Source organism: Bos javanicus, chromosome X (genome assembly GCF_032452875.1).
Source record: "Bos javanicus breed banteng chromosome X, ARS-OSU_banteng_1.0, whole genome shotgun sequence".
In the NCBI taxonomy this organism is placed as follows: Eukaryota; Metazoa; Chordata; class Mammalia; order Artiodactyla; family Bovidae; genus Bos; species Bos javanicus.
Window position 1 is genome coordinate 13,965,840 of NC_083897.1, and position 233,014 is coordinate 14,198,853.

At 41.3% G+C, this 233,014-nt stretch overlaps 5 protein-coding genes across 21 annotated transcripts in view; 2 read left to right on the top strand and 3 right to left on the bottom strand.

The window, feature by feature from the left end:
- Window positions 1-9,632: 9,632 nt before the first annotated feature.
- Window positions 9,633-40,421, bottom strand: AIFM1 (apoptosis inducing factor mitochondria associated 1). 2 transcript variants are annotated; one of them, XM_061407912.1, is made up of 16 exons: window positions 40,130-40,421; window positions 32,032-32,162; window positions 27,327-27,426; window positions 25,970-26,094; window positions 25,712-25,842; window positions 24,129-24,219; window positions 19,323-19,407; window positions 18,663-18,739; window positions 17,664-17,772; window positions 16,813-16,920; window positions 16,392-16,480; window positions 15,799-15,939; window positions 14,032-14,174; window positions 12,445-12,569; window positions 10,228-10,424; window positions 9,633-9,901 (listed from the first exon to the last, which is right to left on the bottom strand). In XM_061407912.1, the coding sequence occupies exons 1-16, from the start codon at window positions 40,233-40,235 to the stop codon at window positions 9,830-9,832; spliced, it is 1,830 nt and encodes a 609-aa protein (XP_061263896.1). In that variant the 5' UTR covers window positions 40,236-40,421; the 3' UTR covers window positions 9,633-9,829. The 2 variants fall into 2 exon arrangements, with proteins under 2 accessions (XP_061263896.1, XP_061263894.1); XM_061407910.1 differs by lacking the exon at window positions 32,032-32,162 and adding an exon at window positions 33,351-33,493 and having other exon boundaries at window positions 40,130-40,419.
- Window positions 40,422-44,798: 4,377 nt separating this feature from the next.
- RAB33A (RAB33A, member RAS oncogene family) lies at window positions 44,799-55,763 on the top strand. Its single transcript, XM_061407913.1, has 2 exons — window positions 44,799-46,272; window positions 55,176-55,763. The coding sequence occupies exons 1-2, from the start codon at window positions 46,015-46,017 to the stop codon at window positions 55,629-55,631; spliced, it is 714 nt and encodes a 237-aa protein (XP_061263897.1). The 5' UTR covers window positions 44,799-46,014; the 3' UTR covers window positions 55,632-55,763.
- Window positions 55,764-78,815: 23,052 nt separating this feature from the next.
- Window positions 78,816-145,330, bottom strand: ZNF280C (zinc finger protein 280C). Of its 12 annotated transcripts, none has more exons than XM_061407928.1 (20): window positions 145,241-145,330; window positions 144,337-144,421; window positions 136,834-136,879; window positions 136,664-136,710; window positions 125,542-125,685; window positions 122,507-122,661; window positions 116,826-116,940; window positions 112,887-113,048; window positions 112,634-112,743; window positions 110,940-111,157; window positions 105,203-105,360; window positions 104,430-104,530; window positions 103,511-103,657; window positions 96,395-96,526; window positions 91,835-92,148; window positions 91,229-91,366; window positions 84,625-84,687; window positions 81,053-81,171; window positions 80,572-80,607; window positions 78,816-80,447 (listed from the first exon to the last, which is right to left on the bottom strand). In XM_061407928.1, exons 4-20 carry the CDS (start codon window positions 136,692-136,694, stop codon window positions 80,437-80,439), a joined length of 2,154 nt encoding a protein of 717 aa, XP_061263912.1. In that variant the 5' UTR covers window positions 136,695-136,710; window positions 136,834-136,879; window positions 144,337-144,421; window positions 145,241-145,330; the 3' UTR covers window positions 78,816-80,436. The 12 variants fall into 12 exon arrangements, with proteins under 12 accessions (XP_061263912.1, XP_061263909.1, XP_061263910.1 ...); XM_061407925.1 differs by having other exon boundaries at window positions 136,664-136,717; XM_061407926.1 differs by having other exon boundaries at window positions 136,664-136,717; window positions 144,337-144,474; window positions 145,241-145,316.
- A 64,271-nt stretch (window positions 145,331-209,601) lies between these two features.
- The window catches only part of SLC25A14 (solute carrier family 25 member 14), a 40,244-nt gene continuing 16,831 nt past the window's right edge, over window positions 209,602-233,014 (top strand). The window contains exons 1-7 of one of the 5 annotated variants that reach the window (XM_061407950.1): window positions 209,623-209,703; window positions 209,834-210,080; window positions 215,345-215,438; window positions 217,386-217,533; window positions 220,018-220,112; window positions 221,375-221,460; window positions 226,930-227,025. In XM_061407950.1, the coding sequence (XP_061263934.1) occupies window positions 210,006-210,080; window positions 215,345-215,438; window positions 217,386-217,533; window positions 220,018-220,112; window positions 221,375-221,460; window positions 226,930-227,025 (594 nt within the window). In that variant the 5' untranslated portion in view covers window positions 209,623-209,703; window positions 209,834-210,005. Of the gene's footprint in view, window positions 209,704-209,833; window positions 210,081-215,344; window positions 215,439-217,385; window positions 217,534-220,017; window positions 220,113-221,374; window positions 221,461-226,929; window positions 227,026-233,014 lie in introns of all 5 variants that reach the window. The other 4 variants (XM_061407951.1, XM_061407949.1, XM_061407953.1 and 1 more) reach the window with 4 other exon arrangements.
- On the bottom strand, window positions 223,200-224,668 carry LOC133242041 (dnaJ homolog subfamily A member 1-like). The gene has a single exon (XM_061407955.1). It carries the CDS (start codon window positions 224,076-224,078, stop codon window positions 223,365-223,367), a length of 714 nt encoding a protein of 237 aa, XP_061263939.1. The 5' UTR covers window positions 224,079-224,668; the 3' UTR covers window positions 223,200-223,364.

Here is a 233,014-nt window from a genome sequence, read left to right on the forward strand (position 1 = left end):
CCCCCATCTTGTGTGGCAGGCCACCTTGCTGTGCCCACAGCCCTTCGGGGATTCCAAGTTACACTCTGAAGTTGCCACCCCTCAGTGCTGCAGGAAACACCAGTGGGCCTAGGGAGGCCTTGGCCCAAGGAGCTGCTGCTAGGGACCAGGGAGTGAAACAGAGGTGCAGATGGACACCAGCCTGTGGAGGCCTTGCCAGAGAGAGCACCAAGTGATTTCTGTGGCCCTTGAGTGTGTGGGGTGTCGGGGGGAGACAGGGTCACAAGCAGCCACAGAACTGGGCATTCCCTCCTTAGATGGAAAGGAGGCTCAGGAGAGAGGAGGGAGCCCCAGTCACGTTACATGGGGTGCTGGTATTATATATGGCAAATGGCGCCCCCTGGAGTTGTGCAGGGAGAGGGCAGTAAGGACCGACACAGGCGAGCACAGGGCAGGGGTGCTTGAATGCGGGGGAGAGAAAAGGAAAGCCTTGTTTTGGAACACGAAGTGGGGACACTGGGCCTGACTCCAGGTCCTCAGAACTGGACATGCAGGAGAGTGATGGGGAGATGCTATGAGGGGGGTTTAGCTCCCAATGTCACCCACTGCACATCCTGCCAAGGGGCGGTTCTGGGCTGAGGCTTGTAACAGGATGTAGAGGATTCTGCCCTTTCAAGGTCGCCCCATCCCACAGGGAGGCAAGGACAAGCCTGAGCCACAGGCTGGACCCTAGACGGAGGCCCGTGAGGCCTGCAGGCACTCCTCAGTTCACCCACCCTGCCCCCAGGACAGGGGGCGAGGGTTGTTGTTGTTGTTGTTGTTGAATTCAGGAAAATACAACATTTAATGTCTATAAAGGTGCAGTATGAGTCATTTCACGGAATGTCTAGGCCCCTTCGCTGGCAGCAAACAAACTTTCCAGCCCTCTTTTGAGGAAGCCATCCAACTGGGCTGCTGCTGCTGGTTTCTGTGTGAGTGAGTGAGTGTGCGTGTGGGTCTGTATGTGGGATGGGTCTCTGGAGGGCCTTGCCTGCCTATGTGTGAGTCTGTGTGTCCCTCAGAGTGAGGGAGAAACTGGGGCTGGTGTGCGTGTGTGTGCGCACACACATGTACGTACACATGCACTCGACTCTTGGGTGTGTCAAGTCCCCTCGAGCACGCGTGTGTTTGTGGAGGGAGTGTGCATGTGTGTGTCTGCAAGGCAGTGTGGTGTGTGAGCCTGTGCATCTGAGGGTGTCCACGTGTACATTTTTTCCTCATTGCTGCCAAATTATCTTCCCATCTCTCCCCTCACGAAGCGAAGGGCTGGCTGAGGGAAGCTAGCAGTTGAAGGGAAGGGAGGGAGGCGCAGAGGGGAGAGGGGTTGGAGGGAAACCAAAGCAATTCCTCTCGTCGGAGGAAAGTGTCAGCCAAGGATGAAACTGAAACCGAGGCGGCAGCTCGAAGCGGCAGCACCCTGGGATGGTCCCGGGTCCCACGCTCCCCCTTCTCCAGCCAGCCGTGGAGATTAGTCAGCCTGGAATTCCCATTCCTGCAGCCCCGGCTTGGGGTTGAGGCCGTGGTTAGCACGTGACCCCATTAGCACCCATTATCACATTAACACAAATTAGTATATCAGATCCTCTCCCAGTCACCTAGTGGGGCGCACGGCCAGGCTGGAGGGAGAGGCCCCACTAGCTCAGGGAGGAGAAGCCAGTATGTGGGCATCAAGGGAGGGGGCAGGCTGAGGACTGCGGCAGGTCAGACAGAGGGACAGGGACATCAAGCTTGGACAATATGATCATTTTCCTAGGTCGTGCTCTGGGAGGAGACACCTTGGGGAGGGGGTTGGTAGAAAGGAGGGGGTTTCCAGGAATAGCTGGGCACCGCCCTGTAGGAAGGAGGCCCGGGCTCTGAGGTCTGGGCGGGAGACAGACGGTATTTCTCCTGGCACACAGTGAAACCTGGGAACGTTTAGGATCCTTTGGGGTTTTTTCTTTTTTTTCTCCCTTTCCTTTTCTTCATGGAAAATCCTTAGATAACTTTCTCAGATGGTTTTGGACATCCTGAAAGCAGGGGAGCTGTACTGATAGAGGACAAGATGCACCCAGAACCCTAGCTCAGGGCACAGGGTGTACATCTTTGTACACATAAGGGAGACATATTCTACCCAGGCATTTATATGTAAAGTTGTATCATGGGAAAAGTCAGCCACTGGAGCCTCTGGAAAGGGTGAGGCTTGCGCCCCCCAACAGCTTTTTTTTTTTTTTCAGCTTAAAGGTGTCTGGCCACAGGTTATTTTTGTGCCCTGATACTCTCAATACGTTAGCTAACCAGCCACCACATAACCATGAACCAACACGGGAAGGTCAGCGGCATCATGACTTCTAGAGCTCAGGGCCTGCACAGAGGTAGGGCACAAAGCTCGATCAACCGAGGCCGAGGCTGCAAGTCTGAGCTCCAGATGGGCCTCTTGGCCGTTTTTCTTACATAGCTGCTGAATTCCGGATTGACAAGCACGGAATCCCTAACCGTCGCTCTCCATCCAGCCCAAGGCCGAGCCCGTGTCCCTCCTCCAGCACGAGCCCTGGTCTCAGACTGCTCCCCAGCCCCGGCCACAGCCTGTCCTTCTGCAGAAGACGCATCCTTGGTCTCATGGGAGCCAGGCTGGAGGATGGCTGTTCAGGGAAACCCACTCCTAACGCCTGAGACGCGACTCAGAGTTTCCATTCTACTGCCCGCGGGTCAAGAGCGCCGTCCCTGGAGAGCAAACGCTGCCCCTAAACCGCGGTCTCTTGGCTGGAGGCGAGTCTCCCCAAGCTCTGCAGGGCCCAGGAGGTGGCCCGAGGGACCCTGAAGAAGCGCGCACCAGGCAGCCCCACGCCTGGACGCTAGCGCTGCTGGTCGGCTCTCCGGACTCTACTGCCGCTCGGGTGGGAGCGCCGGGCCCGAGGGACAGTGGGGTCGTGGCGGCCCCTGCAGCTTTCCCCTCGCCCCGCACCCCCGGGCTCCCGGCGGGGGCCCGAGCTCTCCACCCGGACCCCAGCAGTGCGCCCAGGGAGCCTCTGCAGCGCCACCTGCAGGCGGAACGCGCGCCACGTCTCGGGCCGAGGCGGGAACCGGAGGCCGAGCGGGCGGAGGAGGAGAGGGGAGAGGTCGGCTCCTTGGCCCCGAGCGCTCCTCGCTCGCCCGCTGCCTCCTGGCGCCGCCCAGCCTCGAGCGGCCCGGCCAGCGCCTAGCCCCGTCCCGCGCCCCGCCCGGCGCTCGGACCTTCCACTCCTGCGGTCTCCTGCCCCAGGCGCCTCTTCTCGCGAAGCAGTGAAGTCACACCGAGCTCGATCCGCTGACTCATGAGAATCCTCCCCCGTCCCCGGCACACCCCTTGAAACTTCCCCGCCATCCCTTCTTTCCCGCACCTCCCTCCCTTCCTTGCGCCCCGTCGGGCGAGCAGGGGCGGCTCCGGACTCCCAGGGAAGGGCCTGTTGGGGTAGCTGAGAGAGGAAGGGCGGGCGGGAGTCCGCGTGAAGACCTCCGCGCTCGGCCCCTGCCCGCCCCGCTCTTCTGGGGCGCATGGGGGCTGCCCCGGAGGGAAGTGAGCTTTTGCAACTGTGGGCAGAACTCCCATCCGGGTATCCTTTTGCAATTATTCACCTACGCAGGAGGCCTCGGGGCTTCAGGACAGGCTGGGGAGTTCGCTTGGAGGCTGAAATCTCTTTGGAACCTCCTGTTCCCGTGAACAGCCGCAGCACAAGGGCTGGCGCCACCAAGGGGACAAACGTGGAGCGCTCTGAGCCTTGAGCTGCCCTCGACCCGGGCATTAGTGAAGTTGCTCAATCGTGTCCCACTCTTTATGACCCCATGGACTGTATAGCCTGCCTGGTTCCTTCGTCCATTAAGCTGATCAAATGCCTGAGAGGTCGCTGTGGCCTTCCTCCTATGACTTGGTACTGGCACAGGCCAGGCTGAATTGGGGGTGACTTTGAGGCCAAGGATTCCCTGTTTTCACCACCAGTCTTTGCCCCTGTACTGTGCCGCTGGTTTGAGGACTCCCACTGGAGTGGGACACCAGAAATTAGTTTCAACAAAGGTGGCAGAGGACCTCAGGCCTGGGCCAGGGAAGGCTTCAAGTTGGCAGGACTCTGCAGCCTGCTCTGAAACACCTAAAGCTCCCCTTTCCCTCTGGAAAGACAGAGATCCTTAAGCATTATTTGCATGTGTACGTAGGTACTTGCTAAGTTGCCTCAGTTGTACCCGACTCTTTGCGACCCTAGTGGACTATAGGCCGCCAGGCTCCTCTATCCATGGGATTCTCCAGGCAAGAATACTGGAGTGGGTAGCTGTGCCCTCCTCCAGGGGATCTTCCCAACCCAGGAATTGAACGTCCATCTCTTAAGTCTACAGCATTGGCAGGCAGGTTCTTTACTACCAGCACCAACTGGGAAGCCCTAAGCATCCTTTCCCACCCAGCAAATCACAGTGCTGATTTTCTTTCTTACCCTGTATGCAGTTTCCTTTTGTCTCTACAGTAAGGGTTGGGTGGTGAAGCTTGCAAGCTTCCTGGCCCACTTGTCGCTGTATTTGGGGGCAGGGCTCTGCCAAGACCATGGCCGATGTGGAAATGGCAATGTACTAAGGAGCAAAGGGGGCCTGCAAACTAGTCTCAGACTTGAGGTTTAATGTTGCATGAAGGGGATTTTCTGTGCTCATTATCTCAGCCTCAAGTTGAAAGCTGCTTGGTTAAGGTGGCTCTTCACCAGCCAGCTCTGCAGGGTGTGTTTGTTGGGGACCGGGAGCCACTGAATGGTTGGGTAGGAACATAGTGCTAAGATCATGGCTGAGAACAATCTCACCATAAAGCCTTCCTGGGGCAATTTTGGGCTTGAAGCCAGCCTTTTTTAGGGGCTAAAGGATGCCACCTTTCATGAAGCAGTTTTAAGGCTGTCAGACTCTCCATGGAGAGCAAATCAGGCAAGGAGCAATGTCTAGGGGCCTAGGTCTAGGTGTAACTTGCTATGTCAATTACATGTAACTTGCTATGTCGATTACATGTAACTTGCTAAGTGATAAGCCTCAAACTAAAACAACCACAAAAACAATCTGTTGAGTCAAAGGGATAGCAGAAGCAATGTGCAGAAACATTTGCCAAGGGTTTGGGGTCCCATTAGCATCTGCTGTAGACCCTAGAGATGAAAGGCAAGTGAGTCTGTGGAGGGCTGAAGGAAGTCCTGGGTGAGCATCTGAGAGACTTTTCCATACACAGGAGGTTAGAGCTGAGGGTGGAGAGATGATCTGTTTCCCTTCATTTTACAGATGAGGCTGCCGAGAGTTTAAGTAAACAGACTCATGTTCTGTTCCTAGAGATGAGAGAAAATACAAGAAGAGAATGGAGGAAGAACCATGATTCGGTCAGTAGAGGAAAAGCTTGGAGTAGATGGAAGCAGAACAGTAATGCGAGGAGTGATGAAGATCTGATGTGAACTCACACATCACACTCCCAGCACCTCTGTTGCACTGATGGTTCCCGATGACCTGTCTGTCTGCCACTAGGTTATAAAGCCACTGAGGGCAGGGACTGTATATTAGTCATCGTCTTATCCCTGAGGCCTGTTGTCCCACAGCGTGCAGTAAGTTATGCTGTATGTTTGCTAGCTGACCAATAAATCCATTTACAAATGTATATATGTATTCATAAATTCAACACCCACATTGAGTGCTCCTTCAGAAGCATTTCTGTGTTGCACTGCAAATACCACAAGAGCACAGGTGGGAACCTGCCTGGGAGCCAGGCAGCTCTGTCCACACACCAGATGTGACTCCTGGGCTTCTCCAACTGACACAGACCTTGGAGACTCCACCGGGACCAGGAAAGATCTTCAAGAAAGTATGAGACTAGGCAAAACTCATGGTGGGCCTCCTGAAGGTATTTGGGCTACCACCAAATTGTCAACACCTACCAGCCAAAGGCTGCAGTGAGGGAGGGTGTGCGCCCTGGCGACCTGTGGGGTGTCTCAGGAAGAGGGTGCTGGGAAGGACTTGTAGAATTCAGGCCAGGCTGGGTGATTTGGGGGAGGGGTTAAGGAAGCCAGGCTTTACTCTGAATTAGATGCTGTCAGGAAGTGTCTTACTGAATAAATCATATCCAATAGGAGGGCAGACTGGAGTGTGGCTCAATCTGTAATTGGTAAGGAAGCAGTAGTCACTTAGATTAGCCAGGATGGAGGGTGGTGGTTGCTCATTTCTGTGGTTTGGGCAGTGTTTGGCTTTTTTTTTTTTTTTTTTTTTTGCCCCTGTTCACACATGATTCTGGAGTAGTCTTGTTTTTGGCTCCATCCACCATGGTCAGGGTGGCCTCATATGCTGCTAATGTCCCATGAACCTGTTTACATTCAACAGCACACCCAGGCCCAGTGGGGAGTTTTTAGCGACACCAAGGCCTTGCTGACAGTCCCAGGCCAGCTTCCAGGTGTCAGGGGCTGTGTTTCTCTTTCTCAAAATGTTCATTTTGAGATGGTCCGTTTTCCAACCAGGAATTGGCAGTCCAGTATTTAAATATTCAGACCCTCCCTGTACTCTGACCCAGTCACACCCATCTGTAGAACCAGCCAGGCAGGGGAACGTCATCACTGGCCTGGGCTCTGTCTCTGTGTGTGGTTTTGTTTACATGTGTCCGTGCCCGCCAGAAACTCCCTGATAAGATGGGAAAGAGGCCAGAGGCAGTCTTACTTCACCTCTGGGGCCGGCAGGACTTTCCCTCTGCCCAGAGCACAGGGCACTGGGATGGAGCCCCAGCAATCTCTTGGGCAGCAAGGGTACCAGGCTTCAGGTGGCGTCAGGGAAGGGCAGAGGGGATATTGTGGCAGCCAAACTTGCGAGGAGTGAGGAGCGGGAACGGGAAGGGGCAGTAGTGGAAGGGAGGGGAGAGTTCCTTTGTATAAACGGGTCTCTAGAGGAGCTGCTGGTTTTCCTTCAAGGAAGCAGCCTGTGCTAGATCACTGTGGGTTCCCCACCCCCATCCCTTTCTGCCCTAAGCCTCTTGTCTCCAAAACAGGCCCTGTTGATTAGAACAAGAAGAAAGTCCCACATGTTGACCTCATCCTCCACTAAGAGGCTTACTCTGACCCCTTTCCAATCAAACACACTCCCTCCCCTCAGGTCCATCTTGCCAGCTCAAGTACGAGGACATCTCTCACCATGTGTGTCCTACAGGTGGCCGGGCAAACGTCAGCACCATCCTGAAGTGGGGCCAAGGCACCACCAGGTATCATTTGTAAAATGGCAAAGAGAAGCGAGGCTGCGGTCAAGTGGGTGAGCCCCAAAAGCTTGATATTTTGGCAGAGCCCCAACTTCACAGGGTGTGACCAGCCCTGTTCTGCGGCCCAGCTAATCACAGGCCAGCTATCAAGGGCCAAACCTCAGCTGGCACTGCTTGTCTGAAGTCAGAAATTGGTCCTTGGATTTGTTCCTTGTGATCCTTGGAGACCCAGGATCCCACATCCTGGGTTTCATCCCAGGATGAAACACATCCTGGGCTAAGTAGCAGTGGGTGAAGTAACGGAGGTCTGATAACCTGGATTACAGAGAACTGAGGCCCCAAGGCAGAGGCTCACTTTTACAATAAGCCCCGTTATCTAGCATCATCCAGCAACCAAGGACTTGGTCAGCACTTTGCCAGGGTTTTCGAGGGGGATAGGGAACGTTGTCCCCATCCTGAGGAAAAAGTCTGCTCTGGGAGAGCTTACAGCCAATTTAGGGAGTGAACACTAATAATGAGGAGACTACTTAAAGGACAATCAAGTTCAAAGGCAGTAAGTGCAACTGAAGTTCAAAGATGAAATCATGTGTGGGCACTAGTCCAGCTGGTACTACGTCACCATGGTGGGATTTCATCCGGGACTTGAAAGATAAGTGGGATTTAGATATGTAGAAGGGAACAGGGGCGGTGTTTCAGATGTGAAGAGCACAAACAAAAGTTTAAAAGTGGAGATAAACCAGATGTTTATGTGTGTGCGCATATGCATGTTCAAAGGTGGCCCACAGGGCAGAGGGGGCCGAGGTTGGGACTTGATATGACTAATGACAGGAAGTCAGTGTATGTTGGTCCTATGCTGTAGGGTCGGGGGACGTGGACCAAGTGATGCTTTAGGAAGTGATCCAGCAGCAGTGATTGACAAAGGACGGGTGCTCTGGCTGATCTCCATTCTTCTCGTGCCTACAGGGCTTTTTGTATCTTCCTGTGGACACAACTGACTATATTATGCTTCTGGGTTCATGTGTCTGCTTTCCTCACTGCCACCAGCAGCTCCTTAGGAGAAGTAGCCATGTTTTCTCCATCTTCCTATTCTGCCATCTACATGGCTCCTAGTAGGTATTCAATGAACACTGAATAGAAGAACAGATCCTTTCATTTTAGTTAACTGAATCATTATGACATTCCATGCAAGGATGGCAACTGTCAAAGAATTACACGAAACTGCACCTAACAGTGAAACAAGGCAAATCACAATTTGACCTTTTTAAAAAATGATTTAAATGCTTCAGGGTCTTACAGTGTCTTGGTACCATCTCTGTAAGCAGCAATCACTATATAATAAGTCCCGTTTCACAGAATACTAGATGAGTTTTATACCTATGGATTTAGGTATGTCATGCCTCAGATCATACTTCACTAAACGTGTATATATATGGTAAGAAGCTGTTCTAGTGCAGCTAACTCTTAAAGTGGACATATGTCCCGTTCTAGTGTCTAGAAGGGATTTCATTATAGCTGCTACTCCCTTTAAACAAACCCAATACCGATAACAAAATCCAGCCTGGTAATTATTTTCTCTTTAGAAAAAGATTCCCAATAGGACTCTTGAAAGTAGTAAAACTTTCCTCTTAATAGAAATTAAGATTTGATTTTTAAAAGTTAAGTAATTTGAAATGTAAAATATGAGTTGATTTATGAAACTTTGACTTCTCTTCCCAGGAAATCATCTATAAGGTGAGGCATGCCTATAAGCCTATTTGAGATAAAAGGGGATAGGGGAGGGAAATTTCTAGTTTGGGGGACAGTGAGTGGAGGAGTTGAAGAGACCAAGATCCCTCCATGAGTCAGACTCCAAGCTTAGCCCTGAAGCACCGGTCTCCGAACCTCTGTTTCCGTTTGCAGTAAATGTCTTTTCTGCCCTCCCCTCCCACGACCAATTCAGTTCTGGGCTGGGGGGTACACAGGGGAGGTGCCCCAGGTAGAGCAGAGTGGAGTCAACATGTTTATGTGTGTGCTCATTCAATGTTTCACTGAGCACCTACTATGAGCCCTGTGCCCAGCTCTGGAGAGAGAACCGTGAGAAGACAGGAAACCCAGAGTTTTGGCTTCCAGGGAGCTGCAGAGCAGCAGGGGGACATGTAAGCAAGGAACAGGCTTGGGAGGATCAGGAAAGTCTTCAGAGATGGCGATTTTCCCCAGAGGAGGGGAGAGGGGTCAAGTTCTGCGGGAAGAGGCCATAGCAGGTCTGTACAAAGAGGTCTGGAAGGCGAGGGAGTTCAGGAAACTGAAAGAAGCTGAGAGTGTGAAGCAAGGAGAAGGAGGCCAAGAAAGATGGTCTATTTGGGAATGCTTCCAACTGGCCTGCTCTCTCATTCGCACAGCTTTCCTCCCTTCACCCACTCGCTCCCTTTCAAAGAGAAGAGAATTTAGAAGAATCAGGTTTTATTTAATGATGTGAACATTAAGAATTTGCCTACATGGTTGAAATATTCACAAAGGACTTGATCATTCATACCCATACATTCAGAGGAAGTCTGCTGAATAAAAAAAAAATGCTCCTTTACTCATCTAAGCTGTTCTCAGGGACAGCCAAGAGCCTGCCTGCTACTCAGGGCGAGGGCTTCAGTCTTCATGAATGTTGAAGAGCTTGGCTACTTCATTGAGATCTTCATGTTGCTCACCGTCCTTAATAATCTGAGGGACAGAGGAACAAGGAGTCTAACTCACTTCGTGTGTGTGCGGGCCAGGCCAGCCCCCACTCCACACCGGGAGGGAGTTGTGGGAAGGGCTTTCTGCAAAGCCCAAGTGAGGACGCCACCCAACCGTGTCCTGAGTGAAAAAGAAACATTCCTTTTATAAAGAAAGAAAGAAAGAAACATTCCTGAGCCAAGGCGACACCTTGTTCTGCTCAGGCCCAGTCTGACCTGGGAGGACAGTGCATGGCAGGACAGCTGATGAAGTCACAGGAGCAGCTTCCGCCCACACCCCTATCTTCCTCTCAGAGCTGTGCCGGCACCTACCTTCCGTGCTATTGGCATCCGGTTGAAGATGTTCCACAGCACGATCCCCACCACCACTTTGTCCCTGAGGTAGAAGATGACACCTTTGCCGTAGTCCTCCCCTTGGGTGGGGACCTGGGGGACTGCAGGGTTGCTGGGAGGAACAGGGATGTCCGAGGCCTCAGACTCTGTCTCGCTCTCTGATCGGATACCAGTGCCTGTGGTCAACCCCCCAAACAAACAAGCAAAGTCAAAACAAAACAAAGTCACTTATTATGCACTTGGAAATTCTAGAAGGCAAGTATCTTTCAACACCTGCTTCAGGCTGCTTCTAGATGATTTGTTTTTCTACGCTGCCTCAGTAAACACTGGTCTTCTCCAGCTCCTCTCCATTGACAGAGCCAACAAAAGCTCTTCCTTGCCAGTTGCTGGGCACTGGGTCAGTCTGACCCCAAACTTTCTATCTCATTTTAAATTGACTCTACGGATATTTCCTGGTATCTTTTTCAAATTACAGAAGACTTATTCTTGTCGTCTGAGAAACATCCTAGAGCTACGGTCAGTACAATAGCCACTAGTTAGGTATAGTTATCCTAATTAAAATTAATTCACAATTGAAGTTTAATTTTCATTAAAATTGAACAAAAAATGTAAAATCCAGTTCCTCATTTGCCAAACCAGTTCATGTGTGAAACCCAACGCTCCCTGGTGGTCTAGTGGTTAGGATTAGCTGCTCTCACCACTGAAGCTCCGGTTTGATTCCCGGTCACGGAAGCCTTTCTTCTTGAGCTTCCCAGGTGGCGCTAGTGGTAAAGAACCTGCCTACCAGTGCCAGAGTCATAAGATATGTGGGTTTGATACCTGGGTTGCGAAGATCCCCTGGAGGAGGGAAATGACAATCCACTCCAGTATTCTGGCCTGGGAAATTCCTAGGATGTGACTGAAGCAATGTAGCACGTTTGCACTAACCACATTTCAAGTGCTGAAGAGCCATATGTGCCGAGTGGCTAATGTTTCGGACAGAAGACAGAACACTGCCACTATGGCAGAAAGTTCTCTTAGCATCATTAGAGACACTCTGGCCAAAGCAGAAGGCACTTCTAAAGGGAAAAACCGTAGTGCAAGTGTTTCCTCCTGGGTGGGGTGGTGGCAGCAGCCTGGGGAGAGGGTACTTTGTCTTCTGAGAACCAGGCTTCAGGTAATACTGCCTGGTGGACAGAGCAGTGACCTGCAGTTTATAAGTCCCTGGGTCCTCCTCCGGGGATCCACTTCCCAGGAGAGGTCCAAATTAAGGAGTAATAATGTAATCCACTTAGATTATACATGAACAAGACCCTTATATCCATATGTCTTGCTTTCTCCTTAAAGAGCAATTTGTCCTTAAAATGCCTCTAATAGGAGGACACAGAGGTTAAATAACTTCAGCCAAGGTCACGAAGGGAGAGAGAAGAGGCCTGGGAGTTAATGAAAGAGATGTGTGTGGGAGAGACATTCATTTCAAGAGAGATATTCTTTGCTTCCTGTCTAAAGAAAACCTGGTGTTCAGATCTGACAACTGGAACTAGAGGCGGCTTAAGAACTACCTGGGCTTCCCAGGTGGCCCTGTAAAGACTCTGTCTGCCCATACAGGAGATATGGGTTCAATCCCTGGGTCAGAAGATCCCCTGGAGGAGGGCATGGCAACCCACTCCAATATTCTTGTCTGGGAAATCCCAGGAGCCTGGTGGGCTACAGTCCATGGGGTTGTGAAGAATCAGACATGACTGAGCGACTGAGTATGGAAGAACTACTCAGCCCAGTTCTTCACTGTCCAAGGCACAAGGAAGGGAGCAGGTCCCACACTAAGGTTCTTGGGCCTCGTTCTTGGGATCAGCAGGAAGCAAAAAAAAGAGGGGGTGGCACTGAAAAAGTACAAGTTTTCTTCATCACACCAGTCTTCCTAGTCCATCCAGAAAAACTAGACTTTCAGTCATTGAGTTACCTACCGTCCAGAGTCTAGGATAACACCCACTGTAACCATCTATGCTCTGACCAGGATACCTGATTTCACCAGCTCTCAGACCACTGAAGAGTAAGGACTTTGGGTCTGGTGTGTTTTAAAGCACACCATGAAGAGTGGCTTTCACAGGTTCCCCCTGGCCAATACAGAAAGCCCTTGTTTGGGAGGATTTGGACCACGGCTTAATACTCTTCAATACTCTTCAATACTCTTCACGAGAAGAGGCTGGGCTTCCTTACCTGACTGCTCTGTGGCAGATTTGGGGTTGTCCTGTGCAGTTGCTTTTGCAAAAACACCGACTGTGGGCAAGCTACTGTCCACCAGACCAATCGCTTCATAGCCAACATCGGGGCCCAAATCACTCCTGAGGAAGGACAGAGAAGGTATTCTGTCAGAGTACTGTCAAGAATGGTGTGGCAGAATGTTTTCTCTATGACAACAACCATGCTTTCGTGCCAACCAAAGAACCTGGTGGCAAGAGAAATCCCAAAGTGATCTCTCGCCTGCTAGGGCATCTGGGGACAACTGTGAGAAAGCACGATTATCCCAAACAGTTTTTATTTTTCCTTAACAAGCCACTATGCATATTGCAGATCCATACTGTAATCTATATGTTTTAAAATTTTATCATGTGTTTATACCATACACCACATCTGGGGCGGGATGACATCCCCACATTTACTATTCACTACTTCCCTTTACCTCTTTTCAAAGATGCCTTTTTGAAACTTTAAAGAGTGCTCCATATCTATGGAACTCAGAATGTGAGATATTTTGTGGTTTTATTAACTGATAAACTTCCTTACTTTACTTTGCATCATTTCCTCTTAGCTTTCATTTTTTCAAAGCTGAAATGCTTTCTATACAGAGGCACCTTGGCTCACTTGGTCATTTTATTTTCTTTGTTCTTCTTGGAAACTTTTCCTATCATCATCATGCTAGGAAGTTCATGGAATATTGGTGGCAGAGGCACGCCATGGTTTTGTAATCATCTCAGTGACTTGAGCTGTTTTGTTTCTGGGGCCCTATATTTTGTTATCTTCTTGGCCAAAGAAGCTCATTGGACTGGTGTCTTCAGGGAACAGTCTACAATGACTTCTTGGATTCTGTTCACGGAAACTGACAATTGTAGAGCTATTCTTTTCCTAAGTATATTATCTTACACATGTTGACCCCGAGATCCATCTATTATTTGTTTTGCTGCCCACTCATGAAACTGTGTGTGATCATCCTGAAATGTACTGCCATCAGCTGAGAATTTTCTCAACAGAAACGGCTTAGAGGTTTCTGAAACCTTGAAGTTTTTTTTTTTTTTTTTTTTAATGTATCCCATCTTTCACATCAACAAGATGAGAGTGGGCCAAACAGGGCCAGCTCCAGTACTCAGGAATATCCATCACTAACTTTTCATTATCCAGAAAGCTGCCTATATTTGTCTGACTCTGAATTGCTTATTTTAAGAGTTACATGAGTGGGCTGTCTTTGTCCGTAGGTTGGGCTCCTGAGCATCAGCAGCAAAGAACAAAGAAAATATACTTCTGTCTTTATCTAAGAGCACACTTCTGTCCTACCTACTGTAGCTCCAACTCTGAGTTATTTTAGCAGAAGTTCTAGTGCCATCTCCATTCATTCACCTGTTCAAACTTAGGTCGAATGGAGTCCTTTTACCAGAAGATGGCTCAGGGGTAGAAAGCACAGACATGAGATGCAATTTTTTTACCCTCTGTATGAAGCTAACTGGCCCACAAGGAAACCAAACCATATGATTCTGGCTCCATTAATTCTGTGTTCTAACCGACTGAGTCCTCAAAGCACAAAACTATTACCAGAACATTGACTGATGCCAGTACGGCTTAGCAGCTCCAGTCATATTCTCTCCAGCCAATCTTCCGCTCACAACAGCATGATCATGGTGCTCTACCCGCCTTCTACCCAACTTTATATCGTAGAAACATGCGGCATCTCCTGCCTTTGGAGACAAATATGTTACATGACACATGATTAAAGAAAAAAAGCAAGTTAAGGACAGAACATAAACTTTGGGGGTTCAAAAAAATGCTTGTGATGTTAACTAACATTTTCCATCCACAGGTTGGAATCATACCTACAGTATCAAAAACAGATACGCTTCCATTTTTAAAAAAATATCAGATGCTTCCTCAAAGCTAACCTCAGTTCTGCATGCTCCAGCTTGCACTTTCTTCTGGTTCTGCCCTTTAGCATAAACAGGGTATTTAATAACCAGGATTTGCAGAATATTTTTTCCTGTGTGGAAACCAGTTTTTAGATGTGACTGCCTCTTACCTAGAAATCTTTTCCAAGGTGAGATTTTTTTTTTGATCATTCAATATTCATTCATTCATTCAGCAAGTATTTCCAGAGTATTTACTCTGTACAGCGCATCATACTGTCTGGGCTGCAGAGACATGCCTGACACAGACCCTGCCCACATGGAGTGTACAAGCACTGAGGAAGGTGTGGCACTGTTGCACTGATGGTGTGCCATACAAGAAGAATGCAGTGAGTGAGCTCAGGGTTTCAAGCAGAGAGAGAACCCCCTGCTGGCTGGAGGTGAACAAGGCCAGCTTCACGGAGGATGTGGTGGCTTGTTAGCTCTCTCACTCTTTGTTCATCTTTGTGGCTATTCAGATACCCCCAAAGCAACCTAAAAATCCAACATATGAGCAGTGGGGAGATAAATTCTGAGATCCACCAAATGGAGTATTATACAGTCATTACACTGTTCACAGAATTGGAAGCAATGTGGAAAAAACTTACATTTGAACGTTAAGTGAAAGAGAAAAGAATACAAAGGTTTATACGTAGTATGCTTGCCATGACTGTCTACAACAAAGAAAAACACCTATGTGCTAGGAAATGAAGGGAAGGAAATACACCCAAATATCCGTGGCTGCTGCCGAGGACTCCCTTTCTCCTTTTTGGCTGCGTTTTCCACACAGAGCATGTATGGCTTTTATAACGATTGTAAAAAAATCCAGTACAATGTATCTTTAAAAAAAAAAAAAAGAGCTTTAAGGGAAAAACACCCTTCAAAGTTCCTACGTCCTTGGTTGCAGAGTCCATAATCAAACACAATACACTTGTTATGATCTAACAATAGGGAAATTACCTCATGTTCCTACATACTATAGTCCTGTTTGTGTTGTAACAGATTTTTAAAAACACCTAAAAATAGTACTCAAGGAAAATGAAAATGGAGTAATTTTCCTTTCCAGAGAATGTTACAAAACTGGACTCGTGTTCAGGCAAAAGGAACAGCAGATCAGTCTGAAAGCTGCACACACGCCTATCAAGGGGATGCTGATGGCTGCTGCCAACAGCGGAACCAGGAGAGGCCTACTTCTGTGGCCATGTGCACCATTCACTTCCTTTTCCAGAAGCCTGTGGCATGAGGCCAGACCTGATCCTGTAAACTGAACAGTTCACAAGCTTCTGCTGTCTACCCTCAGCTTCCAAACACAGAGACCCTTTTTGAGCAAGCTGCTGCTGAATCTCTGAGCAACACCAGGCAGACTTGCGCCCAGGCCCGAGCCAACGCACTGCATCTGGTCAGGCCATCACCGCACACTTACCACCCAGATGTTAGAGCGGGCCTGGAGCTCTGCATTTACCCGGAAGCCACCAAAATCAGAGTCTATCTCTAATCCACCAGTCTTGGCCAACTCAACATTGGGCTCCAGGCCCACGGCTGCCACTATGTGGTCAGTTTCTACCTGAGGACAGAAAGAATTCAGTCAATGATCACAGTTTCCTCGTATACCTATGGTTGGAGCAACTGTATATCACGTCACTAAAAATTGGGGCTTTATCAAAAAATCACTGATTAACTCTGATAAAGAGGTTCTAAGTTCCATTTCATAAAGTGTCACGCCTGCACACATACATACCCCCTTCCATCCGAACAGAAATCTGCCACCGTAGAAGGTCTCAAAAGTGTGTGACATACACAAGAAGGGGATATGGGAAATGGTTCCCAGGTGTCTATGCCGGCTCCCATCATTTTTATTTTAGTAGAGGACAGTTCATTCAGAAAATTATGACAGGTCAATGGCAACTGCCAAGACAACTAATCTATGGGTATCAAATGAAGGAGTAAGAATGAGGAAACAGGGCAGGGCAGGGCAGGGTTGGAAGGTCTTCTGGCAGCCTGTCTTCCCCTCCTTACCTTCCGGCCATCTTTCAGCTTGATGAGTAACCTGCCAGCGCTGACTCCAACTGATTGCACAATAGCACTAGGCAGCACCTTAACCCCCTCTGGAAGGCAAACGAGACATGAGGCTGAGCCTGTGAGCCCACCACCCTCACAACAGACGAGAGGCATCCCCCACAAAACCAGGACTCGTCAGCACACGGGCGGCCTTGGAGAGCCACAGGCACCCACACCCATAGTTCATTTCCGGCACTTCCAGGAATCTGCTGCATCAGATTCATAACACCTACATGAAGCCAGCTGACAGGAGAATGGTGGAAACTTTTCACCTGGCAGCCGGTAAGGCTTATGTACAGGGGGTTCCCAAAGAAGCAAACTCTGCCAGTTCTAACTAACTCCAGACAAGAGTGGGAGCATATGGAAAGAGTGTCTCTACCTCGTCGGACTTTTTCCATGGTCCAGTTGCTGAGGTATTCGGGGAGGACCTTCCCCATATTTCCTTTCTCAGGAAAAAGCTGAATCACTTCTGTGCCTGAGGCTCGAGCTGGGAAGAAGAAACAGAGTAGGTAAAGCAGGAGGCAAAGGCCAACCCCAGGAAGAGAAGTAAAGGGGCCAGCGATAGCCATCTACTGCACACAAGGCAAGGCCGTGACCTGGGCCAGAGCACCCATTTCTGGGCCACTAGGGCACAAGGGCATCCATCCACATGGCAAACACAACAGGTGCCAGAACTTGTCCCTGGATTCAGGGACATACAGTGAAGTCAGTGCACATACACCCAGGCTTACACAAGTGCCTTCCAAGCTCTGAATAGTATGCACCCTCCTGAGAAGATGCTCTGATTTCACACAGCTGAAAAACCACGGTAAGAAAACAAATGACTGCTGTGAAACATTCGAACTGGAACTCACAGATAAGTCAAGCTGCGAACCATCATGTGTCGGAAAGAAGTCTGACTTTTACGGGGAGCAGCAGTTCAAAGATACATGCAGTTCTTTAGTCTACACTGCCCCTACCATCTTAATAACTCACTTTCCTTAATATTTTATTTCTAAGGAGTTCTGGCCTAGAGGTGAGAGGAAAAGGAAAGAAAGCAGCACTGCTCAGCTGCTTGGATGAAAGCCTTTCAATCACTAAGGTGACCCACATCAGAGCTAAGCTCTGTGATTAGTTTTTCATCATGTAAACATTAATCGACCCTTTCTACTGATGCTGGCAAATGCATCTCTGAAAAGCATGTGCTATAAGGCCAGAGAAAGAAAATGGAGGTCACTCCCCAATACTCACCCTTTCTGCCAAGAGCACAGGCCAGTTCGCTACCAAGAAAGCCTCCACCAATAATCGTAATTGACTTGACTTCTCGGGAAATCTTCTCTAAGGTTCTAAAGTCTTCGATCTATAGAATCACACCAGTTTAATCCATTGATTTCCCAAAGGGGTATACAATGATAATACTAGGAAATATTTTCTGATAAATCTTTGACAACAGTAATTTGCACATAAAATCTTCTCCTTGTATGAAGTGGCTCAATTACAGCTTCTATTTTATTGATGCAAATTTCTTTCTCCAATGTAACACTCTATTAACAGTAGTTCTCAACTGGGGACAGGCATGCCCCCTCTCCCCCAGGGAATATCTGACATTGTCTGTGGCGTTTTTGGCTGTCACAGGTACTACCTGAAGCTAGTGGGTGGAGTCCATGGACACTGCTAAACACCCTACAGTCCATCCCCTCACCACAAACAGTTATCCGGTCCAAAATGCCAAGAGTGCCAAGGCTGACAAACCTTGTTGTATTAAGAATTTAAAGGATAGTAAAAATCTTTCCCAATACCTATAGAAGTGGCTGGAAATTTTCAGTTTTCATAAGTAGAACATTGTGTTAAGACGCAACTCCTTCCTCTTTTTCACTTAGGTACTCTTAACTTTTCTCCCCAAAGTCTCCACAATAGCATTTGCAGTGAAAAATGCCAAGGGGCTCTAAGGAGTTCCAATGACTCAAGTGCATCAGAAAAAAAGAAAAAAAACAACTGTGGAAGGGACATCGGAAGGAACTATAACAAGCAATAAAAAACGCTAAATGTATTTTTTACCTAGGAGCTCAAAACTCTTGAGTGAGGTATTTGAGGTGCAGAGAGAGGAAGTGATTTGCTCAAGGCCAGATAATAAGTCTGTGGAAGAGCCATAGATAGAACCCGGATCTCCCAATTCCCAGGTGGGTACTTGGGGCCACGAGATTATGCTACCTCTTCAAAACCGACAAAAGCACTAAAGCTGACAATTACCTTTCTGAAAAGTGTTGTTCTACTCTTCACCTCTGCTCCAGCCCTATCAATGGCAGAGAGACTTCTTGGAGTGCCTCCTGGAAATCAGAGGAGAAAAACCCTTTAGCCCAACAAGCAGAAGCTGGCCCAACAGAAGCATCAACTCGCAACAAGGCTTTGTTTTCCTTCCACTCGTCCCCGCAGTAGGCTTATATCAATTTCCTTTGAAAAGCAGATTTGAGAGTCTCTCCTCAAAGGGCCCACCCTCCCTGTAGATGGCCAGAAGGCCTCACTTTTTGCTCCCATTCTCTCCTACTTTTTCACGAGGATTCACCAGAAAGCACAGTCATGTTTGTTGAAGCAACTGCTTCAAACCCCTCTCTTGATTTCTGGTTGAAAGTGGCAATGAAGCCATGAGGTTATATCACTTTCAGGGCAGAGGACAAAGGCTAAGAAGGGAAAGGCAATCCTTTTCAATAGCCATCCCTGCCTTTAGCAGAGGGAACAGTAAGGACTGTCCAGAGCGGCTATTGCTCAGATGCTTGTAGTTAGATAGCCATGCTTTGCACCAAGGGAAGACATCCACTTCAGAGTCTGGGTTTCAGTTTTCTTAGTAATGTCTTTACAGTAAAACTCAAGGGAGCTCTATCAGGGAATGAAGCTATCTCCAGAAGTACTCACCTGTTGCAATCAAGCACTTTTCGTAGGTTATTTGAGAGCCATCATTAAGTTTTGCCACATTGCCTCTCACATCCAGCTGTACTACCTGGTCCCGCCAAACATACACACACAGAAAGGGATAAATTCACTTTAAAAATGTTTATTGAGATATCACTCATACAACATACAATTCACCATTTTTAAGTGTACAATTCAGTGGGTTTTAGTATATTCATAAGTTGTGTGGCCATCATCACTATATAATTCTGGAACACTTCCATCACCCTCCAAAAAAACCTGAACCTGGCAGTCATCAGCCCAATGAGAAGAGTTACTTCTTGACCTAAAGTGATGCTTAAGAAACCTAATCACTAGTACCAATTTCTTCAAGGAGTCATAATTTCCTAAGTGGCCAACATCACAGTAAGTTCCTAGTGTCCCAAAGCTCATGCCCAATTTGTGGGAATGGAGAATAGGGACAGACTTTTCTGCCTGGCTCTTTGGAACCCTTCTTTAAAAAAAAAAGTGGCAGCTCTGGGTCCTAGTTGTGGCCTCCAAACTCTTAGTTGTGGCATGGAGGATCTAGTTCCGTGACCAGGGATTGAACCCGGGCCCCTTGCATTGGGAGCACGGTGAACACCAGCGAAGTCCAGGGACCCTTACTTCTTTGTTAACAACTCTCTCCTATCCTTAACATTCTTGTAGGATGCTTTCTCCCAATTTCTAGCTTTCACTAAACCTGAGCTCCCCCCGCCTGCACAGGACAGCTCATATGTAGAGATTGCTCACTCGCTCACACTCCTCCCCATCACAAGGAAAGGATTATAGCTGCTGATGGTTCCAAGGTACTCTCGTGCCCTCATCCCCTCTGAAGGACACTGACCTATATCCCCTACAACTCAAGTGTTATCCGGCCTGCTCTTGGTCACCCCTCAGTCACTGAAGTCCTCGGCACCTGGCTCATATTTTTCCTCTAAGCCACATCCAAATCCTCTCTCTCAAACTTCTACATCAAATATCTCACTCTTTGGTCACAGTCTGCCATCGTTCCAGCTTTCTCTCAGTCCCACTGGCACCTTTCCTTGTTTCTGATTTTCTCCATTTACCCAGTGGGCTGTTCCATTCCATCTAATCTGGGCCAATGGTAGATTTCTCAAACTGTGCTCTTGCCAGCATCCCTCATTTCCATGCACCCTGCTCCTTATGATGAAGAGCTTGAGTTTTGCAGTCAGGGAGACTGGGGTTTCTGGCTCCACTCCACTCCTTACGAGTAGTGAGACCATTCATTCAAGACATATTTATTAAACACCTAGTATGTGTTGGGCTTCCCTGGTGGCTCAGATGGTAAGGAATCTGTCTGCAATGTGGGAGACATGGGTTCGATCCCTGGGCCGGGAAGTTCCCCTGGAAAAGAGAATGGCAACCCACTCCAGTATTCTTGCCTGGAGAATTCCATGGACAGAGGAGACTGGTGGGCTATATAGTCATGACGTCATGAAGAGTTGGACATGACTGAGTGACTAGCACTTTCATGTGTCAAGTGCTGTGCTAAGTGCTGGGGACACAATGTTGAGAAAAACTGATACCTTGCTGCCTTCAGAGTGCAGCAGCCAAGACAGATAATTTAATAAGCACTGTAATTAAGCATGAGAAACGCTCTAATAAGGACAGTGCAAGTAGTGCTAGAAACATATGACAGGTGCACTGGGTCAAGCTGTCCAGGGGGCCATGATATAAACAGATGGGATGGGTGAGTAGCTACTTTAGCCACCTTTGATTTGTCCTGGGTAAGCTCCCTCCTCAATCCAACCCATTGACTCAAACCTCTCAGGTAACCCACCTGGTATCCTGCTGCTGCTGCTGCTGCTAAGTCGCTTCAGTCGTGTTTGACTCTGTGCGACCCCATAGATGGCAGACCACCAGGCTCCCCTGTCCCTGGGATTCTCCAGGCAAGAACACTGGAGTGGGTTGCTATTTCCTTCTCCAATGCGTGAAAGTAAAAAGTCAAAGTAAAGTCGCTCAGTCGTGTCCGACTCTTACCGACCCCATGGACTGCAGCCTACCAGGCTCCTCCATCCATGGGATTTTCCAGGCAAGAGATCTAGAGTGGGGTGCCACTGCCCTCTCCAACCTGGTATCCTAGTTTACTGCAAACACAAGTGAAGCCATTAGATGTGAACTTCCTCAGCTTCCCATAATAGTTCCCACCTCCTAACCCCTGAATACAGACTTCACTTCCTCTCTGCCAGTTACTGGGATGAGGTGGCCTTTCTGTCTCGTTTCTATGCCTGACTCTTACCCTTCCTCTCTCTCCTGTTAGTCAGCCACTCACTCCCCCATCTCTCTCGTGACATCTTCTACCTTAGCCCACTGACATGTTTAAGTCTGCCCCATCCTAAATGTACCACTTTTGATTCTATGTATGTCCTCCTCCAGCTGTTGCCCAATGCCATCTCCGTTTTGTCATTTAAACTTTCTGAACGAGTAGTTTCTCCTCTTTTCTAACTTCACAATGATATCTGAACAGCTAAATGTAATGGGTCATTTTAGAATTCCTTTGTTAGCAGATTCTTTTGCTGTGGTAATACCCTGGCTCACATCCTCCTCCTTGAAACTCTCTCCAACCCTGGCCCCAGCCCTGGGCTCGTCTCATCCTGCCCTTTTAATACTTCTTTCCTAGTCTCCTTTTAGGACACTTTTTCTTAAGCCTGTTTCCTGAAATTTGGGTTCCACAGGGCTCCATCTTTGCTTCACTCCTCTTCTGACATGACTACCTCAGTTCTCCATGGGGGGGCCTCACCTACTCTCATGGTCTCAATTCTGACTCGTACGTGGACGATTCCCCATCCATATCTGAGCCCAGAACTCTACTCTGAACATTACAGTCATGTCTCCAACACTGCCCTTAGGGCATATCCACACAGATATTCTAGTTCATACTTAACAGTCCCAAATGAAATGTCATGTCCCCCTTAAACTAGGTCTTCCTCTTGCAATGTCTCTCTTATGTGGGGGTGTACTACCATCTACCACACAAGCTGAAAATCAGAAAGTCATCTTCGCCTCTCTCCTCTCTCATGTTCTTCCTCCAATCGGTCACCACCACACCCCACCAAGTTTGACTTTATGCTTTTAGTCTGTTCCCTACTCTTCATCACCTTTCTGTTAGGAAGCTATACAATGATGGTATTAAGAGCTTGGGCTCTGGAATCAGAATTCTCCAATCAGAGAGATCTGGGGCTCAAATTCTGCCTCTACTACTTATTAACTATGTAATCTCAAGCAAGATACTTCACCTCTTTTAAATCTCCATTTCTTTCTCTGTAAAATGGAAATATTAATAGTGCCCACCTCATAAGATTATCGTGAAGGGCACCATGATGTAATTGAACACACATAAAGCATTTTCATACTGTGCTTACTTCTTCTTAATCACCATCAGCACTACTGCCCTTATGTGGACTCCCACCATCTTTCACATGGATTATTAAAAAAGTCTTTGAAATGGTCTCTTTCTAGTCTTGTTTTCCTGAAATCCATTCTCTTCACAGCCAACCGAGTGATTACTTAAAATTCAACCCAACTGCTTTATATTCTTGTCTAAAACTCAACAACTCCTCAGGGTCAATGCCATAAAACTCAAGATCTTTCACACGACAGAGCTCAACCATCAGGCCCCTAACTTCCTGCTTTCTCATCTCCTGTCACTCCTTAACTTCCTGCTCTATCAGTCCCGAGCTGCTTGTATTTCCCTGCACCAAACACGCTTTTTCACCCCTTTGTGCCTTTGCTTATGTTATTCTTTTTCACTTGAATGTTCTTCACTTTTCTCTAAGCTGGTGAATGCTACTTCATTTCATCATATTCCCCATTCTATAGAAGGAGACTGCTTTCTCCAGGAAGCTTTTCCATCATTATACTGGGCACACTTCCCAGTAATTCCCACAATACACCAAATTTCTTTCTTATTCCAAATCTATGTTATGATTATCTGCTCACATTTTTGCCTAATACTGTTAGCCCCTAGAAGGCAGGGCCTGTGTGCTACACATAGGGGATACTTAATACAGTCTTCTTACCAGCTTATCCACCAACCCATATCCATCTTCTCCACCTAACATCCCCGTATAGGAGAAATGAACCTGTCCTTATCAAAGGTCAGTACTTCCACTCAAGCTCTGGATCCCATCTCTTCTGGGCCTTGCTACTTCTGATAGTCCTTCCCTCTCTACTGGAATGTTGCCAGTAGTTTACAGACACATTCTAGACTTCCCTCCTGTTAACAAACACAAAACAAAATGCAAGCAAACAAAACCCTCCCTGAACCCTAACAGTCACTGCCCACCCCCGTATTCCAGTCACTGCCCACCCCGGTATTCAGGCACTCACCTTTGTAAAATCCAACAATATTTTCCATGCTGATGTCATGCCTGAATTTTTTTTACTATCCTGAATAATATACATTTGTCAATCTCCTGTCATCAATAATCCCAAAGAAATGTTAGTGTGGAAAAACAGAAAGAAGGAGGAAAGGCAGAGGAGCCAATCAGGAGAAGGAACAGCCTCAGAGTCATGGTCTCCAATGACCTGACTTCCCTGGGAAGGTTTAGCTAGCCTGCTACTCTAGGCTAGAGACAGTGCTTTCCCCTGGGAGACACACTAATTAGTACCGACTGGCAATATTAAACCTCAAAATGACTTGCTCTTTCTTTGATGAACTACAGTGACAGACAGACGGAAGGGCCAGTGGGAATGCAAGTCACCATCCTTGCTGCCCCTGTGGGCACATAGGTGGAGCTTGACTAAGAAAGCAGCCTACTAGCTCACCTTCTTCCCAGTGAGGACGGCCACACCACCATTTTCAACACGAGGCAGGTCCTGAGCAGAGACGTAAAAAGAAGGTGGCTGGAAATATATGCTGTACAGAGAAAAGAGAGAAAAAGTTATAAGTATGTGGAATGGCTATCAACTTCCCCCAGAGGTTCAGAAAAATTGGTTCCACCACGGAAAGCTTTCAGGAATATTTTCTCAAGCAGGTGCCCAAGGGCACTAAATCTTGGTCATGGGAACAATCTGGATACATTCTTGGCTCCAACAGCTTTGCTGGAGGGATGGTTCTGGTATCTAGGGGGTAGAAGCCAGGGATGCTGTGAAACATCCAACAGTATGCAGACCAGGCCCCTAAAGCAAAAAATTATCCAACCTTCCATGTCAATAGTGCCGAGGTTGAGAAATCGTGCTCTGCATTTAGGTTCCTTTCAAAGTCAGGACTTGAGGAGTGGCCGAGGTGCTGGTACTCACATCCACCCACACAAGCTGTCCAGGATGGCACTGATCACTGGACAACTTGGTCTAGCTCCTGAGATGATCTCACACCAAATAGCAGATACCGTCTATGAGGGATTAATTAAGGGATGGGTAACCTGGAGAATCCCATGGACAGAGGAGCTGAGGAGGGTGCTACAGTTTGTGGGATTGCACAGAGTCAGATGCGACTGAGCACAACAACCTAATTGGAGGGCTTCCCAGGTGGCTCAGTGGTAAAGAATCCACCTGCCAATGCAGGAGATGCAGGAAACGTGGGTTCGATCCCTGGGTCAAGAAGATCCCCTAGAAGAGTAAATGGCAACCCACTCCAGTATTCTTGCCTAGAGAGTCCCATAGACAGAGGAGACTTTAGTCCAAGGGGTTGCAAAGAATTGGACACAACTAACCAATTAAGCATACACACATAATTGGAAATATGCATCCTGCTTGATAACAGGACATGATACAAGTGAGGGAGGCAGGTAGATTTATAAAATTTAGTCCAGTGTCAAAGGGATCCACTAACAAGGAAAAAAACTGATACCCAAGAACATGGTACTGGACTCAGGAGATCCAAGGAGCCTTTTAAAGGAAAGGGCTTCTTGACTTGTATTCCTAAGTCTCTCATGCAAAGATTTTAATAAAGAGTTTCTTCCTTAGTGTTCCCACTGTATCCCTGCAATTCTGAATGTCTCCTGGGGTGTCAAAGAAAGTGCCATAGAACAGTGTCTTTTGTTCTGCTTTTATGGGACATGCCTAGGCAAGTGTGAAGACGTGACAACACAGGCTGAGCTGCTCTTCAAAGTCTAATACAAGGTCCTGGGAACAGGGGCATGAGTACTTCAGAGGCCAACATTATAACTTCAGCTATTGGTAGCACTGGTTAACAGAATCCAGGACTCTTGCCACTACAGCCTGATGTTCGCTCTAAGCTATACACTCGCTCTAAGTGTGTACTACAGCGGACTCCGGAGTGCTGCCAAGTCACCTGTCTTATGTGCTGTGTGCAGTTCCTGCTAAATCCTGTCTTACTCTCTGTGCTGAAGAGACAGTACAACCAGCTGAAGTTGCTGGTTGGGCCCATTTTACATAAGTGAACACACCTTCGCTCTTTTCCATTCCATTGTTTGAATCGTAGTGTCTTTGTGACATTCGGGTCATCTGAAAACCACAGTTCTTTTGAAAGAGGAGGTCTCATGTAAGGCAGCTCAGGATCTTCAGATACAATCAGTACCTTTGGACACAAAATAATGATACTTATCACAGCCAAGTTGTTTAAGAGGCAAATGTCAAAGTGCTCATGTTGGCTAAGTGCTTGTGGACCACACCTTCCATGTCAAGCAAGACAGTGTGTGCCTTACCCTGGCTCCAGGATCCCGAGCCCGGATGGATCTGGCTGCAGCAAAAGCAGCAGTGCCTCCACCGATGAGCAGGAACGGAACATGACTTGGTATCCTCACTTGGGGTTCTGGCTCTCCTTCCAGAGCTATAAGCAGAAGATCAGACAAGGTGAGTATTTTTTAAGTCTCAGATGACTCCTTGCCACTATTAAAAAAAAATCACCTTGAACTTGACTCAATCCTTTATATAAAAAGCTAGTAAAACACTGCAAGTACATTAATCTTAACAAACGTCACATCTTCTGAAACGACAGGAACAGGAAGCATCCCTGTGATAAGTGAAGAATACTCAAAAAAAGAGGTGAATGATGTGGCCAAGGTCATTGACTCACTAAGCCTCTCAGAACTAGAACCTGCTGCTGCTAAGTTGCTTCAGTCGTGTCCGACTCTGTGCGACCCCACAGACGGCAGCCCACCAGGCTCCCCTGTCCCTGGGATTCTCCAGGCAAGAACACTGGAGTGGGTTGCCATTTCTTCCTCCAATGTATGAAAATGAAAAGTGAAAATGAAGTTGCTCAGTCGTGTCTGACTCTTAGCCACCCCATGGACTACAGTGCACCAGGCTCCTCCATCCATGGACTTTCCAGGCAAGAGCACTGGAGTGGGGTGCCACTGCCTGCTTCAATGTTTAGCTATTTCTCAAATATACTAGAAAGTATATATTCGAAGGCTTCTGTCCTGCCCATTTAATTTCTTAATGGCCAACAGGAAAATATCAAGTTCAGTTTCACCTTTTATTAGTAATAATGGGGGAAAACTGAGCAGATCAATTGGGGATTACTAAACAGTGTTCAAGAATAAGGAGGTGTTATGGAGGAAAGTGATGGAAATGGCCTACCTGGAGTTGTGGGGTTTATTAAAGGATTAAAACATTCCTGAGAATGTTTTCATTCATTTTCATTCATTTTCAAGCCAGAAGTGTGGGATGGAAATGATGGCTAGTGCTACATGCTTTAGGCAAACAAACACATCTTGAACAACTCTGAACTCCAAAGACTCACAAGGGGAACAAAACAGACCAAAAGAATATCCTCACTGGGGGAAAAAAAGGCTTTCATCTCTTTTCCAATAAGTATCTTTGCCAAGCTTGCATTTTTTAATTTAAAGCTTGCCTTTTAAGAGTTTAATATAAAGAAAAACAACCAATCACTAATCACTAAGTTTATTCTCAAACCTAAATTACAGTCAAACACTTGTAATACCATAGTTTCTGGAAGTTTACAATCTCACAGTATCATCATGTCCACAAGATACCTGCAAAACATAGCAAATTGTCTATAATTTTCCCTTTATATATTGAGTCTCAAATCATACTCACCAGATGATGTGGCTCTTTTCTGTTTCTCTTCTGGTGTCAGCCCTAACCCTGAAATTCTTTCATTGTATCTTTTTTTGTCATCTTTTATTGTCTTGTAGGCCTGTAGACCCAAACATGGAGAAAATTTATTTCATCATACAGCTAGCTAGCACACATCATAAGTAACATTCATTATCTTTCAATTAAATGAGAAGCTTTTGTCTATATGAAGTTAGTTCTTCTGTGTTAGAATTACTAAGGCAAAAATGTTTTCTTAAGAAATAAAAAAAATATTTAGTGTGTACACACTTGGTGTGGAAAGAATACAGGTAAACAGATGAAAATGTTCCAGTTTCAGATTTCCTTAGGCTCTATGTGAAGAATTTTCCTCATGTTTAATTCTGAAGGTACAGCTGAAGAAAAAAGAAAAATACTTTATACTGGAAGAATAAAGTGCTAGGAAGAGCTAAACTTTATAAAAGAGGTTTTGGACTCTGCTGGATACTAGCTGTGAAACCAACCTATAGGGTCCTGGGTAGGAAGCTGGGCCATAAGTTATCTTGGAAGATGTCCCAAGTTATCTAAGTATCACAGGACTTAGATAACGTCCTGAAGCATGACCACCAATAAGCCTAGTCTCATAGAGCAACCCATCTTTCCCTCAAAGGCCTGTTCTTTAATGACACTCAGATACTTAATGGGCAGACATCTCACTTAAACAACTACTGTATTTAAAATATACTATCTGGTGGCAAGAATACACAGAAGAACTGTACAAAAAAGATCTTCACGACCCAGATAATCACGATGGTGTGATCACTCATCTAGAGCCAGTCATCCTGGAATGTGAAGTCAAGTGGGCCTTAGAAAGCATCACTACGAACAAAGCTAGTGGAGGTGATGGAATTCCAGTTGAGCTATTTCAAATCCTGAAAGATGATGCTGTGAAAGTGCTGCACTCAATATGCCAGCAAATTTGGAAAACTCAGCAGTGGCCACAGGACTGGAAAAGGTCAGTTTTCATTCCAATCCCAAAGAAAGGCAATGCCAAAGAATGCTCAAACTACTGCACAATTGCACTCATCTCACACGCTAGTAAAGTAATGCTCAAAATTCTCCAAGCCAGGCTTTAGCAATATGTGAACCGTGAACTTCCTGATGTTTAAGCTAGTTTTAGAAAAGGCAGAGGAACCAGAGATCAAATTGCCAACATCCACTGGATCATGGAAAAAGCAAGAGAGTTCCAGAAAAACATCTATTTCTGCTTTATTGACTATACCAAAACCTTTGACTGTGTGGATCACAATAAACTGTGGGAAATTCTGAAAGATATGGGAATACCAGACCATCTGACCTGCCTCTTGAGAAATCTGTATGCAGGTCAGGAAGCAACAGTTAGAACTGGACATGGAACAACAGACTGGTTCCAAATAGGAAAAGGAGTTATGTCAAGGCTGTATATTATCACCCTGCTTATTTAACTTATATGCAGAGTACATCATGAGAAACTCTGGACTGGAAGAAACACAAGCTTGAATCAAGATTGCCAGGAGAAATATCAATAACCTCAGATATGCAGATGACACCACCCTAATGGCAGAAAGTAAAGACGAACTAAAAAGCCTCTTGATGAAAGTGAAAGAGGAGAGTGAAAAAGTTGGCTTAAAGCTCAACATTCAGAAAATGAAGATCATGGCATCCAGTCCCATCACTTCATGGGAAATAGATGGGGAAACAGTGGAAACAGTGACAGACTTTATTTTGGGGGGCTCCAAAATCACTGCAGATGGTGACTGCAGCCATGAAATTAAAAGATGCTTACTCCTTGGAAGGAAGGTTATGACCAACCTAGATAGCATATTAAAAAGCAGAGATATTACTTTGCCAACAAAGGTCCATCTAGTCAAGGCTATGGTTTTTCCTGTGGTCATGTATGGATGTGAGAGTTGGACTGTGAAGAAGGCTGAGCGCCGAAGAATTGATGCTTTTGAAGTGTGGTGTTGGAGAAGACTCTTGAGAGTCCCTTGGACTGCAAGGAGATCCAACCAGTCCATTCTGAAGGCGATCAGCCCTGGGATTTCTTTGGAAGGAATGATGCTAAAGCTGAAACTCCAATACTTTGGCCACCTCATGCCAAGAGTTGACTCATTGGAAAAGACTCTGATGCTGGGAGGGATTGGGGGCAGGAGGAGAAGGGGACGACAGAGGATGAGATGGCTGGATGGCATCACTGACTCGATGGACGTGAGTCTGAGTGAACTCCGGGAGCTCGTGATGGACAGGGAGGCCTGGCATGCTGCGATTCATGGGGTCGCAAAAAGTCGGACACGACTGAGCGACTGAACTGAACTGAACTGATCTTCTCTATCCTTTCAAATTGAAGGGCTAGGTTTTTTTTTAACACAGCATTAGAACTGACTAGTTTTCTTTTTTTAATTCAGCATCAGAATTTATTGAAGATATTTTAAAAAGCAGTAGGCAAGAATGACTTTTTTTCATTATAACACTTTTGCTCTTTTTGTAACCCACAGGGTCAACAAGACAGAAATTTAAGTGACCATATGTCAGCTGAAATCCCACATTATTAATTAATTGGAGGAAAAAGTAAGGATAATCAGAGGAAGTAGCATAAAAACATGTTTTAAGAATAATATGATTCTCTTACAGAGTAATCCACTAGGCAATGTACTGCATTAAGGAACCTGAATTCTCAGATTTGCACTTGACATTTATCAGCCTGGAAACATCTAATATACAACATGAATGGATTAGAAAATTAAGTGCTGTATGTTAAAAGATAATGGTTATTCCTTGAATTTACCACTAAATTCATGAAATTCATAAACTGAATTCAAGTAACACTAATTTCAGGAAGAGTTTTTATTTTAAATCTTGGCAATATATACAAGTCCAGCATTTACTCATTCCTTGAAAAAATATTTAAGAAAGGGATTTCTACCTAAAAAGATGGCTTTAAGCTGATCACTGTGAGTGAACAGAGAAGTAAACTGGGGTCATGTTCACACTGAGACAGATATCCAATAATAGCCTAGGCCCTCTCACACCTCGTATTGGCTTCACACATCAGGGAAGAGGAGACCAAGAAATACCTTGAGGTTTACTGGGGAAAGAACAAGAAAGAGGTTTGTCATATATTTATATATTTAGCTTTTAAGTAAATGTTCTGATATAAAAATAAGTTACAGACCTACTAAATAAAAATTAACTTTTCCCCCAAGGGTCTCTGTCTCCCCAGTTTGCAGATTTCCAGTCAGTGACATGAATACATGTCAGGTTAAAAAAAAAAAAAAACTACAAAATCCTGAAATACGTTAGCAGACAACTGTTCTAAACAGATGAATATAATGGCATCTATTCCACTTAAACGAATATGAAAGGTAACAGTTCATTTTCTGAGTGAGGCAATGTGGTCCTATCAGTTGAACAATGGCTCAAATACTAAATCTCATTAAATATTCTAAAGGCCACTTTGGCTCTGTGTGTGTGTGTGTGCGTGCACACTCAGCAGTGTCTGCCTCTTTGCAACCCCATGGACTGTATGTAGCTCACCAGGCTCCTCTGCTCACTGACAAATCTAAGTCACCTCAGATCATGTTTTAAATGATTTAAAATGTAATCTAAAACAAAACACAATAGTTTGATAAGTTGTAGGTAGACAAAAGCTTATCATTTAACCTAAAACCACCATAATACAGCAGCTTTATTATTACCAGTGTTGGATAAACACAGAGGGCAATGAGGCATTTAACTGAATGGCTTGAGAGGAACTTGTGCTTCACAGACATTTCTAAGACAAGAGGAAGCAACAGTATGAGTGGCCCTGTTCTGTGGCCTGGCATTAAGAGATTCGCCTGGCCAGCTCTGTGGAGGCCATCCAACTCTGGTACAGCAACATGAACCAGAGGTTTAATGGGTTTCAAATGTTACAAACATATCAGATATGAACACCTAAAATCTATTTCTGAATGAATGGGGTGGAACTGATGGGAAAAGTTGAGAGAGCTATGAAATGGAAAAGTTAAAGGCTTAGAGGGTAGTATCTAAATAATGAGAGAGGCATTTAAGAAAGCAGTTGACACAAATGCATTAGCTTATACCACTTCAGCCACTAGTTTGACCAAATTACATACAGATTACAAAAGGGACACTGCCAAATGAACTTAGTTGAAATAGAGGCTGGGGGTGAGTGTGGAGAACACTGCAATTTTTATGGCTTTTTGGACCTCCTCAGAAGCATTCAATAAAATGCCCTTTCACAATAAAAGTAGGGTTAATTTGCTGTTTCCCACAAAACACAGAAATTATATTTTACCTAAAATGATTCAAAATGGATGATGTTCAAGTCATCTTTACTTGCTTACTCAGTGTTTACTCTTTGAGACTATCTTGTTAGGTATGCAGCACTAAAGCACAATATAATTTAGCATCATAAAAAAAGAATTATGAAATTGGCAAAAGTTTCAAAGACAGGGTTGATGACAAGGATTTATAGCAATCATTAAATATATGGCTTTAGATATTTCCAGTAAGACTTTAACAGTTTGAAGAATAAAGGACTCCCTAGTGACTGACAATGTCCCTTTAATAAATACCTAGAAAGCACATGCCATGAATGTTTCATCATGTTCTAATGGATCAAGTTTTCATTAGTGCCATGGTCTCACCCACCCTACCCCCAAAATATATTTGAGTGTAAGTATCTTACATAATAAACTCCTGCCCCAGTGACTGTTGCTCCTACAATTAAGAAGTATACTAGGCTGCTGCCATCTTTCCCAGAAGCACCTGTAGACGCTAGTGATCTAGAAGGGGGTCCTAGATGATGACACTGCACAACTGTAGGTAAAGATAAGGCCAAGAAAGAAACAAAGGGAAACAGAAAAAGCACTAAGTATTAATGAAGAAACATTCAATATAAAGGCAGGGAAGTGTTTTTGGTTACCCTGTGCTAAAAAGAAAAACAAATGCTGTTCCAGGATTGGAGGAGAATGTATATATCCTCAAAGTCTGTCACCAGACAGAGCTCACCTAGTTCTTACTCTGATTCACCTCACAGCTGGCAAGAACTATCTACTTTGTTTGTGCATTTGGAGTTAGGTCAGAGAATGATCATCTAAGTGACGTCAAATAATTTTCATGTCCCCCCCTTTTTTTAATGCAGTGATCCAGTAACAAAGATAAGTTCACCCTCTTACCAATGTAGAAAGAACTAAAATTGTAATGTTGTTCAACCATTTGCTCTCAATAAGTAAAATAAACAGCTTCCTTCAATCAAGGGCATTACTAAGTGTTATCTAAGTTGGTTCACTCAACCTTACATGATCCAGCTTTAGACTGATCTGCTTAGTCACAGTAAACTCTGCCAAGTTAAAAAAAATGCCCACAGAATAATTCCTCTGTCACCAGCTAAGCTGATCACAGTTCATTTAAGGGGATATTATTGTGGTAATACTATATAACAGTTTAAAGCACATTTCTCACCTCACACAAACTCCATCTTAAACCTGGAGATATACTAGACCTACTTCTAGAATTTAGTCTTTGGATGAGGTTCCTGGATAAGTTTTTCTTTCAGGGAATGCTGAACTGAAGATTATTGTTTTTAAATGTTTATTATCCCAAGCCAAGGAAAAATACAATATTTGGCAAATGGGTCAAAATCAAATATTGTGCTAAGGAGCTGCAATGAATTTTGACCTTATTCATAGGTTAGTGCATTATATCCAAGAGAAAATATACAATTCCATAGATTAGTCAAATCTAAGGAAACGCAGAAGCTTTCAAGTAAAGAGTAAAAAGACAAGTGCAAAGAGCAAAGATCATCAATGAGAGATGAAATTTCAGTCATTCTCAAATTGGTTCTCACAGACTATTAGATAGTAGGCACTCTAAAGAAGGCTCTTTGGAAATTCTTCCAAAAAGAGAAAGGAGAATTAGTTGTAAAAGTCTTAAAGCAGAGTAGTACTGAGTCTATTAATGGGAGCTGTTTGGCAGCTTCTTTACACAAGGTGCTTTTCTACTTACATATGCACCAGCTCCTATTGTTGATAAGCCCACAATAAGGACTAATACAGAATTATCGATTTTGCCCCCTGATGGACCAGAGCTAGCCATTTGTCTTGTCATCTGGAGTTCTAGAGGAACATGCCATCGCTGGAACAAGTTGCCTAAGGAACACAATTTATTAAGACACACACACATACAAAAATAAAATAGTTAATACATGTTTATGACTAAATGTCAATGCATTGCACAAGTAAAGACTTAAATGCACATTGGGCTGTGTCATATTCACTGTTAAATGACCAAGGGGAAAAAAAAACTTAAAACTGTACACACAAATACAACAGATATCAGAATGTACACTCTAAAGTTGTTGGAGTTTTACAAGTATAATTTAATGCTGTCCAGGGAGGAATTTATCACTTCCAGAAAAGGTAATGAAAAACCCAGGCAGTTCATCAAATACGTCTCTCTTCACATCTTCACCGTAAATGAAGCAAACATGGAGAGATGACTGAATAGACAGATATAACAAGTTAACTACAGGCTACCTGGGACACTCTAACAATCACTTAAGGAGTAATTTAAATGGCTGGCTCAAACCTTGCACACATAGACTCCAGCAACACAATCTAACCAGAAAAGACTTTAGCCTTGTGTGAAAGGCAATGTGTCCTGGAAGACAGAAATGCTAAATCTCAGAAGAAAACCACCAAAAAAAAAATTAGGTAAATTTATCTCCCCCAAAGAACTGAAGAATTTTGGATTTTATTTTTTAGAATGACAAAATTTAAAATATCCACTGGCTACTTGGCTCTTAGTCCTCCAAAATAATACAAAGATTATGTTGATGTAGAAACTCAGAATGCCTATTAAGAATCTGAGGATCGTAACAGCGTTCACACATGGAAATGTCAGAGTTTCATAGACTTCTTTCTCCAGGAGGATGCTGGCATTTTCAAATGAAGGAAGACGGTCCCAGCACCTTCCCTGCTTGTGACAGTCTTCATGTTGACTACTGACCTAGAACAGGGGTTTGCAAATTTTTTCTGTAAAGAGGGATGGTATGGGGAGGGAGGAGGGAGGAGGGTTCAGGATGGGGAACACATGTATACCTGTGGCGGATTCATTTTGATATTTGGCAAAACTAATACAATTATGTAAAGTTTAAAAAATAAAAAAATAAATAAAATAAAAAGAAAACAACTTACAGCACATTAAACAATTAGCTCCTGAGTAAAAAGTTTGATATGATTTTATTTTGCATTTTGTGATGACACAGGAGTAATCAAGGTGCTCTGGATAGATGGGATCCTCCTCCAAAGTTAACAAGACATGGGGAAAAAAAAAAAAAAGAACCAGATAGAAAATATTTTCAGCTTTGCAGGCCACACAGTCTCTGCTGTAACGACTTAATTCTGCTGATGTTGTGCCAAAGCAACCACAACATAAAAATGAATGGGTGTGATTGTGTCCCAACAAAACTTTGTTAGTGGACACTGAAATGTGAATTTTAAATAATTTTCAAAAAATTGTCTATTAAAAATTTTTTGAGCCATCTCAAAAATGTAAAAACCAATTTTAGCTCAAGGGGCATAGGAAAGCATGTGGGTTTGGCCTGTGGACTGTAGTTTGCCAATCCTGATCTACAGCAGTGGTTCTAAAACTTGAGTGGGCATCAAAGTCCCCCAGAGGGTTTATTAAAGCATGGAAGGCCAGACCTACACCACCCCCACCCCAGAGTCTCTGAGCTGGAGGATCTGGGATAGGGCTCAAGAAATAGCATTTCTAATGTGTTCCCAGGTGATACTGATGCTGCCAGTCTACACTTCGAGAATCACTGGTCTAGAGGCAAGTAGCTATGTTCTGATGTGACCAAGCTTTAAAAGACAAACAGAACAGCGCTGGTAGCTGGTCCATATGTACTTGCAGAAATTCGAAATAGGGAGCTTTTCCCCAGCTTTCAAAATTACAGGGCTCAGAGGGGTATAAACATGTCCAAAACGCAGCTGCATTCTCTTACCTGAAATCCTTGGGAACACGGGCATCCCAGAACTTAGAATTATTAGGTGCTAAGTATATATTACATATACCATATAGTAAGTAACACCCAGCACAATAAGGGGCAGCAACCCAGTCACACGCATTAATGTTTCTATGACCGATCACAATGAAGAGAATAAACAAAAGATTCTAAGTTAACTTCTCTCCAGTTCAGGTTCCAAAAACTTGATTTTTTTAGTCCTATTTTCTCTGCTAAATTATAGATAAGAAACTATGGATCTATATTCTTAGAACTGGAAATGTATTTTTCTCTACTGTTTTTATTTCTTACCTGTTTTAGAATCTTTCATCACTGAATGAAATAAAATGGCTTATATTTGGGAACAACAACAAATCATGAAAATAAAAACACGGGCAAGAGTTGAGAAGCTTATCTCAATCTGGGCAAGCTTTTGATTTTCAGAAGTCCATAAAAATGATGAAGCATCAGAAATAGAAACTGACAAATCTCAGAGCTTAGAAAATGAAACTGGGTAGAAAAAGTTCCACATGGTTAGATATAGTACAATGAATTTAGTTGTCTCTTACCTCCATCCCAAGTTTTTTTTTAACCAAAAATAAATGTTTTTAAAATTCCACTTATTCCTCTAGAAGATCCTAAATCTAAAAACCATAACAACTTTGTTTTAATATAATAATTTAAGTTCAGCAGTTTTTGCCTCAATTTGAAAAAAAAAAGACATTTAAAAGCAAATTGACTTTTAAAAAAGGAAATGGGTTTACATTTACACTATTCCTTGAAAAGAAATATAACACAATACAGTCATTAACAAACCAACTTTTTATATATCTAGTGACTTTAATTTTGTAAAAGGTGATAATATGGTATGGATATTCATATTTCCCTCCAGTTTTCTTTTACCTATAAAATTATTCCCACACCTTTCCTACCACAGCCTCAGAATTTTAGGAAATCTTATATAAAGACTGAAACATGCCTTTTCACCTGTCTTACTAATGTGGGAAAGCCCCCTTACTCCTTGACTTCTCATTGCACCAATCTACTTATTTTAGATTTTCTGCAGTCAGACCACATGTACCAAAGTAGAGCTTTCTTCCTCACACTTACGATTTTTTTAAACTGATCATTTATACATAATACTATGATTGCCATTTTTGTGGTAATTAGAACCTCTACCATGTCATATAATTATCATTTCTTTGTAGTTGTTGGAATAATTAAGATCTAGTTTCTTAGCAAGTCTGATACTATAATACAATATTATTGTCTATATTCATTATATCATGGAAAGATTCAATTCCTGTAGGAGTTTGCTCAATAAATATTTCATGAATTAATGAATAAGATAAATAGAAACTCACCCCAGTTCTACTGATAAGGACTGAACATTTTGAAGAAATTTTTGCAAAGAAGTTTTGAATACCACAGGCTAGCATTAGAATAGTACCTAAATCAACAAATTCACTGCTGTAGATTTCATAATCTCCTATTTTTCCATACACCCAGAAGCCCTTTTCCACAAATACATCCATACAATTGAGGCACCCAGAAATTTCAAGTGGTTAGGAGGTCTAATATTGTCTTGAATCTTGTTTTCTGAACATCAAACTTACTCTTCTGACATGTCTAAAACACAGGATCGGACAAGCCTAGGTGATCTGTCCATTGCAGCTAAATGCCTCTTGTGTGAAACACTCCGAAGAACGGCACCAGAAGAAAAATGATTTTGATGACACACAAAAAATCTAACTCTATTCTCCAAAGTTAAGTCCTTCACAGTACTAGGGTTCAGTCACTGAGGATTTACCATGTACCAGACTGTACAAAATGCTGAGGACACAAAACTAAATGTGACACAATTCCTGTCCTCGGGTAGTGTATAGTTTAGGAGGGGAGAATGGCTATAACTATTCTGAATATCAGAAAAATGGGCTTGACACAAATCACAAGAGATTCAAGGTTGCTCAGTTTGGCTTTTTAATCCTTAGGTCAGTGGAACAGAAGGGAGTCATTATTCATTCAGAATAGCAGCTTCCAAACTTGTCTGATCATTCGAATTACATCAGCAGCCTTGTTAAATATAAATTCCCACGGCTCTCTTCCAAAGATTATCATTTGGTACAGTTGGGGTTGGCCTTCCACTTTAACTTATTCAACCAGGCAAGTTTTGGAAACATGAAAGTTACAATATACAGCAACTCCCTTAAAATAATAGCAAATGTCTATAAGAAAATGTTGACTTGCTAAAATTTTCTTCTGGAAAGTTCTGTCCCAGCAATAGGAGTGGATAAAGGCTTGTCTTCTAGGCTTCAAAAAAGTGTCATTTGGCAGTGTCCAGGAAGTCTGGATCATTGCCCACAAGGAATCCAGTTTCTTTTTTAAGAGAGTGAAAAGGGTTCTGAACAGAGCAAAATGTTCAAACATCTGACCCTCAGGTCGGGGGTCAGTGATGAGTTTGATCACATCGATAGCACAATGTTTGATAACCAAATAAAAAACTACAGAACAGAAAACATCTATTACCTACCTAACCCATATGCTCCTCAATTCTGAATGCCGACACAAAGTGGTTACTATAAATTACCTTCAATCATTTCTGGAAAGAGGCAGAGCATCCAAATATAGGAAATAACCAGATAGTAGCAATTATCGTTTTAAGGCAAAAGGCAATATATAATGCAAATGAACTTGACAATAGTGACAGATGTGGATGACATGTTCCAAAGTAGGTTTAAAGTTTGCTATAATCCTGGCAAAAACTAGTGGGGAGGGAGGGGAAAACAGGAAGGGGAAATGGCCTGTCTACAAACATGCCTCTCCCTGATCTATGTAAAAACCTATGGTAAACTATGGCTACTATGGGCAAAAGAATTCAGATTAAGAGCAATTAGTCATCAAGCCACAAGACAAAGTTGATTCCTACAATGACAGAATCATTTCTTTTTGAAATTGTAACCCCACCCCCACCCACTGCTAAAGATAATAAGGTTATCCTCTGGTGCTTGGCCAAAGGACAAATAACTGTATACAAAGAGATGGATGGAATCTGTCGAGAAGTCAGAATATACTCTACAGCAGACTGCCTTAAAACAAGTCATGCAATGGAAAAGAACACTTTTAGTGAGTATTTTTCGATAGTTCTAATATCACCAACCATCTCAAACCAAAGGTGGATATCATCTTTGCAAATCCACACTTAATTGATGAGAACGTTTGTTCAGACTTCAGAATGCTGGCACAAGTTGTGCGTTTTAGGCAAAATAAGTACACAGAGTTTGAAAGCCCAGTCTGCATGAAAATCTTCAGCTTACCTAAATTTCTGTGTAAATTTCTGTCCAACTTAAATACAGCATCCTCAATTTAACGCACAAAACCCATGCAGATGACATCATAGACAGGATGTTAGTTTTTCAAACCTAATCTAGTTTTTCAAACTTCTGCAAAGGCAGAAGTGCTAAGTTTCAAGAGCAACACGCCTTAGGACATACCTCAGGTACACCCATCAGGAAACATTTTCTTGAGGGATAGCAACTGGAAAAACTATTCAAATGTACATTTATAAGACTCTCACAATCTAAGGGAAATATTTTCTACTTTTTAAAAAGCACCCAGCAAGCAGTTCCACGTTGAAAAGGCCTCAAGGCAGTTCTATATTGACACTGCTAATATGAATATCCTTGGGTGACCGTTCAAAGATTATTGATGAAAAAATAAATAAACCAACAAAACCAAGCACCTTGTACTGGTGGATAATTCTTTACCCCCTTGAAGTTGTGCAGGTTGAAAACTGGCAGGTTCAAGACATGTTTAGATAAATTCAAGGATATCTGATGCCCAATGGGCTTAAAGGGGAACCAGATTTATCCTTAAGAGAGAAAACTTTAGCAAAGAGATAAAACCAGATTTATCCTTTTGAGATAAAACTTTAGCAAACAGTGTGGAGTTGGGGCAAGAGGATTAGGGACCTAGAGACCGGCAAACTATCCTCTGCTCTACCTATTAATTAGGTATATGACCTTGAGCAAGTAATTTCACCTCTCTGTGCTTCGGTTTATTATCTATAAAACGAGTGGGTTGAATTTTACCATGAAATCCCTTCCAGCTCTAAAATTTGCTGAAACAAGTTCACGGGCGGGCGGGGTAAATACAACGTGTTCTGCAAACTGTTTCTTCAAAAGATTAGAGACCATCAAGAATTTCACTGACCAGGCAACTCAACTCAAATTAATTCTGGGCCAACTCTTTCTGGTGGCTGGCGCACAGCGGACAGACTTCTTACTTGCATTGCACTATTTCTGTTTCCCAAGGGACTCAAATCTGTGAATCTCATCTGGGGTTTTTAAGGTTACATGCTCATTTACAGAAGAACTGAGGCGTAGGGCTTGTGTCCTGCTTCAAGTCTCACAATCGACAAATGACAAAGTCTACTTGACCTCATTGCTCTAAAAAGGCGAACTGGGGGTGGCCAGGAGGTGGCACTGGACAATACAAGGCAGCCAGCTCTTCTGTTACCCCTGAACAGTAAACTCTCACAGGAAGAGGCCTCAAGCCGACTACCGGACTCAGATCCTTTGAAGGTCAGGTCGGCACGGCTTGCGAAACTCACGGTTTGGATCCCGCCAATTCGGAATTCACAGGATCGATCGTGAGTGTGTTTAGTTTTTTTCCCCAGGGATGGGGGTAGGGTGGGGGGGAGCCCTGAGCGGCATAGGGAGCCTGTGAAACCCAGGCCCTTGGTCTTCAAGGTGGGGGTTGCCCGGGATGGGTCAGTCACCTGGGAGCCGGTTCCTCTGCCTCGGGCCTCGGACGCACACTGTCCGCACCAAGGGCGCCAGCTTCTGCTTCAAAGCACCCGCTGCCAGGCCTCCACACCGGAACATTTCGGCAACCGCTACCCTGGACCTCCTCCTCCTCTCCTTTCTTCTTACGCACGTACCAACGGGTCAAACACCCTGGGCCCTGACCCGTTCCCCCAGCTCCCTTCACACGCACTCTACGCAGGCTCCTCCTCCCAGCTCCGGGTGTGCATTGGACAGCTAAGCCGGCCTGCCAGAGCTGGAGAAGGGGACTCGCGACTGGAGGCCTACTGCGCAGGCGTGGCGCTCCAGGCCGCATCGCGATTGGCCCGCACGGGGAGAAGCTGGGCGCAGGCGCCTAGCTGTCCGAACACTTGGCAAGACCCCAGGCGCAGTTGCTTGCAAGTTTCCAAGGGCTGGGAGTACCGTGTTCCACTCAGCGAGCTCAGAAAGCTGTCTGAGGAGGGACCGGTGAAGCCGCTTTGCTGGGAGGTGGTGGCCGGTGCTGTGTCGATGGCGGGAACCTGTAACGGAACCTCACAAAGCGTGGCCCCAGCACAGTTTGTTCTTCTGTTTAAGCCACTGATTACTAGGTCCTAAGCCTTCCGGATTCTCTGACGGTAGTCCACTTCCAGTTTTTCCGGAGGTCCAGCCGGGGCACCTGGCTATGCAGATTCGGAGTGGACTTCCCTCTTTTACAAGTTGCTGGCGCTTTCCCACCCAGCCCTTGTTTCCTGGAGGAGGAATCATTACGGCTCTTCTTTTCCAAATCTGTCGTCGTGCAGTTCTGTGTCTTAGACTCTGTCCCAGGTGCTGCGGATAGTCTCCTGCTATTATGGCTTCCGTGCTTGAGAGCAGGATGCTGGCAAAGAGTTCGTGTTTCACCAACTTTCTGTGAGAGAAATCCTAAGCAGGATTTTAAGAATTATGGGAGGAGTAGGATGAGGGACTGAGTGTAAATAGGTGTTTTTGACTCCACCAAATGTAAAAATACAAATGCAAGAATATATTTTTAGCAGTATGCAAAACATATGCCTTTTTCAAAGTTTTGAGTTACATATTTTTAATTGGCATATATAATTGGAAATATAATTGCTTTATGATATAAATAAATATGAATTTAATAATGAAATGTAAATAATGAAATATAAATACAATACATTTATTATATAAATATAACATTGGAATATAATTGCTTTACAGTGTTGTTAGTTTCTGCTGTACAACTTAAATCAGATATATATATATATATATATATATATATATATATATATATATCTTCCCGACCTCTTGAGCCTCCCTCCCCACCCCCTTGAGTTACATGTTCATTTAACAAGTATTTATTGAGCACTTGCCACTTGGACTGTGCCATGAAAGGAGCTCTGGGGGATATGAAAAGTATAAGAAGTGGTCACTGTCTAGTTGGGAGATGAGATATATTGGTCATTTAAATAATAATATCTGATGTAGTTCCAGAGCAAGAGAAAATCTTACGGGATGGAATAGCTAAGGAAGGACTTCATGTAAAAAGTGTTACTTGAGCTCTGTCTTGAAGAATGAATAGTAAAATTAACATAGACAGTGGAGGAGAAGAAATGATGTTTCAGATGGTGAATACTTTGGACCAAAAGTAATATTTTCAGTGGTTAAGCATCATTGAATTTGGATCCAGTCTGCTCCAGGTTGAATCCTGGGTCTGCCACTTGGGGCAAGTCACTTATGCCTCAGTTTCCTCATCTACCAATCCCATAGGGTTGTTGTGAAGATTAAATGAGCTAATATTTGTAAAGTATCTTAGAGGAAGCACCATGCTGTTTAAAATGCTTGGAAGAATAAAACAAACAAAACCCACCACATTTTCATGGGACAATGGCAGCGAGTACATACTAGAAAGTAAATAAGGACAGGTGAATGTGGTGGGGCCAGATTCAAACAGGCAAAAAAGTTTGGCCCTAATATTGTAGGTGATGAAGTTATTATTTTTAGTGGAATTAGGGATCGAGAATGAAATTACAACGTCGTTTTAGGAAGTTTAACCCAGGAAACAATATTTATTGGGAGAAAATTATTCAGGATCCCCATACTCATTAAGAATAGATTAATGTCCAGAAGTGCAGGTAATAGTTTTCTTTTAAAGTAGGGCTGTTTGAGGGGGATAAATATTGAAAATATCAATTCCACAATAAGGTAAAAAATTTCTATTTATTTCATATTTAAAGGCCTTGCAGACATTGACATTTATTACTATTTCTAAAAGTCAGTAATGAACAAGGATTGATTAAATACAAAGTTAATCCTATCTGGTGGTGAAAGAAACTTCGGAAAACACTCAAAATCTTGACAATCAGGTACTTATGAAAACAACTGAGTGTATTTGAAAGACGATCATTTAATGATGCAACATTAACACAAAAAAGACATTGTGCAGGGCTTCCCTGGTGGCTCAGTGGTAGAGTCTGCCTGCCAATGCAGGAGACAGGGTTTGATCCCTGATCCAGGAAGAGCCCACATGCCAGGAGCAAAATAAGCCGTGTGCCACAAATATTGAGCCTGTGCTCCAGAGCCCACGAGCCACAACTCCTGAGCCCATGAGCCACGACTACTGAGCCCATGTGCTGCAACTGCTGAAGCCCACATGCCCTAGAGCCGTGCTCTGCAACAAGAGAAACCACAGCCCTAAGAAGCCCGTGCACCACAACTAGAGAGTAGCCCCCACTCGCAACAACTAGAGAAAAGCCCAGGAAGCAAGGAAGACCCAGCACAGCCAAAAATAAATAAAATTATCTTTAAAAAGGCATTGTACAGCAAAGTTATTAATACTTTTGCAGGAGGTGCAATGAGGTACTTTTCTTGGCCTCTTAATAAAAAATGATATTTTATCATTTTGGCGGGGGGCAAAAACAATGTACACATATGAGTAACTCCAAAAATACGAGTGAAAGTTCCTCAAAATCTCACTCCACAGACTTTTTATTAGGGCATGGGCACATTTTGATATACCACATTCCCAGAAATCAATGTTTCTACCTTACAAATATAATGAGAGCTCTCAGACTCAGTGACAAGTTTTTGCTGGAAGCATGCATCTAAATAATCTTATGTGGATGTAATATTTTTTATATCTCTCAGAAAGATAGCATTAATTATGGCTATAATTAGCAAAACTTACTTTCACTCTTGAAAGTGAAAGTGAAGTCGCTCAGTCGTGTCCGACTCTTTGTGATCCCATGGACTGTAGCCCACCAGGCTCCTCCTTCCATGGGATTCTCCAGGCAAGAATACTGGAGTGGGTTGCTGTTTCCTTCTCCAGCAGATCTTAGTGGGTTGCTGTTTCCTTCTCCAGGGGATCTTCCTGACCAAGGGATCAAACCCAGGTCTCCCGCATTGCGGACAGATGCTTTAACCTCTGAGCCACCAGGGAATACTTTCACTCTTACCTCCTGGATATATTTGTGTGTGTGTGCGCACGTGCGTGCATGCTCAGTTGTGTCTGACTCTTTGCGACCCCATGGAGTGCACCCCGCCAGGCTTTTCTGTCCATGGGATTTTCCAGGCAAGAATACTGGAATGGGTTGCCATTTCTTTCTCCAGGGGATCTTCCTGACCCAGGGATGGATGCCAGGTTGCCTGCATTGGCAGGTGGATTCTTTTACCACTGTACCACCTGGGAAGCCTAGTTAATAGTTATCTCTCTCTCTCTCTCTTTTTTTTTAAATAGCTACTCTTCTGTAGATAATGATCACCAGGAGCATTAGCTTCAAATACAGAGGAGAATTATCTGGCAAGCTATTTAGACATCAACCAATCAAAAACAAAATACAATGAGGATTGCTATTCACACTATACAATGATCATAGGTATTCATAATGATGACCTTGGATTAGTCAATGAAGATTAAGTCCTTCTCGAAATGGTTTTAACATTGAATAGTATAATCTAGGGTTTTAGAAATGGGTGACCTACATATGTGCTAAAAGAGTTAGCTATAAATATATCTGCTAACTCAGCTTAAAAAGTTTACTAACTAGAAGACTCCATTTTCCCAGCCATTTTGAGTAACGAGGAAATGGCTGAGCAGTCACATTCCAATTTGCTTACAGATCTGTCACTGATCCTCTGAATTGTTTTCCTTATGGTGGGAATGGATTTAGTCCTGTTCATCTCTTCTGCAGCTCAACCTCACACCCAAATAAGATGGCAACTTACGTGTGCTGCTGGAATCCCTGACCTTGATGGCATTAGCAAATAACTCGAAAGTCGGTGCTCTTGGTATGTGTCATTAATATCTCAGCATATGAAATATGCAGGAGGAGGGATAAAGTCTTAAAAGGAAATGTAAACGGGCACATTTTATTGTATGTAAGTTGTACCTCAGTAGAGTTGATTTCAAACAAATTCTGAACCTGCAAATCACTTTTGGCAGAGGGAATTGGTCTTGACCGAGATGTGTAATGCTTGTTAAGCCTTGAGAAGCTGCCCCCTAATACCGTAAGAAAGTTCTGTTCATTTATCATCTTCCAAGCATAATCTAGGCTTCTGGCAAATTAGAACCAACCACTTTGTTCTACATTCAGTTGCAGAGGGGTGAACGCTCCTAGGGGTTTCCACTTCCTTTTGAAACTCCACCATTCTGCAAAGATTTGTGATTGTACGAAGAGCTCAGGAGTGCAAGACACTGTGAGGTTTACGCCATGTCCCAGGATCCCTCCACCTGGACCTGTCATGGTTAGCCCTGGAAACAAAGTCCCCTTTTGCTGAAGCTGCCAGCACCAGCTTCCCCCTTCCCTTACCCCACACACCGGCCCTCTGCCGCGGCGGGCCTTCCCCATTGGCCAGCCAAACACAACCGACTGCAGCAGCCAATGGGAGCCACTCTCCTGAACATTCAGAGGATGGGTGCTCGTGGTGTGATGAGGGGAGGTTGGCGCCTGGCACGCGCCCCCCTACATCTGGCAAGTCTGTGACAGAAACAGTAACTCGCCCTACACACGCACACCCGTGCTCCTGCCTTCCTCCTCTCAGCTGCGCGGGCTCCCACAACCCATGGCGTGTCTTGGCAGCGCCCTCCCCGGCTCCCTGGGGCACGCGAGCGCACCTGCTTTCTCAATAAGACAGAGCATCCCTTTATCTTAAGGCTTGGGAGGGGGGGCCGCGGAGGCGGGGCGCAGCTGCCCGCCGCTGGAGAGGTGAAAGAGGTGTCTCCGCCCCACATCCCACCCTCGCCGAGTAGTGTCGCTCCAGGGCCAAAGTGCTCTAGAGACGCCCGAGGGTGCAGCTTTCTTTGTCCTCCCCAGCTGTGCTCTCAGCCCGCTGACCCCGAGCGCTCTGAGAAAGTGGGAGTGGGGAGCCCGAAAGCTATAAAATAAATGGGTGCAAGGAGAAAGGAAGACCATCCCGAGCTGGCGTGTGCGGATCTCCCCACCCACCCTCTCCTCCTTAGGCTTCTTCCCTCCGGTGTGTCCCTAGGATCCCGGCAGGGGAGGGTTTATGCAAAGGCGCGGTGGCGGCAGAGGCGGCCTGGGGAGCGCCGTAGGATCGCAAGCCCGAGGGCACAGGCGCAAGGAGAAGGTTTGCCCGCTCTCCTCCATCTCTCGTCCCCTCCCTGGCTTTTGTGTCACTGTCTCTGAGCTGCTAGGAGGGTGCGCTGGAGGAAGGGGGCTGGGGTGAGAGGCACCCCCTTCACGCGCGCGCGCGCGCACACACGTTGCCGGCGCACGCACACACGCGCGGGTACACACTCACAGACACGTACGCACACACATACACACGCACAAAGCTCGCTCGCCTCGAGCGCACTAACGTGGCCGTTTTCTTTGTGTGGAGCCCTCGAGGGGGGTTGGGGCCCCGGTCTGGTCCGGGGGAGATGGCGCAGCCCATCCTGGGCCATGGGAACCTGCAGCCCGCCTCGGCCGCTGGCCTGGCCTCCCTGGAGCTGGACTCGTCGCTGGACCAGTACGTGCAGATTCGCATCTTCAAAATCATCGTGATCGGGGACTCCAACGTGGGCAAGACCTGCCTGACCTTCCGCTTCTGCGGGGGTACCTTCCCGGACAAGACTGAAGCCACCATCGGCGTTGACTTCAGGGAGAAGACGGTGGAAATCGAGGGCGAGAAGATCAAGGTGATTCGGACGGTCAGGTCCAGAAAGGGAGGGATCTGGGAGGGGGTCTTGCCAGAGGTATCTCGTGGTTGTAAATGTCCGGCGTGTGGCCGTGTCGCCGCTTGCTGAGCCTAAGACCCTCCGCAAGTCCTCATCCCCTTTTGCCTCTCTCAGTGGCCCAGTTCCCACCTCACCCCCCACCGTTTTTTTTTTTTTTTTTTGAGGTCTGGAGGGAGTGGTTGCATTCATGCCCTTTGCCCTTGCCTGACAGCTCCTGCCAGGAAAAGCCGGTTCAAACCCATCCTCGACCCTGAGCCGGGAGCAGCGGCACCTGTGGGCAGAGGGAGGTATGAGGGATCTCCGTCCTGGTCTGTGGAATGGATCCCAAAGCACTTCACATATCTTGAGGTCTCTTCTACCTCGTGAATGCCAATAGGTTGCAGAAACCTGCTTTGGCTAAGCCCTCAGGCCTTGGCAGTGGGCAGGCCTGTATTTTAAAGTGCTGTATTTTAAATTAAATTTTATAGTTGAGATTAGGGCTGGTTTGGAATAGGAGTGGTGTGCAGTGGTTCTGGCACAAAGCCATGAGCCCTTTTAAAGAAATTGACACAGGGTTACCTGCCGGCACTTCATAACAGATAAAACTAGTTTTTTTGGAAGAGCACCCCTCAAATGATAGCTTCTTTATTTGTCTGGGGTACCTAATGCCTGTTACTCATTCTGTTGGTATTGTCTTCAGTGGGCCTTTGTAAAGATGCAGAGCAACTTGTTTGAGGGCTAAGGAAAGTATCTTGGTGCCCCCCTCTCATTAGTTTGTCCATAAGTACAGATATTCTTGTCTGACCATTTGTGCTCGGATCAGAAAAGGCGGAAACTCAAGAGGACAGGAATATTTCAATGTGCAGAAGATGGAGGGAGGGAGGACCTGGCAAGGGCAGCTTCACGTGCCAGGGGAGCAGAGGGGGCAGGGTTATGGGCAGAAAAGACACCTCAAAAGGCACTGGGCACTGAAGACCAACTCCTCTAGAGCCACATCTGGCCTTTTCTCAAGCCTGTGGTCAGACACTGTCAGGTGAAGTTAACCCTCCATTTCCATTGGGCAAACAGCCCAAATGACCACAGGACCTCTCTTCTGAGTGATGTAGAGAGAAGGGCTGAGTAACTGGGGAGGGTGATGAAATGCTCTAAACTGTACAAGATTCCCGACTCCTTCGTTATTAAAATGAACAGGTTTTAAAATGGCTTCAGGGACTGGTCCAAGGCACTTGATGTCAGGAAGATGGGTAGCTCAGTACTGATAAGGGAGTGCTCTTGAGAACAACTGACCCCAGGATCAGGAAGATAAGGTACTGTTTTGAAATAGTGATCTTTTTTGCCCCTCTCATTTTGCCAGGCGGTGAGGGGGAGGGGCAGGGCGGGGGGCATTGCTACATTTCCTTTTAAAAGTCAAAGTAGGTATCTGTCTCCATCCTTTCCTAGGGCTCTTATGTCAATGTCTGTTTGGCTAGAACTTCTTTAATGTAAGGTTGTAAGACTCTGGAATTTCTAAAACATGCCTTTTAAAATCTAAAATAGAAATATACTTATGGATGTGTTCTTAAACCCTCAAAACCTTTCGAATTTAATGCTGTCGCTTGTTTAACATCATGTCACATTGAGCCAAAGAGTCGTTTACATTTAAGAGAGGGGGAAAGAAGTCCACTTGAAATTTAGATGAAAGAAAAAGGAAATGTTTGGGAGTCTAGGAAGGGAGAAGAGGGGAAGAGGAGAGGAGGAAGCCAGAAAGTGGAAGGTGAAAACGAGTGGAAGAGGGTCACTGTCCAGTGGCCTTGGGGGAAATTTTGCAAAGATTCCTTCCATTCTAACATCCAGTACTTAGTCAAACTGGATTTTACAGTGTCCACCAAAGATTCCAGACCTTTTCCCAGAGGGCAGAGCCTGTGACAGTGTGACTCACAAGAGATGGAGCCCAGCACAGCACCACGTGCAGATAAGTGCTTAATACAGGCTTTTTTGGGAAGATGATATTTTCAAGAGGACGAAACCTTGTGACACTGCTGATGGGCGAGCCCTCTGAGGACAGATTCTGAAGGGGCTCAGGGTAGGGTGTGGGAGCAGCGGGATGGGGGCCCTGCCTCCAGCAAGGCTGCTGCAAGCCCAGGGCCCAAGCTGGCAGGTGAGACCGGAGTGTCTTTGGGGAGATGGCAGAGCATGGCAGCTAGCACAGGCACTCCAGGGGAGACAGTTTTGCCCCATACTCTGGCTGGCCTAAAGTGTCTCAAGGAACGGGTACCAAACCCAGGCTAGGAGGTGACTGTCAAAGGCTTCTCTTTTTGAGAGAGAGAGAAAAGTCCCCAAACTTAGGCAGCCCTAGACCACAGGTTCAGCAGGAGAAGGCTGTCAGGCTCTAAAATGGCAGTGCTGGGACTTCCCTGGTGGTCCGATGGTTAAGACTCTGCACTCACAATGCAGGGGACCCAGGCTCAGTTCCTGGTGGGGGAACTAAGATGCTGCATGGCATAAGGCATGGCCAAAAACCAAACAAACTACAACACCAAACAAAATGCCAGTGCCATCTGTAGGGCCTTGAAGCCCCATTTGGTGTCAGCTGTCTGGAACCCCCTCACGACATTTATAATCCAGTATTTCCTGGTTCACAAGAACATCAAGAAAAGCCTGCAGCGAGTCAGCAATAATCATAATAACAACAACAGCAACTTCTATTTATTGAAGAAACAAAGAGCCCAGGCTAGGCACTTTTCATGTACTATCTTATTTGATCTTCTCAGCAGCTCTATGAAATTAGGACTATTATTACTGTTCTTGTTTTATAGATAAGGAGACCAAAGTTAGAGAGATGAAATAACTTGCCCCAAGGCACATGGATCTGAGCTTCGGTCTTTGACCCTGGAGCCCCAGCACTGCACCATCTCACTGTCCTGCCTTCCCTGTGATAGGGCCAGCATTCAGCCACAATTCAGAGCCCATGTGTTTTGTCACTGCTCTCTCCTCCGGTCGGGCAATATCTGGCTGGGAGGGATTGTGCACAGAGGGAGGTGGCATGCCAGGCAGCCAGCCTTATGGGATCCCAGGGGCCCAGGGTTTCAGCCCCTGGACTCATGAGCCTTCAAGAACGCCCCCTTCAGCTGCACTGCAGACGTTGTGCTGAGTACCTAGGTTTTCCTTTCTGTCCCTTGACTGTCTTACCTTGAGTGTAAGAATCAGAGAATGTTCAGAGATGGAAGAGACCTTAGAGCATCTCTAATCCAACTGCCTTGTTTTACAGAGAGGAAACTCAGGCTAAGAGAGGGAAAGTGACTTGTCTGAGATCACCCAGGGCCCGGCCTACAACTCAGGTCTCCTAATTCCCTTGTTGGTGCTCTTTCCACACACTGTGCTGCCTGGCTTAGAAAGTGAAAGTGAAGTTGCTCAGTCGTGTTCGACTCTTTGCGACCCCATGGACTATAGCCTACCAGGCTCCTCTGTCCATGGGATTTTCCAGGCAATAGTACTGGAGTGGATTGCCATTTCCTTCTCCAGTGGATCTTCCTGACCCAGGGATTGAACCCAGGTCTCCCACATTGTAGACAGACGCTTTACCGTCTGAGCCACCAGGGTGGCTTAGAAGAGTCTGTAAATCCCCACACTGGGCCAGCACCATGGTCCATCCAACCCACAAAGTTACCTGGGACAGGGATACAGTGAGACATCATAGGGGAAAACTGACAGGCCTTCTTGACATCAGCCTAGGAAGGATGGAGGCCTCCCCCAACCCCCAAGGGAAGGGTGGAACTTCCTTGAAAGAACATTAAGTGTCGTCTTACAGGTTTAGCTAAATCATATCGCACCTGTCTCAGTCTAAAAGCATTGGAAAATGCCGAACAGGACTGGGTGTTTGGGGGTGGGGAGGTAGTAGAAGGGAGGCTCAGCTCTAATTTTTGAGCCCCTCTTTGTAGATTTTCATGGAAGCATCTCCTCCTGTCCAGTTGGGTTCCTCCTACACGCCAGGCACACCCTCTGACCTAGCCTCTGGACCAGGCATCCTGCGGTCAGCCATGGCTGGGGACAGGTGCCACTCAAGACTGTGGATTTCTCTTCCTCCGCACTCACTTGGAAAAACACCCTCATGTGTGTTACATTACCGAGTGGATGGAGGCTGAACTAAGTGTTCCCTCAGAAGCTGCCTGCAGTCAGAATGACATCATGTCTTCCTTAGGGCTTCTGAGCTTCCATCTTCTGCCAGTTAGCTTAATGGTTAATTAGCCATCAGTTTGGTTGTTTCTCTGTCTCCACTGCTGCTTCTCTTGCTGTGTGTGAGTTTCTTTTTGTCTCTCCGTCCTCCTTTGCCATTGTCTGTGTCAGCCTGGCGTGTGAAGCTGGTTGTATCTTAGATGCAGATGGGATGGGCCAGCTCTCTGAAGAAAGACTTGTCTTAAACTTTCCCCGTGACCCCCTCGGGCATCCTCCAAAGATTACAGATATACTTTCTCCCTTTCTCCATTTCTACCCTCCCTCACCGGTCTCCAACAGAAGGATATTCATACCTCATACCTTATGTGTAGAAAGATACCAGATATCTTCTCTAGGGAAAATAAATACCTGATTCACCTAAGAGCACGTGCAGGGGGTGAGGGACTTGCTCAGGCAGCCGTAGCCCCAGGAAAATGGTTTACAAGGCTAGAGGTGTCTTTGGCAGCTCCCCTGTGCCCCTCGATGCTCCTCTAGTGTGCCTGTCACTTTGGGCCCAACCCCAGCCACCAGGACATGTTGCTGGCCTTCCTCTCTCTTCCCCCTCCCCACTGGTTGCCTTTGCCTTGGCTCTAGCTCATCGTCAAGAAGCCAAGCTAAAAAAAAAAAAAAAGAAGAAGAAGCCAAGCTGTCTCATCTTGCTTTCCAAGATGAGAACCAATGGATTAAAGGAGCAATGCTACTAGGACAGGGCTTATGGGCCCCCTGAGACAATGGCAACAACTAATATTTGCAGAACACTTTGTATTGTGCAAAGGTCTTTCTCACATGTTATTTCCTTTGCCTAGTCATTGACTCAGTGAAAGAAGGGGCTGGAACCCGCATCTCCCAATTCCATATCCACTGCTGCATTTCCAAGGGTGCCCACTCAATGAGCTGTCTGGCCAGACTTGGTGGTGGCGGTTTCAGGCCAGGGATGAAGGGGGACTGTATTGGGCACTGTGTCCTGTGCTTATGAGGATGCTAATCCTCACAGCATCCCTACAGGATTGCTGTGTTTATCCTTAGTCTCCAGAGGAGGACACTGAAGATAAAGTAACTTGCCTGAGGACACCTAACTAGTAGGATGTGATTGGGTTGGGATTTGCACCATTGTTGGTTTGACTCCACTAAACCCCACTGGTCCTTGGAGAGAAAAAAAGGGTCCTGGGGGCATGTGTGTGGCTTAGGGGCAGGCGCCAGCGCTGGCCACTGTGTGGATGCTGTGCCCACAGGGGAGAGGGGGACTGGGTGAGGGAATGCCAGCTGCCAAAGGGGGAGGAGCTGCTTTCACTGTCCAACAGAGGCCAGGGGTTTATGAGGGTGCCGAGAAGGACTGGGACACCAAACCCTGAAACAAAACAAGGTCATTCCTGTTTCAGAGAGCCTGACTGTCGTGCTCTCCCTTTGTGATGGCTCTTGAAGCCACAGCACCGGTTCTTGTGATTTTCTGCTGTGAGTAGTCTGCTTCCTGGCTCCCCTCTCACCAGAGAGGGGTTGAAATTCCAAGCCCCCAAAATCAAAGGTTCAAGTCCCCACAGGCTTGGGTGGTGTGCATCATTCTGAAGCCCTACCTTAGAAAAGCCAAACAGCCAACCTACTCATCCCCAAACACCTCACACACTCCCACCCGTGTTCCTGCTAGTGGCAGGTATTTTTAGAGTCCTGAGCTCATGGTGTTAAAGCATCTGCCACACGCATGAGAGCTGGTAGGGATTCAGCCTTATTCAGAGGCAAGAGTTACGACTACCGGAGGGTAGGGGTGGGGAAACCAGGAGCCAAGTGGTAAGGATATTCTCTGGCGATACCTTCCCTCTTTCCACTGACCTCCATTCCTCTCCCGGCCTGCTCTCCTCTTTCTTCCTGCTCAGAGCACCAGAGAGGTGGAAGAAATGAGAATCCCTTCTGTCTCTGCTTGCCAAAGCAAATCAGCCTTTGAGGACTTAACGTTTTTCTGGGTAACCAAAGTCGAATGTTGTCTCTGAAATCCTTGGCAGATACCTAGGATGTCAGATGGATTGTAGTTTTGGTGACTTGGGCCAGTACTGCTTTTTTATCAAGACGACAATATTAATGACAAGCATGATGATGAGGGACCTGATGCAGAAAAAGACTGCTTACAGTCTATCTGGAGGGATGCCAAGAACACTGATGAAATGACTAGAGAACAAGTATGTGCGTGTGCTCAGTCACTTCAGTCATGTCCGACTCTTTGTGATCCCATAGATTGCACCCTGCCAGGCTCCTCTGTCCATGGAATCCTCCAGGCAAGAATACTGGAATGGGTTGCCGTTTCCTTCTCCAGGGGATCTTCCCGACCCAGGGACTGAACCCAACCAAGTCTCCTGCATTCTTTACCACTGAGGTGGATTCTTTATCACTGAGCCATCTGGGAAGCCCAGAGAACAAATAAATATATTCTAAATGGTGTGGTAGAGACTCAAAGTACAATAAACGTTCCTAAGGAAAGAGAACTGAAAAATTGGAGAAGGTTTTAGGAAGAAGGTGGAATATGAGCTGAGCCTGGAAGAGTGGGTGGGATTTGGGTAGAGCAATCTGGGGGTAGCCACTTAGGTGGGCTAGTAGGACCAAAGGTACAAAGGACAGAATGAACCAGGTGTAGCTGAGTAGCTGGAAACTAGGTTGGGTGGGGTCGAATGATGGCAGACAGAAACGTTTCTATTTTGATACCGTATGCAGTAGAGGGCTGTTGGAATTGGCTGAAGCGGAAGATGACACGCTGATACAAGCAGCGATTTAGGAAGGCTGATTTGAAAGCAGTATGCAAGAGCCACTGGGATGAAGGCATCTAGAATCCAAAAGACTTTGCTGTAGTCCAGAAGTGAGGAGAGGAGAATCTGACCAAAATACATGGAAATCTGAATAGAAGAAGGTGATGACTTGAAGATCGTGCCAAAGGAATATGGCACCCATCTCCATAAAGGAGATGAAGGGAAAGCCTGGATGATGAAAATTGATGCTCAGAATGATGACTCTAGTGCCCTATAAGATGTTTACCCAGCAAAAAGATTGAATTGTATTTACTAGATTAAACTTACTGACTGCTAATTCCAAATAAAGGCTATACTTCATTTTAAGAACCATAGTAGTCAATTAGTGACTATTACCACATTCTCTTTCATAACTTAGAATTGTACAAGGCCTTGGGACAGTTGTTCTCAGCATGATTTCCCTTGTCCAAGACTTTGGATATATAAAGGAAACTAGATTGGGCTGAATGTGTGTAGACTCCAGAGCATCCCCTGGGAACTACATACATCTTTATGTATGTTGCTAATTGGCATTTATCCCAAAAACTAAGATGCAGAAGAAAATTCCAATGAGCTAATTTACCTTTTACATAAGAAAGAAGTGAATTTAAAATAAATTGAGCCACAAAGTGAGATTTCAACACTGACTTTATTTTCTTTAAAAAGTCATACAAAAAAAGTTTAAAACCCCAAAGTGATGTATGCTTACAGTAGAAAATTTGGAAAATACAAAAAAGGAAATAAATATCACCTAAAATCCCACTGTTCATAAATAACCATTAATATTCTAGTTTTGTACACTTCCGATCTTTCCTATGCATATGTCTATGTTTAAATTTTTTTTTAATATTGGGACCATAGTGTACAAAATATTTTATATCATCCTTTTTAAGCTTGTATTTTGTGAGCATTTTTGCACCATTTAATTTTTTTTTTTTTTTGGCTATGCTGTGCAGCTTGTGGGATCTTAGTTCCCTGACCAGGAATCAAACCTGGGAGCTTGGCAGTGAAAGAGCACAGTCTTCACTACTGGACTGTCAGGGAATTCCCATACACGATTTATTCTTTGCAAAGAATATTTTAATGGCTGCATAATAGCCCATTGTGTAGATGGGTTTCCCTTGTGGCTCAGCTGGTGAAGAGCCCACCTGTAGATATGCATACATGCATTTTAGCTGTTTATCTCCTAGTGAACATTTAGGTTGTTTCCTGTTTTGTAAAAATTGATTAAGATCTCTGTACAGAATTTTGACCGCATCTCTCTCTTTTTGCTTCCCCCTCTAGTTTTATTGAGATGTAATTGATGTACATTACTGTATAAGGTTAAGGTATACAGCATAATAGTTTTAGTTACATATGTTGTGAAATGATTACTGTAGTAACTTTAGTGAACACCCATCATCTTATACAAGTACAATAAAAAGAAAAAGCAAGAAAAGAGAAAGTTTTTCCTTGTGATGAGAATTTTCAGGTTTATTCTCTTAACAATGTTCATATATATCATACAGCAGTGGTAACTATGGGCATCATGCTGTATATTACATCTCAACTACTTATTTACATTATTTGCTATTTCTTTTGTACACATTTCTGGATGGGATTCTAGGCTCTAAAAATTTGGTACATTTTTAAGCTTTTGATAATATTGCCAAACTGCCCTCCAGGAAAATTGACCAATTTACACTCCAGGTTTTCAACTAAAAACCTTAAGATTTCCAACTCAAAATCTTAAGAAAGACTTAATAAACGCTGGGAGAAACTTCTCTCTCTACTTCGAAAAAGACCATTCTGCCAATTTATCAAAGAACCACTTCCTGTGTCAGGGCTTGTCGCCTCATTTTATAGTGCCACAGAACCATGTTTTGTCCTATCTCTAGTTCATGTTTCCTCTTCTGACTCCAAATGTTGGTCTTTCGTATCTTCCAGGTTCAGGTGTGGGACACAGCAGGTCAGGAACGCTTCCGCAAGAGCATGGTGGAGCACTACTACCGCAACGTGCACGCTGTGGTCTTTGTCTACGACGTCACGAAGATGACCTCCTTCACCAACCTCAAAATGTGGATCCAAGAATGCAATGGGCATGCTGTGCCCCCACTAGTCCCGAAAGTGCTTGTGGGCAACAAGTGTGACTTGAGGGAACAGATCCAGGTGCCCTCCAACTTAGCCCTGAAGTTTGCTGATGCCCACAACATGCTCTTATTTGAGACGTCGGCCAAGGACCCCAAAGAGAGCCAGAATGTGGAGTCAATTTTCATGTGCCTGGCTTGCCGATTGAAGGCTCAGAAATCTCTGCTCTATCGTGATGCTGAGAGGCAGCAGGGAAAGGTGCAGAAACTGGAGTTCCCACAGGAAGCTAACAGTAAAACTTCCTGTCCCTGTTGAAACCAAATGGTATAAATACAAGAGCAATTATCACTGGAGGGTTTTTTCTTTCCCTTTTTTCCGTGCCTGCGTAACACTGACACCTGCTTGTTTCCATACAAATTGATATTAAAATAAAATTTGTATAGATTATCACATGCCTTCATGTCTTGCTTTCTTCCAAGAAGACATTTCTGACTGTGATGAGCAGAAGAGGCAGCTCACCCTACTAGTTAGGCACCCTTTCTATCAGTCTTCTATGCCACCTGAAATGCTCATCCTTTGAGTCACTTCTTCAGGATTAATTCATTCTCTCATATGGTGTCATCAGTGGGCAGAAGTACCCAGAGGGGGTGGAATACAGGCCAGGTATATGGTTCTTGAGAGCCAGTGCAGGGGGAGGGATAGAGAAGTTCTAAAAGGAGACATTGACTCATCATTACTTCCTAGGTTCCCTGGATGTTGAGACTAGGCTGCTCTCCTTTTATTTCCAAAATTTAAAAATACAAAGTGTAGGTTACCCAACAGGCCCAGTTCTTTCCCATGCCCTTAGCTCCTGTTCCCCATTTTTCACTGAGCAGCCCCAGGTACCAAAAATATTTCTTTCCCGCTGCCCTTTCTTGAAGAGGGCAGGGTTCAAGTTAACATCGATCTATGATGTCCCCAGCTCTTTGCTGGGTGCTCTGGAAGAAATATAGCAGGAGGATCCATCCTCTACGTTCAAGGGCCCTCTGATCTAGTTAGGAGAACAAAGTACACGCCGAAACTACTTGGGAACAAAAATTAGTCCAGAGTATTACCAAGTGTAAGACTGTGCTATGGAAATTGAGAGCATTATGTATTCAACATCATGGAGGGGTCACCAAAAAAAAAAAAAAAATCACTGAACTTACTTTGGTTGTTGGAGAAAGTGTAATGTTTGGATTGGTAAAGAAGAGGGCAGTGGGCAGAAGTAGGGAGGCAGGAATGAGCCTGTGGCTTGAGCAGGAGGGCAACTAGGAGTCTGGCCTACTGACAGCTGAGCAGCCCTCATGGGGAGCCAAGCTTGGAGAGGCCCATGCCCCAGGCAGGGCAGTTTATTGCTTTTTGAGCCAATGGGAACTTTTGGTCACTCTCCAGCAGAAGTCCTATAGGTATTTCTTGTATGTCTGGTCCTGTGGATATGACAGCTCCTCGTCCAATGGCTAAAATAACTAAAAGTCTGTCTGAAGGCATATCCACAACAGTCCCAAGGATATTTTTTGGCTTAGGGGTGCTGCTGAAGGCAGCTCTCTTGTTGGAAGCCCAAGAGGAGGGGAGAGGGTTGAAGACAGACAGCCGCTGAGCACTGTCTTTGGTAGGCAAATGCAGCTCTGCCCCGTGCCCCGACAGCAAAGGGCCACAGATGTGTTTCCCAACCAAACAGCCTGTCCGGTCCTGCCTCTTTCACTGGCTAATTCCCCAGCTAGCCCAATTCCCACTTGACCTCAGGCTCAGCCCAGCTCCCACTCTGGGTCTCATGACTTGGTTTCTGCCTGGATTCTGGTTTTGGGAGTCTCCCTAGTAATCTTGGTTAAGACTGTGTTTTCTGTCCAGTTGTTGCCACCTAACATTTTGCCCCCGAATCTCACCTGAGGAGCTGGGGTCCTGTTGTCTATGGGTGAACTGCCTGCTGAACCCTCGTCACTGTGCTTCTCCACAGTGGAACACCCCAGGACCTTGTCTGACTTCAGATGCCAATTCCTCGTCCAGGATATGGACGACTGCTGTGATGTCTTTTGGCTCTTGTGACCTGGCTGCAGAGTCAGGCCACCTCTCAGTGGCTGCGAGGACACTTATCCATTCACCCTAATGGGTGCATTTTAGTCTGAATCCTGGCCCACCTTGATCACGCCCCTTTCTGCTTTAACAAGGTCAAGACGACAATATTCCAAAACCTCTCTCACCATCAGGACTGCCTCTCTTAGACCCAACACCTTTCCAGCACTCAACAAACGTTTACTGAGTACCTACTATGTGCTTCTGTTCTCAGCCCTGGGGATAGACAGGTGAACAAAATAAAATCCTACTTTCATAAAGGAGACAGACACTAAACAAGAAATGAGATATATAAATGAGATCATTTGACAGAGTGATAAGGACTCTAAGGGCAATAAAATGGGGTAAATGGACAGAAAATGTGGGAGTTGGAGGAGAGCAACATATTAGAGTGCTTACAAGAGGCATCTTTGAAGAGAGGACACCTGAGATGAAACCTAAATGAAAGAAAGCAACCAGCCATGAGTGAAGAGAACCTCAAGCAGAGGAAACAGCTAATGCATGCCAAGGCCCTGAGGCAGGAGTTAGTGAAAGTGAAAGTGTTAGTCGCTCAGTCCTTTCTGACTTTGCAACCCCATGGACTGTAGCCTGCCAGGCTCCTCTGTCCATGGGATTCTCCAGGCAAGAATAGTGAAGCGGGTAGCCATTCCCTTCTCCAGGGGGATCTTCCCAACCCAGGAAACCTGGGTCTCCTGCATTGCAGGCAGATTCTTTACTGTCTGAATTACTTTGTGCATTTGAGGAACAGAAAGGAGGAGGGTGTGGCTGCCACTTTCACACTGGTTGGGCCTGAACTTAAAAGTCAGACTCTGAAAACTGCCCCCAGACATTTACCTTTTGGTCCCTCCAAGGCTCTGGGACTTTCGCTGCCAAAAGCAGGCCCTCTCCACTCCTACCTGCCCCATCCCGGCCCTTCACACAGGATGATGTTGCTCTGGCTTGGAGACCTGGAGACAGCCAAGAAGTCCAGGGGCTCCCCACAGTGGCCCCAGGAATCCTGAGAAGCCCCAGGCTCCACCCAGTCTTCCAGCCCCAGAACTTCCTGCTGGCAGCAGCAGGCTGGCCTGGTGGTCCCCAGGTCTCCCACAGACTGAGCAAGAGAACGTGTGAATGGGCTGTTACCAGGGTGCACCCAGAGGAAAGGGGACACAGGAATCCAGAGAATGGTGACACCCTTGTTGCTGTGAGGGTTATAAGGAACAGGGGGCTTCAAGGGATGCGGGCTTCTCAGAGCCCCAGTGAGGCTCTGAAACAATCCATGATGGCCAGCATCTCCCCTCTACAGTTCGCCTTCATTTTCCAGACCTGTACCCTTGAGTCTTCACCTGTGCTACAGAGATAAGACTTGGAGAAGTCACTGCCAACATTTCAATACCGACTGGATGCCAGGCGCTGTGCTGAAACACTTTATATTCTTTCAGTAGCTCATTTAATGTTCCTTCAACCCTATGAGATAGGGATAATACCTTCCATTTTACAGATAAGAATATGCATGCTTACCTGTCCGAGGTAGTAATGTCTTACTTCATGTCTAGCCTCTTTCTATGATGTTACACCATCTTCAAGTCCCTTCCAACCTCCAGGATCTCTCCCCTTGTGGGGATGGCAGGTTCCCTCCAGTCAGTCCCCCAACCCAGGGAGGCCTGAACAGGAGGCCATTCAGTATCCAGGAGGCCAGAGAGGGACTTCCCTCCCTGAATGAGACACCTCCAGGAAACCCGAGTGCTGGACAGAAGTGTCAGCTCCGGGCCAAAGGAGTCCCTAAGATGCCCTTGGCTTGGACAGTAGCTGGGAACCACACAGCTGGCTGGACTCTGCAGCTCAGCCTTTGGGTCTGTAGAATCTTGTCACTGGGACCCCCAGGACTACTCCCCCACCAATATCTGAGCATGTGCTCAGCTCCCGACTCAGCCTGAGGATGGGCTCTGGCTGAGCTCAATGTGACTGAGAACTCTGTCAGGAAGACCCTTCAGTCAGAGAGATAGAAGCTGCTCTAAGCACCGCCATCTGGAGCCATGCTGGGGAGGAGACCTGGCCCCCAAGTGTAGCTGCCTGCAGCCCACCCTGCCTGTGTGCAGAGTGGGGACGGAGGGCTTGGAGACAAGCTGAGAGCTCCCTGGGAAGCAAGGTTCAGCTTCTCCTGTCACTGTGAGTGGCAAACGCAGTGGCTATTCTCTGATCACATCTGAGAGTATAGGGGACGTTCCTGCTGGTCCAGTGGCCAAGACTCCATGCTCCCAATGCAGGGGGCCCAGGTTCAATCCCTGGTCAGGGGATTTGAGCCCACATGCCGCAACTAAGGGTTTGAATTCTGTGACTAACAGATCCTGCATGCTGCAACAAAGATTGAAGATCCCGCGTGTGGTAACTGACTAGGCACAGTCAAATAAATAAATATTAAAAAATCCCTCAGAGGGGACAGAGTTGCTACCTTAACTTTAGAGGCCACCCTCCACATCCCCTCAGTGGGAGGGGCCTTGCTCCCTCAGGAAGGGCTGGTCCAGGCCTCAGTGCTTTACACCTACTTCTGACTCCATGACCGCTCATGGCCCTAAGGGCTGTTGCTGCGGTAGCAGGACTGAGATGGGAACACCAGAGATTGCCCTGGATTAGTAGGTCCCCACGGAGAAGGCAATGGCAACCCACTCCAGTACTCTTGCCTGGAAAATCCCGTGGACGGAAGGGCCTGGTAGGCTGCAGTCCATGGGGTCGCTAGGAGTCGAACACGACTGAGCGACTTCACTTTCATGCATTGGAGAAGGAAATGGCAACCCACTCCAGTGTTCTTGCCTGGAGAATCCTAGGGACGGAGAGCCTGGTGGGCTGCCATCTATGGGGTCACACAGAGTCGGATACGACTGAAGCGACTTAGCAGCAGCAGCAGTAGGTCCCCAGTGCTGATTCAGAGCTGACTGTATGAAATCCCTTGGCAACATGTTATAGTATGGATTCCTAGGGCACCAGCCTAGACATTCTGATGTATTCGATCTGGGGGCCACGCCCAGGAATTTTTTTTAACATGCACAGTTGATTCTGATGTTCCTCCAGGTCTCTGTGTCTCTCGCCCCCTCCACCCCCGCAGGCATCCTGATAAACCCTAAAGTTTACAACTACCTTTCCTGAGCCATGCTTTCAAAATTAGTGATCTAGGTAACCACAGAATCCAGCCTGGTGATTCTTTCCTAGGATAAATGAAACTGTTCCAGACATAGCAAATGTCCTTGGGCTGTTTGTCTGAAATAGAAGGCAAGAGCCTCTTAACCATGAGAGGAAAGTGAAGAACTAATTTGGAGCATTAACAGTTCAACACTATGAGGACCACTCTGGACACAAGACTGATAATTCAATAGAGATTGCATGTCTGCTGTGTGCCCTCTGCTGGTAAAATTAGTGAAGGCTGGAAAGTGTTTGCTGTGCTGTGCTTAGTCGCTCAGTCGTGTTCAACTCTTTGCAACCCCATGGATTGTACCCCGCCGGGCTCCTTTGTCCATGGGATTCTCCAGGCAAGAATACTGGAGTGGGTTGCCAGGCCCTCCTTCGAATCTTTCCAACCCAGGGATCGAACCCAGGTCCCCTGCATTGCAGGTGGATTCTTTAATATCTAATGGGTGCTGACCATGTCCTGGTGTGGAAGCCCATACAGAAGGAGTGAATCCTGGTCCCAGTGTGGGCACTTGGACACCTGGAGCTAGGAAGGCTACTAACCAAAAAAGAATTTTAGGTGTAATAATGATACGTACAAACTGAACATATTGACTTTATATAATTTGATGAGTTTAGACATATGCACATACTCAGTGAAACCATCACCACAATCAAGGTAATAAACATATCCATCACTTTTTTTATTTCGAACTTATCTTCCCTCATAGCTCAGTCAGTAAAGAATCTTCCTGCAATGCAGGAGACATGGGTTCAATTCCTGTCCTGGGTCGGAAAGATCCCCTGGAGAAGGAAATGGCAACCCACTCTAGTATTCTTGCCTGGAGAATCCCATGGACAGAGGAGCCTGGCAGGTTACAGTCCATGGGTCCCAAGAGTCAGACACAACTTAGTGATTAAACCACCACCACCACCACCATCAGTTTTTGTGTCAAGAACACTTTCCCTAGTACTTTAAATTTGTAAAGAGGGTCAGTTCAGTTTAGTTCAGTCACTCAGTCGTATCCGGCTCTTTGCAACCCCATGGACTGCAGCACACTAGGCTTCCCTGTCCATCACCAACTCCCAAAGCCCACTCAAACTCATGTCCATTGAGTTGATAATACCATCCAACCATCTCATCCTCTGTTGTCCCCTTCTCCTTCTGCCTTCAATCTTTCCCAGCATCAGGGTCTTTTCCAGTGAGTTGGCTCTTCCCATCAGGTGGCCAAAGTATTGGAGCTTCAACTTCAGCATCACTCCTTCCAATGAATATTCAGGACTGATTTCCTTTAAGAGTGACTGATTTGATCTCCTTGCAGTCCAAGGGACTCTCAAGAGTCTTCTCCAACAGCACAGTTCAAAAGCACCACAGTAAAGATCTCATGTTATGAGTTACTCTTAGAACTAAGCTCCCTTACTAAGTCACTGGGCTGAACTCTCCTAAGGGAAATTTGTGACCCCTGGAGAATGCTCAGTCTGGTGGCAAGGAAGGAGGGAAGACATTGAGAAGCATTTCACCTGTCCAGGGAGATAGATTTTGAATCTAGGTAAGTAAGTAACCCTGGGAGCCTGAAGAGAGAGCCCTGGGGGTACAGGGAGAATCCCCTAAGCCATGACACAGTTGAAATTGGTACAAATGGACCTTATGACCTGAGCTGACTCTGGTTGGTACTTAATCTCTTCTCCAGCAATAAAATAAGTATGTATTATGACCCGCTACATTTAAAGTACTGGAGGAAGCATCAGATACAACCGTGGATAAGAAACCTGGCTTATCTGATCCTTACCCACCAATCCCAGGTGGAAACCCTGACGTTGCAGATAAAGGGGAATTATCCAGGTATTGGGGCTTCCCAGGTGACACTAGTGGTAAAGAACCCACCTGCCAATGCAGGAGACATAACAGATGCAGGTTTGATCCCTAGGTTGGGAAGATACCCTGGAGGAGGGCACGGCAACCCACTCCATTATATTCTTGCCTGGAGAACTCCGTGGACAGAGCCTGACAGGCTACAGTCCATAGTGTCCCACAGAGCTGAGCATGACTGAAGCAATTTAGCATGCACACAGGCACCCAGGTATTTCAGTCTTTCCTGTCCTTCATGGGATATTATTCCATGGGGAGGATGATGTCAAATCTCACCCAGTTTTCAAGCTCTCTACCTCCAACTCAAATAATGACAATTATTAATGGCAGCTAAACTTTACGGTCTATTCTGCACTGCTGAAGTATTCGGTTATGTGCTTAACATGGACTATCATGTTTGATTCTCACAGTAACCTCTGAGGCATGGAATTAGCAAAGTCACTTGCCCAGGCTCACACCGCTGCCCAGTGTCAGAGCAGGGGTGACCCAAGTCTAACTGCAGAGCCAGAACCACATCGCTAACTTCTCTTGTCTCTGTTTCTTTCAAGCCTGGAAGGAAGCTGTGCTCCTGGGCCTGAGACAAAGGGCTCTACTCCTGTTGCATCCAGGACAAAGTAGTACATTAATTGGGAGCTGATCCTATATGCCAGGGCTTGACCTGGTGATATCACCCTAGAATCAGGTTCAGTTCAGTCGCTCAGTCGTGTCCGACTCTTTGTGACCCCATGAATCGCAGCACGCCAAGCCTCCCTGTCCATCACCAACTCCCGGAGTTCACTCAAACTTATATCCATCGAATCGGTGATGCTATCCAGCCATCTCATCCTCGGTCATCCCCTTCTCCTCCTGCCCCAAATCCCTCCCAGCATCAGAGTCTTTTCCAATGAGTCAACTCTTCACATGAGGTGGCCAAAGTACTGGAGTTTCAGCTTTAGCATCATTCCTTCCAAAGAAATCCTAGGGCTGATCTCCTTCAGAATGGACTGGTTGGATCTCCTTGCAGTCCAAGGGACTCTCAAGAGTCTTCTCCAACCACAGTTCAAAAGCATCAATTCTTCGGTGCTCAGCCTTCTTCACAGTCCAACTCTCACATCCATACATGACCGCAGGAAAAACCATAGCCTTGACTAAACAGATCTTTGTTGGCAAAGTAATGTCTCTGCTTTTTAATATGTTATCTAGGTTGGTCATAACTTTCCTTCCAAGGAATAAGTGCCTTTTAATTTCATGGCTGCAGTCACCATCTGCAGTGATTTTGGAGCCCAGAAAAATAAAGTCTGACAGTTTCCACTGTTTCCCCATCTATTTCCCATGAAGTGATGGGACCAGATGCCATGATCTTCGTTTTCTGAATGTTGAAGTTTAAGCCAACTTTTTCACTCTCCACTTTCACTTTCATCAAGAGGCTTTTTAGCTCCTCTTCACTTTCTGCCATAAGGGTGGTGTCATCTCCATATCTGAGATTATTGATATTTCTCCGGGCAATCTTGATTCCAGCTTGTCCTGCTTCCAGTCCAGCGTTTCTCATAATGTACTCTGCATATAAGTTAAATAAGCAGGGTGACAATATACAGCCTTGACGAACTCCTTTTCCTATTTGGAACCAGTCTGTTGTTCCATGTCCAGTTCTAACTGTTGCTTCCTGACCTGCATACAGATTTCTCAAGAGGCAGGTCAGCTGGTCTGGTATTCCCATCTCTTGAAGAATTGTCCACAGTTTATTGTGATCCACACAGTCAAAGGCTTTGGCATAGTCAATAAAGCAGAAATAGATGTTTTTCTGGAACTCTCTTGCGTTTTCCATGATCCAGCAGATGTTGGCAATTTGATCTCTGGTTCCTCTGCCTTTTCTAAAACCAGCTTGAACGTCTGGAAGTCCACGGTTCACTATTGCTGAAGCCTGGCTTGGAGAATTTTGAGCATTACTTTACTAGCATGTGAGATGAGTGCAACTGAGCGGTAGTTTGAGCATTCTCTGGCATTGCCTTTCTTTGGGATTGGAATGAAAACTGACCTTTTCCAGTCCTGTGGCCACTGCTGAGTTTTCCAAATGTGCTGGCATATTGAATCCAGCACTTTCATGGCATCATCTTTCAGGATTTGAAATAGCTCAACTGGAATTCCATCACCTCCACTAGCTTTGCTCGTAGTGATGCTCTCTAAGGCCCACTTGACTTCACATTCCAGGATGTCTGGCTCTAGGTCAGTGATCACACCATCGTGATTATCTTGGTAGTGAAGATCTTTTTTGTATAGTTCTTCTGTGTATTCTTGCCACCTCTTCTTAATATCTTCTGCTTCTATTAGGTCCATACCATTTCTGTCCTTTATCGAGCCCATCTTTGCATGAAATGTTCCCTTGGTATCTCTAGTTTTCTTGAAGAGATCTCTAGTCTTTCCCATTCTGTTGTTTTCCTCTATTTCTTTGCATTGATCGCTGAGGAAGGCTTTCTTATCTCTCCTTGCTATTCTTTGGAACTCTGCATTCAGATGTTTATATCTTTCCTTTTCTCCTCTGCTTTTTGCTTCTCTTCTTTTCACAGCTACTTGTAAGGCCTCTCCAGACAGCCATTTTGCTTTTTTGCATTTCTTTTCCATGGGGATGGTCTTGATCCCTGTCTCCTGTACAATGTCACGAACCTCATTCCATAGTTCATCAGGCACTCTATCTATCAGATCTAGGCCCTTAAATCTATTTCTCACTTCCACTGTAAAATCATAAGGGATTTGATTTAGGTCATACCTGAATGGTCTAGTGGTTTTCCCTACTTTCTTCAATTTAAGTCTGAATTTGGCAATAAGGAGTTCATGGTCTGAGCCACAGTCAGCTCCCAGTCTTGTTTTTGTTGACTGTATAGAGCTTCTCCATCTTTGGCTGCAAAGAAAATAATCAATCTGGCCTTTAGGATAAATCAATCAATAAATAGACAACTGATTAAATGGCCTAATTTTCTAAGCTTGAGATATTTACTGATTTACTCAAGGATACTTAAGATACTGAAGATTTGCTAGGTAGAAATGCCCCTTTCTATTCCCAACATTTTTGTCAAGAAAAAGAAACTTGCACAACTTTAAGCATTCTTTCTGTTCTATGTTCAGTTCAGCTCAGTTCAGTTCAGTCGTGTCCAACTCTTTGCAGCCCCATGAACTGCACCATGCCAGGCCTCCCTGTACATCACTAACTCCCAGAGTTTAATCAAACTCATGTCCATTGAGTCGGTGATGCCATCCAACCATCTCATCCTCTGTCATCCCCTTCTCCTCCCACCTTCAATCTTTCCCAGCATCAGGGTCTTTTCAAATGAGTCAGCTCTTCGCATCAAGTGGCCAAGGTATTGGAGTTTCAGCTTCAACATCAGTCCTTCCAATGAACACTCAGGGCTGATCTCCTTTAGGATAGACTAGTTGGATCTCCTTGCAGTCCAAGGGCCTCTTCAAAGTCTTGTCCGACACCACAGTTCAAAAGCATCTATTCTTCAGCGCTCAGCTTTCTTTATGGTTCAACTCTCACATCCATGCATGACTACTGGAAAAACCATAGTCTTGACTGGATGAACCTTTGTTGGAAAGATAAGGTCTCTGCTTTTTAATATGCTGTCTAGGCTGGTCATAACTTTCCTTCCAAGGAATAAACATCTTTTAATTTCATGGCTGACGTCACCATCTGCAGTGATTTTGGAGCTCAAAAAAATAAAGTCTGACACTGTTTCCACTGTTTCCTCATCTATTTGCCATGAAGTGATGGGACCGGATGCCATGATCTTCATTTTCTGAATGTTGAGCTTTAAGCCAACTTTTTCACTCTCCTCTTTCACTTTCATCAAGAGGCTCTTTAGTTCTTCTTCACTTTCTGCCATAAGGATGGTGTCATCTGCATATCTGAGGTTATTGATATTTCTCCCGGCAATCTTGATTCCAACTTGTGCTTCTTCCAGCCCAGCGTTTCTCATGATATACTCTGCATATAAGTTAAATAAGCAGGGTGACAACATACAGCCTTGACATATTCCTTTTTCTATTTGGAACCAGTCTGTTGTTCCATGCCCAGGTAGATACATTGGAGGAAATGGAGGGCAGGAAAGGAGGAGATAAGGGGCAAACAGAGCTGTTCCCAGATCTACTGAAAATATCCCAAATTTCTGAGAAAAGCAGGGACTTTTTAATCATTTCAAAGCTTTACTAAAGGAAAGGCTGAATCTGCCTGCAATGCAGGAGACCCGGGTTCTATTCCTGGGTCAGGAAGATCCCCTGGAGAAGGAAATGGTAACCCCCTCTAGTATTTTTACCTGGAGAATACCATGGACACAGGAGCCTGGCAGGCTACTGTCCATGGGGTCACAAGGGTCAGACATGACTTAGTGACTAAACCACCAAAGGAAAGGCTACTTTACTGCTGGTATATACAATGACACTTTTTAATAAAATTACTAGTATTAGTTAATACTAATACTAGTAATAATGTAATAATACTAGTAATACTGCTCATCTCAGACAAGCAGCTGAGATCCCTGGAAATGAATTCCTGGTAATAATCATTTAAAAAGTTTCCTGTAAACATGAGATTCTTTCACAGAAGAAATGTTTTCCTCCAAAGCAGATTGGATTCTGTACTCATTTTTTAATGAGTCAGTGTCTTATCATTGTTGTGACAGGAAAAGCCATAACTACCCTCATTTCCAACATTAGAGAATTATAGCATGTATAACGGAAGCTCTGTGATAAGATGTTATCGACCTAACAGTTTGGAGGAATGTATCGCCAGACCTGGGAACTATAAGCCAAAGTTACAGATCACCACAGTGCTGATGGATTGCTTCTAAAGCTGTCAATGAGAAGATTCCACTGATATGTATTCCCAGGGTTTCCTTCCAGCAGTAGTAACAGTGTAACAGCAATGAGAACAGTCATGGCAGGGGCAGCAGCAGGTGCCGGGAGCCAATGTGAGGAACTCCGCCCGTGGCAAAGGTCATGAGGAAGGAGGCTCAGCATACACAAAGGCGGGATTGAGCCTCAGGAGTCCCCCTGGAAATTCTCGAGCATCTACCCCCAAAACCAGAGTCTGCCTACTTTACTGCTTTGTGCTCTCACCTACACCTCTGACTTTACAGGGGGCTGTCCCCCACCACCATCTCTCTCTCTAAAAAAGAGCTAACTTACAGCTCCAGTTAATAAAGTTCCTGGGCATGCCAAGGGTGTTTCAACCTACAAACTCCTTTGGAAGTCCTCTAGCCTGCCTGAGTAGGTTCTTCCGGCCACATGTGATTGTTCAGAGCCTCCCAACCGTGAGAGGCATGAAATGTTCTAAACTGTCTAAATGCAGATTCCTTTGAGCAGTTAAAAGATTGATTGGAAATTGTATTGGTGAAGGGTTTTTCACTTGTTGGGCCAATGTTTGCTCCTAAGTTTCCATATCCCTTACCTACTGTGTCCCTGGGAGTGTACTGATTAATATAATTGGTGTATAGGAATGTAAGTAATAGCTTTAGTGTTTGTAACCTTGGACCCTTGAGTTAATTCTTTTCTTGTTATAGCCCACCACACCTTTGCCCTATAGGAATGCAACTTTTTCTAATGCTTTTGGAGGGTGGTGCCTGACTTTAGAATAATCACCTTTAGAGAAAAATAAGTTTTCTGAAAGAAGGATCTTAAAATGTTGACAGGCTTCCGGGCCAGAAGATTATGTAAATCACCTAAACTTTTGCATTTAATAAGTTTGCAGGAAGAAAGCCTGGCTTACTGCTGACCCTACCCCTTCCCCCATTATCCTCTATGCACAACTTAAGGTATAAAAACTACTTTGGAAAATAAAGTGCAGACCTTGTTCACCGAAGCTTGGTCTCCCCATGTCGTTCTTTCTCTCACCTTCTGGCTGAATTCCCATCTGTAGCATGGAGGCTCGTCAAGCCTACTAATTATGCCTGGGCTTCTAAAATCTGACCAGGGAGGCCTTAGTGTCTCCTCTCCTTCAGGAGAATGGGAGGACACCTGCAGCCTATGTAGGTGATGCAAATTCCTTATTTTGGAATTTTATTAGCTTTCCACGTAAACCAAGTTATTCAGCCTCTTTTCTCCACTGAATTTTCCTGCTGAGCTATCCTTATTCTATTACTCTTTATATATCTAATTGATATTTAATTAAAGCTATTGTATCCAGTTCACCGACGCCGTCCCTGCTTCGAGTTCCCTGGATCCACTGGGTAAGCAGTAAGGATCCCTTTGCCACGGGCGGAGTTCCTCACGTTTTTGCCACAGGCGGAGTTCCTCACGTTGGCTCCGGGCACCTGCTGCTGCCCCTGTCATGACTGTTCTCATTGCTGTTACACTGTTACTACTGCTGGAAGGAAACCCTGGGATCCTTACTGGGATCCACCCAGTAAGCAGAAACAACACTAACATTCATGGTATTAGGATAAGCAGCTGCGTTTATTGAGGGCCTACTGTTTTCCAGGCCAGTGCCAAATTATTTCTATATATGCCTTGCATATGCACACACACACACACACACACACACACACCTTTCACTGATGAGGAAGCTGAGGCACGACACATTTAGGTAATTCACTGGAGGCCACACAGCTGGCTAGGTTGAAACCCAGGATTTAAATCTAGGACTATCTTATTGCAAGGCTGAACTCCCTTCACACCACCATATAATCCACTGGTATGGATAAATAGATATTTTTCAGTATGAAGGATTAAAAACAGTAGAAGAGGAGCACAGTACACTCTCCAAGTTGGTTGATGAAAGCAAGACTTTCCAGGTGGTCGAATACCAAAGAGACAGAAGTGAGGTTGTGGAACGACCTCAAAATCAGAGAATCGAGGTGTGTGAGTATGAGTATGAGGAGAACCATGGTGTGATCAAGTACAAGGCAGTTTAATTTAGGGGAAATGCCCTAATACTATTTATAAAAGACAATTATGACCCAGACCTAGGAGTGTTCATACATGTTCCCTAAAAATAGAAGTCTGGTGTGTTTGAAACACTGAAAGCTAATGGTATGCCTACCTTCAGTACTGTATGCTTGAACAATGATTCTTGAGAAAGAATCATTGGGTACTAGGTTAGGGAAAAAAAGGTACTAGGTTAGGAAAAGGTACTTGGTACTGGATTAGGAAAAAGAAAGTTGACCAAAATGAGTTGCCAGTCCAGGTTCGATGCACAATGCTGGATGCTTGGGGCTGGTGCACTGGGACGACCCGGGGGGATCGTGTGGGGAGGGGGGGGAGGGTTCAGGGTGGGGAGCACATGTGTACCTGTGGTGGATTTGTTTCGGTGTTTGGCAGAACTAATACAATATTATAAAGTTTAGAAGTAGAATAAAATTAAAAATAAATAAATAAAAAATAAAAAGAAAAAAAAAGTGGTGTTGGAAGGTGGAAGTGAAAAATAGGGGGGAAGATTAGGGCCGTTCAATCTGAATAAAAGAAGGTAGAAATAAAATCAGGAATGGTAGTAATAGACTAACAATAATAGTAACAATGATGACTTACATTCCTGTATGCCAATCACTACTCTAAGTGCTATATACACATATTAACTCATTTAATTCCCTTAACTCTAGGAGTAGGTAGTGTTACTTGCATTTTACAAGTGAAGAAACTGAAGCACAGAGCCCAAAGTAAAAACTAGTCGTTGGCTGGGCAGGAACTCCAATCTAGGCAGTCTGCTGCAGGCCCTGGGCTCTTAGCCACTCCACCAAACTGCCCCTTTAAGCTACAGGGAGGCTTTACTGTGGAGTTTGGGATTGAAGCTTATAATATTAGTATCAAGGAAAATCTCTTGAAGCTGTTTAAATAGGAAGTAAAATTTACAGAACAAGAAACTCAACAGATAAAAATCAGCTGAAGATAGAGTTTCAAGAACACACTTTCTGAATTCACTTTCTTCTAAGAACAAATTATATATAGGTATAACCAAAACAGAATAATAAAACCCAAGAACTTCAGAACAAGTTATTACCCACATTTTACAAATAGTACATCTGAAGTCAGGGATACAGCCATTTCCCTGGTGTCCTCACATCACTAGCCACTCCTCAGTCTCCTCTGCCGATTCCTTCTCATCTCTCTGCTTTATCTGTGGACTCTGTCTGTTCTCTACCTCTACTCTGTCCCTTGGAGATCTCACTCTTGTGACTTGAAAGATTTAAATGTTACTGATAGCCTGGACCTGTCCCCTAAACTCCAAGCTCACACATGAGAATGTCGATGACCTCCCCAACTGGATATCTAATGGGCATCTCAAATTCAAACATGCCCCAAATCAAAGTCCCTACCTTCCCTCCCAAATCTGCTCCTCTTTTAGCCTTTTCCATTTCAGTTAATATCAACATTCTCTTCCCAGTTGCTTAGGCTACTGATTGTGCTCTTCCCCAAACACTTTCTCTCTCACATCTCACATCCTAAAACCATCAACAAATTCTGTTGGCTCAACTTTCACGATCTAGCCCCAATTGAACCACTTATAAACCTGTACTCTTACCATCCTAACCCAGATCCCTGTTATCTCCCACCTGGATTATTACAGTAGCTTCCAAGCTGATCTCCCTGATTCTGCCCTTGGTCCCCCACGTCCTATTCTCAAATCAGCAGTAGAGTGATCCTGTTGACTGTACTTAAGAATTTTTGTTTTTCATTGAGGTATAAAACACTCCTGTATTCATCTGGAAAGGGTGTGGGAAAGGGGAAGCCCTTCTATGCTGTTGGTAGGAATGTGAACTAACAACCAGTATGGAGATTCCTTAAAAAACTAAAAATAGAGTTACCATATGTTCTAGTAATCCCACTCCAGGGCATATATCTGGAGAAAAGTCTAACTCAAAAAGATACATGAACTTCAATTTTCATAGCAGCACTATTTACAGTAGTCAAGACATGGAAGCAACCTAAATGTCTATTGACAGATGAATGGATAATGTGGGGTGCACACCCACACACAGACACAAACTTGGATATGACACAGCCATTAAAAAATTGAAATAATGCCATTTGCAGCAGCATGGATGGACCTAGAGATAACCATACTAAGTGAAGTAAGTTGGACAGAGAAAGACAAATATCATATCACTTATATGTGGAATCTTAAATGATACAAATGAACTTATTTACAAAACAGAAATAGGCTCACAGACATAGAAAACAAATTTATGGCTATCAAAGGGGAAAGGAGGAGGGATGAATTTGGAATTTGAGATTACAGATACACACTACCATATATAAAATAGACAAACAAGGATTTACTGTATAGCACAGGAAACTATATTCAATATCCTATAATAACCTATAAAGCAAAAGAATATGAAAAAGAATATACACATAAACATATATGTATATATATAAGTGAATCACCTTGCTGTATCAACTACATTTCTCTGTTCAGTTCAGTTGCTCAGTAGTATCTGACTCTTTGCAACCCCATGGACTGCAGCACGCCAGGCTTCCCTGTCCATCACCAACTCCTGGAGCTTGCTCAAACTCATGTCCATCGAGTCGGTGACTCCATCCACCCATCTCTTCCTCTGTTGTCCCCTTCTCCTCCTGCCTTCAATCTTTCCCAGCATCAGGGTCTTTTCTAATGAGTCATTTCTTCCCATCAGGTGGCCAAGTATTGGAGCTTCAGCCTCAGCATCATTCCTTCCAATGAATATTCAGGACTGATTTCCTTTAGGATTGACTGATTTGATCACCTGGAAGTCCAAGGGACTCTCAAGAGTCTTCTCCAACACCACTTCAGAATGGGAGAAAATAATAGCAAATGAAGCAACCGACAAACAACTAATCTCAAAAATATACAAGCAACTCCTACAGCTCAACTCCAGAAAAATAAATGACCCAATCAAAAAATGGGCCAAAGAACTAAATAGACATTTCTCCAAAAAAGACATACAGATGGCTAACAAACACATGAAAAGATGCTCAACATCACTCATTATCAGAGAAATGCAAATCAAAACCACTATGAGGTACCATTTCACACCAGTCAGAATGGCTGCGATCCAAAAGTCTACAAATAATAAATGCTGGAGAGGGTGTGGAGAAAAGGGAACCCTCTTACACTGTTGGTGGGAATGCAAACTAGTACAGCCACTATGGAGAACAGTGTGGAGATTCCTTAAAAAACTGGAAATAGAACTGCCTTATGATCCAGCAACCCCACTGCTGGGCATACACACTGAGGAAACCAGAAGGGAAAGAGACACGTGTACCCCAATGTTCATCGCAGCACTGTTTATAATAGCCAAGACGTGGAAGCAACCTAGATGTCCATCAGCAGATGAATGGATAAGAAAGCTGTGGTACATATACACAATGGAGTATTACTCAGCCATTAAAAAGAATACATTTGAATCAGTTCTAATGAGGTGGATGAAACTGGAGCCTATTATACAGAGTGAAGTAAGCCAGAAGGAAAAACATAAATACAGTATACTAACGCATATATATGGAATTTAGAAAGATGGTAACAATAACCCGGTGTACGAGACAGCAAAAGAGACACTGATGTATAGAACAGTCTTATGGACTCTGTGGGAGAGGGAGAGGGTGGGAAGATGTGGGAGAATGGCAATGAAACATGTAAAATATCATGTAGGAAACGAGTTGCCAGTCCAGTTTCGATGCATGATGCTGGATGCTTGGGGCTGGTGCACTGGGACGACCCAGAGGGATGGTATGGGGAGGGAGGAGGGAGGAGGGTTCGGGATGGGGAACACATGTATACCTGTGGCGGATTCATTTTGATATTTGGCAAAACTAATACAATTATGTAAAGTTTAAAAATAAAATAAAATTGGAAGAATAAAAAAAAAAAAAAAAAGCATCAATTCTTTGGCACTCAGCTTTCTTTATGGTCCACCTCTCACATCCATACACGACTACTGGAAAAACCGTATCTTTGACTATAATGGACATTTGTTGGCAAAGTAATGTTTCTGCTTTTTAATATGCTAAGTTTGTCATAGCTTTTCTTCCAAGAAGCGTCTTTTAATTTCATGGCTGCAGTCCCCATCTACATTAATTTTGGAGCCCAGAAAATAGTTTGTCACTGTTTCCCAATCTATTTGCCATGAAGTGATGAGCCGAAGAATTGATGCTTTTGAACTGTGGTGTTGGAGAAGACTCTTGAGAGTCCCTTGGACTGCAAGGAGATCCAACCAGTCCATTCTAAAGGAGATTGGTCCTGGGTGTTCTTTGGAAGGAATGATGCTAAAAGCTGAAACTCCAGTACTTTGGTCACCTCATGCAAAAAGTTGACTCATTGGAAAAGACTCTGATGCTGGGAAGGATTGGGGGCAGAAGGGGACGACAGATATTGAGATGGCTGGACGGCATCACTGACTTAGATGGACTTGAGTTTGAGTGAACTCTGGGAGTTGTTGATGGACAGAGAGGCCTGGCGTGCTGCAACTCATGGGGTTGCAGAGTCGGATACAACTGAGCGACTGAACTGAACTGATGAGACTGGATGCCATGATCTGAGTTTTCTGAATGTTGAGTTTTAAGCCAGCTTTTTCATACTTTTTATAAAAAACAAAAAACACAAAACAAAAACATTCCTTTGTTCAAAATCCACTGATGGCTTCCTACCCCAGAATAAAAATCAAATCTTCACAATTGCCTGTAAGGCTCTATAGTGCAACGTCACATCTCGGGCCCCATCTCCTACTACTGTTCTCCCTCCCCTCAACTCTACTGCAGCTCCGTTAGTCTTGCTGCTCTTCCTTGAGCCAGGCGTGATCCCGATTCAGGGCCCTTCTTTTTCTTCTTCTCATCATTATGCTAGCTATGTTTTTACTAGGTATACACTAGGTTAAGGTTTCATTCATATTCCTAGTTTGCTAAGATTTTTTTTAGAAGATTCACATACTGTAGAATTAACCATTCTAAAGTGAACAATTCAGTGGCATTCAGTACACTGACAATGTTGTGCAACCCTCATCTCTCTAGTGCCTGAACACTGTCATCACCCTGAAAAGAAAACCGTTACCATTGAGCAGTTCCTCTTGCTTCCCTCCTCCTCACAGCTCCTGGAAAACAATCTGCTGTCTCTCTGGATTTGCCTCTACTGTATGTATTTCATGTAATTACATAACCGTCTATTTTTGATTTTTTTCACTTAGCATCATGTGTTTTGATGTAGCATGTATCATTACTTCATTCCTTTTTATGGCTAATAGTCCATTGTGTGAACATACAAAGGCTTCCCTCACAGCTTAGTTGGTAAAGAATCTCTGCCTGCCGTGCAGGAGATCTGGGTTCAATTCCTAGGTCAGGAAGACCCCCTGGAAAAGGAAATGGCAATCCACTCCAGTATTCTTGCCTGGAGAATCCCATGGACAGAGGAGCCTGGTAGGCTACAGCCCATGGGGTTGAAGAGTTGGACAGAACTTAGGGACTAAACCACCACCATGAATATTACCACCATCATGAATATAGAATTTATCCTTTCATCTGATGACATCTGGCCAGTTTCCCTCTTTGGGTTATTGGAAATAGTGCTAGCAACATGCATGTACGACTAAGTCACTGCTTTTGAGTCTTTTGGGTATACACCTAGGAGTGGAATTACTAGGTTGTACAGTAATTCTGTTTAGCTTTTTGAGCAACCACCAAACTGCCCAAACCATCTTGCATTACATCAGCAGTGAGGATTCCAATTTCCCCTTTGCTGTCCTCTCTCTGGAATGCTTTTCTGAGAGATACCCAAGTGGCTCACTTCCTCACCTCACCTTTAACTCAGTTGTCACCCTGTCATGAAGGCCTATCTGGGCCACCGATTTAAAATTGCAACCTCCCAACTACTAATCCTGGAGAAGGCAATGGCACCCCACTCCAGTACTCTTGCCTGGAAAATCCGATGGATGGAGGAGCCTGGTGGGCTGCAGTCCACAGGGTGGCTAGGAGTCGGAGACGACTGAGCAGCTTCACTTTCACTTTCATGCATTGGAGAAAGAAATGCAACCCATTCCAGTGTGCACTGGAGAAGGAAATTGAAACCCATTCCAGTTTTCTTGCCTGGAGAATCCCAGGGATGGGGGAGCCTGGTAGGCTGCAGTCTATGTGGTCACACAGAGTCGGACACAACTGAAGCAACTTAGCAGAAGCAGAAACTACTAATCCATACTATCCTCCTGTTCTTTTCTCAAGAGTACTGTTCATTATCTAACATACTATATACTTCTCTTATTTTCTGTTGTCTTCCAACACTGAAAAACTCCACAGGGGCAGAGATTTCAGTCTGCTTTACCAGCAGCACCTAGAATAGTGTCAGGCACAAAGTAAGTGCTCAGTAAACATTTGCTAAACCAATAAATGAGGCCCAAAGAGGTGTTTTGGCAAAGTTTTGAGGAAACAATAAGAAATTCGGTCTTTGTAGCTAAGTTCATTTTTCTAATAGTGATAAATAGAAACTAAGTCAATTACACCTTTTATTCAGCTGTAACCAAGAAACATTCATGTGTGAGATGGCTATTTCTGAATAAGGTTAAAGAACTATTAATAGCCTGAAAATAAAGGGATCAGACTGTCAAGCTAAAACTCATTAGCATCAATTAAAACCCATCTGACTATAATAAGCAAGCTTAGTACTGAGATATTTAAATGAAGTAAAAAAAAGCTATAGGACACAGAATTTTAAGAGCATTATACTTTTAAGAAAATGAACATATGTTGTGGAAATAGAATCCTATGGAAGAACACAAAGATGCAACCCTGAATAAAATAATTGCTATAGCAAGAATGTGGTTTTCATATTTGTAAACTATGATAGAGGCAGAGAAAATTTATAGAGAACCTACACTAAAACCATGTTATTCCTGGGCCAAAGTTTAAAACTTGGTGTAATTAACACATATATTATGCACTTGAAAATAAACTGGTAAATTTTGTTATATAATTTTACCATGATTTTTGAAAAGTAAAAAAAAAGTAGGTATTAAGATGGTAAGTGAAAACGTATCCTAAGATACAGATATGGAACTAAAGACTAGAATATCACCAAGTCCACTCATAAACAAGCAACTTTTGGAAATTTTGGAAAGTTATTTACAGCGGAAATCAGTCTGGAAAATTAAAAAGTCTTTTGACTATGAGTTACAAGGAGTAGACTACATAAGAAGTGATAATTAAAATTGGCTTTCAAAATGTTTCTGCTGTAGGTTGAGTATTTGTGTCCCTTTTCCCAGCCAAATTCATATGTTGAAACCTAATCCCCAGTTGTGATGGTACTGGAGGTGGGGCCTCATTAGGTAATTAGGTCTAGAGGGTAGAGCCCAAGTCAATCAGATTAATGCCCTTGTTAACTGAGGCCCTAGAGAACTCTTGTCCTTTCCACCACGTGAGGACACAGCAAGAAGACAATTGTCTATGAACCAGAAAGGGGTCCTCAACAGACTGAATCTGCCAGCACCTTGTTCACTGACTTCCAACCTCCAGTATAGTGAGAAATAAATTTCTACTGTTTACAAGACACCCATGTTGGGGGCCAGAGTGAGGTACTCCGCCCATGACAAAGGTCATGAGGAAGGAGGCTCGACATACGCAAAGGCGGGATCGAGCCTCAGGAGTCCCCCTGGAACTCCTCGAGCATCTACCCCCATAACCAGAGCCTGCCTACTTTACTACTTTGTGCTCACCTACATCTCTGACTTTACGGGGGGCTGTCCCCCACCACCTCTTTCGGAGAAGGAGTTAACCTAGAGCTCCAGTCAATAAAAACTCTTGGGTGTGACAAGAGTGTTTTAACCTACAAACTCCTCTGAAGGTTCTCTGGCCTGCCTGACAGGCTCGTCCGGCCACATGTGATCGCTCACAGCCTCCCAACCGTGAGAGGCACAAGATGCTTTAAACCTTCTAAAAACAGGTTCCTTAGAAAAGTTAGAAAACTATTAGTATAAGTATAATGGGCTGATTAGAAATTGTGTTGGTGAAGGGTTTTTCATTTGTTGAGCCAATGTTTGTTGCTAAGTCTCCACATCCCCTGCCCTTACACACACTAATGAATATATAGAAGAAATAAGTATTAACCTTTGATATTAATCACGTTAGACCTTAGGCTAAGTAAATTCTTTCCTTAACTAAAACCCACTACACCCTCACCCTGTAGGAATGTAACTTTATTTGGGTGGCGTCTGTTTTGAGAATAATCAGCCCTGGAGAAATAAGTGTCCTGATTGACTGACCGCTGTCACGAGGGTCGTAAATTGTCAGAAGGCCCCCCTGGCCAGAAGATGATGTAACACCCCTAAGACCTCTGTATACATTTGTGTGAAGCACCTGACTTTAATAAAAGTCAGGACTGCTGACCCCACGTGACTTTTGCATAACATCTCAGTGTATAAAAGTAGACCATGGAAAATAAAGAATTTGGATCAGTTTCTCGAAATACTGGTCTCCCCATGTCGCTCGCCCTCTCACTCTGGTTGAGTCTCCATCTGGAGCGCGGAACCCACCATGCTTACTAATTATGCCTGGGCTTCTAAGATCCGACCGGGGAGGCCTCAGTGTCTCCTCTCCTTCGGGAGAACGGAAGGACGCCTGTGGCCTACGTAAGTGGTGCAAGCTTCTTGTCTTGAAGTTTTATTGGTCCCCCGCGTAAACCAAGCTACTCAGCCTCTTTTCTCCACTGAATTTTCCTACTGAGCTATCCTCATCCTATTACTCTTTATATCTTTAATTAATATCTAATTGAAGCTATTGTATCCTGATCCTCGCCTATGCCGTCTCTCCTTCGAATACCCTGGATCAGCCGGGGCTGGTCCCCGGCACACCCAGTCTATGGTATTCTTATAACAGGTTAGTAGTATAGCAGCTCAAACAAAGTTTCACAGTACAGTTCAAGAAGTTCCAATGTTTAGAGGGAAAAATAAAACTCACTCATGATTGAGTCAAACAACTTCTCAGCCTGTCCACGTGGCTTCATGGTTATTAAAATTATAAAGGGACTCCTGCCAGTCTTCAAAGTTCTCAAAATTACGGAAGTATACATGGATGGATGATGGATGCATGTGGGTGCTTGTGTGTGGCTCTTTGCAATCCCATGGACTGTTGCTCACACCCCACCAGGCTCCTCTGTCCATGGGATTCTCCAGGCAAGAATACTGGAGTGGGTTGCCATTTCCTTTTCCAGGGGGTCTTCCTGACCCAGGAATCGAAACTGCACATCCTGCATTGGCAGGTGGCTTCTTCACCACTGAGCTATCTGGGAATCCCTAAAGTATACATAGTGAGCTTTTAACTGTGCTGAAGGAAAAACTACAAGATAGACTGAATAAAGCACTCAGTCTGTAGGCCAAGTAATCAGGCTTCCATGTAAGAAGCAAAGAAACGCTCCTAGATGTATGGAAATCTACAGCTTTTAGTCGAAGTTCTTTATTAGAAAATAATTCCAGAGGCACTTTAACAATACAAATTTTATTAAAAAAATAAGTAATAACATCAAAACTGTTCAGCAAATCTATATTCAATGTAACCAAAATAAACAAACACCAAATTAAAAAAAATATACATCTATATATATATATGGGCAAGAAACAAGTGCATTTTTTGGTCCCAATACTTTCTGAATATATTATCTTTATCAAAGGAATTACACTAATGGCTAAGAAGATAGTATGCATTAGATGTACAGAAATGCAACGTTAAAACTCCTTTTAAGGTCTGTAGGAAGTGTTCTTTGCCAATTCTTCATGCCTTTGAACCCACAATCACTAAGATAACAATAGTTCCAAGATAGACAGTGGATGTAATAACGTCTAGTGGTCTGAATAATTACCAAATTAAGAAGCTGCCAATAGGTAGCTACATAAAATCTGTAGGGAATTCAAAGGATTTTTTTGAGTTATTAACGAAAGAAAATGAACACAAAACAAGTTTTAAAGAGAAGAAAGAAAAGAGGATATAACAAAACAGACATTAATAAATTTGGCAAAGACAACATAAAACAAAGATAACAAAATTAAATTAGACTAAAAAAATAAAAAAAATTGAATAGTAGTATTGCTGAATAAGTCTAATACTGGAAAAAACTTTAAACAACAACAGTAAAACTAACTGATTTTGGAACTGTAACTTCAGAAACTTCAAGAACATGAAAGTAAAAGTTACCTTGGTTCCCTATATAACCAGTTTTTATATTCCCTGGACTGCATGCACACTAGAGGAAGATAAAAGAGCAGCAGCCAGAATGATCCAACTTCAACTTGGATGTTGAAGCATTGATCTGATGGGCTTTTCTTGGTCAGAATCAACCCATGAGCTTAAGATCAAGAACCAAAGCCCCCAGCAGAAAGTTGTGCTCTATTTGGTGGGCCTTGAGGTCATCTCTGGCCAAATTAGCATCAGTCTTATAGGAGGCCAGTCATGAAGGAAGGGACTCTCCCTAAGATTTGATTTCTTAAGGCCAAAATCTAGAGGAGGTCTCACAGTCAAATAATTCACATTCCTTGGAAAGAGAGGACAGGCATCAGACGTGTCCATCGAAGGGGGACACGGACCAGGAATACCCTGGACTTTATTTGAAATTTCTGTGTTGCTTCTGCATCTGAAAGATATGAAAAATAGAACAATGACAGACAAGGAATGAAGAAAAAGATAACTATCTGACCTAAAAATGTAATGTAATCTCCTAAGAAACTAACTAAGAAACCAGACAAAACAGACAAAAAAGATGAACAGTCACATCATTTGGAATGCAGTATTCTGAAAGCAAGTATAGCGGAGAAAAACACGAATTATTTTAAGCAAAGCAAGAAAAGACCATAGCAACAAAAGTTATTTCTGAAGAGAGCCAACAGGAAAAAAGTTTATGTTAAGGTATGTTAACCTGACACAAAGATAAGGTGGAATAAGATTCTAGTGCCATCCGACAGCTGAAAAGAGCTGAATAACGAGAACTAGTGTCATGAACTTGGCTGTTTAATTGCTTTTTTATGAGAAAACACATCAGAACTTTGAACTTAGGAAATTCCAACTTTTCTTGCACCAGGTTGCACGAGCTCCATAGAGCAGGAATCTATTTCAACAAGAGGCTTTAAAAACAAAAACAAAAACAAAATATTTAATATTTTTCATTTCTATTAGTGATACATTCAATAAATGCAATACTGCTAAAATCCATCAAAGAAAAATGCACTGAATGAATATTAAACTTACGCAGAAATGGGTTCACAGCTGAGGTACCTTCAGGAACTGAAATTAGAAAAAGTTTTACATTTAAAATAGAATATATGAGGAATGAGAAGGGGAAAGGGAGGGAAAGGATAAATTAGGAGTTCGGGATTAGCAAATATAAACTACCATATACAAAATAGATAAAGAAGAAGGTTCCAACTGTATAGCACTGGGAACTATATTTATATCTTGCAATAAACTGTAATGAAAAGAATCTATTTATGTATAATTAAATCAGTCAATTATATATGTGTATGTATAATATATGTGTATATATACGTATAATTAAATCACCAGACTAATATAACATTGTAAATTAACTATACCTCAATATAAAATAAAATGTTTTTAAAGAATGTATGAGGAATGAAACTATTAATATCTAAGAGCCTGTTCTGTGGTTGATCAAAACCACTGGAATAAGTATCAGAAATCTAAAGTTAACACAATTATATATACTTACGAGTCTCTATAATAACTTGGCAAGTGTGAGTTTTACGTTGACTTAAGTGTTTAGCCATACGATCCAGAGTAGAAGAATCAGCCAGGAAATCACATTTAAGGCACACTAGAGTAATGCCCCTATTAAAAAAAAATAAGACAGAAAAGGTTTTTGTTTTAAAAAAAAATCCATACACAAATTCAATTATTATTTTTCCACATAATAACTTTTTTGTGTGTGTGTTGTGACCACCATTTCCAAATTTTGTTATATAAGCCCAATATATATGAAAGGGTATAAATATGTCTCTAGAAAATGGCATAGTCATGTCTATATTATGTGAACATTTAATGCTGTATATGCTGTTCCCTCTCCTCGCTGTTGTTTAGTTGCTCTGTTGTGTCCAACTCTTTGCAACCCTATGGACTGTAGCCCGCCAGGCTCCTCTGTCCATGGGATCTCCCAGCCAAGAGTACTGGAGTGGGTTGCCATTTCCTTCTCTAGTTCCCTCTCATGTGGTTTCTAAAAGCTATGAGTGAAGAGAGAACTAAAACCCAGTCAGGACTCCACTAACAACTTGTATAACTTGTGCAAGGCACAATCTTTCTCTGCCTTTGCCCATCAGCAAAGCAAGATTCATCCATTCACTATATTCACTGAGAACCTTCTTTACATACTCTGTACTACTAGAATGTATTTGTGTTACAAGAGTGAACAAAAAAGGATACTCTGTGAAGCCTACAATCTAATGTCCTATTTAAATGATGATAAAATCAGAGAAGAAATGAGGTCTTAAAAATAAATTATGTAAACATAAATCATGCAATTATCAGCTTATTAACAAAGCATAAATATACTTTTGCAGTTCATTTTAAAATTAAATACTTTAAATTTTAAATACTTTAAAATTAAGTACTTTACCTGTATAGGAATAAATTCATAGCATAGTTTAGACTAACTTCTCCCTTGCAGCTTTACTCTTAACAGCCTGTTGGATATTTACACTGAGTTGTCACATTAGAAATGATCTTCATGAAACTCAAGTCGTGTACTTTCCTCCTTACCTGGGAAAAGTCATTCCTCCTGACTGGTCTCCTTAACGATGCCATGCCCCTGACATAAATGCTCAGAACTGTAGCTATTTCTGACTCTTTTTCCCTTAAGACAATCACTATTTGAAAAATTTTATAATATTCAATATTAGCAATTTATTGAGCACTTACTCTGTGTAGGCTGAAGTTTTAGATATATCATCTCACCTATATTGTGTAACAACCCAAAGAGGTAGGTGCTATAATTTTAACTTTTTTTTAGAGAGGACAGGTTCAGGTTTAATAACTTACCAAGGTCAGGACCAGGTCTGAAACTGAACCTTTTGATTCTAGAGCCCATATTCTTAAATGTGGTGTGATACCACTTCAACCCAGATTATCTTATTAAATCAGTCTTAATCAGTCTATGTGCCTCATGTGGGCTTCCCAGGTGGCTTAGTGGTAAAGAATCTGCCTGGCAAGGCAGGAGACACAGGAGACTTGGGTTTGATCCCTGGGTGGGGAAGATCCATGGAGAAGGGAATGGCAACCCACTCCAGTACTCCTGCCTGGAAAATTCTGTGGACAGAGGAGCCTGGCAGGCCAATGGGGTTGTAAAGAGTTGGACATGACTGAGCGACTAAGAATGCACATGCCTCATGTAGCTACAACTCACCTTGTATACCCCTCCAAATTGATCTTCCTTTAGTATCCTTGATTCCACACGAAGCACCAATGGCTTTCCCAACATCTTCAAATTAAGTCCAAATTCCCTAGGCTTTTTCAAGGATTCCACAGTCTGGATCTATTCCCAGACTCTGAACTTAGTACTATGTTATATGAACTTCATGCTTCATCCCAACTGCACTACTTGTCATTCACTGTGCTTATCATTTGCTTTTTTCCTTTCTTAAATTTCATTCATGCTGTTTTTCCAACCAAAATGCCCCTGTGCCTGTTCTTAAAAGTGGAAACGTCTCTTTCTCTTCAAATCAGTAACTCTCATTACACTTATTACAAACCTCCCTGTATTAATTTTTGTAGTTACTTATGTTCACATCTTATAAATTGTACATTCCTTGAAGGTTGGTACCAAGCCTACTTCATCACTGTCATCTTCACAGAATTTGCTACCTTGTGTTATACATGATAGATGTACAATGAATTTAAAAACACACACTGAATTTTAATAAAATAACAATTATAAATTTACTATTCTTAAAATTTTAAGTATGAAAATTTCCATACACAGAAAATCACCAATTTTCTATTTAAATTTGAGACCCACCCTATGTGAGAAAAAAAGTCGTACAATTAAATCTAAGAACCAAGCACACAACTCAGTTTGACAATAGTGAGATAAAAATCAAATTAAATTCTCATCTTTAGAATTAATAAATCCTTTTCATTATTATAAAAATTTTTTAGTAAATGTTAACATCTAGATAAAGTTAATTGGTATTTCCTAATTCCTTGAATTCAGCAATAGTTTTAAAATTTCACTGATATATTTTTTAAAAATGGAATAGAACTTTCCTCTTCCTATGAGCTATTATTGGTCTATCATCTACACACTCCACATATGTCACTTTCAATATTAATTTACTCAGTAAATATTCACAGAAGCCTACCATATGCCAGGCCACTACTGAATGCCCAGCAAATGTCTGGCATAGCCAAATACCCAACTCATACACATTCTAGTGAGAAGATACAGACAGTAAACAAGTGGATGAAATATACAATCTATTGAACAGTAAAAAGTTGCCATGAAGTAAAAACAAAGCAAGAAAGGGAGATAGGGAGTGTCAGGAGTGGGCCTGGGGAAAGGATGGTATTTTAAATGGGGTGGTCAAGGAGAGATCTAAAGGAGGCGACAGAGCTAGCTACCCATGCAGGTATCTGGGGAAGAGCAAATGAGGCAGAAGAGATCAAAATACAAGATCCTGAGTCACAGCATCCCCTCTTCTCCTTTTCCACTAACCCAAAGCATTAAAACAAGTGTTGGCTAAACTTAAGTCTATGTCTTAGCCTGATGCTATCAATATAAAGACCTTGACACTGGTATCTCAAATAGCAATGATAGCAATAACAAAATAATTAACCAAAGGAAAATGGAGTGAAAAGGAATTAGAAGAATGTGAAAAAATGGTCCCTAGTGAATTCTGAGCTAATTGTGTATAGTAGCACCAACATTAATGATCAATCCTTTCAGAAATGTTCACAATTCCTCGGAATAGTAAACAAGTTGTGTATTTTTATTTCAAAAATAAAAGTGTGTTAGTCACTTTGTCAACTATCTTAAAAGTCTTTTAAATATTCAAATATTGCTGGAGAGCCTTATTTTTAAATCTTATAATGCAAATTCATGAAAGTTTCATCCTAATGCCTAATATCACTGAAACAAAGTTTAGCTGGAGAATATTAGGTAATCCCCTCTTTGATCTAAGGATATAATGAATAGAACTCTATTATGTCCAGTAGCAATCATTTTCCAAACTAGGCACTCCAGCATCAGGTTAAAAAGTTACTATAGAGAGAATTAAAAAAAAAATTACTTACCTGAGAGTTCTACAACGCTTCTTAAAAATAGAGACTCGTTTAGCTGGCTGGCTGGTATGAGAGCTAGAAAGACAAGAAACAAATGAAATTTTATTATACAGTAAGTCATTAATTAATTTTATGACAATTTTTCAAGCCTATGCTTAGTTTCCTAGTTTTGAATAAAAGACAATTTAAATTATAAAATTCTATTAGCATTTGTTTAATTCAAGATTTTTATCTTACATTTCATGTTATCATTGTATTTAAATATTTTTAACATATTTCCCTGAGAATAATCTTAAATTATACTTCCCTACTATAAAAAAAATAACGAGTTAAACATGCAAAGAGCATCAAATTAATTTTTTCACTTAATAAGAGTTGAGAACAATTTAAAAGTTACTTGCTAATGATATATTTTGCTGTAATATAAACTGTTAGGAATAATTATTATTTATTACTTTCTAATCAATATACTTAGCCTGGGGACCCTGGAAGAAACTGTTTCTTAGGCCAAGTGACACTACCATCAGTAAAAGTAAACACTTAAAGAATCTTCTGCAATTACTGGAAGAGCTTTTAAAGAACATCAATTAAAGGAAGCAGAACTCGAGTTAAAACAATACTTCCTCTATGCACAGAACAGAAAACCACTAACAAAATTTTGCAGTCAATGTTAACAGCTTCTATATTGCCTTTTAAGTTGATAAGGAAAGCTTTCCTGTATTAGAATGTCAGGCAGAATTAGCCAGGATCCTTGGTGGCTCAGAAGGCAAAGAATCTGCCTGCAAATGCAGATCTGGGTTCGATCCCTGGGTCGGAAAGATCCCCTGGAGAAGGGAGTGGCTCCCCACCCTAGTATTTTTGCCTGGAGAAGTCCATAGACAGAGCCTGGTGGGCTACAATCCATGGGGTTGCTAAGAGTTGCACATGCCTAAGCGACTAACACTTTCATTTTCTTTTGGCATAGCACAGTATTACTCAAAGTGTGGTCCATAGGACCAGCAGCATCTGCATCACCTGGGAGCTTATTAGAAATACTGAATACAAAGTCTCAGCTCCCACTCCAGACCTACTGAATTAATCTCTGGTGCTGGTGCCCAGAAATCAGTTTCAATAAGATTTTCAGATGATTCTTACACAAACTAATCATCTGAAAAACTTACTGAAACTGTACTAACCCTAGTTTGCACCGACAGACCCAAACTAGGCAACACATCAATTCAATGGATACCCTTAAACACATGTTAACTATCCATCAACATACCATGTATACATGGGAAAAGAATGACTACCTATCCCCCCCAAGAAAAAGTCCTCAGAATAGATGCCATGGTGAATACAAAGAACCACTCTCTCAGGTAGGTAAGACAGACACATATTTAATATGAGGCAGAATAGCTGAATAGTACAGAACTTAAAAAATAACAACTGATTCCTATGAGGGACCACAGTGATCAGATACTTCATAGAAAGTAAAATGAGAGGGAAGGAGAGAAGCATGCCAAACAACGAAGAATAAGAAAAAGTCACTCTATGGAATATGGGACAAACTATACACTGGGGAAGATCAATTATTTTGAGGGGCTTGACTTCTGAGGGGGCACTGTATGAGGGGCCCATACAGAGTTGGTATGGGCTGAGAATAAAGATACTTGACCTCTGAGAAAACGAAGCTTCTGTATGTACAGGGCTCAATCTTATGACAAAAGTCCACACTGAGTCAGAGTGAGGGTATCCAATTAAGGGGAGGTACTTGAGGCAACCAAGGAAGCAAGGCATGAATGAAGTAGGGGAAACACAGAGAGACTTACAAAGCCCTTAGAAGAGTAAAGTGGACAATTTCAGTTCTATATGAGCCGAACGATGAGTAAGTGTCCCTGATGATAATGCAGTACAGGCTTGGGGCTCACTGGAAATTAGAAAGTTTATGAAGGAAGCCTAGGGCCAGTTGGGGATATTTTTGGGGTAGAATGGGGCCAGAGGTCCCACAATACAGTTGAGGACCCTATGGCAAATGGGAGAGGACAGAATGATCCATGAACTTAAGGAACACCAAAGATAATTTTCAATTTAATCTCCTATAAATTCAGGGCAGAATTAAAGCCCTGTTGGAGCAGCCATGTGTTTGGCACAGAGTAAGAGACCAGCATTCCCCCCAGCAGTATACTCAGAGAAAGGGTGGCTGGAGTCTGGTTTGGAACAACTGAGGCATAGGTGCAGAACCACTGCAGTAGTTGTGAGGCAGAGTGGTAAATTACGGAAAGACAGATTTTCAGGAAGCCATGATGAATGGTGCCAGATCAGGAGAACACCATAGGCTTCAGAAACTTAAAAGTGTATTATTTCCAGGTGATGCTCCACATTTATGCAAATGATGCACTGAGACAGACTGAGCTTAAAGGGGAGGAGGTAATAATAGCTTGGATCCTAGACAGACAAAAATGTTTGACCATTTGTGTCCCATGATCTATCCAATAGTTTGAGATGAAGAGTTGGATCTCAGGAAAACTCAGCATTGAAATTGGAGGATTCACAGTTGAAAGGTAAAATATGAAACTCTCAGAGTGGTTAAGGTACCAAGAAAAGAAATGCAAAGAGGCAAGAAGAGCTGAAGAAAGAAAAGGTAATGAAATAGAGGAGCAGCAAAAAAGAAAAAAATTGTGGTAATCGTGTAGGAGAACTTGAGAAGAGTTTCAAAAGTGACTGATGAGAAGTATTAAATACTCAATGAAGTCATAGAAGAGTAAGAATGAAAAGCAGTGAATACATTTAGTGATTAGGACATGATTGATAATCTTGAAAGGGGCAGCTTGAACTGATTAAGATGGGGGTGATATGCAAATTACAAAGGGTAAAGAAATGACAACATAAGATATAAAAGAGTACGTTTTACAAATGTTGACAGTGAAAGGAAGACAAGAAAATATGCAAAATAAAGGCAACTCTCCCTCATACTAAAAAAAAACAAAAACAAAAACAAAAACCCTGAAAATATTTGTAGGCAGAAGGAATGTGGTACAGACAAAAAGATTAAATGAGGGTGCATAAGATTATGGAGAAAATGAAGGAGATGAGGGGCAAAACTAACTTTGAAAAAATGGACATGTCTTTTTCTGAGATTAATGTCTGGATGAAAGAGAAAAGATTTGAGGTAGAAAAAGGTTAACCTTGGGAAAAATGAAAAAGATGACCTCTGAGTAATTAGTAATTAAACCACTAGACCATTCAGATATGACCTAAATCAAATCCTTTATGATTATACAGTGGAAGTGAGAAATAGATTTAAGGGTCTAGATCTGATAGATAAGAGTGCCTGATGAACTATGGAATGAGGTTCGTGACATTGTACAGGAGACAGGGATCAAGACCATTCCCATGGAAAAGAGATGCAAAAAAGCAAAATGGCTGTCTGGGGAGGCTTTACAAATAGCTGTGAAAAAAAGAGAAGCAAAAAACAAAGGAGAAAAGGAAAGATAAAAGCATCTGAATGCAGAGTTCCAAAGAATAGCAAGGAGAGATAAGAAAGCCTTCCTCAGCGATCAATGCAAACAAATAGAGAAAAACAGAATGGGAAAGACTAGAGATCTCTTCAAGAAAACTAGAGATACCAAGGGAACATTTCATGCAAAGATGGGCTCGATAAAGGACAGAAATGGTATGGACCTAACAGAAGCAGAAGATATTAAGAAGAGGTGGCAAGAATATACAGAAGAACTGTACAAAAAAGATCTTCACAACCCAGATAATCATGATGGTGTGATCACTGACCTAGAGCCAGACATCCTGGAATGTGAAGTCAAGTGGGCCTTAGAAAACATCACTACTAACAAAGCTAGTGGAGGTGATGGAATTCCAGTTGAGCTATTTCAAATCCTGAAAGATGATGCTGTGAAAGTGCTGCACTCAATATGCCAGCAAATTTGGAAAACTCAGCAGTGGCCATAGGACTGGAAAAGGTCAGTTTTCATTCCAATCCCAAAGAAAGGCAATGCCAAAGAATGTTCAAAGTACTGCACAATTGCACTCATCTCACATGCTAGTAATGCTCAAAATTCTCCAAGCCAGGCTTCAGCAATAGTGAACCGTGAACTTCCAGATGTTCAAGCTGGTTTTAGAAAAGGCAGAGGAACCAGAGATCAAATTGCCAACATCTGTTGGATCATGGAAAAAGTAAGATAGTTCCCAAAAAACATTTATTTCTGCTTTATTGACTATGCCAAAGCCTTTGACTGTGTGGATCACAATAAACTGTGGAAAATTCTTCAAGAGATGGGAATACCAGACCACCTGACCTGCCTCTTGAGAAACCTATATGTAGGTCAGGAAGCAACAGTTAGAACTAGACATGGAACAACAGACTGGTTCCAAATAGGAAAAGGAGTACTTAAGGCTGTATATTGTCATCCTGCTTATTTAACTTATATGCAGAGTACATTATGAGAAACGCTGGACTGGAAGCAGCACAAGCTGGAATCAAGCTTGCTGGGAGAAATATCAATAACCTCAGATATGCAGATGACACCACCCTTATGGCAGAAAGTGAAAAGGAACTAAAAAGCCTCTTGATGAAAGTGAAAGAGGAGAGTGAAAAAGTTGGCTTAAAGCTCAACATTCAGAAAACGAAGGTCATGGCATCTGGTCCCATCACTTCATGGGAAATAGATGGGGAAACAGTGGAAACAGTGTCAGACTTTATTTTTTCGGCTCCAAAATCACTGCAGATGGTGACTGCAGCCATGAAATTAAAAGACTCTTACTCCTTGGAAGAAAAGTTATGACCAACCTAGACAGCATATTCAAAAGCAGAGACATTACTTTGCCAACAAAGGTCCATCTAGTCAAGGCTATGGTTTTTCCTGTGGTCATGTATGGATGTGAGAGTTGGGACTGTGAAGGCGGCTGAGTGTTGAAGAATTGATGCTTTTGAACTGTGGTGTTGGAGAAGACTCTTCAGAGAGTCCCTTGAAGACTCCAAGGAGATCCAATCAGTCCATTCTGAAGGAGATCAGCCCTGGGATTTCTTTGGAGGCAATGATGCTAAAGGTGACACTCCAGTACTTTGGCCACCTCATGCCAAGAGTTGACTCATTGGAAAAGACTCTGATGCTGGGAGGTATTGGGGGCAGGAGGAGAAGGGGACGACAGAGGATGAAATGGCTGGATGGCATCACTGACTCGATGGACATGGACACGACTGAGCGACTTAACTGAACTGCACTGAACTGAAGGTTAACAACTGAGAGACTAGAATAAAATCCTGAAGGTACTGAAAAGCATCTACACAGATGTTGTAGACAAAACCAAGTAAGTAGTCTTAAAAGAGACGACCACATTAAAATTAAAGGTCATAAATTCAAAGCTGACTAAATCAAGCACAGTCTAGAACTGAGCAAAGATCAAAAAGGGTAAGAGAGTCAAGGATAGCAAGGTAAGCATGGCTGTATATATGAAGGATTCTAGAAGAAAAAACAAAGCAAGATTCACAACAGATGACTTTGAGGCTGAAGTTAACTATAAGATTAGATTTGGTGATACTGGACTGAAAAGTGGAGCCAAGACTAAAAGTCTAGAAGTAATGAGATTTCAAAATGAATGAATATTTTATATGACAAGGTAACATTGGATGGTGGCATTTTTTAATGCCTTACAGGTGGATGTGAAGTGCTGGCATTAAAGTCAAGGTACAATAAAGTCGGGCTGGGGAATCATCAAGGGGAAAACAACACTGAGAGTTAAGTGCTGAAGGCATTAAAAAATGTGGGCAAATTCTTGAAAGTGGTAGCTAACTATGACCATAAAGTAAGACAGGCAGAGTAAAGGTACTTGACCTTTATTACAAGCTCCAAGAAACCACTTTTATTGGTTTTATCTTATTTTTGACTGAAAATAAATGGACCTACCTCCATTTGAATAATCAAATTAGCATATTTGTATCTGAACAATTTTTATTTAGAAAAATCCGTACTGAAGGAATAGAGTACCAATAAGATTCAAACGAAAGTAATGTGAGCTTTGAAGTCTTTCTCTAGCATAGAGTACATGGTAGGTGCTCAAATAATGTAAAATAATTGACATATGAAAAAGAATTCCAACAGTAATGTCATGACTGGACTATTCCTACAGTCTCATTTCACATTTCATCAAATGAATGAAAAGATGGAGGCCTTGAAAAACAAATGGACAGAGGGTTAGAGGGAGAATGAGAGATAAAGAACACGAGAGAATGAGCATGTGAGCACTGATGATGTTCCTAGCATTTTTGACAAAGCTGAAGTCTCTAAAAGAGATTGCTTTGAAGTGGGGAACACCGCATAGTTATAGGCACTTATTTGATAAGATATTTTGGAACATTTGAAATTTTATGGATCACTTTTTGAAAGACTTAGAAAAATAACTTCCCTACCAAACCTATTCTAATTTCATTAGCCTAACTGTTTCTAAAAATTTTGTCCCACTAATTTCATGAGTTATTATGCTGGAAAATAGTATTGCGTAATATCCTAGAAGTTCCCTGTTGCTAGATCTTTTTAGATCCTTGATGTGACAAAGTGGCTTTGTTTTCAAAAACCAAGTTATCTTGAATGGTAGTTTTGACTGGCTGTGTACATGTTTAACTCACCTCAGCATATGATTAACAAAGGCTTTGTTACAGTTAGTGCTGTATTTGCAAAAATTACAGCGCGTAAATAATGAAAAGTGGCTTGCAAAATCTTTTATTTTGGTATGACATTCAATGCACGTGTATACTCCCCGACACCTTATGGAGACAGAAAAAAATGATTAAAATACATTGTAAAACCAAAAAATAAGGTAAAGACTTATTCATGTTGTATTAATTGGAGTCAAGACGTTTAAACTAAGTCTTTAAATACAGACTTGGAATTTGAAAATCTACTTTGAAACAATAAGCTAGAGTAAAAACTCTAATATCAGTTAACGTTTCCTTGGAATAAAAAGGATCACATAAACCAATTCAACTATCATAAGATATAAGCACAAATTATAAGATTAGTGTAGAAGATGGCAATTATAAAATAAGTACAGTAATTCAAGTTCTGTTCAGCACTAGTAAAAAGTATCTTTTTATTTATTTTCTTGGCCTTTATGCCAGATAAGTGATTATCATGTAAATGTGCATTATCTGGTGATATGGTAAGCTATATTAAAATAACCTTGAATATTTAATATTGAAATAGAAATGTATATCAGGAATAGAAGATATTACCTTAAGTTCTTCAAAGCTACGCTGATTTTATTTCTCCTGTTGCGCTTTTTCTTTGGCTTGTAAGAGGTTTTTGCTCTGCATTTAGCTGCACGTTCCTTACTTGTACTAGGCTTACTTTCAGTGGATGTAGTTGCACTAAACTTTCTTGTCTTATATTCATTTGCATTAGATCTTGGAGAACTTCCAGTAGTTGTAGTTTTAGACGTTGAAGGTGAGACCTGAAGACAAGTGCTTGAAGAAGTACTGGAAGATAGAATACTCTTGGAAGTTGATGGTCCTGAATGAAGAGATTCAATTGAAGCTCGGATAGTGACCTATAAAAATAAAGGTAATATATACTTTTAGAAAATTAATCATCACATTAATATTAAAAAATCACACTTTATGCAAAGCATAATTGGTTTTTGACAAGGGTGCCAAAATAATTCAAGGGGAAAACAATAGTCTTACCAACAAATGGTGCTAGGACAGCTGGATATCTACCTGCAAAAGAATGAATTTGGACCCTACCTCATACTAAATACAAAAATTAATCCAAAATGTATCAAAGACCAGATGGTAAGAGCTAAAACTGCAAAACTCTTAGAAGAAAACATAGGAGTAAATCTTCATGACCTTGGGTTAGGCAATGATTTCTTAGGTATGATACTAAAAGCACAAGAAACCAAAGAAATAACAGATAAATGGACTTCACAAAAATGAAAACTTTTGTACTTCAAAGGACATTGTTAAGAAAATGAAAAGATGACCACAGAATGAGAGGAAATATTTGCAAATCATATCTCTAATAAGGGACATGTATACAGCATAACTTACAACTCAATAAAAGACAACCCAATTAACAAATGGGCAAATGATCTGAATAGGCATTTCTTCAAAGAAAATATACATATGAAACAAGCATGTGAAAAGATGCTCAACATCATTAGTCAGTAAGGAAATGGAAATCAAAACTCTAGTAATACATCACTTTAGACCAACTAAATGGCTATAATGAAAAAGACAGGTAGCAACATGTGCTGACAGGATGGTGGAGAAATTTCAGCCTTCATATATTGCTGGTGGGAATGTACAATGGTACAGTAGTTTTGGAAAACAGTTTGGCAGTTCTTTAAAAAATGTTAAACATAAGAATCATTATATAACCCTTAGGTATTCCACTCCTAGCAATTTCACTCAAGGGAAATGTCCATACAAAAATCTGCACATGAAATTTCCTGACAGCATTATTCATTATAGCCAAAAAACAGAGACAAGCCAAATGCTCACCAATTGATGAGTGGATAAATAAAATATGGTATATTCATACAATGGAATAATATTCAGCTATAAACGTACTGATACATAAGTACTAATACAGTCTTAAAAGAGAATGAAGCACTGATACAAGCTACAGGATGAACCTCATGGAGGAACCTCAGAAACATTATACTAAGTGAAAGAAATCAGCCATAAAGGATCACATATTGTAGATACTATATGGTTCCATTTATATGAAATGTCTAGAACAGGAAAATTCATAGGGACAGAAAACAGGTTAAAGTTTGTTGTTGTGGAGGGGAAATTGGGAGTGGGTGCTAATGGATATGGGGTGACAAAATGTTCTTAAATATATTGTAGTGATGTTTTCACAACTCTGTGAATATGCTAAAAACCAATGTATTGTATACTTTAAATGGGTAAATTGTATGCAAGGTATATGAATTACATGTTAACAAAGCTGTTACCAGAAAAAAAATCACTGCCATACAAAAAGTTAAATATCTAAGTATAAAGTGAAGTCGCTCAGTCGTGTCTGACTCTTTGCGACCCCATGGACTGTAGCCTACCAAGCTCCTCTCTCTGTCCATGGGATTTTCCAGGCAATAGTACTAGAGTGGATTGCCATTTCCTTCTCCAGGGGATCTTCCCAACCCAGGGATTGAACCCAGATCTCCCACATTGTAGACAGACACTTTACTGTCTGAGCCACCAGGGAAGTCCTATCTAAGTATAAACTACAATCAAAGAAGTCTCCCGTTCACTCTAAATTTTTGTTGTTGTTCAGTCACTGAATCCTGTCTGACTCTCTGCAACCCCATGGACTGCAGGATGCCAGGCTTCCCTGTCCTTCACTTATCTCCTGGAGTTTGCCCAAACTCATGTCCAATGATTTGATGATGTCATTCAACCATCTCCTCCTCTGTAGCCCCCTTCTCCTGCCCTCAATCTTTCCCAGCATCAGAGTCTTTTCCAATGAGTCAGCTCTTATTCTATAAATAGTCATACCAATTAAATGAAATTCACCTCAGTATTTATTTACTGCAGTAATACTGGTTTTGTATTGATGGCATTTATATGTTAACATAAATTTTAATAGGTTAAAAGAGCTCATCCTATGGCTATTTTATGTTCTGATATAACTGAATAGCTAGAGGTCAAATTTTAAATCTCAAATCCTGAGATAACTCTGGAAAGGCCTGCATAACTCCTTGGTAACTATAAAACAGATCTCCACAATCACTATGTCACACTCCAAACATATAATATTGTACATCAATTATACTTCAATTAAAAAAAAAGTACCTACACCCCTCTAAAAACAAATGAACAGATCTCCAGTAAATGTGACCTGCTCTCTCTGGGAGTTCATCGAGCAGGATTTATGGTTCCAAAGGTTACTGTGGCAGTTACAGCAATTCATCATACAGCATGGTAATACTCAATTTTCTTAGAGGGAGCTAATAAAAAATTTATCATTTAATATTCAGAAAAATAAATGTTTGATTATACCCATTTGATTAATAGTGAAAAAGTTACCTATTAACATTTTCTTTAATAACTTGATTATACCACTGCCATGTACTTAAGGAACAGCAAATGAGGAAGGCCTATGAAATACTTGTGGCTTAGTATCATACAAAAAGCGCTGAAATAGGAGTCAAAAAACCTGAGCTTAACTTTCAATACTACCTCTTCCTAGCCATGTGACCTTGAGTAAGTAACTTATCCTAAGCCTCCTCATCTGTAATATGGGAATAATACCTGCCTTCTCTACCTCATTGGTTTGTTACAGGGATTAAATCATAGAATGAATGAAAAAGCACACTGAAAACGTAATTCTGAAGTGCTAACAAGTGGGGCACTGAAGAACTGATGCTTTTCATCTGTGGTGTTGGAGAAGACTCCTGAGAGTCCCTTGGACAGCAAGGAGATCCAAGCAGTCCATCCTAAAGGGAATCGGTCCTAAACATTCACTGGAAGGACTGATGCTGAAGCCGAAGCTCCAATACTTTGGCCACCTGATGTGAAGAACTGCCTCACTGAAAAAGACCCTGATGCTGGGAAAGACTGAAGGTGGGAGGAGAAGGAGACAACAGAGGATGAGATGATTGGATGGCATCACCGACTCGATGGACATGAGTTTGAGCAAGCTCCAGGAGTTGGTGATGGACAGGGAGGCCTGGCGTGCTGCAGTCCATGGGGTCACAAAGACTCGTACACTACTGAGTGACCAAACTGAACAATCATTTTTATTATTATTATACTATCCTAATTATTACTATTATTATTAATAAGGGAAGATATGAGAGAGGATTTCACTGCTTATACTAATATTAGAATTCTGCATGTCTTCTTCCAGCATGGAATGAATGGCCTATAGGGAAAGATACTGGATAGCTTCTCTCCCTCTAGAGCTTCAGAGCTCTGCTTTCCATTATTTTAATGAACTCAAATAGCAGACATACTCACATTCAAAGGTTAGTACTCAAAATATGTAAGTGTTTGGGAATTATTTCACTTTGGATTATGTATCTCTCCACTGGAGCAAACAGTCAAAAGCTGACTTTATATAAAGAAGTGAGAGAAAACAGATATACATAAGGCAAATAGGGAAAATGAAATTTGTAGTCAGATGTATGTTTGCTCACTTAACACAGCAATGTTAATCAAGAGAACTTGCTTCTCTAAGAGTAGTTTCAGTAATACTAACTTCAACAAACCATGGCATTCCAGGCATTATAACAGATGTTGGAGACACAAAGATAAATTAAACATGATTCCTCCCCAGCTGAAGCAGACATATAAGCTGCCAACTGGAAAAGCTCAAAAACAGACTATAGAATATTGAAACAACACACTGACTCAGTCTACAGTTCATCTAGTTGCACTCACTACTAATGAATATGCTCCAATATAGCACATTTCAATCAACTCAAAAAACAATGGGTAGAAAATTTTCTAAGCATAAGAATGATAAAACCTAAAAAATTTTTTTCATGACAACCAGAAGTCAATTTTTAATATTATAAGGGGTTTATTTCTATTGTCATATAACGTTAGAATACAACCTATTTAAAATTCACTTTTTGGGGGATGCAGACATAGAGAACAGACTTGCAGACACGGGAGAAAGGAGAGCGTGGGACAAACGGAGAGAGCAGCATCTGTGGCTGATTCATGTTGATGTATGGCAGAAACCCACACAATATTGTAAAGCAATTATCCTTCAATTAAAAATAAAGAAGCCAAAAATAAACATAAAAAAAAGAATACCAGGGGGAAAAAAACACAACTCACTTTTGTACCAGGAGGCAATCCCTCCAGCTCTTTAGGCTTTATAAATGTCCGATGTTCGAGCTTGTGAACCAGTTTCTCCTTGTAGGTCAAAAATTGTAGTCTGCACTGTGAGCAACGATGAATTCCTTTCTTCTGTTTACAGAAAATATTAGAAAGAATATTAGAAAGAATAATTTCTACCACCACAAATCCCAGGATCAGAAATTGCTCTTAATTCTAAGAGCTTAAGAATTTAAAAGCCAGAATTTTACCACCTCGTATCATAAATAATACCAAAACATTTCATTTTTAAAAAGTACTTCTTACATTAGTATTTGGGTTTCAAAGTATTTGTTATCATACAGGTAATCAATATAATTATATCAATTAGATTACAATGGGACAAGTCCTATGCTATTTGTAGTATGAGTTTGTTTAAATATAAATGTGAAGTATAAACTATTCAAACATATGACATGTGAAAATGAGCTAACTATATTACATTTTGTTTTTGAAAAGATCAATAATGTTATTTCCATTTGTTTTGCAAGTTGGTAAAATAAAGTGAACTTTCTAAAATTAAGCAAATTTAACCAGATAACTCCCCACAAAGTTACGTTATAGAAATGGTTGTATAAAGCAATGTTTGTCCAACAGGACTTTAAACAGTGATGACGTTTTACAGCTGCACTATCTGAAGTGGCATCCACTGCCACATGTGGTTATTGAGCACTTGAAATGTGGCAAGTGCAACAGAGAGTGGAGTTTTACATTTTATTAAATTTTAATTTTAAACTAATTTAAATAGACACATGTGGCTAGTGATATTGGACAGCATGGCTATAGAAGCATAAATCAAAACAACTGATCTGAATCTACTATTTGAGAACTCCTCGACCATGTTCCTTCTCAAAGCTGATCCTTTTATTTTTTTTACCAATAGGAAACAGGACCCGAGAGACATGTAAGACACTTGCTCATAGCTACTTAGTGGTTTTTCTACTACATATCAGCAACTGCAATTTTTATGTACATGCACTTGTCCATTAAAAGATGTGTTTTATATTTGTAAATTTGGAACAACCTAAAAATACAAAAGAATGTTTTCTCTAGAAGTGTGTTTCCACAGGCTCATCATTTCCACTTAAAACACAAGTAACCATTTAGGAAAATCCAATGAAATCACATATATGGAACTATCTAGACATTACTGGTGCATAACAGGCATTGGAGAAATGCAAATTCTTTACTAAGTTCAAAGCACTATGTAACTATAATGCATTTGTAGTACTATTTTGGTTTCATCTTATTTAGAAGTAATGTTAATTGGATCATATCACGGGTATAGCCAACATAAATTCACCTGTATGTGCTCAAGAGAGGGGAAAGAGGGAAAAAAAAGTCAAGAAGCAGATGGCAAGACAACATGACAGAAAATTGCTCAGATATAGCTGCCAGAAATCTCTTCTCTGCTTGTACTTATATCTCATCTAATTTCATGATTTCAAATAGCATTCATCCAACTGCCTACTCAACATCACTATTTGGTATCTAGCATGCATTTCATTCACATGGACAAAATTAAACTCCAGATTTTCCCCCATCCACCCTGCAAAAAATCTGTTCCTTCCCTAGTCTCTCCAATATCTCAATATATGGGAACGTCACTCTTTTGCAGCTGCTCAGGATGAAAGAAATTGGTCACTCAACTCTTTCTCTCATGCCCCACACCCACCCCATTGATAAAACCATAGTCTTTCCACTTTTCATCACCTCCTACCACTGCCACCAGATCAGTTCAAGTCACTCACCTGGACTCTCATGGCAGTCTCCTACCTTCTCCTGGTTTCTACTCTTTTCTCCCAACAATCTCTTCTCTCCACGGCTGCCAGAATGATCTCTCATGTGCTTAAGCACTCTAATGGCTTTCCGTAACACTCCCAAATCCTGACCGTGGCTTCCAAGGACCTACAGTATCTTCCCCACTTTCTCTCGCTACAACCTCAGTTCCTACTACTCTTCCTCTCACTTGTTTACCATGTGCCAGACACACTGGCCTCCTTGTTGCTCCTTGAACATCTAGATATATGCTCACCTCACTGCCGACTGGTTCCTCTGCCTGCAACATTCACTTCCAGATGGCCACATGGCTTACTCCCTTATTTCCTCTGGAGAGACTTCTTTGACCACCCCATATATACATTAAAAAAAAAAAAAAAAACCTGAGAAACTGCTCTTTCACCTCTTAAGCCCTGGCATTCCCTTGCCTCCTGTATTTCCTTCCTATGGTACTTATCACGTGCTTGAATACACATACATTCAGACATAATATGCATTCTCATTCTGTCTCTCTTTCCCCCCCATAATGCAAATTTCAGAAAGCACAAACTGTTTTGGTCACTTGTATAAAACAGTCCCTGGCATGTATTAGGCATTAAATAAATATCTGTTAAATAAACAGTGAGGTAGGCAGCAAGAGAATGACAGTACATATGAGAAGCAGGCACAATTAAACTAGTTTGAAATATCTGCCATTCCATTTATTGAGCATTTACTCAGAGCCCTGAGATGAGGACATTGATGATTCCCTTAGTTGGACTCAAATCTTTCATATCTCTTATTACATGTATGCTTGTGATGTGCTAAGAATAATACAGTACATTTTTAAAATAACATGATGTTCAACCAAAAAATGGTGACCTATTCCAAGGAATACAGAAAAAACTGTATTGAACTTTTTGACAAAGATATTATATTGTCTGGGTGATCTGAGGGTCTTCAAGGCTAATTGTGGCTATCTGTAATACTTGCCTTTAGATCTAATGCCGGCTGGTGCACTGGGACGACCCAGAGGGATGGTGTGGGGAGGGAGGAGGGAGGAGGGTTCAGGATGGGGAACACATGTATGCCTGTGGCGGATTCATTTTGATATTTGGCAAAACTAATACAATTATGTAAAGTTTAAAAATAAAATAAAATTAAAAAAAATAAATAAATAAAAAGCAAAAAAAAGAATGACTCTTCAGTAAAAGTTTGGGACATAGGTCAATTTTTGGCTTTGCCAATTATTAGAGAATGTGACATTGGGCAAATTAACTTACTCTCTATAAAGCTTTGTTTCCTTATATGTGAAATGGAAATGATTACTTACTTGGTTCATAAAGTGGTTGTGAGGATTAAACAAGATAATCCAAGTAAAAGCACTAGTGACTATCGCACAGCAAGTGATATGTTAACTGCAAGTGATATATTAACCGCTTGTTATTACTATAAAGATCTAATGAGGCTATTTAACACAAGTGAAATCCTTCATTATTTCTTAAAAGTTGTACAAACTATTGCTAGCTCTAAAATCACTCAATACGTAACAACATATTAATTTAAGGAAAAGGTTACAACCAAAGTCTTCAAAAAGAACAAAATGACCCACATTTATATAAAGAATTCAACAATTTTTGTCTAAAATTGCCCTAATAGTATCTTAATTACAAGCTTATAAACTTGCTCAGCTATAATTTTCAAGTCCTTCATGAACAATTATACAAACTGCAAATACTTTGAAGGATGTCTGATGATCCTTCTTATTAATACTCTTTCCTCTACTGACTGCTGACCACCTACCTGGTAGGTATGCCAAACTTACAAAACAAATGGGCACCCGTGGTGTGTCAGTACTCCCTGGTTTGATGACTCAGTAGAAGGACTTATAGGGCTTGAAAGTTGTTATACTCACAGCTATGATTTATTACAGTGACAGGATATAGAACAGGATTAATACACGAAAAAAGTGCATGAGGTGAAATCTGGTGGATACTGATACCAGTTTCCAAGTGCCCTCTCCCAGGAGAGTTGCACAGGACATGCTCATCAATCCCCCAGCAACCAATTGTAGTAACAAGTGTGAATTTTGGGGGGTTTTGTTTTGTTTTCTAAGGAAGATATTTTGAGTCTACAAGTCCAGGTTTTTTATGAGCTTCAGTCACCAAATCTTCAGATTCCCAGAAGAAAAGCAGGAATTCACCACAATCATATTCTTGCACAAATGATCTAGAAAAGCTGGTACAACATGGCTCAAGGTTTCAGGCATGTAAAACACTTATCAGTTAATAACAAAGGCTCAGTTTCCAGGAGTTAGCCAAGGGCCAGTTATACAAGTAGGCCCTTCTGAAAATGTGCATGATTTGAGCAACTCAGACTTGCTGGATTAACACTTTCCTATTTACGTGGCAAGTTAAGACACACAACTCACACTATGAAGACTGATTACAGATCAGGTTAAACCACTTGGGAGAAATAGTCCACATAGCAGGCCCATCCATCTCTTTACCTTTCTAACTAAGCATCTATTACTCTTTTCACATCCACACCTCACTCTGGAGCTTAGTAAAGCACAAGAAAAAGAGTTATGTTAAAAGTTTTGCAAAAAAATAAAGCTACTGCTTTACATCTCTTTGTTGTTGAGTCTCTAAGTTGTTTTTGACTCCTTGAGACCCCATGGACTGCAGCACCCCAGGCTTTTGTGTCCTTCACTATCTCCCAGAATATGCTCAAACTCATGTTCATTAAGTCTTTCTTTCAAAATCAAAGGTCAAAAGATAAAATAGCACCAAGATCAGTGTTTCACAAGCTCTATTCCTCAAGAGATGTTAAAATGTATTGTGCAAACGAAGGATTTAATGGTTAAATAAGTTTTGGAAACAACATATACCGTATTCTTTGTTTGGAAATTTATGATCTTTTAAGTAGTTTTAGCACGTGAAAAGCTCTGAAAAATTCTATTAAAAATAAAAAGCTATTTTGTAAGTTCAGCCATTTACTGAATTTCTTTTTCCAGGAACAATTTTAGAGTAGACCATCTATCTACTTGGTATCTGATGGAACACTGCTGGGGAAACTTGAATAGAAAGATTTTGCTATAGGTTTGTAACAGTATTGGAATATATGTGTATATTCCATTATTTTAATTATTATTTGTGTGACAGTGTAACTGTCATTTGTCTGGGGTTAACCTTTGGTTTCTCTTTTTTGGATATTTATTTTAATCTAACTTAATGCCATAACAAAGCACCTGTTGTAACACTGTTCCTGGCCAGTGATCCAGCCCTGAGCCTTTCGAGTGGGAGCACTGACTCCAAGACCCTACACAACCAGAGAACTCCTAACCCTGCTGCTGCTGCTACTGCTAAGTCACGTCAGTCGTGTCCGACTCTGTGTGACCCCAGAGACAGTGGCCCACCAGGCTCCCATCCTTGGGATTCTCCAGGCAAGCATACTGGAGTGGGTTGCCATTTCCTTCTCCAGTGCAGGAAAGTGAAAAGTGAAAGTGAAGTCGCTCAGTCATGTCAGACTCTTCGCGACCCCATGGACTGTAGCCTACCAGGCTCCTCTGTCCATGGGATTTCCCAGGCAAGAGTACTGGAGTGGGGTGTCACTGCCTTCTCCACTCCTAACCCTAGGGAGTATCAAATAGTAAAAACTCACTCACACAAAGTAAACCACTTCAATACAAGACCTGGAATCACCCAACCACCAGTCACACCCAGTGTAGGACACCTTATCCAAACAGCAAATAATAGTGAGGTGAAATACCAGGACCAAAAAAAAAAAAAAAAAAACACAAAAAACCAAGCGTGTTGACAGAACAAAGGTGATCCTCAATGTATCTGGATACTCTGTTTTTATGATTTTTTTCCAATTAACACCTATAAGTTGATTTCATGATCATCTAATGACTGGAACTGAAAGCAACATTAGCACAAGTGCTGAAAAAAATGACCATGGATAATGCATTTGATAATAAGAAAATGTGATGAACTGATCAGTGAGAAGACAAAACTTGATTATATTATCAGATTCAGTAAATTCACTGACTTCTGATTTTGGCAAATGTCTGACTGCTCTTTCAAACACTTAAGAATAGGCTCACTGTTTTATCAAAGTTTTCAGCCCACATAAAAGATAGTCTAATTGCGTCAGGAAAAAGAACCAGCAAGCATAAAATGAAAATTTAAGGGAAAGGAGCAAGCACTAGTACCTATATCCCAGAAATTACCAAACAGAAGTGTCCAAAGTCATCCAAGAAACAAGTTACAACCTAAACACAGTTCTTTGTCATAGTTCACATCTACAAATGTGTCACTGCTGTTTCCTTTGTCACTTGCTGCTGCAAGAGACCATTCTGGATCTCTGATGATAACCACATGTCTTCTCGTAATAAAAAATGGGTTAGAAAGTGGAAATGAAGTTTGAAAAGAGGAAAACAAAGTATTATGAATCCTCAATCTTACCTCAGTTAAAAACTTATCCTTTTCCTTGATCTTGATTGTGCTGTGCTTAATTGCTCAGTCATGTCTGACTCTTTGCAACCCCATGGACTATAGGCTGCCAGGCTCCTCTGTCCATGGGGTTCTCCAGTCCAAGAATACTGGAGCGGGTTGCCATGCCCTCCTCCAGGGGATCTTCCCAACCCAGGCATCGAACCCAGGTCTCTCACATTGCAGGTGGTGTCTTTACCATCTGAGCAACCAGGGAAGCCCGTGATCTTGATTAACTACCTTTAAAGTAATTCCTATTCTTACCCTTTTTTTTTTTTTTATTCTTACCATTCTTAAACCCTTGAAATATCCAACATAAATATTCCATTCATCTTTCCTCTTCCCCTCCACTTTAGGCTGCTTACTTCTACTTACCTTTTATAAATTTCACTATTAGTGAGCCTCATCACCACCAGGAAGCAGACAAGGAAAAGAAGTGGAAGCTTCACAAGTATTTCAGCATAAACTGTAAATTAATTCTGTTATTTGGAACAACTTTGCTTTCCTTCTGTTTCCCTGGTGGCTCAGACAGTAAAGAATCTTCTTGCAATTCAGGAGACCTGAGTTTGATCTCTGGGTTGGGAAGATTCCCTGGCGAAGGGAACCCACTCCAGTATTCTTGCCTGGAGAATCCCATGGACAGAGGAGCCTGGCAGCCTCTACAGTCCATGGGGTCGAAAAGAGTTGCCACCTGAGCGACTAACACTTTCACTTCACTTTCACTTGCTTTCCTTCTAGAATGAATCTAACCAATGTTCTAAGTTTTAGATATATAACCTTTTCACTAAGGCAAAATGAACAAATAAGAACTGCTGCATCTTACCTGATGCTTCATGTAATGATTCATGTAGGGAGTTGCCATCCTACTAACTTTGAGGCAAAATGGACACAGCAAGTTCTTAGTATTTTCATGGGACACTCTAAAATGAGTTTCTACATCAGTAAATGATGATGATCTAAACTGGCAAACCTAGAAATATAAAGAAGAGTTAATTTAACTTGAAAAATTATAAATGATATGCAATTATATAAAAGCAGGAACAATAACTCATTTGTTTAGAATAATATTATGTACTACAAATTCAGCTCTGCTGCTTATACCACCACGGATCCTGATACTACAAGTAATACAGATGATTTCTGAAACAGAAAAATTGTCTTGCAAAGTTTAGGGATATATTTCTAAACATCCATAGCTTCCCTCCTCCTTTTCAAATCTACTGTCCCCAGCTTGACTTGAATTTTCAAGCTCTGATACCCCTTGATCTATAAAGTTTTTCCTGTTAACATGAAATGGAGCATTCTCTTCTTTGGATTTTAAATAGCATACAGATTATAACACAGGCAGTTTATCTTTATCTTGCTATCTTATTGGGAACCACTTCAAATTTTGGAAAAATACTGGCCTAAAAGCCTTTACTTGAGTTTCTCATAACTAACAGTAATTCCTATTTCTCTACCATGTCCATAGTCTTCCCTACAGGGTAAGAAAGCCTATATGTTTGTCTTTCTTCAGCAGGGCTTTTTGTCTGCCTAGTACAGGGGTCAGCAAACTATGGTCCAACGATCAAATCCAACCCACCACCACACATACATGGGTTAAACCAAGAGTTTCAAATACTAAAGAGGTTCTTCATTTTGGTAACTCATTTTTATTTAAATGGTTTAAAAAAATCAAAAGAACAGTACTATTTCATGAAAATTAAACAAATAGCTAGATATACAATAAAATGTCTGTGTACCTGGCAAATATATGGCATTTCACCAGGTTTATGAGTGTCCTTCATATGTTGCAGAAGAATATGTTCAGTGTCAAATGATAATTCACAGATTTTACAAATAGCTGAAAGTGGAAGAACACACATTACACCGTTTTAAAGATGTATATAAATCAAAGATTCAATTTGTACATCCATAGCAACAACAAATAATAATAGTAGCGTTGACGGCGGTTCCAACAATTTTACAGTTGTTAACTTTGTGATGCTGTTCTAAGGACTTTACTTATTATTAGTTTGCTTTATTCTCATACCATCACTGAGAGCAGTACTGTTAACCTTATCCCCTTTTGTCAGATAAGGGACTTGAGGCCCAGAAAGATTAAGTAACTTGCCTGTCATCTCACAGCCGTTTTAAGAGGCAGAGCTGAGATTTGAATTCAATCTAAGTCCAGACTCTGTGATTTTAACTATTGCAATAGGCAGTTACTTTTCTTATTAGAATATAAATGAAAATCACCTATTTCATATCCCCACGAAGTAGGGGATCTGAGTTTTCTAATTTGCCACCTATGTACAATGCATGAGTTATGCCAAGGATATTACAAGTAGGACTTCAACTTCAGTTAAGTAATTGTATTGAAAAGTTTATACAAGTTAAAATATGCTTTCAAGCTTTCCCCAAATTACCAAATCTATTTCTTATTCTTATTTTTCCATCAGAATTCTTAAGGATGCCTGATAGGTTAGCTAATCAAAATCGTTCATGTTCAAGAGTTAATAAAACTGTGACTTACTAGAAAACTCAAGGGGAGTATGTGTACTCTCAATATGACACTGCAGTTGGAATGGCGTTGGGTACTGACGGTAGCAGTGCTGGCAGGTGGTGTGGTTTTCCCAACTCTCAGTGTTTTGCTTCTCAAGTTCCAAATGATGCTTCATGTGGTTCATAAACCTACACATGATAGTCAGCAGGTACAAATATTCAAATGTATAACCAAAGACAAATCTCACAAGTATCTGAACTTACATGTTAAAAATGCAGGTGCATTACTCAAAATAACACCTCCAAAGCCATCAATCCTCTCGATATTTTTTTCACACTTGCTATTCAAATTATTTGCTCTTTTACAATTCATAATTCCAAAAGCTTTACAATCTCACATTTTCTTGTTTTTTGATATAATGCTTTAGCAGTTCAATCAAGAGAGATCACATATGATTCAGCTCTTCCTTGAAGCTGGAACTCAAGCAATTTGTTTCCTCTAGAGCTGCTGGATATTTTCTACCCTTTATAACATCCGACTCCGATCTCTGTTAATTTGTAAGGGACCTTGGTTTTTGATCTCTCAGTTACATTCCACTGATTTGTGAGAGGCTCTCCCGGACTGCAGTCCCTTTGGCTTGGCCATGGTGGGTTTGCTTCGGAGCCTGACACCAGTGCTTTAACAGCCATCCTGTCGTTTATACTGGTAAACTGCAGGGACTCACTCATATTCATCACGAGTTAGTAATAACTTGCACTTGTTTCTGGTGGGCCACTAAGTTGGGGAGGGACAGAGCTCTCAGGTGGTACCCTGATTATCCTTCCAGCCTCGTAGTAAGACCTTCCTTTGGAAGATGTCAGAGGGCTCTGGGGACTCACTTCGAGTCTTCTCAAAAGCGTGCACTTCAAATAATCACTTTCATTAAGTGCATCAGTAAACAGTTTGCATCTTTTGCTTTAAAATAACCCCCTGAAACTCCAATACTTTGGCCATCTCATGCAAAGAGTTGACTCATTGGAAAAGACCCTGATGCTGGGAAGGATTGCGGGCAGGAGGAGAAGGGGACAACAGAGAATGAGATGGCTGGATGGCATCACCGACTCGACGGACATGAGTTTGAGTGAACTCCGGGAGTTGGTGATGGACAGGGAGACCTGGTGTGCTGCGATTCATGGGGTCACCAAGAGTCGGACACAACTGAGTGACTGAACTGAACTGAACCACTAATTAGCTTCACCATTATTTCAGATTTAAATTTTTTTTGTAAAGAAAAACAGGCCTCTTTTCTGTACATGAAATACTATCTACATTTTAAAATAAATACTTAAAAGACGGAAACTTTACCACCAAAAGCAGCTACAAAATCATGAGATGGCCTCAGCAATATACAATAGCTTTCAGATGCTTAGAAGACAAATTATTAGTATTTTTATTTGTGTCTTGGTTTCTAAATGCATGTTAATAGCGATTTTAACACCTATAATTACAAGAATCTTTTTATTTAATGACACATTTACTGTTAGAACAAATGGTTCTTTCTAACTCGCAGATTGTTCCCTCTGTAGCACCTACTGTCCATTTTTCAGTTCTACATTCTGCTCTGTCAGATTCCCTAAAAGGTTTCTTATGACAACTATGACCTTCATTGGCACAGAGTACAATATAAACAGGCCTATCTATTTCAAAGGGCTTACTGAAATGTTTTGTTGAATTTCAAAGTAAAGTTATTTAATCAAAATTACAATCTTTAGTCTGGGTCAAATATTAACAGCTAGTCACCGAGTCCCCAAAGGAAATAATCATGAAATGAAGTAATGATGTCTGTAACCTAGACAATAATCATTATGGAGGTTTTAACATTTATCTCTTCACATCTATAAAACATCACTTCTGTTTAGAGTTGCTCATGGTTTGCTTTGAAGTATCGTTTAGTCCTCCTTTCATTTTAACATCATCTCTATTTAAATATTTTTAAAAAATCCTAGTCTTGCCTAAGAATTTACATTTAAAGATCATTAGCCATTAACTTTTCAGCTCATAACTTCAGTAAAATTTATTCGTATAAATAATGTTGGGAAGTCTCTGATGGTCCAGTGGTTAGGACTCTGACTTTCACTGCAGGGGGCACAGGTTCAATACTTGGTCAGGGAATTAAGATCTTGTTTCACAGCACACCCAGAAAAATAAATTCTGTTAATCAGTTAGCTATCCCTTAGTTATTACCCTGCCCTTATCAGCAGCTCACACTTCTTAAACCAGCAGGTGGAGATATGAAAAAAAGAAAACCCCTCAGGAGTCTATTCTCAGAATAAAATAGCTCTAACTGGTTTTGGTGACGCTCATTGTAGGAAAAAATATCCTACCATTTTTCGACAGGGCTGAGAAAATCTTGAGCTGTTAGCATCTACCATCTTTTAAAACCATCAATTTGCCATCCTAGTTTTTATCATTAAGGTAAATAATGTTACTTAATACATATAGCATCTTTGGTTATCCAGTGTTTACTGGTTCAGTTTCATTTACTAAAAGTATGTCCAAAATGCCACAACATTCCTAGGTTTTACAAAATATGCTTGGTTTAAAATTTCCAGATATTCTGATAATCTAGAAATCTGTAGTCAGTCTTTTGAAATGAAAATAAAAAAACAAAGCAAACTTCGTGTTAATATTAAATGGGCTAATCTCATTAAAGAAAAGCCAAAAAGCTAACGATGGAAGAACTTCCAATATCAGATACATAATATTTCAGCTTTGCAGGTGGCGCTAGTGATAAAGAATCCACCTGCAGAGCAGGAGGTGCAAGAGACACAGGTTCGATCCCTGGGTTGGAAAGATCCCCTGGAGAAGGAAATGGCAATCTGCTCCAGTATTCTTGCCTGGGAAATCCCATGGACAGAAGAAACTGGCAGGATCCAGGCCATGGGGCTGCAAAGAGCCAGACATGACTGAGTATACACATACACATAACAAGGAACTTAACTAGTGAACCACTTTTCTATGCATTTTGCCAAATCTACTAACATTATTTTCTAATGTATTTTACTATAAGAGTGATAATATGGAAGGAGGTCAGAAAGTTCTATCATAATATTGTTTCAGTGTTATATCTCAAACCACAACTTCTCTTCTATTAAAGCTACTGGGACCCTCAACAACTGACAGCTGGTACAGCTTGATAAAAGGAGGTAAAGAAGTATGAAAACACATATGAATAATATATGTCAAAGGTCTCTCAAAACTATAAAGTGCTATCATAAATGTTGCATTCACAATTGTTTTAGGCTTATATCCTGAAAGATGATGCTGTGAAAGTGCTGCACTCAATATGCCAGCAAATTTGGAAAACTCAGCAGTGGCCACAGGACTGGAAAAGGTCAGTTTTCATTCCAATCCCAAAGAAAGGCAATGCCAAAGAATGCTCAAACTACCACACAATTGCACTCATCTCACACACTAGTAATGCTCAAAATTCTCCAAGCCAGGCTTCAGCAATACGTGAACCGTGAACTTCCTGATGTTCAAGCTGGCTTTAGAAAAGGCAGAGGAAAAAAAAGAAAAGGCAGAGGAACCAGAGATCAAATTGCCAACATCCGCTGGATCATGGAAAAAGCAAGAGGGTTTCAGAAAAACATCTATTTCTGCTTTACTGACTATGCCAAAGCCTTTGACTGCGTGGATCACAATAAACTGTGGACAATTCTTCAAGAGATGGGAATACCAGACCACCTGACCTGCCTCTTGAGAAATCTGTATGCAGGTCAGGCAGCAAGTTAGAACTGGACATGGAACAACAGACTGGTTCCAAATAGGAAAAGGAGTACATCAAGGCTGTATATTGTCACCCTGCTTATTTAACTTATATGCAGAGTACATCATGAGAAACGCTGGACTGGAAGAAGCACGAGCTGGAATCAAGATTGCCGGGAGAAATATCAATAACCTCAGATATGCAGATGACACCACCCTTATGGCAGAAAGTGAAGAGGAACTCAAAAGCCTCTTGATGAAAGTGAAAGTGGAGAGTGAAAAAGTTGGCTTAAAGCTCAACATTCAGAAAATGAAGATCATGGCATCCGGTCCCATCACTTCATGGGGAATAGATGGGGAAACAGTGGAAACAGTGTCAGACTTTATTTTTCTGGGCTCCAAAATCACTGCAGATGGTGACTGCAGCCATGAAATTAAAAGATGCTTACTCCTTGGAAGGAAAGTTATGACCAACCTAGATAGCACATTCAAAAGCAGAGGCATTACTTTGCCAACAAAGGTCTGTCTAGTCAAGGCTATGGTTTTTCCTGTGGTCATGTATGCATATGAAAGTTGGACTGTGAAGAAGGCTGAGCACCGAAGAATTGATGCTTTTGAACTGTGGTGTTGGAGAAGACTCTTGAGAGTCCCTTGGACTGCAAGGAGATCCAACCAGTCCATTCTGAAGGAGATCAGCCCTGGGATTTCTTTGGAGGCAATGATGCTAAAGCTGAAACTCCAGTACTTTGGCCACCTCATGTGAAGAGTTGACTCATTGGAAAAGACTCTGATGCTGGGAGGGATTTGGGGCAGGAGGAGAAGGGGATGACAGAGGCTGAGATGGCTGGATGGCATCACTGACTCGATGCACGTGAGTCTGAGTGAACTCTGGGAGTTGGTGATGGACAGGGAGGCCTGGCGTGCTGTGATTCATGGGGTTGGAAGAGTCGGGACACAACTTAGCGACTGAACTGAACAGTGTATTCCAGTGTTTTTATGAGTACTTCATTTTGGACCCAAGAATTCAGCAGAAAATAAATGCTAGGCTTAGAAATTACCTACTTATAGAATACTTAGGGATGCTAGTTATAAATTATGGTTTTCAAGGGTAAATATTTTTAAAAGTTTATATGTGTGTGTTTCACAACAGAGGTACAGACATACGTATACATATATGCATCTCACCTAAGGGAAGTGCCTTGATGTCTGCAATTCACTCTGAAAATTATAAAAAATCAGATGGGTCTATGGATAAATAGATATGTAGCAATGTACATATAGTAAAATGTTAATGGCAGAATTGAGTTGGTAAATATACAGGTATGTTCACTAAAATTTTTTCCATTTTGCTATCTGAATTTTTTTATAATATTGGAAAAATGTCAGGATATATAGCCAATTAAAAAATGCTAATCAATAAGCCTTGTTACTATCTCACTTAGGATAACAGATATGTAATATGCCATATAACTCAAAGACTGTTAAGTACAAGTTTCTAAAATTTAAAGCAAACATGTATAATTTCAGAATTCCATCCAGAGTTAAATCTCTACTTTTAAAATGTGTTAAATTATAAAATCAAAGCAGACATGCTGCTTAGAACTAGTACTTCTTTAAAGAAGATTTAAAAAATCACTGTTTCTCAAGGCAAATGTACTAAAAATTATGAATTGTAAAATTAGAATATTAAATAAGACAGACATGGAGAGGTCAAGTTGGATAAAGTAGTTCTTCCTTTGATAGGAAAAGTAAGACCAGAAGCAGTTAAAAAATAAATAGAATTTCCCCTAGCTTAAAATAAATTTTGTCCTTTCTTAAGGTATCTGAAAGAAATACAACTAAATGGATCCAAGTGTCAAACTCCTAAACATGGAAAAAACGATGAGCTTTTCAACATGAAAATCTCCCTTTATTCTTAGTAAAAAGTTAAAATTGCTTTCCTAAGATGGCACAGAAAAGGAAATACAATATTTACATCTGTAGCACTCAATTTTCAAACTGAAATAGAATATTTACATACCTAATATTATTTTTAAGAACTTTCAAGCAACTGAAGCATTTAAAGGTTGTGTAAGTCTTTTCGTCATCATCAAAATTTCCTTCATGTCTTCCATAGTAAAAGTCACTAACTAACATAATCAATTTTCCTGTCTCTGCACCAGTCGTATTTTGTTCAATGTTTGAAAGCTCTACTTTAATCATTTCCATAAATACATCTACCATGTCTGGGCAACAAACCTGAAAGAGAGAAAAAAAAGCCTCATTTATATTTCTTTTAAAAGTGAGATACAGGCTTGCTCATGTGGAAATACAGTCTCCCATAGTTTTAATCATAAACAAACAATAAATAAAAGCTGCAAGTTAGAGAATGTTTGCCACTTTCCCTAGGTGCAGAAGTATATATAATATGCTAGGATTTCTGTATAATAACAAATGAAAAATAAGAACATTCATGTGTGCCTGTATATGCAGAGAAAATCAAAGAAGATACAAAACAAGTTAATATTTCCTTTGTGAGTTGTACTGGGAACTAGGCATACAGGAGTCATGGGTGATGTTTTTCACTGTATTCCCTCTTATGCTTTTTGAATCATGTGACCATATTACTCCCAAATTAAATAAAGATAAAAAACTTCTTTTCTTTTCTCTCTCCATTTATTATGAAAAACATAAAAACACCAAGTGTCTCCACACAATATTGCATAAATAGAAAATCTGAAAACATGTAGAAGTTACTTCTTTACTTAAAAAACCAAAGCCCAAAGTCCAGTTAACAGAAGTCATATTCAGGGAGTTAGAACAGTGGTAGAAACCAAATACAGTTCTGCCCAAGAATAAAGAGACTGTATTTGGAATTCTAGGATGTTTCTTTTCTACATTTTTTTGGCAAAATGTTGAATTTGAATGAAAAAAATGCCAATCTTTGAAATAGTGAGCAACAACTTTTCCTACATAGCTTCCTTTGCCTTACTTTCTTCTCGATTTTCTTTCCTGCATTATTTTCTACACTGCCATTTTTCTTCCTTCCTTTCCCGCTTCCTGCCATTTATACTGGGCATACAAAAAGAATACAGACTATCTTTGCACAGATGCGTAGAATGGTGCAGCATCTACTAAAATATTTAAATATTTTCATTAGCACTTTGAAAATTACCTAAAACTTAATTTCAAGAGCTTCTTACACCAATATAAAGCTAGAATTAATTTATAACACTACACAAACTGTAATCTGTGAGTTAAAGCTATCATTTCATATGAAATGCTCCACCATAAGGAGTTTATGGCTGAGTGCTCAAAGTCATACATATATCACCGTGGACAGAAAATAATGAAAAAAAAAAAAGAATTAAATTACATGGAAGATTGAGCATCAATAAAAAGACTTGTTTTATAAGAAGTTTGAAGAATGGCACGATCTAATCAATAAAATATTCTGATTAATATATCTCATTAAAAATTAAACTATAGTATGTAGTATATATAAATCTAATTTTTAAAATTTAATTATTTGGAAGGATTTTTAAATCTCTTATAAAGGTATCATTATGAATATCAATTTTTACTTAAGTTATATGAAAATACCAGTGAGAAGGTTTCTTATCTAACTATCTGGACAAATTAGCATTTACTATACATCAATTCTTAATATTTTAATACTAAAATTTTCAGACATTTGTTAATATTTTTAAAAATAAAATTTCAAAAATGTTTTACCTTCATGTGGTATTTCAAAGGATCCAAAAGATTGAACTGAACATTGCACTTCGGACAAGCTCTTACAAAAAATGTTCCAGTTCTAGTGGCAGTTGATAAGGTATGTGTACCTAAAATAAAGGAGTTTTATGACTCAAATTCTTCTTTTTTAACCTTAAATCCAACCAATAACAGCAGTTTTAAAATTTATCATCATTTCTGAAATTTATGTATAAATAATACAGCTTCTTTTTTATGCTTGATTCATATTTACCTTTTGACCACATGAGATAAGAAGATGTTGCTGAAGAACAATTAGTTAAAGACAGTGAAGCACAAGGATTTATTTCAGAAACACTTTCGCTGGTCTTTGGATTAACAGTGATTATTTTAATAATGTCAGAATGTTTTATTTTAGGCAGAGTTTCATCTAGACCTATAATGATTAAAATAGTGGGAAAGATATTTGAAATTGGTTTAGAATACTGCTTACAACTACTACTAAAATGGCCTTACACTTAAAATTAAGTAAGAATACTTTGGAAATAAAGGTAATATAATTGAACTACGATATCATACAACTGAAAATAAAGAATGATCAAAATTTGTATGATCAATAGGTAGAAACTGCACAACAGCCATTATGGATTACACAGTTTGAACAATTCATGAGATAAACTTTTTATGCAAAAGAATTCTAAAAATGCTTTCAAATAAACTTATACTCTAATCTAAAAACATACAGAAACTCCTTAAGATACTTAGAAAAAGTCCCAAGATATCTAATGGAAAACGGAGTTGATTCTTTTCCCACTTAACAACCTGATGGGTAGTTTACACTATCTATATAATTCCTATGGGCAAAGTAGAACCAACTAATCTCAAGTATTTTGAATGTCGATACCTCAGTTATTCATATGAAAAGGTTTGGAGTTAGTATGATAGCTTTCAAACTATGTTTCTCTGAGCCTAATGGTTCCATTTTAGGGAATAGAGTGGGCACAGATAGAGACATTGTCCTCGTATTTTTTTAAATTAGATTTTTACACAAAAATTTTGTTTGAATAGAGATTTCATTGCTAAGAATAGCTTTGAGTTTGAAAACCATAACCTTAAAGGTTAAAGAATTAGGCGATTGAGGGTATTTGTAAAAGTGGGGCTATTTAGACTGTAACCAGATCCAGAAAAAGTCCCTTTTGAAAATACCACATAATTGGGCTTCCCAGGTGGAGCAGTAGTAAAGAATTCGCCTGCCAATGCAGGAGACACAGGTTCGATCCTTGGGTGGGGAAGATCTCCTGGGGTAGAAAGTGCCAACTCACTCCAGTATTCTTGCCTGGAAAATTCCATGGACAGAGGAGCTGGGTGGGCTACAGTCCATGGGGTCACAAAGAGTCCAACATGATGGAGCATACACAAACGTACTTTGTGATAAAGATTCTAAACCTGCATTTAACTTAATGCTTCCAACTCTATACTAATAACAGAAACAGAATAGATAATATGCAAGGAAAAGAGTATTGCATTAGTGGGTTCCTCTGTCAAAGCTACATTTCATTCTTTGAGATAACACAGAAATGATTCTTTCCCATCTTCAAACACATGATTACTGACGGTTTTATTGCAGGTACTTAGAACTAATTTCTGTGTAATCACACTAGCATTCTTCTCAGATGCTCAGGTTAACTGAACAACCAACGGGCGCTGCTATTTGAACTAGGCAACTGTTATCCAACAGGCTGTTTTATATATAATAATTTTTCCAGCATGCATAAATCGCCAAGTTAAACAAGATCGCTCTGAGCTCAAGCTTTAAATTCTGATTCAGCTTACTTATCTCTGTTGGCTTTGGCTTGTGCTATTCACTATCTTCAACAGAACCAATAAAAAATACTACTCTCCTCCTTCAAAATCAAGTTCAAATCCAGCCCTCTCCAAGTACGTATGGTCGTCCTAGACAGGGGTCCATTAAGCATGATTCTGAACACATAGTACACATTATCATAATTATCATTTCAAGGCAGGAGACAGATGGGCTCCAGGCTAGGCATTTATAACTGGTCCCCTGTTCACACTTCCTGGGGTGAGAAGATAATGAGCTCCAGGCTGGACATTCATTACTAGCCCTTATTTACATTTCCTGAAGCAAGAGACAAACAGGCTCTGGGACCACATATTTATAACTGGACTTCTATCTATACTTTGAATTCTAAATCATGATGTAAAAACCAGCAACAAGAAGAGGGTAAATAACCAGACACTGGCAGGGACAGAGTGGAACTAAACCCCATTAAAAGATCAGGAGGTCATATATTTCCCATCCTCCGGGCAAGGGAGACATCTCACATGTACAGAAAGGCTCCTTGGGGGTCAAAAAGGAGAGGGCACCACCCCACAGTATGTGATGCTAAGGGCGCCTGGGCCAGAAACCATCTTGGGAAAAAGTTGCTAATGTACGTTGAGGAGGACCCTAGGGGGTCAAGTGTGGAAAAAGAAACCAGATAACTGGCTAAAGGTAAACAAAGACCCAGAAGAACTGACCTATATAAATGACTTAACCTCCTCTTTACTGCGGTCCTCCTCCTTAGGGGGACACACTCATATTCTTTCTCTCTGGGTGTGCATCTCTGCCTTGCTTCCATCTCAACTAAACAAACTGTTTATCTATGTGCTCTCTGACTTATTTATGTACTGTCTCTAGTAATAAACTTTGTACCTGCATATTTTTGCCTCTGTCATAATTGCATTTTTCATTGTGGGACAAAGATCCAAGGAAAAATAGCTTCTAGCCTCTAGCCCTTGCTGGTCTGGTGGCTAGGATTCCTGGCTTTCAACCCAGGCTACCCAGGTTCAATTACTGGGCAGGGAATCCCAATCTCACTTCATGCCAACACTCACTGCTGCCTCACTGACATCAATTCTAACAATGTTTACTGTCTTTTAAAGCTTTAATACATTTCTCACTTTTCACTTATCTGAGCCTCAAAAAAGCCCCGAGATAAGTCAAGCAAGAATCAAAATTATATAGCTAAATGGTTGATTTCAGGTCTGGAGAATGAATGCATTATGTGAGAAAATAAAAATATCTATTTTAATAATATGAGAGAATTGAGGTGTAAAGAGATTAGTTAGGTTACTTAATAAAGGCTACAAAAATACAGAGGCTCAAGCCTCTATCTTTCTAATCAACTATAACCCATTTACCACCTGGGCTAAGTTTCACTCTTGCAGTATGGTAACAGAGAGAGAGAGTAGAGGCTTTAAGAATTCAGAATTTTTTTTCTATGATTAAAGACTATGGTGCTTCATAAAACCAAATTCAGACATCTATTTCATCTCCTTATTTATTTTGGTCCTTGGCTATTTTACTAACTAGGTAAGTGATGCCTACATAAGTGAATATCAAACCAAGTATTGTCAAGGGAAAATATTTTTGGCACACATATTACTATAAATTCTTTCTATTTTGATTTGGCAAATATATACTAATTTGTTTATAAACAATTTAAACAGTCACAAAAATTTCTGTGTACCTTTCTCCACTTAGTGATATACGTCTAATTTGCTAACATAACTGCTTTGATAACAGGGAATTTTTTGACTAGGTAAAACTCCTTCATGGCATACTATTTCAGGTTAATGAAGAACTTTGTTATCGTATAAATCGAAGAACTGTAATTCTTCTTTAATTGAAATCAACTATAACCATGTGCTTTTTCTCACACTAATGGTCTTCCAAGTAATATATTTGCCAAAGTGCTCAAAGAATATATGTTAGCCGACTTAATAAAAAGAAAGAAAATATTCTATCATTAAATATGATTTTATAGAAAATCACTCAAGAAAGGCATTCAGGAACAGTTAAGAGTCCCTTCTGCATGCATATGTGCTCAGACTGTTTGTGACCCTATGGACTGCAGCCCATCAGGCTCCTCTGTCTATGGGATTCTCCAGGGAAGAATACTGGAGTGGGTTGCCATTTCCTCCTCCAGGGGATCTTCCTGACCCAGGAAGAGAACCCCGTGTCTCTTGTGTCTCCTGCATTGAAGGAAGATTCTTTACCCACTGAGCCACCTGGGAAGCCCCAGATTCCATTTTACAATATGTGAAAAATGTAACATGAAGATATAGGCTTCAAAATAGAAACTCACTGTGTAGGTATATTCATCAAGTATCTTTTTTACTATGTTTACAAAAAGTGCCAAAACCAAACCTTCTATATAAATTGTTGATCCATCTTGGGACAGTGGTACTGTATTCTGGCTCCAGGAGAATGGTAAGTCTGAAGACTCATCTAACCCAACTTGTGATGAATTCTTTGCAAAATCCTGCAATAAGTTATAAAGGTAAATTTAACTGTACATCAATACCGTAAATATACACTTAATGATTCAATTACTAATAAGTTATAAAATAAAAATAATTATTACTTGCTGTCACAGCCAGCATCTACTGAGTAAAGAGTACAAGAGAACTCTCTGGATTATATTTGTAATTTTTCTAGAAGTTAAGTTAGTTTTAGATAAACCATTAAAATGAAAAATAATATTACCAACAAAGTAAAGGTTATATATTGGTACAACTTTTCTGCAAGAAAATTTTGGCAGTTATCTACTGAGGGCTTTATAAGAGTTTATATCCTTTGAGCCAATCATTCTAAGTATTTCACTTCCAAGTATTTATACATGCTAAGAAAATGAAAATATTTAGTGGAGAATCATTTATAATTGTAAAAATTGAAAACCTTTATGTCCAACAATGGTGGAATGGTTACATAAATAAACTATCATGCAATATTATGATTTTCAGAAATAGCCAATGACAAAAAGAAATGTTTCCAATATAAAGTTTGGTGAAAAAAAAAGGTACAGATACCTGTATTTAAAATATAGTCCTGATTAACAGACTCTATATATCATACTAACCATCCATAGAAAACAAAATTTTCTTATTTCTTCTGAACCTCCTCCTCCGAACACCAAACCCCATACATATTACACCTTTATCGTGGGAATATAAGGATCTTGCTTGCATGTTTTGTGCTAACAAGTTGAGAGACAAATCAGGTATTAAGAATTTTACTTTGCTACTAAGTTTTCTGTTGACAAAGACTAACTATTAAGAAGTTATGGAGACATATCGAAGTTACATAAACCATTCCATTCCTAGAATTTGAGGCATAACACGCAGATTTCTGCATTTCAGCCTTAAAACCTATTATAGAAAATCAGTAATAGCCATATCACTTAATTGTAACCAAGCACAATCTTACTCCAAGGTATTTTCTCTAAATATTTGGAGAAATATGGAAAATATTCACCAGCAACTCCACAAATAGTTCTTTAATATTTCTTCCAAAGTTCATACTTTAAGTCCTTTCCTAGGTGATAATTCTGGTCAATTAAGCACCACCATTTCAGAGAGCAGATACATTCTTAAACCAACAAATAACTTGTTAAAATAATTCTCAGATTGGGATTTTTTTAACATCTCATAAAGCAGTTCAGAAAGATACCAAATACATCGGTAAGTACAAAACGTGATGGACTGGGATTCAGAAGACCTGTCCATTTATTTGACTGTGGAACCTTTGGCAAGTCACTTTTGAGATTCAAATTATTCTTCTGCAACTGAAATAAAAGTCACCAATTATTGTTAACTTAAAATATACTTGCCTCTTTCACAGTACAGACTGTCCCAGACCTACAATGGTTCAACCTACGATTTTCCGCATTGTGATGCTGTGACAGTGACAAGCATTCAGCAGAAACCGTACTTCAAATTTTGATCTTTTCTCGGGCTAGTGAGATGTGGTTTAATACTGGGCAGTGACAGCAAGCCACAGCTCCCAGTCAGCCACGTAATCATGAGGGCAAACAACCAATATACTTAAAACCATTTTGTTTTTCACTTTCAGTACAGTACTCAAAAAATTACATCAGATATTTAATACATTATTGCAACAGACTTTGTGTCAGATGATTTTGCCAAGCTGTAGGCAAATGTAAGTGTTCTGAGAAAATTTAACATAGGCTAGGCTTGGTAAGGTTAAGTGTATTAAATGCATTTTCAACTTGTGATGGGTTTATTAGGATGTAACCCCATCATAAGTCAAGGAAGATCTATACAAGTATTCTATTAAGCAGCTGTCATAGCAGTACTAATGAAGACCTAAAATGACCTCCTATATTTATAGAAATATTTACATTTATTTATACAAATAAATAGGCAAATTAAAGTTAAGTATGGTTAAGTAAGGTTCCCAATACAACCCAGCTTGTTATTGATGAAGCTGGATTATAGAACCCAAGTTAGCCTTACTACAAAGTCTGTGCCTTTAACAATATCACATTTACTTTCTTTCTTACTTTTTTAATATAGGTAAATATAAAATACTTTTTATTATTTAAAAATTCTTTAAATAATTGGCTTCTGAAAGCAAAAATAATAACAATATATTGAACAGTTTATACTATATCACACTTTTTTTCACACTTACTTTAAAAGGAATAATAGTCTCCCCGCCTGCCCCAAAGAGTTACTGAGGTTAAAGACAGGTTTAAAAATTTCAGAGAAAATTCCCTTACACAGGATTCTCAATTCATTTGAGAATATATGTCATCCTCAACTGTGGCTACATAATCACCTGGAGAGGTTACTTTTTTTAAATCTATTATGCCCAGGTCTCACTCCAGACCAACTGACAAAAAATCTCTATTTCTAAAAAGCTCCCTAGGATTGTGAACCTGATTAAGGAACTCTGATTAAACAACTGTGTCCACAGAAACAAAAAATTCTGAGTTTGGATGAGCTCTAGTTTCTAACTTTTGTAACACAAAAGATACCCATGTCATATTATTCCTCCTCCCTGGGTCCAACAAAGGAATGATTTTCATATAACTGCATTTGTAGTTTTTTTTTTTTACAGATTTTTTTGGACATTTTTAAAATCTTTATTTAATTTTTTACAAGATTGCTTCTGTTTTATGTTTTGGTTTTTTGGCCTGGAGACATATGGGATCTTAGCTCCCCAACCAGGGATCAATTCAGCACCTTCTGAATTGGAAGGCAAAGTCTCAACCACTGGGCTGCCAGGAAAGTCTCTATCTGTATTTAAATAATAATGTTTCCTTATTTTTGTGTGTGTGTGTGTGGTTTGTTTTTCCTTGTTTTTTTCCTCTTTTTTTTTTGGCCTTGTGCAGCTTATGGGATCTTAGTTCCCTGACCAGGGATTGAACCCAAGCTCATGGCAGTGAAAGCACCAAGTCCTAACCACTGGACTGCCAAAGAATTCCTTGATTTGTTTTCCCTAAATGCCAAGCTGCTTACTAGAGCATGAGAAAATTACCGAGTTCATCTGATTCTAGCTAAAATAAAATAATTTTTGCATTTCTTGTAGTCTGAAATCTTTAGGTACACCTATTCTTAAGAACAGTCTGTGGAGGGACTTCCCTGGTGGTTCAGTGATTAAGGTATGTCCTTCCAATGAAGGGTGAACGGGTTTGATTCCTGGTCCGGGAGCTAAGATCCCACAGGCCTCTCTGCCAAAACCAAGGCTTTTGCCCAAAATAAAACAAAAACAAATCTGTTAACAAATTCAAATAGTCCACGTTAAAAACAAAACAAAACAAAACAACAGCCTGTGGATACTTAGAGGATCCAAGTTTGAGATCCAGTGGTCTGGGTAAAGGTTCTTATTTTAGAAATGAAGAAAGTGAGGCTCACAGAGGTTGTGACAATGCTCTACTTAGGAACAAAGAATCAGCATTAGAGTTTCATTCTCAATCCAGGTTCCTTGGAATATTAGTCCAGGGCTCATATTATTACTGATGATAATTTCAGAATAAAGATACTAGTTTTCAGAAAATGATTTTTTCTTGCTTGCAAGGCCAAATTTAATCACTGGCAAGAATACTATCAGTTTTCTTCCATGAGAGGCAGGTTTTGTGTATTTCTGAGTACTGAAACACCGTGTGTGCCAAACATCTTAAAGATGGCCTCCATGATTTCCTCCTGATATTTATACACTTGTCTAATTTCCCCTTGAGTGTGGGTAGGACCTGTGGTTGCTTCTAACCAAGAGAATTTGGCCAAAGCAACAGGATGTACATGATTATGTTATAAAGCCCATCTTTGCCTTGCTGGCTTTGAGGAAGCAACCAAGTCATGCTAGGAAGGCTTACACAGCAAGAAACTGAGGACAGTCTCCAGTTGACAGCAGCAAGAATTGATGCCTTCAGTCTGACAACCCACAAAGAACTGGATACTGCCAACAACCATGTGAGCCTGGAAGCAGTATTAAATGATACTCCAGCTCTCTCTACCTGACACACTGATTGCAGCCTGCCCCAGCAGAGGACCCAGTTAGGCCATACCCTAATTACTGACTCACAGAAACCATGAAATAAATATATATCACTTTAAGCTGCTAAGTTTGTGGTGCTATTGTTATGCAGCAGTAACTCACTCCATGGTGCTTTGTCAGTCATCCTTTCAAGTAAAAGTTGAATTCTATTTAAAAAAAAAAACCAGCCAGTTCAGTTTGTGATTCATTCTCACAAGTGCTTTTCCTCAAGGGAAACTTCATACTGCAGATATAGAAATGCTTTATGCATACTACCCATTTCATCACACAGAATATTTAAAAAAGAAGTATATTCAAAGGTCAAAAGTTAATAAAATTAGAAACAATTGATTACTTCTTCAAGGATATTCTTAAGTGAAAGTGAAATTTTTCTATTGTGAGTGCCTGGTGATCACCAATCTGAAAACTACTAGTACCGTTGGGTATCACTGCCTTGATCCATATTAAGCCACCAGCAGTTTCAGGTGCATTGCCTTTACACCACTAGCACAAATGTTGACAGAGTAAAAAGGGCAAAGGTCTTAGTGTTACTAAGACAACGGTTTTGACCTCATAGGCCCCCTGAAAGAGTCCCAGGGAACCCCAGTGGTCTGTGAAATACATCACTGCTCTAAGATGATGCTTCTGTTTTTAAAAGCATATACTTAAATGTACGTATGAAAGTAGAAGTGTTAGTTGCGCAGTTGGGTCTGACCCTCTGTGATCCCGTGGACTGTATCCCACCAGGCTCCTCTGTCCACAGAATTCTCTAGGCAAGAATAGTGGAGTTGGTTGCCATTCCCTTCTCCAGGGGATCTTTCCAACCAAGGGATGGAACTCGGGTCTCCTGCATTACAGGCAGATTCTTTACTGTTTGAGGCACCAGTATATATTTAAATGCATGTATGGATGTGCATATTTTAAAAACTTTGGGTTAACCTGGATTGAAATCCCAGATCCATCATTATCGGCCATGATGCATCATTTAGACTCTCTGAGCCTCAGTTTCAACTATAAAATGGGAGAAATAACTGTGCTTACCTCATAAGGAAGTCGTAAGAATTAAAACAGATTAATTTATATACAGCATTTAGAACTAAGACTTAACCATACTGACAGACTAACAAATGGTAAATATTACCATTATCGATTATTTCAGTTAAAAGTTTAAAAACATATCCAAGTATGTTTTCAAAATAAACAGCAATAACGACCTTGGAAAAATCTTCCCAATTAAGAATACCCAGTTCATCTATCTTAAGAACTTTGCCATTATGCAATATTCATTACAGATTATACTTTTAGATAGCATAGTTTTCAATATTATACCAATTTAAGCATACTATGTGATTTATTGACAGGTTGAATAGTTAGTTCCTGACGCTATTATTTTGGGTATCAGTTGCACTATCATAAAAATGGTGACATTTTCTGACAGTGATTATGTTTCTATTGGGATGATAACTAGCTATGATAGTCCACAATTCTAACTGGGTATTATAACATCTAATGTGTCCCTGTGCTAATTGTGTAGTTTTAAAAACACTTACAGGTTTAGACACGTTCTGAGCCATATCAGAGTTATATGAAGACCTAGACTCAGGATGAAATCTAGGAAAGGCAGCCTCTGGACTTGAAGATTGAGACTCAGGATGAAATCTAGGAAAGGCAGCCTCTGGACTTGAAGAGTCTTCATCGAGTTCACCTAAAGGCATGAAAGCATCAGCAATACCTGTATTTTAAAATTACACAAATACTATTTTTCTACACAACAATTCTACCATGATATTTTACTTTAATTTTAAAGTAATACAACAATACTATACCTTGACTCTGTCTCATTCTTTATTTCCTTTGCAGATGAGCTGGGATTACCCCTGTTCACAATATCTATGACAATTATCTTTATTTAAAAACTTATTTCAGTGAAAGTATATATTATGATAGTAGAAAAACTTTCCCCCCAAAATCTATATATAAGCAATACTTGAAGCATATTGCTTTCTTTTAATGGTTGACAAGGTTGTATACAGACTTGGGTTACTGTGACTTGAAATCAAGCCCTTTCCCAAACTCCATGTCACATTCACACCCCTAAAAGCCTGCAAGTTTCATCATGGGCAAGCTGATGGATTATCTGTACCACTGCTCTTGACTACTGACAGGGATACCATCAGAGACTAAAGTGAATCTAGAGTTTATAAAAGTATCTCATATCTACTCACTACACCAAAAGTCAATTTGAGCCTGACATGATCTTCTGGATCAGTCTAAGATTGCTCACTGTTGTATGCATGTGAACCCATAACTTCTAGGTTATTGAGGAATCAAATGAAAATTTGGAAGAATAGAGATTTACCTAAAATTGCTAGTCAAGAAAAGGTACAAAGCAGAAAAAAAATCCCATTAAGACATCAAAAAATTTCCCTTTTCCACTCCTAGTATAAAATAACTAGATCTCATAAAATAATTGTATAGTCACACCAAAGTAGGGCTGTTTTATCATATGAAGTGCTCTATGAGTAAGCACTACAAAAGTCTTTTAGAAGAAAAATCTGTTCATTCAAATAAGTTGGTATTGTTTTCATTTAGAAATTCAAGATACATGTATTTATCCAAGCCATTAAACAATTTCTATAGTACTTTTTGGTGACTGCAGTCCATCAAACACAAGTTTTTATTCCCCTTTTATAGTAGTTTCTTTTAAAATATTTAGCTCATTTCCATATGCTAAAATATTTTATGACTCACACATAAGACACTAACAGAATCATTTAAATTCTGGGTTATTTAGAAAAGAAATTTCACCAGGGTCAAATTTCTTTTTGACAGAATCACTACTAATACATATTATCTAATACACATTATTCTAGCTGAGTAATAGTTATTTCCAACTGATATATATCCAATGTCAATAAGATGATTTGAATAACTTTTAACTATGGTTAATACTTCAATATAAAAATCATCACAGTGACTATGGAAACATTACGATAATTTAATATTCTGCTCCTCTATCAGCAGCAAATATATCAACATGCCTACTTCACTGAAGTGGCACTCCACTTAGCATCTCTCAGTTTGCCACAGGAAATGATACTAAGAATTAAACTAAATTATTCTACCTTTGATAACTGAATAGAAGTGCTATTCCAAGTTTAGAGACAGGGAAACAAGAACTAGGCTTTCAGAAAATTAATCTTTCTCTAAACCACACTAATATGCACAGCCATAATAAAATATTGGTATGATGGCTACATTCTTCGGTAAATTCTCCTGGCTTAACAGAAATACATATAATGAGAAAGACTCTGTTCCTTCATTCACCACTAAAACTAAATATGTTGTTCCTCTGAATTTTACACAATCCTAATTGGACTTTTTGTTGTTAGTTTTAGCATTAGCCACTCAGTTGTGTCCTACTCTTTGTGGTGACCCCATGGACTCTGTTTGGACTTCCCTGGTGGCTCAGATGGTAAAGTATCTGCCTACAGTGTGGGAGACCGGGGTTCAATCCCCGGTCAGGAAGATCTCCTGCAGAAGGAAATGGCAACCCACTCCAGTATTCTTGCCTGGAAAATCCCATGGACGAAGGAACCTGGTAGGTTACAGTCCATGGGGTAGCAAAGAGTTGGACAAGACCAACTTCACTCACTCACTCATAGACTGTATCCCACCAGGCTCCTCTTTCCATGGAATTCTCTGGACAGGAATACTGGAGTAGTGGATTGCCATTCCCTTCTCCAGGAGAATCTATCTTCCTAACCCAAGGACCAAATCCAGGTTTCCTGCATTGCAGGCAGATTCTTTACTTTCTGAGCCACCAGGGAATTGATTGGACATTTAACAAGTGTCATTAATATCTTCACTTTTACATTATAAACAACATCAAATCTAATTAACAGAAATCCACAAAGGTATCTGACATTCTCCCAGAGCCATGAGGATTAAGTGTGCTAACTGCCTGCATCATCCTAGTATACTGGCTGAAAATCAAGCCACTGTATATTCATGAATATAATCAGAACTTGCTGAAAAGATGGGTGTGGCCAGAAGCTACTACTCATGTTGATATACAAACCAGAGCCTTTATATTTTGTAGACATGAATCAAGAAAACACTGATGAGGCAGTTGACTGGGTGTCAGAAACTCCATCAGAGACTAACACAAACTTATTTAGTAGTCTGATGTTTTAAACAAAGCATTCCAATACTTCCTTTTCTAGGTACATTTAGGCTTAAGGGAAAAAAGAAATATTAACAAATAAACAGGTAAATAGATGACTTGGCTCCAATAAAATTATTATTTCTAATCTCAAAAGGTCTACAATGCTGTTAGGCAATCTTAACGTTTAGGTAACTCAGTTAACATTTTCCTTTTCTCTCACATATTTTTACCTCTCACACCTCCTTTTTTAAGTTCCTAACCATATTCTCCTTCTGATTCTCACAAACTGTTACTGACCACTATACTCTCCTCTCACATCCAGCACCTTATAGTATACCAAGGACATATAAGACAGTCCCACGTTTTCCACTAGAAACAACATGTTAAAACTTTGCTTCACTGAAAGTAAATGCTTACTTGAAGTGGGTGATTTTGAACCTGGTACCGCTCCAACAAAGATCAGCTCATCATCCTCTTCCTGTGGTGTTTCTACTTTCTTCTGCCACGGTTCCAACTCCTCTTCTTCACATTCCATAAACAGTTCTGCCATTTTGGAACTATCTAATTTTAAAAAAGAGAATCCAATTTTATTTTTCTAAATATTTTCTTGTAATCCATAGTATGATATTTAAGATGTTCTTTACTAAATCTAATAGCAATTATTGAACTGACATTTTAAAAGTCAGAAATGGTAACAAAAGTATGAAACTCAGAACCCAATCTCTAAGATCTAAAACTAGTAAAATTAAGCTAGCTAGGAAGATAATAGATGACAGTAGTTATTTAGTGGCTAATAAATTTTAGAAACAATCAAATCCAGTCAAACTGAGTTTTAATTTTATTGCTAGAATACAATTATATTCACAAAAGAGGGTACCTAACTCTTATCTCAAAAAAAAACCCCAGACACTTCTGTAGGTCTTGGCCCTGTGCCTAGTATCCCTGAATCTGGTTCAGTTTTCCTATTATCTCTCTCACCTGTTGCTGCTGCTTCTCAGTTTATCTCCCTTTTGTTACTATAATACAGAAGACCTACCAGGAGGCACCTTAGTGTCTCATTTTTAAATATTGGACAGACACCCAATAAGCACCAGAAGTATGATTAAAATCTCCAATGTGAAAGACCAAAGCAATAAAACAGATCAAAGGATATTAAAACACAGGTAATACTGAAAACAAAAAATCTTAGAGATTATAACTAACATTTTAAAGGTGTAAGACAGGAATGCTATGAAAATTAATAGTCACAAAGCTAAAAGATTAAAAACAAAATAGCCAAAATTCAGTGAAGAAAAATAAAGTGCCAAAATTGAGTAAATATCCCATGCCATCAGCACACGCACACACAGTGCAGTGCTAAATCGCTTCAATCATGTCCGACTCTTTGTGACCCTATGGACAGTAGCCTCCCAGGTTCCTCTGTCCCAGGGATGCTCCCGGCAAGAATACTGGAGGGGGTTGCCTTGCCCTCCTCCAGGGTATCTCTCCAGCGGCTCCCACAGTGTAGGCGGATTCTTCACTGCTGAGCCACCCGGGAAGCCCCAAATATCCCATAAGTGGAACTAAAAGACAACAAATATACCTATACTAAATAAAGAAGAAAAATTGCGATAAATCATTTCAAAACTACAACTCACCTAATAGAAGTCCCAGAAAAGAAAAGAAAAAGGACAGGGAACATAATAAAAGGAAAAATACAAGAAAAAAAATTCCCAGTTCTAAAGGACATAAATTCTCCAAATATAAGGACCCACTAGCACCTAGCACAATAATCAAGAAAAAACCTACAGTAGATGGACAAGTCATGAAATTTCAAAATGCTGGAGATAAACAGAATATCCTAAAATCTGAGAGAGGAAAACGTTAGAAAAGTGATTTCAAAAATCTTAGTGAAAATAATTTTTCAATTTAGCATTCTATACCCAGACACAATTTTTGTCAAGCATAAAATTATATACTCTTTCATCAAGAATAAAAAAAAAAATAAATAAAGATTAGCAACGAGGAGTCGCTCTGCTCCGTCCCGGCAGGAAGCGACATATTGGTGTCTCAGGTCTTGCTGATGCAGCACGAGATTGCCGTGATGAACCTGTTGGACAGCAAGGCCTACTACATCATCCTGTCGCTGTCCGTGTGTAACCTGGTCTCTGACAAACAGGACTCACTGCGCCAGTGCGCAGACTTCAGGAGCTGCCTGCCGGCCCTGGACGCCATGCTGTGCTACCAACCATTAGCCACAGGCCAGGGCCGCGCCTCCACCTGCTGGGGAGTCAGGCGGCCTAGCTCTTCTCCATGCCTTACATGGGGCTTTAAGAGACCACCCTAGCCTACCTGGACAGTCAGGTCACAGGTGCACTAATCCTTTGCTCCACCCATAAGTACCGCCACTAGCTCTGTTAAGCACAGTATGTCCTCTCACGCGGTACCACCTCTACAATTGGTTCCCGCTCTCGCACGGTATGTTCTCTCTCGCGCTATCCCTCCCCCACCTCGTGCTTCCCCCCCACCGCCCCGCAATAGCACCACTGACCTATGCGCACGATGTCCTCACACGGTACTGCCTCTACACGTGGTACCGCTGTCGCGCAGTACATCCTCTCTCGCTATACCTACCCCTCTCACAGTACACCCCTCTTCTGTGGTACCGCCACTGGCCCTGCTATGCGCAGTATGTCCTCTCACGCGGTACCGCCTCTACAATTGGTTCCCGCTCTCGCACGGTACGTTCTCTCACAATATTTCCTCTCACCCCCACCCACATCTCGCGCTACCCCTCCCTGCCTCGTGGTCCCCCCCCCATCCCGCAATACCGCCACTGACCTATGGGCAGGATGTCCTCACACGGTACTGCCTCTACACGCGGTACCGCTGTCTCGCGGTACATCCTCTTTCACTATACCCACCTCTCTCACAGTATACCCCTCTTTTGCGGTACCGCCACTGGCCCTGCTATGCGCAGTATGTCCTCTCACGCGGTACCGCCTCTACAATTGGTTCCCGCTCTCGCACGGTACGTTCTCTCGCGATATTTCCTCTCACCCCCCCCCCCCCATCTCGCGCTACCCCTCCCTGCCTCGTGGTCACCCCTCCACCCCACAATACCGCCACTGACCTATGGGCAGGATGTCCTCACACGGTACTGCCTCTACACGCGGTACCGCTGTCTCGCGGTACATCCTCTTTCGCTATACCCACCTATCTCACAGTATACCCCTCTTTTGCGGTACCGCCACTGGCCCTGCTATGCACAGTATGTCCTCTCACGCGATACCGCCTCTACAATTGGTTCCCGCTCTCGCACGGTACGTTCTCTCGCGATATTTCCTCTCACCCCCCCCCCCCATCTCGCGCTACCCCTCCCTGCCTCGTGGTCACCCCCCATCCCGCAATACCGCCACTGACCTATGGACAGGATGTCCTCACACGGTACTGCCTCTACACGCGGTACCGCTGTCTCGTGGTACATCCTCTTTCGCTATACCCACCTCTCTCACAGTATACCCCTCTTTTGCAGTACCGCCACTGGCCCTGCTATGCCCAGTATGTCCTCTCACGCGGTACCGCCTCTACAATTGGTTCCCGCTCTCGCACGGTACATTCTCTCGCGATATTTCCTCTCACCCCCCCGCCCCCATCTCGCGCTACCCCTCCCTGCCTCGTGGTCACCCCCCCATCCCGCAATACCACCACTGACCTATGGGCAGGATGTCCTCACACGGTACTGCCTCTACACGCGGTACCGCTGTCTCGTGGTACATCCTCTTTCGCTATACCCACCTCTCTCACAGTATACCCCTCTTTTGCGGTACCGCCACTGGCCCTGCTATGCCCAGTATGTCCTCTCACGCGGTACCGCCTCTACAATTGGTTCCCGCTCTCGCACGGTACATTCTCTCGCGATATTTCCTCTCACCCCCCCCCCCCCCATCTCGCGCTACCCCTCCCTGCCTTGTGGTCACCCCCCATCCCGCAATACCGCCACTGACCTATGGGCAGGATGTCCTCACACGGTACTGCCTCTACACGCGGTACCGCTGTCTCGCGGTACATCCTCTTTCGCTATACCCACCTCTCTCACAGTATACCCCTCTTTTGCGGTACCGCCACTGGCCCTGCTATGCACAGTATGTCCTCTCACGCGATACCGCCTCTACAATTGGTTCCCGCTCTCGCACGGTACATTCTCTCGCGATATTTCCTCTCACCCCCCCCCCCGCCCCCATCTCGCGCTACCCCTCCCTGCCTCGTGGTCACCCCCCCACCCCGCAATACCACCACTGACCTATGGGCAGGATGTCCTCACACGGTACTGCCTCTACACGCGGTACCGCTGTCTCGTGGTACATCCTCTTTCGCTATACCCACCTCTCTCACAGTATACCCCTCTTTTGTGGTACCGCCACTGGCCCTGCTATGCGCAGTATGTCCTCTCACGCGGTACCGCCTCTACAATTGGTTCCTGCTCTCGCACGGTACATTCTCTCGCGATATTTCCTCTCACCCCCACCCCCATCTCGCGCTACCCCTCCCTGCCTCGTGGTCCCCCCCCCATCCCGCAATACCGCCACTGACCTATGGGCAGGATGTCCTCACACGGTACTGCCTCTACACGCGGTACCGCTGTCTTGTGGTACATCCTCTTTCGCTATACCCACCTCTCTCACAGTATACCCCTCTTTTGCGGTACCGCCACTGGCCCTGCTATGCACAGTATGTCCTCTCACGCGGTACCGCCTCTACAATTGGTTCCCGCTCTCGCACGGTACATTCTCTCGCGATATTTCCTCTCACCCCCCCCCCCCATCTCGCACTACCCCTCCCTGCCTCGTGGTCACCCCCCATCCCGCAATACCGCCACTGACCTATGGGCAGGATGTCCTCACACGGTACCGCCTCTACACGCGGTACCGCTGTCTCGTGGTACATCCTCTTTCGCTATACCCACCTCTCTCACAGTATACCCCTCTTTGCAGTACCGCCACTGGCCCTGCTATGCCCAGTATGTCCTCTCACGCGGTACCGCCTCTACAATTGGTTCCCGCTCTCGCACGGTACATTCTCTCGCGATATTTCCTCTCACCCCCCCCCATCTCGCGCTACCCCTCCCTGCCTCGTGGTCACCCCCCATCCCGCAATACCGCCACTGACCTATGGGCAGGATGTCCTCACACGGTACTGCCTCTACACGCGGTACCGCTGTCTCGTGGTACATCCTCTTTCGCTATACCCACCTCTCTCACAGTATACCCCTCTTTTGCAGTACCGCCACTGGCCCTGCTATGCGCAGTATGTCCTCTCACGCGGTACCGCCTCTACAATTGGTTCCCGCTCTCGCACGGTACATTCTCTCGCGATATTTCCTCTCACCCCCCCCCCCATCTCGCGCTACCCCTCCCTGCCTCGTGGTCACCCCCCCATCCCGCAATACCACCACTGACCTATGGGCAGGATGTCCTCACACGGTACTGCCTCTACACGCGGTACCGCTGTCTCGTGGTACATCCTCTTTCGCTATACCCACCTCTCTCACAGTATACCCCTCTTTTGCAGTACCGCCACTGGCCCTGCTATGCCCAGTATGTCCTCTCACGCGGTACCGCCTCTACAATTGGTTCCCGCTCTCGCACGGTACATTCTCTCGCGATATTTCCTCTCACCCCCCCGCCCCCATCTCGCGCTACCCCTCCCTGCCTCGTGGTCACCCCCCCATCCCGCAATACCACCACTGACCTATGGGCAGGATGTCCTCACACGGTACTGCCTCTACACGCGGTACCGCTGTCTCGTGGTACATCCTCTTTCGCTATACCCACCTCTCTCACAGTATACCCCTCTTTGCGGTACCGCCACTGGCCCTGCTATGCCCAGTATGTCCTCTCACGCGGTACCGCCTCTACAATTGGTTCCCGCTCTCGCACGGTACATTCTCTCGCGATATTTCCTCTCACCCCCCCCCCCATCTCGCGCTACCCCTCCCTGCCTCGTGGTCACCCCCCATCCCGCAATACCGCCACTGACCTATGGGCAGGATGTCCTCACACGGTACTGCCTCTACACGCGGTACTGCTGTCTCGTGGTACATCCTCTTTCGCTATACCCACCTCTCTCACAGTATACCCCTCTTTTGCAGTACCGCCACTGGCCCTGCTATGCGCAGTATGTCCTCTCACGCGGTACCGCCTCTACAATTGGTTCCCGCTCTCGCACGGTACGTTCTCTCGCGATGTTTCCTCTCACCCCCCCCCCCCATCTCGCGCTACCCCTCCCTGCCTCGTGGTCACCCCCGCACCCCGCAATACCGCCACTGACCTATGGGCAGGATGTCCTCACACGGTACTGCCTCTACACGCGGTACCGCTGTCTCGCGGTACATCCTCTTTCGCTATACCCACCTCTCTCAGTATACCCCTCTTTTGCGGTACCGCCACTGGCCCTGCTATGCGCAGTATGTCCTCTCACGCGGTACCGCCTCTACAATTGGTTCCCGCTCTCGCACGGTACATTCTCTCGCGATATTTCCTCTCACCCCCCCCCCCCGCCCCCATCTCGCGCTACCCCTCCCTGCCTCGTGGTCACCCCCCCACCCCGCAATACCACCACTGACCTATGGGCAGGATGTCCTCACACGGTACTGCCTCTACACGCGGTACCGCTGTCTCGTGGTACATCCTCTTTCGCTATACCCACCTCTCTCACAGTATACCCCTCTTTTGCGGTACCGCCACTGGCCCTGCTATGCACAGTATGTCCTCTCACGCGGTACCGCCTCTACAATTGGTTCCCGCTCTCGCACGGTACATTCTCTCGCGATATTTCCTCTCACCCCCCCCCGCCCCCATCTCGCGCTACCCCTCCCTGCCTCGTGGTCACCCCCCATCCCGCAATACCACCACTGACCTATGGGCAGGATGTCCTCACACGGTACTGCCTCTACACGCGGTACCGCTGTCTCGTGGTACATCCTCTTTCGCTATACCCACCTCTCTCACAGTATACCCCTCTTTTGAGGTACCGCCACTGGCCCTGCTATGTGCAGTATGTCCACTCATGCGGTACTGCCTCTACAATTGGTTCCCGCTCTCGCACGGTACGTTCTCTCGTGATATCTCCTCTCACGCTACCCCTCCCTGCCTCGTGGTCCCCCCCCCCTCCCCGCCCCGCAATAGCACCACTGACCTATGTGCAGGATGTCCTCTCACACGGTACTGCCTCTACACGCTGTACCGCTGTCGCACAGTACATCCTCTTTCGCTATACCTACCTCTCTCACAGTACACCCCTCTTCTGTGGTACCGCCACTGGCTCTGCTATGCGCAGTATGTCCTCTCATGCAGTACTGCCTCTACAATTGGTTCCCACTCTCACACAGTGTGTTCTCTCTCGCGATATCTCCTCTCGCCCTACCCCTCCCCCCGCAATAGCACCACTGGCCTATGCGCAGGATGTCCTCTCACACGGTACTGCCTCTACACACAGTACCACTGTTGCACAGTACATCCTCTCTCGCTATACCCACCTCTCTCGCAGTACACCCCTCTTTTGCGGTACCGCCACTGGGTCTGCTATGCGCAGTATGTCCTCTCACGCGGTACCGCCTCTACAATTGGTTTCCACTCTCGCACGGTGCGTTCTCTCTCGTGATATCTCCTCTCCCCCTCCCCCTCCCCCACCTCACACTACCCCTCCCCCCACCTCATGCTTAGCCTCTCTTGCAGTAGCACCACCGGCCTATGCGCACTATGTCCTCTCACACGGTACTGTCTCTACACGTGGTACCCACTCTTGCGCAGTACATCCTCTCACAGTACCCACCTCTCTCACGGTACCCACCTCTCTCGCAGTACACCCCTCTTATGGTACCGCCACTCGCTCCGCTATGCAGTTATGTCCTCTCATATAGTACCGCCTCTACACGTGGTTCCTGCTCTCGCACCGTACGTTCTCTCTCGTGGTATCTCCTCTCTCGTGATACCCCTCCCCCCTTCTCGTGGTACCCCCTCTCTCACAGTACCTCCTCTTGTGCACATTACCTCGTGAACAAAGGGTTTGAATACCAACTCCCGGAAATAGTGCAAGGACTTACTGGGGCTGGATCACAGTTCCACTGAAGTCAGTGGGAGTCCACAGAACTTCTGCTTCTAGCACCTGTTCACTGAGTGCCAGGAGAAGCTCAATCTCCTTACGGACAATTAGCCTGCCCACTTCCTCCGTGCACACAGAGGGCAGGGCTGTACTGGCCACCAAGGCCACAGGAGGTGGGCTGTCCTGCACAGAGCCCCTGTCCTAGGCAGCTCTGCTCACAACTCTTCCCTCCTTCCAGGGCTTGGAGTGGAGTTGGGTCTCTACCCTGCTTCCCCCAGACCAGTGATGCATGCCCAGGCCTGCTGTCTTCAGCATGGGCCCAGGCAGACCCAGCCCAGACACCATCAGGGGTGCCAGACTGCTTCAGCTATGATGAATGAGCCATTTGTGAAGAAAAAAAACCCGAGACATTAGGGGATTATGTAGACTAACCTGAGGCCTATGTAAGTGAAAGTCAAAGTCGCTCAGTTGTGTCTGACTCTTTGCAACCCCACAGACTGTACAGTCCATGGGATTCTCCAGGCCAGAATACTGGAGTGGGTAGCCTATTCCTTCTCCAGGGGATCTTCCTGACCCAGGAATCTAACCGGTGTCTCCTGCACTGCAGGCAGATTGTTTACCAACTGAGCTATCAGGGAAGTCCCTATGTAAAAGGAAAGCCTATTCCAGCACACAGGCTATTTTTGTACTAGAATTTGCTAACTTGTAATCAGGATTTCCCTATAAGTCACTTGGACATTGGGCTTCCCTGGTGGCTCAGATGCTAAGAATCCACATACAATGTGGGAGGCCCAGGTTCAATCCCTGGGTTGGGAAGATCCCCTGGAGGAGGGCATGGCAACCCACTCCAGTATTCTTGCCTGGAGAATCCTCAGGGACAGAGAAGCCTGGTGGGCTACAGTCCATGGTGTCACAAAGAGTCGGACTGGACTGAGCAACTAAGCACAGCACTTGGACATTGGTCACTTGTAAGAAATTTAAACTCTAATTATGACAGCTTCATTAAAAATAATTGTACTGAAATTAACTTGTCTATCTTCATTTGGTTTTAGTTTTTAAGTGTTTGTAAAAAGAAACTGTTTTGGGGGGATGGGGCAGAGGGTGGGTGATTTCTTTTGTAATTGTAAAATAAATGGATGTGCATTAGATAGCAAAAAAAAAAAAAAAAGAATAAAGGCCAGTAACATAACACAAAATTTACCTCCCATTCACCCTTATTTTCTTAGGAAGACCATATCAAAATATGAGACTTAAGGAGGAAGACAACGGAATGCAGAAAACATGACATTCAACACAATCAAAGACAAAGAAAGTCCCAGGGCAATAGCTTTTTCAAGTCTAGAGAGCAACCAGCCAGAGTAGAATTGAACATTACTCCCAGGAGGAATGTCTCTAGGAGACCAAACACATGCACGCACACGCACACACAATCAAATTGTTAGATTATCTGACAAGTTTTACCATGTAGAAAATCAAGAGGTGCCAGAAGGGTGTGAGAGGACTTGGCTATAGATTCTAGTAAAACTTAGTGAATTTTAAAAACCAAAAAATTTAATTTGGTGGATATATCAGCAAACAATGTTTGTTATGTGGGCATCACAATAAAGACATCAAATATGATTTAACTAGAAATTGAGAAATAACTACATTGGGAGATGCTTGCTGCTGCTGCTAAGTCGCTTCAGTCGTGTCCGACTCTGTGCGATCCCATAGATGGCAGCCCACCAGGCTCCGCTGTCCCTGAAATTCTCCAGGCAAGAACACTGGAGTGGGTTGCCATTTCCTTCTCCAATACATGAAAGTGAAAAGTGAAAGTGAAGTCGCTCAGTCATGTCCGACTCTTAGCGACCCCATGGACTGGAGTCTACCAGGCTCCTCCGTCCATGGGACCCTCCAGGCAAGAGTACTGGAGTGGGGTGCCATTGGGAGATGCTTAGGTGGTGGTTAAGTGTAAGAAAATTAAAATCCTGCTATTCCTTGAGATGGAAAAATCATTAGATAATGGCAAAAACTGATGATTCAAGAGACAGTGGTATTTCAAAATTTTAGAAACATGGAATTAATTATTTCTAACAACTATTGAAAAGTGGATGTTGTGAGAAAAAAAAAAAAAAAAACAGGGAGTACAGAGGCCCAGTATGCACACCTCCTCTATTGCTTGCTCTCTCACTCTTAGCTAGATATATGAAGTGAGATGTGGATGGGGTGACAACTCTGAAAAGATAAAAACAAAACAAACTAATAACTCCAGGGTTCTGACTTAGATGATGAGATCCTTTTTTTACATTAGATAATGCTATTTAAAATTTATCTTTCATTTATTTTTTAATCTAATCGATTTTATTTATTTGGCTGTGCTGGGTCTTCATTGTTGCACATGGGCTTTCTCTAGTTGTGGTGAGCAGGCTTCTCATTTTGGTGGCTTCACTTGTGGCAGATCATGGGCTCTAGAGGGCCCAGGCTTCAACAGTTTGGGTGAGCCGTCTTAGCTGTCCCCATTTTCCTGGACCAGGGATTGAACCTGTGTCCCCTGCATTGGCAAGTTGATTCTTAACTACTGGACCACCAGGGAAGTCCCTCGCTGTTTCTTTTTTTTAATTTATTTATTTTTAATTGAAGGATAATTGCTTTATAATATTGGTTTCTTTTCTGCCATATATCATTGTACATGTCTAACTCCAAAGTAAGCTCCTTGGTAGTAAAGAACATAGTTTCTTCTTCCTTTACGTTTCCTCCTACAAACAGCAGTCTATTGGATATGCAGTAAGCACTTAACATATGGTAATATAAGGGGTAAGAAACTAGGCAAAGTCAGGGAATGCCAAATTTAAAAAAAATGAGAGACCCATGTATACTGATAATAAAAAAATTATATCTGTGTTAATACCATGGTCTTAATATATAGATACATAAGTCTTCCACATTTTTATTAACTGGGTACTGACACTATCACTATATTCAAGATAGATTGATGAGTAAAAAATTTTAAGGGCATGTAATAGTATATATAGTATGATCTTATTTAGAAATAATTTATATTTGTGTCTACACATAGAAAAAAGTTTGTGATTATGTATACCAAACATATATAATAGTTAACTCTGGAGATGAGGAAGAAACACCTCATTCCTATTTTATTGACATTTTTATTGTATGTAGTTCTTTTTTTTACTATAGTATTACTACAATCCTGGAAGAGGACATGGCAACCCACTCCAGTATTCTTGTCTGGAGAATCCCATGGACCAGGGAGCCTGGCAGGCTACAGTCCACGGGGTTGCAAAGAGTCAAACACGACTTAGCAACTACACAGATTACTACAATAAATTTAAGAGGTTTTTTGTGTTTTTTTTTTTTTTTCAATATGCCCACCTCCGTCTCTCACATTTTCTCATGAAGCAAGGTTATCAATACAAGAGCCAAGAATACTAGTATCACTTGCAGCAGCAATACTTACCTTTTGGTTGAAAAGAGGTGTCGTCGTCCATCAAGTTGCAGAGTCACCTAAGCACTAACACATGACATCAATCAATTTTATGAATTACTTTAAGTAACACCAAATATACTGAAACATGATATTCAGGTTTCAAAAATCTTTGGGTATAATTTCAATTTCCAGAAACTCACCATGTGACTCCAGACAAGGTAGCAAGTTAGGTCTTAGTTTTCTGCCCTATAAAGTAAAGATACTTACTATTAGGGTGGATTTGTTACATGTTCACACATTAAATATTTTTCTCTATAAACAGTCTACCTTTTGAGTTTGATATATACATACTACTCAGTTTTCATAACTGGTTCATTCCTGAATGAATGAAAAATTTTTAAATAAAATCCTGAATGTAAATAGCATTTATTACTTGAAGAACTCTGACAAAGTATTTAATTACAAATAATTTTTGAAAGGCATCCTATAAAAATGAGTAATCACCCTATAATACATGTTTTAGTAAATCTGAGTTTGAAATGGTAAGTAACATTAATTTTTAACTATTATTCTTCACACTTCAGAAATAATATTATTTTTAAAATGCATTCAAAAGAAACTTTTAGGCCTTTTTTTGGTCTCTTACCAATGCTAACTGAAAGGAACAGAAAACTAGTTGGACACATTTTATTATCATAGATTAATTCATTAAAAAATTACTCATTGCCTTCTGCACTCAATATAATGTGCTCAATTCAAGGGGAAATATTGATAGATAAATCATAGTACTTACTTTCACAAGTTTATGACCTAATGTCTATGTTTCTTTTGGCTTTTTAAAATATTTAAACATTTTCAAAAAACATTTAAATTGGTTTTTTAAAACAGTAACTTCTGTTCTGAAATCTCATGCACATACCATATTTTTTACATACAAGGTAAGTATGCTTAAAAATTTTTCAGCTATTTAAAAAAGTTAAAACTTAAACATCAATAATCTAAAGTATTAAGATAAACAGTTAACCGAGTCTCCACATATTTCTTTATCCTCAGACTAGCAAAAGCAAGCTTTCTTGCTTCTTCCAATTCCAAATCATTTCCTTTAATCATTAGATCAAAGGAAAAAAAAAACTAACTCCAGAAGAAGTAACTGGTAGAAATGTCTGAATTACCATTATAAAATCCTCTAGTGAATCCCTAGTTCTGAGGTGTGGCTACTGAAACCCCTGAACTCAATTATTTGAATAGTTATTGCTTGTCCCTAAACTAGAATTAAGGTTAATGCATATGTCAAGTAGATAGATTCATGACAATTCTTGCTCAGCATTAAGGACCTACTGCTATGAAGAATAGAAAGTATTTTTTAAGAGTCACCACTGTACAGCCTTTGAAATTCAAACAGAACCCTTTTATTAAACGATCATAAACAACATTGTTTGGTACAAAAGGTCTACATTAGTACTAAATGTACAAGTAGTCTATATAAACAAGTCATATCTACTGCCTATGACTACAGAGATAGTTTTTGAGGCCAATAGCAGCCACCAAGGAGCCTCAATCAGTATGTTCATAAACACTCTCAGATGCCATTAGAATCATAACTTTAGTCTAAAGCTACGTTACCCAATAAAGCAGTTAAGCCTCCCCAAAACGATTACCACAAAAAACTCTCAGATCATCACTTCAGAGCTTTGGTGGCAAGGCAAAGAATGCTATGAGAAATTAAGTCATTTGTTAGAGAAATGGAATATCTAGCAAAATATGTAAGGAGTATCTTAGCATTCATATAATAGCAACTCCAAATGGTCTCCCTGTTCTGCAACCCAGAGTTTTTTTTTGCAACCCAGAGTTGACACCAAAATAAGCAGAAGAGAACTCTCCACCTCAGCTACTGACTCAGGTAGGGATGCTGCTGCTGCTGCTAAGTTGCTTCAGTCGTATCCGACTCTGTGCGACCCCATAGATGGCAGCCCACCAGATTCCCCATCCCTGGGATTCTTCAGGCAAGAACACTGGAGTGGGTTGCCATTTCCTTCTCCAAGGCATGAAAGTGAAAAGTGAAAGTGAAGTCGCTCAGTCGTGTCTGATTCCTAGCGACCCCATGGACTGCAGCCTACCAGGCTCCTCCATCCATGGGATTTTCCAGGCAAGAGTACTGGAGTGGGTTGCCATTGCCTTTTCCGTCAGGTAGGGATACTATGCCCAAATTCAATAGACTGGTCTTATGTGGGGGAAAATTAATTTCAAGTAACTGACTAATGAAAGACCTCTTGGAGCATAATCCATTCAGTTTCTGGAGACTGCATGTATAAATAATTATAATATATATATATATATATATATTTCTTGTTTTAGCTCTTATACATCTGAAATTCAGCTATCTTTTAAGAGTTAATTCTACAAAAATTAAAAAAAATCTGTGGATTTAAAGAATTACAATAGTAAATTATATGTTATGTGCATTTTACAAGATGAAATACTTGAAAATATTAAGATGCCATTTCATACTCACTAGGATGGTTGTAACTAAAAAGAACAGATTAATTAACGTGTCGGCCAGCATATGGAGAAACTGGAACCTTCATATATTGCTGGTAAGAATATAAAATGATGCAGACACTGTGGAAAAAACTTTGGCAGTCACAAACTTAAGACTTAAAATTAACATTTGTTCTTGTTTCCTTAGCTAAGTCGTGTCCAACTTTTTGCGACAACATGGACTGTAGCACAACAGGCTTCCCTGTCCTTCACTATCTCCCGGAGTTTGCTCAAATCCATGTCCACTGAATCAGTGATGCTATCTAACCATCTCATCCTCTGCTGCCCTCTTCTCCCTTTTCCCCCTAAACAGTATGAAGAGGCAAAAAGTTAACACATAACCCAGCAATTCCACTCCTAGCAAGAGAGAATTGAACACGTTTGTCCATGCAAAAACATGTAGATGAACATTCATAGCAGTACTATTGGTAACAGCAAAAAAGTGAATGACACAAATGCCTGATTAAAGGAGAAACAAAATGTGATATACCTATACAAGGGAATAATATGGTCATAGAAAGAATGAAGTACTGGTACATACTACAAAATGGATGGATGGATGGATCTTGAGATTATATTAACTGAAAGAAGCTAGTGAGAAAGACTACATATTGTATGATTTCATTTATATGAAATCTCCAGAAATGGAAAATTCATAAAAACAGAAAGTGAAGTAGTGGTTGCTTACAGCTGGGAGGATTGGGGGGTAAATGAGTGACTCCTAATGGATATGAGGTTTCTTCACAGGGTGATGAAAATGTTTTAAAATTGACTGTGGTGATAATTGCACAGCACTGTGGATGTACTAAAATCATTGAATTGCACACTTCAAATGGGTGAATTGTACACTATGTGAATTATAGCTGAATAAAGCTGTTAGGCATATAATAAGCTGATAGGATATAAGCCTGGTGGTGATGGAAATCACTACATGGAGAAAGACTACCTAAGAAAGACACCAACAAAGAATAGCAAAGCCATAAGATTACAGAGTAGAGAAAAAGAAGGTAGAACAGGGAGACATTCAAGTTCTGATGTGACACGTGTATATATTGCAAAATGATCACCAGAGTTAAGTCTAACTAACATCTATCACTACAGTTGTTGTGAGTGTGTGTGTGTGTGATGAGATCTTTTAAGAGCTACTCTCTTGCAGTAGCACGTGTGCTCAGTTGTTTCTGATTCTTTTCAACCCCATGGACTGTAGCCTGCCAGCCTCCTCTGTCATGGAATTTTTCAGGCAAGAATACAGGAATTGGTTGCCACTTCCTACTCCAGGGGATCTTCTCCACTCACTGACTGAACCTGCATCTCCTGCATTGGCAGGAGGATTCTTTTACCACTGGGAAGCCCCCTGCTCTCTTAGCAACTTTCAAATACCCAGCACAGTCTTATTAATTATAGTCACACCACACTATATTACATCCCCAGGACTTATTTTGTAATTAGAAGTTTGTACCTTTTGACCACCTCCACCCAATTTTGTCCTCCCCTCCCCCAATCTGTGTTCTGTATCTATGAAGTGTGTGTATGTTTTAAAGATTCCACATACAAGGGAGATCACAAGTTATTTTTCTTTGTCTGACTTAGCATAATTCCCTAAAGGTCCATTCATGTTGTTGCAAATGGCAGGATTTCCTTCATTTTAATAGCTGAATAATATTCCATATTTTCTCTATTCATTCATCCAAAGACGGACACTTAGATTTTTCCATGTCTTGGTTATTACAATAATAACATTATAATAATGCTGCAGTGAACATGGGGGTGCAGATATCTTTTTGAGTTAGTGTTTTTGTGTCCTCTGGGTAAACACTCAGAGTTGAATTGGTTTATTGTATCAGTACTCATGTTTTTGTCTATATTTACTACTGCATTGTCATCAAGTACTATTACTTTTACTGCTGGTACCTAATAAAAGAACAGAGAGAAAGAATATCTAAATGATGTATTTGTACTAAATAAAAGGAAAAATAACAGTTTGTACAGAGAAATGAAGGTACTGAAAAAGTTTAAATACAAAAATCTTGCTACTGCCTAGATAGATAGGAATTATGGGTGTGAAAAACTCAATTGAAGTAGTCAGTGACATTGTTTCATCAAAGTGTATTATTCAATGTTGTAAGGTTGATTTGAATAGCACTGATTTTGCAGTCCTGATTATTTTATGGCTGTACAAGAATTCTAAGATTTTTTAAATATTTTAAGTAAGAGGGTATCTGTGAAAATGTTTTCCTTATAATAGGAATTAATTGGTACTGTACTCAAATCCAAGAAACACTGTATTATACCTTGGTTTATTAGACAACTTCACTGGCACCTAGAAACAATTCAAACTCTCAAACCAGGTCTTAGGAACAAATCATATATAATTTAGAAGAAAAACATAGACTCATCATCTTGTCTTTGTCCAAGTTTTTATATTGTGGAAGTTATTTTTTGAAAGCCTGAACACAGGTATATTTTGAGTCTATGTACATTTTTGAGCAGATCTTTAATAATTTTTTTTTGATCTTTAATAATTTTAATATTTCTTCCCTAATTTAAGTTTTCAACTTTTGTCTCAGTTTACTTTCATAATTCATCTATATGTAGAAAACAGCTACTTGACATTAAGATTTAAAATCATTAGCATAATATTTTGCAAAGCTTGTCTATATTTTAAAACATTTTAACATTAGCTTTTGAGATGGACCACCATTCTAATAAAATATACTTTCTGCAAAGTAATTTTTATATCATATTCAGAGTAAAGATTTTATCTCTAAGGAGATGTTTTTATCGCAATTCATATGTAAAAGATACAACCTGGAGAAAAGACTAGTGCACAGTGGACCTTTCAAAGCCAAATTATGTAACAAATACTTCATTGAAGTTTCATAAGATATTCTATAATCACTAATTTCTAAAGTAACCTCAAGAAGTATATATTGTTGATTCATATTTTATAGGAGTAAAACTAAACCACTAGGGAAAATATCAAGTAAAGATACGGAGCACAATTATGGGAACACTAGACATAGGAGCTGAACAACTGAGAGGGAATTTGAAGTCTACCACTTTCTGGTTGTCAAACCTATAGGATATTTAATTGATTTCTTTGAACTTAGTTCTTCTATCTGTAAAATGAAAACAGTAATACCTTTCTTGCAGCACTACTAGAAGATTAAATAAAGCACATGAAAAATTATTATACAGTAATTTGCCTTATTTTGCTCAACATTTCCTTCTTTACTAAAAGTCATACAAGTTGATGAATATAAACACTAAAAAGAAACAAAAATTCTAGTTCATGTATAGAACTGATAAAATATTGTCACAAATAAAGAACGCCAGATTAGTAGTTCTCTAAGTTTTTATCTCAGGCCCACTCTTCATTCTTAAAACTTACTGACAACTCCAATGAGCTTTTTGTTTATGTGGATTATATCTATTTATACTTACCATATTAGAAACTGAAACTGAGGAAAAAATTAAATATATATTAACTTATTTAAAGTAACAAAAAGCCCATCACATGCTCATATAAATACTTTTAATTAAAATAACTATTTTCAAAAACAAAAAATCTAATAACACCGATTTACATTTTTGCAAATGTCTTTAGGATCTGTCCTAGTAAAAACACAATTGGATACTTTTAGCAATTTCTGAAATGTTTTTTTGTTTTTCTAAGAACATACAAAGGAGTACACCATGTCTTATTAATACTTATCTAATAAAACTGGTTTCACTATTTTTTATTCTTATGCTATTATTTCTAAAATGACTTAAAATACAAAAGATGAAAGAAAAATAGTCCATTGGACCCAGATGGTATGTAGGGATGGCTACTTTTCTTGATATACGGTTATTAAAAACACTTCTTAAAAGAAAACTACTTTGCAAGGAATGAATTAAAAAGGCCTAGATACACTTTTGATACAAATCATGGAGAAAACCAAGTCCTTCTTGAGTCACTATTTAAAACAACCTGACTGAAAATCATGTATATTTTAAGTCCTTCTCTGAAGCAAAAAGAAAAATATTCAGGGTTACATATTTAGTGAATATGTGAAATACTTCTGACCTTCAAAAAAGCACTTTTGAAATAAAACATATTTTCAATATAAATATCCAATAAATATCTTATCTGTCACTAAAACTATGGGTTATTTTCTATTTACAAAAATTGTTAATCATTTAGGTATTTTCCCTGTATAATAAGAACAACAGAAATACTTGGGTATGGTTCTAAATGCTCTCTTGAATAAAGAAAACAAATTGAAGAGGAGGTACAGAAATAGACATCCATTCCCCTACTCTTTTTCCACTAAAAAAGCTGTTGCCAAGGAGTAAAACCCTAGGCTGAAAAAATTAGATTGGACTAGAAAACTGAACTGATGAAAATGGGTTGAAGAGGAGAAGCTGAAATTTGGACCCCTTCAACACAGAACTTTTTTCAAATTTTCAACATACTTGGAAATAATACTATTTTAATACTAAGAAGTTGAAAAGATACATATTCTTTTTTTCAAATTTTTACTGAAGTATAACTGATTTACAATGTTGTTTTGGTATGAAGTCTTAAATATTTTAAATATAAAGGAGAAGAAAATGGAAAAATGCTACCTATATGTTTTAGGTGAGTCTACTTGCTTTTCCTCCTTAACCACTCTCACAAAAAGTGGATCATAATACAGTGGACTGAGCATTGGCTAAGAAGTCAGAAGACCTAGGTTCAAGAATTGGTTCTATCACTCTTAACCACAGGACTAAGGGTAAAATCTCCTTGAGGTTGTTTCCTCAACTTCAAAACAGTTCTATCAACACCCCGCAGCCCACCTCAAAGGAGGTGATGGCAATGAAATGTATAAATGCAAGACACAACTGTAGTGGGATTTGTCCCAATGTTAACACATCAAGGGCCTTGATTTTATAAGCAAATGGGTGTCTTCATAGGCTTAGTAAAGTTTCTGCTTAAGGAGACAGTTTGAATTTTCACTGTAACCCCCCAAAGCAGGACACATCACAAATGCTAAGACGAGAATTTTGTGGTTAAAACTCTACCTCTCAGTTTTAATTTTATGTTTAATGGCACTAAAAGACATTAAAAATCACTGTTCAAACCTAAAAATAATAAAAGCAAAATTTAAGTTCACAGATTTAAAAAAGAAAAAACAAACCTAAAAAATCCTTGCAAACAAAGAGAACTCCTTGGATGTAGAAGAAGCTAGTTCGTTCACTTGACACTTTCTTCTCCGATCTCTCCTTTTAAAATAGCATTAAAACTTGAGATAAGTTAAGAGGAACTCCCTCCGTGTCTAGAGAAAGATAAAACCTCAGAATGAGATAATTTTTTCCATCTCATTAAGTAAAACCTGCAACGATCACAGTTAAAAAACTGTGTCTCTAACTCCACGTTTCTCCTCAGGGCTCTTCTCCTCTAGACAATAACGGAATGGAGCACGATTTCTACGACGGAGGAGAGAGGTTCCTTTGCCAAGAACAAGGGTGTAAGCACTGAATGACCAGTAACCTGGGTGGGGGGAATCAGCACAGAAAGGAGGGGCCCAAGGGGGCCAGGAGCCAGAAAGTTCGGGACCCTCTCTCCCCTCTATTCCCAACACTGAAGAGCCTTGAGGGTGGGCGGGTCTCGCCAAACATCGGCATCATATGTACAAAAGACCAAAGGGAGTTGCCTCCAGAAAGAAAAGCCAAAACCAGGCTGGGACAGACCGACACTTAGGCCCCCGAAGGTGAGGAGGGAGCAGCAGCAACCCGCGCGGCTCCGACCTGAGGGTGACCAAACGCTGTCGGCCTGAGGGTGGCCAAACGCTGCCGCCAAGCAACTACCTTTCCGAGATGCCTCCCCCGCCGGGCTGGCGCAAGATGGTGGCCCACCCGCCACCGCGCCAAGTCCGTCCCCTCCCCCGCACCCTGGGGCAGCCTGGCGACCTATGCCAGCATCCAGACCCTCGACCCAGTCCTCATAGCCGGGCCACCTAAACTGCCCTCAGAGCAAAGTGGCCACAGCCTCGCGGGAGAGCCCCTGCCTGCTTCCGCGCGGCGCAGGCGGGGGACACTTACCGCGAGCGGGGCAGGTCAGCCTGACTGGGACTCGGAGGAGGAGAAAGAGGAGGAGGGAAGGGAGGAGCGCGAAAACATTAGGCGGCGACTGCAGCCACAGCGACGGCCCGCGGCGACTCTCAGAGCGGAATGAGTGCCTCAGAAGAGGGCAGAAGTATATAACTAAGCGCGCTGCCTCATGGGTAGACGCCAGCTTCTCCCCCCGCCCCCCAAACATCCGGGTTTCTTTTCTAATTGACCAGGGAGGGCGGGCGTAGACATGTGCAAGGCTTTACACATTCTCGAAGTCAACGGTCCGCTGCTTGTGGGTGGTGGGCTGTGGGTCACAAGCCGTGGGTCAGGGCGAGGGTCTGGGGCTGAAGCAGATCACCTCGGTCAGCCCACTGTCCAACCCGCATTGCAAACCGGAAATCAGGGCTGCGCATCAAATCTGAGCACGTGGAAACGTGAATTCTAGGTCTTCCCAGTGTGTAGGAAGCTGGACGCTCCAGTTTGAAAAATACTGTACCCAAGGGGTGAAGACATCAACCAGTTGGGTAAGAGGAATATTTATTTAAATAATTGATTAAATATGTTTTTAAAATATGATTTTGGTTGCATCTCTCAGTTATTCCTAACTCTGTCATATAGATGTCTATGATAATTAAAATGTTAAGAAAAACACTTGCCAAGATTCTGCTTGCAGAAACATATTCTAAACAATGTATAACAGTATATAAAGTTTCCTCTCCCGATTTTCCTCATAAGGTCTATGGCACTAGTGGTCATCCTCACAAGAGTTACCAAGACTTAAAACCTTGCCTCAATAGTTAAGGAACTACTATGCATGTTAAGTTCAATCAGCCACTGAACTGTACCAATTCTATTTGAGCAAATGTCTTCTTTCTCACCTATACTGCTGTTTGCTACTGGTTCTGATAATAAGCTTTACAAGGAAAGACAGAAAATAATCAAAATAACCAACATGGAAAGTTTAAAGTTCCAGAATCTTAAAGTATTCGTAGGTTGTTCCCACCTCTATTTTTTTTTTTTAAACTTTAAATTTATTTTTTAATTGAGGGATAATTGCTTTACAGAATTTTTTGGTTTCTGCCAAATATCAACATGAATTAGCCATGGGCTTCCCTGGTGACTCAGCTGGTAAAGAATACGCCTTCAATGTGGGAGACCTGGATTCGATCCCTGGGTTGGGAAGATTGACTGGAGAGGGGAAAGGCCAGCCACTCTGCCTGGAGAATTCCATGGACTGTATAGTCCATGGGGTCTCAAACAGTCGGACAGGACTGAGCAACTTTCACTTCACTCCCTGGTGACTCAAACAGTAAACAATCTGCCTGCAGTACAGGAGACCTGGAAGATCCCCTGGAGAAGGGAATGGCAACTCACAGCAGTATTCTTGCCTGGAGAATTCCCATGAACAGAGGAGCCTGGTGGGCTCCTGTAGACTGGCAGGCTACAGTCCTTGGGGTCACAGAGTCAAACCTGACTGAGTAACACTTTCACTTTCATACAGGTGGCCCCTCCTTCTTGATGGGCTGATAAGAAAGCTCAGTGCCCTCTCCTTTGTTGTCAGCAGGAAATTTAAAACTAGGAAGTTTACAGTCATGGTACGTTCTCTTTCAGTGCGGGTGGGAAATTTCAAACTCACAACTCTCCAGCCCTCTGCTTCTTCCTTTGGTGCAAGAGGGAAATTTAAAACTTGCAAATCTACAGCTAATGAGTCCCACCCCTTAGAGACAGTAAAGGCCTAATGCACTCACTCTGCCTCTCAAGAAAGTCCTGACCATTTTGGCCCCTGTGTTTTCCGTGAGGGTCCCTTGAATAATGAAGTTTTCTCAAATTCTGTATAAGTGTCTGAGCCTGCACATCTAAACTAAAATTAGGAGGAAGGAGAGTCAATCTGCCTCAGAGGGATGAACCAAACCAAAATTCTAATCCAATTTATCCTTTATTTTATTGAAAAATATAATAGCAAAGAAGATTGGGAAACTCTGGTCAGCAAATTTTCTTTCAAAAGGAAATGTACATAAGAAACCAAATTATAATAAAAAAAGATGCCTGGTGAGAATGGAATAAGCACATGGGAAATTATTTGGATGATTTTGACTAGTCTGTCCTTAAAACTCCTCTCCAGGCTTCTGGTTCTTTTGACTAACTGTCCCCATGTTCCTTTATTTCACCCAGGACTACCATTAATCTTTTGAACTTTGGTGTTGGAGAAGACTCTTGAGAGTCCCTTGGACTGCAAGGAGATCCAACCAGTCCATTCTGAAGGAGATCAGCCCTGAGATTTCTTTGGAAGGAATGATGCTAAAAGCTGAAACTCCAGTACTTTGGCCACCTCATGCGAAGAGTTGACTCATTGGAAAAGACTCTGATGCTGGGAGGGATTGGGGGCAGGAGGAGAAGGGGACGACAGAGGATGAGATGGCTGGATGACATCACTGACTCGATGGACGTGAGTCTGAGTGAATTCCGGGAGCTGGTGATGGACAGGGAGGCCTGGCGTGCTACGATTCATGGGGTTGCAAAGAGTCAGACATGACTGAGTGACTGAACTAAACTGAACTGAACCATTAATCAGGATTCACTCCTGTATAGCCTTTTTGGGGGCAGTTTTTAAACTGAGATAAACTAACGTAAAAATTCACCATTTTAAAGTGTATAGTACAGTGATCTCTAATATACTCACAATATTGTATAGTTATCTCCATTGTCTAATAAGAAAATTTCCATCATCCCCCAAAAGAAATCCCATACTTGTTAATAGCCACTCCCAAGTCCCTTCTACCCACATCCCCAGGAACAATTGTGTGTCTCTGCAGATCTACCTATTCTGGACATTGCACATAGATGGGATCACAGTATGTAGCTCTTTGTGTCTAGCTTCTTTTACTTACCATAAGTTTTTGAGGTAGGTTCATCATGTAGTACCCTGTATCAGTAGTCCATTCCTTTTTAATGACTGCATAATATTTTACTGTATAGACGTACCATTTTTTGTTTATCCACTCTTCAGCTGATGGATATTTGGGTTGTTTCCACTTTTGGTCTATTATTATTAATGCAGCTATGAACATTGGTGTATAAGACTTTTTAAAAAAACAACTTTATTGAGATACAGTTCACATATACAATTCATTTATTTAAAGTGTACAATTCAGTTTTTGAATCATAATCACAGATATCAATGACCATCACCATGGTCAATTTCCAGAAATCCTCTACATATAAACTACCATGCATAGTTAAAAAGTAGACTAGTGGTAGCCTAGGACTGTGGTGAGGGGTAGTGGGTGGGTAGGGACATGGTAGTTAATATGTATATGTAATATGTAATTACCCTCTCCTATAAAGAGGGTCATTGGAGAAGGAAATGGCAGCCCACTCCAGTGTTCTTGCCTGGAGAATCCCAGGGACAGGGGAGCCTGGTGGGCTGCCGTCTATGGGGCCACACAGAGTCGGACACGACTGAAGTGACTTAGCAATAGCAATAGCAATAAAGAGGGTCGGAGAAGGCAATGGCAACCCACTCCAGTACTTTTGCCTGGAAAATCCCATGGACGGAGGGGCCTGCTGGGCTGCAGTCCATGGGATCGCTAGGAGTCGGACAAGACTGAGCGACTTCACTTTCACTTTTCACTTTCATGCACTGGAGAAGGAAATGGCAGCCCACTCCAGTGTTCTTGCCTGGAGAATCCCAAGGACGGGGGAGCCTGGTAGGCTGCCGTCTGTGGGGTCGCACAGAGTCGGACACGACTGAAGCGACTTAGCAGCAGTAGCATAAAGAGGGTAATTTGAGTCTGAATAAAGTCACTGATTGCAATAAATAAATAAAGCTTTAACACTTAAGCATTGTCCCACTTGCCTCATTTCTCTGTTCCCTTCCCAGGTGGTGCTAGTAATAAAGAATCCTCCTGCCAATGGAGGAGACGTAAGAGACACGGGTTCAATCCCTGGGTCAGAAAGATCCTCTGGAGAAGGGCACTCCAGTATTCAGGCCTGGAGAATCCCATGGACAGAGGAACTTGGTGGGCTACAGTTCAAAGGGTTGCAATGAGTCAGACACAACTGACATGACTTAGCACATACTCTCAATGTCCTGATATCAATAACTTTATTGAGCAACTACAGCCTCAGTATAAGAGTACTGATGGTTTATACCTAAATCACCTAATCCACAGCTTCATGGATATCTTTATACCTTTCATTGAGTTTGTCTACAAAAACAAACTTTCTTTCTAAAAAATAAATTTATTGAGTCATTTAAAGTAACTATTCATGGTTTGCTTGCTTTAAAAAAAATATTTATTTATTTATTTTTGGCTGCTCTGGATCTTCATTGTTGCACATGGGCTTTCTCTAGTTTTGATGCATCAGCTTCTCATTGCGGTGGCTTCTCTTATGGAGTATGGGCTGTAGAGCACTTGAGCTTCAGCAGCTGTGATGCACCTGCTTTAGTTGCCATGGCATGTAGAATATTTCCGGACGGGGGATGGAACCCATGTCTCCTTCATTGGCAGGTGGACACCTATCCAGTGGACCACCAGGGAAGTCTGAGACATCCTTTCAATCTCACATTACTCTCCTTCCTATACTAAGAAGTGCCAAGTGAGCAGTTGAGTTTCCATTTATATATAGGAGAGGCTTACTCAACACTATTAGTTGGAAGTAGATTTTAGATTTTGCACTCTACACAAAAAAGAGAAAAGGTCAGTTGTCAATACAAATGGAGGAGTAGCTACTAATAGGCAGGCTGATGGAGATTATGGAAAAATTAAATATAAAATTGAAAAATAATGGTTGATAACATGAATCAGGGCTTCAGCAAGTAATTGAATAGCAAAGCAGGAGAAGAAAACTAGTTACTCAACTTCTCCTGAGTCATGTCATATTTACTTTCAAGAGAACTCCTACAACATATATTCAAATGTAAATTAAAAAAAATCCAAATTCAAGTAGAAAAACATTTGAATGTTGCATCTTTTGTGGGATACCCTTGATTCCATTTTCCCTCCACTAGTTAAAAAAGGCCATTTCCAAGCAAAATGGTGACATTGTGAAAGAAGTTTGTCTGCAATGCCTTTTTCTTCTTCCCTTTCCATGTCTCTTCCCCTACTGCCAACACACTCCAGTATCCTGGAAATTCATGATGCTTTTGTGTGTTTATGACACGTCCCCGAGTTTGCATTCTCCAGAGACCGTCTCTTTCTATGTCTTTTTATTCTTACCTCAATGGCACCCCACTCCAGTACTCTTGCCTGGAAAATCCCATGGACGGAGGAGCCTGGTAGGCTGCAGTCCGTGGGGTCGCTGAGAGTTGGACACGACTGAGCGACTTCACTTTCACTTTTCCCTTTCATGCATTGGAGAAGGAAATGGCAACCCACTCCAGTGTTCTTGCCTGGAGAATCCCAGGGACGGGGGAGCCTGGTGGGCTGCCGTCTATGGGGTTGCATAGAGTTGGACATGACTGAAACAGCTTAGCAGCTTGCCCTTATTTTTCTCTGAAATCTCACCTACCTCTAGCATAACCTTCAGAGACTTGCTCTTTGCTAGGTAGGTATTGTAATTAGCTGACCTGGGCTCATGAACTGGTTTTATTCCTAAAGAGTGTTTGTTTGCACACAGTAGAGAATGGCAATTCTTATGCCTTGAAGGTTGGTTATGGTAGGAAAATTACTGATCAAGGTTTACTTTCTCTAGGAGAACTGATTTGCTAGCACAACACTGATTCAATTCTGTGCTTCCAGTGCCTATGGCCCAATGCTTAACTAACAGGTGTCTCTGGAAGCTCTTCATCTTCTCTTTAACTAAAGCAGCAACTCCATGTTTATATTTTGACCTCCTATCTAATATTTATGTGAAAAAAGTTTCCACTGATACAAATAAATAATAAACGTTTGGAAACTATTGTTCTAGACCAACTAACTAATTTTAAAAATGAGTCAATGGAAAATTGCTGCTATCCAGTCACTCAGTCATGTCCAGCTCTTTGCAACACCATGGACTGCAGCACGTCAGGCTTCCCTGTCCTTCATAATCTCCCAGAGTTTGCCCAAAGTCATGTCCATTGAGTCAGTAATGCCATCCAACCATCTCATCTTCTGTTGTCCCCTTCTCTTCCTGCCTTCAATCTTCCCCAGCATTAGGATCTTTACCAATGAGTCGGCTCTTCACATCAGGTGGCCAAAGTATTGGAGCTTCAGCATCAGCCCTTCCTTCAGGACCAATTTCCTTTACGATTGACTGGTTTGATTGCCTTGCTGATCAAGGGACTCTCAAGAGTCTTCTCCAGCACCACAGTTCAAAAGCATCAATTCTTCAGCACTCAACCTTTTTATGGTCCAACTCTCACATCCATACATGACTACTGGAAAAACCATAGCTTTGACTAGATGGACTTTTGTCAGCAAAGTGATGTCTCTGCTTTTGAATATACTATCTAGGTTTGTCATAGCTTTTCTTCCAATGAGCAAGTGTCTTTTAATTTCATGGCTGCAGTCACCATCTGCAGTGATTTTGGAGCCCAAGAAAATAAAGTCTGTTACTATTTCCACTTTTCCCCCATCTATTTGTCATGATTGATGGGACCAGATGCCATGATCTTAGTTTTTTTAATGTTGAGTTTTAAACCAGCTTTTTCAGTCTCCTCTTTCACTTTCATCAAGAGGTTCTTATTTCCTCTTCGCTTTCTGCCATAAGGGTAGTGTCATCTGCATATCTGAGGTTATTGATGTTTCTCCCAGAAATCTTGATTCCAGCTTGAGCTTCATCCAGCCCGTCATTTTGTATGATGTACTCTGCATATAAGTTAAATAAGCAAGGTGACAATACATAGCCTTGATGTACTCCTTTCCCAATTTTGAAGCAGTTTGTTCCATGTTCGGTTCTAACTGTTGCTTCTTTTAACGGAAAATTGAAAAGATTAAAAAGAGTTGTCCAATATCGCACAAAGGGCAGAGAAAAATGGCAGGACAAGTACTAGAACCGAGGTCTCCTTATTTCCATACACTCATTGTGGCTCAAATGGTAAAAATCTGCCTGCAATGCAGGACACCCTGGTTCGATCCCTGGGTTAGGAAGATCCCCTGGAGAAAGGAATGGCAACTCACTCCAGTATTCTTGCCTGGTGAATTTCATGGACAGAGGAGCCTGGCAGGGTACAGTCCACGGGGTCACAAAGAGTCAGAAACAACTGAGAGACTAAAACTTTCACATTTCTTATTTCCAATCTAATTAATACTCTTCCTATTTGTACTCAATGGTCACACATTAAAATTTTCCTGTTCTGTTTCTCATTGTATGAAGAAAAACAAAGATATCAAGTAGTACATCTGATTGAGTAACCAAAGTTCCCAATAATGTATGCTGACTATGAGAGAGGGGCCTTCTAGAGAAAATATCCTCTCAGAACATTTTAGTGAATGGAAGAAGTTGTATGCAAGAAGAAGGGAGAAGCAGCAGTAAAGATAGTGGGTATATAGTAATGATTACAATTGTAATAGTTTATATAACTAAAAATTATATATAGCACTTGTTTTGTGCCAACACTGTTCTCAGCAATTTATAATATTGATTATTCAATACAATGTATGTATTCTTTTTTATTATCCCATTTACAGATGGCACAAAGATGCTAAGTACTTTGTTTGCATTCACACAACTAGGAAGTGATAAAGCCAGGATTTGAACCCAGACATTCTGGTTCTAGTATCTGGAACCTTAGCCATTATACTGACCTATCTCTTCAGATGTTCAGCAAATATATGTTGAATGAATTAATGACTGAATAGATCGTATATGCTGGGATCGGAGATTCTTGGGGGCATATTAAATAACAGAGGAATATCAAACAATGCTACCTACATGTAGAAGAAGTGTAATAGAGTAATTAGAATGAATCTCTCATTAAGAAAAAAATCAAAAGAAGAATGGAACTGGAGGAATCAACCTGCCTGACTTCAGGCTCTACTACAAAGCCACAGTCATCAAGACAGTATGGTACTGGCACAAAGACAGAAATATAGATCAATGGAACAAAATAGAAAGTCCAGAGATAAATCCACGCACCTATGGACACCTTATCTTTGACAAAGGAGGCAAGAATATACAATGGATTAAAGACAATCTCTTTAACAAGTGGTGCTGGGAAAACTGGTCAACCACTTGTAAAAGAATGAAACTAGAGCACTTTCTAACACCATACACAAAAATAAACTCAAAATGGATTAAAGATCTAAACGTAAGAACATAAACTATAAAACTCCTAGAGGAAAACATAGGCAAAACACTCTCCAACATATATCAGAGCAGGATCCTCTATGACCCACCTCCCAGAATACTGGAAATAAAAGCAAAAAGAAACAAATGGGACCTAATTAAACTTAAAAGCTTCTGCACAACAAAGGAAACTATAAGCAAGGTGAGAAGACAGCCTTCCGAATGGGAGAAAATAATAGCAAATGAAGCAACTGACAAACAACTAATCTCAAAAATATACAAGCAACTCCTACAGCTCAATTCCAGAAAAATAAATGACCCAATCAAAAAATGGGCCAAAGAACTAAATAGACATTTCTCCAAAGAAGACATAAAGATGGCTAACAAACACATGAAAAGATGCTCAACATCACTCATTATCAGAGAAATGCAAATCAAAACCACTATGAGGTACCATTTCATGCCAGTCAGACTGGCTGTGATCCAAAAGTCTACAAGCAATAAATGCTGGACAGGGTGTGGAGAAAACGGAACCCTCTTACACTGTTGGTGGGAATGCAAACTAGTACAGCCACTATGGAGAACAGTGTGGAGATTCCTTAAAAAACTGGAAATAGAACTGCCTTATGATCCAGCAATCCCACTGCTAGGCATACACGCTGAGGAAACTAGAATTGAAAGAGACATGTGTACCCCAATGTTCATTGCAGCACTGTTTACAATAGCCAGGACATGGAAGCAACCTAGATGTCCATTGGCAGACGAATGGATAAAGAAAGCTGTGGTACATATACACAATGGAGTATTACTCAGCCATTAAAAAGAATACATTTGAATCAGTTCTAATGAGGTGGATGAAACTGGAGCCTATTATACAGAGTGAAGTAAGTCAGAAAGAAAAACACCAATACAGTATACTAACGCATATATATGGAATTTAGAAAGATGGTAACAATAACCGTGTATACGAGACAGCAAAAGAGACACTGATGTATAGAACAGTCTTTTGGACTCTGTGGGAGAGGGAGAGGTTGGGATGATTTGGGAGAATGGCATTGAAATATGTATAATATCATATATGAAATGAGTCGCCAGTCCAGGTTCGATGCACAATACTGGATGCTTGGGACTGGTGCACTGGGACGACCCAGAAGGATGGGATGGGGAGGGAGGAAGGAGGAGGGTTCAGGATGGGGAACACATGTATACCTGTGGCGGATTCATTTTGATATATGGCAAAACCAACACAATATTGTAAAATTAAATAAAATAAAATTTTAAAAAAATTAAAAAAGAAAAAAATCATTCTTGTCAGATAAATTTTGGTGGGAAAAATATAATTACGTAGGCCTCTAAGATCTCAGCGGAGAAGACAATGGCACCCCACTCCAGTACTCTTGCCTGGAAAATCCCATGGACGGAGGAGCCTGGTAGGCTGCAGTCCATGGGGTCGCTAAGAGTTGGACACGACTGAGCGACTTCCCTTTCACTTTTCACTTTCATACATTGGAGAAGGAAATGGCAACCCATTCCAGTGTTCTTGCCTGGAGAATCCCAAGGATGGGGAGACTGGTGGGCTGCGGTCTATGGGGTCGCACAGAGTCGGACACGACTGAAGCGACTTAGCAGCAGCAGCAGCTAAGATCTCAGTTAAGTGTTTCTGTGTCCTTCACGTTTCTGATCGAACCTCTTGGCAGTAGAGGGCTCTTGAACAAGTTTCAAGGATGGTCAACCCACTTATATACAGTAATTTCTAGGAAAAGAGAGTTTCACACTCCTCTGGTAACTGTATGCAGACACTGACTTTGTTGAAAGGTTTAAAATTTTGTACTCAGTACTTTGCATTATGCTCTATATTAAAGGGAGGATAGGGAAGGGGGGATACAACATAGACCCTTCTCTTATGGTATTACCATCCAATTGGCAAACTAGGTTCAAAACCCCAGAAATAATTAGTGAGCAATGCAAGAGCTCTTTGATCACGTATATGGTTCAGACTGTCAAGTACAGTGAGAATTCAGAGAATAGGAAACTAGAGCAGATGGAAATAGATGTGAAAGACCCGGTCTTAAGCTGAGTTTAGACAAAGCACAGTCTTACAGGATGAACAGAACTCAATAAGACAGAGAAGAGAATTAGGTAAGATGAGAGACATGAAGGAAAACAAGGAGACATAAACAAAAATAATGCTTCCATGACTCAATCAATGGACCAGTTTGCTTAGAGCAGATATGCATCGGGGTAAGAGAACTGAGTTTGGGTATTTATTTATTCATTTACTCATTCATTCATGGAACAAATGCTAAGTGAGCACAAGGTCATGTGTTGGGAATATTGTGAAAAATGGGACACATTCCTTGCCTTCAAGTTGCTTGTGTTCGAGTAGTAGAAACAGATGCATAAGTATAATAGTGCTATAATAGAACTATGCTCCAAGAGGGCTCCTGACACAGCCTGGGTGTGTCAGGGAAGGCTTCCTGAAGGACCTGATGGCTCAGCTTAAATTATAGTAGTAGAGAGAAGAATGGACAAATCCTATAGGAATAAGATCATGTAGCAGTCACATCAATAGTCCGCTCAGATCTCGCTGTGAGAGAACCTGCTTTGGAGATCATTGATGACCGACAGACTCTAGCTATAGTACCTTTGAGTCCATTGCAGCTTTTCCACCAGGCCATGCTTCCCCCTGGGGAATTCTCAGAATATGACTGGGCACAGCATGGTTACTAGTACCAGTCCATTCCTGCCTATTATGAGATTCTTTTAATGCGAAATTTTTGCTTGAGTACTCCGCATCCACCTTGTCCAAGACTTTCTTAGAACTGCATCGCATTATAAGGCTCTTCCTACTTGATCTTTCCTCTTTTCTTTTACAAGTGTCAGACTTGTAACATGGTTTCTAAGCTCTTCCCACCTCTTCTTGCTTGCTCCCTTTTTATGCTTTAAAAATGGTTCTTCCAATAAATATTTTGCACGTCCAGTCCCATCTGACATCTGCTTTTCCAGGGGATTAAACTGACACAAAGCCGCAAAATATATTCAAGAGAATGAGAAATCACACAGTATTACTTATGAGTAAGGGCCAGTGGAGGGAAATTAGATGAAGACGTAGATGGGGGTGAGGGAGGGGTAGATGAACCAGGGCATTGAATACCTTGCACAGGAACTTGGACTTTAACCCTGTGGACAGACATAGGGAGCCATTGAAAATTTTTATGGAAGAATGAAGTGCAGATTTGTGATTTACTTTGATCTCGCTGGACTCAAAGTGGAAGAGAGACTTGAAGGAATTAAGGCTATATGCATCAACCAGAGACCTGATTTTAAATTAGACCTCTCCTATTTATTATCCACATCTGTAAAATAGTAGTATTTGTAAGTAATTTACTCTGAGTCTTTGTTTCCTCATTTTTAAAATAGGGGAAAAGATCTACTCCACAGGACCGTTTTTAAATAACATATGGTAATATAGGTAATATGTGCCTAGCACAGTACCTGATAAAGTGTAGAAACTCAGTAACTGATATCTTTCTTTTCCCTTTTGCTATTATTTTACACTTGTAACTTAAAAAAAATTAAAGTATTGGTTAAGATAGCAGAAAAAAGGCTAGATGCTTGGAGACTAATTAGGATACCTTTGTGGTGGTATAGAAGGAAATAAAAAGGACAGTGACAATAGGATGGCAGAAAAGAAGAACTTAAGTAACATTTAGGCAGAAAAACTGAGAGGATTTGGTGACTGCCTGGTTGTGGGGATTAAGTATGAAGATGGAACCTAAGATGAGGCCCAACCACTGGCGGCCGAGCTTAGGCCGGCCTCGCAATCCCAACACGCATCATCAGCATCTCAGCCCACGGCGCTGGGAGGATGCTTCGCCTCGCTCTCAGGAGCACAGTTGTCTGTTTTTGAACCTCTCTCTGTGTTTGGACCCAATGGGCTACCTCCCCCGTGGTGTGCTCCTCCCAAAATCAAACTGGTATTCTGGGGCTCTGCTGCTGCTGCTAAGTCGCTTCAGTCGTGTCTGACTCTGTGCGACCCCATAGGCTGCAGCCTACCAGGTTTCCCCGTCCCTGGGATTCTCCAGGCAAGAACACTGGAGTGGGTTGCCATTTCCTTCTGCAATACATGAAAGGAAAAGTGAGAGTGAAGTCGCTCAGTTGTGTCTGAGTCTTAGCGACACCATGGAATGTGGCCTACCAGGCTCCTCCAACCATGGGGTTTTCCAGGCGAGAGTACTGGAGTGGGTTGCCATTGCCTTCTCCTCCTGGCGCCCAAGATGTTTGAAATACAAAGATGAGATTCTTTTTGTTGTTGTTGTTGTTTTTCCTGGCAGCCCCCTCAGTTCCTCCCCCGAGTGCCCAACACTTTCCAGTTATATGTGTTTCCTGGATGCGTCCTTCCAGTTCTTGACAGCCAGCTCAGAGGGTGTGCTAATTCTCAGTTACGGTTTTCCTTTTTGCCTTCTTGTTCTAGTCACAAGGAAATTTATGAGAAAATAAGCTTTGACCTTTTTTTTTAATTTCTTTAGATTTTAAGTGGAAACTTGAATGCTCACTTTTGCTAAGAAGGGGGAATGGATGTGTAGTCTACACAGTGTACAATGAAGCCAGACGTACCCAAGAGGAAGACATTTTAAACATACCGATATTTGGCAAAACTAATACAATTATGTAAAGTTTAAAAATAAAATAAAATTTAAAAAAAAAGAAAGAAAAATAAAAATCACCTGCCATCTCAAAAAAAAAAAAAAAAAAAAAAAGATGAGGCCCAGTTCTCTAGTGTGGGCTTCTGGGTAGAGAATATGGGAAGAATAGCCAGTTTCAAGTTCCATTTAAGATATGTTTGGGTTGTTGTGCTGTGGATCATGAATGGGACATTGAGATGTCCAGCAATTTGTCATACATAGAAGTCTAATACTCAAGAGATAATTCTGAGTTGGAGAAAAAGATTTGGGACAGATTAGCGTGTGTATGCGGAGAAGGCAATGGCACCCCACACCAGTACTCTTGCCTGGAAAATCCCATAGACGGAGGGGCCTGCTGGGCTGCAGTCCATGGGGTCGCTAGGAGTCGGACACGACTGAACGACTTCACTTTCACTTTTCACTTTCGTGCACTGGAGAAGGAAATGGCAACCCACTCCAGTGTTCTTGCCTGGAGAATCCCAGGGATGGGGGAGCCTGGTGGGCTGCCATCTATGGGGTCGCACAGAGTCGGACACGACTGAAGCAACTTAGCAGCAGCAGCAGCAGCAGCTTGTGTATGAACTCACCAAGGGGAATGTGTCAAGTAAGAAGAGCAATGAGCTGAAGATGAATTTAAAACTGACACCCTTTGCATAAATATGTGTTACAGAATATTATCTTTGAAATATATTCAAATGAATCTGATTTCAACAGAGTTTTATATTCACCACTATCCATTTAAAAATACTAATACCAGGAGACCTAGCCATTCCACTTTTAGATATCTAAGAGCAATGAGTATATACATCCACCCTGAGATATATACAAAAATACCCATCGTATTTTGTTTGTAATAACCAAAACCTCTAGAAAAACCAATTGTCCATCAGCCATAGAATAGATAGATAAATAATGGCACATAGAGACATTGGAATATTATATACATCAGTGGTTTTCAGAAGCCCTTTGCAACCTTAAAAAATTTAATTGAAGACACCAAGGAGTTTTTGTTTATTTAAGTTACTTATAACATTTTTATATTAAGATTTTTAAAATATTTATATACTAGTTAATTTTAACAATAATAAATCTATCACATGTTATCATACATTGCATAATGCATATATAGTAATGACAATTACAGCTAAAGGTTGTCACCATAGAGTCTACAGTGGTTAAAGGATAATAAGAAAACGTTGTGAATGACATTATGTCAACATATTCAACATGGATGAAAAGGACAAATTTATTGAAAAATATAGTTTACCAAAATAGATACAAGAAGCAGAAAGTCTGAGTATCCCTCTATCTATTAAACAAGTTGAATTTGTTACTAAAAAACTTTTCCAAAAGAAAAGTGCATGGCTTCATCACTGAATAGCACCAATTTTACAAACACATTCCAGAAAACAGGAAGAGGGAATACCATCTAGCTCATTTTGTAAGGCTAGCATAGCCTTAACACCAAGACATGTGAAAGATACTGTAAAAATAAAATTACATATCAATATCCTTCATATATATAGGCACAAAAATCCTTAACAAAACATTACTAAATAAAGAATCATACTTCAAGACTCTGCTTGCAGGCATGCTCAATCCCTCAGTTGTGTCCCGCTCTTTGTGACCACATGGACTGTACCCCATCAACCACCTCTGGACTAAGTAGGGTTTATTCCAGAATGCAAGGTTAATTTAACATTCAAAAATCCATCAATGTAATTCACCACATTAACAGGATAAAAAAGAAAATCCACACAATCATTTCAATAGATGTAGAAAGAGCATATGACAAAATCCAATGTCCACTCATCACTAAAATTTTCAGAAAATTAGAAATAGTAAAAAAAAAATACTTCCTCAAATGAATAAAGAGCATCTATGAAACACCAATAGCTAGCATCATAATTGATGGCAAAAGATTGAATTGTTCTTTCTTAAGATGGGAACAAGGCAAGGATGCTACTATCTTCTCTTGTATTCAACATGGTATTGAAGGTCCCAGGCATTGAAAAGAAAGAAAGAAATTGAAAGCACTGAGATTTTTTAAATCCCTATTTGTAGATGATACGATTATTAATGTAGAAAATCCGAGAATCTAGAAAACAAATGTTAGAACTAATAAGTGAACTTAGCAAGGTCAAAGAATACAGGGTTAATGTAGAAAATCAGTTGCATCCTTATATACCAACTTTTGCAAAAAAGGTCAGTCTAGTCCTATGGTTTTTCTATTAGTCATGTATGGATGTGAGAGGTGGACTATAAAGAAAGCTGAGCACTGAAGAATTGATGGTTTTGAACTGTGGTATTAGAGAAGACTCTTGAGAGTTCTTTGGACAGCAAGGAGATCCAACCAGTCCATCCTAAAGGAACTCAGTCCTGAATATTCATTGGAAGGACTGATGCTGAAGCTGAAACTCCAATGCTTTGGCCACCTGATGCAAAGAACTGACTCATTGGAAAAGACCCTGATGCTGGGAAAGATTGAAGGTGGGAGGAGAAGGGGATGACAGAGGATGAGATGGTTGGATGGCATCTCACCGACTCAATGGACATGAGTTTGAGTAAGCTCCAGGAGTTGGTAATGGACAGGGAAGCCTAGCGTGCTGCAGTCCATGGAGTCGCAGAGAGTTGGACACGACTGAGTGACTGAATTGAACTGATACCAACTCTAATGGCAGAAAGCAAAAGGAACTAAAGAGCTTCTTGATGAGGGTTAAAGAGGAGAGTGAAAAAGCTGGTTTAAAACTCAACAGTCAAACAACTAAAATTATGGCATCCGGTCCCATCACTTCATGGCAAATAGATGGGGAAAAAGTGGAAACAGTGACAGATTTTATTTTCTTGGGCTCCAAAATTACTGTGTACAGTGACAGAAACCACTAAATTAAAAGACTCCTGCTGCTTGGAAGAAAAGCTATGACAAACCTAGACAGTGTATTCAAAAGCAGAGACATCACTTTGCTGACAAAGGTCCATTTAGTCAGAGCTATGGTTTTTCCAGTAGTCATGTATGGATGTGAGAGTTGGACCATAAAGAAAGCTGGGCGCTGAAGAATGGATGCTTTCGAATTGTGGTGCTGGAGAAGACTCTTGAGAGTCCCTTGGACTGCAAGGAGATCAAACCAGTCAATTGTAAAGGAAATTGGTCCTGACTATTCATTGGAAGGACTGATGTTGAAGTTGAAGCTCCAATACTTTGGCCACCAGTTGTGAAAAGCCAACTCATTGGAAAAGCCCCTGATGCTGGGAAAGGTTGAGGGCATTAGGAGAAGGGGGAAACAGAGGATGAGCTGTTCAGATGGCATCACCGACTCAATGGACATGAGTTTGAGCAAACTCTGGGAGATAGTAAAAGAAGGGAGGCCTGGCATGCTGCACTCCATGGGATCATCAGTCAGACATGACTTAGCAACTGAACAACAGCAACAATACCAAGAACAAACAATTGGAAATGAAACTCAAAAAACAAATCTATTCACAATAGCACTAAATGTAAAATATTTATAAATAAATCTGATTGAATTTCTCTACTTGGAAATTGCAAAACAAAACTGAGGGAAATTAAAAAGTACAGAAATGTACCATGATTCAATAATGTTAAGTGACAATTCTCCCCAAATCTATAGGTATAACACAAATGCAAAACTCCAGTAAGTTTTTTTTTTTTTAAATGCACCATTGAGAAAAAGAAAAGGCAAGCCAGATACTGGGAAAAATATTCACAATACATATATCAAACAAAGAAAATATCCAGAATATGCACACACACAGTCAATAATAATAAGATAAAATAACAATGCAAAAAATATTTCAACATACATTTCACAAAAAGAAGAGAGAAATGGCCAATAAGGTCATGAAAAAATACTTGAAGTCATTAGTCTTGGGGGAAAGCAAATAAAAAGCCACATTGAGATACCACCACATACCCATTAGAATAGACAAAAATTTAAAAACTGACCATATCAAGTGTTAGCAAGGATGTGCAGCAACTGGAAATCTCATACTCTGCTTGTGGAAATGTACCATGGTTACGACCAATTTGGAAAGCATTTTGACAGTTTCTGAAAAACTTTAACATAAGCCTACAATATGATCCAGCTATTCCACTTCCAGATATGCATCTGTGAGAAATGAAAACATATGTTCAAATTGACTTGTATGCAAATGTTCGTAGCAATTCTGTTTGTAAGAGCCCAAACTGGGAACAACCCAAATGTGTATCAACAGATGAATGGATAAACAAATTGTGGTATCCAATGGAAATTGGGGTATATCCTCAAAACAGAAAGCATCAATAAAAAGGAACAATTATTAATGCATGAAACAATATAAATGCATCTTAAAACCACCATGCTTACTGAAAGAAGTCATTAGAAAAATACATAGAGTGTGACTCCATTTGGTTAAAATCCCAGAATGCAAACGAATCTGTAATGACAGAATGCACAGATCAATGAGTACCTGTACTTGAGCTGGGGATGGAAGGAGAGATTCAAAAGGTTGAGGCATGAGGAAATTTTGGGGAATGATGGAAATGTTTTATATTTTTCTTTCTTCCTTTTGAACTTACATTTTCATTCCATTTCTCTACAGAATTTTATCCTCATGAAATACATTTCTATTTTTGAAAGTCTTTAAACATCCTCAAATATTTCTCTGTGATAAAATCATAGGCATATTCTTAAGCTGGTAAATTTTAGGGAAGGAATCAAAATGAAGTTGAGAATCTGGAAATTCTAGTTTGAAGATGATGGATGATAACATTCATTTGGCGTTTACTATGTTAAATGACTAAATAACATTATCTATGAATGTCTTATTTGGCTACATAATTACTAAATAGTTCATTGAAGGCAGGAATGTATCTCAGGTGCCTGGCACATAGTAGATGGCTCATTGATTTATTTTCTCATTCATACATGCAATAAAGATTTCTTGAGCATTTATATGTAAAGTGCTTACCAGGACTTGGGCATATAATGAAGGATGTATCCAGGGCTCCATAAATTTCTCTTGATAATTGATTGACAATTATTAGGCACATTTCAGAAATAGTGTGATTCTCTTTTCTCCTATAAGTATAGGTGCATTTTGGTCCTACTAACCCTGTTGTAAAATCAAAGACACTATGACACAGAGATTAAGTGACTCACTTGGGGTTGTGCACTTTGTTGTGAGTGAAGCAATCATTAAGACCCTTACAGATTTTTTCCTGAAGCAAGGTGCTAGAGGAATTCATTCAGATTGACTGTGGTTTATATTTTCATTTAAACGTTCTCATTTCACTTCTGCTGCATCCACCTTCTCAGACTCATATTTCTGAATTGCTTTACTTCCACTTTAGACACTGTCAGGATAAATTAGACACCAAGGGTCCATGATATTATCTGGAGCAGAAATACTATAAGTACAAAATACAACAAAGCAGTTTTTTATTTCTATATAATGTAGTCCTTTTTTTTTTTTCCCCTGGAGATTGTTTCCCTAAGAGCAAAAACGGAAATGATAACTCGGTGAATGTTGAAGCATAAAAAAAGAAAACAAACTTTTATTTTACTATATATCCTCCATCAAGTGTAGCCAAAGGAGGGTGGGTAATAGTAAATATTTTATTGCCTGATGATGCATCTACAAATCATTCTGCTGAATAATCTGGTAGATTCCTGACTATGAGCAGATAAAGGGTAATGACTCTGATTATACATAAACTTGGATCACATACAGGCAACATTTTTGCTGTAATCACCCATCCATGGCCTAGCCCACTCAGATGACATGGCATATTGTTAATAAAGCATTAGTACCACAAGTACCACCTTCCCAGGTGGGACTAGTGGTAAAGAACCTACCTACCAATACAGGAGATGTAAGAGACACAGGTTTGATTCCTGGGTTGGGAAGATCCCCGGACAAGGGCGTGGCAACACACTCCAATATTCTTGGAGCCTTATATATGTGAATTATATCTGAATTATATCATATCACATTTTTCACTGAGGCCATTGTTTCAGACAATTATGGTTTCCAACAAGATAAATGTAGTGTCAGACAATGTACTTGTGATGTGTGCATGCTAAGTCACTTCAGTTGTGCCTGACTCTGTGTGACCCTATGGACTGTAGCCTACCAGGCTCCTCTGTCCATGCAATTCTCTAGGCAAGAATACTGGTGTGGATGCCATGCCCTCCTTCAGGTGATCTTCCTGATCCAGGAATTGAACCCTAGTCTGTTATGCCACCTGAATTATATCAAGATCAAAATAATTTAGACTAATAATAGTAGCTGTTCATAAAGGATTAAAATATGGGTTTTTACTGTATAGAGTTTATGACTCACCATTGCTGTTAGGTTCTGTCTCCATTCTGGTCTCTCTGAGAGAGCCATGATTATTAAGTCAAGTCTTTTTTAAAAATTATTTAATTTATTTTAATTGGAGGCTAATTACTTTGCAATATTGTGGTTTTTGCCATACATTCACATGAATCAGCCACGGGTGTACATGTGTTCCCAATCTGGACCCTCCCTCCTACCTCCCTCCCCATCCCATCCCCCAGAGTCATCCCAGTGCACCAGCCCTGAGCATCTTGTCTCATGCATTGAACCTGGACTAGCTTCACATATGATAATATACAAATTTCAATGCTACCCTCTCAAATCATCCCACCCTCGCCTTCTCCCAGAGTCCAAAAGACTGTTTTTTACATCTGTGTCTCTTTTGTTGTCTCGCATATAGGGTCATTGTTACCATCTTTTTAAATTCCATATATATGCGTTAGTATACTGTATTGGTGTTTTTCTTTCTGACTTACTTCACTCTGTATAATAGGCTCCGGTTTCATCCACCTCATTAGAACACATTCAAATGCATTATTTTTATGGCTGAGTAATACTCCATTGTGTATATGTACCACAGCTTTCTTATCCATTTGTCTGCCAATGGACATCTAGGTTGCTTCCATGTCCTGGCTATTATAAACAGTGCTGCAATGAACATTGGGGTACACATGTCTCTTTCAATTTTGGTTTCCTTGGTGTGTATGCCCAGCCATGGGATTGCTGGATCATATGGCAGTTCTATTTCCAGTTTTTTAAGGAATTTCCACACTGTTCTCCATAGTGGCTGTACTAGTTTTCATTCCCACCAACAGTGTAAGAGGGTTCCTTTTTTTCCACACCTTCTCCAGCATTTATTGTTTGTAGATCAAGTCAAGTCTTGTGGGAGAAACAAAGTTCCCCCACCAGAATGTGAAGTGCATGCAGGTGTGGAACCTGATTGAATTAGCAGTGTCTTCCTAGTATATTGTTCTTAGAATGTGCATGCACGCTCAGTTGCTAAGCCTTGTCTGACTCTTTGTGACCCTATGGACTGTAGCCTGCCAGGCTCTTCTGTCCATAAGATTTCCCAGGCAAGAATACTGGAGTGGGTTATCCATTTAAAATATAGCAGTGTGTACATGCCCATCCCAAACTCCCTAACTATCCCTTCGCCCTATCCTTCCCCCCAGCAACATAAGCTTGTTCTTGAAATCTGTGAGTCTGTTTCTGTTTTGTAAGTAAGTTAGGTTTTGTATCATTTCTTTTTAGATTCCACATATAAGGGATGTCATACTTCCCCTTCTCTGTCTGACTTACTTCACTCAGTATGACACTCTTTAGGTCCATCCATGTTCCTGCAAATGGCATTATTTTATTCTTTTTAATGGCTGAGTAATATTCCATTGTATATATGTACCACATCTTCTTTATCCAGTCCTCTGTTGATGGACATTTAGGTTGCTTCTGCTGCTGCTGTTAAGTCGCTTCAGTTGTATCTGACTCTGTGCGACCCCATAGATGGCAGCCCACCAGGCTCCCCCGTCCCTGGGATTCTCCAGGCAAGAACACTGGAGTGGGTTGCCATTTCCTTCTCCAACGCATGAAAGTGAAAAGTGAAAAGAAAAAAAAAAGAAAAGTGAAAGTGAAGTCGCTCAGTCGTGTCCAACTCTTTGTGACCCCATGGTTGCTTCTATGTCCTGGTTATTGCAAATAGTGCTGCAATGAACTTTGGGGTGCATGTATCTTTTTGAATTATTATTTTCTCTGGATATATGCAAAGGACTGATATTGCTAGATTATATGGTAGTTCTATTTTTAGTTTCTTAAGGAACCTCCATACTAGTCTCCATAGTGGTTGTACCAGCACTTTCTCCACACCCTTTCCACCATTTATTGTTTGTAGACTTTTTTGGTTTTTGTGTAGACTTTTTTGATGATGGCCATTCTGACTGGTGTGAGGTGATACCACATTGCAGTTTTGATTTGCATTTATCTAATAATTAGCTACGTTGAACATCTTTTCATGTGCTTTTTGGCCATCTGCACATCTTTGAAGAAATGTCTATTCAGATCTTCTGCCCATTTTTGTTGGGTTAATTTCTTTTTTTTTTTTTTTTTGACACAGAGCTGCCTGAGCTACCTGTATATTTTGGAGATTAATTCCTTGTTAGCTTCTGTTTGCAAATATTTTCTCCCATTCTATGGGTTGTCTTTTAGTTTTGTTTATAGTTTCCCTTGCTGTGCAAAAGCTTTTAAATTTAATTAGGTCCCATTTGTTTATTTTTGTTTTTATTTCCATTACTCTAGGAAGTGGATCAAAAAATATCTTGCCGAGATTTACGTCAAAGACTGTTCTGCCTATGTTTCCTCTAAGAGGCTAGCCTTACATTTAGGTCTTTGTACCTACTTGTTTTGATAGCACTTTCTTTATTCCCTCTTATTAGGCTGCTAATTACCCATACCAATGGCATGGGCCTACAGGTAAGCCACAGTCTCAGGAGAACATAATGCAAGTGAGAAAACAAGGCACAGTTTAGTGTTTGCCTCCTTCAAATGTGTATATCAATTGCCTCATAGGTCTGCAAATGTGTGCAAGAGGTGGTAGTGCTGTTTTTCCCCTCTCAGATATTAAAAAAACAAGATATCAAATGTTCTGAATGAACCACAGCCGAAAACCAAGTGAGGAATTTACCAATTTAAGACTCTCTTAAAAGAGAACACTCAAGAATGTTGAAAGAGTCCACGGAGTCTCTAAAGAATTATGAAGGGTACAGTCTTTTTCCTCAACGAGAAGTGTCCATGGCACCGCTTTACATGCGGTCTGTTAGGAAAGCCTGGACGGTGGTGGAATGCTTAGTGTAAACCTTGACAAACATGCTAATTACTATATTAACGAACACTGTTTTTGGTCATTCATCTTCACTTTAGAGAGAATTATAAATGTGTTTAGAAGACAGGGTCAACAACTGGAGAAGGTTCAAAGGAGAATCGGTGAGGAAGTTAGAAAGAAAAACAGAAAAAGAGAGAAAGGAAAAAAGGCAAGCAAACAAGCTGGTGGGAAGGGGAGTGTCCATGGGGGTTGAGGCTGCTCGTATGAGACGATTCTGGATTAGCCCTATGCTGATCTCCTGCTTCCCTGGTAGCTCAGACGGTAAAGCGTCTACCTACAATGTGGGAGACCCAGGTTCGATCCTTGGGTCGGGAAGATCCCCTGGAGAAGGAAATAGCAACCCACTCCAGTATTCATGCCTGGAAAATCCCATGGACCGAGGAGCCTGCGGGGCTACAGTCCATGGGGTCGCAGAGTCGGACACGACTGAGCGACTTCACTTTCACTCTCCTGCCAGTCTTTCCGGCAGACAACTGGGCTGGGGCCCCAGACCCTCATACCTCCGGCTTCGCAGGACCAGGCGGAAGGACAAGTAGTCCCGCTTTACGGGCCGGTCGTTCTCCGAGAGCCTAGGGCAAAGGGAGGCGAGTGGACTGGACCGCAGCTTCTCTCCTAGTGCCACAGTCTTCCTGGGTGGATTCCGCGACCCCGGGGAAAGCATTCATTCTTCTATGGTTAAGTATGCTGTTCTGTCACTGTGAAGCATAATGTTAGCTGTAGGTTTTTGTAGATATTCTTTACCAAACTGAGAAAGTTCCTCTCTATTCCTTTTTATATGAATGGGGGTTAAATTTGGCCAAATGCTTTGCTATGTCAATTGACATGCTCATTGGATTTTTCTTCTTTAACCTATTGATGTGGTTGATTATGGGGCTTCCCAGGTGGCTCAGTGGTAAAGAATCCTCCTGCCCATGCAGGAGATGTGGGTTCGATCCCTGGGTCGGAAAGAATCCCTGGCGAAGGAAATGGCGACCCACTCCAGTATTCTTGCCTGGAAAATTCCATGCACAGAGGAACCTGATGGTCTACAGTCCCGTGGGGTTGCGAATAGTAGAACAGGAGTGAGGGACTGATCACATGGCTGGTTACACTGAATGATCTTTAAATGTTTAACCAGCTTTTGTACATGGAATAAAGCCCACATGGTTGTAATTTGTTTCATAATTTTTTTAGTCTATTGTTGGAAGATTTTGTTGAAGATTTTTGTGTCTAAATTCATGGGAGATATTGGTCTGTAGTTTCTGTTTTGTGCTCGTTGTCTGGTTTTGGTATTAGGGTAATACCGGTCTCATAAAATAAGTTGAGAAGTGTTAGCTCCTGTTTTCTTTTCTGGAGGAGGTTGCATAGAAATGGTATTTTCACTTAAATGTTTGGTATGATTATTCAGTTCCCAACCCAGGGATCGAACCCTGGCAGGCAGATTCTTTACTGTCTGAGCCACAAGGGAAGCCCCCGTAATTACTCAGTAAAACTATCTGAGCCTGGAATTTCTTTTTGAGAAGGTTTTAAATTATGAATTAACATTCTTTTTTTTTTTTTGAATTAACATTCTTTCGTAGTTATAGGAGTATTCACAGTAACTTTTTTGTCCTTAATGAGTTTCGTTTGTGATTTTCAAGCAATTGGGCTATTTCACCTAAACTCTAGAATTGCTTGCAATATTTGCTTTCTCTCCTTTTGATGTCTGCAGGATCTGTAGTGATAACTACCTGCTTCATTCCTGATATTGGTAATTGTGTCTTTTCTTTGTCAGACTTGGTAGAGGTTTGTGAATTTGATTGATCTTTTAAAAGACCCAGCTCTTTGTTTCATGGATTTTCTTTATTGTTTTCCTGTTTTACTGATTTCTGTCCTTAGATACAGGCCTTTTGGAAACTGGTTGTAGAGCAGAAAAACCTTGTGTAACAAATAATTATGACTGTATGGTTCTATTTATTTAAAACGGCCAGAAAAAGCAAATCTATAGACACAGAAAATAAATTAGTGGTTGCTCAGCCCTGAGGGTGAATATGGGGATGAACTAACTGTAAATAGGCCTGAGGGACCTTATTGGGGAGACGAAATGTTCTAAAACTAGGTTATGGTGATGGTTGAACAATTTGGTAAATTTACTAAAAGTCATTCAATTGTACACTTGAAATTGGTGAATTTTATTTATAGTTTAAAAAAACTTTTTATTTTATATTGGAGTATAGCCAATTAACAATGTTGTGATAGTTTCAGTTGGACAGCAAAGGGACTCGGCCATACATATACATGTATCCATTCTCCCATAAATTCCCCTTGAAATGGGTGAATTTTAGAATATGCAATTTGTATCTCAATAAGGTTGTAAAAATAATTATGAAGTAATGTGAATAAGTGAATAATCAGATAATCTTGTCCTCTTTTAACAGTCAAGGAAATGGAGACTAAGTGATTTGCCCCAAATCACATAACTAACTAGTTAGTGACAGGGTTAGCGTGTGAATGAATCTAGTTCTATTAAACCAAGACCAGTCATCACCAGCATACGTGTGTGCTAAATTGCTGTGTGTTAAGGCTCCCCTGTTTATGGGATTCTCCAGGCAAGAATACTGGAGTGGATTGCCATGCCCTCCTCTAGGGGATTTTCCTGACCAGGGATCGAACCCAAGTCTCCTGTGTTGGCAGGTGGGTTCTTTACCACTAGCGCCACCTAGGAAGTCCAGCCATCACCAGAGGTACTAATAAAAGAAGGGACAGAGACGTGTATGTCAGGAAATAGATACCCTATCACAAGTGGAGGTTGCCCCTCTCTCAGAAATGTCTTCACTCTGTGAAGCAAAGATCTCACTGAGTGGTGACCTAGACCTCATCTCACATGCCAGTTGGTGGGGCTGTGCAAGCCAGCTAGCCTCTGGCAGAGCCTTTGACTTGATCAGAGTGCTTAGTTTCAAGCAACAAATACCAATTCTGAGTGATTAAGGTAAGAAAAGGAAATGAACAGCTTACAGAATCATTATGAGGATTAGGAAGTAAGCTCAGAGCTGGGCAGCTAGGAACAATGCTCAAAATCACACTGCAGATTCCACCCAATGGGAAGACTGCTGTTCCTGATGTTCCCAGGTATCCTGGACTCTGCCCCTTCCTTTATCACCACTGCCACCTTGGGTTTACAATTTGACCAGTTCGCAACTGGGGCTGTTGCAAGAGAGAAAACTCACTACTTTCATAGTTAATATGTTACTAGTTCTTGACTCAAATTCCTATGTAGGTGCTTCTGATTGGCCCCATGTTTTCGTTGTTCAGTTGCTCAGTCGTGTCTGACTCTTTGCAACCCCATAGATTGCAGCACGTCAGGCTTCCCTGTCCTTTACTATCTTCCAGATTTTTGTGTCCATTAAGTCGATGATGCCATCCAACCATCTCATCCTCTGTCACTCCCTTCTCCTCCTGCCTTCAATCTTTCCCAGCATCAGGGTCTTTTCAAATGAGTCGGCTGTTCACATCAGGTGGCCAAAGTATTGGAGCTTCAGCTTCAGCATCAGTCCTTCCAATGAATATTCAGGACTGATTTCCTTTACGATTGGCTGGTTTGATCTCCTTACTGTCCAAGGGACTCTCAAGAGCCTTCTCCAGCACCACAGTTCGAAGCATCAATTCTTCGGCGCTCAGCTTTCTTTCTAGTCCAGCTATTACATCCATACATGACTATTGGAAACACCATAGCTTTGACTAGACAGACTTTTGTCCTCAAAGTGATGTCTTTGCTTTTGAATACACGTCTAGATTTGCCATAGCTTTTCTTCCAAGGAGCAAGTGTCTTTTAATTTCATGGTTGCAGTCACTGTCTGCAGTGATTTTGGAGACCAAGAAAATAAAATCTGCCACTATCTCCATTTTTTCCCCCATCTATTTGCCATGAAGTGATGGGACCGGATACCATGATCTTCATTTTTTGAATGTTAAGTTTCAAACCAGCTTTTTCATTCTTCTCTTTCACCTTCATCACAAGGCACTTTAGTTCCTCTTCACGTTCTGCCATTAGGGTTGTATCATCTGCATATTTGAGGTTATTGACATTTCTCCCAGCAATCGTGATTCTAGCTTCTGCTTCATCCAGTCCGGCATTTTGCATGATGTACTCTGCATAAAAGTTAAAAAGCAGGATGACAATATACAGCCTTGACGTACTCCTTTTCCTATTGGGAACCAGTCCATTGTTACATGTCCAGTTATAACTGTTGCTTCTTGACCTGCATGCAGATTTCTCAGGAAGCAGGTCAGGTGGTCTGGTATTCCCATCTCTTTAAGAATTTTCCAAAGTTTGTTGTGATCCACACAGTCAAAGGCTTTGGCATGGTCAATAAACAGAAGTAGATGTTTTTCTGGAATTCTATTGCTTTTTCTATGATCCAACAGATGTTGGCAATTTGATCGCTGATTCCTCTGCCTTTTCTAAATCTAGCTTGAACATCTGGAAGTTCTCAGTTCATGTACTGTTGAAGCCTAGCTTGAAGGATTTTGAGCATTACTTTGCTAGCGTGTGAGATGAGTGCATATGTGTGGTAGTTTGAACATTCTTTGGCATTTGCTCTTCTTTGGGTTTGGAATGAAAGCTGACTTTTTACAGTCCTGTGGCCACTGCTGAGTTTTCCAAATTTGCTGGCATGTTGAGTGCAGCACTTCCACAGCATCATATTTTAGGATTTGAAATAGTTCAGCTGGAATTCCATCACCTCCACTAGCTTTGTTCATAGTGATGCTTCCTATGGCCCACTTGCCTTCACACTCCAGAATGTCTGGCTCTAGATAAGTGACCACACCATTGTGCTTATCTGGATCATTAAGACCTTTTTTTTACAGTTCTTCTGTGTATTCTTGCCACCTCTTCGTAATCTCTTCTGCTTCTCTTTCATTCATACTATTTCTGTCCTTTATTGTGCCCATCTTTGCATGGAATGCTGCCTTGGTATCTCTAATTTTCTTGAAAAAAATCTCTAGTCTTTCCCATTCTATTGTTTTCCGGTCCCATCACTTCATGGCGAATAGATGGGGAAACAGTGTCAGACTTTATTTTTCTGGGCTCCAAAATCACTGCGGATGGTGATTGCAGCCATGAAATTAAAAGACGCTTACTCCTTGGAAGGAAAGTTATGACCAACCTAGACAGCATATTTAAAAAGCAGAGACATTACTTTGTCAACAAAGGTCCGTCTGGTCAAGGCTATGGTTTTTCCAGTGGTCATGTATGGATGTGAGAGTTGGACTATAAAGAAAGCTGAGTGCCGAAGAATTGATGCTTTTGAACTGTGGTGTTGGTGAAGACTCTTGAGAGTCCCTTGGACTGCAAGGGGATCCAACCAGTCCATCCTAAAGGAAATCAGTCCTGAATATTCATTTGAAGGACTGATGCAGAAGCTGAGACTCCAATACTTTGGCCACCTGATGTGAAGAGCTGACTCATTGGAGAAGACTCTGATGCTGGGAAAGATTGAGGGCAGCAGGAGAAGGAGACGACAGGGGATGAGATGGTTGGATGGCATCACCAACTCAATGGACATGGGTTTGGGTGGACTCCAGGAGTTGGTGATGGACAGGAAGGCCTGGCGTGCTGTGGTTCATGGGGTGCCAAAGAGTTGGACACGACTTAGTGACTGAACTGAACTGCATTCAGTTGGGTATATCTTTTCCTTTCTCCTTTGCCTTTTGCTTTGTGTATATCATGGAACTAAATCCCCGTGTAGATTATGGAACTAAATCCAGGCTGCAAAGCAGTCTGGTAAAATGAGTATTTGACATCTTCCTTCTGCTTTCATAGTAAGAGCCAGGCTCCACATTCCTTCAAGAATTATGTTGGTGAATTCCTTATGCTCAGAAAGGAAGTTCATATGCTGGGCAGCCAAAACACGTGCACACACACACACACGTGCACACACACACACACTCACACACTCAAATTTCCATTAGAGCCTTGCTCAAACTGTAGTCCGGAAACCAGCATCATTGGCATCAACTGTTAGAAATTCAGATTCTGCTGCAGATCCTCAGAATCAGAATCTGTTTTTCAACGAGCATTCCAGATAATACATATGTACACTCTATTAAAGTTTTAGAAGTGCTACGCTACCTTGTACAATATGTAGTCCTTTTTAACTTCCCGAGATTAGTCACTGTTACTCTCTACTGATCCTTAGGGTTGTCAGATTTAACCAATAAAAACACAAGACTCTCAGTTAAATTTGAATTTCAAGATAAACAATGACTCCTTTTTTTAGTATGAGTATGTCCTGTATTTTATCTGGCAACTCTGCTCATCCACATGCCCCTCTCTCTGCAGTTAAGAAAATGAACAAAAAGGAAAATGAACATAATGGCTGAGAGGAATACATGTACAACAGTTTTGACATGGTAGATAAAAATTGCGTAACAGCAGAACATGTAAACTCTACACAGTTTCCAGCACGCTGAGTTCTGTGCAAGCATTCCAAGCCTTTATAATTTATAATTCCAAGGTCTTTATAATTTGAGGGGTGAGTGGCTTTCTCTTTTAACTATAGAATAAAGTCTTTTTTCCCCTAATAGACCTATGAATTGCAACTACTTATACTTAATTAACTTTGACCAACACCTTTAACCCATAGAATCGGACTTGCGTTCCTTTCAAAATACGGATTAAACAAATCTTAAATAAAGAAATACATAAAAAAAAGAAAATTTGAAAATATGTGCTGGCTTTCCTCTGGAGAGTACTTCAAGTATAAGACAGCTTAATTCACTCTAACATTTCAGCCAATACACCTACTGCCAAGCAACCAAATAAGGAATTTGGCATGGTTGGGAGAGAGTGCTTTCTGTTTATAATTCTTAAGAATAAGGGGTAAGTTTCCTAGGTAAAAGCTTCTTGCATAGGTGAACAAGAAGTGAGCTCCCTGCAATAAAGGTTAACAAAAAACACCTTTCAGTTATATTCCTACCCAGTGTTATCCTCTACTGTACTCATTTTTGCATGGTTTCTTTCACTCAACACTTACTTTGAAATTCACTCAATCTTATGCATGTATCAGTAGTTCTTCCTTCCTGCTGCTGAATAGTATTCTGCTAGACACTTCAGTTGTTCCAGTTTTAAGCTATTACAAATAGAGCTGCTTGGGACAGTTGTATACAAATCTTTGTGTAGATATATGGTTTCATTTATGTTTGGTAAATACATAGGGTAGAATAGCTGGCTCATATGGTAGTAATATGTTTCACTTCAAAAAATATTACACTGCACCAGGTCTTAGCTGCGACATGTGGAATCTCCGATCTTTGTTGAGGCATGTGAGATCTTTAGTTCGGGCATGTGGGATCTAGTTCCCTGACCAGGGATGGAACCTGGCCCCTCGCATTGGGAGCACAGAGTCTTAGCCACTGGACCACCAAGGAAGTCCCCCTGTTTCACTTTTAAAGAAACTACCAAACTATTTTCCACAATGGTTGAGTGATTTTACACTCTCTTCAACAATGTATGAGAGCTCCTCCACAACTTCACTAGCACTTGGTACAATCAGTTTTTCAATGTTAGACCTTCTTATAGCATGTAGTGGGCTTCCCAGGTGGCACTAGTTGTAAAGAATCCACCTGCCAATGGAGAAGACATAAAGAAATCTGGGTTTGATCCCTGGGTGTGGAAGATCCCCTGGAGGAGGAAATGGCAACCCACTCCAGTATTCTTACCTGGAAAATTCCACGGACAGCAGAGCCTGGCGGGCTACAGACAACGGGGTCACAGAGTGGGACATGACTGAACACGCGCATACAGTTATCCTCTTGACTGGTGATGAAATGTCCAGGGCTGTTAGAGGGATTATAGTTCCAGGAAAAAGCAGAATATCCTTCGAGGCTGATGAGTATTAGGGCCTAAAATATACTTAATTTCCTCTCTGGAGGTTTTATTTCATGTTTGCTGCTACCTTTTATTTTCCTAATTATTTTTTTCTTCCACCTTTTGATTCATTGTTTGCAAGTCCCACTGTAGAAGCAAATGTCTATAGTAGGTGAATGTCTATAATAACAAATATTTATCATTATAGAATTGATAGAATGTCATCATTTTGTTATCCTTAAAGAAGTGGTACAAGGAGGAAAAGATCTTCAGAGACTCCTAACTTCAGGAAAACAATAGGTTAGGCCCCAAATCGGTCAATTGACTAGGCTTTTGTTAAATATCAATGTTAAATAATAGAGAAAAACAGTTATAAGGTTATTATCACTCACTTGTACATGCTATTTCTATAAAATAGCTCAGTATTTAATTTATAATATAGAATAGTTACAGAAACTATCTATAGCTCTTTCCCTCCAAATAGCAGACTAGTTGAATAAGCAGTACATTCAAAAGATGTAGCCATTAAAAATCATCTTTTCCAGGTCTCCTTGGAGGTATAGTTGTCTCTAGGATTGGAGCAGGAAATTACAGTGTGATCCTGAAACATCTTGTCATATCAGAAAAGTATCAGTGATCACTGGATCTTGCTAAAAAGAATTCAAGAGCAACCTGAAGATCCCTCCTGTTGTTCAAAGAGGGGAAAATCTGAATATCAATGAGAATAGTAACTATTGGATTGAAACATATCAAATCTATTTCAGTGTTTTAGGTCAGATTGATACTGTAAAACAACACTAGGGAATCAACTCATTTTAAAAACTAGAAAATAAAAGAGAATGAGGATGTATTTATCTTGCCTTTCATAGGGCATATTGTACTTGAAGATAACCACAGAGTTATAAGAGGATGTTTCTCTTTATAAAATATTCTAGTTGATAAATGGAGAAGAAATGATAGAATGTCATCATTTTATTATCCTTAACGAAATGGTACAACTAGGAAAGGATCTTCAGGGACCATTAACTTCATAAAAACAAACATTGTTTATTTGATGAAGTCCAAGGCATTTACTTTTTCTTTCCGTGCTTGTACTTTTGGTATCATAATTAAGAAATCATTTCCTAATCCAAAGTCACAAAGATTTAACTTATGTTTCCTTCTAAATTTTTATAGTTTTAGGTTATATTTCAGGTTTTGAACCATCTGAGTGAATTTTATATATGGTTTGAGGTAGGGGCTGAATATCAGTATGTTCTTTTGTATATAAGTATCTATATTGTCACAGAATGATATGCAGAAAACACTATTTTTTCCCATTGAATCAGGGTCACCCTTGCTGATATAGCTTACCTCCGGATTCTCATTTTATTTCACTGTTATATATTTTCCTTCCTTATAGAGAAACAACACTGTTTTTATTACTGCAGCTTTATACTAAGTTGTGTAATTGAGTAGTATGAATCCTTCACCATAGTTCTTCTTTTCCAAAATTGTTTTGTCTAGTCAAGGTCTTTTGGAATTCCACATGAAATTTAGGATAAGCCCATCTACTTCTATAAAAAAGGTATTTTGATAGTTCTTTCATCAAACTGAAGATCAATTTGGGAAGAATTACTGTCTTAACCATACTATCTCTCTATTAAATTGGGCTGACTTTCTGCTTATTTAGATCTTTGTTAATTTCTTTCAAGAATAGTTTGCATTTTCCAGTGTACAAATCTTGCATTTCTTGATTAAATATATAAATATATTCTTAAGTACTTTTTCCTTTATGATACCTTTTTAGAAGGAGTGATAATGGATTTTTCAAGAGAGCTTTATTGAGATATAATTTGTATATAATGGATTTTCTGACTTAAAGAGTACCGTACAGTGGTTTTTGGTGTATTATGCTATTTTTAATAGTGGCAAAATATGTATAACATAAAGCCATTTTATCCATTTTAAGTTTATGATACAGTGGCATTAAATGAATTCATATTATTGTGTTACCATCACCACTATCTTATTTCACAACTTTTTCATCACCCCAAACGAGAAAAACTGTAACCCTTAAGCAATAACTACACATTTCTGTTGCCTCTCAGTGCCTGGTAACCTCTATTGTACTTTCTTTTTCTATAAATTTGTGTAATGTAGATAACTCATATAAGTGGAACCACATAGTAGGTGTCCTTTCGTGTCTAGCTTATTCACTTAGTGTAGTGTTTTCAAGTTTTGTCCACGTTGTAGCATGTATCAGAATCCCATTCATTTTTTTTAAGTATTTATGTATTTTTGTCTATGTTGAGTTTTTGTTGCTCTGCAGGCTTTTCTCTGGTTGTGGCAAGCAGGGGCTACACTCTAGTTGTGGTGCGTGGGCTTCTCATTGTGGTGGCATCTCTTGTTGCAGAGCATGGGGCTCTAGGGCATGCAGGCTTCAGTGGTTGTGGCTCCTGGGCTCTAGAACACAGGCTCAATAGTTGTGGCCCACAGGCTTAGTTGCTCCGAAGCATGTGGGGTCTTCCTGGATCAGGGATCCAACCCATGTCTCCTGCGTTGGCAGGCAGATTCTTTACCACTGAACCACTAGAGAAGTACCCCTCCTTTGGTTTTTAAAGCTGAATAATATTCCATTGTACATGTATACCATATTTTGTTTGCCCATTTATCTGTCGATGGACATTTGACCTTTTGGCTATTGTGAATAACGCTATTATGAACATGAGTGTACACACACTTGTTTGAGTCTCTGCTATCAATTCTTTTGAGCATATATACAGAAGTGGAATTGATGGATTGTATGGCTTTGCTATGGATTAAATATTTGTCTTCCTAAAATTCATATGTTGAAACCCTAACCCTCAATGTGATGGTATTTGGAGGTGGGGGCTTTGAGAGGTAAGTTTAGATGAAGTCATGAGAGTATAGCCCACATGATGAGATTAGTGTGTCCTTATAAGAAGAAACCTTCTCCTCTTGATTTCTCTCCTCCTATGTGAAGAATACAAGAAAGCAGCTGTCTGTGAGCCAGGAAGAGGGCTCTAACTGGGAATGAAATTGGCTGGCACCTTGATCTTGGACTTCACAGCCTTCAGAATGGTGAGAAATAAATGTCTATTGTTTAAGTCAACCAAGCAGACTGAGAAAATAATTATGTGTTAACTTTTGAGGAACTGTCAAATTGGTTTCCCACAATGACTGCATCATTTTACTGTCCCGTTAGCAATGCAAAGGTCTTCCAGTTGCTCTGCATTTTCACCAACTTGTTATTTTCTCTTTTCTTTTGAATATGCATGGTAGTGGATGTGAAGTGGTGTCTCGGTGTAGTTTTGATTTGCATTAGAATGTCAAACATCTTTTTATGTGTTTATTAGCCATTTTTGGTGAAATGTCTGTGTAAGTTCTTTGCCCAGTTTTTTCCGTTACCCATTTTTTAACGTGACTGTTTATCTTTTTGTTCTTGAATTATAATGCCCAATGAAAGAAACTAGACAGAATGGTCATATGTATTTTTTATTTTTTTCAAACTTTAAACTTTTTTATTTTGTATTGGGGCATAGCCAATTAACAATGCTGTGATAATTTCAGGTGAACAGCAAAGGGACTCAGCCATACATACACATGTATCTATTCTCCCTCCAAACTCCTCTCCCATCCAGGCTGGCATATAACATTGAGTAGAGTTCCATGTGCTATGCAATAGGTCACAAAGGTCATATATTGTATGATTTTTCTTAATGTGAAATATCCAGAATATCAAGTGCATAAAGATAGATAGGAGATTAGTGGTTGCCAAGGCATGGATGGAGAGGTGAATGGGGAGTGAGTGTTTACCAGGTATGGAGTGTTCTTCTGGGATAATGAGAGGATTTGGAACTGGATGGGGGTGATGGCTGCATAGCATTGTAAATGTACTAGATGCCACCAAATTGAACACTTTAAAATGGTTCATTGTATGTGATGTGAATTTTACCTTAATAAAAATAAACAAGAATACTAGCAAGGTTTACAGGAATCTTTGTATCTACCAATGTTCAGAGAGTAAATCTAAATAAGTTTTCTAGCAGGGAATCCCAGAGATGGGATTTTCTTGCTGGCTAATAGAGGAGAATAGTTGGGAATCAACTGGCTTATGATAACGTAGATTTAAATCTTGGATTTTTTTTTAACTGACCTCATAAGTCTTCTTTTATATATATATATAGTTGCTGTGAGGGCTTTTCTCCAGTTGTGGTGCACAAGCTTCTCATTGTGGTAGCTTCTCTTGTTGTGGAGCACAGGCTCTAGGGCATGTGGGCTTCAGTAGTTGTGGCTCCCAGGCTCTAGAGCATAGGGTATAGTTGTGGCACAAAGGCTTAATTGCTCCTTGGCATGTGGGCTCTTCCCAGATCAGGGATCAAACCTGTGTCCCCTGCATTAGGCGGATTCTTCACCACTGAGCCACCAGGGAAGCCCCCTAAATCTTGGATTTTAGTTCAGTGATAACTGACATGTCATGAACTGAAGGGTTTGATTGCTATTAAACAATTTTTTTAATCACATTATTCCCTCTAGTCCCAAGCGTACAGAGTTATTATAGGAAATCCCCTGGTGGGAATAATAAAATGTGTCATTAAAAATAATTTAAAATGACACATGCAAAGACTGCATTGTGGCATAAATTTTTTCTGTTATAATGTCAAATGATTGATAGATTTCATTCCAGCTCCCCTTTTTTGAGTGTCTGCTTTGTAGTATGTTATACAAAAATGCCTGGCAACCCCAGCTTTCATGGGATTTGCAGTCTACTAAGAAAAAGAAAGTATAAAATAAAAATATTGTGGGCCACAATAGCTATGAAAAGTTCTACCAATCAGTCCCTCACAGGAGTCACTCGCCATGACTGAGGATTTGGGTAGATGGCTGTTTCTCCCTCTGAATCAGTTGTCTGTAAAGGGTGAAAAGTTGGCTGTTCATTACTCTTGAAAGCAAACGTGAATCCCTCAGATCAGGTTACAGGCTTCCTCCTTCTCCAGGATTTCCTTTTAGCTCTACCACTCAAATGTGGTAGTCTCTTATCACTGGGATAGGGCCTCAAAAGTTATTTAATCCATCTGCTCATTTGATGCTTGGGTCTTTGCTATCAAAAATGATCATTGGGCCTGTATTAGATAGAAACGCAAAATGACAATGTAACAGAAAACTCAAATCTCACTACCCTAATCAATAAGGGTAGACCTAGACTCAAAAGCTGCTTGATTCAGAGGCTCAAAAATGACACCAGAGTCAGGTTTCTTCCTGCTTGTGCTTCTTGATGTGTGCTTTATTTTGACTTGGCTCTTTCTTACTGCCGATACGTGGCTGCCCGCAGTTCTCAGGGGCTCTTTGTTTCTTTGAGCACATGAAGTGGAGGCGGTTGCTTGCTTCTGAAACACTCCTCCAGATAATGAAAGAAAAAGTTCCTCCAAAGCCCCAGGAAATTGCTACTCTCACCTGCCCCAATTAGATTATGCTCAGAGCCAGCCAGTGGCAAGGAATGGGACAAGGCTGATTAATTTGGATTTGAATTATGCTAATTTGCTAAGATTGGAATCGTATGTTCCAGGAGGGAGTTAGGGCAAGATGTGACATTAAGGAACAGGAGGTGGCCACCAAGATAAGGAGAGGATATTGGGGAAGTTACCACAGGGTCTGTCTGGTACAGGGTCTTGGGTTAGCTGTTGACAGCATCATGAAAATCTCCTGGAGAAGGGAATGACAACCTATGCCAGTATTCTTGACTGGGAAATCCCATGGACAGAGGAGCCTAGCAGGCTACAGTCCATGGGGTCGCAAAGAGTTGGACACAGTTTAGCGCCTAAACAACAACAAAGCTACAGTTGCCTTCCCTGCGGGACCACTCCCATTTTAAGAAAGTATATTTTCCATTGAATCAACCTCCTTGTTTCCATCCAGCTCAGAGTACCAATGGCTCCTTCTTGCCATGCTGTTTCTTGAATTCATTACTCTGGATGTGTTTTCCTTCTCAGCAGCCTATTCTGCCTGGGTCTTACCATTCTTTACTGAATTCACTGACCCCAAAGGTGACTGTCTGTCACTGGTATTTCTTCCTGAATTCTGAATTGAACTGAATGGAGGTTCAGTTATCTTTTCTTTCTCCTCCGTTTTCGGGTTCTTCCTCAAGCCAAGTTCAGAAGTTGTGCCAGATAGGGGCTATGTAATAGAACCTATCTCGTTCTCCGTGGTAAAATGAAGAGGACCGTCCTGATCCATTTCCAAGGACTGGTCCCACTGCAAGTTCTGTGACATGTTAACTATGAAAAATTCTCCCAGTCAGTACCCACACAGAAGTCCCCGTGACTGCGGTTATGGGGAGCTGGCTATTTCTCCCTCTGAATCAATTGTTATTCAAAGGATGAAAAGTTGGATTCTGGTGGGAGGAAATGATTCTGGGCGTGAGGGGCTCAGTGAGTGCTGTGTTTGGAAACCTGAAGCCCACACTGCTTTGTCGAGTTTGAGGGAGTTTCTGCCCTTTATTCTGCACTGGGCTCCGCACCGAATGTGATCAACCTAAACCTACTCCGAGGGTAGGCCGAGGTAGCCTGGCCTCCCTTCACTCACGCGCGCATCTTCTTCGCCAAGCGCAGCGTAGCCGGCCCAGGCCTGAGTCGCCAGCAGCCAGAGCCGCTGGCTCGGGGACGGCAGCCATCAATGGCCTGGGCAGCCGATCCAGATGCGTCCGCAGCTGCATCTCCTTCTGGCTCCGCTTTGGGACAGAGGAAGTAGCTGGAAGAGCAGAAGGCTGGAGGCGCCCCGGTGCCCGTCGCCCCGCACTCCCCAGGGGCCTACAAGCCTCTCGGCCGCCCCGCCCTCCCCTACAGGCGGCTTTGTCCTCCGGCTGTGCAGCATCTCCCTTCCCCTCCCCCCCGCTTCAGATTCCCGCCGGCCTTTCTGCGCCCCCCGCCCCTCAGCCTCCGGCGGGTCCCTACTTCCCCCGCGCAGGTGGCGCCAGCGAGGCGGGGACTAATGGGTTAACCAGGGGTTCTTCTAGGCGAAGGGGGCCCGCCTGAACGGGCGCTGGGGCCAAACCGGTGCTGAGACCACCCCAGCGACAAAAATGCCCGCCCGAGGCGGCCCACCAGCTCTGTTCCCGGGGACGGCCCCCTTGCCCTGGAGGAAGGGGCGACCCGGACGGTGGGCCGCCTCCCTCGCCTGGACTTAGAGCCCCTGCTCTCGGTGAACCAGAGGCGCTCTCCCCACTCAAGGAACTGGAATCCGGGTGGCTGGATGCGACTTTGGGGCGACTGGCAGTTTCGGACTGGCGACGGGGAGAGGAGTGACCCTGGCCCGCGCCCCTACTCCCACGCTACCGCGGGGAACCCCTGGCCCGGTCTGCACTTGGGAGGGATGGGGGCCGTGAGTCCAGGATCGCGAGTTTGCGGGCGACGTGGGGGTCTGGGGCCGGGGCCAGGGCTCGGGGGCGCGTGGGCCAGAGCAAGGTTTTCGAGCCCAGCGAGCCTTGTGGCCTCGGTATGTGCCGAGCTGGTCGGCCGCGGGCACGACGGCAAAAGTGGGAGGAAGCCAAGCCAAGGGAGGAGGATGCTGGGCGACAGCGAGACGTTGTTTTCTTTTTAACAACGCTCCTTGGACCCGCTTTCCGACTCCAGGGCACCGTTGAGGATATCCGGCGGCCGCTCGGACCTGGCCCTGCCACAGGCGCCTTCCCAGCATCAGGGCCATTCTATCCTTGAGGGGCGAAGGGGTCACTTCTTGTCTCTCCTCGCCGCCGCTGCTGCCCAGCTGGCAGGGATGCCCAACTGACCTCTCACCCGGCCTGGGCTCTTCCGCCTCCCGCCCGCACCGCTTTGGGAACTAGTAGGGGACTTTGGGAATCAGCCCGGCGCCCCCAACCTTCTTCCTCTTTCCCGACGCCCTGCTCCATCTGCCCACTCCCCACTCTGGCTTTGGTGGTCTCTCACTGAACCTCTTTCCCCAGTTTAGGACCTGCTGGAAGGGGTCCTAAGATGAAACTCAGCAGCAGCGCGTGGCCACTGTAGGGACCTAGGAGCTGAACAACTTGCTCCACTTCATTTCGGTATGAGAACTTTCCGCGGCATCTTGGAATGCTGCGGAAGTTTACAAACAAAAAAAGGAAAGAAAACAGTGGGGGAAAAAAGCGATCTGGAGATTATGCAGCTTGAATTCCATCTGCTTTGAGCAGAAGTTCTCGGGGCCAGAGTCCAGCTTCCCTGACTCGGACATCTGAATTTTGATGTAATGTCTAGACTTGCAGATTTAAAACTTGACTGCCAGAGGGGTTATTTGATTTAACCAGTTGAAAACAGTGGAATCATGAGTCACTCTCTGACCCTGATACTTATTAGGAATTTAGGTATTTGAGGTATTATCTGAAAAAAAGGTTAATTTTTTTTTTTTTTCAGTACCCCTTTCAATTCCCTTCTCCAAGATCAGATTAATACAGTTAATGCTATCTGGGCTTCCCAGGTGGCGCTAGTGATAAAGAACCTGCCTGCCAATGTAGGAGATGTAAAAGACCCGGTTCGATCCCTGGATGGGGAAGATTCCTCCGGAGAAGCAAATTATAGCCCACTCCAGTGTTCTTGTCTGGAGAATTTCCATGGACAGAGGAGCCTGGCAGGCTATGGTCCATAGGGTCGCAAAGAGTCAGACACTACTGAAGCGACTTAGCAGGCATGCAGGTGACATCTGAAAGATGTCAGTTATAAGAAAGTACAGGGCTAGAATTTTCAGCCAGTTTTAACTGGGCACTTTTATTTTAAGACTGTTTTGGCTTTTTATTTTTGACACAGGAAATAATTTAATACCCTAAAAACCCCCTTGGTTTTGGCTGATATTTTTTGTTACTAAATGGTTGAATTTTGTTGTTAACTGCTGCATAAGAGGCAGAACCAACACTTGTTCTATCGAACTGTCATATGGTGAATCTTCACTGTGTGTGGTAGTGTCATTGGACACAATTTTGACTGCATATATGTAAATGTAGCGTAAATATAGTGAGATTTTCTTTCTTCCGAAATGAAGCTCAGAGGCAAAAAATTACAATGCAAATTTAACGATCTTAAAATCTCTCATGTAAGCGACTAGTTTTTCAAAACAGAACCACCGTATTGTTGGGAAATACTATCACTCAATGCATTTGCCATATATTTGTGGACTATTATTTAAAATGTTAATGAAGTAAATGATACAAATGAATAGAATTTTAGATTTAAAATTAAATGAGATTTTTATTCCTAGAGTAGTGCTGTCTTGAAGTTTACTTTCTGTGTATTTATGACTAACTCCATTATTAAACATTTAGCCCATTTTTGTACTTTGTTTTTCAAACTTTTGAAACGTAAATTTTTATCAACATTCCAGAAGCAAGGTCTGTCTTATCTGTAAGGGGAGTGTGAGAATTACATAAAAGAAGCTTTATAAATTGTTTAGTAGGATATCTGGAATTTATTAAGCACTCTATAAACACTCATTCCTCTTTTTACTTCTGTTCCCATGAAAAGTTACAAATTGATTTTGATACAAACCATGTTGGGAACTCAACAGCCTTGGATGCTCCTTGGAGAGGCAGCTGTTTTGAATTCCTGCAGTTTGTTCTGAGCAAGATATGGACCTCTTAACCATTTTTTTAAAGTGCTCAACCAAAGGTTGTGTAAGTCAGGAAAATTAAACTGTTTGTAAAATTAGAGACATTGGAGAAGCTCCCTACATTAAGAGGTTTTTCTTGGTTTGGGGAATTATTGAGAAAAAAACTGGGTCAACCCAGATTCTTATGGCAGAATTCAGATTCTTAGAAAACAGAACGCCTCAGTTTCTCAAATCTTTTTAAAGGCAAGGGGAGATATTTACCTCACAGGGTAGTTATGAGGCCTAATGGGGTATGTCTGTCAAGAGTTTGTCAGGCTCAATAAATATTAGTTTCTTTCGTTTATTTATTTTTGGTTGCGCTGACTCTTTGTTGCTTCCTGCAGGCTATCTCTAGTTGTGATGAGTGGGGGCTACTGGTCGCTGAGCTGCATGGACTTCTCACTGGGGTGGCTTCTCTTGTTGTGGAGCATGGGCTCTAGGTAAACGGGCTCCGTAGTTGCGGCTTGCAGGCACTAGAGCACAGGCTCACTAATTGTAGTCCATGGACTTCAGTTGCTCTGCAGGCTTGTGGAGTCTTCTCGACCAGGGATTGAACCTTTGTCCCCTACATTGACAGGCGGATTCTTATCCCCTGTACCACCAGGGAAGTCCTTCTTTTTGTGATGTGCTTTTGTTTTCATATATTCTAATACTTTTATTTTGAGAATAACAAGCTTGAAATGATTTCCCTCAATATGTTGAATCTCTACTTATGATATATATCCAATGTTACCTAACTGAAATGATTATTTTAATGTTATTATGTCTTACTGTGCCTTTTTTTTTTTTTGCATGGAGCAAGGCATTTTCTTGGCCTTTAGCATAGCTAATTATGCAGTAAGGTACCAGCTGTCCTGAACCAAATATCTTCTCTGAATTAAAGATACCACTGTATCTAATTGTTTCTTCTTTCCTGATTTCTTGCTGTGCTGTTCTTAATTTCCCACCAGTCCTATCTCCCTCCGTGGTATCACTTTTGCTCAGTATCTTTTTTCCATCTTGGAGTCTTATAGTCTTAGATAGTTTTGTCCAAGGACAACTTGTCCTTGGACTGTTTACATAGAAATCTGCCCCCTCCTTTCATTTGTGAAACATTTATTGATATTCTGTTGTATTCAAGTCACTGGAACTGCGTGGAATCTGCCCCCTCCTTTCATTTGTGAAACATTTATTGATATTCTGTTGTATTCAAGTCACTGGAACTGCGTGGACAAAAGAAAAATGATTAGTCCACATTCCCTGGGCAGGAGTGCTTGAAGTCCATGGGAAAGACAAGTGATTGTACTATATGCTGTTAAGTGATATAATACAGACAGTCCATGGAGTAGTGGAAACACAGAAATACAAGCAACACTTGTTTAATGAAGCCTTCAAGGCATACACTAAACTGAAAGAAAATGATAATCTGTTGTGTAATACAAGGAGCAGAAGATTTCGGCCTGGAGACATCTTCCATTATTCAAGTGGTCTTGGTCAAGTGAATCACTCTATTTAGATATCCCATTCCTCGTGTGTAAAGCAAAAGTTTGGAACAAGACCATGGTTTCCAAAGTGTATTTTATAGAATATTACTAGTGTGCTAGTATCACACAGCTCCATGATCAAATATATTTGTGATTACTGGGTGAAACCAAATTATGCAGATTTGTTTATTGTTGAATTTCTCAGTTTTTGATTGGATATTGTAAATTATTCATCTTCAAGAGAAGAATCTAATTCTTTACATTTTTTATACCATAGAATCCTTTTGTATCAGAAATTAACTGCTACATAACATTTCAAGAAATATTTAACCTTTAGGTCTATGATTCATTTTGAGTTTATTGCTATATGAAACATAAAATGAGTGAAGTGATTTTTTTTGTGTGTGTAAGATTATCCAATTTTACAGCATCATTTATTGAAAATATTATCCTTGTCACCTCAGTGGAAAATCAGTTGACCGTACATGTATGGGTCAACTTCTGGACCATCTGTTCTGTTGATCACTGTGTCTATCCTTCCGGCAATACTATTACATCTTGATTACTGTACCTTTATGATAAATCTTGAAATCAGATAGTATAAGTCTTTAACTTTGCCATTCTTTTTCAAAATTGTTTGTCTATTCTAGATCCTTTGCATATCAGTTTTGAATTTTAGAATCAGTTTATCAATTTTTACTGGAAAGCCTCCTAGGATTTTGGTTGGTATTGTGTTGAATCTATTTCTCAACTCGAGGAGAACTGACATCATATCAATATTGAGTCTTCTAGCTCATGAGGAGAGTATCTTTTTCTATTTAACCCGTCTTTAATTTTGCTTAGTGATCTTTCATAGTCTTATAGTTTTCAATGTCTAGGTCTTGCACATTTTTCATTCCATCTATCCCTAAGTATTTCATATTTTGATGCAATTTTAAATTATTTTGAAAATCTAAATGTCTGTCTAATATATGAAAATACAATTGACTCTTGTATATTGACTTTATATGCTATAATGAGCCTTACAGCCTTATATGCTGTTAGTTGTTGTAGCTTTCTTGTATTAATTAATACATTCTTTAAAATTTTCAGTTTCAACAATTTATCATCTTTGAATAATAAGAACTTAACATTTTCCTTTCTACCCTAGATGCATTTTTTCTTGTCTTACTGCTCTGACTAGAATTTTTAGTATAATATTGAATACAAGTGGTAAAAGTGGATAGCTTTGATTTGTTCCTGATGTTAAGGGAAAATCATTCAGTTTCTTATTAAATATGATGTTAGCTATAGGATTTTCTTCAGACTGAGGAAGACCCCTTCTATTCTAAGAGATTTTATGCTTTTGCTAAGAAATTTTATGCTTTTGTCCAATGCTTTCTGTGTCTAATGAGATGATTATGTATTTTCTTTATTCTTTTATTAATACGGTGAATTATAGTGATTGATTTTCTTTTTATAATTGAAGTATAATTTGCAATGTTGTATTAGTTTTAAGTGTACAGTAAAGTGATTTAGTTATACATATACATATTCTTTAAATTTTTTGTTTTTAATTGATTTTTTAATTGAAGTATGATTGACTTCTAATGTCGTGTTAATTTTAGGTGTACTGCAAATTTATTCAGTTATATATATACATGTGTGTGTATATATTCTTTTTCAGATTCTTTTCCCATATAGGTTGCTACAAAATATTGAATATAGTTCCCTGTGCTGTACAGTAGGTCCTTGTTACTAATTTGTTTAGTATATAATAGTGTGTATTTGTTAATCCCAGACTCCAAATTTATCCCTTCCCTCTACTTTCCCCTTTGGTAACCAAAAGTTTGCTTTCTATGTCTGTGAGTCTATTTCTGTCTTATAAACAAGTTCATTTATATAATTTTTTAAGATTCCACGAAGTGATACCATATATTTGTTTTTCTCTGACTGACTTCACTTACTATGATAATCTGTGGGTCCATCAATGTTGCTGCAAATGGCAGTATTTCATTCTTTTTTATGACTGAGTAATATGTTGTACGTACCACATCTTCTTTATCCACTTATTGATGTACATTTAGGTTGCTTCCATGTCTTAACTATTGTAAATAGTGCTACTATGAACACTGGAGTACTTGTATCTTTTCAAAGTACAGTTTTCTCTGGGTATATGCCCAGGAATGGGATTGTGGGATCTATGGTAGTTCTATTTTTAGTTTCTTAAGGAACTTCCATACCGTTCTCAGTAGTGACTGCACCAATTTACATTTCTACCAACAGTGTAGGAGAGTTTCTTGTTCTCCACACCCTCTCCAGCATTTATTGTTTGTAGACTTTTTGATGGTGGTCATCCTGAATGGTGTGAAGTGATACCTCAGTATAGTTTTGATTTGTATTTCTCTAGTAATGAGTGACATTGAGCATCTTTTCATTTGGCCATCTGTATGTCTTCTCTGAAGAAATGTCTATTTAGATCTCCTGCTCATTTTTTGATTGGGTTGTTTGTTTTTTTGATATTAAGCTGTATCAGCTGTTTGTGTATTTTGGAAATTAACTACTTGTTGGTCACATCATTTGCAAATATTTCTGCCCATTCTGTGGGTTGGCTTTTCATTTTGTTTATGGGTTCTTTTGCTGTGCAAAAGCTTTCAAGTTTAATAAGGTCTCATTTGTTTATTTTTGTTTTTATTTCCTTTACTATAGGAGACAATCCCCCCCAAAAAATGTTGCTGTGATTTATGTCAAAGAGTCTTCTGCCTATGTTTTCCTCTAGGGGTTTTATATTATCCGGTTTTACATGTAGGTCTTTAATGTATTTTGAGTTTATTTTTATATATGGTGTTAGAGACTGTTCTAATTTCATTCTTTTACATATAGCTGTGCAGTTTTACCAGCACCACTTATTGAGGAGACTGTCTTTTCTCCATTGTATATTCTTGTCTCCTTTGTTGCACACTGTGCTGTGTACTTAGTCACTCAGTCGTGTCCAACTCTTTTGTGACCCCATGGACTGTAGCCCGCCAGGCTCCTCTTTGCATGGCGATTCTCCAGGCAAGAATACTGGAGTGGGTTGCCATGCCCTCCTCCAGGGGATCTTCTCAACCCAGGGATCAAACCCAGGTCTCCCACATTGCAGGTGGATTCTTTACCATCTGAGCCACCAGGGAAGCCCAAGAATACTGGAGTGGGTAGCCTATCCCTTCTCCAGGGGAACTTCCTGACCCAGGAAGTCCAACTGGGGTCTCCTGCATTTACCAGCTGAGCTACCCGGGAAGCCCTTGCTGTGCATTAATTGATCTTAAGTGCATGGGTTTATTTCTGGGCTTTCTATCCTCTTCTATTGATTTATATGTCTGTTTTTGTGCCAGTGCTATACTGTTTTGATTACAGTGATTGATTTTTGATAGTCAAACATAATTTGCATTCTTCAGATAAATCCCATGTAGTCATGATGAAGCATCTTTTTTACATATTGTTAGACTTTACTTTGAAGAAGGCAATGGCACCCCACTTCAGTACTATTGCCTGGGAAATCCCATGGATGGAGGAGCCTGGTAGGCTGCAGTCCCTGGGGTCGTGAAGAGTCGGACACGACTGAGCGAGTTCACTTTCACTTTTCACTTTCATGCACTGGAGAAGGAAATGGCAACTCACTCCAGTATTCTTGCCTATAGAATCCCAGGGATGGGGGAGTCTGTTGGGCTGCCGTCTATGGGGTCGCACAGAGTCGGACACGACTGATGTGACTTAGCAGCAGCAGCAGCAGACTTTACTTAATAAAATTTTGCTAAAAATTTTTGCATATAAGTTCTTGATGAATCTTGTTCTTTGTTTTCTTTCTTATAATGTCTTTGATTTTGATTCTGGAGTAATGCAGGTCTCACAGAATGGGCTGGAAAGTAATTCGGTAGCTTCTATTTTCTGGAAGAGTTTGTGTAGAACTGCAATAATTTCTTACTAAATGTTTACGAACATTCACCAGTGACATAAGTTCAGTTCAGTTCAGTTCAGTCGCTCAGTCGTGTCCGACTCTTTGAGACCCATGAATCGCAGCATGCCAGGCCTCCCTGTCCATCACCAACTCCCGGAGTTCACTCAGACTCACATCCATCGAGTCAGTGATGCCATTCAGCCATCTTATCCTCTGTCGTCCCCTTCTCCTCCTGCCCCCAATACCTCCCAGCATCAGAGTCTTTTCCAATGAGTCAGCTCTTCTCATGAGGTGGCCAAAGTTCTGGAGTTTCAGCTTTAGCATCATTCCTTCCAAAGAAATCCCAGGGCTGATCTCCTTCAGAATGAACTGGTTGGATCTCCTTGCAGTCCAAGGGACTCTCAAGAGTCTTCTCCAACACCACAGTTGAAAAGCATCAATTCTTTGGCGCTCAGCCGCCTTCACAGTCCAACTCTCACATCCATACATGACCACAGGAAAAACCATAGCCTTGACTAGACGGACCTTTGTTGACAAAGTAATGTCTCTGCTTTTCAATATGCTGTCTAGGTTGGTCACAACTTTCCTTCCAAGGAGTAAGCGTCTTTTAATTTCATGGCTGCAGTCACCATCTGCAATGATTTTGGAGCCCAGAAAAATAAAGTCTGACACTGTTTCCAGTTTCCCCATCTATTTCCCATGAAGTGATGGGACCAGATGCCATAATCTTTGGTTTCTGAATGTTGAGTTTTAAGCCAACTTTTTCACTCTCTTCTTTCAGCTTCATCAAGGGGCTTTTTAGTTCCTCTTCACTTTCTGCCATAAGGGTGGTGTCATCTGCATATCTGAGGTTATTGATATTTCTCCCGGCAATCTTGATTCCAGCTTGTGCTTCTTCCAGCCCAGAGTTTCTCATGGTGTACTCTGCATATAAGTTAAATAAGCAGGGTGACAGTATACAGCCTTGACGTACTCCTTTTCCTATTTGGAACCAGTCTGTTGTTCCATGTCCAGTTCTAACTGTTGCTTCCTGACCTGCATACAAATTTCTCAAGAGGGAGGTCAGGTGGTCTGGTATTCCCATCTCTTAAAGAATTTTCCACAGTTTATTGTGATCCACACAGTCAAAGGCTTTGGCATAGTCAATAAAGCAGAAATAGATGTTTTTCTGGAACTCTCTTGCTTTTTCGATGATTCAGCAGATTTTGGCAATCTGGGCCTAAAGTTTCTTTTGTGGAAAAGTTTTTAAACTACAAATTAATTTTTGTAATAGTTGTATGGCTAGTTGGGTTGTTGATTTCTTCTTTTGGAGGCTTTTTAAAAAATATTTTAAGTTAATTTTTATTGGAGTATAGTTGCCTTACAATGTTGTGTTAGTTTCTGCTGTACAGCAAAGTGAATCAGCCACGTGTATACTTATATCTCTTTTTTTTCTTTTTTGGATTTCCTTCCCATTTAGGTCACTACAGAGCATTAAGTAGAACTCCCTGTGCTATACAGTAGGTTCTCATTATTTATCTATTTTATCGTACTAGTGTATATTTGTCAGTCCCAGTCTCTCAGTTCATCCCACCCTCCCCACCAGTCTCCATATGTCTGTTGCTGATTTCTTTTTTTTAAGATTTATTGATATATTTTTAGCTGCACTGGGTCTTCGTTGCTGCACTCAAGCTCTGTCTAGCTGTAGTGTGTGGGGGCTACTCTTCATTGCAGCACATGGACTTTCCACTGCAGTGGCTTCTTGTTGCAGAGCACAGGCTGTAGAGCCTGGGCTCAGTAGTTATGGCACACAGGCTTAGTTGCTCTGAGGAATGTGGAATCGTCCCAGATCAGGGACCAAACTGGTGTCCCTTGCATTGCAAGGCAGATTTTAACCACGGGACCACCAGGGAAGCTCCTGATTTCTTCTTGAATGAGCTTTGATACTTTGTGTATTTAAACAAAATTTTCCGTTTATCCTTTTCATTGTCAAATTTATTATCATAAAGCTGTTGATAGTATTTTCTTATCATTTTACATTCATACTACTTAGCTATTTCTAAATAATAAATTACCCAAAACTTAACAGCTTAAAACAATACATATTTATTGTCTCACAGATTGTGCAGTTCAGGAATTTGGGTACAGCTTAGCTGGGCTTCCCTGGTGGCTCAGACGGTAAAGAATCTGCAGTGTAGGAGACAGGAGACCCAGGTTCTATCCCTGGGTAGGGAAGATCCCCTGGAGAAGAGAATGGCAGCCCACTCCAGTATTTTTGCCTGGCAGGCTACAGTCCATGGGGTCACAAAGTTGGACACGACTGAGCAACTTAACACTTTAACTTTCACTAGCTGGATCCTCAGTTCAAGGTCTCCCATAAGGCTGTAATCAAAGTGTCAGCTAGGGCCAGGGTCTCATCTGAAGACTTGACTAGGGAAGAATCCAATTCTATGCTCATATGAGTGTTAACAGGATTCAGTTCCTTGGGGGTTGTTGAACTGAGGTCCTCAATTTTTTGCTGGATGTTGGCCAGAGGGGCCCTCAGTTCTTTGCCATGTTATCTCTCCAGCACGGCAGCTTGTTTCATTCAAGTCAGCCATAGAGGGTAGCAAGATGGAGTCATAGCCTTGTTATAGAAGTGACATCCCCCTGCCTTTGCCATATTTTACTGGTTAGAAGCAAGTCACTAGGTCACTTCACACTCAAGGGGAGAGGACTACACAGGGGCATGAATACTGGGAGGCAGGCATCAATGGGGATCATTTTAGACACAATATTTGTAGGATCTATGTATTATAGTTTATTGACATTCTCAAAGAACCAGCTTTTCTTTGTTTTTCTGTTTTCACAGTGTTTGAATTCTGTCATCTTTACTTTGGGTTTATTTTCTTACTTTAAGTTTAATTTGTTTTTTATCTTAATTTCTTTTTTGGCCACACCATGAAGCATGCAGGATCTTAGTTCCTTGACCAGGGATCAAGCCCATTCCCCCTGCAGTGGAAGCACAGAGTCCTAACCACTAGGCCACCAGAGAAATCCTTTTTAATTTTTTAATGTGAAAGCTAAGGTCATTGTTTCCAAGTCCTTAATGTTTTCTAGTGTAGGCATTTAGTGCTATAAACTTTCTTCTAACAATTGCTTTAGCTACATCCTATAAATTTTTATGATTTCATTTTCTTTTTAGCTGTAGAATTTTTATTTTTATTGAGGTGTAATTGGCATATAACATACTAGTTTCAGATGTACAGCATAATGATTTAATATTTGTATATATTGTAAAATGCTCACCACAATAAGTCTACTTATTTGTGTGTTCATAATTTTCCATTGTCAACAACTGGCCATAACCAGAAAACTCAGCACCCTAACATTCTAGTTGACTCAAGCAATGAAAACGGGTTCACGTCATCAATCTTGATATTTCTGTGCAAAGCAATCCTAACAAGATGATACAACAGTGACTGCTACTCCGGGTGTACACAACAAAATCATCAATCCATTGGTGATATAAAGAACACTCTGACAGACACATTCTTTTGGGTTGGCTAAGGATCAGTCATGGTTCTGTTGGAGACAGGCAAGGAGTAAGTTACCAAGCCTGCTGTGTGAACTCTCTACCCACAACATGCAAGCATGAGATTTCCCTATTGTTAACTCCTGCAGTTTGAGGCACAGGTATCAGTGATGGGGCAGTGAAAGAGGGTCAGGGATTGGGCACCATTTGAGTCTATAATCACATATAACCTGGGGCCATTTGTTTTAATGGAAATTACTCTCTTCTTCATTTAAAAATGTGAAGAATAGATACCTCCGTTTTTTGTGGGTTTGCTCTTTCCTGATAATGTCAACTTTCTCAGACTCTTAGAATAAAATCCAAAGTTGTTACCAGGATGTTACAGCCCTGCCTGGCTTGCCCCAACTCTTATGTTTCTGAGCTCATCTCCAACTGCCGTCCCTCTTTATCCATCTGCTCCAGCCACTCTGGTGATTTGGATGTTCCTCAAACACACCTGGCTCACTCCTGCTTAGCGGCCTTTGCTATTGCTGTTCTCTTAGCCTAGAATGATCTCAAAGATCCTTAGAGCTCCCTCTCTCACCTCTTTCACGCCTCTCTTCAAATATCATTTCATTAGAGAGGCCTTCCTGACCATTTAATGTAAAACAGCAGCCCCTGCCATTCTCTGTGTCCTTTCTTTGCTTCATTTTTCTTTACACTTAATAATATGTTATTAACCTGAATATTTCCTTCCTTTTTGCCTGCTCCTCCCTCAACCAGACTGTCTGTTCCATGGTGGGAGGGTCTGTTTTTAGTTCATCACTAGATTTCCTATGACCAGCAGAGTACCTGGCACACAGTAGGTGCTTGTAGGTACTTATCAGTGAATTAATGAATGAATCTGATGTACAGACATATGTCTATCTATCTAGATGTTTTTATATATGTATCCATAGATATAGAGAAGGAAAGCATTTAGAACATAAGATTCTTTATCCTCAGCTCCAGACTATAGAGGAAAAAAGCTCAACTAAAGCCAACTTTTCTTTCAGGATTTGAGTATGCAAATATATTTAGTATCATAAAATCTCTTTTATAAAGATGATTTTTTTTTTTTACTGTTTTCAGATTAGAAGTAACACTTTCAGAAAAGAAAATGTAAGCAATGCAGAAAGGACTCAGATGGAAAGTGAAAGTCCTCTGGACTGAAGATGAGGAGAGAGAGCAGGCCTGGAGACTGAATTGGACTGTGCATTGGGACGGAACCCTGGGGAAACTGCAGCTGCACTAGAGCAGTTGTGTCAGCAGGGCTCATCAGAATGTCCCCACAGAAAAACTGGCCACATGAGACTGTCTTGCTTTGCTGCTTATTATCTTCTGTCTACTTTTTCTAGGAAAATACCTTTCAGCGTTTGTATTGTTTTAAGTTATTGAAGCTCGTTGTATACTAAAGAGCTTTCAGTCTGTCAAATTTGTTACAATTTTTTCCCTAAATTATTGTTCATCTTCTAACTTTTTGGTGTTTTCTGCCATTCAAAAATGATTTTTATTGTGTTGTCAGTTCTAATAATCCTTTTCTTTTGTTGTCTCTGCCTCTGATAGCATGCTTAGAAACTCTTCTTCAGCCCCAGGGTTATAAAAGTGTTCACTTGAATTTTCTTCTACTACTGTCATAGTTTGATTTTCTTTTTCATGTTTAAATTTTCAGGGGACCTGGAATTTACTTGGTGAAAAGGCATGTCTGGAATGCTTGTGGTGTGCCAGGTTTTATTCCAAGTGCCTTACATGGATCATCACATTTGAATGCTTTGAAACTCAGGCGGTGGGTGATAATAGGAGCATTGTTTTCACAGGGGAGGAAATTTAGGAACAGGCAAGGTGGGTACTTGTCCAAGACCACACAGCTGGTGAAACCTGGCCCATCAGTGGGAAAGCCAAAACAGGGTTAAGGAATAGGGTCGGCATGTGAAAAGTTTCTGAAATATAGTAGTCAATAGAGGGTAGAGTTTTTTTTACTACTATTATTGTTATTACACAGTTCTCATAAACGTAATTTCTGATGGCTGCAAATTATTTGAAAAATCGTGTATATTTAAGGCAAGCACAACTCTAAAATACTATTCCTTCAAAAACATGTTTAGGATTCCATGGTAACAAAACCTTTATTTAGAGAAACAGTTGTCATAAAAAGAAATTCAGAAAGAACATTTATCAACATGTGAAGAGTTTTATAGGATATGGGATTATATATTTTTATAAAAATCTTATCTTTGCACTCCAGTTTTCTTAAAAGAGCATATTTTTAAAATGTTCTGATCAGAAATAAAGCCACAATAACTGTTCTTGTTTTTTTTTAAAAAAAAAACTATAACAAAATAATGAAGCTGCTATGAAAAGCAGTTTCGTAGTTCCTTGAAAAGTTTAATATAGAATACCATATCACCCAACAATTCCACTCTTAGGTGTAGGCCCAAGAATTCAAAATAAGGAGTCAACCAATATAATTCAAAGCAAGGAGTCAAACAGATTCTTGTAACCAATTTTCAAAGCAGCATTATTTACAGTGACCAAAAGGTGAAAACAATCCAAATGTCCATCAACGTATGAATGGATAAGCAATATGTGGTACATATATCAGTTCAGTTCAGTTCAGTTGCTCAGTCGTGTCTGACTCTTTGTGACCCCCACGGACCACAGCATGCCAGGCTTCCCTATATATCATCAACTCCCGGGGCTTATGCAAACTCATGTCCATCGAGTTGGTGATGCCATCCAACCATCTCATCCTCTGTCACTCCCTTCTCTTCCTGCCTTCAATCTTTCCCAGAATCAGGGTCTTTTCCAATGAGTCAGTTCTTCATGTCAGGTGGCCAAAATGTCGGAGTTTCAGCTTCAGCATCAGTCCTTCCAATGAGTATTTAGGACTGATTTCCTTTAGGATGGACTGGATGGATCTCCTTGCAGTCCAAGAGACTCTCAAGAGTCTTCTCCAACAACACAGATCAAAAGAATCAATACTTTGGCACTCAATTTTCTTTATAGTCCACCTCTCACATCCGTACATGACTACTGGAAAAACCATAGCTTTGACTAGATGGACCTTTGTTGGCAAAGTAATGTCTCTGCTTTTTAATATGCTATCTAGGTTGGTCATAGCTTTTCTTCCAAGGAGCAAGCATCTTTTAATTTCATGGCTGCAATCACCATCTGCAGTGATTTTGGAGCCCCAAAAAATAAAGTCTTCACTGTTTCCATTGTTTCACCATCTACTTGCCATGAAGTGATTGGACCAGATGCCATGATCTTAGTTTTCTGAATGTTGAGTTTTAAGCCAATTTTTTTACTCTCCCCTTTCACTTTCATCAAGAGCCTCTTTAGTTCTTCTTCAATTTCTGCCATAAGGGTGGTGTCATCTGCATATCTGAGTTTATTGATATTTCTCCCGGCAATCTTGATTCCAGCTTGTGCTTCATCCAGCCCAGCATTTTGCATGATGTACTCTGCATATAAGTTAAATAAGCAGGGTGACAATATACAGCCTTGACGTATTCTTTTTCCTATTTGGAACCAGTCTGTTGTTCCATATCCAACTAACTGTTCTTTCTTGACCTGCATACATATTTCTCAAGAGGCAGGTCAGGTGGTCTGGTATTCCCATCTCTTTAAGAATTTTCCACAGTTTGTTGTGATCCACACAATCAAAGGCTTGGCATAGTCAATAAAGCAGAAGTAGATGTTTTTCCGGAATTCTATTGCTTTTTCTATGATCCAACAGATGTTGGCAATTTGATCTCTGGTTCCTCTATCTTTTCTAAATCCAGCTTGAACATCTGGAAATTCTCAGTTCATGTACTGTTGAAGCCTAGCTTGAAGGATTTTTGAGCATTACTTTGCTAGCGTGTGAGATGAGTGCATATGTGTGGTAGTTTGAACATTCTTTGGCATTTGCTCTTCTTTGGGATTTGAATGGAAGCTGACTTTTTCCAGTCTTGTGGCCACTGCTGAGTTTTCCAAATTTGCTGGCATATTGAGTGCAGCACTTTCACAGCATCATCTTTTAGGATTTGAAATAGCTCAGCTGGAATTTCATCACCTCCACTAGCTTTCTTCATAGTGATTCTTCCTAAGGCCCACTTGACTTTGGACTCCAGGATGTCTGGTTCTAGGTGAGTGATCACACCATTGTGGTTATCTGGGGCATGAAGATCTTTTTGGTATAGTTCCTCTGTGTATTCTTGCCACCGCTTCTTAATATCTTCTGCTTCTCTTAGGTCCATACCATTTCTGTCCTTTATTGTGCCCATCTTTGCATGAACTGTTCCCTTGGTATCTCTAATTTTCTAGAATAGATTGCTAGTCTTTCCCATTCTATTATTTTCCTCTATTTTTTTGCATTGATCACTGAGGAAGGCTTTCTTATCTCTCCTTGCTATTCTTTGGAACTCTGCATTCAAATTAGTATATCTTTCCTTTTCTCCTTTGCCTTTAGCTTCTCTTCTTTTCTTAGCTATTTGTAAGGCGTCCTCAAACAACCATTTCGCCTTTTTGCATTTCTTTTTCTTGGGGACGGACTTGATCCCTGTCTCTTGTACAGTGTCATGAACCTCCGCCCATAGTTCTTCAGGCACTCTATCAGATCTAATCCTTTGAATCTATTTGTCACTTCCACTGTATATTCATAAGGGATTTGATTTAAGTCATACCTGAATGGTCTAGTGGTTTTCCCTACTTTCTTCAATTTAAGTCTGAATTTGGTGATAAGGAGTTCATGATCTGAGCCACAGTCAGCCCCCAGTCTTGTTTTTGCTGACTGTATAGAACTTCTTCATCTTCGGCTGATTTCAGTATTGACCATCTGGTGATGTCCATGTGTAGAGTCTTCGCTTGTGTTGTTGGAAGAGGGTGTTTGCTATGACCAGTGCGTTCTCATGGCAAAACTCTACTAGCCTGTGACCTGTTTCATTTTGTACTCCAAGGCCAAATTCGCCTGTTACTTCAGGTATCTCTTGACTTCCTACTTTTGCATCCCAGTCCCCTATAATGAAAAGGACATCTAAAGGCTGTTAGTTCTAAAAGGTCTTGTAGGGCTTCATAGAACCATTCAGCTTCAGCTTCTTCAGCATTACTGGTTGGGGCATAGACATGGATTACTGTGATATTGAGTGGTTTGCCTTGGAAATGAATAGAGATCATTCTGTCGCTTTTGAGATTGCATCCAAGTACTGCATTTTGGACTCTTTTCTTTACTATGCTGGCTACTCCATTTCTTCTAAGGAGGTCTGCCCACAACAGTCGATAGAATGGTCATCTCAGTTAAATTCACCCATTCCAGTCCATTTTAGTTCGCTTTTTCCTAAAATGTCAATGTTCACTCTTGGCATCTCCTGTTTGACCACTTTCAATTTCCCTTGGTTTGTGGACCTAACATTCCAGGTTCCTATGCAATATTGCTCTTTTCAGCGTTGGACTTTCCTTCCATCACCAGTCACATCCACAACTGGGTGTTGTTTTCACTTTTGGTCTGCTGCACCCAGAGCCCTTGCCTATGCGGCAGGCCATTGCTGACCCGTACCTTCGCAGGAGACACCTAAACCCAGTTCTGGCTCAGTCTTTGTGGGGTCTCTGGGTCCTGGCATGCACAAGGTTTGTTTGAGCCCTCTGAGCGTCTCTGGCAGGTAAGGGGTTTGATTCTAAATGCAATTTTGCCCCTCCTACTGTCTTGCTGGGGCTTCTCCTTTGCTCTTGGACATGGGGTATCTTTTTTTGGTGGGACCCGGCATTCTCCTGTTGATGGTTGTTCAGTAGCGAGTTGTAGTTTTGGCGTTCTCACAGGAGAAGATGAGCGCATGTCCACCATCTTAATTAATCTTGCTCTATAATGTTGGTACATATATACAATGGAATAATTATTGTACAAAGGAAGGAAATTCTGAAATAGGGTACAACATGGATTAACATTGAAACCTTATACTAGGTGAAAAAAAGTTAGATACAAAAGGACAAATATTGTATGATTTCACTTATATGAGATACCTAGAATTGTCACACTCAGAGAGACAGAAAGAACAGTGGATATTAAGGGCTGCCGGGAGAGTAGAAGGGGAAGTGATTGTTTAATGGGCTTATGTTTGAAATAATGGGAAGTTCTGGAAATGGATAGTGACTCATCCCAGGTGGCAGTGGTAAAGAACATGCCTGCAATGCAGGAGAGGCAACAGGAGCCACAGGTTTGACCACTGGGTGGAGAAGATACCCTGTAGAAGGCAATGGCCACTCACTCCAGAATTCTTGCCTGGGAAATTCCATGGACAGAGGAGCCTGGTGGGCTACAGTCCAGGTGGTTGCAAAGAGTCAGATACGACTTAGCCATTGAGCATGCATGCAGTGTTGTTTGCACAACATTGTGAATGTACTTAATGCACTGAACTGTTAAAACAATAAATTATATATATTTTACCATAAACAACAATGACAGCAGCAACAATGACAAAAGGAGTCAAAATTAGGCTATTTCATAGAGTTGTTGTTCAGTTGCTAAGTTGATTAAGTTTGTTCAATTTCATATGCTTTGAGTCGGTGATGTTATTTAATCATCTCATCCTCTGCCACTCCTTTCTCCTTTTGCCTTCAGTCTTTCCCAGCATCGGGGTCTTTTCCAGTGAATCAGCTCTTCGCATCAAGTGGCCAAAGTATTGGAGATTCAGCTTCAACATCAGTCCTTCCAATGAATATTCAGGGTTGACTTCCTTTAAAATTGACTGGTTTGATCTCCTTGCAGTCCAAGGGACTCTTAAGAGTCTTCTCCAGCACCACAATTTTAAAACATCAATTCTTTGGCACTCAGCCTTCTTTAGGGTTGAACTCTCACGTCTGTCCATGACTATTGGAAAAAACAGGGCTTTGACTATATGGATGTTTGTCTCAGAGTGCTGGGCTTAAATGAGATAATTATTGTGCTGTGCTTAGTATAATGCTGGGCTTACGAATAAATTTCTAATACTTGGAACCATTTGAAGATGGAATGGGCTTCCTTAGGGATGGGATAGTGAGTGAGTCCATGCTACTGGATGTGTTTAACAGGAGGTGGATCAGACTTAAGTTTCGTATGCAAATGAATCACCTGGGGATAGTGTTTAAATACAGATTCTAATTTAAATAGGTCCTCTGTGGGGCATGACATTCTGCATTTCTAATAAGCCCCAGGTGATGATGAAGATGCCTAGTGATGAAATTTGAATAGCAGGGAGCTAGATGATTCTTTGGAGTGAGGGGATGCTGGAGAAGGTCTGTGATACTCCATCAGGTGGAGCATTGAATTAGATCTCTGCTGTCCATTATGGTGGCCACATCACCATATGTAGCTATTTGAAATGTATCTTGTCTGAGATGAGTTGTGGGTGTAAAATACACAAGAACTCAGTATAAAGAAAAAAAACTGTAAGACAGCTCATTAATACTTTTTATATTGATTACATTCTGAAATGATACTATTTTGGTTATATTGGGTTAAGTAAATATTGTTAAATTTTTTACAAGGGCTGTGAATAGAAGGTGATTGGGCAATAACTAGAGGGTGTCAAAGGATTAGAAGAGGATTTTCTTGCTTTGGCAGCCTGGAAAGAATATGAAGCCAATAAGAAAGGGAGACTTTGGCTCTCCAGGATCAGCAAGGTGGGTGAGTGAAGGAGTGAGGTCTATAAGAAGGAAAGGAGGTTAAGACAAAGTTTGTGTGGCTTGTATTGTTGTTTAGTCGCTAAGTGGTATCTGACTCTTTGTGATCCCATGGACTGCAGCACGCTGGGTTTCCCTTTCCTTTACTCTTGTGGCTTGTATACAGGTGTATAAAAGATGGAAAGACTGGAAGGAAACATGTAGAAATGTTAACGCCAGTATCTAGGTAGTGGGGATGACGTTTGCATTATATTTTTGTGAAAGTGAAAAGAAGTGTTACTCGGTTCAGTTGTGTCTGACTCTTTGTGATGCCATGGACTGTAGTCCGCCAGGCTCCTCTGTCTGTGGAATTCTCCAGACAAGAATACTGGAGTGGGTAGCCTTTTCCTTATCCAGGGGATCTTCCCGACCCGGGGATCAAACCCCGGTCTGTGGCCTTGCAGGCAGATTCTTTACCGTCTGAGCCGCCAGTACTTCTTTGTATATGTTTTTGTATTTTCCTTTTTCTTCCATAAAGATGCATAACTTTTAAAATTGGGGAAATGTAGAGGGACCAGAAATTAGAGGTAGCTTGGAACACTGACTTTAGCACATGAGGCCACCCCAGAGGAACGTGTGACAGGAGCACACAAATCACAAGAATGATAGTATAATAAGCAAATGTGTAGGCATAGAAAGAAGACTAGGAAGAGGTGCTCCACCCTGTTAAGAGGAGTATCTCTGGATATTAGGATTTCAGGTAATTTATTTCAGTAATCTTTTCACTCCCAATCCAGGGATGGAACCCAGGTCTCCTGCATTGCAGGAGATTGTGGATTCTTTACCAGCTGAGCCATAATGGGAGCCCTAAATACCATCTTTTGACTTTTGTATATAATTCACTTTTTGTGTATACAGTTTTAAAATGATTATGTACTTTTTTATAATCAGAAAAAGAAGCTATTGTACTTTTGAAAAATAGGCATGTTCTTGCCTCACAGAAAATAATAGTCCCACTATATCCTGTGTTGATAAAACCACATCTTAGGCTCTCGTCTTCTTCTGGCTTGGAAGAAACAAGTGGCCTGTAGAACCGCTTGTGAACTGCCTATGCTGCTGCTGCTGCTGCCAAGTCGCTTCAGTCGTGTCCGACTCTGTGCGACCCCATAGATGGCAGCCCACCAGGCTCCCCCGTCCCCGGGATTCTCCCGGCAAGAACACTGGAGTGGGTTGCCATTTCCTTCTCCAATGCATGAAAATGAAAAGTGAAAGTGAAGTCGCTCAGTCGTGTCCGACTCTTAGCGACCTCATGGACGGCAGCCTACCAGGCTCCTCCGTCCATGGGATTTTCCAGGCAAGAGTACTAGAGTGGGGTGCCATTGCCTTCTCCGGTGAACTGCCTATGGAGAGGGCCAAATCACGGGAAACTGGGCCTGCTACAGTGGCTGGGAGTGGCCTCTGGCCAACAGCCAACAAGAAAGTGAAGCCCTGGTGATACAGCTGCATAGAAGTGAATTCTGCAACAACCTGAGTGAGTTTGGACATGAATTCTTCCCCAGTCAAGTCTTGAGATAAAAACACACTGGCTATTTACAGGATAGGAGGCAGGCGGTCACTACAGGTGGGTCACTGCAAGATTATTGCATAACACGCAATAATCTGGAGAGAAAAGGGAGGAGGGAATGTCTTTCAGGGCTGTTTAAGAATCACTGAAACAATGGAATATTACTCAGCCATAAAAAGAATGAAATGATGCCATTTGCAGCAGCATGGATGGACCTAGAGACTGTCACACTGAATGAAGTCAGCTAGAGAAAGATAAACAGCTGATTCTTAAACAGCCCTAAAAGACACTCCCGCCTCCCTTTTCTCTCCAGACTTTTATGAAGTGTCTTTCAAGTATTTTTCCTATTTAAAAAAAAAATGAGTTGCCTGTCTTTTGATTGCTGAGTTTAGGAGTTCTTTATTTATACTGGATATGAGATTTGGTGGGATACGTGGATTAAAAATCTCCTCTCCCAGCCTGGAGCTTACCTTTTCACTCTCTTAATTGTGACTTTTAATGAAAATAAAAATGTTACCAATATTTATTTTTTCCCCTCAGTTTTATTGCAATATAATTGACATAATATTGTATTAGTGATGTGAACTTCACCTCAATTAATTTAAAAAAAGGGCTTCTGACTCCAAATAAAATTCTTTTTTCATTTTTTTAAGACAAGGTGTTTCTCTTGGGAGAGTAGAAAGATGAAAGCACTTTTTGGTTCAACATAAGTGAGAGTTTTCAAACAGAACTATCGAAGAGCTTAATGGGTTGACTTGTGATCTATGCTTACACTGGAAATATTCTAGCAGGGACTGGACAACTGTCTGTAATGAATATTATAGAAGGGAACTCTAAATCTCCTTCTGACTTGAAGATTCAAGGATTCTATTCACTTGAATAGCTGATCTCTTGGAGAGATCAGAATTTGAACATTCCTGGCACCCACAACTACTGCATAACCCAAGACAGAGTATACTCAAATTTGGGTCGTGTGGTAGAGACTATACACAGAAAATGATTAAAAAGTGGCCAACTTTGACAAATTTTTTTTTTAATTTGCAGTTAAAAAAATTTTGGAAACTAAGCAAACAGCAAATGTGTTAAATAAAAGTGTGCTATATGTTTATAGTGTTGTTTCTACAAATGCTATTTTAAAATTAATCTATTGTAGATCTTTTAAAATAAGTCATTTGAAAACAATGCTTCTTTTAATGAAGTTTACCTAGGTGTTTGGTGAGATTATCTGGCAGTGGCTGAGGCAACAAAAGTTCAGTACAGTCTTGTAGCAAAGCTAAGAGAGTGATTTGGTCAAAAGACAGCTATAATTCTACAAGGTTGGGCAGTCTGGATGTGAGGGACAGGCCCAGGTCACAGCTACAGCTAGACATACAGTTCATGTTACTGGAGAGAATATCAGATCAGATCAGATCAGTCGCTCAATCGTGTCCGACTCTTTGGGACCCCATGAAACGCAGCATGCCAGGCCTCCCTGTCCATCACCAACTCCCGGAGTTCACTCAGACTCACGTCCATCGAGTCAATGATGCCATCCAGCCATCTCATCCTCTGTCATCCCCTTCTCCTCCTGCCCCCAATCCCTCCCAGCATCAGAGTCTTTTCCAATGAGTCAACACTTCTCATGAGGTGGCCAAAGTACTGGAGTTTCAGCTTCAACATCATTCCCTCCAAAGAAATCCCAGGGCTGATCTCCTTCAGAATGGACTGGTTGGATCTCCTTGCAGTCCAAGGGACTCTCAAGAGTCTTCTCCAACACCACAGTTCAAAAGCATCAATTCTTCGGTGCTCAGCCTTCTTCACAGTCCAACTCTCACATCCATACGTGACCACAGGAAAAACCATAGCCTTGACTAGACGAACCTTTGTTGGCAAAGTAATGTCTCTGCTTTTGAATATGCTATCTAGGTTGGTCATAACTTTCCTTCCAAGGAGTAAGCGTCTTTTAATTTCATGGCTGCAGTCACCATCTGCAGTGATTTTGGAGCCCAGAAAAATAAAGTCTGACACTGTTTCCACTGTTTCCCCATCTATTTCCCATGAAGTGGTGGGACCGGATGCCATGATCTTCGTTTTCTGAATGTTGAGCTTTAAGCCAACTTTTTCACTCTCCACTTTCACTTTCACTTTCATCAAGAGGCTTTTGAGTTCCTCTTCACTTTCTGCCATAAGGGTGGTGTCATCTGCATATCTGAGGTTATTGATATTTCTCCCGGCAATCTTGATTCCAGCTTGTGTTTCTTCCAGCCCAGCGTTTCTCATGATGTACTCTGCATATAAGTTAAATAAGCAGGGTGACAATATACAGCCTTGACGAACTCCTTTTCCTATTTGGAACCAGTCTGTTGTTCCATGTCCAGTTCTAACTGTTGCTTCCTGACCTGCCTACAGGTTTCTCAAGAGGGAGGTCAGGTGGTCTGGTATTCCCATCTCTTGAAGAATCTTCCACAGTTTATTGTGATCCACACAGTCAAAGGCTTTGGCATAGTCAATAAAGCAGAAATAGATGTTTTTCTGGAACTCTCTTGCCTTTTCCATGATCCAGCGGATGTTGTCAATTTGATCTCTGGTTCCTCTGCCTTTTCTAAAACCAGCTTGAGCATCAGGAAGTTCACGGTTCACATATTGCTGAAGCCTGGCTTGGAGAATTTTGAGCATTACACTAGCATGTGAGATGAGTGCAATTGTGCAGTAGTTTGAGCATTCTTTGGCATTGCCTTTCTTTGGGATTGGAATGAAAACTGATCTTTTCCAGTCCTGTGGCCACTGCTGAGTTTTCCAAATTTGCTGGCATATTGAGAGCAGCACTTTCACAGCATCATCTTTCAGGATTTGGAATAGCTCAACTGGAATTCCATCACCTCCACTAGCTTTGTTCGTAGTGATGCTTTCTAAGGCCCACTTGACTTCACATTCCAGGACGTCTGGCTCTAGGCCAGTGATCACATCATCATGATTATCTGGGTCGTGAAGATCTTTTTTGTACAGTTCTTCTGTGTATTCTTGTCATCTCTTCTTAATATCTTCTGCTTCTGTTAGGTCCATACCATTTCTGTCCTTTATTGAGCCCATCTTTGCATGAAATGTTCCTTTGGTATCTCTGATTTTCTTGAAGCGATCCCTAGTCTTTCCCATTCTGTTGTTTTCCTCTATTTCTTTGCATTGATCGCTGAAGAAGCCTTTCTTATCTCTTCTTGCCATTCTTTGGAACTCTGCGTTCAGATGTTTATATCTTTCCTTTTCTCCTTTGCTTTTCACTTCTCTTCTTTTCACAGCTATTTGTAAGGCCTCTCCAGACAGCCATTTTGCTTTTTTGCATTTCTTTTCTATGGGAATGGTCTTGATCCCTGTCTCCTGTACAGTGTCACAAACCTCATTCCATAGTTCAGCAGGCACTCTATCTATCAGATCTAGGCCCTTAAATCTATTTCTCACTTCCACTGTATAATCATAAGGGATTTGATTTAGGTCATACCTGAATGGTCTAGTGGTTTTCCCTACTTTCTTCAATTTAAGTCTGAATTTGGCAATAAGGAGTTCATGGTCTGAGCCACAGTCAGCTCCTGGTCTTGTTTTTGCTGACTCTATAGAGCTTGTTCATCTTTGGCTGCAAAGAATATAATCAATCTGATTTCGGTGTTGACCATCTGGTGATGTCCATGTATAGAGTCTTCTCTTGTGTTGTTGGTAGAGGGTGTTTGCTATGACCAGTGCATTCTCTTGGCAAAACTCTATTAGTCTTTGCCCTGCTTCATTCCATATTCCAAGGCCAAATTTGTCTGTTACTCCAGGTGTTTCTTGACTTCATACTTTTGCATTCCGGTCCCCTATAATGAAAAGGACATCTTTTTTGGATGTTAGTTCTAAAAGGTCTTGTAGGTCTTCATGGAACCGTTCAACTTCAGCTGCTTCAGCGTTACTGGTTGGGGCATAGACTTGGATTACTGTGATATTGAATGGTTTGCCTTGGAAATGAACAGAGATTATTCTGTCGTTTTTGAGATTGCATCCAAGTACTGCATTTCGGACTCTTTTGTTGACCATGATGGCCACTCCATTTCTTCTGAGGGATTCCTGCCCGCAGTAGTATATATAATGGTCATCTGAATTAAATTCACCCATTCCAGTCCATTTCAATTCGCTGATTCCTAGAATGTCGATGTTCACTCTTGTCATCTCCTGTTTGACCACTTCCAATTTGCCTTGATTCGTGGACCTGACATTATATAGTCCTTCCAATTTAGAAAGATTCTAAGCTGTAACCCCCTTAGTCTGGCTGAAAGAGAGTACTTTGCTGAGATGTAAATTTAAGGGTATTCACATTTCGGAATGCATGTACAGGTTTCTCACATTATTTTTAGTAAGGAAGTTTCTGAAGGTAACAAGGCTATTACTAAAGTTGAAAGCAGTGTCGCATAGTGGTTAAGAGCTTGGGCTCTTAAGTGAGAATTGAATTTGAATACCAGCTTTGCCACTCACCATGTTACTCTCTTAACTTCTTAAGACCTCACTTTTCCTGTCTATCAAAAGGGGGAAATAATAGCCCCTATCTCATAGGGTAGTTTTGTGCACATGAAAGCTTTTGTACCACCTTGGTAAGTGTTCCATAGTGTCAGCTGATACTATGTGTGCTGCCTGAATAAATTTTTTAAGTGGGGACAAAAAAGCAAAATGTGAACTAAAATGAGAATGATCCTTTTCGAACAAAGGTATTCTGAACATTCATTCATTTAACAAATAATCATTTAGAGTCACGTGCTTTGCGCTGACTTTTACTCAACATCTAAACCATACTATTTTGTATTCCCGTGTGATTATGGATCCTTCATGCAAGAGGCTTAAAAATGTAGCCCATTGGTTAACGTAATCACCTAGGGTGATTTGAAGTTGTCCCTTCTGGTTCCTGGGGGTGGCTAGAGCCCGAAGCTGGTCACCAGGCCCTCTTATCGTTTGCTGGCTGATTGTGAGGTCCGGATTAACTCTCAGACTCCCCTGTTAGTATTTCCACTCTTCATCTTATCTAAAACTTTTTATGGTTCCCTTTTCTGCTTCTAATTTGCTCTTTCTTAACCATGCTTTGGTTCCAAATAGGAAAAGGAGTACGTCAAGGCTGTATATTGTCACCCTGCTTATTTAACCTATATGCAGAATACATCATAAGAAATGGTGGGCTGGAGGAAGCACAAGCTGGAATCAAGATTGCCAGGAGAAATATCAATCACCTCAGATATGCAGATGACACCACCCTTATGGCAGAAAGTGAAGAAGAACTAAAGAGCCTCTTGATGAAAGTGAAAGAGGAGAGTGAAAAAGTTGGCTTAAACTTCAACATTCAGAAAACTAAGATCATGGCATCTGGTCCCATCACTTCATGGCAAATTGATGGGGAAACAGTGGAAACAGTGTCAGACTTTATTTTTCTGGGCTCCAAAATCACTGCAGATGGTGACTGTAGCCATGAAATTAAAAGACGCTTGTTCCTTGGAAGGAAAGTTATGACCAACCTAGATAGCATATTAAAAAGCAGAGACGTTACTTTGTCAACAAAGGTCCGTTTAGTCAAGGCTATGGTTTTTCCAGTAGTCGTGTATGGATGTGAGAGTTGGACTGTGAAGAAAGCTGAGTACCAAATAATTGATACTTTTGAACTGTGGTGTTGGAGAAGACTCTTGAGAGTCCCTTGGACTGCAAGGAGATCCAACCAGTCCATTCTAAAGGAGATCAGTCCTGGGTCTTCATTGGAAGGACTGATGTTGAAGCTGAAACTCCAGTACTTTGGCCACCTGATGTGAAGAGCTGGCTCATTTGAAAAGGCCCTGATGCTGGGAAAGATTGAGGGCAGGAGGAGAAGGGGACGACAGAGGATGACATGGTTGGATGGCATCACCGACTCAATGGACATGGGTTGGGGTAGACTTCGGCATTTGGTGATGAACAGGGAGGCCTGGCGTGCTGTGGTTCATGGGTTCGCAAAGAGTCGGACACAACTGAGTGACTGAAGTGAACCGTGCTTTGAGGGCCTGGCGACCTCAGACCTGATGCTGAGGTTGTTTGCTTACTTGATTTTTATTTCTGTCTCCTCCGCCCCCATCTCCTCCCCCTGCCCCGTCTCCCCAGCTCAGCTGCTGCTGCTAAGTCACTTCAGTCGTGACCGACTCTGTGTGACCCCATAGACTGCAGCCCACCAGGCTCCCCCGTCCCTGGGATTCTCCAGGCAAGAACACTGGAGTGGGTTGCCATTTCCTTCCCCAGTGCATGAAAGTGAAAAGTGAAAGGGAAGTCGCTCAGTCGTGTCCGACTCTTCGCGACCCCATGGAGGGCAGCCCAGCTCAGGCACCCCTCTAAATACCGCTCATGCCTTTTCCCACTTTTAAGATCTTTGCCCCGCCTCCTCACGCTCCCTTCATTCCCGAACTCTGCGCGCAGGCGCCCCACCCCTCTTCTTTCCCTAGACCTCGCACGCGCGAGGTGGGTGGTGATACTGTAACAAGGCATCACTGCGCCCACGTTAGCTGCAGAAGCTGCTACATTCTTATGCCTTAGCCTCTTCTCCCTGCACTTCCCTAAAGTCAGGTTTCCCCCTCTGGACCTTTGCGCCAGTAGCCTGCCCTACTCCCCCGTTAAGACCCTTGTCATCTCCGCCTCTTTCTTCGCGCCTCCGTTTTTAGGCTTAGAGGGGCGGAGTTGGGATGGCTGTACCACCGTTGCCGAGGCGACAGCTTGGTTACTTCCGTTGGTATCAATGCTTCCGGGTTGGCGTTGCAGTGGCGCTTCCGACTGTGGGAGCCTCGGCTTCCCAGTCGTCCGATGAGCCCGAGCAGGTGAGGGGGAGCTCCTGCACTTCCAGGCCGGGGAGCGGGGCTGGGCCGCGCCAGGCCGCGCGGGGCCGGGCTGGCCTGGTTCCCGACCTGGGAGGGGCTTAACGGTCCTTTGATCTCTCTCTCCCCTCAGCTGAGTCCCTTCCCTGTTTTTCACTCTTCTGGCATCGGTGGTTTTACTTCTTCGATTGAACCCTGCTTCCTCGACCCCCCAGGGAGGCCGCCTCATTAAGGCGCCTCCCTTCTCTCCACGAACTCGCTCTGACAGCTGAGGAACTGGCAAGATCCTGCTACCCAGAGGGTGAATGGGTATCTTTCCCGGAATAATCCTAATTTTTCTAAGGGTGAAGTTTGCAACGGCGGCCGTGATTGTAAGCGGAGTAAGCAAACACCTCCATTGTACTAGTGTGAGGGATGCTGTTGAAAGGTGCTCCCTTTCAATTTCTACCCCCTGTCACTCCTTGAGATCAAGGCATTGAAGGCATCTATTAAAATGCAGTTCAGCTAACTGATTGGGATGTCAGCCATTATGAATATGAATTAGCTTCTCAGATAAGGTAAAAGCAGGGACATTTGTAGTTCTCTGTCAGTGTTTCCTTGTTGTTGTCTTTTTTTTTCAGACCAGGGGTGCTTCAAGTCATCATCACCTCTTCCCTCACCTTCATTCCCTACATCATCAAGTTCCTTTGTGTCTCCATTTTAGAAGTTTATCTCCAATCTTGCTGCCAACAAACATCTTGTCTGCTTTACTTCACACCATCCTAAGCTAGTTTCCTTGCCTCTCCTGTTTGTAATCCATTGCTTGCTGCAACCCTAGTAGGCTAACTAAAATGTGGTAGATTTCATCAGGTCACTAGTCTATTCAAAAATTTACAGTATCCCTTCCACCCTGCCACACTCACTTTGATTTCATGCCTTTCAACTGAATCTGTTCCTTATCATACTGTTTGTCTGATATTGTTTCAATATAAACAATATGTAAACAACATATTGTTTCAATAGAAAATAATTCTCTGTTCCAGTTAGGTTGCGTTCTTTCTTCTGAGAACAAACCATACTGATGCTTGCCTCCACATCCTGTGTTTTTCCCCAAATTTGTGTCTCTACAGCCTGTTCTCCCCTTACTCTCTCCTTTACCTACACCTGTGAATATTCTACCTGCCCTCTATCAAGGCCCACTTTAAGTTCTCTCATCTCCATAAGCTTTTTCGAATTATTTAAGCTCATGTGGATTGGTTCCTTTTCCATGCTTGTCCTGCTCTTATAGTTTGTGCTATATAGTTTAGCACTTATTTTTTTTTCTCTGATGAACTACTTTGATTTCTTCCACCGGATTATAAGCTCTTGAAAGGCAAGTACTGTATTTCATACAACTTTTATCCCCACACCCATCTCCTTAATTATCCAGGAAACATAAATATTGTTATGGTGTTAGAACATGTTATGTGGTTTTCTTTTAAACATGGCATTTGTACCTGTAGCACATTGGGCATTTAGTATGCCTTCAATAACCATTTGCTTGAGTCTCTATTTTATCTTCTGAATCTGAGAATATCTAATGCCTACTCTTTCTTAAAGGGGAAACCAAGAAAAGCGCCTGGATTTTTCTGACCAGAGCTTTGCAGTAGTATGACAGGATTATGTAACTTGTGTTCTAGGACATTCTTCTCACTCTTTAGGCTATCAAATTTTCCTTAGTCAGATTTCAGAATATATGTCTGCATTTTGAAGGCATTTTTCATTGGCTTCTTTACACAATGAAAATACTTAAGGTACTGTATTTCTATTTTAACTCAGATGTGGCTTCTTTTACACATATCTGGGGATAGACCCCACAAATCAAAATCCTTTGGAAAGTATTTTACATAAATAATTTTCTGCAACAAAACCTAGGGAGAGAGTCTCTGAGGATCAGCAAAGTGTCATGTACAGAGTGTGTAGTATTGGTCGGGTCCAGCAAGTTATCTTTCTGATTTCCCCTGTAACCTTTTACATACAGGCTGTATATGTTTATAAAGGACATCACGGTGGAACCAACCAAGTATTTAATGGATGTGTACCCAATTCTGTGTAAGCTATTTTAGGGGTTATAAAAAGTACCGTGAGACCAGGTGCCAGCCTTCAGGGATCTTACCTAGTTAAGAGAGAAAATAACATGGGGCAACCAGAATATAAAACCTCATCCTAGTCATTATTTGTATGCCTGAGATTTAAGATATAGAGGAGATAAATGAAGGCTCAAAAGAGCATTACACAGCTGTGGAATAGGTATGACATAACATGCATGCATGTATACAGCCTTATGTAAAAGACTTGGAGATTATAGCTGACATTTTAATGATTCAGTAGTGTGATATGACTCCCATAAAAGCGACTGCAATTTTCAGCTATAGTAATTGAAGTGTAATATGGAGAACAACAAAAATTATTGGTAGATATTTAGCCTAAAAAATAAGTTGTAGGAGAAAATGGTAGCTGTCTTTAACTGTTTGAAGGAGTCCCCTAGGAGAAAAGAATAAATTGTTCATACTGTGTCCAAAATACGAGTGAAAACTAGAGGAAGACAGACTTTTGGCTCAGTATGAGGAGGGAATGTCTAAAATCAGACTTAAAGATGATACAGGATTTCTTCGTAACAAGATTCTTTCCCTGCATTGGAGGGAAAGAAAGTTTACTATCAGATGGGAGTGGGAAGATGGCAGTGGTCCCAGACTTTCAGTCTTCATGGACCAGTAAAATTGAAATGAAGGTGTGGGGAGGCGGCACAAATTAGGGTAGCCAGTCTTATTTTGCCAAATAAGAACACTAAACAAAATCAACTACCAGCTACTACATTTCATGTAAGAAAGGTGATTTTTGAAAAATGCTCCAGGAGTAGGAAGAACATGATCTTCTAATAGTCCTTTAAATGAGATACATTTAGCTGAAAAAAGGCACTTGGTGCCCTTATTTTCTTTATTTCAATTCAGAATTGTGAAAATTTCATTAAAGAACTACTGGGCTAACTGACCAGAGATTGTGACTGGCCTTTCTGCTCCCTGCTGTGGCTTTGCCCCCTGCCTTTAACTGCATTAGTATTATTCTCTGAACCCTGAGTACATCTTTATTAAAAAGCAGGTAGCAGGTAGTCAAGTCAGGCTTCTTCTATAATGAAGAGTTGAAAGAAGTGATAAAGAGAGCTTTCGAGAGAAGCATAGCTGCCTTTTGAAATGTTTGACTGTTTTGGGAAATCTCTAAATTAGTGACTGGAAAGGGGATTCCCCCTCCCCTAAACTTAGAAAAGGGATGTGCTAGTTCCTTGCTTTTCCATGTCTACCCTTTCATTGTGTGTGTCATGTGTTGCTATTATTTGTAGTTTTAAAATATGGGCATAACTGAAAATGTTGATAAGGTAGTATTTAGTACTCAAGACTCTTCTTTCAAGCTGCAGCTGATATTTAAAGTACTTATTCCTACTTTGCTTTTTCGAATTCTTTGAAACAGTTTTCCTCCAAAAGAGCTATGTATTGCCCACTCTGTATGTCAGATGGACTGGCTGATCATATTATGCATGAAAGGAAGTTTCCATAATTATTTTTGTGGCCTCTTAAACATTTGTCTGCATGTTAGCTATCCTTTCTGGAAAGTTGTTTTTCTGTGCTTAGTTGCAGAGGATTCCTTATGCAGAAATAAAGCAAAACCTTGTCTCCTCTTAAAAAAAAGCGAAAAAGTGAAAAGCGAAGTCGCTTAGTCGTGTACGACTTTTTGCGACCCCATGGACTGTAGCCTGCCACGCTCCTCTGTCCATGGGATTTTCCAGGCAAGAGTACTGGAGTGGGTTGCCATTTCCTTCTCTTAAAAGAGACCGTCAATTCAGTGCTAATCCCAGATTGGGCAGTAGGGGAGGTGGGCAGTAAGTATTATCTGTTAAAATATATATATTTGAGTACTTAACTATTCAAAAAATGTAATAATGGTAACTAATAGTTGTTGAATTAGGTGCCAGGTACTTTTCTAAGAGTTTTATGTGTTTTATTTAATTTTCACAACAATCCTATGATATAGTACTTATTATTATCCCCATTTTACAATTCAGCAAACTCAGGCACACATGGTTAAATAACTTGCCTGAGGTCACAGAATGAATAAGTGGTGGTGCGAGTATTTAAACCTAGGCAAGTCTAACTTCGAATCCTCATCCCTGGCCAAAGACCAGTTGAAGTTGCTTTTGAAATTCAATAGTAGGCAGACCTTGAAGATCTGAAAAAAGGAATATTTAAGAGAAATCTGAGAAGCTGTCCTAAGAAAATAGCTTCCAGCTGGACCAGAATTTAGTAGGCAAGGCCTAGAGCAGTAGGTCTTAAAGCTTGAAAGTATCAGCATTGTTTGTAAATTTTCACATTCTCAGGCCAGACCCAGACCACCAATCAAAAACTTGCAGAAGTAAATCCCAGCAATCTGTGTTTTAATCTGCCTTCTGGGTGATTCTGGTGCCCATTAAAATTTGAGAACCACTCATGGAGAAGGCAGAGCTGTGGGGAAAATAAAACTCCAGAGAGAAATAGCTGGGAGTGGCAGGAAAAGAAAATAGGCTGAAAAGATTGAGGGTGACAGGTCTAATGGGGGCAGGAGGGGAGGGAGGTAAGGAGGACTGGGAGTAGAATACTTTGTTAAAGAACTCAAACATCAAAGAAAAACACTATTTGTATTTATGTGCTTTAAAAGGCGGAGAATGCAATGGCACCCCACTCCAGTACTCCTGCCTGGAAAATCCCATGGACGGAGGAGCCTGGTGGGCTGCAATCCATGGGGTCGCTGAGGGTCGGACATGACTGAGCGACTTCACTTTCACTTTTCACTTTCATGCATTGGAGAAGGAAATGGCAACCCACTCCAGTGTTCTTGCCTGGAGAACCTCAGGGACGGGGGAGCCTGGTGGGCTGCCGTCTGTGGGGTCACACAGAGTTGGACACGACTGAAGTGACTTAGCAGCTTAGCAGCAGCAGCTTTAAAAGGACAGGGACAAGGAGATTCACTAGATGGATATATGTTAAATGTCAGAGAGAAGAGGGACATCATCCATGTTGCTGTCATTCCTCAGAGAAACAAAGGAAGGTGAAAAGGTGCTTAACTTGGCCTGGGCCTAGTGGGAGGAGGTTTTGTGTAGCTGGAAAGTAGCTAGATGAAATAAAGTTTAGTGGAGAGATGAGAGGGCTAAGAATATGAAAGGGTAGTGATGCCAGTCTGTGCTTTGCACCTGAATCAAGCTAACAATACGATGAACTGCTTTTATGAGATGCCTCAGCCTATGTAATTTAAACTCCAGATTCCTTCACTTGTAATTGTCTAGTTGAATGTCTTAAGTTGGGTGTGCTAGATGGACTGAAACCTCTTCTTTGGGTGGGATGGGGATAAAACACTAAAGAAACTAAAGAATGTGAAGTGCACAGGTTGACATTTGAGTGAATCGCACACTTACCCCTACAGAAAGGCAGTAAAGAACACATTCATGGTCATCTATCACATAAAACAGGAGCCTTCATTTTGTGTCATTCCACTTGGTAGGGTTTTTCTCTATGTCTGTTTTGTTTGCTCTAAGTTGTGATCATACACTGACAGGTGCTCCTCACTCTTGTGCCTTGTTCTGATTTGTGTTTATTTTTAGCACCAGAAAAGTGCCACTGTAAGCCATGAGATGTCTGGTCTGAATTGGAAACCCTTTGTGTATGGCGGCCTTGCCTCTATTGTTGCTGAGTTTGGTAAGAATGTAGAAACCGACATATCTGCTCCTTTAGGGTATAGATACGGGTAATGTTATTTTTGGTAAAAAGTGGAGAAAAAGAAGCTTGCCTATTTGTTTTAAAAACTTGTCTCATACATCAACATGGATCATCCAGAAACCAACACGACACTGTAATTATCCTTCAATTAAAAATAAGAAAAAAACTTGTCTCAATTCTATCAAGTAATATTTTCTGGGAAAGTACTACTACTGCAAGTGACGTTAAGAAAAGTCAAACTTAGGATGCTGTTTTGGTGGTTTAATGATTTAATTTGCTAGGCTTAAGAAGTGTGCATGAAAATATAGAGGAGTTCGGTAAGATAGCGGTTTCTGCTATAGTCTTATACTAATGACCTTTCCTGTGTGCTAAGTTGTTCATAAATTTCTTAGTAAGTATTCAAACTCCTTGTTGTCAAACCTCTTTCCCATTTTGGAAGAAAATTGACCAACAAGATCAAACTAGATTCTTCTCTTTTTTATTTTAATTTTGAAGTACTTTTAGATTGTTTTTCATTTTCCAGATCCTCTTTCCTAAATTGTTTGTTGAGTGACCCTACTAGCTTTTCTTGACTTTCTTGTCATGAACTCTGGTGTTATGATATCGGGGTCATCAGTGACCAGAGTTGCATAATCACTTAATCACTGTGTTAGTTTTAGACCTTGAAATAGTCCTTGAAACATTTTGCCAATATAATGACTACTTTGTCTGTGTTGATGTAATAAGAGAAAGAAGTTTGGTTAAAGAAATTTTCCTGCTAAACACTGTGCTGGTTAGTCCTGAATTACCCAAGGAACCAGATGAGTAGGCTATTTAGTCCCGTTTAGGACTTTACCCGGAGAAGGTAATGGCACCCCACTCCAGTACTCTTGCCTGGAAAATCCCATGGATGGAGGAGCCTGGTGGGCTGTAGTCCATGGGGTCGCTGAGGGTCGGACACGACTGAGCGACTTCCCTTTCACTTTTTCCTTTCATGCATTGGAGAAGGAAATGGCAACCCACTCCAGTGTTCTTGCCTGGAGAATCCCAGGGATGGGGGAGCCTGATGGGCTGCCGTCTATGGGGTCGCACAGAGTCGGACACAACTGAAGTGACTTAGCAGCAGCAGCAGCAGGACTTTACCATTATCTTTCATAATGCTAGAAAACTGTTTCTTATAAACAGATAAAAGAAAAACCCACAAAGCTTTGTAACAGTATTTAAGAGTATGTGGAGCAGCAATCCCATGCTTTCCTATCTTCTTTGCAAAAATTTGCGGAGATTTTATGAGGGGGAAGTAGGGAGACGAGGTGGGAGGTGGGGCAGAAGGAAGAGACAGATAATTGCCAGATTGTATGTTAAGATGAAATTAAAACAACATGTAAGTTATTTTGCATTTATAGTGTGTTAGGTCTATGCTAAAGCACTTTATTATATCACAGTTTCAGTTATACTGTGGGTCAAATCCTGCTGCCTAGATATAGTACGGGAGAAGGCAATGGCAACCCACTCCAGTACTCTTGCCTGGAAAATCCCATGGGCAGAGGAGCCTGGTGGGCTTCAGTCCATGGGGTAGCGAAGAGTCGGACATGACTGATCGACTTCACTTTCACTTTTCACTTTCATGGATTGGAGAAGGAAATGGCAACCCACTCCAGTGTTCTTGCCTGGAGAATCCCAGGGACGGGGGAGCCTGGTGGGCCGCCCTCTATGGGGTTGCACAGAGTCGGACACGACTGAAGCGACTTAGCAGTAGCAGCAGCAGATATAGTACATTTCACTTGATCATATACAGCCCTTGTCCTCTAATAGTAATATTTTAGTGAAGATCTAGCTGTTATAAAAAGGACTTTGCCTTATGTTTTAAAAATTACCATTGGCCCGAATCATCCAAAATTTAACTATGACTCTCTGGAAAAACTTATAAATGAGTGTGTTACTTCATAGGAACTTTCCCCGTGGACCTGACCAAAACACGACTTCAAGTTCAAGGCCAAAGTATTGATGTCCGCTTCAAAGAGATAAAATACCGAGGAATGTTTCATGCCTTGTTCCGAATCTATAAAGAAGAAGGTGTATTGGCTCTGTATTCAGGGTGAGAATGGATTCTTTTCTTACATCATGAATAGAAATAATTTTTTTGAGAAGCCATGTAGTTCAGCATTTGATAGTTTGTGCCCTTTATATTCACCATTTCAACTTGTAATTCAATATTTTTTTAACTTTTTGTTTTATATTGGAGTGTTGTGATAGTTTTAGGTGAACACTGAAGGGGCTCAGCCATACATAAACATGTATCCATGTGTCCCCAAACTCCCGTCACATCCATGCTGTCACAAAATGTAATTCAATATTGATGTGCCAATTTATATTTCACTTGCTTGTAAATCTTGAGCTTTGGATTTTGTGTTCATTTGGCTATAAGTGATACTTTTTAAAAACAGATATCTCAGTGTAGGCTTTCTCCTTTTTTCCTGAGAGTCATCCATAGCCACCATGACTAGCAGAGCACCAATTGACAGTATATATTTCTGTGATACTCTTCCTGAGTTGCCAAATCCTGACTTACATTTTTTTTCCTCTTTAAAGAAATACTATTCTGACAGTTTAAACATAACATGAAGAATAAGAGAGAGGGAGACCCATCATTTTTTGGGGGGGGAATCATCTTTTGATTATTCATAAATTGGTGGCTTATTGTCCACTGTGTTGTTTAATCTGCTGCCAATTTACTAGTTTACTTCTGCATCTAGGGTCCCAGTTCATTGCTCTGGGAATGGATATCAATTTTATTATTAACTTATGTTGGACTTAATTTCAAAGATAATTTACTTGGGGAAAAATCAAGAATTACATCCTGAAGCAAATGAGTCATGGATCATGTGTTTCACCTTGTTCTTTCATTGGCACAGATAATCACAAGATACTTTTTTCAGATAGCAAGCAATAAAGTCAGAAATATGCATGTTTTGTCATCATTTTAAAATCTTAACTGTTTGAACTGCTGCTGTCTTTCTATTTATAACTGCTGAAGTTTAATTCTGCAATATGGAAGAATCTCAAAGGAGGTATGAGTGAGAATGTCTCCAGTTAATAAGCAGAACTTAAATAGAATGAAATCTTGGCTCTGGTGTCTCCTGGATAAGATTAAAGTTGTATCTGCAACTGCTAGGAATTAAGGTGGATTTAAAAAAAAAAAAAAGCTATGAAGCAGTTAATAGTGTATACTTCTTCTGCATTACTGGATTCAATTTGCTAATATTTTGTTAAAGATTTTTGTATCCAAGTTCATGATAGATATTGGGTTGTAGTTTTCCTTTTCTGTACTGTTTTTTTCTGGTTTTGTTATCAGGGTAATACTAGCTACATAAAATAAGTTGAGAAGTGTTCCCTCTTCTGTTTTCTGGAAGAGATTGTGTAAGATTGATGTTAATTTATTAAATGTTTGGTTGAATTCCCTAGTGAAATTATCTGGGCCTAGAGATTTCCTTTTTGGAAACTTTTAAATTATAAATAAAAATGTTTTAGATGTTATGAGAGTATTTGGATTATCTATTTCATATTGATTGAATTTTGGTAGTTTGTGGTTCTCAAAGAATTAATCCATTTCTTCTAAGTTGTTGAATTTATAGCATAAGGTTGTTTATTGTTGTTGTTGAGTCGCTAAATCATGTCCAACTCTTTTGAAACCCCATGGACAATAGCCCTCTAGGCTCCTCTGTCCATGGGATTATCCAGGCAAGAATATTGGCCATTCCCTTCTCCCAAGGGACCTTCCCAACCCAGGGATCAAACCCGAGTCTCCTGCACTGCAGTGGATTCTTTACCACTGGGCCACCATTCTTCTAATGACTGCAGGGTTGTAGTGCTCTTCCCCATGTCATTCCTCATATTGGTGACTTACTGTTTTTCTCCTATTACTACCATAACCCTTAATAGAGGTTTATTAATTTTGTTGACTTTTTTCTGAATAACTTTCTGTTTCTTTGATTTTTCTCTATTTTCCTGTTTTCAATTTTATTAATTTATGCCATTTATGATTTACTTCCTTCTGCTTGCTGTTCACTTTGCTCTTTTTTTTTCTTGTTTTGTGAGGGTAGGAACTTAGCTTATTGATTTTGAGACTCTCCCTCTTTTCTAATGTAAGCATTTTGTGCTATAAATTTCTCTCTCAGCACTGCTTTGACTGCATCCCACATATTTTAAAAGGTTGAAATTTCATTTTCATTCAATTTTATGTGTTTAAAAAATACACCAATGTCACCCAAGGATTGTTTAGAAGTACCATTTAATTTCCAAGTGTTTGTGGGTTTTCCTTACCCTACTGATTTCCAGTTTAATTCCATTATGGTGAGAGAACATACTGTATATAATATCAATTATTTTAAATTTTTTGAGGTTTGTTTTATGACCCAAATATGCTCTCTTGGTGCATGTTCCATGGATACTTGAAAACAATGCATATTTTGCTGTTTTTATGGAACGAGGCGGGTGATGGAAGTGAATAGGCAGTCTAGATATGTATAATCTGCAAGTATACAATAAGGATAACTTTTTTTTCTTTCTTTCTCTTTGGCAGAATTGCTCCTGCTTTACTAAGACAGGCATCATATGGCACCATTAAAATTGGCATTTACCAGAGCTTGAAGAGATTATTTGTAGAACGTTTAGAAGGTCAGTGTAGACTCCTCATTCTCTTTCGAGATAACACTCAAAGGGATTGTTAAAATTATGATTAGTGAGAAGTGTTAATCATGGGGTGTCTGAGAATGGATAACAGTCATTGCAAGGTCAAAGTAAGCTTGTACTGATTTGAGATTAATCCCACTATAGGTTTGAGGGATCTGCTCTTCAAGTTTGTCCCTTTTCCTGTCAAACAAAAAAAGGCTTCTGGTCATCACAGAGGGAACATGGAACAAACTTGTTGAGAAAATTAATGCTGTCCTCATCTATAAGAGAACTTCAACTATAAGGAATCCTCTAGCTGTGGGTTTTGATAAGCTTTGGTTAGATAGAGTGGTTTTATATATACATAAAATATGGTCATCTTAACCCACATTCAGCATTACCATTGTCTATTTGCTGCTATAGCTTTTTCAGCTAAATACTGTACTAAAATGATTATTTTACTACAGGCCTGAGGCTGTTGCATAGTTGGGGACAGCTGGAGAGCTTTTCGGTTAGTAATGTCCTTTGAATTGCTTTATTTTCTAAATCAGCTTTTTCTGAAGCCTCTTCTTTGAGGATCCTGAAGTATTCTAGTCCTGAAATAATTTCCTCTCACATTTTCTTCACTGGGGTTTACCTAGTTTCTCTTCGTATGTTCTTCATGGTGAGGAGGCATGATGAAGATTGAATTTTAGAGTAATATGCTCTGTGGTTTCTTTGTTCTTTTTTCTAGCTGAGAGAATTTAGTTCCAAATGACTAGTTTTTCACATTTAACTACAGAAATCTTCTGTAAATAAATAGATGCTAGTAGCTATCAAGGCCAATTAAAATTAGTATTTAGGAATTTTTTTTCTATTAGACATAAGATTTTATTTTTTAATACTTGGTTCTGAGTCTTTAGAGTTGATAATTCTCTAGAAAGAGACTTAAAATTTTTTCTTTAGATGTTTGAAGTGATTAAAGTGCTATTTGCACTTTCTGAATTTATATGGAATATTGGCAGTTATATAGAATAATAGGATATATTCCAGTGTATTTTACAAATATTTTAAAATAATCTATGTTTTACAAATTTTTTGTTTCAGTACTCATTTGGAACCTAGAAATATTTGAGTTTCTTTATTTTCATAAGCTTTGTAGTTTATTTCTACTGTCATTTTTCTGACCACGCTTCCCTTCCTCTGATAGCTCAGTACTCTCTTTTCAGAAACTCTCTTCTCAGTGCCTCTTATAAGCAGACCTTTCTTTTCCTTGTTCCTTTTTACAGATGAAACTCTTTTAATTAATATGATATGTGGAGTAGTGTCAGGAGTGATATCTTCTGCTATAGCCAATCCCACCGATGTGCTGAAGGTAAGAAAAGTCTGCTTGCATTGGGTGTATTCAGTGTGAAGGATAAAGAGCATGAGCTTTGTATCAGATTTGGTCACAAATCCCTACTGTGTCACTTGCCAGCTATAAAACTTTGGGCAGATCACTTAACTGCTTTAAGCCTCAGTTTTCTCATTTGTAAAATGAAGATAATTCAGTATATAATACATAAAGTTGTTAAGAATTAAAGATAATATAGGTAAACCATCATTACACATGGTAGGTAGTAGATGTTCAATAAATAGTAGTCAGTTTATTATGATATGCTTTAATCCATTGGTCTTCAGACTATAGAGTAAGCAAACCTTTAAATGTTCTTTCCAAGAGCTATGCAATTTTAAGGGAATCAATTTCCAGATCGCTTATTTTCTTTATACCCTTCTCAAAAACTAATCTAAAAATGAACTTATGTTTATAACAACCCTTTCCCCACTTTAAAAGAGAAAGGCATATTATATTTCCCCCACCCATCCCAAATTTTAGTATGGTATATCGACCTGTAGTGTAAGCTGTAATATCAAACAAAGGGATACACTGAAATACAGTTTTAGAGAAACCTCCTTTAATGACTAATTGAGGTGTCTTAAATCGATAATGTCGATGTCTTTTCCTGTCCTATCCATAATTCTATTAAGGATGAGATTTGGCTTTAAAATTATATATTTTGGCTTATGTTGAAATATTCTGAATTCAGGACCAGAACATTATAGGTTAGTGGTACTGAGTTTTTTACAATATAATTGGATTTCTTTCAGTATTTGTCAGAACATAGAATGAAACATTTATTTAATTATATCAGTAATATTAATGTATATTTTATTTAATCTAATAATATAATTTGATCTAATAGTATCAATCTATATCTTTTTTTTTCATGCTTTGTAATCAGTATATTAAAGAGACATTCATACATTTCAAGAATTGCTTAAATTCTGATACCAGATTTAAGCTTGTGAACATATGACTTTAAACATACAATTAACGCTATTCATCATAATCTGCTATACTACCAACATTAAATTACAGTTACTCTGGAGCATAAGTTAAATGGTTTAAAGTAAGCCTATAACATACCTACAAAAACACCTTCCTATCTCATACATGCAAATTACTTCTCCATGTAAAGGTCTCATCACTCTAACCTCTAAGTTTCCCTGCTCCAGAAGTCACTACTCTAAGGCTTACTGTGGTCCAAAGGTGGGGGGGCGGGGGGCAAAAAAAGTAACCAGGACCAATAGCTATATTAATAAAAGATGGCACAGCAAAAGAAGGGAATGCAGTTCTACAAGTGCAAGCCCTCAATAAGCAGCATATTATGATAAACCCCTTCTTTACAAAGGTATCATTTCTATCACTGATACCACAGGCTAAATTAAATTATACAGCATGCCATCTTCAAGTACAGTTGAGGCAATAGAATAAATGCAGAAGCATCACAATGAATCCCACTTACTACATACAGACCAACACTTCTCTACATTAATTTCTTTGTCTGACTGCCAGTTAAACACAGTTTTAATTTCATAGCTTAACAATTAAGGGTCATACACTGAAGTCAATACATATACCTGGCATTTCAATCTAAGCTATTCCATGTACATAGCTGAAATCAATTACAAAGTATGGCCTAACAAATGCTAGGGGAAATTTTTTAAAGTCATTTTTACAAGTACTAAACTTATCTTGCACACTGAAGTCATCATACATACAGGGCAAAGTCAGAGCTTTTATATTTGAGTTTATTCTTCATTTAACTTTTAAACACTACTATAGTTGAATATTAAAACAAAAGCAAGTAGTGAGCATATGATTATAGTCCTTCACTCAATCACTACTGCAAATAAAACACCAGCAGTGAGTGTTATTCACAGGCCCTACTAAGAGGTCTAACACTGAACACCACCCCGAGGATGATGTTCATCATCCTTGTATGCTTCTCCATTGTAATGGCACCGTCTTTCCTGATTTGGATCAAAGTCCACTAATTCTACCTGGTCCATTTCATCAGTCTCTTCTACTTCCTTCCTCTCAGGCAGAAGTTTTTCCAGCAAAGAGAGTTTATCAGGAGAGAGAAAGCCATTCTCAGGAAAGTTTACCTTAAATTCAATGATTAGGCGACCCTTTTCGTATGGCCTACGATAAATTGGCATGCCTTCATTTAGCACACACTTGATATCTCCATGCTTGACAATTTGACCTGGATGAGAAGTGATGACTATGGTTCGGTTGTCAAGAGTAGATATTGGCTTTTGGAAGCCACACAACGCCTCAACCAGCTGTATGTCCATACACATGAAAAGGTCTTCTCCTCGTCGAGTAAAAACAGCATGGTCCTTCTGATCTAAAACAATGATAATATCTCCTGGCTCCAGTCCTGGTTCTTGGTCTCCTTCACCATGGAATGTTATCTTCTGGCCATCTTTCATGCCTTTGTCAATATGAACTTCTAGAATTTTCTTTTCTCGAACTATCTTCCTTCCATTGCAGCTTTTACATCTATCTTTAGGACTGATCCGCTCCCCATGGCCCTGGCACTCCATGCAGACAGACTGAATTTGCTGAACCATTCCAGGTCCTATCTGATGAATTCTTATTTGCATTCCAGTACCTCAGCAATTGGGACAGCATTCTACCGCTCCTTTTTTACCACCTCGGCCTTCACATTTGTCACAAATCACATTCTTTTGCAGAGCTAGTTTTCTTGTTGCACCATTATATAAATCTTCTAAAGTTACTGTAAGTTGATGGACAACGTTTTTACCTCTCCTCTCTCTCTGCATCCTGCCTCCTTCTCCGAAAAACATATCAAAGATGTCCATGGGGGAGCCAAAACCACCACCTGCTCCACCTTCTTTAATTGCCTGTTCTCCTCCTTTGTCATATAACTCCCTTTTCTTTGCATCTGAGAGCACTTCGTAAGCTTGAGAAATCTGTTTAAACTTCTCGCCTTCATTTGGATTCTTATCAGGGTGGTACTTCAAGGCCAGTTTCCTGTAAGCCTTTTTCAATTCTTCTTGGGTGGCATTGGGTTTGACCCCCAAAACATCATAGTAAGTGGTTTCTTTCACGATTTTCTACAGCCGGTGAGCGGGCCGATGCCGATGCCGGTGTGGGGGAGCGGGAAGGAGCGCGTTGCTGTGCGCAGCTCGGGCAGCCGCCGCTCCTCCGCCTTTCACCGAGCGTTCTGGAAAGTTCCCAATCTATATCTTATATTTGAGATAGAGTGGTAAACATTTCCAATTTATTAACTCATTTAAACTTATGATAATTAAAATTACTAAATATATGATTAAAATGTATAAGAAGATCCCAAGTTTAAAAAAATTATTTTAGGGGAAATGTGAAGGAAAAAAAATAGGAGAACATATACTTTATTTATTTGAAACCACAGGTGGCTAGGTTAAGTGGAAAGGGCATCTGTTGTGATTCAGAGAGCTTTGAGAACTGAGAGAGTGACTTGAAAAACACATGAAAGAAACCAGTGGTGGTTGATGAAGAAACTATGAAAGTGATATTTCTGGATTAAATTGAGAAAATTTTACCTACAGAATTTTTATATCACTTTAGAGTATACAGACCAAGTATTTTTAAAGATGACTGACTGTATCCTAAAACTCTAAAATATTTGCCATGTAATTACACTCGTTAGAATGTGCTTTTCAGATTCACTTCAGTTTCCTGTCCCTCTGACCTGTCTGGTACAGTTGCAACCACTGACCAATGCTACAGTGAGTGGTCCTGGGGAGTGGGGGACCAGGGTAGTCACAATCTTATTAGGAGTTATAATCACTGTTGATCTGTTTAATCCTTTCACTTATCCTTAAAGGGTTCTCTCTCTGAACTACAGGCTGCTTTCTTGCCTGTGTGCATGTAGTTCTCTTTTTGCCTGCAATGATTTCCCCCCCTTTCCTCAGGAATTTGTCCTTCAAGACAGCTCAGAAACAGGGTCAGGACTAGGACAATACAAGTGAGATACTCCGCTTGGGTGCAAAATGTAAGGATGTGCCAAAGAAAACCTCAATAATCAAGAGGAAATAACATTTTATGCAATCTTTTTTAAAAATTCAAATGAGTGCAAAAAATTTATGGTGAAACAAAATAGCCATATTTTGTACAATCCATCTCACTTACGTTAATCCTGCCCTGTTGGATCCTGTCTTTAGTTACAGTTTTGATGATTGGTTCATTGTAGGTTTTTGTGCATTCATTTTTATTTTTAAAAATATTGCATTGAAATATCATTTATCTGAGTTACTGAGGTTTTTTTACACCCCCCTGCTACATTCTGTGGCTGAGGAAAGTGCCACACTTACCTCGATGTCATCCCAACCCTGCTCAGGAATTACCTCCATAAAGAAGTCCTCTACTTACCATAGGATATTTATGGTTTCAGTATGTCTTTGTGATAGTTTCTATTTCATTTTAATATGGTTTCGGTTTTATTTCTACACTCTTAGTAGTAGCAGTTGACTTTCCACATAAAAACATATTGCTGTACTGTGACTTACCAAGAACATTTATTAAAACCTAGAGTTGTGCTTCATGAAAGTCAGGCCTGCATTTGGTTCACTCGAATTTAGTGACTGACTACTATGATCTGCGTGTGTGCTCTCAGTGGTGAATTGTACCAGATCTTTCACATGGCCTGGCAATGCTATCTCCCCTTTCTTGTGCCTCTCAGAGGCTACATTGCAGAATACAGTGTCATGCTTTTTACAAGTAAAACTCAATGTGAGGTCTTATGAGCATTAGATTATATTTTAAAACATTTCCTGCCTGCTTTTTACACCTCAATAAACAATGCATGTTCAGTGTAGCAAAAAGTGGAAGGAAGGAAAAACACAAAAGAGGGAAATGCCCATTTGTGGCTTCATCACTTAAACTTAAGCTACCATCAACATTTGGTTTTGCATATGGTTATATTTAAGTTTACGTATTTTTGATAAAAATGATATGCCATACATACTGCTTTGCAACCTGCTTTTTCTATCTAGCAGTTAATTGTTGACATTTTCAAATATCCACAAATATTATTCTACAATCAAATTTTATGGCTGCATACTATTCCATTAAATGGATGTTTCATACTTTATGCAACTAATCCTTTGTTATTTTTGAACATGTAGGTTGTTTCTAGTTTTTCACTAAACTAATCATAGTTTAAATGGATTCTTTTCTACCCTCTCTGAGTACATGTTCTTTTTTTTCCCCCAATTTTCTTCCAACTTCAGAAATGATGGACTTAGTATGAAGAATGTGAGGCTGATGAAAATCATCTTTATAAAATATACTTTGACACAAATAATGCTTTATATACATAGCTTAAGTCATTAATTTCATCATCTGATTTTTTTTGATAATTCCCAAATACTGTTTTCTTTATTTTAAATGAGTGAAACGTTTCATTTTGGTTCTCTGTCAAAACAAAATGTGTACCTCTTCTGCTTTTAGATTCGAATGCAGGCTCAAGGAAGCTTGTTCCAAGGCAGCATGATTGGCAGCTTCATTGATATATACCAACAAGAAGGTACCCGGGGTTTGTGGAGGGTGAGTACTCTTGGTATTATTATTTACACCTGGAATTTGTGAAGAAGACCTTTAATATAAAGGCATAAAATTGTGAATTGTCACCTTATACTATGTAAGATTCTTGATAACCCCCAAAAGATAAGAGGGTAAGAAGCTCCTTATCAACCTTTGAAAGGACCAAAACTTATCAGTTGTTTTTCAGTTCAGTTCAGTTGCTCAGTTGTGTCCGACTCTTTGCTACCCCATGGACTGCAGCACGCCAGGCCTCCCTCTCCATCACCAACTCGCGAAGTTCACTCAAACTCATGTCCATCAAGTTGGGGATGCCATCCAGCCATCTCATCCTCTGTCGTCCCCTTCTCCTCCTGCCCCCAATCCCTCCCAGCATCAGTCTTTTCCAATGAGTCAACTCTTCACATGAGGTGGCCAAAGTACTGGAGTTTCAGCTTTAGCATCATTCCTTTCAAAGAACACCCAGGGCTGATCTTCAGAATGGACTGGTTGGATCTTCTTGCAGTCCAAGGGACTCTCAAGAGTCTTCTCCAACACCACAGTTCAAAAGTATCAATTCTTCGGCACTCAGCTTTCTTCACAGTCCAACTCTCACATCCATACATGACCACTGGAAAAACCATAGCCTTGACTAGACGGACCTTTGTTGGCAAAGTAATGTCTCTGCTTTTTAAAAAAATTTATTTAGTTTTTAATTGAAGGATAATTGCTTTACAAAATTTTGTTGTTTTCTGTCAAACCTCAACATGAATCAGCCATAGGTATACATATATCCCCTCCCTCTTGAACCTCAAGAGGAACCACAATATGATGGGCATATTGTGCCCATCTTTGCATGAAATATTCCCTTGGTACCTCTAATTTTCTTGAAGAGCTCTCTAGTCATTCCCATTCTGTTGTTTTTCTCGATTTCTTTGGATTGATCACTTTAACATTATAAAGGTTAAAAGATATACTATAAAATATTGAGAAAATATATGAAGAAGAAAAATATCCAGTAATCCCACTAGCTAGTAATGTCTGTGCTTTATTAATATGCTGTCTAGGTTGGTCAGAGCTTTTCTTCCAAGGAGCAAGCATCTTTTAATATCATGGCTACAGTTACCATCTGCATTGATTTTGGAGCCCAAGAAAATAAAATTTGTCACTGTTTCCATTGTTTCCCCATCTATTTGCCATGAAGTGATGGGACCAGATGCCATGATCTTCGTTTTCTGAATGTTGAGTTTTAAGCCAGCTTTTTCACTCTCCTCTTTGACTTTCATCAAGAGCCTCTTTAGTTCCTCTTTACTTTCTGCCATAACGATGGTATCATCTGTATATATGAGGTTATTGATATTTCTCCTGGCAGTCTTGATTCCAGCTTGTGGTTCATCCAGCCTGGCATTTTGCATGATGTTCTCTGCATATAAGTTAAATAATCAGGGTGACAATATACAGCCTTGACATACTCCTTTCCCAAATTGGAACCAGTCTTGTGCTCCATGTTCAGTTTTAATGATTGCTTCTTGACCTGCATACAGATTTCTCTGGAGGCAGGTGAGGTGGGCTGGTATTCCCATCTCTTGAAAAATTTTCCACAGCTTGCTGTGATCTACACAGTCAAAGGCTTTAGCGTAGTCAATGAAGCAGAAGCAGATGTTTTTCTGGAATTCTCATGCTTTTTCTATGATCCAGCATATGTTGGCAATTTGACCTCTGATTCGTCTGTCTGTTTTAAATCCAGCTTGAACATCTGGAAGTTATTGGTTCATGTACTGTTGAAGCCTAGCTTGGAGAATTTTGAGTATTAATTTGCTAGCATGTGAGATGAGTGCAGTTGTGTGGTAGTTTGAACATTCTTTGGCACTGCCTTTCTTTGGGATTGGAATGAAGACTGACTTTTACCAGTCCTGTGGCCACTGCTAAGTTTTCCAAATTTGCTAGCATATTGAGTGCAGTACTTTCACAGCATCATATTTTAGGATATGAAATAGATCAACTGGAATTCTGTCACCTCCACTAGCTTTGTTTGTAGTGATGCTTCATAAGGCCCACTTGACTTTGGACTCTAGGATGTCTGATTCTGGGTGAGTGATCACACCATCGTGGTTATCTGGGTCATGAAGATCTTTTTTTGTATAGTTCTTCTGTGTATTCTTGCCACGTCTTCTTAATATTTCCTGCTTCTGTTAGGTCCCTACCATTTCTGTCCTTTATTGAGCCCATCTTTGCATGAAATGTTCCCTTGGTATCTCTAATTTTCTTGAAGAGATCTCTGGTCATTCCCATTTTGTTGTTTTTCTCCATTTCTTTGGATTGATCACTTTAACACTATAAAAATTAAAAGATATACTATAAAAAATTGAGAAAATATATAAAGAAGAAAAATATTCAGTAATCCCACTAACTAGAAATATCACTGTTAACATTTTGTCATGTTATCTTCCAGTCTTCTATATGTACTTTGGGTTTTTTGTTTTGTTCCTATAACATTTTATCCTATGTTAATCACTTAAGTTTGTAATATTAAGTAAGACTACTAGTTCAGTTCAGTTCAGTTGCTCAGTCCGACTCTTTGTGACCCCATGAATCACAGCACGCCAGGCCTCCCTGTCCATCACCAACTCCTGGAGTTTACTCAAACTCATGTCCATCGAGTCGGTGATGCCACCCAGCCATCTCATCCTCTGTCATCCCCTTCTCCTCCTGCCCCCAACCCCTCCTAGCATCAGAGTCTTTTCCAATGAGTCAGCTCTTCCCATGAGATGGCCAAAGTACTAGAGTTTCAGCTTTAGCATCAGTCCTTCCAAAGAACACCCAGGACTGATCTCCTTTAGGATGGACTGGTTGGATCTCCTTGCAGTCCAAGGGACTCTCAAGAGTCTTCTCCAACACCACAGTTCAAAAGCATCAATTCTTCGGCACTCAGCTTTCTTCACAGTCCAACTCTCATATCCATATATGACCACAGGAAAAACCATAGCCTTGACTAGACGGACCTTTGTTGACAAAGTCATGTCTCTGCTTTTGAATATGCTGTCTAGGTTGGTCATAACTTTCCTTCCAAGGGATAAGTGTCTTTTAATTTCATGGCTGCAATCACCATCTGCAGTGATTTTGGAGCCCCCCAAAATAAAGTCTGACACTTTTTACACTGTTTCCCCATCTATTTGCCATGAAGTGATGGAACCAGATGCCATGATCTTCGTTTTCTGAATGTTGAGCTTTCAGCCAACTTTTTCACTCTCCTCTTTTACTTTCATCAAGAGGCTTTTTAGTTCCTCTTCACTTTCTGCCATAAGGGTGGTGTCATCTGCATATCTCAGGTTATTGATTTTCTCCCAGCAATCATGATTCCAGCTTGTGCTTCTTCCAGCATTTCTCATGATGTACTCTGCCCATAAGTTAAATAAGCAGGGTGACAATATACAGCCTTGACAAACTCCTTTTCCTATTTGGAACCAGTCTGTTGTTCCATGTCCAGTTCTAACTGTTGCTTCCTGACCTACATATAGGTTTCTCAAGAGGCAGGTCAGGTGGTCTGGTATTCCCATCTCTTCCAGAAATTTCCACAGTTTATTGTGATCCACACAGTCAAAGGCTTTCGCATAGTCAATAAAGCAGAAATAGATGTTTTTCTGAAACTCTCTTGCTTTTTCAATGATCTGGCAGATGTTGGCAGCTTGATCTCTGGTTCCTCTGCCTTTTCTAAAACCAGCTTGAATATCTGAAAGTTCATGGTTCACGTCTTGCTGAAGCCTGTCTTGGAGAATTTTGAGCATTACTTTCCTAGCGTGTGAGATGAGTGCAATTGTGCGGTAGTTTGAGCATTCTTTGGCATTGCCTTTCTTTGGGATTGGAATGAAAACTGATCTTTTCCAGTCCTGTGGCCACTGCTGAGTTTTCCAAATGTGCTGGCATACTGAGTGCATCATCTTTCAGGATTTGAAATAGCTCAACTGGAATTCCATCACCTCCACTACCTTTGTTCGTAGTGATGCTTTCTAAGGCCCACTTGACTTCACATTCCAGGATGTCTGGCTCTAGGTGAGTGATTACACCATCGTGATTATCTGGGTCGTGAAGATCTTTTTGTACAGTTCTTCTGTGTATTCTTGCCACCTCTTCTTAATATCTTCTGCTTCTGTTAGGTCCGTACCATTTCTGTCCTTTATCGAGCCCATCTTTGCATGAAATATCCCCTTGGTATCTCTAATTTTCTTGAAGAGATCTCTAGTCTTTCCCATTCTGTTGTTTTCCTCTATTTCTTTGCATTGATCACTGAGCAAGGCTTTCTTATCTCTCCTTGCTATTCTTTGGAACTCTGCATTCAGATGCTTATATCTTTCCTTTTCTCCTTTGCTTTGCTCTTCTCTTGTTTTCACAGCTATTTGTAAGGCCTCCCCAGACAGCCATTTTGCTTTTTTGCATTTCTTTTCCATGGGGATGGTCTTAATTCCTGTCTCCTGTACAATGTCACAAACCCCCGTCCATAGTTAATCAGGCACTCTATCTAAACAGATCTAGTCCCTTAAATCTATTTTTCACTTCCACTGTATAATCATAGGGGATTTGATTTACATACCTGAATGGTCTAGTGGTTTTCCCCACTTTCTTCAATTTAAGTCTGAATTTGGCGATAAGGAGTTCATGATCTGAGTCACAGTCAGCCCCCGGTCTTGTTTTTGCTGACTGTATAGAGCTTCTCCATCTTTGGCTGCAAAGAATATAATCAGTCTGATTTCAGTGTTGACCATCTGGTGATGTCCATGTGTAGAGACTTCTCTCATGTTGTTGGAAGAGGGTGTTTGCTATGACCAGTGCGTTCTCTAGACAAAACTTGATTAGCCTTTGCCGTGCTTCATTCTGTATTCCAAGGCCGAATTTGCCTGTTACTCCAGGTGTTTCTTGACTTCCTACTTTTTCATTCCAGTCCCCTATAATGAAAAGGACATCTTTTTTGGATGTTAGTTCTAAAAAGTCTTGTAGGTCTTCATAGAACCATTCAACTTCAGCTTCTTAAGCGTTACTGGTTGGGGCATAGGCTGGGATTACTATGATATTGAATGGTTTGCCTTGGAAATGAACAGAGATCATTCTGTCGTTTTTGAGATTGCTTCCAAGTACTGCATTTCGGACTCTTTTGTTGACCATGATGGCTACTCCATTTCTTCTAAGGGATTCCTGCCCACAGTAGTAGATATAATGGTCATCTGGGTTAAATTCACCTATTCCAGTCCGTTTTAGTTCGCTGATTCCTAGAATGTCGACATTCACTCTTGCCATCTCTTGTTTGACCACTTCCAATTTGCCTTGATTCATGGACCTGACATTCCAGGTTCCTATGCAATATTGCTCTTTACAGCATTGGACCTTGCTTCTATCACCAGTCACATCCACAACTGGGTATTGTTTTTGCTTTGGCTCCATCCCTTCATTCTTTCTGGAGTTATTTGTTCACTGATCTCCAATAGCATATTGGGCACCTACCGACCTGGGGAGTTCCTCTTTCAGTATCCTATCATTTTGCCTTTTCATACTCTTCATGGGGTTCTCAAGGCAAGAATACTGAAGTGGTTTGCCATTCGCTTCTCCAGTGGACCACATTCTGTCAGACCTCTCCACCATGACCCGCCCGTCTTGGGTGGCCCCACACGGCATGGCTTAGTTTCATTGAGTTAGACAAGGTTGTGGTCTGTGTGATCAGATTGACTAGTTTTCTGTGATTATGGTTTCAGTGTGTCTGCCCTCTGGTGCCTTCTTGCAATACCTACCATGTTACTTGGGTTTCTCTTACCCTGGACGTGGGGTATCTTCACAGCTGCTCCAGCAAAGCACAGCCGCTGCTCCTTACCTTGGACGTAAGGACCTTGCTCCCTCTCCCCTCGTCCTCGTCCAAGACTACTAGTAGTACAGAGTATAATGGGAAATTCATTGATAGGTTCTTAAAAGGGAGAGACTCACTTTTATTCTTTCTTTATAATTTTCCCTAACTGTGCTGTGCTGTGCTGTG

Excerpts from the sequence above, each read along its gene's own strand:
- ZNF280C (XM_061407922.1), bottom strand. The coding sequence starts at position 128,008 with ATGTACCGCGAGACAGCGGTACCGCGTGTAGAGGCAGTACCGTGTGAG. Across the intron at positions 122,662-125,541 it reads TTCAAAATCACCCACTTCAA|GTGAACTCGATGAAGACTCT; the intron begins GTAAGCATTTAC and ends TCATGCCTTTAG. Across the intron at positions 96,527-103,510 it reads ATCATTACATGAAGCATCAG|AAGAAAGGAATTCATCGTTG; the intron begins GTAAGATGCAGC and ends TTCTGTAAACAG.
- LOC133242041 (XM_061407955.1), bottom strand. The coding sequence starts at position 224,078 with ATGCAAATAAGAATTCATCAGATAGGACCTGGAATGGTTCAGCAAATT.
- RAB33A (XM_061407913.1), top strand. The coding sequence starts at position 46,015 with ATGGCGCAGCCCATCCTGGGCCATGGGAACCTGCAGCCCGCCTCGGCC. Across the intron at positions 46,273-55,175 it reads TCGAGGGCGAGAAGATCAAG|GTTCAGGTGTGGGACACAGC; the intron begins GTGATTCGGACG and ends CGTATCTTCCAG.
- AIFM1 (XM_061407910.1), bottom strand. The coding sequence starts at position 40,235 with ATGTTCCGGTGTGGAGGCCTGGCAGCGGGTGCTTTGAAGCAGAAGCTG. Across the intron at positions 25,843-25,969 it reads CTCGGGATCCTGGAGCCAGG|GTACTGATTGTATCTGAAGA; the intron begins GTAAGGCACACA and ends TTGTGTCCAAAG. Across the intron at positions 9,902-10,227 it reads GGATGCCAATAGCACGGAAG|ATTATTAAGGACGGTGAGCA; the intron begins GTAGGTGCCGGC and ends TCTGTCCCTCAG.